Raw genomic sequence first — 288358 nt, 5'->3', positions numbered from 1 at the left:
ACTCCTGGTCCACTGAATAAGTGTGAGAGGATAATAATTGTTCCTTAAAGAAATATAAGCAAAACACTACATGACATACACTTCAGTAACATCTAAAGATACATCACCCAAAGCAGTGATAGTGAAGGCAAATATAAACAGCTGGGACTACATTAAAGAGCTTCTGCACAGCAAAAAAGACACTAAACAAAACAAAGAGACACCCCACAAAGTGGGAGAAAATTTTTGCACGCAACACTAATGATAAAGGACTGGTCACAAAAATCTACAAAGAGCTCATGAGACTCAACAAAAACGAAGTAAATAAATGATTTTTATAATAACCCACACAGTCAAAAAAATGGGCAGAAGAGCTAAAAAGACACTTCTCCAATGAGGAAATGCAAATGGCCAACAGGCATATGAAAAAATGTTCAACATCACTTGCAATCAGGGAAATGCAAATCAAAACTACAATGAGATACCATCTTACACCAGTGAGAATGGCACATATTAAAAAAAAAAAAACTAGCAACAAATGTTGGCAAGGATGTGGAGAAAAAGGAACTCTCCTGCACTGCTAGAGAGAGTGAAAACTGGTCCAAACACTATGGAAAGCTGTGTGGAGATTCCTCAACCTGCTAAATATGGAGTTTCCATATCATCTAGCAATTCTACTCCTAGGTATTTACCCAAAGGACACAGAAATATTAATTGAAAAGGTCACCTGTATCCCTATGTTTATAGCAGGACTATTAACAATAGCTAAGCTATGGAAACAACCCAAATGGCCAAAAATAGATGACTGGATCAAGAAGATATGGTACATATACACAATGGAATATTACTCAGCAATCAAAAAAGATAAACTCATGCAATTTGCAGCAACATGGATGGAGCTGAAAGGGATCATACTCAGCGAAATATGCCAGAAAGAAAAAGAAAAATACTGGATGGTCTTACTCATAGCAGAAATTTAGAAAACCTAAATAAGTAATCAGGAAAACGACTAATTATAATAAAGTAAAAATCAAAATCAACAAGCAACTATAAACCAGAGACACAGAATGGGGGGGAGTGGGGGGAATATGATCAAAACAAGGGTGGGTGGGAATTATATGGGGACTATAACCAAGAGGAAAATGCATACTTGTGCAAAAATGAAAAATGATGTAAAAAATGACTAAAATAAATTAAAATAAATATATTTTAAAAATAATTGTTCCTTAAAGCCACTGTGTGTCAGAGGGATATTTTTATGCAGCAGTACTCTAAACTAATTTATTTCATAATAAAAATTCTATAACAGAAACAAGTTTACTGATGCACAAGGGAAATGTAAAACATAACTAGGGAATTTATAACATACATAATGTTGATATTAAGGAATTTATAGCAAATAGAAAAAACTGTTTCACATAAATGGAATCATTATTATTCCATAATCTGTCTTACACTTAAAATGTGTTTAATTTTTCATTGCAAAAGGAAATTATATTTAAGCTTCCTTTTTTAAAAGAAATATTTAAGTAATTGCTATTGAAAATTATGTTTTGTTCCCAAACGCGAAGAAGGATCTGAAAATTGATATACAAGAAGCAAGAAGAACACCAAACTTCCATGACGAAAGGAAAAATACAGCAAGACACATAATAGTAAAGCTCCCAAGAATCCAAGACAAGGAAAAAATAATGAAACTAACAAGAGGGAAGAAACAGATAACAATCAAAGGGAAACCAAACAGACTGACATCAGACTTCTCTGAAGAAACACTACGGGCAAGGAGAGAGTGGAGGGACATAGTCAACAGACTCCAAGAAAACAGATGCCAACCGAGAATACTCTATCCCGCAAAGCTCTCCTTCCTCTTTGAAGAAAGAATATGGACCTTCCCAGACAAACAGAAACTCCGGAATTTCATTAAAACTAAACCCCCACTCCAAAAAATACTACAAGGAGTCCTAAAGCCAGAACCTCAGAGGGACGAATAACAACAAAATAAGGCCAAAGAAAGTTATTAAAAGAATAAATAAATAAAATCAAAGGAAAGACAAACACAATGGCAAATACAGATGCTAACATATAAATACTAACTCTAAATGTAAATGGACTAAACTCTCCAATAAAAAGACACAGAGTTGCAGGCTGGATTAAAAAACAAAACCCAACCTTTTGCTGTCTCCAGGAAACACAATTAGCTGCAAAAGATAAAAATAGACTCAAAGTTAAAAGATTGAAAACAATTCTACAAGCAAATGGACCAAAAAAGAAGGCAGGAACAGCTATACTCATATCAGATAAAACAGATTTCAAACTTAAAAAGATAAAAGGAGACCCCAGTGGTCATTACATTATGATCAAGGGGACAATACTTCAAGAAGAAATAACACTCATTAACATATATTCACCAAACGAAGGAGCACCAAAATATATCAGACAACTATTGGCATCTCTGAAAACAGACATCAGAGAAAACACATATGTAGTGGGAGACTTCAACACACCACTATCAACAATGGATAGATCAACAAGACAAAAAATAAGTAAAGACACTAAAGCTCTAAATAAGGATCTAGAGTGCTTGGGCTTAACAGACATATATAGAACACTAAACCCAAAAAAATCTGAGTATACATTTTTCTCAAGCGCACACGGATCATTCTCTAGGATCGATCATATACTGGGGCACAAGACAAACATCAACAGATACACCAAGATTGAAATCATATCAACCATCTTTTCTGACCATGAAGGCATCAAACTAGAAATAAACCATAAAAAGAAGGCAAGGTACTCTCCTACCTCGTGGCGATTGAAACCCACACTACTGGAAGTCCACTGGACTAATGAGGAGATAAAAGAAGAAATTAAAAAATTCTTTGAATTGAATGACAAGGAGGATACCAATTTCCTAAATGTATGGGATGCAGCAAAAGCAGTAATAAGAGGAAAATATATAGCAATAGATGTTCACATCAAGAAACAAGAAAGAACTCAAAGAAATAACCTAATCTTGAAGCTCAAAGATCTAGAAAAAGAACAACAAAAAAACCCCAAAACCAGTAGAAGAAAAGAAATAATAAAAACCAAAGCAGAAATAAATGAAATCGAAACTAAAAAAACAATCCAAAAGATCAATGAAACCAAGAGCTGGTTCTTCGAAAAAATAAATAAAATAGATAAACCCCTAGCCAGGCTCACAAGGGCAAAAAGGGAGAAAGCACAAATAAATAGGATAATAAATGAAAGAGGAGAAATCACAACGGACACAGCAGAAATCAAAAGAATAATTAATAACTACTATGAACAGTTATATGGAAACAAGTTCAACAATCTAGAGGAGATGGACAAATTCCTACAACTCTACAATCACCCAAAGCTAGATAAAGAAGAAATAGAACACCGAAACAGACCAATTACAAGCAGCGAAATTGAAATGGTAATCAAAAACCTCCCCAAAAACAAAAGCCCAGGACCTGATGGATTTACAAATGAATTCTACCAAACATTCAGAGACGAACTGGTGCCTATCCTTCACAAACTCTTCCAAAAAATTGAGAAGGAAGGTATAATACCTAACACATTCTATGAAGCCAACATTACACTAATACCAAAACTGAACAAGGACAACACAAAAAAAGAAAACTATAGGCCAATCTCCCTAATGAACACGGATGCAAAAATCCTCAATAAAATTTTAGCTATCAGAATCCAACAGTGTATCCATAAGGTAATTCACCACGACCAAGTAGGATTCATTCCAGGGACACAAGGATGGTTTAACATCCGAAAATCAATCAATGTTATCCAACACAGCAACAAAAAGAAATATAAAAACCATATGATAATATCAATAGATGCTGAGAAAGCTTTCAACAAAGTGCAACACCCATTCATGATAAAAGCCCTTGAAATTCTTGGGATACAAGGAACGTACCTCAACATCATAAAGGCCATATATGACAAGCCAACAGCCAGTATCATTCTCAATGGTGAAAAGCTGAAAGCAATTCCATTAAGATCTGGAACAAGACAAGGATGTCCACTCTCACCACTGCTTTTCAATATAATACTGGAAGTCCTAGCCAGAGCAATAAGAAAAGAGAAAGACATCCAAGGAATCCAAATAGGAAAAGAAGAAGTCAAACTATCACTCTTTGCAGATGATATGATAATATACATAGAGAACCCCAAAAACTCCACAGAAAAACTAATTCAACTCATCAATCAGTTTAGTAAAGTGGCAGGATACAAAATCAACACCAAAAGTCAGTAGCCTTCCTATATACAAACAATAAATCTGAAGAAGAAGAAATAAAAAAAAACCATCCCTTTTATTATTGAAACAAAAAAAATCAAATATTTGGGAATAAATCTAACAAAAGAGGTAAAGGACCTATACAAAGAAAACTATAAAACACTGTTAAAAGAAATAGAAGAAGACACAAAGAAATGGAAAGACATCCCCTGCTCATGGATTGGGAGAATAAACATATTAAAATGGCCATCCTACCAAAAGCAATATACAGATTCAATGCTATTCCAATCAAAATTTCAATGTCATTCTTCAAAGAAATAGAACAATTATTGATGAAATTCATATGGAATCACAAAAAACCCCGAATAGCCAAAGCTCTCCTGAAAAAAAAAGAAGGCAATGGAGGCATCAAACTCCCAGACTTCAAACTCTACTACAAAGCCATAATCATCAAAACAGCATGGTATTGGAACAAGAACAGACATACAGACCAATGGAATCGAATAGAAAATCCAGAAATAAACCCACAGATTTATGGTCAACTAATCTTTGACAAAGGAGCAAAGACTATGCATTGGAGCAAAGAAAGTTTGTTCAATAAATGGTGCTGGGAAAACTGGGTTGCTACATGCAAAAGAATGAAGCTTGACCACTACCTCACACCATATACAAAAATCAACTCAAAATGGATTAAAGAACTAGACATGAGACCTGAAACCATAAAATACATAGAAGGAAATATAGGCGAAACACTACGTGATTTGCATATCAAAGACATCTTTACAGACACATCACCCAAAGCAGTGATAGTGAAGACAAAGATAAACAGCTGGGACTACATCAAATTAAAGAGCTTCTGCACAGCAAAAGAGACAATAACAAAAACAAAGAGAAACCCCACCAACTGGGACAAAATTTTTGCCCACAACACTAATGATAAAGGACTGATCACAAAAATCTGCAAAGAGCTGATGAGACTCAACAACAACAAAGAAAATAATCCAGTCAAAAAATGGACAGAGGAGCTAAAAAGAAACTTCTCTGAAGAGGAAATGCGAATGGCCAACAGACATATGAAAAAATGTTCAACATCACTTGTAATCAGGGAAATGCAAATCAAAACTACCATGAGATACCATCTTACACCAGTGAGAATGGCACATATTAAAAAAACTAGCAACAACAAATGTTGGCGAGGGAGTGGAGAAAAAGGAACTCTTCTGCACTGTTGGTGGGAGTGCAAACTGGTCCAACCACTATGGAGAGCTGTGTGGAGATTTCTGGACCTACTAAACATAGAGCTTCCACAGGATCCAGCAATTCCTCTCCTAGGTATTTACCCAAAGGACACAGAAACATCAATTCCAAAGAGCACCTGCACCCCTATGTTTATAGCAGCACTGTTTACAATAGCTAAGCTTTGGAAACAGACCAAATGCCCAAAAATAGATGACTGGATCAACAAGATGTGGTCCATATATACCATGGAATATTACTCAGCATTCAAAAAAGATAAACACATGCAATTTGCAGCAACATGGATGGCGCTGGAAGGGATCATGCTCAGTGAAATTAGCCAAAAAGAAAAAGAAAAATACCGGATGGTCTCACTCATAGCAGGAATCTAGAATACTTAAATAAGGGACCAGGAAAATGAATAACTATAAGAAAGTGAAAATCAAAATCAACAAAAACTATGAACCAGAGACACTTTTTGGGGGGTGGGGGGCGGGAGGGGAGGGATTGGGGTCAGAATGGGGAGATTGCAATTGTATGGGGAATATAAAAATAAAATTTATTAATTAAAAAAAAGAAAAAAAAAAGAAAATTATGTTTTGGATGGTTTTCCAATGAAAACACTACTTCCAATGATGGGAAAAAGAAGTTTGGAATGGTCTACATACCAGGAAAATAAAGAAAACATGGTTTCATTGATTATTTCATTGATTATTTTTACAACATACCATAATAAATAAAATGAATTTATTAATTCTATTTTATATGAAAATATTTTTAAAACCATCCCTGTGCCTACCATAGTGATGGAGGTGGTTTTGTTTCCTCAAGCTTTTCTCCAGGTTTTTACTAAAATGCATATCGTTTTATATGGTTAAAATCAAACATATAAGTTGTATGTCTTACTCGTTTACTATTACATCTTACAGGTTTTTCCTGTTGATCCACAGACTTTATGGTTATCATTGTTACTGGTGCATATTTAAAACATTTAAAAGGTTACTTCAAGTTTCTTGAAAAAAATATAAATTTCTCACTTTATACCCCATGTGTAAAGAAAACATGGATTCTTTATCCCCTGTAACTACTTGAATAATTATCATAAAACCATCTCCCTGAAAACGAGCTATGAGTAAACTTTCAACTTGATAATTTATGTTACTGTAGCACCTGCTCAATTAAGTGAACTCATTTGAATGACTTTTGGAGAGCAAATAAGATTTCCCACGTTTTCCTATTTCCCTGCCCTTCTCCGAGAAGGGATCTGCCATTCTGCTCATCGCCACTTTGGATTGGGCTTTGGCTGTGCATTGCCTGTTTTTATTTACCCAGTTCTTCTGGTCCTGCCCCAAGGACCAAGCTGGAAAATGAGACTTTCCTTCCACCTGGGCATTCTCCGCAAAGAGCTTGACCACCTTCCCTTGTCAATATACCCCAAACCTCTGCTCCTTCTGGGGAGATGAGCCTCTTGGGCTCACAATTATAGTACAACTCTAGTACAACCCCAGCCTGAATCCCTGATCCCAGAAGCTTACCTGGCCCCCCTCAGATGTAAGGTCCCTTCACTGCCCTATCTTTGTAATTTCCTTGAACAAAGTGCCCACAATATTCTCAGACTTTTTCCCTGCACACATCTTGTGAGTGCTCATGCCTGAATCCCTCCCTGCCATGCAGGAGTTGATGTGACTCAGGATTGCTAAACCCATGCTTTCTCTATGCCTACACACTTCACATTTCCATCTGCAATCAAAGGAAGGCCCTTCCTATCCTTCTCTGACAACTTGTAAGGAAAAGCAGAACCAAAGGCCCTCTACTTCTGACATTTTAGTACACCTACCTGAAACATCTTGTTTCCCTGCCTTCTGTTCCCTGTCCTCTGTGGATGGGTTGGGACAGGGAAAGTTAGTGGGTGGGGAATGGAGGAAAACAGAGAGGCATCTAGGACAAAACCCAAAGGGAAAAAGAGACAACAGAATCCTTAACAATAGAAATGAGGAACCTAAAAGAGGTAAGACACCAGAAGCACGCAATGCAACTATAAGTCAATAAGAGAGAAAGGCTTAAGGAGGAACAGTGGGGAATAGCCCAGCTCTGAGAAGACAAGCACTGCCCATGATCCACTGGTTTGGGAAAGACAAGGTCAATGGTGACAGTTTCAGCAAAGTGAAGTTGAGGAAAAGGCAGGTGGAGTAGGGTAGAGGGTGAGTGGGGAGTAAGGTGAGCAAGTTAATGAATGTAGACACTGCTTTCAAGAAATTTGCCTGTGAAAAGGTGGACATGGAAGACACAGAATGTGGGTGTGGCATCAAGGGAGAAGCTTCTTGAGGGATGGGCAACCACCCAGCCATGAGGGAAAAGCTGAGTTTGGCTGAGTTCAGGTGAGTTATTTTCTTATAGCTTCTTTCTTGGTGAAGCAGGAGGGAGGTAAAGTCACCTGCTAGGAGTGTCATAAAAAGTGGGAGAATCAAAAGACTGAGAGAGTTAACACTACCAGAACCAAGCCACTGCTGCTGGGTAGCCACTTTAGTGGCAGAGGCCGGCAGCAGCAGTAGTGGTCTCTCACCCTACTGCCCCACCACAAGCCAACTCTGGCTGTGGCTCCTCAGAGCCCAGCAACCACCCTTTTATGTGTACTTCTTGGATTGTGGAGTGGACCAATCAGGTGCGAGCTATGAGCTGATTGGCGCTAAATAGTCCAATCAGCTGCAGGATTGAAAAACGTTCCAATCAGACTTGTGGGTATAGCACCCTGATAGAGGATATAAGCCAGGGTTGGAGGGAGCTGAAGACAGGTAGTTTAGCCTCTGAAAAAAGAAAGGGAAGACTCTGTTCCTGGCCTCTGAAGAAAGAAGAAGGATCAGAAGCTGAAAGAAGAAAGGACAAAAGAAGTATCTAGCAGCTGACCTCTAAGGGAGGGAAGAGAAGCCCAAGACCTATGTGAGAGACTGTGCCTCCAGTCTGTCTCTGACATCACCTGAAAGAATCACCAGACTCTCCAGGTCTGGTGTCTCAAAGAGCTATTTGTTATTGGTATGGTCCAACAACTCACAAAAAGCTGTTAACACTTGGTGTCACTGACACTGCTCTGGAGGACCAGTAGTGACCATTGCTTCTATGGCCAGTGTGGTCAAGCTATGTTGACAGGTGACCAGTACTCTGCTTGGACTCCTGGTGGACACTATCTGGGTGAGAGAGCCAACTACTTATGGCTACAGTATGCTCTTTGTTTCCCCCATTTGTAAAATAAACCCCATGGTGGTTGTTCCTGGAGCCTGAGGTCTCTTGCAACTGTGCATGTGGGTGAGAACCCACAGACTGACCTGTCCTCTTATTGGGCGCTGTCCTTTGGTCAGCTGTAGCCCGCAGGCCTTTATACATAGATATTGTATTGCTATAGCCCTTGGTTTTGGCTTGGTTTTTGGCCTTTGGGCCTTTTGGGTCTTTTTGATGTCTCTCTTGTCTTAAAGGCCAGGCAGGTGGGTGGCCTTCCATCATATTCCATCCTCCTTTTATTCTGATAAAGTGCTCCTTTTGGAGATTTAAAAGTGCTTCTGTTCTCAGAGGAAGTGAAAGCTGAATAGGGACACATGCAAGAACAGCCAAGGCATGCTAGATGCCCAAGTGATTCAACAAAGTGGGATTTATCAAGACCTAAAAGGAAACAGGTGTGTGTGTGTGTGTGTGTGTGTGTGTGTGTGTGTGTGTGTGTGTGAAAGAGCAAGAAAGAGAGAGAAAGAGAGATCTTTTCAAGTTACAAACCACATAATCACACCAGGTCACATGCTTCACCGCACTGATGTCTGGCAGCTCAGGTAAACATGCCACCTGGATGATAAGTTCTTGGAAAGCAGAGATGGTGTTGCCTGAGATAGACATAGCTGGAAATAGTCAACAAACCTATTTTTCACAAGGAACAACACAACATGCAAAGAAGCCAAGAATCAAACATAGCCCTCCCCGGGTTAGATTCATGCTTCCACCCTTTCCCCTCCCCAGGCACAGGATCACCCCTGTCCACACAGCACATAGCCTCTGCATTGGCTTCTAGAGTAGGTATGAATTTCTAAAGGACAGCTCCTTTAGAAATGGCTTCTAGAGTAGGTATGAATTTCTAAAGGTACTCCACTGAGTAACCAGATTTGTTAAAAATAGAAGCGAAATGTCATTTGATTTTTAAGACAACACAACCTCTCCCAAGTGACACTAAGCAATTTTCTAAAACAAAGTGCACTGTTGCAAGGAAGGAGGTTCAAGAGACATGGGAATGCCATGTCCATGGATTTTCAAGAGGCTGCATTTCTAGATCTGCACAAAGCAAATGTGACACAGAGAGGATGAGCCATGGTTGCCTATAAGTCTCTGAATGACACCAGCAGTCTACACCATTATACTCCCAACTCCATTTATTGTTTGAAATGAAATTCATATCTGAAAAATAACACTTTCAATATCTTCTTTAGTTCATACCAAACACCTATCTTTCAAAGGGTTTACACTTCCTGGTGCAATTAACCTTATTGATTCAGTAACAGAGAGGTGATAGAGAGGAAACCAGAGTCTGGACAACAGATCTTCTGGACATGAACAACAGGAGAATACCAACACTGCCTACTAAATATAGATAGGGAATGAAATCTTATAACATCCCAGCAAAAGGGAAGAAAGGCCCAGCTTTATAAATTTTAATAGCAAATTCAAATCCTGGTCTTTAGGAGGATTTCATCTTTATCTAATCAATGATGGCTGGAATGGATGATCCTTGTGAGGAATTAGAGATAAATTGGCCAGACTGTGGTTCATGGAAGCAAAAAATGCGTGTGCAGCAGTGTTTATATTTATGAATAGCTATTGTCTTTCCAGATGGCCTTTTAACTTCAGGGTGCAAAGTTTCTTGTCCCCATAAGAGAAAGAGTTCATTGAAAGTCTTAGACCACTGAAACAATCAGGTGCTCCAAGTCAACACACGCCCCCACCACAATTGGCCTGTCACTGTCTCCCTGCCACAAGGGGTTCAGGCCCAGTGTTGGGGCATCTTAGGTAGACACAGTCAAAATTAGGCCATTCACCAATATAATGGTTTGTAACAAACTTTATTTCAAATTTTCAATCCCTTGAGTCTCTATAGCATCCCCATAGGGAATAGTATTCTTTAAGTAGCTTCTCTTTAAAAGTAGTGGTGATTCATCCAGGTGTGCAACACATTTAGCAAACTCAGGTCTCCAGATGTGCCCTCGGGACATGGCTGTCACTTCTAGAAAAGGAACACAAGGGTAATGCTGGGCAAGGACCATCCAGGCTGGACAAAGAACAGTTGTTATCTCTGACTTGCATTCATTTGAAATCTCTCTGTGCCAGTGAAATCAGCCTCTACTACCCATCCTGCCATGCCCAAGCTCTATGAACAACCACAAAAATGAGAACCACCAAAATGTCATTTGTTCTAAAGTGTGCAGGCTTTATTACTTCAACTATGAAGACAGAGACATTCCCAGAAATGGCTTTTATTTTTTAAGACAAATTTCAGATCTCTAAATAAGGAGCAGAGAAATAGTTTCTGAAACTATTTTGAATGGATAAGATAAAAAGTTGGGGACAGCATCTCTGATATTCGTGGACAGATTGAGTCTAGAATGCAGTGGGCTTCAAATGCCAAGCTGCCGCGGACCAGCACAGCAGTAGACGATGAGGCCACCTCAGGGTTGAGAGAAGCGTGCAGGGTGGTCAGGGCGTCGGTGAAAGAAATGACAAACAGACACACTTCAAGAGTGAAAATCTGAGTGTAATTTTCTTTGAGTTTGTGACCAATATATATATATGTTTTCCAAAAGCACAGGGACAATGAATATCAATGAAATCAGCTTGCTCATGGGCTCAGTCTATCACCATCAAGGAGGTGATCTACATAACAAGCAATGACTTTTAAAGAAAGAAGGAAGTTTAGAAAGACAAATAAGGGATTAAAGTTTGTAGTTCTAGAAAGACAGGATAAGATTTTTAGCATTCTTGTAGTGGTTCCTGGTGGTCGTTATCTTTTGATAAGCTTTTGTCTTTTCAGAGAACTTCTGCTGTACTTCCTCTGCTTCAGGGTGTTATGCTGTTCTCCCCCTGCACGTTGGTTGCCCAGCCAGACCTAGGGACCTTGGTGAAAGCCATTCCTAAAGGTCACTGCAGGGGGAGGTGCAGCTGGTATGTAGGGTTTTGCTGTTCTCCCCCTGAGTGCTGGTTGCCCAGCCGGACCTAGGGACGGTTAACCCTAAAGGTCACTGCAGGGGGAGGTGCAGCACCAAGCACAACACTCAAAGAAGTGACCAGCCTCTCAACCAGCCATTCAGCTTGTTGTAGAGCAACCCCAATACAAAACGGGGTGCCTGACTGTGGGTCCTCACCCGCGCGTTTAAAAGGACTTATTAATGTTTTACTGCAGGCACACGCGAAAGGTTAATAAAAGGTTTATTTACAAGGAAAGGGGAAATGAGGAAATGAGCAGCTCTGGGAGAAAAGTGGGAGACAAAGTTTTAAATGAGTCCTACCCGATCCGCCGATCAGGAATCCCAAAATGGCGTTCTCAGAGTTGGCCGCCAGCCAGGAGCGGTGAAGCCAGGAGACGAGCGATCGCGAGCCAGAGAGCCCCCAAGGCCCACGTGTTTGGTTTTTTATATCCAACCTGGCTGCCCAACTCCACCCTCAGGTCCCAGCTACCCTCCTTTGGTGGTGATGGGATTTGTCTTTCCCAGAGTCTTGATGGCTTTAGTCTGGAGTGGGGGTGGAGTTCACAAAGCCTGTATGGGATTAACTTAGGACATCACTTCCCCCTAACAAGATGACCAACTTCTTGGAGAGGTTTTATTATAAATATTTATTTGCTGGTTAACGCTCCTGGTTCATCTTCATGTTGTGAAACAATAAACGCTTTCTAATGCTCCCACAATGACAATTTCAGTCTCCATTTTCCTTAAACCTAGAACTTTCTCTGTTGCACTATGGCAGGTGAACATATCTCAAATGTTTCAAAGAAAGTACAGAGCCACTGTTGTAGAGCAACCCCGATACAAAATGGGGTGCCTGACCGTGGGTCCTCACCCGCGCGCTTAAAAGGACTTATCAATGCTCTACTGCAGGCACACGTGAAAGGTTAATAAAAGGTTTATTTACAAAGGGAAGGGGAAATGAGGAAATGTACAGCTCTGGGAGAAAAGTGGGAGACAAAGTTTTAAATGAGTCCTACCCGTTCCGCCGATTAGGAATCCCAAAATGGCTCTCTGAGAGCTGGCCGCCAGCCAGGAGCGGTGAAGCCAGGAGGCGAGCGATCGCGAGCCAGAGAGCCCAAGGCCCACGTGTTTGGTTTTTTTATATCCAACCTGGCTGCCCAACTCCACCCTCAGGTCCCAGCCACCCTCCCTTGGTGGTGATGGGATTTGTCTTTCCCAGAGTCTTGATGGCTTTAGTCTGGAGTGGGGGTGGAGTCCACAAAGCCTGTATGGGATTAACTCAGGACATCACTTCCCCCTAACACCACCAGTCAGGAAATCTGAAAAAAACTGATGCCATTTTATCGGAACCTACGAACAGCCATTTCCATTCATTCTTCCTTCTTAATATTAAGATAGTGATATTTCCTCCCAACAAACAAATGGCAAACTTCTCTAGATGCCTTAGAGCCCCATCCTTCCTGCCCTCTCATGCACTTGACTCCATTACCCACTCTCTGGCATAAACTCAGCTCTCCTTACGGGACTCTTCCCAACAGCATTCCTACATCATGCTTCTCCCCAACCCCCGCCACTCCCCAGTGCCTCCCTCTCCAGCTCAGAACCTCTCTCCCACCTCTTGGCCTTGCTTTGATTCCTCCATGCTGTCTTTCCTCAGCTCCCACTCATAATTCAATCCTCCAATATGTCTGTGCTCCAATAACATGATCTTTAGATTGACAATGAGCTGCATGTTAATTAGTCTGCAGACTGTGATCTTGATCTTTTTTGACCTCAGATCTCTCAGAAGCTTTGCAAATAGTTAACCATTGTGTTCCTTCTTGAAACACTATCCCCCGAGCTTGCCCTGTATCCATTTTTGGTTTGCCTTCTGATTTTCCAGGCCCTCTTTTCTAAGTTTCCTTTGAGAGCACCCCCTCCTCCAAACCTTAAAGTTTACCAAGATTATGGCTAGACCCCCTTCTCTCTGAGCTCTCCCTCAGGGGTCTTACCCACTCCAATGGCTTCACATAGGCTTATAACACCCAATTTCCTATCTCCAGGTCAAATCTATGCCTCAAGTTCCAGTAAGATCAATCGTTTACTCCACCTTTCATGGGAAATTCAATCACTTCCATCTCAGCAGATACAAACCAACACAATATGTCTCTTCCCAGTGCACAAATAGCTCCTCCTTCTCCAATGTACTTATCTTGCCAAATGGACCCCCATGGAGGAAGACCTTCGTGCTTAAGATTGGAACTCATCCTTGACCCCTGCCCACTTGCTTCCAATGGGATGCTGAGCTGTGCTCATCCTGTTTCCTGAAAGTAATCACAACTCATCCGCTTTCCCCCATCTCTTCTCCCTCCAAAGCACCTATAATTTCCACTGTGTGACACTTCCAAAAGCATTGTAAAGATTTCTCCCCGACCCACCCTATATTTGTCATTACGCACAGAAACCAGTAGGAAGAGCACTGCTTCAAACTCTCAAATCGCTGAGCAATGTGGCCCTCACCCTGGATGGGGCTGATGAGGCCTGATGAGAGCCTCTCTGCAGGCTGGCCTCCATCCCGCCTCTCTCGGGGTTGCTATGCCAGCACTGCTGCCAGAGGCCTTCCTACACCTTTGTCTGCCTGCCACCTTCCCCTTTCCTTTTACACTGCTCTTCTACCCAAGCCTGAGCAATTTTGCTAAAACTTGAGAGTCTCACCTTTAATATCACTCCTGCAGGGATATTCTCCTGATCACTGCCACCCCCACAAGGGGTTATGTCTTTTAAGTGCTGTCCTCTGGGATCCACAGTGTCGCAGTGTTGGGACTGGGCTATTATGTAATCGTCTGCTTTCCAAAACTGCACGACAGCAGCGGCCATCGCTTTCCATACATTGCCTCCTGGGGCCTCCGTGGGAGCCGGCATGAGCAGGCCCTCGATAAATGTTGAAAACATAAATGGCCCCTCAGTGAGTTGTAGAGAACTCTCTTATGGGGCTTTCAGAGCTGGAAGGATCCCTGAGGGTTGACTCAGCTCCTCAGGAACTCTCAGGAGGATGAAGTACCTCCCGAACTTCGGGGGGGTAGCCCCCTTTTTTACCACAGTTTTTGGCATGACACCCTCTCACTCTCAAAAGTGTTCTGGCATGAACTTTAAGCACCGTGATCCCCAGATCAACTGCTGACCAGTTGGATGCAGGCACAGCCTGAGTGCCGTCTGCGTGCTGCGTCCCTCCCTCCCAGGAAAGGTAGGTGGTGACATCACCTGGTGTCCCCAGCCTGCCTGCGCGTGACTGCCCAGTTTCTCCCTGCAGAAGGGACGGCGGGAGGCTCAGTGCTGGGTTGGAGGGTCAGCAGCTCCGGAGCAGCCAGGCCAGGTGTGGAAGCCGGCCGGGTCTCCTCTTGAACCCCGGCCCTCTTCCCCTGCCTTGGGCATAGATTCCTAGGGAACCCAGGCCAAAGCCAGGATTTACTCTCAGAATGTTGCTATAGGAAAGTGAAGAAAGCCAAAGAAAGACTTTTAAAAAAATTTTTAACAGAAGAAAGGCAGCAGGGATAGGGGAAGATACATTTGACTCCATAAGCACCTGCTAACAGAGCCACGCAATGCAGCTCATCTTTCCGAGGTGAAAAAGTCCTTCCGCACCAGAGGTGTTGGGACAAGGGCAGGACAGCCCCGGGGTGAAACACTGTGAAGGGAATTTCAGCACCAAAGTGGGCTGAGTAAACTCATTGCCTTCCCCACCCAAGGATCCCTTTTACATTAGAATTAAGTTATTTCATACATCTGTCTGGTTAGAGAAAGTGATTGAGATGTCGGTAAATATAGTTATTTAGTTTGTAGAGTTTTCAAAAAGCTGTTTTCGTTAATATTCTGGCTCACCATGTCTTATAATGGCCAAAGACCAAGACTTGAAAGTAATTAACGATACGTATTCCCCAACTTTCTTTTGTGTGTGTGAATGGGGGATGTAGGGGGGGAGGGGCGGGGGGGGGACACGACCCTTGCCAGTGGCCAGGGAAGGAACCTGCTCTGCAGAGGCTGTGGGCAACCTCGCAGGCCAGCTCTCAACCACTGCACCACCAGGGGAGGCCCTCCCCAACCTTCTTGACTGACATAAATGCTCTCTGCCAAAGTATGTGATGAGGACCCTCTGACTGGTAGGTGGTCAGTCACACCCTCGAAAATCAGGTGATCTGCTTATTTTTTCTGATGATTTCTGAAATCACCAACTTTTTAAGTAAATTTTTATAAAACTCTGAACATTTCAAGATGTTAGCCTCCCATGCTGTTAAAATATAGGTTTGGACTGGTTAAAATGTAAGGGGATGTCCCTCCTCAGGGAGGTTTCACTGCCAAGCACTGTGCAGGCTCCAGCACAAAATGGTCATGTCACTTCACCAGTTTGCCTGGAAGAGGCAAAGGAAGCATGTCTGTGCACATGTCAGCACCTGCAGACTGATGTGCTGGCCTGGGCTAGCACACTTATCCATCTCAGTCTACAAGCAAGCTCAGACTCTGGAAAATTCACATTTGTACATGTTGAAAGTGGTTTGCTGCTAAGTTTGCATGAAGGTTTTGAGAATGCAGCTTTGGGAAGCTGCAGGGGTAGCAGCATTACAGTTCCAGAAACTGTCAATCCATGGCAGGACTCCAGAAGAAGGCCCCGTGTGTTCCTGCTGAGAGAGGGGTCAGTGTCCTGGACTAACAGGACGCTGCGCCTGTGCCAGCAGAGGCCTGTGATGCTAGATGGGGGAAACTGAAGCAGAAACCTGCTCAAACATGCTGCTTTAACTTGGTTGAGCAAAAGAGAGGGGTGGCAGATTTGTGACCTGAGTGCCTTCAGTAGGCACAGGAATACCCATCACACCAGACAAAACAATCGCAGGAGCCTTTTCAGACCCACTGGCCGTGGCCTGGGCTGCTCTGACTCACTGGGGCATCATTGACCCATAATCCCAAAGCTGACAAAACAGAACCAGATGGGCATACTTGATGAATGCACCCAGAAGAGGGACTGCCTTGAGGTAAGAGGCCTGCAGGTGATGTGGGCTGGACTCTGGCCAAAGGTAAAGGGGACAGGAAATATCATAAGTGCACACCTCTTTATCTGAGTGGGAGCAAAGAAGTTTTTATAACCCCAATTTAACACTGTTTCCCCCAGGACTTAAAGATGCAGATTAATTTTTTTTAATGTTCCTGCTAGAGATGGTAGCACAGGGAAGAGGTTCTAACTTGGATGAAGTGAAAAAGTCTTCCAAAATGTGGGAAGAGCATGTGCAAAGGTTTAGGGGCAGCGGTACATCTGCCAGGATGGGCTTATGAATGTGAAGAAATGAAATGCTCTCCCTGGCGTTCACAGTCCGGTGGGGAGCAAGGACCCAGAGGCAGTCAGGAGCTAACTCTGGGACCAGAGTTCTCACTTTATCCTGGGGAAGAGAGCAGGTTACCACTGAAATAGGGGCCTGGGTGTGAGGGATACGACGTGTATGCTCAGATGTCATTCGGGCCATCATGTGGGAGACCACGTGGAATATGAGGCAGGATGGAATCAGTGAAGCTATTCAGGGTAAAATCAAGGAGATCTAAGTTAGGGTAGGTATGGGAACCTCATCATACCCCAAAGCCACATTCTGCATATCACTTCACATGGCTCCTATTATGCTTGGCTTTCATGTCCACTTAGGACTCTCTTGGAAGTGGCACCTTCTGCCTATTACCTCATTTGCTGCTCACAACAACCCTGCACAGTAGAGGGAGCCTGCCACTGCTTCCCATCTGCTCACAGGGAAGGCGGCCCTGGAAGCACAGAACTCCAAGGCTAAGAGCACAGGGCACTTCCTGCCCACCCTTGGCAGAGTCACAATGGCTGCACTACCCTTTAAACAGTGGAGAAGAGTCTCTTTAAACACTTGTGTTGCCTCTGGGCTTTAGACATCAGGACATGAGTGGTGCAGATCCTGGGTTCCTGCACACTCTGCTCTTGTCCATGTTCTGACAACCTGCCCACATTATTTATCTTTCAAACACTGAAGATTAAGAGCAACTGAAAGGCATTTGTAAGTCTCCAAAGCCCCACTGTCAGAACCCCACACCCTTCCTACCCCTTCAACTCAATCATGAAGTGTCATTTTCTTTCCATCTTTCCCCAGAAGAAGTAATTTGCACAAACGCAGCAGTGAGGACTTAACCAGTTATTCCACTAGGAATGTGAAACACCAATTACCTTAATGGAAAACCTAAAGGACGTCACTTTGTTCTAAGAACCCACCCAAACCCAAATTCCTCCATGTGAGACCCGCCGAGTCCTCCCTCCATAGGTGGCACCTATGGTCACACATCACAAATAAGGCCTTTAAAGCCTTTTTTTATTATTATTACTTGATTTTTTTTACTTCTGGTTGTACAGGAAATACAGGAGTGGGCTTAATTTTTATTCAAAAAGTAAATCTCTCCACTGGGTTCCCATGTCTCAGGAGAGCACTTGAAAGCCAGCCATCAAATCACCACTCGTCAAGTATTAATCGTGACACCCTCAGACTATGGAGAAGCAAGCCCTTCTAACTCCAAATGCCAGGCCTCCACTGAAGAGAACAGGTAAGGTGACGTAAGCAGAATTTCTAATATTTTTCCCTGAAAAAAAAAAATTTCAGAGATTTTGGAAGTGAGATGTGAATGAAAAGTGAGTGAGTTTGGAAGGACTTCAGGGAGAAGAAGACCTAGAAGAAAGAGATGTGACAGGGATTTAAGAAAGAGCAAAAGAGAGAAAAGGTGGTGGAAAGTGATACAACCCCTTCATTTCTCCTCAAAACTTCATCATGGGCCATAGTAGCAGAATTGAACCTATGTGCTTATTTTTCAGGAGTAAGACCAAACCAAGTCTGACTTGAGAGTGGGCAGCAGGTGGCAGGTGGAGGTGCCTGAGGGAGTGATGTGGGGCTCCTCTGAGTGAGGGGACACTAGCATGCAGCTAGCTGATTTGAGTGGTAAGCTGTAAAATCAGTGTTCACTAAGTACCCACCCAGGGTTAAGCCCAATTGCAAACTATAAAATCATTACAGCTATTACCCTGAAATGGGAGAAACAGCTATTAAAGTGAGAGGTGAATAACCAAACCACATTGTGCATCCTTTTCTTTCTCTTAGGATTTTATATACATTAGCAACCCTCCCCCCCCCCAAATTTCAAAATCCTCTTAAAAATAAGAAAAAAGGTACTTCCTGTTTCCAGTTTTCTGAGTTTTCATTTCATCCTTAGAGTTTTCTTTTGTTTTTAAATCCCTCTCTCCCTGCCTCTGTCAACCAATGAATCTGCCAAATGTGAATAAAGTAAAACTAACCATGAAATAGAGCACAAGACCCTCACTTGTCTGGTGACAAGAGCAAGGCAGTTTTGTGTGGCGCCACCTAGAGGATTTTTGAATTTTCCCCAAACCACTCCCTCCTGAGCCACACTGAAGGGAAGCTGTCCCTCCAAAATGGCCCATCTGAAAACAAAAACAAACAAACCAAAAAAAAAAAAAAAAAAAAAAAAAAAAACCTGATATTTAATATAAGTAAAAGCGGGGAATTGACAAAGAGAAATCAAATTTGCAAAGTTTAGGTTTGGGGCTCTGTAATAGTCAACATATATAGACAACAGACTGGGATGGGCTGTCCACCAGGAAAGTTCCAGTTTAAACATCTGTGACGACCTATTTTATCCTTCCTTGTTCCTGGGAAGATCTTAGCTGCAAGGGTCACAAGTTCAAGTAATGCAGGGCCAGTTAAGAGACGTAAAAGGATCCAACAACCAGGTCAGCAGCTATCGCCCACCAAGAGCATTTCTCCCTGTGTGAACATACCTGTCCCAGCTGCTTTGCCTTCTAGTTTTTTTCAAGGGAAGCCAGAAACACAAATTTTGGTGTGCAGTGTTCTGATGTTTAAGTGTCTGTACCCAATTCAAACTCTCTTTAATACTGTGGCCCAAAAGACCCATCTCTGCTGATTGGAGGAGAGCCATGAGGTGCTGGACTCGGTCTAAGGCCTGGGGTACTGGATTCTCATGGTTCTGTGGCTACATTGTTTAGGTAGCAAACATGTTCCAGGAAGGTTAATAGCTTCCCTAGTGTAGAACTTGTGAGAGTATAAGGACACAGAAATACATAGTCAGAAACCAGCAGCACCTGCTCTCAGCTTCTCTTTTAAGGAACATTGATTTTCCTGAAATTGGCTATTGAGCTAAAGGGTAGATAAATGATTTCTTTCTAAATACAATTGTAAAATTTAGATGATTTCTAACAAAAATCCTTTTTAGTAAATATAAAATGAAAGATGAAAGGTAAGAATTCTAAAGCTGCCCTTTTCATTTCAGGTTAAGAAATACTGACTATGCCCTCATTGGCACAGGTATAATCTGTGCCTCTTGACTATCCCTGTCCCAGGAATGTCCCAGAATCACAGGCAACCTCTTATTTTACCACCCCTACCCCACCCTATGCCAGTCTAGTGCTGTGGGATCACTAGAGTTCTTTGGAGGATAAGCTGTTAATCCAAGAACTGCTTTTGCTTCTAGCAAGCAGTTTTTAAGTAGTCCTTTAAAACTGAGAGCTGACTGAGGTAACTGGGATAGTCATCTCCCCTTCAGAAACGGTGTCACCACTCAGGACTGCCCCAACCCATGAGGGAAGGGATCAAGGGCCAGAGACTTTGTGGCCTGTCACACAGCAGATCTTGCTGGATGCCTAGAACCAAGTGTCTTTATATACCCGATTTCCCCAGATGAGAAACCAGTGAAGTCCACAGTCATCACTGGGAACTTCCTTTCATGACTGGGCCCCCTATAACTTGCTTAGAATCATATATGGTAGCAAAAAAAAATAAATAGTAGTGATGTTTTGACTAAACAAACATGAAGCCTTTAAAGTGGACAAAATATTGAACACAACCAATTCATTCACTCATGCAAACATCTGAAAGCATAGTGTTTGTTAGTCTAAATTATTAAACATGACATTTACTCATATAACTATTTGCATTTTATGAAAGCACCCTACCATGCATAATCTCAATGATCCCCACAAAATCCTCTAAGGTAAATGAAAATGATGTTATCACCATTACACCAATTGGGACGGCAAGGTGAAATGACTAAACCTTGGTTACCAACCAATGAAAATGGAGACCTAAATCAGAACCAGGTCTGTGGCATGAGAGCCAGGGCTTTTCCCACTTCATTGGGTAATGTTTAGCGGGAAAATGTGCAATGCTGTGCTGATGCCAAAAAACTGTTACAGGTGGCGCCCCCTGGAGGGGATTGCTGGTAAGGATGAATAGCCCCAGCTGAAGTATGAACAATGTATCTGTGGAGGTGGAGACTCTGATAAGAAATATAAAGGTTTTGACTTGCATTTCCCTGGTTATAAGGGATGTTGAACTTGTTTTCATATGCCTGTTGGCCATTTGCATTTCCTCTTTGGAGAAACATCTTTTAAGTTCTTCTGCCCATTTTTTGACTGGATTGTTTACTTTGTTGAGTCATGTGAGTTCTTTGTATATTTTTGTGATCAGTCCCTTATTGAGATACCAACTTACACCAGAAAGAATGGCACATATCAAAAAAACTAATAACAACAAATGTTGGCGAGGATGTGGTGAAAAAGGAACTCTCCTGCACTGCTGGTGGGAGTGCAAACTGGTCCAACCACTTTGGAAAGCTGTCTGGAGTTTCCTCAGCTTACTAAAAATGGAACTAACATATGGCCCAGCAATTTCACTCCTGGGGATCTACCCAAAGCACACAAAAACATTGATTCGAAAGACCACCTGTACCCCTGTGTTTATTGCAGCACTAGTTATAATAAGTAAAACCTGGAAACAACCCAAATGCCCAAAAATAGATGACTGGATCAAGAAAATGGGTACATATGCAATATTACTTAGCAATCAAAAAAGATAAACTCATGCCATTCACAGCAATGTGGATGGAGCTGGAAGGAATTATGCTCAGTGAAATAAGCCGGAAGGAAAAAGAAAAATACTGGATGGTTTTACTTATAGGAGGAATATAGGGGAACCAAATAAGACATCAGTGTAAAAAAATAATAGCAATGCAAAACACAACAAAACAAAAACAGACAATTATAAACCAGAGACATCCTGCAGGGGAGGAGGAAGGAGAGGATTGAGAGAGAGGGAGGAAGAAGCACAGGGGACTGTGGGGATGGTGTGTGGGTGTATTGGTGAAGAAAATTCTATGGGGACTACACATGGTGGGGAATCAAATATTGTGTAAAAATGAGCAATAATGTGAAAAATAAATAATTTTTTAAAAAGAATAAACAAACCACAAACAAATAAATAAATTAAATATAAGGAACTGCAGAAGTGGCCCCAGGGACTCAGCATTGGGGATTTACGCATTTTCAGATCTTTAGCCATTCCAGAGTCAGCCATTTATGCCCCCACCATGTGGATCTTCCAAAAAGCTGTTGTGCGCCTTAGAGAAGAAAAGTTCGTAAGTTTTGCAGATGGCCAATGACTTAAACTGTTCTCAGCTTTGCTATTGTTACAACCTGGAAGGGAAGGTGAAGACCTGGAGCTGTGCACTTTATTGAGCTTCACGAGTACAGGCCATTTGTTGGGTTATTTGGCTGCTGTGGCTGCTGCTTTGAGTGTTGCTTATATGGTGCTATGCTGGCACAGCTCAGCAGCTCTGGTAAGCATCTCCTGTTGTGTCATCTGTTGTCTTTCTGAGTTTGATCCTGGCCTATTGTCTGGCTGCCATGAGCTCCAGGCCCTCAGTGGCAGGAAGACACCACCGTGGTTAACTTTGTATTTAGGATTCAAAACACTGGACACTGCTTTGGGTGAGGTAAACAGCCATTTGTGGCCTCAGTGACTTTTTGTTTTCCTTTGTTTGCTAAATAAATCCCATTATTGCTGTTCTCTGAACCTGAATAGTCTTGCACTTGTGCATGGGGGTGAAGAACTCAGTGACTGTAAACTACTTGGGCATTGTCCTTGGCCAGTTTTAGTGCCCCTTGATCCCCTGTATCAGATGCAGCAGCAAACCTGTTCTTAAATGTTTACAAAAAAAATGCATCAACCCCAATTGCAAATAATAATAATTCTCTGGAAAATGGTTTACTGCACCTTGGCAAAAAGCATTTTGATTGCTGATAGAACAAAATCAGAACCTGAAGGGACTAGTTAAAAGTTAGCTGAGAGGTCACAAGATGTTAAAAAAGTCTAAAACATTGAACACCTCTGCCTTCCTCAGCGGACAACAAAGGAATTATAGCCTATAGTGGTGTAGCTTCTCCAAGAGAACCTCTTGCTCCCACAGATGTTAGACGAATGTAATTACTTTGCCCGACACCCATTTGGGGACCCACCCTTTTCCCACTCGTTGTCTTTGTCTCTTGGAGGGACCCATGTTTGTTCTGAGCCCAGCTCATCCTTTGATGATGACAAGATCAGAGAGACTATTTCAGGAGTGAACATTTGGCCCAAATTTGTCAGTTACATTTCTTCACAGAACTTCTCTTAGAAATATCTCTTTTGGGATTAGAGGACTGACTATAAGCATGAGGTAAGCCATTTCTTGGTAGATATGTAGGAAAACCTACTTGAAAATGAGGCCAACACAGACAGAAAGCAAAGCTAAAAGATAGGGCAGGTGGGAGGTTTGATCCACTGATATACTCAAGTTTGAAAGCATAACATCCCAAGCTATCTGAATTATCTGATCCAATAAATTGTTTTTTATTTTGTTTTTTTGCCTTGACAAATTTGAATTGGGTTTTTGTCACTTGCAACCAAGAGTCTTGAGTATTAAAAACTTGTTTTAATCATAAGTAAAGGATTGTGAAGTGGTATTGTTAGATTAATTCATGTTTTTTAATTGATTTTGTTAGAAATTTTATAAATGGAAGTGCAAAATTATATGGTCATAGTATGCTTGAGAAGACTTTTTATGTAATGGTTATTATGAGTGCAATTTCTAGTAAAAATGTTGTATTGATAAATAAGGTGGGCCTGATTTTAAAAAGCAAGTCTCAAGCTTGGCTGTATAAGCAAGATAAAGAGGGAAAGGCTATACTCTTGTGTAATTCTTTCAACTTACCAGAAAGAAGGAAGGGACTACAGTAGACTTTGGAGTCATCCATTCAGGAAAACAATTATATGAAGGAAACTTTCAACTGTGGATGAAATGGGGGTTTGCTCATGGTGGGCCTGGAAAGCTTGAGAATTTTTTTGTCATCCTATCTGCCAGCTGGTTCCAGCAGTACAAATTAAACAGACTTCCTGAATACACAAGTGTTTCTCTTTGAACCTGTCTGCATTGATAAAACAAGCTGCAGGCTGAGAGATAACAACTCATCCATAGAGCAGCATTCAGGCCTGGGAGTATATTGTAGCAATTATGGCCTCTTTGGCTCCCCCAGACTCTTTCACCTACTAGAAAGATGGAACCAAGTCACCACCCCGAAGAAGGTTGAACCAGGTGAGAATGTATCTACTACATATCATTTCAGTATGTCAAAATTAAATCAAAGATAGAGCTAAAAGAGAGCTTAATCGTCATCTTTTCTGACTGCCTCATTCCAGAGAAAATGGGGTCCAGAAACTTCATGTTCAAATGTCTTGGGAAAGTGACAACTCTAACAGCATACAATTAATGATGAAATTGTTATATAGCCAATCACAGTGTAAATAATTAAATTTATATGCCACCTTCCTCATGCTTCTTGCTACCTCTCCTTTGTAGACTGTTTCCCTGTGTGCCATCCTGCATATAGGCCATCTACTGGAAATCTCTCAAGGTCAGATCTTAAGACAGGTTGGACTTGAAAGCCTGAGTTCCTCTCATCAGTTTTAGGGGTCTAGAAACTTAACTCTGAAGTTAACCAAAGTTTAAATCTGTGCATTGTGAGCTCCAAGTTTGAGGTTAAATTTCAGGTTGGTCTTATTGTCACCCCTAAACTTTGAGGATCTTGGAACCCAGACCAGAGCTTTATCTGCTACAGCGGGACAACCTTCAGAGGCAGCTTACATGATCAGGAACTAACCCCCTAATGTCAAAACCCTAATACAATTCCCTAGTGCTTATGAAACAAGCAGATGCTAAGGAAGTTTAGTTTCTGTTCTAATGTTGTACCACTGGGTAATCACAAAATGCAGGCTGGGATTTATTTCCCGACACAGACCAGAGCACCTTCTCACATTTCCCGCTGCCACTCCTCCTAAGTGGTAGTGATTTATGCTGTTCTACCCAAAAACCCTGTGCCTGAAATGTTGACCTGTCAAGCAAATTTCTATCAACCAAATATTACTTTCCCCTTGATTTCTTTGATAAATGGCAAATTATTCCTGTTAGCAGATTATTTGACTGAATTTAATAGGGTAGAAATCAGCTGGTAAACTATCATAATGCTCAAAATAATTCAAAACTACTGACTGGTACAAGATAGGAGCAATCCTTCCACGTTGACATTTATTATTAGACAATCTGCAAGTTTCAGGGATAAAAATATTTTCCTGACCATATTTGAAAAGATTAATTCATTCAGCTAATATTTGTTAATGTTCCCAGCAAGATATGAGTGATCAAAACAATTTTTAAAGATCATACAATCAGGGCCTCCCTGGTGGCACAGGGGTTAAAGACAGCACCGTCAAGCTGTCGCCAAATACTGCAGCATGAGTTCGACCCCCAGGCGGCCAAGGAGAAACCCACATGGCGCGGCAGACCTCTCCTGCCTCACCCACTGCTCCCCTCAGCAGTGTATTTTAGTGGATCTGCCTGTTCTGCTCCCCGCTCTCTCTGGTGAATCTTCTCCCCCCCCACACACACACCTCTGGCTTACACCACAGTTCTTGTATGCATAAATAAATAAATCTTTTTTTTTTAAAGATCATGCAATCAGATGCTCTAATATTCAAGTAGGAATCATATGTTTTTCACACACAAATCCACATTACGAAAGTTTTATTGAGGTTTTATTACTGTGATTTCAAGCACTGAGCAAAGTACAAAATCCACAGTTTGAATCCTACAAGAATTTAAAGTCATTGAGGAAAAAATAGACAATCACACATTCACAAAACAATGATCAAAAAAAGATATAGGTTATCAAGTGACAAAATTTCATAGTCTCAGAATAAATGCTAAAAATAATTCAGAGAAGGAGAAATCAGACTCAATATCTGGTAGTAGCAAGAGAGGGATGAGAGAGAAGAGTCCAGTCTGGAAAAGCAGTAGCCGGAGCATAATCCATGCAGAGCTGACAGTGACACACCACCCCGTCCAGAGTGGTGAGAAATGCTTGAATCTCTTAAAAGCCTGACCAAGACTCTACAGATTCAGCATATAAGATCAAGCTCCCAAAACTTTTCAAAAGCAATAAGAGACAAGCATGCGAGTGGAATCTCCCTCCTGGCACAAGGCAGGGTAGGTTGTAGAAAAGTTGAGAAACTGAAATCCCTGTGTTCCTTCCTTGGAGGAGCCCGCACTGTGCACACTGTATGCTGAGCTAAAAAAAAAAAAAAAAAAAAAAAAAGATGTGCTAGTCACCTCTCCTGGGCAAACATACTGAGCAAAGAAACATCATCCTCTCTGAAAAGAACTATGAATGAACAGGATGCAGGGACTGTCTCACTCTAAGGGGCTGTCAATAGGAAAACCTCTGAGGATACAGTGGTTTTCCTGAGACCCAGATGAAAGGTGAAAAGGACTAGCCCCTGAGAGGGACAGGGAAAGCGTCCAAGAAAGAGCAGACTGTGAACCCCAAGCAGGGCACCAGGTGCTGTCAGTAGCCATGGCCCTGGGCTGCAGGGCAGCACACCCCAGCTGTGGACAGAGGGTTGCAGAGAGGCTGGGGACTCCAGGAGCCCAAGAGGACATTTCAGAGCTTTAAGAAGGACTGCTTTCTGTCATTTTTTTAAAATTCTAGTTTCTTTATGGAGAATATAAAACAACCAAGGAAAGTGATAGCTATACCCTAGAAGGGAAGAGCCCAGAACCCAGGATGGCTCTCAGAATTGGAAAATAGCAAGTTTGAATTATTCCTTTGCTGTTTTCTCAGTGAAGCCCAGGCCACAAGGAATAGGATACCACGCTATTTTCAAGTCCTCCACACTGAACAGATGCCAACTGCCAGGCCAAGAGTCTCTAAAACTACCTTGTCTGCCCATTATCCCACTGATTCAGTGATGCTCCGCATGCAGAGGGCTGAACTGCCCATCAGAGAGAAGCCAACTTGTCCTGCAAGGCCAGGCCCTCCACCCCACCCAGGACACACTTCCTCTCACACCAGTGCCCATGGCAGTTTCCGGGAATGGGCAACACCCAAGTTGTAGGTAGGAACTAAGCCCCACCAGAGGCCTGTAGCCACATGGCCTGTAGCAACTTTGGACTCTTAAGTGCCAGCTGTTCCTTCTAACTGCCAGGGTTCTAACTGCCCGGGCTTCTAACTGCTGCCCACCCCCCTCAACAGCTTCTGAGCAACTGCCACTAGTTTAGAACTGTCCCTGGGGTTTTGCCCCCAGCATTAGACCAAACCATCCTCTCCTGCAAGGTCCCCTCATCAGTGTCGAGGGGACAACTCCACGTTACGAGTTTTCCCACTGGTGCCGGGGCTGGTGACTGTCTCCTTCAGAAAGGCTTAAGCGCTCCCTCATCAGACCAGGAGATACTTAAAACACTTTTTGTCAAAAACATCTCAGGATCATACAAAAAACTTTCTTAAGAAGAACACAATACTTTGGAATGTTGCTCAGCCACCCTGGCCATACAGAAGATTTGTCTGAAGCCTGGTCCTGGGTCTGCCGCTCCTTTATGCCTCTCCATGTCACTTATTCTCCTCTGTCACCCACATATTCACTCTGCTCTCCACAACCAATGACCTAAAAACTGTGTTCAGTTTGCTTGCCCCTTCCTTACAAAGCCTACTGAGTGCCTTTTAATCCTACACAACCCGGGGTCCCTCCCCTTCCACAAAAGGGGGGTAACTGCCCTCTGTTCTCATTGCCAAAAGCTATGGATATCTATTGTTCTTTTCTTAGAGCATCTTTGGGCACTCGATGGAACCCTCTGTTTTAAAACTGTTTGAGCTCCCGGTGCTGCCAAGCTCACTAATACACATAAGGTTACCAGGATAAATTTAGACACTGCCCCTGAGATGCATTCTGAGCCTCCTAGGGAACACAGGCTAAGTATTTTGGGGGAGCAGAGTTGAGCAAGCATGCAGCTGAACCTGGAACAGACTGGAGGCTTTCTAACAGATGAGGAGGAAGTCCCCAAATAAAGAAATTGGGGCAAGCAAAAATGAGGGTTATCATGGCCAATAGGTCTATCTCATAGATTTCAAAGCCAAGACCACAGCTGGGTCTCAGAAAGGGCCTGGCACCAACTCTTGGAAAGGCCTTTGCATTCTCTGGCTCTTGCCTGTGCTCCTTTCTAAACATCTCTTATGTTCCTTTCTCTCTGCAGACTGGCTTCCCCAAATTGCCAGTCCCATTGGCTGTCCTATGGCCCCTGAGTTTACATGTTACATTTCAAAACAGAGAATGACCCACTGTCTTGAGTAAGAAATGCCTGACTTTGTCATTTGTTCATCCAAAGTCAAGACGCCAATGCTTTCACACATGCAAAGGGAAGGGGTCAACCAGCATATCCACTCTCAGTGCGGGCAGCATGGATGATGAGTGAGGCTTTCAGAGGTGGCTGGCAGACTACTGAAGAGGTTTTGGATTGAGTTTTGTTGCTCATATATAATAACCTCTTCTTGGTGAGTAGAATAAACCCCACAAAGTCAGCTCTCCCTCTTGAAACTCCTTTGCCACCAGGCACTCCTCTGCTAAAATGAACAGCATGCCGATAGGGGCTAAGAGTTCGACCTTCTGTGATGTCTTTTTTTTTTTTAAGATTTATTTTTATTTATTTATGCATACACAAAATGGAGGCCAGAGGTGTGGGGGGTGAGAGGATTCACCTAAGACTGAGTGGGGAGCAGAGCAATCAGATCTTCTGAAATATACTGCTGAAGGGAGCAGAAAACAGGACAAGACAGGAGAGGACTTTGGACCCTGCAGTAGCCACAAGAGTATGTGCTGAGAGTTGGAAGTGGCTGGGACCTTGAGCAGCCCATGGCCGTGGTTGATCACTGCAGCACAGGCGAATGTGCCAGAGAGGCAGTACCAAGACGACAGTGTAACTGAGGCTCTGGGGCTTCCTTGGGATCAGACTGAAATTGAATCATCACCTGAAATCCCGCCAAGTTTGAGCCCTATCTATCTGCTTCCGTTACTCTTTAACCAATTTCTACTGGGAGAATTTTCTTAAGAAATCACTTGTATTCAAATCTCAGTCGCAGGGTCTTCTGGGAAACCCCACCTGAGACAATTCTGAGCAAGAAAAAAAATGAAAACTAAGTTGCTAGTCACAAATAATGTATGCGAAAAATAAAATGTATTTTCCTATAACCTAATCCAAGCTTCTATTCGGAGAACTCATTCTTGCCAGATAGAACAAATTCCATAGTCAATTATTTCCAATACTGTACTGTTAAACCAGATCCCCACAAAAAAAGAAAAAGTCCTGATTTGTAGTATTTGCTAATTAGGATGATATAATGCTCCCACCATAGCTGATTCCAAATTACCAATATTATGTCACTGAACAGGAGATAGAAAGCAGTACACACAATGGGTTCTGGCTGCAGCACACCATCCATTCCCCATCCTCTCTCCATGGGATCTTGTCTACTGTGAACAGGTGATGCCATTCACACTGCCCAATATGTGATGACTGCCTAGGTGTGGGTCACAGCCAAAGGTTTTCCTCCTGCATAGCCACCTGGTCCCTCCATCCCATTCTATTGACTCTGTCTTCTACTTTTATGACATACAGGCTCTCTGTGGTCGTGTTTTCAATCTGTACCACAAACTCATAAATCTCACCCTCTGGGTCTTGCCACAGACTCCATATCCCACCCAGGAGGCAGGACACAGTTCCTTATTCTTCTGTCTCTCCTTTCGCAGTCATGGACAAACTACTCTGGAATGGGAAGTGAGATGGGGTGAGTTCTCAGCACTTACCTCTTCTTCCTTTGGGACACCATGATGAAAATAAACTAGCTCATTCATTCACCGAGCAAGGCACTGGGGATATAGTGGATAAGGAAAACTAGTTTCCTACTTCCTGTGGACTTTCATTCAGTTCCTGTTCCTGATTCTTAGTCAGTCACCATGTCTAAAAGCTACCTGATTCTTAGAAAAGCTTTCTAGGCAGAGGGAAGAACAACTGCAAAAGCTGAGTCAAAAACAAACTTGGTGTTTAAGGAACAGAAATAATGTGGTGAGGGGGCCTCCCCTGGTGGCGCAGTGGTTGAGCACTGGGCTGCGAAGCTGCTCACAGCCTCTGCAGCACCAGTTTGATCCCCGGCCACCGGCAAGGGTCCCACATGGCGCAACAGACCTCTCCTGCTGTGCCCACTGCTCCCCTCAGCAGTGTTATTTCGTCATTCTGCCTGTTCTGCTCCCCACTTTAGCTCTGGTAAATTCTCTCACCCCCCCCTGCACTTCTGACTGTACCCAGTGCTTGTGTAAAATAATTAATTAATTAATTAATTAATCTTAAAAAAAGAAAAGAAATGGTCATCCTTGACCAGTCAAATTAAATTAAAAAAAAAAAGAAAGAATGTGGTGAGAATGGATGAATGGATGTCAGTAGTGGGTAGGGATGGGATGCGGTGGTCTAATGAGCCAGGGAGCTAGGCAGAAACTAGATTCTGTAGGGCACATAAACCAGGGCAAGGAGTTGAGGGAATTTTTATTCCACATACAAAGGAAAGCCACTGAAGATTTACAAGAAAGAGTGACATGGTTGAATGTCTATTTTTAAAAGATTACTATAGCCACTTTGAAGTGGAAGTAAGGAAATCATTTAGCTTAGGTTCCTGCGGAAAACTGAAGGAAAGAATACAGTTGTTTAAACTCTGATTGAAGCAGTAGGAACAGAACTATTTGAGATGTATATTATAGGCAAAGTGGAATTAAGAAGTAGGGATAGTTCACACCTTTTTGACTATACTAATGGGAAGAAAACATTGAATTGTACCATTTTAAAAGGTAAATTTTATGGTGTAAGTTATAGCTCAATAAAATTATTTGTATTTTTTTTAAATCAATGGACACTTTGAATATAAAATTGAGGGGTAAATCGCCCAAAAGGTAAAGCAAAAATACAAATACCTAAAAAAATAAGAAGGGAAAATAAGAAAAATGGGGTAAAATCAGGGAATTCCAATACCTGAATAATTATATTTCTGAGAAAGAATAGGGGAAAGGAGGGGAAAAAATCATTAAGGAATGTCAATTTTTCTCAAAACTGAAACATCAAGTTTATAGGTTGAAGAACTCAATACGTAATGCCTTGAAAAATGAAATAAAAACAGTAAATCTCTAATGGATGGAACTAGACCCACATTGTGAAGTTTCAGAACCCTGAAAACAAGAACACATAAATTTCCAGAGGGAAAAAAATAGAAAAAAGTTTTCATGCGAAGGATCAAAAATCAGAATGACAGTGAAATTTCCAAAAGCAACACTGGAAACTAAAAGCCAATTGAATGTCTTAAAAATTCTGAGAAAAATATTTATAATAGAATTCTATATCCAGCCTAAGTTGCAATTAAGCATGGTGGAAAAGGAATTTTATGCAAGTTCTCTGAAAATTTACTTCCAGTGCACTTTTCTTAAGAAGCAATTAGATAATGATTTCTAAAAAAAATAAGGGAGTCAAATAAGAAACACAAATTCCTAGCAGCCAGATAAATAGGGAGCCTACATAGGAGACAGATAATACCATACTCTACAGAAATGTTTTCCTTGACATTTCCCAAAGGAATTAAAAACTTACATACTCACAAAAACCTGAAATTGAAGGTTTTTATCAACTTAATTCATCATTTCAAAAATTTGGAAGCAGCCAAGATGTAGTTCAGTAGATGAAATGATAAATTTTAATACATTCAGATAATTAAATTTTATTCAGTGCTAAAAAGTTATGAAAAGACATGGAGATAACTTAAATGCATATTACAAAATGAAAGAAGCCAATCTGAAAAGACTTCATTCTATATGATTCTATGTATATGACATTATGGAAAAGGCCAAAATATAGAGCCAATGAAAAGAGCAATAATTGCCAGGAGTTGGGTGAAAGGAAAGATGAATAGGCAGAGCACAGAATTTTTAGGACAGTGAATCTATTCTGTATGATACTATAATAGTGAATGAATGTCATTGTCTCCATACATTTGTCCATATCCACAGAATGTACACCACCAAGAGTGAACATAAACTGTGGACTTTGGTTAAGAGTCATGTATCATTATACTTTCATCACTTAGACGAAATCACTCTGGTGGGGTGTCAATAAGGAAACTGCATGTGGGGAAAGAGAGTATGTAGAAAATCTCTGCACTTTGTGTACAGTTTCATTGTGAACCCAAAACTGTTCTTTAAAAAGTCTATTTTTCAAGTTAATTCATTCCAACCTGTAATACTTCTAGGAACATTCCCTAAAGGAAAAATCAGAATGATTAAGAAAAACAATGTATGACTAATGACAAAATGTAATATAATGATCGAATTTTATTTTCTCCAAACATTGTGTAATAAAAGATGGGGGGGGCGGTGGATAGAGAGACACAAAGAGGTGAAAATATCTACAATGAGAACATTTGTTAGTGACAGCTGTGTAACAGACCACTGTAGGCTCAAGGAGAGGATTAAACCAATAACACATGTTCAGATGTGGTCCTTACAATGGTAGGAAGAAGGGGCAGAAGGTAGTAGCAGAATGTAGTTAAATTCATGATTAGAACATAGAAAACTAGACAAAGATTACTTGCTCCACAGGAAATATATAACATTGTGCAGTAATGATTCTAATACCCTATGTGGCTCAACTGTAAAGAGAATTTGCAGAGTCATAATGGAAATGTTAAAAATAAAAACTAATTTCATTAAAACCATTGGATATTTTGAAAGGACAAAAAGATAGAGTGTGAAAGGTAAGGTTTGGGATGAGGGGGCAAGCAGAGGGTCCTAACAAGCTAAAGTTCCACTTTCCTTAGTGGGAAACACATAGATTGTGCCTGAAATTGAAAATCAAAAAGTTGGAATGGAAGAAAACATGTAAATTATAGGAATATGATACTTTTAAAAATAGGGCTAAGGAAACAGAAATTGGGCTGCTTCCTGCAAGTAAGGAATGAATGAGAGGACCAACAAAGGAAAGCTGTTTTTCATACATTATGGAACATTTTACCTCTAGAGAAATATTTACCTCTAAATATTACCATAAAAAATTATATAAAACTTTGATAAAAACAAAACTACGTGTAAGAGATGCTTCTGGGAGATGATGTAGCCCATAGAGTCAGCACTGATAAGCTGATAAGCAACAGCATTTCCTGAGTGCCTGCTAAGTGCAGGCACTATTCTAGATGCACAGTGTATCAGTGAGGAATTGAACTCACACCCTTTGGAAACACACTATGTGTCCACATGATGCAATATATCCACATACACAAAAGATGAGCCTTGTGTTACATTTGGTTCTGGTATTTATTCACTCACAACAAAAGCCGAGCCTGAGATACAAAATGACTACTAGTTTTATTTATGAATTAAAATATTTGAAAGCTATGCAGTAGCCCATCTTTCATCAAGTTATCAAAATGCTTCCTCAGATGCCTCTATGGGCAGGACTGCACAACTTGGAAAAAGAAAAAGTCCTGGTACCCTCGAGAAGAGGAAGCCCAGGTGGAGTCTGATGAGACCAACTTTGTTCTTGAAGCCTACATGGACCGGATATCAAGAGTTCTCCTCTGATCCTTTATGGAGTATTCCAACAAAGCCAGGTAAAATTGCTGTTTAGTTATTCTGCCCTGTGATTTTATGCAAAAATAGGTAAGATGGTTTAAAAGTAGATTTGGTTTGCAAACTTTTGCTACACTGTTGAAACAATTTGGGATCAAGGTTGAGAGAAACTATTTTTGCATAAGTTGAATCAATTTTAATATTTTTCCTGTGATTTGATATCTTTGCTATTTTGTTTCGGCTAATGCCTCCAGATGTTTGTTGTGTTTTTTTCTTGTTTTTTTTCTTGTTTTTCTTTCTTGTTTTTTTTTTTTGGGGGGGGGTGTTGGACTGATAAACTATTTTCCAGGAATGGAGGACTTTTGCTTTCCACAGTGGACAATACCTGGAGAGACTGGTTAGCTTTCCAATGGGAACCCTGAGAAATTTTTCATCTAAGACTGTACCCCAGCATCCATACGTTTGATCTTCAACACCATGGAAATGGTGGCAAAAAGTAAAAGAGGGGAATTATTAGGGGGAAAGGATGTCCTGAGCTAATTCCATACAGGCTTTGTGGATGCCACCCCCACGCCATCAAAACACCAGAAACTACAAATCCCAGGATCCCCAAGGGAAGTTGGGAGGGCCTAAGTGTGGAGCCAAGCAGCCACTTTCTCTGTTTGTAAATAAAAACCAGCCATGTTAGTGGGGTCAGGCACTTTGCCAGGCATCTCATGCTCTTTGCCAGGCAGGTTTGGTCTCGGCGGGTCATTTGGGATTGCAGGTCGGCGGATCGGGTAGGACCCATTTAAGAATTTATCTCCCTCTTTTCTCCCTGAGTTGTACATTTCCTCATTCCCCTTCCCTTGTAAATAACCTTTTGTTAACCTTTAAAAATAAATAAAATATATGTATAAATGCAAAAATAAAAGAAATGGGCAAGAAGAACTTAAAAGACTTTTCTCCAAGGAGGAAATGCAAATGGCCAACAGGCATATGAAAAAATGTTCAACATCCCTTCTCATCAGGGAAATTCAAATCAAAACCACACTGAGATACCACCTTACACCAGTAAGAATGGCACATATCAAAAAAAAAAAAAAAACAAGCAACAACAAACATTGGCGAGGATGAAGTGAAAAAGGAACTCTCCTACATTGCTGGTGGGAGTGCAAACTGATCCAACCACTATGGAAAGCTGTCTGGAGGTTCCTCAGTCTACTAAAAATGGAACTACCATACAACCCGGCAATTCCACTCCTAGGGATCTACCCAAAGGACACAAAAACATTGATTCAAAAGAACACCTGTGCTCCTATGTTTATTGCAGCACTATTTACAATAGGTAAAACCTGGAAACAACCCAAATGCCCAAAAATAGATGACTGGATCAAGAAGATGTGCTATATACACACAATGGAATATTATTCAGTGATCAAAAAAGATAAACTCATGTCAGTCACAGCAACATAGATGGAACTAGAAGGAATTATACTCAGTGAAATAAGCCAGAAGGAAAAAGAAAAATATCAGATGGTTTCACATATGACAAGGGTTTTTAAAGCTGAAAACCACATCCAGGAGGTTGCAGGTGCCAAAAGCAAGCAGGAGTACAGAAGCCAAAATGTGCTGTTACAAGCAGCGGAGCATTTCTCCTTGTCCTGGGTTCCAAGTATAGGGAGGGTGCAGGTACCCTGTGTTAACGGGAACTCAGCCCCTCAGAGTCCTGAACTTGGACTGGCATTTCCCTTTTGTCTAATGTCCGCTTGAAGCTGCCTAACCTTGGGCCCTAAGGTGGTCTGCTACCTTCTACAACTTACCGTGGAATGTTTTGGTTAACTTGGGTTTCAGTAGTGCACCCATGTAACACCAGCTTTATATATAAAAAAACATGTTTCAGTAAAAAAAAAAAGCTTCCTCCCTAGTTCATTGCTAAATACTAATTTTCATCATACCCATGATATTTAAAAACATAAACTTTGTTTATGTAGTTACAGTTGATGACTAGTAATTATTTAATAGCTCATTTTCTGAGTACTATGTTGAAGTATATCATCATGAGCAATTCAACTTGATACTCTTGCATTAGGTCAATGAAATTTCAGGAAAACACCCAATTTTATATTTTATATTGTTAAAATAGTTTATCAATCATTAAAGGAAAATCTGGTAATTATGTTTTCCCTTTATTTCCTGCTTATTAAAGGTATAAAATTTGTGTCAAGTTGTACAACTGTCCCAGATGAAGCAGGTTCATTGCTGATTCAGGCAAATCGAAAAAGAATCTTGGAGACTTAGGTATATCTGACAGGCCTTTAATGCTGAAGCAAGGGACCAGATACAAAATCAGACCAGCAGGCAGGGAGGCAGGCAGGCAGCAACTGAGCCTCCTAGCCAACCCCCTAACCCCCACAAGGGGTTCTACTCCCTTTTATACTGCATCAGGACAAAGCTAGCACAGAATCAGCTATGTGCTCATAGATACCTACTGGCTACCTATGGTTTGCTGGGTGTCCAGAAGGCCTCTGGAAGACAGAAAAGAGCCTGAGTTTCTCCTCAGGGCTTTTTTCACCATACAATCTACACATCATTCTCCTATGAGCTTCCCATGGCAAGAAGTGTGGAATACTGTACCTATAACCTGCAAAAGCAAGACAAGCTGCAACAGAATGCAGGCTATTCTTCCTATAACAGCTCAGGTGGTCTGCCAGTCAGATGTTAAGAGATACCTACCTTTCCTTCTTTTTTAAAAAAATTTGTTTATTTATAAGAGAACCGGGGTACAGGCCAGATACGGGAGGGTGAGAGGATTCACCAGAGACAGAGCCAGGAACAGAACAGGCAGACTGACGAAATACACTGCTGAGGGGAGCAGCGAGAGAGACAGGAGAGGTCTGCTGTGCCATGTGGGATTCTTGCCAGCCAGCCGGGATCAAACCCGCGCTGCAGAGGCTGTGGACAGCTTGCGCCACCAGGGAAGCTGATACCTACCTTTCTTGCAAAGGATCCCCTGTGAGCATTTTCAACATCAGGGACATCAGGGCATGGCTAACATTACTAAGCTCATCTGGAACATATACACAGTGTTCTAAGCATCCCATACTGAGCACCCAGCCCAGGGACAGGTATGACTAACTTGTTCCCTGATTAAGGCAAACACTTTGGCCTTTACTGTATTCTAATGGCTGATGTCCATGTTGCTCCAGCCATAAAGCCAGGTGCATTTGTCAGCTGCCGGAGGCCAGCTCCAGCAAACTGTCGAGTGAGGGTCCCTGCAGGAAAAGTCGGAGGTGGCAACTTGAGGGAAAAGGGACAGGGGAATGAGGAGGCACTGACACTTGATCAGGGTGCAAGTATCATCCTGCTGAGGGTCTCAGCAGTTCTTTTTTTTTTTTTTTTTGAAATCAGGACTTTATTTTTTTTTTCTTAAATACATGTTTAATATTTTTTTTAAATAATAAATTTTATTTTTATATTCCCCCATACAATTGCAAACGCCCCATTCTGACCCCAATCCTTCCCCTCCCGCCCCCCACCCCCCAAAAAGTGTCTCTGGTTCATAGTTTTTTGTTGATTTTGATTTTCACTTTCTTATATTCATTTTCCTGGTCCCTTATTTAAGTTTTCTAGATTCCTGCTATGAGTGAGACCATCCGGTATTTTTCTTTTTCTTTTTGGCTTATTTCGCTGAGCATGATCCCTTCCAGCGCCATCCATGTTGCTGCAAATTGCATGGGTTTATCTCTTTTGAATGCTGAGTAATATTCCATGGTATATATGTACCACATCTTCTTGATCCAGTCATCTATTTTTGGGCATTTGGGCTGTTTCCAAAGCTTAGCTATTGTAAACAGTGCTGCTATAAACATAGGTGTGCAGGTGCTCTTTGGAATTGATGTTTCTGTGTCCTTTGGGTAAATACCTAGGAGTGGAATTGCTGGATCATATGGAAGCTCTATGTTTAGTAGGTCCAGAAATCTCCACACAGCTCTCCATAGTGGTTGGACCAGTTTGCACTCCCACCAACAGTGCAGAAGAGTTCCTTTTTCTCCACACCCTCGCCAACATTTGTTGTTGCTAGTTTTTTTAATATGTGCCATTCTCACTGGTGTGAGATGGTATCTCATGGTAGTTTTGATTTGCATTTCCCTGATGACAAGTGATGTTGAACATTTTTTCATATGTCTGTTGGCCATTTGCATTTCCTCTTCAGAGAAGTTTCTTTTTAGCTCTTCTGCCCATTTTTTGACTGGATTATTTTCTTTGTTGTTGTTGAGTCTCATCAGCTCTTTGCAGATTTTTGTGATCAGTCCTTTATCATTAGTGTTGTGTGCAAAAATGTTCTCCCAGTTGGTGGGGTTTCTCTTTGTTTTTGTTATTGTCTCTTTTGCTGTGAGGTAGTGGTCAAGCTTCATTCTTTTGCATGTAGCGACCCAGTTTTCCCAGCACCATTTATTGAACAAACTTTCTTTGCTCCAATGCATAGTCTTTGCTCCTTTGTCAAAGATTAGTTGACCATAAATCTGTGGGTTTATTTCTGGATTTTCTATTCGATTCCATTGGTCTGTATGTCTGTTCTTGTTCCAATACCATGCAGTTTTGATGATTATGGCTTTGTAGTATAGTTTGAAGTCTGGGAGTGTAATGCCTCCATTCCCTTCTTTTTTTTTCAGGAGAGATTTGGCTATTCGGGGTTTTTTGTGATTCCATATGAATTTCATCAATAATTGTTCTATTTCTTTGAAGAATGACATTGAAATTTTGATTGGAATAGCATTGAATCTGTATATTGCTTTTGGAAGGATGGCCATTTTAATAATGTTTATTCTTCCAATCCACGAGCAGGGGATGTCTCTCCATTTCTTTGTGTCTTCTTCTATTTCTTTTAACAGTGTTTTATAGTTTTCTTTGTATAGGTCCTTTACCTCTTTTGTTAGATTTATTCCCAAATATTTGATTTTTTTTGTTTCAATAACAAAAGGGATGGTTTTTTTGATTTCTTCTTCTTCAGATTTATTGTTTGTGTATAGGAAGGCTACTGACTTTTGCGTGTTGATTTTGTATCCTGCCACTTTACTGAACTGATTGATGAGTTGAATTAGCTTTTCTGTGGAGTTTTTGGGGTTCTCTATGTATAATATCATATCGTCTGCAAATAGTCATAGTTTGACTTCTTCTTTTCCTATTTGGATTCCTTGGATGTCTTTCTCTTGTCTTATTGCTCTGGCTAGGACTTCCAATATTATATTGAAAAGCAGTGGTGAGAGTGGACATCCTTGTCTTGTTCCAGATCTTAATGGAATTGCTTTCAGCTTTTCACCATTGAGAATGATACTGGCTGTTGGCTTGTCATAGATGGCCTTTATGATGTTGAGGTATGTTCCTTGTATCCCAAGAATTTCAAGGGCTTTTATCATGAATGGGTGTTGCACTTTGTCGAAAGCTTTCTCAGCATCTATTGATATTATCATATGGTTTTTATATTTCTTTTTGTTGATGTGTTGGATAATGTTGATTGATTTTCGGATGTTAAACCATCCTTGTGCCCCTGGAATGAATCCAACTTGGTCGTGGTGAATTATCTTATGGATACATTGTTGGATTCTGATAGCTAAAATTTTATTGAGGATTTTTGCATCAGTGTTCATTAGGGAGATTGGCCTATAGTTTTCCTTTTTTGTGTTGTCCTTATTCGGTTTTGGTATTAGTGTAATATTGGCTTCATAGAACGTGTTTGGTATTGTCCCTTCCTTCTCAATTTTTTGGAAATGTTTGTGAAGGATAGGCATTAATTCATCTCTGAATGTTTGGTAGAATTCATTTGTAAATCCATCAGGTCCTGGGCTTTTGTTTTTGGGGAGGTTTTTGATTACCATTTCAATTTCGCTGCTTGTAATTGGTCTGTTTCGGTGTTCTATTTCTTCTTTATCTAGCTTTGGGTGATTGTAGAGTTGTAGGAATTTGTCCATCTCCTCTAGATTGTTGAACTTGTTTCCATATAACTGTTCATAGTAGTTACTGATTATTCTTTTGATTTCTGCTGTGTCCATTGTGATTTCTCCTCTTTCATTTATGATCCTGTTTATTTGTGCTTTCTCCCTTTTTTTCTTTTGTGAGCCTGGCTAGGGGTTTGTCTATTTTATTTATTTTTTCAAAGAACCAGCTCTTGGTTTCATTGATCTTTTGGATTGTTTTTTTAGTTTCAATTTCATTTATTTCTGCTTTGGTTTTTATTATTTCTTTTCTTCTACTGGTTTTGGGGTTTTTTTGTTGTTCTTTTTCTAGATCTTTGAGCTTTGAGATTAGGTTGTTTCTTTGAGTTCTTTCTTGTTTTTTGATGTAAGCTTCTATTGCTATTTATTTTCCTCTTATTACTGCTTTTGCTGCATCCCATACATTTAGGATATTGGTGTCCTCCTTGTCATTCAATTCAAAGAATTTTTTAATTTCTTCTTTTATCTCCTCATTAGTCCAGTGGTCTTCAGTAGTGTGGCTTTTAATCTCCATAAGGTAGGATAATTCCTTGCCTTCTTTTTATGATTTATTTCTAGTTTGATGCCTTCGTGGTCAGAAAAGATGGTTGCTATGATTTCAATCTTGGTGTATCTGTTGATGTTTGTCTTGTGCCCCAGTATGTGATCGATCCTGGAGAATGATCCGTGTGCGCTTGAGAAAAATGTGTACTCCGTTTTTTTTGGGTTTAGTGTTCTATAGATGTCTGTTAAGCCTAAATGCTCTAGGTCCTTATTTAGAGCTTTAGTTTCTTTACTTATTTTTTGTCTTGTTGATCTATCCATTGTTGATAGTGGTGTGTTGAAGTCTCCCACTACGTATGTGTTTTCTCTGATGTCTGTTTTCAGAGAGGACAACAGTTGTCTGATATATTTTGGTGCTCTTTCGTTTGGTGAGTATATGTTAATGAGTGTTATTTCTTCTTGAAGTATTGTCCCCTTGATCATAATGTAGTGACCATTGGGGTCTCTTTTTATTTTTTTGAGTTTGAAGTCTGTTTTATCTGATATAAGTATAGCTGTTCCTGCTTTCTTTTTTGGCCCATTTGCTTGTAGGATTGTTTTCCATCCTTTGACTTTGAGCCTATTTTTATCTTTTGTAGCTAAATGTGTTTCCTGGAGACAGCAAAAGGTTGGGTTTTGTTTCTTAATCCAGGCTGCAACTCTGTGTCTTTTTATTGAAGAGTTAGTCCATTTACATTTAGAATTAATATTGATATGTTAGCATCTGTATTTGCCATTATGTTTGTCTTTCCTTTGATTTTATTTATTTATTCTTTTAATAACTTTTTTTTTTTTGGTCTTCTTTCGTTGTTATTCGTCCCTCTGAGGTTCTGGCTTTAGGATTCCTTGTAGTATTTTTTGGAGTGGGGGTTTAGTCGTAATGAAATTCCGGAGTTTCTCTTTGTCTGGGAAGGTCCATATTCTTTCTTCATGGAGGAAAGAGAGCTTTGCGGGATAGAGTATTCTTGGTTGGCATCTGTTTTCTTGGAGTCTGTTGACTATGTCCCTCCACTCTCTCCTTGCCCGTAGTGTTTCTTCAGAGAAGTCTGATGTCAGCCTGATTGGTTTTCCTTTGAATGTTATCTGTTTCTTCCCTCTTGTCAGCTTCATTATTTTTTCCTTGTCCTGGATTCTTGGGAGCTTTACTATTATGTGTCTTGCTGTGTTTTTCCTTTCGTCGTGGAAGTTTGGTGTTCTTCTTGCTTCTTGTATATCAATTTTCAGCTCCTTCTTCGCATTTGGGAAGTTCTCTTCAATTATATCCATGAATATTTTCTCTGTTCCTACATCTCTCTCCTCTCCTTCTGTAATTCCTATAACTCTTATATTTCCTTTCCTCATGGAGTCAGATAGTTCCCAAAGTCTTTCTTCATTCTTTTTCCTTCGTACTTCTCTTTCCTTTTCTGTTTTGGTTCTTTTTATTTCTGTGTCTTCAAGAGTACTTATTCGCTCTTCCATTTCACCTATTCTGCTTTCATTGCTTTTCCCAGAGTTCTTTAGTTCCTCCATTAATTCTTTGATCTCCTGCATTTCTTTTACTTCCCTCTTTAGGGACTCAATTTCCTTCTTCTGATCTATCACTTTTTTAATCATGGCAATTTTAAATTCTCTTTCTGGAAGGCTCAGAAGTTCTTCCAAGTTGCTGTCGTTGCAATCTGGGGAGTGGTTTTCTTTTTGTGGCGTGCTTCTTTCCTGAGGAGTTGTTAGGTTGCGTGTGGTTCTTCTACTCCCTACTGTCTGTTTTCTAATTTGTCGTATGCGTTGGGACACTGTGTTGCTCGGACTGACTGGCATCTTGGGTGAACTTCTCCGCTCCCCTCTGGCTCTTCCAGGAGCCATCTCTGTCTTCTGGGGGAGCTTTCTGCTGGTTTTAGGCAGTTTTTACTGAAGAAATGTCCCTGTTCTAAAATGGCGAAGCGGGATGCAGTCCCTGCGCCTCCGGTTTCAGGCACACTCTTCTGCGCACCCGGTCTGCCCCGGACGTGGGTGCCTGCTCCCTCTGTGGGCTCAGACTGCTGGTCAGAAGGGGCCTGGCGTGGGCTAACTTCCCGGCTGGCCACTGGGTCCTCCAGAAGCCTTCTGCCCTTTTCAAGCAGTCTTAAGAAATTTCCTGTTCTATGGGGTGTTAGTGACTTTTTTTTTCCTGGTCGCTAGGTGGTGCCAGAGATCTCTCCTATTGTCCTTGGGGGGCTGTTTTTCGCCTCCCCCCACCCCGTCGGACAGGGAACAGAGCGGGAATGGTAGGGTACACCTCAACAGCTTTGGGGTGCTGTGTCTGCCTTGTGCCCCGCCGTCGTGGAGAACCCACGCCCCGAATTTTCGTGCCCCGGGTCTCAGTTCAAAGCCCTCAGTTCCAGGAGGCGGGGTGTAGCCCAGATCAGTGGCGCGGGAATGGCGCCTTTTGCACCGCTCCCGTGCCTGGGCGCCTGGTTCCTGCTTACTCAGGGAGGGACCTTCACCTCAGTGAGGACCTCCGCGCGTCTCCCCGCAAGCCTAGGTCGCAGGCGCGGGTACCTGGGCAGCCGCGATCTAGGTCTGCATTTGCTTTTCAAGTGCGCCAAGCGCACCGCTTTTCTGCGCAAGCTTACCGGCAGCCCGGGCTGTGTGAGCGTCTCCCGGGGTCTTTGTTCTTCTCTAATGGCGCCCGGAGCCGTTCGCTCACCGCCGCGGCGAATCCTGCAGGGTTCGCCTCAGCTCCCGTTCACGGGGTGTGGTGGCTGCAATAGTTCCTTTCCACTCACAGTCCCGCTTGCTGCGTCGTTTGTTCTTGGTGGCCGTTTTGGTTTGTTGTTTCCCTCCTCTCTGCCGGTCGGAGAGTGCCGCCTCTGTGGGCGGGGGAGGGGAGCAGGGTTCTGCGCTTCCCTCCCTTCTAGTCCTCTTTTATGGCCACTTTCTTCTTCGGGTAGTTTGCTGGAGTCACCCGTTTATCTTCCGTGTCCCAGTTCTCACTGGGACCTGCCGCTTTTCCTCCCTATTAACTTTTTTTAATGGGAGATCTTACTCGCAGCATCTCCTCGCCGCCATGTTGCTCCGCCCCATCTCGAGCAAGCCGTGGGAGTATAGTACATAAGTAATTGCTTTCAAATAAAAAAAAGACTAACAACCTTGGCATTTTTTTTTCAAAACCGGCCTGGGGACCTATGACCCCTTGCTGAGGTGATAATAGCCATTTCACTTAGTTCTAAAGGTAAATACAATTACCACACAAAATGTCCACTAACAATCATTTATTTTCCACTGCCCAGTAACCATTCTGTTAATGCTAAAAACAGCAAAACAACAAAAAAGTTATATGACTAAAACTTAACTCCTTTATAACTGCTAAATTACTAATTAATCAAAATTTATAAAATTCCTAAATCTTAAACATTAAAAAACATAATCACCTATATATTGGTGATCATGTCCAATTACTGCTAAAATCAAAAAACTCCTTATTCCTATAACTAATCTATTCTAATTTAATAAGAGTAGTAAAAAATTAAAAAAACCCAAGGAATCCTGGTGCCGCAAAAGTTGCACTAACCCTTATCTAACCCCAAGCTTCAAAAGAAAAAAAAAAGGGAAACTCCTTTTGCTTTCTCAAGGCTATATTTTCACCTGTTACTTCCCTGAATCTTGTCAACTCACTGCTGTTTCTAACTTTAACTGCTCTCTCTAACTTTAAAACTCTTCTCCAGATAGTCTCTGTCTTAAAAGACCAAAATTGTACATCAAAGACTTGGCGGGGAATGTTTACAGCCTTTAGTTCCCAGAAGATTTTAAGCGTGGCATTTTACTTGTACAATGAAACCAAATTCTGATTCACTGCCTTCAGGCAGAAGTTTATTAATCGTTTAAAAATGTACTGTTTGCATCAAGCAGTGCCATTGTTGTCCAATTAGTTATTTAGTATTTGGTCATACAGCACTTGCAGTTTTACTTCTAAATGCATATTTTAACAATTGCCACATTCAGTAGCAGCCAGCCATAAATAAATGAGAAGAATCTAGCAGGAGTCAGCTAATGAGATTCCTGACTTCAGGTATCTGCCCATGTCCGGACTTTGTCAGACGACATGAGTAGCATGGCTCTTGCCAGTCAGCCGTGGCAAGTTTTATGCCCCACAGAAGGCCGGTGGGTGTACTGGCTGGAGCCCAGTCTACTAAGATGTGAGGACACCCCAACCTTGGGTGAAAAAGACAAAGAAGTTATTGGCACCAACAATGGGAGATCTCTCCCACCTGGTGGTACACAAGCTAATTTTTTGTCAGAAGACAACACCACAACTGACAATAGTGGCCTCCCAGGTCTCAAGTACCACACACACTTTGCCAGCAAAGGCATCAGAGGGCTCTACATGCAACAAGAGAGGTGAGCTCATAATAGGCCACAAAGTCAACACAAATGTCCTCTTTAGGATTGCCCTCTGACCTGCCACCCCAGAATGGGGGCCATTGTCCAATTACCCAAGGTGTTATTTGTAGGTGGCCCCTAGCCTGTATCCCCAAAGGGCTATCAGGGCCACCCAATGCGTGCAGACCATCTTTACTTCCCAAGGCCATACCAAGGCCATAGTTTGTCCTTGGTCAAACTGGTTGGGGGCTGGCAATAAAACATTGCCCTGCCAGCCAAACCCAGGCTTTAGCAGAATGTCTGAAGTCTGTATTTGCAATTGGATGGGAGCCGCAGTGCGATGCAGCAACGCCTCTACCGGAGCCAGGCTGCCTTTCCTGCTCCTCTCATTTAGTGTCCACAGCACGTCCCCAGGCATCGGCTCCACCAAGCCAGCATAGGAGTGGGGGCAGTAGCTCTCAGTCCTTGCTTCAGCAGGCCGTTGTAGCGCTCTATGATCCCTGCAGCCTTGGGTTTGTAGGGTATATGGAATTTCTATTCAACACCATGTCCTTGGTGCACTGTTGCAGCTGGGTACCTGTAAAATGGGTTCCTTGGTCGCTCTCCAGAACTTTCCCCATTCTGGTACTTTTCCACTACCCTTCTCTGCCTCATTGCCCCACTTTTCCACCCAGAGGTGTGAAACAACTGCAAGCTACTGTGAGCCCCTAAATGCCTCTTGTGATTACCAGCCTCTAGCTCTGTAGCTAGGCACCTCTGCCTGTCAGTTTTCTGCTCCCTCAAGCACTCAGCCTCAGTCTGCTATCTTGCAACCAGCTCTTGCCAGCCAGCTTGCAGCCAACTCTTGCAAGTCAGCTCCCTAGCCAACTAGTTCTCCATTCCCTCAGCTTGGCACTACAGTGGCTGATGCATGACTGTCCAGTCATTTAAGTTCCACGTGGAGATCCACAGTGTCAGGCCCCTGGACACGGCCCAACTGTCAGTACAGGTTACAAGAGGCTTCCCCTCTCATGGCTCATGGGCCATCACCAAACATACTGCTCGCAGTTCAGCCCACTCACTGCTCTTTCCTATCCTTGTTTCAAATCAAATGGTGTTTGGTTTTGGGTGTACAGCCACAGCTTTCCATGATGATTGCTGGCCCCAGCTGGAGCCATTCATGTACCAGGCCTCTGCTAAGACCAGTGTCCAACCCTCCTGTCAGACCTGGCCTCCAGCATGGCTTCCATACAAGCCTCTGAAGTAAGTTCCATGCTGACATATGTTTCTGGCCCCAGGACCTCCTGCAACTCTCCCCATAAGGGGCTAGTTGACATCTGAGCAGTACCACTGTGGGGCTGTGATGCCCAATCCCAGCCCCACCCAGCTATCTGGTAGGTAGTCCTCACTAGGACAGAAGCTATAGCTGTTATGCTTTCAGTAGCTAGTAAAGCTGCATCCACTGCAGCTAGCTGCTTTTCAACCAAGGACTACCCTGTCGTGGCTCTTTCCAGAGTTGGGAAACCCAATGGGATGTTGTAGCCTCTTTGATTTCTGCCAGAGTCCCCACTCGAACCCTTCCTGAGCACATCTATCTCAGAGGGCTGGGCTGGATCAAAAGCCTGCAAGGCCTGAGAGGACTTTATAGTCTGTTTGGCTGCAGCAAATGCTGTATCTGCTTCAGTATACTAATTCCATCTGGCCCCTTTACATATTGACACATGCAGGAGCTGTAGGAGCTGGGCCATGTGAGGTAAAAATGTCTTCCAGTAACCCAGTAGGCCAGAAAAGTTTACAACTTCTTCACTATAGTTGGAGTGAGGTAAGCTTGCACCTTATCTATTACAGCATCAGGGATAACTTTATATATATATATATATATATATATATATATATATATATAAAGTTTTTCTTTTAAGATTTATTTATTTATACAAGCACTGGGTACAGTCAGAAGCACGGGAGGGTGAGAGAATTCACCAGAGCCAGAGAGAGAGCAGAACAGACAGACTGATGAAGTACACTGCTGAGGGGAGCAGCGGGTGGCAGGAGAGGTCTGCGCGCCATGTGGGACCCTTACCTGGTGTCTGGGGATCAAACCAGCGCTGCAGAGGCTGCAGGCAGCTTTGCAGCCCAGCGCTCAACTGCTGCGCCACCGGGGAGGCCCAAGGATAACATTTTTTTTAAAGATTTATTTATTTATGCATACAAGAACTGGGGTACAGGCCAGAGGTGTGTGGGGTGGGGAGAGAATTCACCAGAGACAGAGTGGGGAACAGAACAGGCAGATCGACTGAAATACACTGCTGAGGGGGGCAGCGTGCAAGTCAGGAGAGGTCTACTGCGCCATGTGTGTAGCTCCCTGGCCGGGGATCAAACTCGTGCTGCAATAGCTGCGTATAGCTTCATAAGTTGCATCTTAACCCCTCGCGCCACCAGGGAGGCCCCGTCAGGAATAACTTTTGTCTTACCTGACCAAACAACCCCCAAGAACTTAACAGACAATCTAGGCCCGTGCAGTTTGCTTTCATTGATTGCCCAGCCATGTTTTCAGGTGTGTCAATAGGAGAGGTAAAGACTTTTCCAAATCTGCAAGAGAGTCATTGATCAACAAAATGTCATCAATATTATGGTATAAGCACACCAAAGATGGCCTTTCCCTTGGGGCCAAGTCAACTGCCACCAGCCCGTGGCACAGAGTAGGGCTATGCAGGTATCCCTGCAGAAGCAGTGAATGTCCACTGCCGGCCTTCCCATGTGAAGGCAAACTGGTCTTGATTCTGGTGCTAGGGCAATGGAACAGAAAGCATTAGCTCGATCAACTACAAAGTGATGTGTGCCCAGCTCATGGCTCAGACAATCCATCAAGTCTGCCACTGAGGGCACTGCTGCATGCAAGGGGGGATTCCACTTTATTCAACTCATGGTAATCCACCGCCATATGCCTTTGATTCTAACTTAATTCCTTCATGGTTGGAAATCATACTTGTTAAGACTTTTTTTTTTAAATAAATTTTATTTTTATATTCCCCATACAATTGCAACCCCCTTATTTTGACCCCAATCCCTCCCCTCCCCACACCCCTCTTCCCATTGAGTGTCTCTTGTTCATAGTTTTTTGATTTTGATTTTCACTTCTTATAGTTATTCTTTTTCCTGGTCCCTTATTTAAGTTTTCTAGATTCCTGCTATGAGTGAGACCATCTGGTATTTTTCTTTCTTTCTGGCTTATTTCGCTGAGCATGATCCCTTCCAGCGCCATCCATGTTGCTGCAAATTACATGTGTTTATCTTGTTTGAATGCTGAGTAATATTCCATGGTGTATATGCACCACATCTTCTTGATCCAGTCATCTATTTTTGGGCATTTGGGTTGTTAAGACTTTAAATGATGTATAATTTGTTAAAAATTGTTAGCCCAGGATCTGGTCTACCTCAGTGAACATTCTACTTGAACTTGGGAAGAGCACTTGCATTTGTTGGGTACGGTGCCCTATATAGATAAAGATGATTGTGTCATTCTGAACTTCTAGTTATTCTGTTAATAAGACAAGCATGTTAGGTTTGTGGATTTGTTTACTTCTGCTTTAAGTTCTGTTAGATATGTACTTTGAAGCTGTGTATACATGTTTATTTGTTATAACCTCCTGATACACTATTTTTTAAAGATTTATTTATTTATGCGTACAAGAACTGGGGTATAGGCCGGAGGTGTAGTGGGTAAAAAGATTCACCAGAGACAGAGTGGGGAGAACAGGTAGATTTACTGAAATACACTGTTGAAGGGAGTAGCGGATGAGTCAGGAGAGGTCTACTGCACCATATGGGTTAGCTCCTTGGCCGGGGATCAAACTCATGTTGCAGAGGCTGGAGATAGCTTGATAGCGCTGTGTCTTTAATCTCTGTGCCACCAGGAAGTCCTCTGATGTACTATTTCTCATGAAATAGTCCTCTATTTCTGTTAATCTCTTTATCTTGAAATCTATGTTGACTGATATTAATATAGCCACACCAGGTCTCTCTCAAAACTTTCACTGTTGTGTGTTAAATAGTATGCCCCCAAAATACACATCCACTGTGAACTTCAGAACATGATCTTATTTAGAAATAGTCTTTGAAGGGCCTCCCCGGTGGCGCAGCGGTTGAGCTCCGGGTTGCGAAGCTGCCCGTGGCCTCTGCAGCGCTGGTTCCATCCCCGGCTGCTCCCCAGCCACCGGAGGAGGGTCCCACATGGCGTGCAGACCTCTCCTGCCGCCCGCTGCTCCCCTCAGCAATGTACTTCGGTCCTTCTGCCTGCTCTGCTCCCCGCTCTGGCTCTGGTGAATTCTCTCACCCTCCCGAGCTTCTGACTATACCCAGTGCATGTATAAACAAAACAAACAAATAAATAAATAAATAAAACATGCCTCTGTTAAAAAGAAAAGTCTTTGAAGATTGTAAGTAAGGTAAGAATAGAGAGGAGATCATGTTGGATTAGGGTTGGCCTGGTCAGGACAGAAAGAGACACAGAGATACAAGAAAGAGAAGGCAAGTGGAGACAGAAGTGGAGGTTGGACTGATACTGCCATAAACCAATGAATGTCAAGAGTACCAGAATCTAAAGAAGCAAGAAAAGATCCCACCCTAGAGCTTCTGGAAGGAATGTGGACCTGCCAACAGCTTGATTTCAACTTCTGGCTTCCAGAACTGTGAAAGAATCAGTTTCTGCTATTTTGAGCTTCCTAACTCATGCGAGTAACTGCAGCACTAGGAATCTAATACCTCTTCATATACATTTTTCTTCCTTTTACTGTCAACCAATCTGTGCCTATATGTAAAGTATATTCCTTATATACAACATAAAGTTGAACTTTTCCTTTTTATCCATTTTGATATACTCTGCCTTTTAATTTGCTTTGTCCATCTTTATGCAATTTTAAAATGATTGTATTTAGATCAGCATTTCTGCTATTAAAATTGGTTCATTTGTTTTTCCCCTCTTTTCTTTCTTTGGGCTTATTTGAAACATTTCCATTTTATTCCCCTATTAGCTTTTTAAGTATCCCACTTTTCATTACTTTTTGTCACTGCTCTAGGGCAGTGTAAAATAGTCATGAGCCACATGAACCTATTTAAATTTTAAGTTAATTAAAATTAAATGAAATTAAAATTGGGTTCTAGTGTCATAATGTCCACATTTCAAGTACTCAATAACTACATGTAACTTGCGATTACCTTATAGGGCAATAATGAACATTTCTGTCACTGCAGAAAATTCTATTGCTAATATTACAAATCTAGTAGTGGCTGTTATACTGCTTTACATAAAATATTGGAACTCTGTGAGAATATAGCTAGCTCCTTCACCCCACTCCTATCCTTTGTAATGATTTCATATATTTACACATATTTCATCTGCATAAACAGTAAATCCAAAATATACTATTAATAGTTTTCCTTAAATTGGCATATAATTTTAAAATTTTAAAAAGAAAACATATATAGTTTTTATATTTACCCATATGTTTACCATTTCTGCTGATCTGTACTTTTTCTCTCATCTGTTACTATCCAGAGCCATATCCCTTGGCATTCCACAGTGAGGGTCACCTGGTATCCAAATTTCTCATTTTTTTTAATTGATTTTAATTTTGGGGTTACATTTTTTTTGCTCCTCCATATGATCACATCAGTCTCCATCTCCTATCCCCTTTACCTTCCCCTAGTCCCTCTGGTAACCATCAGATTCACTAAGTTCAAGATTTATTGCTGCTGTATTTTACCTGTGTGTGTGTGTTGATTATATATATTCCATAGATGAGTTAAATGATACAATATTTTTCATTTTCTGACTTATTTCACTTAACATAGTCACCTCAAGATCCATCAATTTTGTCGCAAGCGATACCAGTTCATCTTTTTTAACATTGGTGTGACATTGAGTACTATTCCACAATTTCTTTATCTGTTGGAGACCATTCAGGTTGACTCCATGACTTGGCAATTGTGAACAGGACTGCTATGAACATAGGCATACATAAATCTTTTTGTATTAGTTTCATATTTTTTGGATAAATACATAACAGAAAGATTACCGGACCTCAAGGAATTTCCATTTTTAGTTTTATATGAAATCTCCATACCATTTCCCACAGAGGCTGCACGAACTTGCATTCCCACCAACACTAGATGAGAGTTCCTTTTCCACCACATCCTCCCCAGTGTTTGATGATTTCATTCTTTTTGATGTGGGCTACTCACACACAGATTAGGTAATATCTCATTGTGGTTTTGATTTGCATTTCCCTTATAATAAGTCATTTCGATGTCCTGTAGAGTGTCCCTTAGGTTTTCATTCAAGTACTTTATATTTTTGACTCATATCTAAATTTTTAATCCATTTTGAAGTCACATTTGAGTATGGAGTTAAGTACGGATCTCGTTTTATTTTTCTGACATATAACTATCCATGTTTCCCAACACCATTTGTATGTGGGTTTATCTCTGGACTTTCTATTCTATTCCATTGGTTTGAGTTTCTATTTTGTTGCACTACCATATTGTGTTGATCACTGGCACTGTATAGTATAGCTTAAAGTCAGGAAGTATAATACTGCCATTTTTCTTCTTTACGTCAGGATTGCTTTAGCTATTTAGGGCCCTTCATGGTTACTTATAAATTTTGTATTTCTTTGTTCTATTTCCTTGAAAGAAGTCATTGGCATCTTCATAGGTACTGCATTGAATATGTAAATTGCTTTACAATTCTGCTAATATGACCAGTTTAATGATGTTTATTCTTCCAAACCATGAGCATAGGATATCTTTCCATTTCTTTGTGTCTTCTTTTATTTCCATTAACAGTCTTACCATTTTCAAAATATAGGTCCTTCACCTTTCTTAAGTTTATTCCCAAGAATTTCATTCTTTTTGTTGTGATTGTAAATAGGATTATAACCCTTAATTTCCTTTCTTCTGATACATTGTTTACATATAGGAATGCAACTGATTTTTGTGTATTAATTTTGTATTCTGCCATTTGCTGTATTCATTTATTATTTTTAGCAGTGTTCTGGCAGGATCTTTTGGGTGTTCTGTGTATTTTATCATGACATTGTAAATAGCAATAATTTCACTTCTTCTTTTACAATTTGGTTGCTTTTATTTTTCTTATCAAGTCCTGACTAGGACTTCCAAAACCATGTTGAACTTCCAAAACCATGTGGATGTCTTTGTGTTGTTCCTGATCTTAGTGGAAATATTTTCAGCTTTTCACCATTGAGTATGATGTTTACTATGCAGTCATCATTTATGGTTTTGTTAGTGCTTAGATAAGTTCTACTTATTCCCATTTATTGAGTGATTTTATCATAAATGGATGTAGAACCTTGTTTAACACATAGTTTGGCATCTTTCAAAATGATCATGTGGTTTTTATCTTGAGTTTTACTGATGTGATGAATGCTATTAGTTTTCTGTGATTTTTCTAAGGATTTCTGTATCTGTATTCACAAGAGATATGGGTCTATAATTTTTTTTTTGTACTTTTCTTTGTTTTTGAAATTAGGATAATGTTTGGCCTCATAGAATGTGTTGGGAAGTATTCTACCCTTTTTTTTTTTTTTTTAAGTGTTTGAGTAGGAAACTATTAGATTCTCTCTGAATGTTTAGTAGAACTCACTGAAGAAGCCATCTGGTCCTGGACTTCTGCTTTTTAAGAAAAATTTTTATTGCATTTTCAATTTCTGTGCTTGTAGCTGGGCTATTTAGGCTATCTAATTCAGCCTGATTCGGTCTGTAAAGGTTGTTTAAATCTGAAAAATTGTCCATTTCTTTTTTGCCATCCAGTTTGTTTGCATTCTCATAATAGGTTCTTATGATACTATTTATTTCTGCACCATCTGTTGTAATTTCTCCTTTTTCATATCTGATTCCATTTATTTGGGTTTTCCTCTCTTCTCTTTATAAGCTTAATTAGGGCTTGTTAGTTTTCTTTATTTTTTTTCAAAGAACAAGCTCTTGATTTCTCTGATCTTTTGGACTATATTTTCTTTTTAAAAAGATTTTATTTATTTATTTTTGTATAGAAGAACTTGAGTACAGGTCAGAGGTGAAGGGGGTGAGAAGATTCACCAGAGTCAGAGTGGGGAACAAAATAGGCAGATTGACCGAAATACACTGCTGAGGGGAGCAGCAAGACAGACAGCAGAGGTATGCTGTGCCAAGTGGGTCAGTTCCCTGGCTGGGGATCCTCAGGTCACTAAGGTGGGCCTTTGCGAGACTTAACTCCTAGGCCACCAGGGAGGCCTATCTTTTTAGGTTTTTTGTTGTTGTTGTTGTTGTTATATATTACATACATGGAAATACATTATTTACATATTTTCATTATTTACATGACATATGTATTACATAATACATAATGTATCCCAAATACATTATGGGAATACATTATTACTCCTTTCCTTCTACTGATTCTTGGATATTTCTTCTTTCTTTTTTAGTTTTATTTTTTTCACCTACAGATTTTGTTTCTTTGAGATTTCCTCTGTGTGTGTGTGTGTGCGCGCGCGTGTGTGTTTAATGTGGACTTGTTATGAGTTTCCCAAATAGCACTGCTATTAGAGTATCCTGTAGGATCTAGGGCTTGCCTCTTTGTTTTCTTTAGTCTCCAGATACTTCATGATTTCTTTTTTGACCCATGTTCAGAAGTCTTTTTAGTTTCCAGGTATTTTTGGCTTATTCAGGATGTTTTGTGGTTAATTTGTGATTTATAACATTGCAGTCTGTGAAGATGTGTGATATAATTTCTATTTTCATATATTTTCTGAGATATGTTTTATGTCTAGTATATGACATATTCTTGAGACTGTTCTATGTGCACTGGAGAAGGGAATATGCTCATTTATTTTGGAAGCTCTATATATGTTCATTAAATCCATCTGGTCTAACTTCAATTACGACCTTTATTTTTCTGTTAATTTTCTGTCTGGATGATCTATTCCATTGTGTCAGTGATATGTTGAGGTCTCTGACAATAATTTTTTTTTTTTTGTCAATATGTTGTTTTAGAAAGTTTTTAGTTGCTTTATAAAACTAGATGATCCTGTCTGAGGTGCTTACATATTAATAAAAGTTATGTATTCTCAATGAATTGTTCCCTTGATCATTATGTAGTGTCCACCTCTGTCCTTTCTTTTCTTTTCTAGTTAAAAATCTAATTCATCTGATATGAGAATAGCAGTTCCTGTTTTTATTAGCTTATAAATTTTGCCTCAACCTTTTACTTACAGTTTGGTTTTGTTTTTTGGTTTTAAATGGGTCTCATACAAAAAATATAGAAGGTTGAAAGTTTTTGCATAACTTTATCATTTTGTGCCTTTAAATGGTGATTTCAGGTCATTCACTTTTTTTTTTAGATTTATTTATTTATTTATACAAGCACTGGGTACAGTCAGAAGCCTGGGAGGGTGAGAGAATTCACCAGAGCCAGAGCGGGGAACAGAACAGGCAGACTGATGAAATACACTGCTGATGGGAGCAGCGAGTGTGGCCAGAGAGGTCTGCGCACCATATGGGACCCTCGCCGGCGGCCGGGGATCGAACAGGCACTGCAGAGGCTGTGGGCAGCTTCGCAGCCCAGCGCTCAACTGCTGCACCACCAGGGGAGGCCCTCAGGTCATTCACATTTAACGTGATTATTGGTATATCTATTTATTAGCAGTCATTTTGTTTTTTGATTTGGGATTATTTTATTTTTCTGTCATTTTTTTGTTGGTTTGTTTCTCTCCACTCTTTCTGGGTAGCTTTCCCTAGTGATTCTATCAATTTCTATGTTTCTTCATCTCTGGCCCTCTATTCTGGATTTTTGGTTAATGGTTACCACCGGAGGTGGGGGAGATAGGGGGTGGGCAGTTTACTTAAATTCCTATATCTTAAGTCCTTTGTGAATTGGCATCTGCTCTCTGACTTTTAACTTCTCTCTGACTTTTAACTGTACAGGTTCTGTCTACTTCTTCTCCTTTATGGTTTTGTTATTGACTCATAATCTGGTTTTATATTCCTATTGTCATTTTGCTCAAGTATTTATGTTCATCTTTTCTTTTCTTGTAAAAAAATTCTTTCAATATTTCTTGAAGGTCAGGTTTGGTGGTGACAAATTCCATTAGCATTTGTCTATCTGGGAAAGCTTTTATTTTACCTTTATAGTTGAATGATAATTTTGCAAGGTAGAATATTCTTGGCTGGCAATTCTTGTCTTTTAGGTTTGTGAACACTTCCTTCCACTCTCTTCTTGACTACTGCAGGGTATCTAGGGCAAAATCTGAAGTTAGTGCCTTTGTAATTTATATTCTTTTTCTTTGCTTTCTGTAAATTTTTTCTTTTATTTTTGATAATGTAACAATGATCTGTCTTGGTGTAGGTAGTATTGTATTTAGAAATTTGAGTATTCTCTGCTTCCTGGACATCCATACTTAATCCATTCCTTAAGTTTAGGAAATTCTCAGATATTATTTCTTTTACCAGGGTAACGTCATCCGTCCTCTCTCTACTCACCCTCTGAAATATATATTATCTTATGTTACTTCTAACTGAATCTGATATTTCTCAAAAATTTTCCTCATTTTTCCTAAGTCTTGTTCCTCTCTTTTTCTAATTGACTGATTTATGTATTTCTGTCTTCTACTTCTGAAGGTCTTTCTTCCGCCAGTTTAATTCTATTTAAAGAACTTTGGCTTATAAATCTTCTTTCTGCATTCTTTATATTTATCCCAAAACTTCTATTCTCATTTTGCTTTATATTCTTGGGTTTCTCAAGTGAGGGCAATTTTTCTAAGAAGACAATTGGCATACCTCGAGGCATTTTCTGTTGTTACCTTTGGGAAAGAGTGGTGCTGGCCTCTACTGGGTAGAGGTTATGAAAGCTACAAAATATCCTACAGGGCACAGGACAGCCCTCAACCACAACAAATTTTCTGATCTCAAAGGTCACTGGTGGCAAGGTTAAGAAGACCTCATTATAGGATATCAAAGCTCCTTTCATTTTAATGACTATATTATTATTTCATTGATAAGGATGTATCATTAAATTAACCCCCTATGATTACACATCATACTAATCAAACGTAGTTCTAGTTTGGGGAGAAGGAAGCCAAATTGGTCTTAATTCCTTTCTATAATCTTAAGTTTTCTGCTGTACAGTGTAAAAATGTGCAAAAATGTGCAATAATAAAATGCCACTTTCATTAATTAAACATAGGATCCATACGAAGAACTTAGATATAACCTTTCACAACATTGTACTTATATTTGCTTTAGAAGGCAAGTTCAGAGGAAGATGGATTCAGAATGAAATAATTCTTTTGGAAGCAGTTTAGATTAAACATAAAACTGCACCTTAAATCAACATGCTATAATTTTATATTTACTTTAGAGCTCCCTCATGATTTTGATTTTCAGATTCATAATCATTCTTTGCCATTATAAATTGCTTGCTTATATAACCCAATGAGGTGAAATAAAAATCATTCTGGATAACAGAGAAGACATTAAATTTAATGTAGGCAAAATGGACATTGCATTTTTCCCTAGGAGTCTCCTAATAGAGTATGAAGAATTTTTTCCAGTTCTTATACAGGGTACCAATAAAGAATATGGTCTTCTGTGTATTCCTTTAAGCACTTTAGAGTACATTCTTCTCAGATATGTTTTTTGTGCATTGCTATTCTCAGCTGTTTTTAATATATAAACAATGTTATACTTCTAATGTGATGCTAGGTGATAAAGTTTAGCTATTAAGATACAATGGGAAGGAACTGGTATGGATCATTCAAATTCAAACATTCCTTCATCTGAAATGCCCTTTGTCTGGAATAGGCAAAACCTCCAGATTTCAATTGCACATTCCCTTACTACTTCTCAAAGAAGCTGTTCTTTCTCTTCACAGCACTTGTGTAATTTACAATATAGAGTTAAAAAATTTTTTTGACTTGTGGTTTACATGATTGAACATATTTCTACCTTGTGTAGAAACTCCATGAGAATCCATTATTTTGCCTTTGCCAATACCAACCAGAAAGACTGCCCTTTGTGGGTGCTTGAAAAACATTTAGTAAATGAATGGATAAATGGAGGAAGGATGAGTGAATGAATGACCAGAAAATGACAGAGATACTCAATAATTTTTTCTGTTCTCCGTAAGATTTTTTTACAGTTTTCCTTTCTGTTACTACTTGAAGATCTAAGAGAACAGCATAATTTTGGGATCATGTTAGATCAAAAACATTACATGCTATACTCATACAGTTCTATTAGCAAGGCTGTATAATGTGAATCATGAAATCTCTAATTTTAAAATTTAACCAATGCAATGTTTATATATATAAATAAAATATATTTAACTATCCGTTAAACATATTTTATTTTGCTCAAAATTAAGGAACATATAGCATAGTTCTTAAATGCTATTGAAAGTTTCATCTGTTGCAAAAGCTCTATAAAATGGTGGACATTAAGTAGGAGATAACTGATAAAGTGAAACCTTTAGTGTGCTTGTATCCATACTTTGTAATGCACCTCTGTTCATCTCTTCACTATATGGTGAGTTTAAAAAGTAGAATATAGGGTATAATTTCAGATTCTCGTCTTTAGCAAATATAAATAGCATGTGACAACTACATGTGCTCGTTTTCAATTTCTAAGTAAGTGTGGTAATGATTGAAAACGTCATGGACCTCCTGACTTGGAGATACTGTCAAGATCAACGTATAATAATTTTATTGATTTGGAGATATTGTCAACATCAACGCATAATAATTTCAAAGAAGGGATCAAAATTGTGCAGATGTGTGCACATGTGAGTCAAGATATAAATGAGCAAAAAAATAAGCTTTGGCGTGCAGCGATCTCTGCAGGTAAAACATTCGGTAACTGAAGACATGGAAGCTAGCATCTCTAACCCTTCAGTCGGCATTCTGTTATTAGATACCAATGTCCAAAAGCAAAACCATTGTTATACGTGTGCTGCAATAGCAGCTCCGGATGGTGGCGGAACCACCGCGGCCACTGCGGCACCTTCAGCAGCTGCGCGTTGGGCTCGGCCAGTTGTATTTACGGTAGGGAAGCTCCCCGAGAGCGGCGGCGCGGGTAGATCCGAGCTGACCAGAGGGGAGATTTATGGTAATTAGGCCGGACCGTGGAGGTACTTACGGTAACGGTCGCCGGCTCCGTCTGGGGTATTTACGGTAACGAGGGCCGGCTCGGCCGCAGCACTTACGGTAACGGGCTGGCCGAGGAACCGTATTTACGGTAAGGGGGCCGGGCCGCGAGGCCCGTCGGTGCGGCCGCTCCGCGCGCTCTCCGCTGCGCCTCAGCCCGGCGGCCGCGCCCCCTGGACCCCGCGGAAGATGTCAAATGGCGCTCCCGGGCCGTGAGGGGCCGCGGCCCCGGGCCGACCCCCCGCCTGCCGGCCGCCGGGCCGCGCCGAGAGCGAGGGCAGCGCGCGCCCGGCCCTCCGCGGGGTCGGCGGCCTGAGCCGCCTCGGGGACCCGGTCGCGGCCGCTCCCGCCGCGCCCCCCGCGCCCAATGGGTCTGTGCTACAGCCTCCGTCCGCTGCTCTTCGGGGACCGGGAGGACGCCCCCCGCGGGGCCTCGGCGCCGCCGGCGCAGGAGGCGCGGCCCGGCCAGACCCCGGACCTCGTCCCGGCCGCCGCGGGGCCCCCGCTGCTCCGGGCGGGCGCGCGGCCCCGCGCCGAGGCCGGGAAGGAGCGGGGCGGGCGCCCGGAGCAGCAGCGCGCCGAGGAGCGCGAGGCCGAGCGCCAGGCCAGGAAGGTCAGCCGGAGCATCGACCGCCTGCTGCGCGAGCAGAAGCGGGACCTGCAGCAGACGCACCGGCTCCTGCTGCTCGGTAGGTGCCGTCGGGCGCCGCGTCCCTGCGCGGAGCGCGCGCGGCCTCCGGCTCCCGGCCCGCGGGGCGCCGGGGTGGGGGCGGGGCACAAGGGGGGACCCGACGGCCGCCGAGGTGGGGGCGGGAGCGCCTCGAATCCAGGCCTGGGGGCGGGGTGCAGGGAGGGGCCGCCGGCCGCCGGCGGGGTAAGGGGCGCGCGGTCAGGCTTGAACCCGGGGCGCAGTGATTTTTCACTTTCACGGCGTTACCCGCCGTGGTTTGGTCGTGAACACACTACCCGGTGATGTTGCTCTTTTCCACACTTTGTGATTTCGGCCACTTGCTGACTTATTACTAATTAATGAGGCTCTCTGGGAATTTTCCCCCCTCGATTGATTGATTTCCACTGTGTGTCGTCCCAAGGGAGGGCGAACTCGAGTATCCCATTTCCTGCAACAGTAGTAGTCGGGCCGCACTTTGTTTTAGGAACACAAATGAAAGGAGATTTATAAGGCCTTTTAGCTCCACCGCAAAGCTTTTATTCCAGTCAGAATAATAGAGTTGTCGGCGGGTGTGCCTTGTTGACTTTTGAGAAATAACTTCAAGAGCTGGACACAGGGCGTTTCTAGTCTCATTGTGTGAGCTCCACTCTGCCGCCCGCCAGAATGCTCGCTCCTCTTCCAGAACCAGGAGCAGAATTAGCATGGCCCCTAGAACGGTGTGCAGGCGAGAACGTGGGCACAGAATCACAGCATTTTGAAGCAATAAGGCACATGTTTTGCTGGTATTTTCTCAGAGCCATCTTGTAGTAAGTTGGTGGTGCTTGTACAAGTTGACAAATGGAAAACACTGTGTGCTCTTCTTTAGAATCAAAGGGGGGTTTGAAATGAATTGCCTTTTAAATTTTAAAGCAAATATATATATATTTAACATAAAATTATATGACTTTTAACATAAAATTATATGACTTTTATGCACATTTTGTGCGCTCTAAAGAACAGTTGTTCAGTTCTGTGCTTTGCTGTGCATAAAGACCCTAGTCCTTGTCTTGAATAAGGTTCTTATTTATAAATGAGTGTGACCTTTACTTAAGATTTAGAAAACACCTAAATCTTCCATCGGAAAAGGTTCACCCACTGCAGGAATGATTCATTAAAACAACACAAATCTAGCTCCTGTGTCCTGGTAAAACATCTAAATTCTAAGACAAAGAGAATTTTTTTTTTTTTCTCAAGAAACAGAGAACAGAAAATAAATCAATAAGCTGGTTACCTTGAAAGAGGAGAGGCCAGGGTCAGAAGCAGAATTCTCATCTTATCTACAAGTGTCTACTTGCGAATGTGACAGAGCCATGTTTCCAGAGGTCAGAAAATATAGAACTGTAATCCTGAAATTTCATACCTTGTTAAACCAGTATTTTTGTGTGAGGGTAAAATGGATTTATATGAACATTTTAGCACATTTGCTTCTCTACCTTCTTATACCTATTTTTTTCAGAATCACTTGAGAATTACACATGATGTCCCTTTACCACTAAGTATTTGCATGCATTTCCTTAAAAAAAGGATATTTTCTTACATAACAGTACAATCCTTAAAGTCAGACCATGACTATTAATTAACCTACAGATATTATTTAGACTTTCCTAGTTGTCCCAATAATTCCTCTTATAAGAAAAAAAATCAGGATTCAAAGTTGAATTTGGTTGTCATGTCTCTTTAGTCTCCTTTATTTTTTAATTTTTTTGAGATTATATTCCATTGCTTTACATCCTTGTTAATAATTTGACGGTATAGTATTTCTCCTCTCAGGTGTGGTCACCATAGCACTCCCACCACTAAAATGGAGTTTTGGACATTACTCCACCCACATACTATTTTGCAAAGAAATTAATTTGAAATTAGTCAAATTTTGTAAATGCTTCAGATTATAAGAACACAAAAAGGAGTGGATTGTGTCTCAAGAAATAAAAGAATAAAAGAAATAAGACCAGAGTTGTGGCAATGTAATATGTTTGTCTTATTGAAGTATGATTGACATTTATTGCATATTCAGGTGTATAACAATGATTTTACGTTTTTACGTAGACAGTATGTTTTAATGTGATTGTACACTTAGCAGAAATGTTTTAAAAAATAAAGACATGTGAAGCAGAAGACGCTTACAATATACACGTACATATACATATGTATAAATAGATGTTTGGTTCCCTCTTTTCCATCTTAATTCATTTTCACCTCCATAGAGCACTTTGTCACAGTGCACAAGATTTCATGGTGATTTTATGTGTGATGGCTCCCCCATGGATCCATCCTATCCTCTGAGCTTTGTTTTCCTACACAGAACTTAGTCTCCCCATGGTGCTAAAGGCACAAGAGTCTGGGAGTCATATGTTTGTCACATGGGGGCTTGTGACAAGAGTGACATGGCCCCATTCTAACTTTTAGATGGAGCATTCTTGCAGGCTCAGAGTGCTATATTTTAAGGGGGTGCAAGGGCAGAGTGGAGATAACATCAAAGTCCAGTTAAAAATAGACAGTAGGACCTGCCCTAGTGGCGCACAGCGGTTGAGCTCTGGGCTGCGAAGCTGACTACAGCCTCTGCAGCACTGGTTCCATCCCCGGCCACTGGTGAGGGTCCCACATGGCACGACAGACCTCTCCTGCCGCACCCGCTGCTCCCCTCAGCAGTGAATTTCATTAGTCTGCCTGTTCTGTTCCCAGCTCTGGCTCTGGTGAATATTCTAATCCTGCCGCGCTTCGGACTGTACCCAGTGCTTGTATAAATAAATAAATCTATAAAAAAAATAGACAGTAAATCCAGAAGGGATCATGGAGTCAGAACTGGAGCAGGGCAGGAGGAATGGGGAGCAAATAAGCTTGGAGAAGTGGATCGATGACTGAATGTAAAGCATGGACCATGGGAAGAATTCCCAGATAACTCTTATATTTGGAGCATAAACTGTGTATTAATCAGCTTAAAATGCCACAGTGGTTTAATCAACATACATTTATTTCCCACAGTTCTGGAGGATAGAAATCCAAGACTGATTTTTGGCGAGGCCTTTCTCCTTGGCTTGCAAGAGCCTTCCTTCTTGGTATCCTAGGATTGCCTTTCCTCCGTGTCAGCAGAATGAAGGAAGAGAAAGTGTATTATAGCCCTACTCTTTTGACTTCATTTACCCTACATTACCTCCTTGATGGCCCAATCTCCAAACACGGTCATATAGGGAATTAGGGCAATGTGAACAATGTGAACAGTTAAGTCCAGAACAGGTATTTTAAAAAAGAGCACTTCTCCTAAAAGGGACAGTGCACGCTGTTGTTGACTTGTGAGAAGGCAGGCCAGTGTTGTTGGGTCTTCTGAATGTCCAGATGACATGAAGTGCCCGTTTTCATTTTGGCCTGCCTAATTTTAAGCATTGGCTCAAATGAATAAAACAGTCTTTGTGGCTTATACAGTTCATGAGCCACATAGTCTTACCTCTGCTGAGCCACAACAAAATTTCTGCGGGTGTGTACTGGACTCCAGAGGCAGTTGCCCTGTGTCTACCTCAGTTGAAAGCACTATTGACAAAACTGTATGGGGTCAAAATATTTCATGTATCCAAACATATATACCAAGCAAAACTTCATTCATTGTCCTTCCAGTGAATTTTTCTGCCACTCAGCTCATAAAATTATAACTCCGTAGGCAACATTGATATTTTTCTTCCACATCTTTTGTGGACTAACTGGGGAAGAGCCACCACATTCCACCTAAGTATTTATTTGATACTATTTTTCCAGATTATTGTTATTCAAGTTTAAAATAGCCAATTGTAGGATTCATATTTTTTACTGTATTTAATTATTTCCTGTTACATTTTTGTGTTCAATATTTCTCTTCAAGAGATACCTCTTTCTGGAAGGAAGCCATCTCTGGGACATTTGCTGCTTTTCTTTTGTATTTGGCGATTGGTATGAACCAGAATATTGGCATGACCACAGTCTGTGTCTTCAGTTCCTCTAAATGGAAGTAATTGGTGTAGTCACAAAAGCATGGAACATTCTCCACTGTGAGAATTTGGTCATTTTTATCTCAAATAAATGTATTATTCTCTTAATTAATGGCAGTTACACCATGAGGAAGACAGTAGTTTCTGAGGAGTATGGTAGACCTGAGCAATATGAGCATCTGGAATGCATCCTCATCCACTTGTTTCCTTTGTTTTGCCACAGACTCTGTACATGGTGCTTTTTAAAGTCCGTGGGAACTCAGACACTCTGGTTATACTTAACTTTTCTAAACGCACACAAGCATAACACTTCTTACAGCCTTGGAACAGGATGTGGTGTGGTTGTTGTGTTTCAGTCACGACTTCTGTATCACTCTATTATTTAAGCTATTAATCACAATTATATAGTCTAGAGGCTGTTGTTGTTTACATAAATTTCATCTCAGGAATTCAAGCTGTTCTTTGACCTGTCAGAATACCAGAACTTCAGAGTCCCCTGTCAGTGCTGATCTCTTCGAGTTTTTTCTTAGTAAGCACAGGTTACAATAACATGTCACTAACTAGGGAGACAGGAATAGGATGAAGCCTTTAATAACAGAAATGTACTTTCTCACAGTTCTGGGGGACAAAAGTCCCTGATCAAGGTCCAACAGGGTTCCGTATCTGCTGAGTACTCTTCCTGGCTTGCAGACAGCCGCCTTGTCATGTGGTGTCACACAATGAAAAGAACGAATTCTGGCTTCTCTTCCTCTTCTTATTAGGACACCAATCCTATTGAATCAGGGCACTCTCCTTATGACCTCATCTAAACTTATTTACTTCCTAAAGACACTGTTTCCAGATGTAGTCACGTTAGGGATCAGGGCTTCGACATATGAATTTGAGAGAATACAATTCAGTCCACAGCAACCTGAATACCCATGGCCTAGAAAATGATCTCAAGCTGGATGTCAAACCACTAGTGGTTATGAGTGCCCCGGCAATATGTGATCATTTTATCAACTCTCAAAACATGGGGATACACCTACAACCCACTAAAAGATACAAAGTGGGCAAGTGGTTAAAAATGTAGTGTTGGAATCAGACAGACTCTTGTTTGAAATCCAACACACCCATTTACCAGCTAAGTGATCTTAGCTAAACTTTATCTCTGAGCTTCTGTTTCCATGTCAGTAATAATCCTGATACCACATGCTTACTGAGCAGATTAAGTGAAATTGATTGAAGTAACATATATATGTGTCACTTTAGAAGTGGGACATGTCCTGGATCGTTGTTGGGCAATTTTGTCACTGTGTGAAAGTCATAGAAGCTGTTATTAGTCTCCAAATAGTACTTCTCCATGTCACTGCATAGGAATTCATGAGGGCATCTTAGAAGTCTGTGACTTCTTACTGCTCCTGTAATACATTGGCAGTGTATAATACAATGTCACAGGGCACTAGGAATTTGGGGACCATGGTCATATATTTGGTCTTCACTGAAATGTCATGTGATGCATGACTTCAGAAACTTACCACAGAGCTGTGCACATGATAAAAACTCAGTGAAGTGGTATGAAGTCTGAATACTGTGTTTAGCTGAACCCACCTTCTGAACTGTAAACTAAATAGGAATGTGAAATCACGCAATCTGAAAATATTTACTCCTGTTTCTGGCTCACACGACCCCTCTGGTGGAGCAGCACGCACACAGGCAGCCCAGCTTCACTGCACAGTCCCTTGGCTGAGTGGCCAGCAGGAGACGGTTGCCCTGGTCCAGGCAAGACATGTGAAGGGGTAGATGTGGGCAGGTATAGTAACTCAGAGAAAGGAACAGATGTGATTGTGGGTGTTGGTGAAATGAAATATAGAAAACCTGGTGACTGAGGAGATGGAGGAAAAGAAAAATGTCAATCTGTGGTTGGGAGAGAGAAAAGAGAGAGTCCCACTGAGCTCTTAGTTTTTTGGCTTAAGTAAAGTGGTGATGACATTTCCACAATAAGAAATTTAAGAGGAAGAGGCAGGTGGAGAGAACAATGAACTCCATTTAGGATGTGTTGAAAGTAAGACACCCATATGAGTCCCAGTGTCTGGGAAGCCGTTGGGTTTTTCCTGTGGGTCTGAAGCTCGGGAGCTCCCTGAGCTGGAGAATGACATGCAAGAGTAACCTGCAGGCAGCTGGGTCTGGGAGAGTGACAGAGTCAGAAAAGTGGGCCTGAGATAGAAGAACACAGAGCCCCCGCTTTTCAGAAAAGTGCTAGAGAAAGAAAAATTTAAAAAAATAACAGAGAACCCAGGAGGAAAGAGCTTCAGTCAACAGTTTCACCCAAGAGTTTGAGGATTATAAAGAATGGAAAGAAATCCAGGCAGGGCCTCCCCTGGTGGCACAGCAGTTGAGCACTGGGCTGCAAAGCTGCCCGCAGCCTCTGTACTGCCGGTTTAATCCCTGGCCACCGGCGAGGGTCCCACATGGTGTGACAGTCCTCTCCTGCCACACCCGCTGCTCCCCTCAGCAGTGTATTTCATCAGTCTGTCTGTTCTGCTCCATGCTCTGGCTCTGGTGAATTCTCTAACCCTGCTGCACTTCTGACTGTATCCAGTGCTGGTATAAATTAATAAATAAATCTTAAAAAAAAAAGAAAGAAAGAAATCCAGGCAGTTTACCAGTTTAAGGAATGGAGGGTGCACGACGCCAATCTGGAAAGGCCATGAAATTGTTGAAGCAGGGCCTCCCTGGTGGCACAAGGGGTTAAGCACCGCACTATGAAGCAATCCACAACCTCTACAGCACGAGTTTGATCCCCGGCCAGTCAGGGAGCAACCCACATGGCGCAGCAGACCTCTCCTGTCTCGCCCTCTGCAGCAGTGTATTTCAGTCAGTCTGCCTGTTCTGTTCCCCACCCTGTCTCTGGTGAGTCCTCTCACCCCCTGCATCTCTGGCCTGTACCCCAGCTCTTGTATACATAAATAAATAAATCTTTAAAAAAAAAAAAAGAAATCATTGAAGCATCCAGGGGAAGATATGGACTGTCAGGTGCCAAAACAGCTGTGCCTACACATCTCAAACTGGGACTCAAGGTAATGGTTTCAGAACCTACAACTGAAGCCACAGCTGCCATAATGTTTAATCCCTGGAGGCAAAGAGAAAGAAGGTGGGAGAGGAATTATCAAACCTTCCCTCTCCTGTGGGTTGCTGATCAAGACTAGCTTATCTGAACTGGGCATTTGTCCTTTTAAGATGGAGGTCTGGACACACAACCTCAGTTCCTCTACCATAAGTGACTTCCTGTTGACTCTGTCAAATTTGTAATTTAGAGTAAAATTCTTCAACATCAAGCAGATTTTTCAGTTGAGTTGATACCAAGAGATGTAACAAATTCTCCAGTTAATTCACTTTGTCTATGGAACGCTTCCAAGCATAGCATTTTCAAAGATAAGACTGACTACAAAAGCCTAAAATTAGCTTGACATTGAAAGTGATCATTAGATTTTCAAAACCCACTACATGCACACATGCATGCACACACACACATGCATACATATATACTCACGTACATATATGTATGTTGTAACTATACTGACAACATACACCCATGCATATGTGCATGTACATGTATACATGCACTTCTGCATGTGTTCACGTGTGTGGGTACATGTGTGTGCATGTGCAGGTGTACATGAATACACATCTGTGTGCATATGTATGTATATATACACATTTGCATACAATGATTGGTCCTTACCTCAGCACCCAGCATCATTTACTTTCTGCCAAATGTATTAATATTAGGTATTATTTTTAATGTTATTCAAACTGAAATCAAATCTTTTACTGAAAAAGGAGATTTAGACCTTATTAACTAAAGCAGTACCTCTAACTGTGCTTAGGGATCAGATGAAAACTGACCCCTGTTGTTTTAAAATTCCCTTACTAGGATGAATAGGCAGAGGCCAGGGGGGTTTTAGGGCAGTTAAACTACTCTAGGATACAACAATGCACAACACTAAGAATGAGCGAACCCCTGTGGAAAATAATGGATTTTGGGCGATAATGATGTGTTGGTGTAGATTCATTGATTATAATGAATGTGCTCTCTGTTATAAAAGATTGTAAAGACTGGAAAGAAACCCATGCGGTGTGTGCAGGAGGCTAATCTGGAAAGGACGTGAAATTGCCCTCTTTGGGGGAGGCTGCGGACCTGCGGCAAGACTGGCGTTATGAGAAATCTCTGCGTTCTCCACTCAACTTTTATGTCAACTTAAAACCTCTCTTTGGAAAATAAAGTATTTTTTAATTCCCTTACTAGGAAAAGAGATAGGTGAAAGATTTTTATCCCTGAATTAGGATCTCAAGAAGAGGAGCTGCTATTATTAGCACACACCTAATACCATAGAGACAGGACATCGGCGGGGCCCCATCGACCCTTCCTGCTGCTATCGTTTCACTTGCCATTCGGGGGGAAATGAAAATGAAAGCTGTCAGGAAGTCAGGATGGACATGGTGCAGCTGCTGACTGGTTGAGAATAAGAGAAGAATGCAAAATACCGCTGGTCCAGCCTTTCTCTAGTCCTAACAGAAGACAAGGAGGGAAGGCTGGCATCGCTAATCCTTAGATTAGCATTCACTGGCGGTGTTTTCCTGAAGTTGAAAAGTGAGTCTTCATGCCAAGAATATGAAATATGACCTAAAAGTCTCCCAATTAAAGCTCAGAAAGAGGATATCAGGCATAACAGGACATTAAGGAACAGTTTCATGGGTACATCCATACGGGGAAATTTGCTTTATTCATTGGATCACCTCTACTGCACACCAACAGCAAACATTTCTTTGAGAGTCCATTATGTGCCAGGCCCTTCTCTGGGTAATAAGAAGATGCCAAGGGGTGAAGGACACATACAATCTCAGCCCAGGAAAAAGCCACAGCGTATTCAAAGAGAAATGACGGCAACCTACCAAGGAAATAGAGTGACTGCGCCCGCCTGTCCCAGTGAGGAGGCGCTGGCACAAGGGTCAGGCTTCACAGACTCACTAACATGGCATTCCTCTGCCTCGGGGTGCCGTTAATGGAGGCATACAGGGGAGATCGGAACTTAGTTTTTTAAGGAAGTTCTGATGTGTGCACTTATGTGCATAGTGCTTTTGTTGATCCTGCTTGCGAGCCATCAGTAGAGGCATCTGGGAGTCTGCCTGGCAGCCGAATTTCCCTGCTCCACAAGGAACTCCAGAAAGTGCCCAAAGTACCAGCTGCTCCTGGGGTGCAGCAGAAACCTGGGGTGCTTATCAAATAGAATAACAGTTCTAAAAGGTCAAGAGATATGAGGATAGAGGGACCAGACATCTGGAAAAGAAGAAAAGTCAAAACAAAGGAGCTGGAGGGGGAGACCTGTGTCTTCCAGATAATAGTCTACAGTGCCGTCTGACGGGAAAGACAGACATTGCTGCATTTGGTCCCAGCCATCAAAGTCCTTGGATATCAGTCTTAGAAGCCAGTTTTAGAAATTATGACATCATGGAAGGTTGACTGCAAATGAGCATAGAAAAAAAAATTAAAAGTTTACCTATTTTTGTTTGCAGTAATTAGACCCTTTTTAATGAGAAAGGGGGAAAGAGAAGAGGAGGAGGGAAGCTAGCAAGTTTACCTTTCTTAAAGAAACGTGGCCACTGTGAAATTCAGGAGCTACTTTTGCACCCTTCCTCCAGACTGTCCACATTCAGGAAATGAACACTACTTCTGTTATAAAAACATCAGATTTTTCTTTTAATTTTAACACTTGGGAAGGGGGGCCTCCCTAGTGGCGCAGCGGTTGAGTGCTGGGCTGCGGAGCTGCCTGCAGCCTCTGCAGTGCCAGTTCAATCCCCGGCCGCCAGGCGAGGGTCTCACATGGTGCTCAGACCTCTCCTGCAGCCCACTGCTCCCCTCAGCAGTGTATTTCATCGGTCTGCCTGTTCTGTTCCCCGCTCTGGCTCTGGTGAATTCTCTCACCCTCCCATGCTTCTAAAAACTTGGAAAGGAGTTGGAATCCAGAATCCAAGTATCAGCTATTCTTCTTTGGCAATAATATGTATAAAGGATTTTTAATGAAAGAGTTCTAAATGAACTCTTATTTTATAATTTGAAAGGCAATAATTGTAAGTAAATTAGGCAATGAATGCCAAGCCACAAGGTAGAACTTTTCACTTGACTGCAGAGAAGCAATTGCATTTTACAGGAACTTCTGGGAACATCTAGAGAATGTAATTTTACATCTCCTTACCAGGAGGCTGAGCTCCAAATTTCTAACTTTTCTTTCCACAAGTGGCTTCTTAGTACTGGGGTGTCAGGCCAGGTCAGAATCATGAGGCACAAATGTAGAATCAAATTATATTTCTTCTTCAGAGGAAAGATTGTTAACTGGAGTTGGGTCAGCTACCAAAATTTGTAGACACCTAGCTTGCCATTTTGAATCAACAGAGCAGGACTCAAAAGCAGACATGGTAGAAGGAATGGATCCATGCGAGAAGGGGCTTGCCCATCCTCAGGTTCAGGCAAGCCCTCACTGAGTCCCAAGGACTGGTCAGCTTTATGAGCCAGTGCAGACAAGCCATAAGCCCACAGCTTTCCTGAGAAGGAAACCTACATAGAACAAGGCCAGAGCCAGCATATCCCATTTGTAGAGTATAAATTACAAATCAGCTATTTGATTTAAAGAGGGACTTCTATGTTCAGAAGAATGTCACTGCTATGTTACAGGTCATTCAACTCAGTTAATGGCATCTGCTGCAGGCCTGATTCTCCCCAGGGTGTCAGTAGAGGGGGATACACAGGAACCCATGGTCTTTAGTGGGAAACAAGGGCATAAAGCTGTACCCACACATAGACATAGGGGAAGGCATCTGGAAAGAAGAAAAGGCAAGACAAATGAAACTGAGAGGGAGACCTGCATCTTCCAGACAACCTCTCACTCAAATACTAATGTACATTTGAAGAATATATATTTATGCTTCTTAAAGTCAAGGGTTTTTTTCACCTTTTTTAAATAGTTTTTTTTTTTTTTTTTAAGATTTATTTATTGGGCCTCCCGGTGGCGCAGCAGTTGAGCATTGGCTTGCGAAGCTGCCCGCGGCCTCTGCGGCGCCGGTTCCATCCCCGGCTGCTCCCCTACCACCGGAGGAGGGTCCCACATGGCGCGCGGACCTCTCCTGCCGCCCGCTGCTCCCCTCAGCAGTGTACTTCAGTCCTTCTGCCTGCTCTGCTCCCCGCTCTGGCTCTGGTGAATTTTCTCACCCTCCCGCGCTTCTGACTGTACCCAGTGCATGTATAAACAAAACAAACAAATAAATAAAATATGCCTCTATAAAAAAAAAGTTAAAAAAAAAGCAGAAAATTAAATAAATAAAAAAAAGATTTATTTATTTATATAAGAACCAGGTACAGGCCAGATGTGTGGGAGGGTGAGAGGATTCACCAGAGACAGAGTGGGGAACAGAACAGGCAGACTGACGAAATACACTGCTGAGAGGAGCAGCAGGTGAGACAGGAGAGGTCTGCTGCTCCATGTGGGACCCTTGCCGGCCGGCTGGCATCAAACTGGAGCTGCAGAGGCTGCAGACAGCTTCACAGCGCTGTGCTTAATGGCCTGCACCACCAGGGAAGGCCCATTTACCTTCTTTTTTTAAAGATTTATTTATTTATGCATACAAGAGCTGGGGTACAGGCCAGAGATGCGGGGGGCAAGAGGACCCACCAGAGACAGAGTGGGGAACAGAACAAGCAGATTGACCGAGGTACATTGCTGAGGGGAGCAGTAGGCAAGTTAGGAGAGGTCTGCCGCACTATGTGGGTTGCTCCCTGGCCAGCACGGGATCAAACTCGTGCTGCAGAGGCTGCGGATTTCTTCATAGTGCAGTGCTTAACCCCTTGCACAACCAGGGAGGCCCTTTTTTTCACCTTTTGAGAGGTTTATTGGAAAACAGTGTATTAAGGTTCCACTTAGAGCAAACATAAAGCAAAATTCAACACCTTATCCATAACTGCATCAAAGTTCTGCATCCACTGCAAGCCTGTTTTGCTCAAGGTCCAGCTCAGAGATGCCCTGATCCATTTATGTGATGTTCCTTTGAAACCTGGGGGAGTGCCCTTTTTTTGTTATAGATTTTCATTATACAAAGGAATTTGATGTGCTGAAAAGAACCATTAAAATGCCACAAGGGAAAACAGCCATTTAATGTCAGTCTCTCCTTCCTGTGCCAATAAAGGACAGTTACATAATTCCTTATCTCTGAATTTTAACAGGTACTTTATTTTAGAATTACTTTTAAAAGTAACAACATACTGAACATCAACTATTGATAAATGCTTTGTAGAACTCAAAAGCAGAAATTCAGTGGGTCTAATACACTTTGTTGTGCCTAATGGAGAATGTTTATTTAATATTCAGTCACTTCCCACTTTTTGTCAAATGATATTCCTCAGGAGAAAACTCTCCTGCAGGCTTAGGTACAATAATGACTTTGTAAGGGCTGTGGGAAAGCCAGTCTATGGTCTTGCTCTGGCGGCCGCGAGGGAGCTGGGTCATTCACCTGTGGGTGGAAGGTGGGGTGATGAGTGTGAGCTGTGAGGTGTGAGTGGGCAGCAGCAGCAGATGAGGGGTGTGCTCTCCCCATACTCCTGAGTCTCACAGAGGTCTCTCCTTTCACTTAAATTCCCATAAGTTATTCTAAGGGCAAATAGTCACTGAAAGTAATCAAGTATAGCTGGATGTTCACATAGGAAAAGAGATAGTAGGTTTCTAGATTTACCTCATTATCCTGGTTTTCTACCCACAATGGAAAAGAAGCAGCAGGGCCTTTCTTCCAAAGAACCACAGGTCACAGCAGGCCACGTTGTGGGTGCCGAGGGAGCGCCTACTTGGCATTCAGTTACAGCCTGGAGCACCAGGAATAGGGCCTCCCGGAGCAGGCTCCATGGACACCCCTGGCATGACTCACCATGCCCTGCCACTCATTGGGGGTCCAGTGCTAGTTATGGTTCAAAGTCTTAGGGCGTAGGGTAGCAGAGGATAGGAAGCATCAAGAAATGGGTCTAGGGGTGTTCAGGGAACAGTAACGATGGGTGTGCCCTACTTTAATATACCCCTGCTCCTCCAACCCAGAGGACGAGCAGGGCTGCTCTGGCTGAAGGAGCTGCCACTGCCCAGCCACTCACTGGCCCCCTCCCCATTCCCGTACCTGCCACTTGGTGAGGGTCTTGGAACCCCACCCTTCACATTTTTTGTCTCTTCTCTTTCTAAGTATCACTATTTTCTTTTAGCATTTCTTTATCAAAGCTTACTCTTAAATGGTAATTCCTATAAGATTATTAAATGAGGTGAGAGTTAAGTCCATAACCAAAGGTAAAATGTTACTGTTATATAATTTTAGCTCAAATAGAGGCTAAAGGATGGTGCAGGTACATTTTTAATTTTTCTGTAATGTTACCACTCTAATTGGAAAACTCTGTTTTCCCACCCTGCTCCACATGTTACCTCTTAACCCTTCCAGCCAATGCTGGTTCCATGTTCCATTTTCTCTCTGAAGTAAGGGAGGACATAGCTGTCCCTACTCAGGACTTTGGAGAAACACACCTACAAGGTGAAAAAATTTTCCATTGCTAATACTAGCTGCCTTCTAGAGACAGCATTTCTAATACCATTTACTAAGTAGTCTCTGGTTCCTTCTCTCACTCAATGCCCCCTCCCAGGCAGGCGGTGAAAGGGTGAGGAAAGGAAAGGAGAGGGAAGGACCCCAGCCCAGGTCAGTAGGAGCGGCCTCTCTCTGTCCCCAGCTCACAGGCACCATGGGACTCCACATGGAATATGGTACATCTTGCAAAACACGTGAAACATTAGTACAGATAACGCCATCATACCAAGTAAGAACAATCATATCAGCAGAAGCATCCACAAGCCATATGTATATAACATACAGATACTTCTGTGAACACACTGTGGAAACACACGAAGACCATCCAAATAAGAAAAAGCAGAGACTGCTTATTCAGAACTAGCGTTAGCAGGAGAGTCAGCCCCCATCACTCAGCCTGGCAGGATCAAGGGCAGGCAGAGGAGTGTGAGGGTTTTTTACTGGCAAACAGAAAAGGCTTCGGGTACCCCCTATTTGGAAGCTGCTAACACAGGGGAGCTTAGATGGCTGACTAGAAGCAGGCATCCTAACGAAAAGAGTGCATATCTGTTTCTCTCTGGTTGAACCTAAATTGGCTATGGGGGCAAAAATGAAGGAATCTGTTAGTTATTAATCTTGTTCTGGACCTACAGGGCCTGTTTCGGGATTATTGTGTGACTTCTTGGACTGGTTGCTAGAGAAAGTGACCTCACTTCATGGGCCAGTTGCTGCACATAGTGGGTTGGTCCCTGGTCGTAGGTCAGAGTTTGACTTCTATAGATAGCAGAGCCACTGGCCGTTTAGGGGTGCAGTGTCTCCACATGTGTCCATAGAGAAAAGAGTGATGTGAGCCAGCAGAGCATCCCTGCTGTGTGGGCTCCAGAACAAGCTTCAGGGCTCAGACTTGTGCGGAATGCTGGCTCTCCCTCCACTGAAAGGCTCTTTAGTGCCCTGGAGCCCTTTCCTTCAGCCAAACATGGAGGTAAGAGTACTTTCCAGAAGGATCATTATGAATGAAAGTGGAGTGAAGTGAGTGTGGTGTTCACCACACCACAGCTAGGTCTGGTGACTGTGTTTTCCTGGCCCCCATTCCTGTTGTTCCTCTGTTCACACAAAGACATAAGAGGCATGGTTCAACCTGTTCTCCTTCCCACTTTAACAGGGAACAAAGCCCAAGTTTGATTTCAAGAAAAGATCAAAGACCAAAGTTGTAGGGTTTTTGAGAGGCACCCCAGTACCAGCAACTAAATAAAATCACAAAAATAAGTGAAACTAAGATTTTAGTTTCTCTAACCCTTTTTAAAACATTGGTCCTCCCAGGACCTACCAACTGAGCACCCCTACCCTGTCCCATCTTTGCTGTCACCTAAAGGATAGTTAATGAGCACAGGGATTGCTTAGGGGATTACAATTTCAAATAACTTGGTAACTTGGTCAGGAAACTTTGATTGAGAAGGTAGACATTTGCACAAAGGCCTAAAGGAAATAACAGAGCAGACCAGGTAATTGTCTGGAAAAGAGCATCTCAGGATATGAAGAGGAAAGTGCAAAGGTCCTAGTATGTGGGAGAGCCTGTTGTGTTCAAGGAATAAGCATCAGGCCAGCATCCAACTATTTAGGCACATGGAAGACACTAAAAAAACCTTAGATTTAGAGCCTCCCCTCCTGGCGCAGTGGTTGAGCACTGGGCTGCAAAGCTGCACGCAGCCTCTGTAGCGCCAGTTCGATCCCCACCCTCCAGCTAGGGTCCCATATGGCACGCAGACCTCCCCTGCTGTGCCCGCTACTCCCCTCAGCGGTGTATTTCGTCAGTCTGCCTGTTCTGTTCCCCACTCTGGCTCTAGTGAATTCTCTCACCCTCCCGCGCTTCTGACTGTACCCAGTGCCTATATAAATAAATAAATAAATCTTTAAAAAAAAAAAAAAAACCTTAGATTTAACTCTGGCTGTTTGTTATCATCCTAATAGTCACTGGAGGCTTGGAAGAGGGAGTGACAATAGAATGATGGCAATTAGCAATTTGGTGATGAATTGGATGTATGTGGGAGAAAAGCTAGGAGTTAATGATTATTGCCACGGGGGACGGGAGTGGAGGCAATAATTTTGGAGAACCTCCCATGTGTACTTTAAATTTTCAAAACAAAATACTATAACTAAATATGTGAGGCTATTCATTGTCCCTGAATTGTATAACTACTGGAAAAAGTATATTCATAATTTAAACTGAGATACCAGTCACTTGGTTATTGAGGATCAAAGGCACAAAGGTATTCAATTTGGGATTTTTGAAATGTATCTTCTTTACATATTTCAGAAGGAGATTGACAGCCATAAAGCATTAGGAAAATACCAGTTACATCATTACAAAAGGAACCCAGATTTCACCTGGATTTCAGTCTCAGTGGAGGTGTATAGAGCCCATCACCACACCTCCATTCTTCCTAAACCATGGGACTATGCCACATGGAATGGACTCAGGGATCAGTGCACTGGCCAGCCTAGTGCATTAATACAGGTGGGAGAAGAGACTTACAAAAACCTAGATTCCCCTTGTTTTGAAATCCAACAATATTTGACATTAAAGCAACTGAGCCCCTAAATGTGTAGGTGGGTTGTCACTTTAAGAAAGAAGTCCAGCACACCTACTGCTCCTCCAGGCATTCAGGTAGCTGTTGATGCATTGTATGTTGTCAGGGTTTGCTAGACAAACAGAAGCAAGAGGATGTATATATAGCAGAGATTTATAAGGAATTGGCTCATACAATTAAGAGGCTGAGAAGTCCCATGGTCTGCCATAGGCAAGCTGGAGATGTAGCAGAGCTGCTGGTGTCACTCCATCCAGATCCAAAGGCCTGAGAAACAGAAATTCTGAGGCAGCAGATCCATGTCCCAACTGAGGTCATCAGGCAGGAAGGAGCAAATTCTTCCTTCCTCTGCCTTATTCTATTCATGCCCTCAGAGGATTAGACGCTGCTTACCCACATTGGGAGGGGCACTCTGCTTTACCTTCTCCACCAATTTTTAAAGCTAATTTCATCCAGAAACACGTCAGAGAAACACTGTTTAGACCTGGGCACCCCATGATCCAGTCAAGTTAACTCACAAATTAACCATCACACCCACTTTGGAAGGATGAACTCAGGCTGCTGTGGACACCCAGAAGTGCGCTCAGCAACACTGAGACACCCCAACAGCACAGGTGTGTATACAAGAACATGCAAAGGACAGATGTCATGTGTAGGTGGGAGTTTGTGCATCAGGCCAAACCTGCATGCCCATTCACTGCTGTTCACAAGTGTTCTAGAGTGAGCTTTCCCAAATGTGAATGTGCCTGTGAATCACCTGAAGATTTTGATTCAGTAGGTTTGAGATGGAGTGTGAAATTCTGCATTACTAGCAAGTACTACATTTTGCTAATCATGGTAGGCTATGACTTCACTTTGAATAGCAAGGTGAGTGTAGGCCAGAAGTCAGAAAGCTTTTACCATACAGAAAAATAGTTTAAGACAACTATTAAAATGAAACACTTGGATGCGTGTAGAGCCAGAATTATAAAGAGCTTCCCCCAAGTGGTACTATTTTGCATGTGAGGCTATTCATAAAGTCTGTGGAAAGTTAGGCCTTTTGTCTCTTCAGTATACAATATAACAATAAAAAAAAAAAAAACAGTTGTAAGGAGAAATCTACTCTCATTCTTCAGCAATGCAACAGTTTTATTTTGACTTTTTGAGCTCAAGGCTGAGATTAAAATTTTCCTAAAGAGCTTTCCACTTTCTCCCAGCAAGCTAATACACCAGAGTTTTGCCTTTTCCAGTATTTCATATGGTTGAGATCAAACAGTGATGATGTCTTTCACTTGGTAATATGCATTTAAGCTTCCTCCATGACTTTTCATAGCTTGATTTTTACCTCTTCCTTTTACCATTGGATATTCCATTCCATGGAATCTGACATAGTTTATTCTTTTACCCAGTAAAGGACATGAAGGAAATGGTGCCTTCCTGCTATAATATAACCATCAGGGCTTAGACAAATTCATGCCACTTCAGTCTGGAAGTATTCTTAATTCCTTTTAAGAAAAAAAAAGCTAATGGTTTAGTTTTCTTTCTTGTAAAATGGTATCATAACCCATCTCATGGGATTTCTTTGCCCCTGTGCAGAGAGGTGGGACAGAGAGGCTGGTGAAGTGGAGGTGGCCTCAGGGGTTTGGTAAGGCAGGTGGCAGGGTTTGTGGAGCCAATTAGGGGCCAGGAAAGAGTGGAGCAGAAGGAAGGATCCAGAAGGCCGTGGAGTTTCTGGGCTACACAGGTGCAGGTAAGACTCCCAGCTCCACGATATCTACCCGGGAAGCCCTGAACACACCCTTGGAGTGCACAGCTGCAAAGCCCTTGATCCCAGAACATAAAAAGAACTCCTATGGAATAGGAAAGACTGACAAAAGATTTGAAACATCTAGTTCACAAAAGATACAGGAACAGCCAATAAGCAGACTGCACCATTGGTCATCAAGGATATGCAAATTAAATCAGAAGTAGCAATCACTCCTACTAGAATGGCTTAATTTAAAGCCAACATACCAAGTATTGACAATGGTGCAGAATAGAGGTCAAGCCAATGTTCTCTATATAAAGTGGATGGTTCTGCATTGTCCAGGGAAGCAGCTGTGAACCATCTATAGTCAAACTAATGTGTTTGTGTTCCAATTAAATTTTACTTATAAATTCTTATATTTGGATTTCGTAGGATTGTTAATTGTTATGAAACATTATTCTTTTGATTTTTCCCCCAACCATTTAAAGTAAGCGTAGGTCGGGCCTCCCCCGTGGTGCAGCGGTTGAGCGCTGGGTTGCGAGACTGCGCGCGGCCTCTGCAGTGCCGGTTCGATCCCCGGCTGCTCCCCGGCCACAGGAGGAGGGTCCCACATGGCGTGCAGACCTCTCCTGCCGCCCGCTGCTCCCCTCAGCAGTGTACTTCGGTCCTTCTGCCTGCTCTGCTCCCCGCTCTGGCTCTGGTGAATTCTCTCACCCTCCCGCGCTTCTGACTGTACCCAGTGCATGTATAAACAAAACAAACAAACAAACCAGCAAACAAATAAATAAAGCATGCCTCTATTTAAAAAAAAATAAATAAATAAAGTAAGCGTAGGTCCTGGAATTCACAAAAACAGAATGAGCCCTCCTCTAGAACCAGGACTCTGTCTTTGTTAGTGCTGCAAGTGAAGCTCTATGGCCACTTCACAGAATTACTTGGTAGTTTTTTAATGAAATTAAACATATACCTATCTTAGGACCCAGCAAGGAGAAAGAAAACATGTTTATTTAAAGACTTCTATGGGATGTTTATATCAGCTTTACTCAGACAGCCAAAAACTGGAAACTACCAGATTTTCATTGACAGGAACATGAATAAACAAGGTATAGACTCCTACAAATGAAACATTCCACAATATAAAAATAGCAGCTCTCCCACCCGCCTGTGACTATGCAGGTGCCTCTCTCTTCCTTTCTCCTTTTCTTAATAAACCTGTCCCTTTAAAATGTAAAAAAAAAAAAAAAAATTTAAAAATAAGCCATCAATTGTTAAATATAACAACGTGGATCAGTCTTAAAAATATGATGTACATGGGCCTCCCCTGGTGGCACAGGTAGTTGAGCACTGCCGCTATGAAGCTGTGTGCAGCTTCTGCAGTGCCGGTTTGATCCCGGCCGGCCGGCGAGGGACCCATATGGTGCTGCAGACCTCTCCTGTCGCGCCCGCTGCTCCCCTCAGCAGTGTATTTTGTCAGTCTGCCTGTTCTGTTCCCTGCTCTGTCTCTGGTGAATCCTTTCACCCTCCCAAGCATCTGGCCTGTGCCCTGGCTCTTGTATAAATATATAAATAAATCTTTAAAAAAAATATGATATACATATACAAGCTTATGTACTATAAATATACAAAAGTATATTTACTTAAGATTCTATTTCTATTAAGTTCAATAGTAGGTAAATCTAATCTGGGATGATAGGAATTAGAACAATAGTAACCGGGGGGCAGATTTCTGGAAAGAGTTATGAGGGACCTTTCCAGGGTTGTGGAAATATTCTGTATCTTGCTGGGGTGATGATTACACAGGTGTAAACATGTGCAAGACATATTGAACTGTATACTTAAGATTATGCATTTCACTGTATGTAAGTTTTACTTATTAAAAAAAATGAGCTGTTAAAATAGTGCCTTGCATGTAGTAAAGCATTCATAAATGTTTGCTATTTCTAAAAAGGATAGATACATTAAAACTCAAAAGAGGGACAGCTTTTAAGTATATAATGCAATAATAAGTTATGGCCCACTGTGCCATACCTAAATTTAATGTTTAACACAGAAGATCCTTACCATTTATTGGCTATGTGCTCTAATAATCCCAAAGAGGAAACACCAAAGTCTAAAGTAGGATGCTGGTGTGTGGGAAGAGGGGTGTAGCTTATCTTTCTGCCATCTCGTCAGGGCTGAAGGAGGAGGTTTGTGTTCATATTAGCTGCCTGTTTCAATATTTATTGAGCTCTTGATGGTGCCAGGCATCATGGGTATATCTACAGAGCTGCAAACCCTGAAGCTATAAACTAATTTATTTGGAGGCCCCGTACTGATTTTCTCTCTTTATAGTCTGTTCCCCTCTACCTTCTCTCACTCCACCAGGACCCCAAACTAAAATTATAACCTGAAACTCAAAAGCAAAAAGCTTTGGGTAGATTATATATCACTTGTTATAGTCCAGACTCCATCATAAGAGACAGAATCCAGCTCAAACTAGTGCAAATTAGAAGGGAGGAGTGGCTCCTGGAGCCAGGGAGTTTGCCTGCCCTGACACCCCTGTCATCCCAGCTCTGTATTGTAGGCCTAGTCCACTGTGTTCTGGTCACATTCTTAAACAGGCAGCCAGTAAATAAGACTTCGCCATCTCAGAAGTCCAGGGGGAAGCAGCTTTGGAGACCCGTTACAATTTTGAGGCAGACAGGTCAAGTGATAGCTTAAAATTCTGATACATGTTTGTTCTTGTCCCAAGCCTGAAAGTACCTTTTTTTTTTAAGTTTCTATGTCTGATTTTTTTTTCACATTTTATTTAAATTTTATTTTTATATTCCCCATACAATTACAACCCCCTTATTTTGACCCCAACCCCTCCTTTCCCCATCCCCCGCCTCCCCATAGAGTGTCTCTGGTTCATAGTTGTTTATTGATTTTGATATTTTCTTTCTTACAGTTATTCTTTTTCCCAGTCCCTTTTTTAAGTTTTCTAGATTCCTGCTATGAGTGAGACCATCCAGTATTTTTCTTTTTCTTTCTGGCTTATTTCGCTGAGCATGATCCCTTCCAGCTCCATCCATGTTGCTGCAAATTGCATGTGTTTATCTTTTTTGAATGCTGAGTAATATTCCATGGTGTATATGTACCACATCTTCTTGATCCTGTCATCTATTTTTGGGCATTTGGGTTGTTTCCAAAGCTTAGCTCAGACACATCACCCAAAGCAGTGATAATGAAGGCAAAGATAAACAGCTGGGACTACATCAAATTAAAGAGCTTCTACACAGCAAAAGAGACAATAACAAAAACAAAGAGAAACCCCACCGACTGGGAGAACATTTTTGCACACAACACTAATGATAAAGGACTGATCACAAAAATCTACAAAGAGCTGATGAGACTCAACAAAAACAAAGAAAATAATCCAGTCAAAAAATGGGCAGAAGAGCTAAAAAAAAAAAAAAAAAAAAAAAAAAAAAACCCAAACCTGAAAGGACCTTTTTAAGAAATTCATTTAATATTTTTCTAAACTTACTTCTGAACTTAATTTCACCATTAACCTTCAGAGACTTCTTAATGCCTTCAGATTTTTCTCTTCCTTTCAATGATAATACAAACAAAAACATAGACATTTGCTACATCTCTCTAGGAAATACAGATATTCTTGTTTTCCTACCTTAGTGAACTTTATGACATATAATACCAATCAATACTGCAAATGCAGTACACACATTAGGAAGGTAAGTTGTTTCCTTAGTCACCAAACAATGAGGACTGGTTCTCAGGAGAAGTCGTAGGCATCACTCAGTCACTGAGAGTTTCAACGCATTGCCCTAAGTGACCAGTTAGTAGATGAAGTTTCATTGAGAAACCTCAAAACCAGCAGAGGACAAAAAAGAGATCTCTAGCTTCGTATTTATGGTTTGCTCTCTGGCCTCTGTATTGATAACTTGGCTTTTACCAGCAAACTATGTTTATAAAATCCTGGAGGTGACATTCAGGATGTGACATTTGTGGGATTGATGCAGGGCAGTAGGGGGCACTAAAACTAGCCAAGAACATTGCCCAAATAGTTTATCTGTCACTGTCTGAATTCCTCACCCATGCACACAATTGCAAGACCATTCAGGTTCAGAGAACAATAATAATGGGATTTATTTAACAAACGAGAGAAAAACAGAGTTACTGAGGTCAAAAATGGCCATTTACCCCACAGGAAGCAGAGTCCAATATTTTAAAGTCCTGTACACAAAGGGTTCCAAGAAGGCGTCTTCCCTGCAGACCTGGAGCACACGGCAGCCAGACTAAGCCTGGATGCAACTCACAAGACAACAGAAGACCCAACAGGAGATGCTTCGGAGCTGCCGAGATGCCCCAGCACAGCACCAGAGAAGCGACACTCAAAACCGCAACTGCTGTGGCCGAACCACCCTACAAACAGTCACAACTCATGCAGCTCAGCGAGGCGCCTGCTTGCTTCCCCTGCCAGGCTGTAACAGCAGCAAAACCTGGAACACTTTCAGTCACCCAGCTACTTGCAATGCCTCCAAACTTTTCCTCTCTGAGGTTGGCTGCTGAAGGCCTCTCCACATTCTTCAGAGGTCTGCACCAGCCTTCTGGAAGATCGACATGGTGGGGGCAGAAATCGCTGACCCCAGAATCGCTGAAGATCCGAAAACACTGAAATCCGGAATGCTGAATCCCAAACACTCAAGCTCACTCAATCCTGAAGCTGAATGCTAGGGGCTGCTTCTGCAGTCCCTTATATTTCTTATCAGAGTCTCCACCCCAAATGTGATACTTTGTTGGCATTTTCCCCGGGGCTATCTGTCCTCACAAGCACCCCCCCTCCAGGGGGCGCCACCTGTAAGAGTCTGGCTTTAGCCACAGTTTCCAGGATCACAGGCTCATCAGTCTGTCAGCACATCATCTAACACAGAGAAAAGGGACAGAGGTTAGAGAGAAAACAAGCTTCCCTTCCTAAAGATGGGTTGTTCTAGGCTCTTTGTGACCCAATCATGTTCTTTTCCACTCCCCCTTTTAAATCAGGGTGAATCTGATACTAGACTTTTCTGTGCCCTGGGCTTCACTCCTTCCTTTGCCTCCTACACCCCCATGGCCAGCTGCTCCCCCTATTTCAAAGGCCATATCAAGTGTTTTCTTCTCTTTGAAACTTCGATGATCCCCTCTGTTGATAGTCTGTACTCACTTTATATGCTCTGCCCTTATAACACCTTTTACCTACAGTGTAGATATTTATAGTTGTTTTTGTTTGTTTGTTTTTACTGCCAGATAAAATACAGGATGCCCAACCACGACATGCAGCATTCTTTTTGCTTCTTATGGTTTCTCTGCCCATTAATTCCCAGTTCTTTTTCTCTCCTAATGTATTTTGCTTCCTTGTTCTAGTTCTGTCATCTATTTTTATTATACTGGTGATTTCATATATTTCCTTAATCATGTTACTATTAAAGAGTAATACATTTTTCTATGAATATTTTGTTTTCCCTTTTCTTTCTAATCCCACCACCACCATCCTTTGTGTCCCCAAATCCCTTTGTCTTCCACCTCCCTCTTAACCTCAAAGTCTTCGGGGTGTTTATTGATGTCCATTGGTTATTGAAAGTGTTTTTTGTTATCAAACTGTCTGCTATGTAAATGTCCAATATTTGTCTTTATCATTCTGAATTACTTTTCTGTGCATAATTCTCTCAAAATAACTCTACTTGTTGAAAATGGCTGCATTTCATCCTTTCTTGTGGCTGTATAATATTCCATGACATGGCTGTGCCACATCTTCTTGATCCAGTCATCTGTCAATGTAGACATTTAAGCTGTTTCCATGTCCTAGCTACTATAAATAGTGCCATTATGAACATTGTGGAACATATGGGGGTTTTTAATTGATGATTTCATATTTCGTGGATAGATGCCCAAAGGTGAGATTGTTGGGTTATTCATTATTTCCATTTTAAGTATTTTAAGGTAAACCCAGAATACTTTTACTGATGGTTGCATATTTACATTCCATTTACATTATATTTACATTCCATTACATTTACATTGGTGGGAATAGGGTCCTTTTTCTCCATATCCTCTCCAACACTACTTGTTAGGGGTCTTTTTAATATGTGCCATTCTCACAGGTATGAGAAGGCGTCTCATTGTGATTTTAATCTGCATCTCTCTTGTTAGAAGTGATGAGCCCTTGTTCACTTATATTTTGACCTGGAGTTCCTCTTTGGTGAATTATCTGTTCATATTTGCTGTCCTTTTATTAATTGGGCTATTTTTTTATTTTTGAATTGTGTGAGATTTTATATATGTTGGATATTAATCCCTTATGATATACATGTATTATATGTATCTGGGTGTATCCACACACACCTATATGATGTGTATTTATAATATATACATGTACATATACTATATAAAATTTGGCAATATGGTACCTCCATTTCTCTCCTTTTATCTGAGTGTTTTTGCAACTTGAGGTCTTTCGTAGTTCCATATAAATTTCAATACTTTTTATTCAGTTTCTTTGAGATATATTGCTGGTATTTTGATGGATTGTTTTAAATTTATATATCTTTTCAAGGCAGGAGTGTCATTTTGATTATATTGTTTTTCCCCATCCGTGAGCATGGGATATCCTTCCATCTCCCGATGTCCCTATCTGAGTCCTTTAGTATCATCTCGTAGTTCTCATTGTATTGGTCTTTTACAAACTCTTTTGTTGATTCTGAGGTATTTAATTTTTTTTGAAACAATTCCAGGTGGAGCTATTTTCTTAATTTCTTTTGCTTCCTACTCATTGTTTATGTATAAAAAGGCTGTGGATTTCTATATGTTTATTTTATAGCATGCCACTATGCTGTATTCATTTATTATTTATAACTTTTTGATTGAGTCTTTTGGAATTTATCTGCATAAAAATCATATTATCTGCAAATAATCTAAGGGAGATTAGATTCCCTTTATTTCCTGTGTTTGTCTAATAACCAACCAAAACCTCTAATACTAAATTAAGCAAAAATGGTGTTAATGGGCCTTCTTGTCTTATTCCTGCTCTTAAGGGAAAATATTTAGTTTTTCACTGAGTATTACATGGACCGTGGGCTTGTGATATATGGCCTTTATTATATTGAGATAGGTTCCTTCCATTCCCGTCTTGCTTATAGGTTTTATCATAAATGGGTATTGAATCTTATCCAATGATTTCTCTGCTTCTATTGATATTGTCATGATTTTTTTGTCTTTACTTTTGTTGATATGATGTATTGCACTAATTGATTTATGTACATTAAAACTTGTATCCTTGGGATAAATCCCACTTGATTATGGTGTATAATCTATGTATACTGTTGAATTCAATTTGCTAACATTTTGTTGAAAAATTCTGCATAGAGAGCCTCCCCTGGTGGCGTAGGTGGTTGAGCGCAGCACTGTGAAGCTGTCCACAGCCTCTGCAGTGCCAGTTTGATCCCGTCCGGCAGGCGAGGGTCTCACATGGCGCAGCAGACCTCTCCTGTCGCGCCCGCTGCTCCCCTCAGCAGTGTGGTTTCATCAGTCTTCCTGTTCTGTTCCCTGCTCTGTCACTGGTGAATCCTCTCACCCTGCCATGCAATCTGGCCTGTACCCCGGTTCTTGTATAAATAAATAAATAAATCTTAAAAAAATGAAAATAAAAAGTTTTAAAAAAGTGCATAGATATTCAGCAGGGATATTGTTTTATAATTTTCTTTTCTTGTATCATCATCTGGTTTCAGTACTAGGGTATTGTTGGCATTATAAAATTTTTAAAATAATTTGAGCAAAGTGGGCATCAATTCTTCTTTAAAAATTTGATAAGGTTCATTTGTAAGGTCATCTGGTCCTGGGCTTTTCTTTAGTGGAAGATTTTTATTTCAATTCCCAGGCCTGTGACCGGTTTGTATAATTCATCTGTTGGTATTGTTTTTGTTACCCCCCTCCACCCCCACACTTAGTCTTGGTAGAGTATATCAATCTAGTATCCATTTCTTCAAGGTTATCAAATTTATTGACATGTAATTTTTCATAGTAGTCTCATGAGTTCTTATATTCCTGTGCTACCTGTGGTGATTTCTATTATTCTCGAGAATTTCATGATTCTGTTTATTGATGTTTTCTCTCTTCTATTTTTGTTAGTCTATCTAGATGCCTGTCTATTTTGCTTATCTTCTCAAAGAATGAGTTATTAGTTTTGGGCCTCCCCAGTGGCGCAGCGGTTGAGCGCTGGGTTGCGAAGCTGCCTGCGGCCTCTGCGGCACCGGTTCAATCCCCGGCTGCTCCCCGGCTGCTCCCCGGCCACCGGAGGAGGGACCCACATGGCGCGCGGACCTCCCCTGCCGCCCGCTGCTCCCCTCAGCGGTGTGCTTCGGTCCTTCTGCCTGCTCTACTCCCTGTCTGGCTCTGGTGAATTCTCTCACCCTCCCGTACTTCTGACTGTACCCGGTGCTTGTATAAATAAATAAATAAATCTTTAAAAAAAAAAAAAAGAATGAGTTATTAGTTTTATTGATTTTTATGTAGTTCAATCTGTTTGATTTATTTCCACTCATATTTGCATTAATTTCTTCCTTCTACTAACTTTGACTCTAGTCTATTCCTCATTTTCATTTTGCTTTAAGTGTAATATTAGAGTATTTATTTGGTATTTTCTTACTTCTATTTTTTAATATTTATTCATACCAGCACTGGGTATAGTCAGAAGCCCGGGAGGGTGAGAGGATTCACCAGAGCCAGAGCAGGGAGCAGAACAGGCAGACTGACAAAGTACACTACTGAGGGGAGCAGCGGGCACAGCAGGAGAGGTCTGTGCACCATGTGTGACCCTCGCCGGCGGCTGGGGATCGAACCGGCGCTGCAGAGGCTGCGGGCAGCTTCGCAGTCCAGTGCTCAACCACTGCACCACCTGGGAGGCCCTTTTCTTACTTCTTAATGTAGGCTTGCATTACAATTATCCTCCCGCCTTAAGACTGTTTTTGCTGCATCCCATAGATTCCGGTAGCTTGTCTCATTATTTTCATCTCAAGTTATTTTTTTCATTCCTGCTTTGATTTCTTCTTTTATCCAATTAAGGTTAAGCAACATGTTGTTTAGTCCCTGTAAATTAATAGTTTTTCTTGTTTTTTTCTTACAGTTTATTTTTAATTTATGGCATTACAGTAAGAGAGGGTGCTAGTCATAATTTCAATCTTTGTGATTTTATTGATAATTTTTTAATGTCCCAAGATATGGGCTACTCCTGAAAATGTTCCATATGTACTTGAAAGAAATGTGTATGCCTCATTTTGAGAGTGGAGTGCTCTGTAGATGTCTGTTAGACACATTTGGTATAGCTTCTCATTAAAACTATTGCTTATTTATGCTTTGTATTATTGATCTATCCATTGTTGCAAGAGGGATATTAAAGTCCCTTAGTATTATTGTGTCATTACCAACATCTCTATTTCTGTTATTGTCTTGGTGCGCCATCATTCAGTGTGTATATTTGATGAGTGCTGTGTCTGTATGTTGTATGAAACTCTTCATTATAGTGTCTATCTCTAATTTCCTTTCTTTATTGGAAGTCTATTTTATTAGACATAAGTATAGCTAGCTGCTCCTGATTATTATTGGGTACTTTTTTTTTTATAATAAATTTTATTTTTATATTCCCCATACAATTGCAACCCCCCCATTCTGACCCAATCCCTCCCCTCCCGCCCCCCAAAAGTGTCTCTGGTTTATAGATTTTTGTTGATTTTGATTTTCACTTTCTTATAGTTATTCATTTTCCTGGTCCCTAATTTAAGTTTTCTAGATTCCTGCTATGAGTGAGACCATACGGTATTTTTCTTTTTCTTTTTGGCTTATTTCACTGAGCATGATCCCGTCCAGTGCCATCCATGTTGCTGCAAATTGCATGGGTTTATCTTTTTTGAATGCTGAGTAATATTCCATGGTATATATGTACCACATCTTGTTGATCCAGTCATCTATTTTTGGGCATTTGGGCTGTTTCCAAAGCTTAGCTATTGTAAACAGTGCTGCTATAAACATAGGTGTGCAGGTGCTCTTTGGAATTGATGTTTCTGTGTCCTTTGGGTAAATACCTAGGAGTGGAATTGCTGGATCATATGGAAGCTCTATGTTTAGTAGGTCCAGAAATCTCCACACAGCTCTCCATAGTGGTTGGACCAGTGTGCACTCCCACCAACAGTGCAGGAGATTTCCTTTTTCTTCACAACCTCGGCAACAATTGTTGTTGCTAGTTTTTTTAATATGTGCCATTCTCACTGGTGTAAGATGGTATCTCATGGTAGTTTTGATATGCATTTCCCTGATTACAAGTGATGTTGAACATTTTTTCATATGCCTGTTGGCCATTTGCATTTCCTCTTCAGAGAAGTTTCTTTTTAGCTCTTCTGCCCATTTTTGACTGGGTTATTTTCTTTGTTGTTGTTGAGTCTCATCAGCTCTTTGCAGATTTTTGTGATCAGTCCTTTATCATTAGTGTTGGGTGCAAAAATGTTCTCCCAGTCAGTGGGGTTTCTCTTTGTTTTTGTTATTGTCTCTTTTGCTGTGCAGAAGCTCTTTAATTTGATGTAGTCCCAGCTGTTTATCTTTGCCTTCACTATCACTGCTTTGGGTGATGTGTCTGTAAAGATGTCTTTGATGTGCAAATCACGTAGTGTTTCGCCTATATTTCCTTCTATATATTTTATGGTTTCAGGTCTTATGTCTAGTTCTTTAATCCATTTTGAGTTGATTTTTGTGTATGGTGTAAGGTAGTGGTCAAGCTTCATTCTTTTGCATGTGGCAACCCAGTTTTCCCAGCACCATTTATTGAACAAACTTTCTTTGCTCCAATGCATAGTCTTTGCTCCTTTGTCAAAGATAAGTTAACCATAAATATGTGGGTTTATTTCTGGATTTTCTATTCGATTCCATTGGTCTGTATGTCTGTTCTTGTTCCAATACCATGCAGTTTTAATGATTATGGCTTTGTAGTATAGTTTGAAGTCTGGGAGTGTGATGCCTCCATTCCCTTCTTTCTTTTTCAGGAGAGCTTTGGCAATTCGGGGTTTTTTGTGATTCCATATGAATTTCATCAATAATTGTTCTATTTCTTTGAAGAATGACATTGAAATTTTTATTGGAATAGCATTGAATCTGTATATTGCTTTTGGTAGGATGGCCATTTTAATAATGTTTATTCTTCCAATCCATGAGCAGGGGATGTCTTTCCATTTCTTTGTGTCTTCTTCTATTTCTTTTAACAGTGTTTTATAGTTTTCTTTGTATAGGTCCTTTACCTCTTTTGTTAGATTTATTCCCAAATATTTGATTTTTTTTGTTTCAATAACAAAAGGGATGGTTTTTTTGATTTCTTCTTCAGATTTATTGTTTGTGTATAGGAAGGCTACTGACTTTTGTGTGTTGATTTTGTATCCTGCCACTTTACTGAACTGATTGATGAGTTGAATTAGTTTTTCTGTGGAGTTTTTGGGGTTCTCTATGTATATTATCATATCATCTGCAAATAGTGATAGTTTGACTTCTTCTTTTCCTATTTGGATTCCTTGGATGTCTTTCTCTTGTCTTATTGCTCTGGCTAGGACTTCCAGTATTATATTGAAAAGCAGTGATGAGAGTGGGCATCCTTGTCTTGTTCCAGATCTTAATGGAATTGCTTTCAGCTTTTCACCATTGAGAATGATGCTGGCTGTTGGCTTGTCATAGATGGCCTTTATGATGTTGAGGTATGTTCCTTGTATCCCAAGAATTTCAAGGGCTTTTATCATGAATGGGTGTTGCACTTTGTCGAAAGCTTTCTCAGCATCTATTGATATTATCACATGGTTTTTATATTTCTCTTTGTTGATGTGTTGGATAACGTTGATTGATTTTCGGATGTTAAACCATCCTTGTGTTCCTGGAATGAATCCTACTTGGTCGTGGTGAATTATCTTATGGATACATTGTTGGATTCTGATAGCTAAAATTTTGTTGAGGATTTTTGCATCAGTGTTCATTAGGGAGATTGGCCTGTAGTTTTCCTTTTTTGTGTTGTCATTATTCGGTTTTGGTATTAGTGTAACGTTGGCTTCATAGAACGTGTTTGGTATTGTGTCTTCCTTCTTAATTTTTTGGAAGAGTTTGTGAAGGATAGGCACCAGTTCATCTCTGAATGTTTGGTAGAATTCGTTTGTAAATCCATCAGGTCCTGGGCTTTTGTTTTTGGGGAGGTTTTTGATTACCATTTCAATTTCACTGCTTGTAATTGGTCTGTTTAGGTGTTCTATTTCTTCTTTATCTAGCTTTGGGTGATTGTAGAGTTGTAGGAATTTGTCCATCTCCTCTAGATTGTTGAACTTGTTTCCATACAACTCTTCATAGTAGTTACTGATTATTCTTTTTATTTCTGCTGTGTCCGTTGTGATTTCTCCTCTTTCATTTCTGATCCTGTTTATTTGTGTTTTCTCCCTTTTTTCCTTTGTGAGCCTGGCTAGGGGTTTGTCTATTTTATTGATTTTTTTGAAGAACCAGCTCTTGGTTTCATTAATCTTTTGGATTGTTTTTTTAGTTTCAATTTATTTCTGCTTTGTTTTTTATTATTTCTTTTCTTTTACTGGTTTTGGGGTTTTTTTCTTGTTCTTTTTCTAGATCTTTGAGCTTCGAGATTAGGTTGTTTCTTTGAGTTCTTTCTTGTTTCTTGATGTGAGCTTCTATTGCTATATATTTTCCTCTTATTACTGCTTTTGCTGCGTCCCATACATTTAGGATATTGGTGTCCTCCTTGTCATTCAATTCAAAGAATTTTTTAATTTCCTCTTTGATCTCCTCATTAGTCCAGTGGTCTTCCAGTAGTGTGGTTTTTAGTCTCCATGAGGTAGGAAAGTTCCTTGCCTTCTTTTTATGGTTTATTTCTCGCTTGATGCCTTCATGGTCAGAAAAGATGGTTGGTATGATTTCAATCTTGGTGTATCTGTTGATGTTTGTCTTGTGCCCCAGTATGTGATCGATCCTGGAGAATGATCTGTGTGCGCTTGAGAAAAATGTGTACTCTGTTTTTGGGGGGTTTAGTGTTCTATAGATGTCTGTTAAGCCGAAATGCTCTAGGTCCTTATTTAGAGCTTTAATTTCTTTACTTATTTTTTGTCTTGTTGATCTATCCATTGTTGATAGTGGTGTGTTGAAGTCTCCCACTACATATGTGTTTTCTCGGATGTCTGTTTTCAGAGATGACAACAGTTGTCCGATATATTTTGGTGCTCCTTCATTTGGTGAATACATGTTAAAGAGTGTTATTTCTTCTTGAAGTATTGTCCCCTTGATCATAATGTAGTGACCGTTGGGGTCTCTTTTTACCTTTTTGAGTTTGAAATCTATTTTATCTGATATAAGTATTGCTGTTCCTGCTTTCTTTTTTGGTCCATTTGCTTGTAGGATTGTTTTCCATCCTTTAACTTTGAGTCTATTTTTATCTTTTGTAGCTAAAAGTGTTTCCTGGAGTCAGCAAATGGTTGGGTTTTGTTTCTTAATCCAGCCTGCGACTCTGTGTCTTTTTATTGAGAGTTTAGTCCATTTACATTTAGAGTTAATATTGATATGTTAGCATTGTATTTGCCATTGTGTTTGTCTTTCCTTTGATTTTATTTATTATTTTAATAACTTTTTTTTTTGGCCTTCTTTCATTGTTATTTGTCCCTCAGAGGTTCTGGCTTTAGTACTCCTTGTAGTATTTTTTGGAGTGGGGGTTTATTGGTAATGAAGTTCCGTAGTTTCTGTTTGTTTGGGAAGGTCCTTATTCTTTCTTTATAGAGGAAGGAGAGCTTTGCGGGATAGAGTATTCTTGGTTGGCATCTGTTTTCTTGGAGTCTGTTAACTATGTCCCTCCACTCTCTCCTTGCCCGTAGTGTTTCTTCAGAGAAGTCTGATGTCAGCCTGATTGGTTTTCCTTTGAATGTTATCTGTTTCTTCCCTCTTGTCAGCTTCATTATTTTTTCCTTGTCCTGGATTCTTGGGAGCTTTACTATTATGTGTCTTGCTGTATTTTTCCTTTCGTCATGGAAGTTTGGTGTTGTTCTTGCTTCTTGTATATCAATTTTCAGCTCCTTCTTCACATTTGGGAAGTTCTCTTCAATTATCTCCTGGAATATTTTGTCTGTTCCTACATCTCTCTCCTCTCCTTCTGGAATTCCTATAACTCCTATATTTCCTTTCCTCATGGTGTCCGATAGTTCCCGAAGTTTTTCTTCGTTCTTTTTCCTTCGTACTTCTCTTTCCTTTTCTGTTTTGGTTCTTTTTATTTCTGTGTCTTCAAGAGAACTTATTCCTTCTTCCATTTCATCTATTCTGCTTTCATTGCTTTTCCCAGAATTCTTTAGCACCTCCATTAATTCTTTGATCTCCTGCATTTCTTTTACGTCCTTCTTTAGGGACTCAATTTCATTCTTCTTATCATTGATTATTTTTCCCTTATTGTTGTTTTCCTTTATGATTTCTGTCAGTTTTTTAATCACGGTAATTTTAAATTCTCTTTCTGGAAGGCCCAGAAGTTCTTCCAAGTTACTGTCGTTGCAATTTTGTGGGTGGTGTTCTTTTTGTGGTGTGTCTTTTTCCTGAGGAGTTGCTGGGTTGCATGTAGTTTTTCTTTTCCCTACTTCTTGTTTTCTAATTTGCCGTGTGCATTGGGACACTGAGTTGGTGGTACTGGCCGGCATCTTTTTGGTTTGCTCTTTGTGAGGTTCAGAAACTGTCGGTCTAATCGAGTCAAATAATGTTATGCCAGAAGTCTAGTAAGGCAGTGGTACTTTCAATATGTTAATTGTCACTGTCACAGAATATTTCCTCTTTCTGTGTTTAATTACAAAAGTGTGTCTTGAAGTCCCACAAACTTCCCTGGAGGTGGGGCAGCGGGATTGGACTCTGGGTTCCAAATCACTGGATCCCCCTCTGGGCTCCAACTTCCTGACAGTCAGGACCAGGCTTGGGGGCCTTCAGCTCACCTCTGACTGCACAGGGAACCTTCTCCCTCTGGCTCCTTCGGGAGCCTTTGCCAGTTTCAAGCAGTTTTTACTGAAGTAAGGTCCCTGTTCTAAAATGGCGATGTGGGGACATGCTTCCCTGTGCACCCAGTCTGCCCCAGTGGTGGGTGCCCGCTTCCCCTCTGGACTTGGACTGCTGGCCAGAAGGGGCCTGGAGCGGGCGAACTACCCAGCTCACCTCTGGCTCCTCCGGGAGCCTTCTGCCGGTTTCAAGCAGTCTTTACTGAAGACAGGTCCCTGTTCTAAACTGGCGATGCGGGGACATACTTCCCTATGCACCAGGTCTGCCCAGGCCATGGGTGTCCTCTCCCCCTCTGGGCTCAGACTGCTGGCCAGTGTTGTGCCCAAGATCAGCAGACTCAATGAGCATAGCCTCCAAGAATCCAAAGACAGCTGATGCAAACACAAAAGTGAGTTTATTACAGACTCGAGCCCTGGCTCACGGCACCTACCAACGCAGTGGCAGATATCGAGAGCCCTGAACAAAGGGAACAGGGATCTTATATGGGGTTACAAGCAGATTTCTCAAAATTAATTCATGTTGGCAGCCATTCATTGGTTACACAGGTGCATTTCCTAACAACGGTGGGTGCACAGTTTCAGTTTTTGAGCTGATTGATCACATTGAGAGATGCAGCTCTATTTTACGGCTAGTTTGACCCCCAATAGTGGCCCGAATTGCTCAGCTCCGCTGTGGCTAGCCATCCGAGATAAGACCAGAGTGGGGTGGGGGTCGAAATCTTCTCTGGAATGCAGTCTTTCCTGGGACAGCAAAACCTAAAATTCTAAGATGGCAGTCACACAAAATGACAAAGCAATGGCTAAGAATACTTATGCTTGGTTCCACATTCCCGCATTTTTTTTTTTTTTTGCAAGAACTGTTACAAAGCAAAGCTATTTGATTCATTAAGAGGGAGGGGAGCATATCGGGAGTGGAGGACCATGAGCTTAATGGTTTGCAATCATGTCTCTTTTAAGGAGATTCTTACTAATCGAAGGCCAGATACTGCTGCCTCAAAACACCATCAGCTGCCTTCAGGTACCCAGTCTATTCAGGCACAACTGACTGGTTCACAGCATTCCTTACATAATTATCTGTCAAATGCGAGTATAGTTAATTTTTAGGAAACAACTAGGCAGTCATTTTTATCCTGTAATGCAATTGGAGATTTTACTCAGGTGAGCAATGGAGGGTTGCGACAGAAGACCTCCCAGGTCTCAGTGGAACTTACTCAGTCTTACTCATCTGCAATTTCATCATCAGGCTATCTTTCTACTACAGAAGTAGAAAGCTGCTCTAACATCAACTAAGATTCCCAGACCTTAAAATATTATTCCTCCTGTACAAAACTAAGCCATTCCAAACCTTTACATAACCAGAGTTCTGTAATATCAGGCCAAGCACAAATTTATTCCATAACACAGCTACCAAGCCTTTTATCAGTTAGTCAGTCTCAAAATTATGGTTAAGTTCAGCCACACATAATGTGCTATCTGTTGTTCATTCACAGGTTTATAGGTCCAGCAAAGTTAAAAAATTGCCATCCTTATACAAAACATTGACTTTTTCTTGGTCATCTCAGACCACGACCTCTGAAAATCAGTCGCTAAACCATCTATCTAGTCAGCAAGAGGTATTATCTTCAGTTGCAAATGAGAATTACTCTGCTCAAACAAGGGATCTCTCTTCAGTTAGCCAGTCACAGAGTTATTCATCTGGTCACTAAACATCAGCTACTGAATAAAACAGGCTGCCGCCCACCAGTCTTAATATTAACCCCTTCTCATTTCCTCCTTGCATAAATGAGTCTGCTACTCTAATTAAAACACTCTATTATCACTTGAAGGAAAACAAGGCCAACGTTAACACATTCCTTTAGTTGTTTTTATCTCTGCAGCCTTCCTAAACTCTTCAGAGGTCCCCTCCTGCACTGTCCCTAAAACTGCCTAATTACCCTAACTTGCCCTATGTCTCATTCCTCCCCTTCTGTGAATGGAGCCCCTAACTGCAATCAGGGAAAGGGGCATCATTCCGATCAGTAACTGCTTCCTGCTGAAAGTGGGCGATGAGGGAAAACAGTCAGGGCTCCACCACATGGCAACGATCTGAGGGACCTCGAAAGGAGAGTGGGGGCTTCATAGTTCCATGGTCTCCAGGCGAGAAATGACCTCAATGAAGGCATTGAGGATGTAAGGCCCAAGCACGAGAAAAACAAAACAAAAGATTTTAGTTCAAGAGTGATGAGGTTCAAGAGTAAGGAGATCACAAATCCTTTTAACTTTAGCCATTAACAGGTCTAGGGCTTGGGCCTCCCCAGTGGCGCAGTGGTTGAGCGCTGGGTTGCGAAGCTGCCTGCAGCCTCTACAGTGCCGGTTCGATCCCCAGCTGCTCCTGGGCCACCGGAGGAGGGTGCCACATGGCGCGCAGACCTCTCCTGCTTCCCGCTGCTCCCCTCAGCAGTGTATTTTGCCAGTCTGCCTGCTCTGCTCTCCCCTCTGGCTCTGGTGAATTCTCTCACCCTCCCACACTTCTGACTATACCCAGTGCTTGTGTAAATAAATAAATAAATCTTAAAAAAAAAAAAAAAACAGGTCTAGGGCTTTAGGGTTGTATACATAATTAATTTTACTGTAGTTATCGAAATGTGGCCCTCTAAATGTTAGTACATAAAATATTAAGATTAAACATAATAAGGTAATCCTCCAAGATGAAGACTCAGGACATCAAAACTTTGATTATTATTACACCTATTTTTACAGAAAAAAGGAAATTTTACATCATAATTTTCTCAAACGTGAACAGACAAGTTGTAAAATCACAGACTCACCGGTACCAACCAAAATCTGCAATGAACAGTTCCTTTGAACCGATGCTCAACATCAATGCACGACGAGACCTGGCCAACCATGATCATGCAAAAAAAAATCTTTCACAATTATATTTTTATGTTTTATAAAACAGTCTTAAAGATATACTTTCATAAACATTTCTGGTACAATTTTGTCAATAACAAAAAAAAAACCACAAAGCTATTCTTTATTTTATTTAACCACTGAGACTAGGGATTTCAAGGAAGGTAGCAGTGTTGTAAAGTGTCCTGGCTCAGGCTGGCCATCTGTACTAGTGAGGGGGACAACTGACCCCTCACTAAGGGCAGAGCAAGTGGCCCTTTATTTACCAAAAAAGATTATCTTTGTCTGCCACTTCTAGGGTCACCCGAGGCTTATCCATATAAACAGTAAACAGGGGAGCCTGCCTCACCTCTGGGCTTCTTCAGAGAAGGTCTTCTTCTGCACCGGGTTCTTCATCAGAGGCAGCTGACCATCAAGCCTGTCCTTCCATCCTGACCCATGGTTTGGGCTGGCCCCCTCCCTCTCTGGAGAGTGGGACAGTCCCTCCTTTCAGCGCCCTATACGATGGCACTGAAGGCATGGCCCTGGGGACAGCTTCTTGCAGCTGAGGTGTCCTGGTTGCTGGCAGTGGAAGCAAGCTGGCAGCCCATTGAGAGGTTGAGGTCCCGAATGCCCTAGGGCACATGGGGCCTTGGGTGAGTCTGAGATGGCAGAGTACTGTGTTGGTCACTGCCATTTATTGGGCCTTTTTCTTACCTTTTTCCCTTTCCTTTTGTCTAGCCAGTCCCTTCCATATTACTGTAGGCCTTGAAGGCCGTGTCTAAAAGTGTTGAAAGAATTTTAGGCCCTTGATTTAGTCTCCAGAGCCAGCACCTGATGTCAGAACAAGGCTGGCTAAAACATACATATTCTAATCATACATTTTTATAGGTTTTATACAGTCTCTATAAAATAGAGACTAGAGACCACTTGGACATTAAGTGACACCAAAACAGTGAATAATATTCTCCCAATTCTGAACAATTAAACATTATAACATTTTCCTCACATAGTGTCTACACATAATACTGGAGAGAAAAATACAGGAAACACAAAAGTTATCATGCTGCCTCTCTTGTGAAGAAGATAACTAGTTTTCCACCATTCCTGTCATTAACTATAAAATAGTTATTTGATATAACTCATTTTACTTTACCTTGTTCACCTGTCCTGTGTCTAAAATGCTACCATTTCCCACATACACACTTTTCCATATAATACCTCTTTGCCAGGGGCACATGGGATAAAATAGTTGGTTCTTTTCAACAAAGCAATGAATAGGCAATTGCCAAAATCCAGCAGTGCATTACCAAAAAGGCAAGGGATTTCATAAAATACAAAACTGAAACTTTTAAATTTACTTAAGAAGCTAAAATTTTTATACTAATTTTTAACCAGTGTCCAGACTATTAAAAACAATCATAACATTATACAGTTTATAGAGTCAAGGCCAAAATACAGAGATACAGAACTCCTGGGAAAAGAATTTAAAACACACACAATAGTATAAGGCACTACCTTCACTTTACTTGTATTCAGAATTATTACATCCTAGTTTCTAATCACTACGTTGTAAGACACTGTAATAGCTGTTTATCATCTCTTTAGACTGCACAACCTAGACACATTTTTTAATTAATTTTTTTAGTTGAGATGACATTAAACTTTAGTTTCCTTACAATAAGGAACAAAATGTAAACCTGAAAGTTCAGTAAATGGTTAACAAATTTTTATTACTAAACCTAGCAAAACCTTAGTTTAGTTTTAGTTTTTCCTTAGAACTGGAATTTTAAGTCAACTTCAGAGTTGCCACTGTAACAATTTTATATACCATGTTTTTTGCTTTTTTTTTTCCTTAGGCAAGCACTAGATATGTTACAGGGCAGGGAGGGGGCAGCCCTGACCCCGCAAACCTGCCTGTTCTAAATAGGTTCTGCCATCAGCTGCATCAACACAAAACATATGAGACTTTAATGGGAAGGAACTTTAATACAATTAGGAAACAATACAAGAAAGACAAAGAATCTAGTTTCTAACTTAAGCACCCAAAGTTACACGTCCCCTTGTGGGTAAAACTCCGTCCAAATGGGATTGGCCCAGAGCAAGGGCCCAAAGCCTGCCACGAGACTAAAGCATCTTCCAGTGGGGACCCACAGAAAAGGGTCAGAAACAACCAGACAAGCCCGGAAGGAAAAGAGCAAAATCAAAATCAAGATAAAAGTTGCCATTGTCACTTCCCCACGGGTCTCACCCACATCTGTGTCACCCAGTCCACAACCAAAAGGTAAGTGCAGTTTCTTCACATGTCTCTAGGCTCCATGCGCCTCCTTTAGGTCTCCTTCTGGATCTCCATCCTGCTTTCTTCCTCCCTCCCTTGTGTGGGGCAGGGAACCTGGAACCTCCCCCTTTCCTGGGGACCACCCTGTTACAGATAGATTGACAAAAGCAAGAAAGAAAAGGAAAAGAAAAATAGACGCCTAATACCATATGCATTTTTCCAGTAACTTGTCCATATGGCTTTAGATGTTACCTTGAATTTTGTAAAGAAATCTAGTCATTTACTGGGAGAATATATTTTTTTCTCCAAGGGAAAAAGACAAGTAGATCAGTCTTCCTGGAACGAGACCTTATCAAGAGAAGTAAAGCCTAGAAGTAAGTTTGTTTGTTAGCATAGGCCAGGTTAATTATTATTTCCTCGTACAGCACAAGTAAACACATTTAAAGCAAAGCACTATTGGGCCTCCCCGGTGGCGCAGCGGTTGAGCGCTGGGTTGTGAAACTGCGCGCGGCCTCTGCGGCGCCGGTTCGATCCCCGGCTGCTCCCCGGCCACCGGAGGAGGGTCCCACATGGCGCGCAGACCTCTCCTGCCGCCCGCTGCTCCCCTCAGCAGTGTACTTCCGTCCTGCCTGCTCTGCTCCCCGCTCTGGCTCTGGTGAATTCTCTCACCCTCCCTCCCGCGCTTCTGACTGTACCCAGTGCATGTATAAACAAAACAAACAAACAAACCAGCAAACAAATAAATAAAGCATGCCTCTATTAAAAAAAAAAAAAAAAAAAAACCCTTAAAAAAAAAAAAATAAAGCAAAGCACTATTTTTTTTTTTTAACACTCAAACCTTAAGGCATGTATGCTCTAAACCATTAAATTTTGAATTAGTTTTTCTTTACCACAATTTTAGATCGTGATCTCAAAATTTAGGATTTTATATGGGCACCATTTATAATTTATCCTCTGGAGGCAAAAAGCAAGAACAAAGAAATCTCTTAATTTCCATTTAAAATTTTTGGCCATGTGCACCAATTTTAAGAAACAGTTATTTTTAACACTATTTGCAAAAACACTGAGAAACTACAATTTAGTAAACTCCAGTTCTTTAATAACATTTTTTAAAAGTTTGACACATCCATTTAGGCAAGTTTTTAATATTCTTTTTATATCAAGCAGGTTTTTAATAACATAGAAGTTAGAATCCTTTCATAGAACAAGTATTCAATTTTAACCCTTACTTAAAACCTAGGGTTCAACAAAGACCACAACAATTTCAAAGTTAAGCAGTTTGTACTAACTTTCTTAGATAAGAAAATCATTTTGAGTTTGTATTTTTAAGTAATTATTATTTGGCTTTACATTGTTTTAGTTCTGTCTCACTGAGACCAAGCACATTTTTAAGACAAAAGACTTTTTTTTTCTTCTTCTCAGACAAAGAAACTCCCTCCACCTTACAAAAGCTTGCATTCCCCTGACACCGTGCGCAGCTTCATTAACCCCCACCTTGGGTAGTGAGGTCCGATTTATTGCACCCCGGGGTGCAATAAATTTTCCTCTCTCTTGAGAAATTTAGCCTGGCTCTCCTTTTCTTTACCATGCTGAACCTTTCAGTTAGCAAGTGCAAAGTAACTCAGCAGGTTTTTTTTGTTTGTTTGTTTGTTTGTTTTAAGGTGGACAAAGGGAGAGTCTAATTCCCCCACAGCTGGAAGGCAGTAGAGACACACCAATGATCTCAACACTGGAGAAAAAGTCCAGGCAGCTGCTTGTTGAGATCAGAGGCAGTTCCCTAGCATTTTAATTTTTGCCTTGACTGTGACCAAAGACAGTGGGGTAGGCATTGCCTGACCCATGATTATGAATACAAACGTAACAAGGACAACAGACACCAGGAACAAAACAAAAATAGCTTTTTAGAACTTTCCCCAAAAGGTGAACCTGCCCCCAGTGCTGCCCCACGGGAGTACGGATAACCAATCAGAGGTGCCTGGGTAAAGACAAACACCAAAGTTTTAAGAATAACAAACACAGGAAATGAACCAAAAACAATTTTTTCAAAAGGCCCCACAAAGGGGAATCTGCTCCCCCACAAAGATTGAGGGCTTCCTATCAGGTGGCCTGCAGATGTCTCCCGCTGTCCACGCCAGAGGCCTGCCAGTGTGTCCACTTAAGCCTCCTGGCTACCAAATTACAGGTTTGCAAACAATTACAACTTCCACAGGTACTGAGTACAAACAATACAAATACAGGTACTCAGTACTTCTACAGGTACAGAGTACAAACGATACAAATACAGGTACTCAGCACTTCTACAGGTCTGCAAACTAAAACAAACCTCACCTGGGCGAGTGTTGGCACTCACCTGCGCGCTTTAATGGCTCCCTTCAGCTGTTTGGTAGTTGGGGTCTGTGCTAGCCGATCCCGGATGAGCCCCCAAAATGTTGTGCCAAGATCAGCAGACTCGACGAGCATAGCCTCCAAGAATCCAAAGACAGCCGATGCAAACACAAAAGGGAGTTTATTACAGACTCGAGTCCAGGCTCACGGCACCTACCAACGCAATGGCAGATATTGAGAGCCCTGAACAAAGGATCCCTGAACAGGGATCTTATATAGGGTTACAAGCAGATTTCTAAAAAATTAAATCATGTTGGCAGCCATTCATTGGTTACACAGGTGCATTTCCTAACAACAGTGGGTGCACAGTTTCAGTTTTTGAGCTGATTGATCACATTGAGAGATGCAGCTCTATTTTATGGCTAGTTTGACCCCAATAGTGGCCTGAATTGCTCAGCTCCACTGTGGCTAGCCATCCGAGATAAGACCAAAGTGGGGTGGGGGTCAAAACCTTCTCTGGAATGCAGTCTTTCCCAGGACAGCAAAACCCTAAAATTCTAAGGTGGCAGTTACACACAAAATGACAAAGCAATGGCTAAGAATACTTATGCTTGGTTCCACAACCAGAAGGGGCCTTGTGTGGGCGAACTTCCCAGCTCACCTCTGGCTCCTCTGGGAGCCTTCTGCCAGTTTCAAGCAGTCTTTACTGAAGAAAGTTCTGTGTTCTAAAATGGCAATGCGGGGAGGCACTCCCCTGTGCACCCGGTCTGCCCTGGCGGTGGGTACCTGCTCCCCTCTGGGCTCGGACTGCTGGCCAGAAGGGGCCTGGTGTGAGCAAACTTCCCAGCTCACCTCTGGCTCCTCCAGGAGCCTTCTGCCGGTTTCAAGCAGTCTTTACTGAAGAAAAGTCCCTGTTCTAAAATCCAGCAATTATTTTTTAAAATAAATTTTTCTGTGACTTTTTCTTCCTTTTCTCTCTCTAGGATCATGATCATATTGATGTTATTTCTCCTCAAGTTATATCAAAGGGCTCTTAGACTATTTTCATTTTTAAACTTTTTCCTTTACTCTGTTCTAGTCATGTCTTCTCCAACATAGTGTTTTCTCTCCACTGCTTCTGTTTTCTGCTGTTGAGGCCCTCAATTTTAATTTTTCAATTAAGTATAATGTTTCTTAGTTCCATTATTTCTAATTATAGATGTCTGTGTTTTCCTTATCTTTATTCTGTTGTTGTTTTATACCCTCCATTGTTGGGATTTTTGTTTTGTTTTGTTTGAGTTTTATAAATGTTGCCAAACGAATTCAGGGGGAAAATCCTGGAGAATTCCCCTTCTGTCATGTTCTTCAGTGCCACTGAGTCAGGGCTCCTTTACAGACGTTTTGCTCCAGCATTTGTTCTTCTATCTCTTCATTTTTAATTTTTATGAGTTTTAAGCAGTATAAATTTTCAGACTGCTGTTCTTTGTACTTGTTGCAGTAATCTGAGGACTAGTGTTAGCAAGGGGTAGTATGTATAAAAGTTGACCAAGGCAGTTGGGCACCAAAGAATCACCTCCAGCTGACTCAGGAATTTGAACTTCCTGCTGTGCTGTGGGCACAGAAGTGTGTGGTGGGGATCCACAGTGACCCCTCCTCAAGGCTGGCTCCTCAATATTAGTGACACTTACAGTCTTGTGTCCACTTCCACTCTATGTCATTTTTTTTAAAGATTTCTTTATTTATTATACAAGCACTGGGTACAGTCAGAAGTGAGGGAGGGTGAGAGAATTCACCAGAACCAGAGTGAGGAGCAGAACATGTAGAAGGACTGAAGTACACTGCTGAGGGGAGAAGTGAGCACGGCAGGAGAGGTCTGCACACCATGCGGGACCCTCGCCTGGGGGCCGGGGATTGAACAGGTGCTTCAGAGGCTGCGGGCAGCTTTGCAACCCAGCGCTCAACCGCTGCGCCACTGGGGAGGCCCTCACTCTATGTTATTTTTAAGCAGGACTGTGCACAGCTCACAATTCAAGCTGTAGGTGCTTGAATTGTAGTTTGTTCAAGTATTTCTTGGTTTTGGGTTTAGCCCTGGGGTGGAGATGACAGATATTTTGGATCTTTCAGCCTGGGCTTCAAATAGTAGCCTCTTCTATAAGGAAACCTGGGAGCACTGCCACAACTCTGTGTACAGCTGTTCTATGTTAAGAGCCTCAGGAGCAAATCAGTAGTCCTTGTTCTGTGCCCCAACCCCCGCAGCACTCCAACAATACAGCCTCAGTATTGGGTGCCTTATCCAGTGCAATTCTTATCCAGTGCAATTCTGGGTCACAGGAACCCCAGTGTTCATGTGTGCCCAAATCAGTAAGTAGCTGCTTCTCCCTCTTGTGGATTAGACAATCCCATTATCATTCTAAACAAAGGTTGTAACTGGTGGCTGAAACCATACTCTTGCAGGTAGTGCCCCCTGGAGGGGGTTGCTGGTGAGGATAGATAGCCCCAGGGAAAATGCTAAAAAGTATTGCATTTTGGGGGTGGAGCAATGGGTAAGAAATATAAGGGACGGCAGAAGGGGGCATGGATTCATTCAGTCTTCAGGATACACTGGTTTTTGGATCTTAAGCATTTGGGGTCAGCAGATTTTGGTCCCCACTGTGCCCATCTTCCAGAAGGCTGTTGTGGGCCTCTGAAGGTGGAGGCCGCCAGCAGCCAACCTCAGAGAGGAAATGTTTGGAGGCTTTGCAAGTAGCCAAACAACTGAAACTACTCCCATTTTTGCTGCTGTTACAGCCTTGCAGAGAAGGCTGTAGTTGAGTGTGGCCATTTGTGGAGTCGTTCAGCCACTACAGCTGCTGTCTTGAATTGAGTGTCATTTGTCTGGTGCTGTGCTGGGCATCCTGGCAGCTCCAGGAGTGTCTCCTGTTGTATCTTATGTGGTCTTCATGAGTTGGAACTTGGTCTAGAGTCTGGCTGCCGCCAGATCAGCAAAGACAGGAAGATGCCATCTTGGACATGTGGCCTACTGTTCAGGAGAGGAGCTCTGCCTCCTCAGTGGTGGGAAGACACCATCTTAGCTGCTTTTTTTTAGAACTGAAAAACACTGCTTTGGGTGAGGTAAATGGCTATTTTTGGCTTCAGTAACTGTTTTTCCCTGGTTTGTTAAATAAATCCCGTTGTTGCTGTTCCCTGAGCTTGAGTAGACTTGCAGTTACGCATATGGGTGAAGAACTCAGACAGTGACTGGTAAATTATTTGGACAGTGTCCTTAGCTAGTTTGGTGCCCCTTGCTGCCCTATATCAAGTTCACATGAAGTTTTTCATACCTCTTTCTGAGGAACCAATGCTCCTAGTGTGTGCTGTGGTGATCAAGTTTTTTCCCTCAGAGTTTTTGGGGGGCTATATTTTATAGCTATTTAGTTATGGGTATTGAGGGAAGGCCAGCCTTGTGGCTTCACTCTGCTGCCATCTTGCCAGACATGCTGAGTACCTTTTCATGTGCTGGTTGGCAACTTGTGTTTATAGATATAGACATAAAGAGATATAGTTTTTTTTAGAAAAAGTCTATTCAAATCCTTTGATCCTTTCTTTTTTTTAAGATTTTTTAAAATTTATTTATTTATACAAGCACTGGGTACAGTCAGAAGTGCAGGAGGGTGAGAGATTTCACCAGAGCCAGAGCAGGGAACAGAACAGGCAGACTGATGAAATACACTGCTGAGGGGAGCAGTGGGCGTGGCAGGAGAGGTCTGCACTCCATGTGGGAACCTCGCTGGTGGCCGGGGATCAAACCGGCGCTGCAGAGGCTGGCGGGCAGCTTCGCAGCCCAGCGCTCAACTGCTGAGCCACCAGGGGATGCCCTCCTTTGCTTCTTAATTGGGTTATCTATTTCATTGCTTGTCGTGCAACCAACCCACACCAGGTAGGTTCATTACCGGTTCTAGCAGCCCTGTTGGTGTCTTCATGCCTCCGCCTTTCGTTGTCGCCGTACTCCGTCGTGCTCTGCTACTCTCTACCACACTCCTTTGTCTTTGGCACCACACCACACTGCACTCCACTGCAAGGCTACGCATGCCACACCACGCACGCCACGCACACCACGCCATGCATGCCAAGCCATTTGGCTGAGTGCACATATGCAGTGGGAGGGCGGAAAATCCTGAAGCTTTCCCCCCTACCTACCCCACAATCCACCTCCTCAGGGTTTTCTGCCATGCAATCTATATACAATTATATACAAGTTTCCTTTAACAAACATAAGCACTGCAGCCATGGCCCACAAAAGCAAACAGTATATACATCACAACATAACTAAGTTCAATTCTTGTAGGGACAGAAAGATAAAGAAATTATTGGTACCAGCAATGGGAGATCCCTCTCATCTGGCAATATACACGCCATTTTGTGTCCAAAGATAATATTGTAGCTGGCATCAGTGGCCTTCCAAGTCGTGAGTACCACACTTGCTTTGGCAGCGAAGAGGCATTAGAGGGCTCTATATGCAGCAAGAGTGGAGAGCTCATAATAGGCCACAGAGTCATCACAAATGTCCCCTTTAGGATTGTCTGCTGATCTGCCACCCCAGGGCGGGTAACACGCACCCGTGGTGGCCACTGTGTAGTCACCCATGGTGTTATTTGTAAATTGGCCTCCAGGCCACAACCCCAAGGGGCTATCAGAGCCACCCAGCGCATGTGGGCAGACTTCACAGTCCAGGGCCATTCCCAGTCCACAGTCTGTCCTGGGTCTACTCTAGTGGGGGCTGGCAATAAATGTTGCCCTGCTGTCCAAATCCAGGCTTTAACAAAATTTCTGAAGTTTGTATCTGCAATTGGATGGGAGCAACGGCACGATGCAGCAACGCCTCCACTGGAGCCAGGCCGCCTTTCCTGCTCCTCTCATTTGGTGTTGGTGGCATGTCCCACAGACGTCAGCTCCACCCAGCCAGCATCAGAGTGGGGGCAGTAGCTCTCAGTCCTTGCTTTAGCAGTCTGTTATAATGCTCTATGATCCCTGCAGCTTTGGGATTATAGGGAGTATGAAACGTCATTCAACACCCATGTTCTTGGCCCACTGCTGCACCCAGGCTCCTGTAAAATGAGTCCCTTGGTCGCTTTCCACCAGCAGACGTCCGTATGCAGCACATAGGCGTGCCAGTGCTGCCAATACTGCCTTTTGGTCTGCATGTGGAACAGGGTAAGCTGCCAATAACCCTGTGTGGTAGCACTGTCCACACAGGTGACCATATACTGTTGTCCATTGGAGCGAGGTAGTGGTCCAATGATGTCAATCTGCCGGCGTGTCAGGGGTACCTGCCCCCGCAACAGGGGGTAAGTAACAGGGGTACCGGCCTGTAGATGCAAAAGGTCTCTGGGGGTAAGTCCTGGAACACACTACACATTGTTCACAAACAGTCTGAACCTCCTCTAAAGTTACAGGTAGACCCCAGGCACGCACAGTGGCCCACATTGTCTTCTGCCCTGCATGGAGCAAGCATCTGTATAGCCACTGCGCAACATCCCACCCTGGAGCAGTTTCAAGCCATCGAACCCGGGCTAGGGTATCTGCTTCATCATTGTCTGGTGAGGCAAATGGGGCATGTCCTGTGACGTGATAAACAGTCACCTGCTTCTGATGCCCTAGATCCCATAGATCTTTCCATAGGGCCTGTTCCCACAATGGCTGGTGCGTGACTGTCCAGTCATTTAGATTCCATGTGGAAATCCACAGTGTCAGGCCCCTGTAGCCCAACTGTCAGTACAGATTACTAGAGGGGAAGGCTCATGGGCCACCACCATCCATACTGCTCACAGTTCAGCCCATTGGCTGCTCTGTCCTGTCCTGGTTTCAAACCAAATAGTGTCTGTTTGTGGGTGTACAGCCACCGCTGTCCAAGAGGCTGGCTGGCCCCGGCTGGAGCCATGTGTATACCAGGCCTGTGCTGGAATCGGTGCTCATCCCTCCTTGTAGGGACTAGCTTCAGGTTTGGCTTCTACACAAGCTTCTGAAGTTGGTTCCATACTGACATATGTCACCAGACCAAGGACCTCCTGCAACTCCACCCTTAAGGGGCTAGTTGACAGAGTACAGCCCTGTTCTAGGAATGCCCCCCACTTTGCCAAAGTGGGCATTTGCACAGTACCACTATGGGGCTTTGTCATCCAGTCCTGTACCCATCCAGCTATTGGGTAAGTGCTTCTCACTAAGACAGGAGCTGTGGCAGTTATACTTCTAATAGCTAGTAAGGCTGCATATACCGCAGCTAACTTTTTCTCAATTAAGGAATACCTACCCTCAGCCCCCTTCCAGAGTTGGGAACAGAACCCAATAGGCTGTCATAACCTCTCCGATTTCTGCCAGAGTCCCCACCCGAACCCTTCCTGAGTAACATGCACATCAAGCTAACAGGGTCGGGCTGGGTCAAAAACCTGTAAGTCCTGAGCAGTCTTTATAGTGTGTTTGGCCATGGCAAATGCTGTATCTGCCTCAGCTGACCAATCCCACCTGGCCCCCTTATGTATCAACATATACAAGGGTCATAGGAGCTGGGCCATGTGAGGTATAAATGCCCTCCAGTGACCCAGCAGGCCCAGAAAGGCTTGCAGCTGCTTCACTGTGGTTGGAGTGGGGTAAGCTTGTATTTTATCTATTACAGCATCAGGGATAACCTTTGTCTTACCCGACCAAACAACCCCCAGGAACTTAACTGACAGTCCAGGCCCCTGCAGTTTGCTTTCGTTGATTGCCCAGCCACACGTTTTCAGGTGTGTCAATAGGAGAGGTACAACCTTTTCCAAATCTGCAAGAGAGTCACTAGTCAACAAAATGTCATCAATGTAATGATACAAATGCACTGAAGATGGCCTCTCCCACTGGGCTAAATCTGCTGCCACCAGCCCGTGACACAGTAGGGCTGTGCAGGTATCCTTGTGGCAGCGCAGTAAATGTCCATTGCGGCCTTCCCATGTGAAGGCAAACTGGTCTTGACTCTCTGGAGCTATATATGTCAAAATCAAAGCATTTGCCAGATCGGCTACAAAATGATAAATGCCTAGCTCATGGCTCAGACGATCCATCAAGTCTGCCACTAAAGGCACGGCAGCATGCAAGGGGGGAACTGCCTTATTTAACTCACGATAATCTACTGTCATGTGCCAAGAGCCATCAGTCTTCTTCACCGACCACACTGGCGAATTGTAGGGGCTGTGGGCAATACACACAATGCCCGCTTTCTCCAGTTCTGATATTGTGCCTGTAATTTCCTTGTGGCCTCCGGGCAACCGGTATTGCTTGGTATTAGTCACTCACCTAGGGACTGGCAGTTGTATGGGCGGATGCTTAACGTGTCCTCTCACCACTGCCTTTACCACATGCACTCTAAGGCAAAACTCTCTGGCTGTGGTCTCTAGCCATAAACCATGTAGTAAATCCACCCCCAGGATGTACTCCAGGATGGGCGATACATATACTTTATACTTTTTTGGGGGTAATCGCCCAGTCTCCAGAGATAGTCTCACTGCTGTCACCTTGACACTCTGGCCTCCATAGCCATCAATCAATATAGCAAGCAGACCCTTGAAATTTTCCTGTTTTTCCATAGAGCAGAGTACATTCTGCTCCTGTGTCTACCAAAGCCAAAACCCTTTGCGTGTTAGTCGGGGACCAGTGGATGGCAAGCTCCACATGTGGCCTCCAGTACCCGCCCATCCCCTGTGGATGGGTTCGTTGGCCCTCCTCCTATTCTAAAGTGATCAGACCATCGCCCAAGGATTGGGTTGGCAGCAAGTGGTCTTCCAGCCACAGGGCACGCACCTGAGGCCTGGAGCTTCCAGGTTTCCCCTGTGCAGAAGTCCTTCTCATGGGTATGAACCTTTGGTCTTCTTGCAGCTGCTTCCATAATTGTAACAAATATACATTGGGCTTCACGTGTATTTTAGTGCGATCTACACCTGCTCTCACTAAATCTGTCCACATTTTGTTATGGGTAACTTTAACAGGTTCTGTGGTGCCAAGAGGCTTCCTTGCCCTCCTTGGCATTCCTTTTGACTCTTCATCAACTACCCGTATTCCTTTCTGAGTTTGAGAGCGCCAGCTCTTGACTTCACCCAAGCTAATTATCATTGTTGTGATGTTGTGTATTTGACGTCCCACATAGGATGCAAGAACTGCCATGAGGGATCCAAATGAGGATGAGGGGGCACTCTTTAATACCAAATCTCTCATCCCTACTGTGAAATGCTCATCATCAGGACCACAACTATTCATATTGAACATGGCCTGCTGCATCCCCAATTCCCGAAGTACCTGTACCAGCTCGGCGTACATCTGCCATCTGCTCACGGTCTCTGGCACGTCTCCTGCATCAGCCCATACTGTTGTATGGCAGCCATTATCCACTCCAGGAAGGCGTGATCGCCCTAGCCATACCGCTGGCTGTTTTGCAGCCTCTGTCTCAAGGATGGGTGTACAGTCACTGAGGCCAGTCTCTCCATTTCTTGTGCTGTGCAAATAATCCCATCCACCCCCAGGTACCACAAATGCAGCAGCCAGGCTGCCAAGGGTCCCTCTGGTTTCTGGCAGAAGTTTGCCCAGGTCCACCAGTTCCGCCTGGGTGTATGGTCAGTACATAGTAAATTCTGTAATTTGTGGTGGTCCAGCAGCCTCACCTCCTGGGGCCATCGGTCACTGCCGCTTCATTTTCTGAGTCACCACTGGGCAGGCCCGAAGCATGGGACCAGCCTTCTCCTCCTCTCCAGAGGAGTCTGGCATCTCCGGAGTCGCAGGTTGGTTTTCTACCACTGGTTGAAACTCCGGCAAAGGGCCAACCTCCCCCTCCTCCTCTCCCGAGGAGTCTGGCATCTCCAGAGTCACAGGTTGTTTTGCCACCACTGGCAAAGGGCCAGCCTCCCTCTTCTCCCCTCCTGAGAAGGAGTCTGGCATCTCTGTAATGGTGGGTTGGTTTCTCCAAACTTCTTCCTCCAGAATCCTCAAACGTTGCAGTATCCACATCTCTTCCCGCATCTCATCACGTACTTGCTGGATTCTGGATCGCTCTTTCTGCCTACACTCTCGCAGAGCTGTGAGAAACACTAACCCCATGCCCCCTGCCACCTTGCAGGCACTGCATCTATCCAGGGTCTCTTCTATTTCATATAGGGCCTGTTCCAACTGCACTGGTGATCCATCTACCTCTGGCCATTCTGCTGCCTTGGGTCATGGGCTAGTCCTCTCAGGTTATCTCTTCCTCCAGGCGAGGTCTCATCCCACAGCTCCTGGACTTTATCCACCTCCTGTGCTCCTGCAGCATCTTCAGCTCTTTCTACAGCTCCTGGACTTTGGTTACCACCTGCGCTGCCATGGCATGTCCAGTGTTGTCACAGGCAAACACAGTCTGCTCCTCCTCAGTCCCTCCTGAGGTCTTCAGAGGGCTCCATACCTGTCTGCATCGGAACATCCTGCCCACTACGTCAAATGTCATGCAACCAACCCACACTGGGTAGTTTCATTACCGGTTCTAGCAGCCCTGTTGGTGTCTTCATGCTCTCAGCCTTTCATTGTCACCATACTCTGTTGCACTCTGCCACTCTCCACTGCACGCCTCCGTCCTTGGCACTGCACCACACTGCACTCCACTGCGACTCCACGCACACCATGCCATGCCATGCCACGTTGTGCATGCCACACCACACAGCACCATGCCATTTGGCTGAGTGCACATGTGCAGTGGGAGGACAGAAAAGCCTGAAGCTTTCCCCCCTACTTACCCCACACTATAGTCACTTAAATATTCTGGATACTAGAGCCTTTTGCTCTTAAGCACATGTAGCATTGCACCTACTGTTCTGACTCACGGGAACAGTTTAAGGTCAAGTTTTGCCTCTATTTTTATGGTTTCAACTGTGTTGTGCCTTAGTAATATCAAGAGTTTTAATTCCAAGATTCCAAATATGGACCTTGCCGACATCTACAAATTGGATGGGGGTGGATCTAGGGAATATGGAGTTTAAAAAAAATTAAATGTCAGTATACTTCAACAAATTGTATTATCACTGAGATGTTAAATCAGCAGAGCCCAGTGTCTGATGATGAACACAGTAATTCAACAGTAGCAGTAATAACACAAAGCAGAAGTATAAGGACATTCAAGGATATGGAAAACAGCAAAATTTGGAAGGGGAGAGAAAGAATGGGTCAAGGGGATGTTATGTATTTTTGAAATAAGCATTTTCGGAGCTTCAGTTAACTGACATGTAACATTTTCTTCTCCTGCTGAGAAGAAAATGAAGGTGGCATTTGGTTTGTGTAAGAATGCGGTAAGAAATGTAACATTTTCTTCTCCTGCAGAGAAGAAAATGAAGGTGGCATCTGGTCCCCTAAGAATGCATCAGAAAGAGATGCTGAAGATGCTGCTTATAGACACAGAGTAACATAGTTGGGTTTTCCCCGGAGTCTGCCACCATGTGGCGCTGCTGCACTGCAAAACTGGTGGCGGCCGCCCTGCACCTAGCTGTGGAAAAGGGTTACTTGCAACCCCACCAGCAGCGGGCCAGGGACACTTGGGTCAATTCTGAATACTTGAAGGTGACTGCCACCAAAGTTCGTGTCCTGTTAGAACCCAAACTAGCATTTACTAAGCTCCATGGTGAAGTGGTGACTCTTGGGCAATTTCCTCTATAACCTTCTTTCAGAAGGAAGTTTTGATGCCAGGTGACTGACCCCGGTGGCCCCAGGAGCCAAGCTGGCTGATTTGGCCGGAAGCCTGTAACTGGACACACACCAGCAGTTGGAGTTAAGGCAGCGGCAGCAGGGCTTCTCCCCTCGTTTGTATGTTCTCATCCCTCTCTTCTGGGAATGGATTTTAGATGTTGAAGAAAATCCAAACCAACACATATGTGATCCAGTGCATTCCCAGCAGGTCAGGTTCCATCTTGAGTCCATTCTACAAAACTAATCCATCTTGGAGAAGACACAGCACTGCCCCTAACTACAATTTTGTCCTACCTGTGATCAATTCCCCACGGAACAGAATTGTTTTGAAGCCAAAACTCCCTCTGGCTGCTTCTGACAACTTAAAAACTTCCCAAAGTCCTTGGGATAAAGAATAAGTCCTTAACAAAGCCCACAGCCCATCAGTATGTGAGTCTCTGACTCTTTGGGGTGGAGTCCCTGACTCCTTGGGGTGCTCTCAGCACCCCATAAATACTTGGAGAACCTACTGATAAAATTCACACAAAACAACAGTGTGATGCTGCTCAGTGAAAAAAATAAGATGCACAGACAAATACTGTATGATTTCACTCATATGTGGTCTGTAGAGAAACCAAGCAAACTAAATGAACTAAATTAAACAAACGTTTACACTATAAGATCAATTTGTGGTTGCCAGAAGGAAAGGAGGGTGGCTAGTAGGCAAATCAGGAAAAGGGATTCGATTGGGTAATAAAGGACAGAACTGGTCTTTTAGTGTGAACTGAATGTAGTACATACACATGTCAATTTATAGTGTACACACCTGAAATTTCTATGTTGATGCTATGTTACTTCAATTTTTTAAAGTGAAATAAAAAGAAAAAAAATCTTGGGGTAAAGAAGTGGTTCTTATTTCTACCTAACATGCATTCAGGTGCTATGTACTGCCATGTGGGGGTGGGGGTGCCCCAGTATGGATTTGCAGCCACCACGGTGCTCAAGACTTCAGCAGCCCTGTCTCATCAGGAAAGGATGATGGTCTAAGAGCGGCCTTACCCTCTCAGATAGCTCACAACTCAGATGTAGCCATCTTTCTAGAGTTTCAGTGGCCATGGAGGCTGAAGGAGGCAACAACCATTTTTTTTTAAAGATGTATTTATTTATGCATACAAGAACTGGGGTACAGGCCAGAGGTGCAGGGGGTGAGAGGATTCCCAAGAGACAGAGTGGGAAGCAGAACAGGCAGATTGACTGAAATACACTGCTAAGGGAAGCAGTGGGAGAGACAGAAGAGGTCTGCTGCACCTTGTGGGTCACCTCCCTGGCTGGGGATTGAATTTGTGCTGTAGTAGCTGCAGATTGCTTCATAGTTCTGACACTTAACCCCTTGCAACCACGAAGGAGGCCCCACAGTAACCTTCTTTTATACAATAGGATCAAATCACAGACTGGATGCAGTTAGAAGCTGTAATGCCATAAAGGCACAAAACAGGATCTCTATGGTCTGAGCAGGTGGATAAAGGAGAATCCTGGAGTCCTCGGTGGCTTTTTCAGCCTTTTATTGCACTTTCATCAGGTACATGGCAGGCAGGAGTGCCAGGGAGGCTGGCAGGCCTCCCAGGTCCCTGGTGAATCCTCACTCTTATCTGGGCTTTCTGGCATTCTCTCTGCCTCCCTGCTGGTTCTGCTCTCATTCTGTTGCTCTATTCTGCTGGTTCCGTTCCTGTGATGCCCTTAAAAGCCCAGTCTCAGCCCAGGTGTGCCCACCTATGCATGCCCACACCCTACTCCAGGTGCCTGCCATCAGGCATGGGATCCATCATTAATGGCGGGAGGGTGGAAAAGCCTGATACTTTTTCACTTACCCTATGGAAGATCTCTGACTTTAAGAGCAGAAGGCAGTGATACCGACCATTGGCCTCAGTTTCCTCAGCCAATAAAAGAAAACAGAATTTGAGAAGAAGGAAGGTAATTTAATTTGTCAACAAACTGAGGAGGGCAGTGCACCTCATGTCTGAAAGACCACCATCCTGCTCTTTGGCAGAGGGCAGGGGTGTTTATACAAGGAGTCAAACAAAAGGGAGGGGGCAAGGGTCAGCATGTCCTTTTGATGCAGGCATATGGAGATTTCGGGTGCGCACCAGCTTGAGATTTCTGGTGGGCACGAGCTTGCTTTTTTAACACCTGATGTTTAACTTCCTTAGATGTTTAACTTCCTTATTATCCTCTTTAGGGACATCCTTCCTTTTCCATAGAAGGTAAGAAGACAAACTTTTTAAATGCAACAGACAGGAGTGCTTATCTGGTGGGATAGGAAGAGAGACCTGTCCTGTTTCACTGCATCACCAGGTCGCCTCAATCAACTGCTCTCAGGAAGGAGCAACTTCCATGGGAAATTAACCTTGTCTCAGTAATTTGCCTGTATAGTAAAAACATGATTCTCTGGATTCAAAGTAATCAAGGTTTTCTTTTTATTCTATACTCCGCTTTTAAAGGGGGTGAGAGGACAAAGAAATAACCAAATTTCAAGCATCAACCAGCAAGGGTCAGTGAAGGTCTGCCCTGTTTCCTCCTCTGTTGTGTTGTGTATATGATGCTTGGTGGGATATAAGATAAGGTTTATTTTTAATTTATATTTCCAGTACAGTCAAAGAACAACAGGCATCAGAAAGGTCACATCCCTTATATTACTAACACTTCACAAGTGCAGCAATAATCCCATCTTGCGATCAGTGAGAGGATCAATAGCCACAGGTCCTTTGACAAAACTATGCCAGAACAAAGCATAGAAATCTGACTGTAGAACTAAGCATATAGATGGGAGGGTAGGTGAGGAGCAAATGAGAGCGGGACCTGGTGGACTAGGGTGGAGAATTTGGGGGGGTTTGGGTGGGTATGATGTAGTCACATGGCTCTGCAAAGGTATGAACCTATACCCCTAAATCATATATAGTGTTGTAAACCAATGTTACCTCAACCAAACTTTAAAAGAGCCTCTTTTAATTATATTGAAAGAAGTATATCTGAGATGTGCTTAAGTAATATGGGAGAAGGGAAAGAGACAGGAGCTGAAACAGTCTCAGCCCTGAGCTGCTGACTGCAACACTGGAGAAGGGTGCTGGGGCCCCCTAGACTGTCCTGGCTCCCTTTGCATATGTTGGAAATTTTATATAATCAATTTTTTATTCAAAAGCCTATTGCATGCAAGCATTGCCTTCTCATGTGGAAGAAAACAACACTGGAGAACGTAGAGTTTGACTGGTTTCGGTTGCTTTGTTTTCTTTGCTTTCTATAAGATCCTATAAAATTAAAAAAATATAAGTTATTTTAAATTCACTCTACTTGTTTAAACAGAAATGTAAGTAAGAAATATATTTTAGAAATATTCAATAAAGATTAAATATTTCTTAATATTTTAGGGAAAGTAGTTCTACTATCCTAGGAAAATCTATAGGTAATAGTAACCTTTATTGATTGTAGATTTTAAAAGGATGGAAATAGTGTTCATGGAAAACCTATGTCCATAAATAGATCACTTCAGGTTTTTAAGATCATCCCTTAAGAGCTGATAAGCAGAAAAGATTATGAAACATGAATAAAAGTGAAATAGCTGAGTGCTGGGAGTTTTCTGTTCACATTGATGCTGAAGGACATAACACAGAGGTAAACCAGTCCAGCCTATGCCAACCTCTGGGCATTATGAGGGTCGTGTGGGCCCGCCTAGGACCTGAGCCAGCTAGCTCATGGCGTGGGCTCTGGGTTCCGCATGGAACAACGCCTATCACTAAGCAGAGGCTCCAGCGTCCTTCTTTCATTACTCAGTAAACATCACTGATCTGACCAGCTTTGTATGAAATTTCCTTTGAGGGATTTATTCTAGCAGAGATGCCAGGATCCACCAAGACCCACAGCACAGGGTGAGGGGCTAAAGGGCCAGTGCGATAGACCGGAGGCGAATCGTTGAAGGACCAGGGTGCCCCTTCTGGCATGGGTGGCACGGGGGATTTACACAGCTGAGATGCTGTGTAAACAGAAATGCTGTGATGCTGTGTAAAGAGAAACATTCCAAATAAGGGGATAAGGCTGAACTAAATGGTGGGGAGAAGGACAGGGAAGGATACTTAATCAAGTATTAAGTGAGTTGGGTTAAATGGAGAAGGCAGCTGTGAGAAAAGATCAATTAAATAATGGTTGCACATTGGTTTCCTCAATTAAAAAGAATACACATTCATTGTAAAAAGTTCAGCAAATGCAGGGTGGAAAGCTAAACTGAAGCCTTCTCTTCCCAGGTCCCACAGCACACTAGGTGCCTGGAGCCCTCTTCTGATTCAGAGGCAAAAATCTATGCACCAATATAGCTCCAGACAAGTAGGGCAATGCCAGACTATCTAGATTTTCCTGCAGCCTGCTTGGAACCGCATAAGTCACTTCATCTCCAGATCTGTTGTTTTCTTTCCAGAGGGGATGGATGTCTTTTATTAAATACACTTCTAGGTGGTTTTATTTATATTTAATGTGCAAGTATTGGTTTTATTTTGACTAATATAAAATTTAAATGATAATAAAGGCAATCTCATGAATAAGCAATGAATAACACATCATACGCCCTTATAATGCCCTCACACAGCCTTTGTGTAGCCCTAGTTGGGGACAAGCTTATGTCTGAGAGTAGAGCTAGCTGTGCTGTTCTGAAGTTGATAGTGACGTGACAGCCCCTGAGCCCACAAAGAACATCTTAACAATAATTTTCCCATGTCAACTGCTGGGTGCAAATTTTCCAGTTGTATTAAAAGAGAGACAAAACAAATAATTGGATTGGCAGAGTGACTCCTGGAGGGAGGTTGGAGGAAGATTTTACTGGGAACTTCGTTGGTTCTGCTGGCAAACTTTGAATGTGGACTATCAGTGGGTTAATGGAACTGTAGTAATGTTTGCAGTTACATAAGTGAATCACATTCTTAGTACATATGCATCAACTATGTCGTAATGTCTGTGACTTAACTGTCCAAGGGAGCAGGAAAAACGTGAGTAAATATGGAAAGAAAAGTGGACAAATAAGGCAAGTGTATGATAAAGTAAATGTAACAAGATGCTAACAGAGTATCTGGGTGAAGGGTGTGTGGAAAATGTATATACTGTTCTTATGCCTTTCCTGAGGTTGCAATTGTTTCACGATTAAAAATAGAAAAACATGGACCTCCCTGGTGGCACATGGGTTAAAGTCTCAGTGCTATCAAGCCAGCTGCTGTGGCCTGAATTTGATTCGCTGCTAGGGAGCAAACCCACATGGCATAGAGACCTCTCCTGTCTCTCCTGCTGCTCCTCTCAGCAGTGCTTTCAGTTCATCTGCCTGTTCTGCTCCCCACTCTGTCTCTGGTGAACGCGCTCATCCCCCCACACCTCTGGCCTACACCCCAGTTCTTGCATGTGTAAATAAATAAAAATAAATCTTTTTAAAAATTGAAAAACAGGGCCTCCCTGGTGGCGCATGTGGTTGAGCGCAGCACTATGGAGCTGTCCACAGCCTCTGCAGTGCTGGTTCGATCCCCGCCGGCCTCGGAGCAACCCACATGGCATGGCGAGCAGACCCTCCTGCCTCACCCTCTGCTCCCCACAGCAGTGTGTTTCATCAGTTTGCCTGTTCTGTTCCCCGCTCTATCTCTGGTGAATCCTCTCACCCTCCCGTGCATCTGGCCTGTACCCCTGCTCTTGTATAAATAAAAAATAAATCTTAAAATTGAAAAACATATATAGAGGGCTGAGTATTCAATATTAGCTTATTGTACATGTTTTAGCTATTTTTGTAGGAGAAAAAAAGCTATTTCTTTTCAATAATGACTACAAATATTTAAAATTGTGTATTTATCTTCTGGGCAAAAACAAAGAATTTTGAACCTTTTTTTTTTTTTTTCATCCATCCCTGGCCCACCAAGTTCTTGCAGATTTTTCTGACTCTTTCTCTTTTCCACTCCTCTTCTTGATGCCTGTTACCTTCACTACTCTCACCGGACCTCAAGTCCTCTGTGTAGATGGTTGCCCTCTTGCCCTTTCTTCCATCTGTGCAGCCCACAGTAATCTTCCTTCCTGTCAGGTCACGGCCTTCTCAGAGTTTGATTGTGCGCCCAATGCAGTTGTACAGGTTTTCAACTGCACAAGAACAGCTGACAAGAGTAGCCACAGGAACTGAGATCCGGAAGGCTCTGCTCCCCAAACCATGAGCCCAGCACGGGAACACAACAGCCCAGAAGAAGGGCACTGTTTAGATCAGGATCCAGGTAGAAATGAATTGCTTATTCAAACCAGGTTATTTGCAAGAGCCAGAGGAAGGGATAATTAGTAAAGGTGTGGAAGGATTAGTGAGCTGCCACATGCAATGCTGACAGCAGAAGGGAGTCACCACCACCCCAGGCCTGCAGGGCAGGAAGCCAGAGCAGTTCTTGGAGCCAAGTAAGGGCCTCTGGCCAGGAACTGTGTCTTTCGATGAAGGGTGAGCTGTGTCCAGACCGCAGCCTGGCAGGAGGAATTTGAAGGACCTGCCTGACCCCTTCCTCCACCCGCCCAGCCCCTCTGCAGCCACGGAGCTGGGTTGCCGAGAATCTGTCTGCAGAGGCCAGCCTCCTGGCCTGTGGAGTGGGTGTGCAGGGCCAGGAGAATATCTAGCACTTGGTGCTCTCCACGTCACAGAAGGTAGTGGACTTGGAGGCTAACAACCAGCTTGTACCTCGGCACTGAACAGACAAAGGCTTGACTTGCATTAAGTATGTGAATATTCAAAACCTCCACTGATTCAGCTTTCTGTTACCTGGCTGCACACCACAGGTCACTGCTCCCCACAAAACACAGCTCTACTCACCTTTACTAACTATAGTCCTATTGTTGCCCATAATGCTCCAGGGCCCCAGATTTTCTAACTCAGGACCGACTTCCGCCCCCTCGAGAGCACAGCCCAGACCCATGAGTTTCTTGGTTCTTGAAGCTTGATGGCCTGTAACATGCAGTGGCCATGCCTCGTCTGCTGCGAACAGGTACGAGTCTCTAAGAGGAAGGATGACATCGTGGCAGGTGTGACCTGCTGTGGGTAGAGCCCAGGAAGATGATGACAGGCCTACTTGTTACAGGGAAGAATGAGGGGCACTTCAAGACCCCCAAACCTGCCTGCTCGAAATGAATTCTGCCATCTGCTGCATCAAGACAAAACATACTCCAGTTCGTAAGACCATAAATGGAAAAGCACTGTAATGCAATTAGTGTGCAGTAGAGAGAAAAGAAAGAATATAGTTTCCAAACCAAGTGTCCAAAGTCACCCATCCCCTTGTGAGCAAATGTCCAGCCAAACAGGGTTGACCCAAAACAGGACCGCTGAGGCCCAAAAGCTTGCCACAAGTCTAAGGCACCTTCTGGTGGGGACCCATAGGAAAGAGGCAGAAGGAGCCCAGCATGTCTGGGACAGGAGCAAAATCAAAATCAAGATAAAAGCTGCCAGTGTTTACCTCCCCATGGTCTCTCAGCCACATCTGTTTCAAGTGTCTCCTTCCATGTCCCCCAAGTCCCCGGTGCAAGCATACATAGCAAGCACAGCTTCTTCACGTCTCCCTGTTTCATGCGCCTCCTCCAGGTGTCCTTCTTGATCTCCATCTCTCTCTCCACTTCTCAGCCAGGTTGTCTCTTATCCCTCAGTCTTCTCGAGCTCCTCCTCCCTACCCAGCTCTACCCTTCCTTAGGGTGGTGCAGGGGACCTCCCCTTTCCCTGGGGATTACCATTACATGGTCCCCTCCCTCGCCGGAGCACCTTCCCCTGAGACCAGAACTTGGTAGGGAGTTAGAGGTGGGTCCTTCTAGCCAACGAGGGGAAATGCACAGTGAGGGGGCCAAACAGTCGAGGATGAGGGTGCAAGGTAGCTTGAGGGCAAGTCTGCGAGACCTACGATGGCGTTGCCAAAGAAGTGCTGTCATCCTGGCAGCTGAGGAGGTCAGGCTGCCTGCAGCTGCTCCAGGTTGTTACCATATTCCATGCCCAGAACGCACTGCTGAAGCTCCAGGACAGATGTGCTTGGATGTCAGTTTGCTGTCTGGGAAAAGGCACGCAGCCGGAAGCACTTGCTCAGACCAAGATGCCCTCGGTCTCTCAGTGTGAACCTTTTGTAGAGAGAGGATCCCTGTGGGGTTGTTTTTATTATTTAACTTTTATTGGAAATAATTTCATCCTTGGAAAAGTTTTAAGAATGAGAAGAGTACAAGGAACTCCCAGGCACCAAGCCCCAGGCCCAGCTGGTGTTAACGTTTCCCCCACTTGCCACGTCACTTGCTTTCTTCTTGTGGGGGTATAGGTGTAGATATGCATACTTGGTATCTTTCTTAATTGAGAGATTTGTGGACACCAAGACCCTTTGCCCTTCAGAAACTTCATATGGACTGTCTAAGAACAGGGACAACCTCTTACTTAACCAAGGTGCTATTAGCAACTTCAGCAAGTTATAAGACACAGTAAGATACAATAACATGCTTCACTGAGCATCTGTATTCCAATTTTTATCAGTAAGTCCAATTATGTCATTTATCTTCTATTTCTCCTGCAGGAACCAGTCTAAGGTCTGGAGTTCCATTGCCTGTCATCTCTCTTTAGTTTCCCTTTTTTTGAAACATTTCCACAATCTTTGTCTTTCATGTCATTGCCAAAGAATACAGAGCCCCTTCAATCTGTTTCTTGTGTTCCCGTGACATGTTTCTTGTGTTCCCCTAACATTTTTAAGGCACTCTGCTTGTGGACATAACAGCATTCCAGGTTTCTCTTGTAGTTACCTTGCTCCCACTCTAGAATCATCTTTAATTCTGAGGTGCTCCAGTTCCTTTCTGTCACAAATAACACTAAAGACCAAGGTTCAGCCACTGTGGAGTGTCTTAATTTCTTGATCTTCTCAGAAGACAGAACTAGGAAATATATGCATTTATCCACACATATACGTGCAAGTGTATATGCACACATGGGTGCATATAACCATGATCATACACATACAGACTTTAGAAGTGAAGAGTTCACAGTCCATGCCCATAGGCTCTTTCTAGACCTTCCCTCATTCTGTCTTTGTCCCTTCTTTTTGAAAATCCTGCCCCTCAATAGCAACATCAATACATTTCTCCATTTGTTTAACCCTTTAATACATTGAAGTGGTCTGGAATTTGCCTATAATCAGAGAATTCCCTTTGAATGTCAATCTCTAATTTATCTCTAGTTTAAATCCATCAAATGGTTCCTACTAAATAACAAAAATGAGCAAGTTAATGCAAATATAAGCAAATATTAGACTCTATCTCCCTGAGTCTGTCAAGAGCCCTACAAGCTTTAGGAAGGGCCATTCCAACTTTTCTGAGGGTGGCACATAGTTTCTACCTGTGATTAAATGAGTTTATGATCTGTTTAATATCACATACAATTTGACATTCTATTATAAGGAGTACTGTTGCTTTAAACTCTGTAACCAAGCCAAATTCTAAAAGAAGACAGTTGCTAAGGCAACTGGGCAAAGAGTTAATTAATTCATCAGTCATTATATGCAGATTAATCTGCCTGAGTTAGAATGGAGAGGTGCTTGTTCAATTTTTCCTTTTGAAATTAGCAGAGAAAAAGGTGCTATTTTTTCAATGTATAAGGGCCCTTCTGGAAAGGGCACCAGCTTTGAGAACACACAGCAGTTCCACCCCTTCCATATACCAGTGCTACTGTTAGACCCATATCCTTATCTGCAAAATGTGGATAATAATGTGCATATTCTGTTGTGATGATGGATGAGAAGCTAGAAATTAAGCACCTGTTGGTGTCTTTAAATTTAAGATTACAGGTGAGCTACAGAGTTAGCATACATTATTCTAGGAAATGGAACTATGTTTTTGTTCAGTTTCATAATTGACCACACACACACACACACACACACACACACACACACACACACACACACATGTTCCCAGTGTAATCCAGACAGAATTCAGAGAACTTGATTGAATTTACATGTCCTTTCTTCATTACATTATTAATCTGCTTGAGGTCAGAAGCAGTGTCTAATTCACACTATGAGCTTGTTTATATATGTGTGTGTAAGCATTAAAAAAATATTATATGATGAATGAATGAATGAATGGATAAAAATGCACTACTCTAAAAGCATCCTGGGAGCTCCATCAGTCCTTCAGGGTCTACACTGCCACCTGCTGGTGAGAATCTGTAATTCAGTAAATATTTCTTAGTTTCTAAACAATGAATCAACTTCCTTTAATCAGAAGAGTTAAAACACTGTATCCCAAAACCTCAAGTGAGAAAGAGCTCTCTTTTCTACCTTGTCATGATGAAGATTTTATATATATACATATATATGAGATTTTATATATATGAATTTTTTTCTTGTTCTTATCATGGTGATATTAATAATATAAAATTTACCCCCTGAACCATGCGTAAATGTACAGCGCGATGACATTGTCCATTCACTTTGTCAAACTACCATCACCACAATCTACAGAACTTTTTCATCGTCCCAACTGAAACACTATCCCAACTAAACACTGACTCATCCCCCCCACACAAGGCCCTGGCAACCACTGTTCTACTTCTGTCCCTAGGAATTCACTGCACATCCCTCATATCAGCGGAACCACACTGTATTTGTCTTTCTGTAGCTGGGTTATTTCACTGGGCATACTGCCTTCAGGGTTTATCTGTGATGCAGCATGTCAGAATTTCCTCCCTTACAACAAAATAATATCCCATTGTATGTATGGGTCACATTTATACATTCATCCATCATCTGTACATTTTGTGTTGTTTTCTAATAGATCTCATGGTCTTTATGTCCCCAGCTACCACCTAGTGCTTTGCTCAGCTGAGTGAAATTAGTGGAGGAAGAACAATGCAATTTTTTTTTTTTTCAATCTGTAAAAGTCTGCAGGCTTTGAGGACAGACAGAAGCCCTGCTCCTTCCAGGTCCCTATAGGATCTTCAGCCCAACAGTCTTATCTGCAAACCTTTATTGACTGTACTACAGTTTATTGTTCATGTAGCTGCCTACTAGAAAAAAATCAGGAGCTTCTCAGAGACATCAACATTCTGCCTCATGTAGAGGGTTAAAATAAGTATGTTCTTTACATTAATGTGGGTGAGAAGAGCAATCACTACATGTATTGGGAGCTTATTTTTTCCAGGTACCATTATAAGATGAACTGATTCATTTCATTCTCACCATAACCCTAATGGGTGGTGCCATTATTTTAACCAATTTACAGAGATACAAGTCACATGGCGCTCAAGAGGGGTGTGAGCCCAAACATTCTTACTCAACAGCTCATGTTGTTAACCACTAAGTGGCATATTTCTTGTGAAAGCTTAAATCTTAAGAAAAATTGCCATGCCAAGAATATGTACTTTTCTGTGGTTCATCTGATTCATCCTACTTCTGAGACAGAATTTTCAGTTTGTCCATCTCCCTTTGTGTGATGCCAATTTCCTTTCCTTTGCTTTTACTGATGCATTTCTTCCTCAGCGTCTCTGTTCATCCCAATCCCACCACTTTTATTTTTTTAAAGATTTATTTATTCATGCATACAAGAACTGGGGTACAGGCCAGATGTGCAGCAGGGTGAGAGGATGCACCAGAGAGAGAGCAGGGAACAGAACAGGCAGACTGACTGAAATACACTGCTGAGGGGAGCAGCAGGCAAGACAGGAGAGGTCTGCTGCATCATGTGGCAGGGATTGAACTCTGGCCAGGGATCGAACTCGTGCTGCAGTGGTTGTGGATAGCCTCATAGTGTGTGTCTTAACCTCTTGTGCCACCAGGGCGGCCCAAACATATGTATTTAAATTAGATTTTTTCTCCTACTAATGTGTCTGGTGTTAATTTGATTACTTGACCGGTCAGAGAAGTACTTAGAGGGCTAGAGGATAATTTTGTATCTGTTCCTACACTATAAAAAGACTAAGAAAATTCTAAGACTAATTTCTTACCTTCTTAAGCAGTTTAGAAGGAGAGTAGTGCACTCCATCCATTCAGGATAATGTGTGACAATATGTATGAATTTAGGGCTGGAAGCGGGCAGAGGGGCTCTGCAGAGTTGTGAGGGCCACAGAAATTGAGAGGAATTTGAATCATGTCTTTAAAAGTGGTGGGATTGCACAATACTAATGATAAAGGACTGATCACAAAAATCTACAAAGAGCTGATGAGACTCAACAAAAACAAAGAAAATGATCCAGTCAAAAAATGGGCAGAAAAGCTAAAAAGAAACTTCTCCAAAGAGGAAATGCAAATGGCCAACAGGCATATGAAAAAATGTTCAACATCACTTGTAATCAGGGAAATGCAAATCAAAACTACCATGAGATACCATCTTACACAGTGAGAATGGCACATATTAAAAAAAAAAAACTAGCAACAACAAATGTTGGCGAGGATGTGGAGAAAAAGGAACTCTTCTGCACTGTTGGTGGGAGTGCAAACTGGTCCAACCACTATGGAGAGCTGTGTGGAGATTTCTCAACCTACTAAACATAGAGCTTCCATATGATCCAGCAATTCCACTCCTAGGTATTTACCCAAAGGACACAGAAACATTAATTCCAAAGGGCACCTGCACCCCTATTGTTTATAGCAGCACTATTTACAATAGCTAAGCTATGGAAACAACCCAAATGCCCAAAAATAGATGACTGGATCAAGAAGATGTGGTACATATACACCATGGAATATTACTCAGCAATCAAAAAAGATAAACATGCAGTTTGCAGCAACATGGATGGAACTAGAAGGGATCATACTCAGCGAAATAAGTCAGAAAGAAAAAGAAAAATACCGGATGGTCTCACTCATAGCAGGAATTTAGAAAACCTAAATAAGGGACCAGGAAAAAGACTAATTAATACAAAGTAAAAATAAAAATCAAGAAGCAACTATAAACCAGAGACACACTATGGGGTGGGAGGCAGGGAGAGGAAGGATTAAGGTCAAAATAAGGGGGGGTGCAATTGTATGGGGAATATAACCAAAATGAAAATGCATACATTGTGCAAAAATGAAAAAATGATGTAAGAATTATATAAAATAAAATATTAAAAAAATGAAAAATGATGTAAAAATATATTAAATAAAATTTTAAAAAGAAATTTTTTCTTTGAAACAACATTAAAAAGTGGTTGGATTGGGTCTCCCTGGTGGCGCAGGCAGTTGAGAACAGCTCTGTGAAGTTGTCTGCAGCCTCTGCAGCTTGGGTTCAATCCCGGCTGGCTGGGAGAAACCCAGATGGCGCGGCAGACCTCTCCTGTCTCGCCCACTGCTCCCCTCAGCAGTGTATTTCGTCAGTCTGTCTGTTCTGTTCCCTGCTCTGTCTCTGGTGAATCCTCTTACCCTCCCGCACATCTGGACTGTACCCCGGTTCTTGTATAAATAAATAAAATCTTTAAAATAAATAAATACATAGATACATACATATGTATGGTGAATTTAGATGGATATAAGTTTTAAAGTAAATGAGAAAAAACAAGGGTTTTTCTCCTGAGCTAAGGAATAGGATAGGGATCTGGGGCTTCAAGGAGAGAGTTGGTCTCCATGACAAAAGGACCAGAGCGTGTAATAACTCGCTTGGCCTGTCCTGTATATAGCTTTCTCCAACAGAAAGGTTGTTTCTGGAGATAACCTAACTCTGTGTAATTCCTTCAATCCTCATTCCCTTAGATAGGTAGTTAAGGGAGTTTCCCATGAGCCTCAGGGCCTTTGCTGACCTTGGCTTGAGGTAATCTACAAGTCAAAGTGGCATGTCTTAGGGTGGTCTGTCCTGGACATTCTGGGGAGACCTATCCTTCAGCTGTACATCTCTATAAATGATGGTCTGTGGGTAGAAAAAGCTTATGTTCCATGATATGAAGCTACATTGTGTAGATGCAAATTTGGATTGTTTAAACCATCTTTCCTTACAACATACTTATTTGCTTAAAATACAAAAATCATTGTCAGGCAGATAGTACCTGTATTTATTAAAATTAGGATCCATGTTACTGCATCAGGGCACCAGTGTCCTGCTAGCAACAGGATACTGGTGTGCATTGAAAATGCACTGTATTACTTGTCTTTTTTCCTCCAAATCAGGAGGCTTTATGAAGTCTGGTTCACTTTCTAAGAAAATTTGTCAGAAAAGAACTCATAATCACTGGACACTTTCTCATCACCCAGAAACAACATGAAATTGAGTCTTTTTTTAAGGGAGAAGAAAAGAACATTGTTATTTTGAGGACTAGAAAATACTCAGCATCTAGAACTAAATAATGAAACTTTTATCATAAAATTTTCCTTAAGATTTGTTTTATTAGGGGCCTCCCCTGGTGGCGCAGCGGTTGAGCGCTGGGCTGCGAAGCTGCCCTCAGCCTCTGCAGCACCGATTCTATCCCTGCCCACCGGAGAGGGTCCCACATGGTGTGCAGACCTCTCCTGACGCGCCCACTGCTCCCCTCAGCAGTGTGTTTCATCACTCTGCCTGTTCTGTTCCCCGCTCTGGCTCTGGTGAATTTTCTCACCCTCCCGTGCTTCTGACCGTACCCAGTGCTTGTATAAATAAATAAATAAATCTTTAAAAAAAAAAAAAGATTTGTTTTATTAGGCCTTCCTGGTGGTACAAGGGGTTAAGCACAGAACTGTGAAGCTATCCACGGCCTCTGCAGCAGGAGTTCGATGCCCAGCCAGGGAGCTACCCACATGGTGCAGCAGATCTTTCCTGTCTCGCCCACTGCTTCCCTCAGCAGTGTATTTCCTTCAGTTTGCCTGTTCTGTTCCCCACTCTGTCTCTGGTGAATCCTCTTACCTTCTGCACCTCTGGCATGTACCCCAGTTCTTGTATGCATAGTTAAATAAATCTTTTAAAAAAGATTTGTTTTATTTATGTACTTCTTTGCAATTTTTACATTTTACTTTGCCTGATACCTGTTCTTACTAATGAAAGAAGTATCTTTAAAACTGGTTAGACTGGGCCTCCCTGGTGGCGCAGCAGTTGAGTGCTGGGCTGCGAAGCTGTCCGCAGCTTCTGTAGTGCTGGTTCAATCCCCGGGCATCCAGCGAGGTCCCACATGGGGTGCAGACCTCTCCTGCCACCCGCTGCTCCTCTCAGCAGTGTATTTCATCAGTCTACCTGTTTTGCTCCCCTCCGTGGCTCTGGTGAATTCTTTAACCCTCCCATGCTTCTGACTGTACCCAGTGCTGTATAAATAAATAAATAAATCTTTAAAAAAAATCAAAAACTGGTTAGACTATTTTTGTCAGTATTAAAATATATTAATTAAACAACATGGGCTTGAAAATCTGCTCTAGTCCATATTTTGTTAGGCTATTTGATATTAAAGAACAGAATTAAACAGAGATGCTACTCTTTATTCCTCAAATGTCAATTTTTCCTCCCCCTCCAGTCCTGGAGACCCTAATTTGATTTTCAGCTTGTAAAGTACATTTTAATTGCATTTATTTATTTTTATTACATCACTGTTAATTTGGGGACAGTATTTGGTTTCTCCCCTCAGGGGTGGTTGCTGTAGTTCTCCCACCACCATAGCGTTCATGATCTATCTCCCCCATTCCTTGCTCGCTCCCCCTGGCCTGCTGTATGCCTCAGATGTATGATCAGCTTGCAAGTTTTGTCTTATAAAGTACATTTTAAATGCAAATTTGATATGTGTGGTTTCTCTTGCAATGCATTAGCAGTTTACACATGGTCCTTGACCACCCTCTCTACCCTATAATCTGATCCAGGTGTGTGGTTTCCACAGGTTTTCAAATAGCAAAACATTGATAGTTTCATTTTGTTTGCAGATTATGTCTTCTGCCTTATAGGGTTTTGCTGTTTTATTTTTATGTATTCAGTTGTTGTGTTGACAACACTGCACTGACAAATGGGAGTCTTTGAGCAAGCTGTAGGATGTAGGATGCTGCTGAAGAGCAAGATCCTGGCCTTTTTATTGATAGAATAAATCATACGGCTTCAGTTGTGAGGGGAAGAAGAACACAGAGAAAGGGAGGAGTGAAACTAGAAAATGTGCTTTGTCATCTATAGTACCAGGGGTTGTGAATCTGCCTTCCAGGCACTTCTCCTCTGCTTGATGACTTGGTGTTGTAATTAAGCTCAAGCCCTAGATCTCCAGCTATGGTTTCTATCTTTTCAACAAGGCTTTCCACTGATCAGCTTCTGGGGTCCCTTGTCATACATCAGTCCTCGGCCCCCAGGTCTTCCTGGTCATATCTTGTGATGTCAGGAGTAAGTCAAGTCGGGAGTAAGTTTACGCATCAGTCATCAGCCCCCTAAGTGTTCCTGGTCATACCTCATGTGCATAGCCTTCTCAAGGTGGTCAAGCTTTATGCTCTTGGTTGATTTGAAAGGCACCTTTTTTAGGTTTGGCTCTTGTAACTGACTAACTGGGCACTTCTGACCTTGTACAGGAATGCAGAACTGCAGGTAACAAAAATGGTAGCTGAACAGGCCACTTAGGATTAGCAGATCCACATTTAGTATCCTCCCAACCTATGTTTTTGTGCTATATTTAAATTCCTACCTGTGACACTGAGTTATTTATTCCAATGACAGCATTTCAGTCATAGGTTTTTGGACACATGGCTAAATTCAAAACAATTAACAGGTCCTCCCTGGTGGCGCAGGCAGTTGAGCACTGCACCGTGAAGCTGTCCACAGCCTCTGCAGCATGGGTTTGATCCTGGTCGGCCGGCGAGAATCCCACATGGCATGGAGACCTCTCCTGTCTCGCCTGCTGCTCTCCCCAGCAGTGTACTTCGGTCCTTCTGCCTGTTCTGTTCCCTGCTGTGTCTCTGGTGAAAACTCACCCTCCCGCGCATCTGGCCTGTACCCCGGTTCTTGTATAAATAAATACATCTTTTAAAAAATTTTAAAAAAATAAGTAAAACATACCTTCTTACTAATTCACTGTTATTTTGATTCCTAAAATTGCCAGTTAAAACAAGACATTATCACTACCTTTTATGGATGGCATCTTCAAAAGTAATATTGCTTTTACTTTGCTAGAGAAGTTTAAAAAAATGTAATCAGTGACAAAGATGGGCACTATATGGTGTTCAAGGGAATAATCCTTTAAGAAGAGATAACTTTCATTGATATGTATATACCAACACAGGTGCATACAAATATATAAAACAATTAAAATGACACACTGACAGCAACACAATAATAGTAGAAGATTTCAATACAACACTTACATGAGTAGATAGATCATCCATACAGAAAGTAAAGATGGAAATAATGACCTTGAATGAAGTAATAGATCAAATGAATATAATAGACATTGGCAAAGCCTTCTATCACCAAAGATATGAACAACCAACCATTCCCTCAAGTGCACATGAAACATTCTCAAGGATAGATCATATGGTGGGACAGAAAATATGTCTCAAAAAATATGTGAAAATAGCATCTTCTGAGTACAATGATATAAAGTTAGAAATCCACCACAATAGGAAACCCTGAAAACCCCAAGTATATGGAGAGTGAACAAAACTTTTGAATAACTCCTTGGTCAGTGAAGTGATATTAAGAGGGATTGTGAAACACAACAATAAAGGACCAGATCAGCAGACAGAAAAGTCTCAAACAATCTAACTTTACATCTGAAGAAACTAGAAAAAAAATAAAACCAAAAATCAGTGGATGGAAATAATAAAAATTATAGCATAAATAAATGAAATAGAAACCAAAATATGGGAAAGGAGGAGAGCAAGACATGGAAGGTGCCCAATGGACTATGGTATAGGACTATGGGTGCCTTAGTGGTGGGTGTGTTATGGAAACATACTCTGAAGGAGTGTGATCATGTACCTCTGAATGATATAAAGTGGTATAAAGCAATGTTGGCAAAATAAATTGTTAAAACAAACAAAAAAGAAGCAAAAAAGATAATACAAAGACTAATGAAGCCAAAAGTTGGTTCTTTGAAAGGATCAGCAAAATTAATAAACCCTTAACCAGTGTCACTAAAAAAAGAAGAGCAAAAACTCAAAAGAATCAGAAATGAAAGAGGTGAAATTATAATAGATACTACAGAATACAAAGCATCATTAGAGACTACTATGAATGTCTGTGTTCAAACAAGTTGGACAACATAGAAGAAATGGAAAAATTTTTAGTCACACAACCTTCCAAGACTATACCAGGATGAAATAGACAACTTAAACAGACCAATCACAAGCATAGAAATCAAAGGTGTAATCAAAACTCTCCCCAAGAACAAAAGCCTAAGGCCAAATTGCTTCGCTAATGAGTTCTGCCATGCCTTCACGAAGAATCTAATGCTTGTGCTTCTCAAACTCTTCAAAAAATTGAAGAAAGGGGAGAGGAGAAAACAGGGGTGAGGAGAACACAATGGGCTATGGTGGAGGACTGTGGGTGCTCTGGTGGTGGGAAAGCTATGGTGACCACACCTGAGGGAAGAAAACCTATATTGTGGAAAAAAAACAATGATGTAAAATACATCATTAATAAAAAATAAAATTATTAAAGGAAAAAAATTGTAGAGGGGGAAGTTCTCAGACACATTTCATACCGTGATCCCAAAACCAAACAAAGACAGCACAAAAAAAGAAAAGTCTATGTCAGTATTTTTGATGCTTCAGTAAAATTTTATTGAAAATATCAAATCCAGCAGTATATTATGAGAATCATTAATTATGACCAAGAGGGTTTCATTCCAGGTTGTTTTCACATACACGAATTGTTCAATGTCATTCAGCACATCAACAAAATGAAAGATAAAAATCACAGGATTATTTCAGTAGACATTCTAAAAGCATTTGAAAAGTCTTAGTAACCATTTATGATTTAAAAATATGGGGCCTCCCCGGTGGTGCAGCGGTTGAGCGCTGGGTTGCAAAGCTGCCCGCAGCCTCTGCAGCGCCGGTTTGATCCCCGGCTGCTCCCCGGCCACCAGAGGAGGGTCCCGCATGGCGCGCAGACCTCTCCTGCCGCCCGCTGCTCCCCTCAGCAGTGTACTTCGGTCCTTCTGCCTGCTCTGCTCCCCGCTCTGGCTCTGGTGGGTCCTCTCACCATCCCGCGCTTCTGACTGTACCCAGTGCTTGTATAAATAAATAAAAATAAATCTTTAAAAATAAATAAATAAATAAATAAATAAATAAATAAAAATAAAAATACTCTCAACATAATGGCAATAGAAGGAACTTATCTCAACATACTAAAGTCTATATGACAAGCCCACAGTCAACATCATACTCAATGGTGAAAACCTGACTGAAAGCATTTTCCCTAAGTTCAAAAACAAGACAGGGATGTCCACTTTCACCATTACTGTCCAACATAATACTGGATGTCCTAGCCAGAGAAATTAGTCAAGAAAAGGTCATAAAGAGAATCCAGATTGGAAAAGAAGTGAAAAAGTGAAGCTATCACTATTCACGGATGCCATGATAATATACATGGAAAATCCAGTAGACTCAACAAAAAAAGTTACTAGAAAAAAAATAAATGAATACAGTAGAGCTGCAGAATACAAAATCATTACATAAAATATGTTGCATTTTTATTTGCAAACAGTGAATTAAAAGGGGGATATATTAAAGAAACAGTCCCATTTACAATTACACTAAAAAAAATGGTGAAACACTTGTGAGTACATTTAACAAAAGAGGTAAGGACTATACACAGAAAACTTTGAGAAACTGTTAAAGGAAATAAAACACAAAGAAATAAAAAAAATCCCATATTCATGAACTGGAAAAATAAACATTGTTAAAACTTAAATAAACATGTTTAGCTTATTAACTTAAACAATTTACAGATTCAGTGCAATACCTGTCAAGATTCCTATGACATTTTTCAAGGAAGTAGAACAAACAATTATAAAATATGTACGGGACCACAGAAGATCCAAATAGCCGAAGCAATCATTAGAGAAAGGAAGACAATTCAGGTATCACACTCCTGACTTCACACTGTATTACGCAGTGATAGATGTGTGATATTGGAACAAAAACAGAAACACAAATCGATAGAATAGAGAGCCCAGAAGTAAACCCACATTAACATGAACAGTTAATCTTTGACAAAGGAGCCATGAACATACAGTGAAGAAAGGAAAGCCTCTTTAACAAATGGTGCTGGAAAACTTGGAGAGTGGTACATAGCCATTTACTTATATTTCTGTGTGTGTGTGTATGCATATATGTATATATAAAGAAAATATATGTGTGTATATATATACTATAGATATATATTAGTTATTTAACCACACACAAAAACTAATTCAAAATGGATTAAGGGCTTGAAAATAAGACTTGTAACCATAAAATATATTTTAAAAAATAGGTGATACACCCTTGGACATCAATCACAAAGATGTATTTGGGGATGCAACTGAACAGCAAAGGAAATAAAAGCAAAAATAAGCAAAAGGGACTGCATAAAGCTGAAAAGATTTTGCACTTTGAAAGAAGTCACCACAAAAGTCAAAAGGCAAACTGTAGGGTAAATGGTTTTTCAGGCTTTTCTGCCCATCCACCATTAGCATTGCCCTGCCTGGTGGGGCACCTGCAGTTGTTATATTGTTGCAAACTGTCTTATTTACTTCTGTGGGCCATGGGAAGGGTAATGAGAGATAGTCGCCAAGAGAAGCGGAAGCAGAAGAAGCAAGAGAGGCAGGAGAGAGAAAGAGAGAAAGGGGCAGAGAAGCCCAGAGTGAAGACTTGCTGGGGGCTTGGAGGCCTGCCGGCCTCCTAGCCCCCCCCCCCCCCAGCACCCCTGCCTGCGGTGTACCTGTTTGCCACACTACCAATACAGCTCAGTAAAAGCCTGAGAAAGCCACCGAGGGCTCCAAGACTCTCCTTTACCCATCTGCTCAGATCATAGATACTCTGTGCCCTTCCTGCCACTACAGCAACCTACAGACTGGAAGAAGGTATTTGCCTATCACACATCTGATGAGCATTAATTTCCAAAAAATATGAAGAACATATACATCTCAACAACAGCAAAATAGAGTTCAATCAACACAAAATAAGTAAACGACCTAAAGAGATACTTTTAAATAAGACATTTCACATCAAATGTAGCACATGAAAAAATGCTCAACATCACTTTTTAAGGGCAATACAAAAATACAAATCAAAACCACAATGCGATTCTATCTCAACCTGTGAGAATAGTCTATAGCAAAAAAAAATAAAAAAAATACTGGAAACAACAAATATTGGTGAGTAGGTGCCAGAAAAGGAACTCTCATTCACCATTGGTGAGAATGTAAATTGGTGCAGTCTCTGTGGAAAATAGTATGGAGATCGCTCAAGAAAACAAAGTGGAAATACTATATGATCAAGCAATACCAACTACTAAATGAAGAGTTTATGGAAAATATGCTTAATGAAATACTACTCAGTTATTTAAAAAATGAAATAGTGCATTTGGGGACAAAATACATGGATCTTGAGGTGATTGTACTAAGTGAAATAAGTCAGAAAGTGAGAGACTGTTACCAGCTGGTTTCACTAATTTTCAGAATATACATAACCAAAGAAAGCAAACTGGAAAAGCACAACAGAAATATTGCTTAGACTCTGTGAAAAATTAACTGATTGCCAGAGAAGATGGGGGAGCTGGAAAGAGGATAGAAGGTAATACGGTATTGACCTTAGAGCTTTGGTGGATGAGCAATGCACACCAGTGATTGATTTTTGTGTATAGTTGGGAGATCACCCACCATGATGTTTGAAAAACTGGTTGTGGCTTTTAGTTTCTTGGAGCACTGTGATACCATTGAATTAGTGACTATTCACATGTTCTGAACTATTTTGTGCTTCTTCTTTTAATGCATTTGATATATCTGTTTCAAGAATCCTAGTGCCATTTTGATCTAAAGAACAAAATGCTAAAATCACAAAAAAAAAAAATTAAATGCCTAGAAGTAAACCTAACAAGATAAAAGATCTATACAAAGAAAACTATAAGACATCGTTAAAAGAAACAGAAGGCGGCACAAAGAAATGTAAAAATATTCCCTATTCACTGATTGGAAGAATCAACGTTGTCAAAATGACCATCTAACCCAAAGTAATACATAGATTCAGTGCATTCAATACATAGAGACATAAAAATGTCTCTAATGTCATTTTTCAAAGAACTAGAATGAACACTATTGAAATTCATATAGAATCACAAAAGACTCTGGATAGCCAAAGCCATCCTGAAAAAAAAAGAATGAAGTCACAATTCAAACTATGTTACAAAGCCATAATAATTAAAACAGCCTGGTACTAGAACAAAAAAGACAACAATGTAATATAATCAAGAGCCCAAAAATAAACCCACATTTATATGGAGAGTTTATCTATGACAAAAAGGCCAAGAACGTACACTGGAACAAGCATATCCTCTTCAATAAATGGTGCGGGGAAAACTGGATAGCTGCATGCAAAAGAATGAAACTAAACCACGTCTCTCAACTATACACAAAAATCAATTCAAAATGGATGAAAGATTTGGAATGTAAGACCTGAAACCACAAAACAACATAGAAGAAAACATAAGCAAAACACTGCATGACATAAGCTTCAGTGATGTCTTTAGGGATTCGTCCCCAACAGCAAGGAAAACAAAAGAGAACATAAACAACTGATCAAACTAAGAATTTTCTGCACAGCAAAAGAAACCATAGCTAAAATGAAAAGAGCTTCTGCACAGCAAAAGAGACAATAACAAAAACAAAGAGAAACCCCACCGACTGGGAGAACATTTGTGCACACAACACTAATGATAAAGGACTGATCACAAAATCTGCAAAGAGCTGATGAGACTCAGCACAAACAAAGAAAATAATCCAGTCAAAAAATGGGCAGAAGAGCTAAAAAGAAACTTCTCTGAAGAGGAAATGCAAATGGCCAACAGGCATATGAAAAAATGTTCAACATCACTTGGGAGAAAATATTTGTACACCACATACCTGACAAGGGATTGACATCCAAGATCTACAAAGAACAGATACAACTTAACAACGAGAAAACAACCCAATCAAAAATGGACAGAAGAATTAAACAGACACTTCTCCAAAGAAGACATATAAACTAAAAGTAAGCACATGAAAAAATGTTTGCTATCACTTATCATCAGGGAAATTCAAATCAAGACCACAGTGAGACACCATCTCCCACCTGAGAGAGGCCCATATCAGAAAGACCAGAAACAACAAATGCTGGTGAGGATGTGGAGAAAAGGGAACACTCCTACACTGCTGGTGGGAATGCAGACAGCCCAACCCTTATGGAAAGCAGTATGGGATTGTCTCATAGTATTAAAAATGGATCTGCCATACAGCCCAGTAACTCCTCTCCTAGGCATCTACCAAAAAAATTCAGAAACACTAATTCAGAAGGAAACTTGCCCTTCCAAGGTTATTGCAGCACTATTTACAATAGCCAAATTATGGAAACAACCTAAATTCCCAAAAACAGATGAGTGAATCAAAAAGAAGTGGTGTACACACACACACACACACACACAAACCCCATATATATATACAATTACTATATATATATACAATTACTATATATATATATATACAATTACTCAGTGATCAAAAAGATAAACTCATGCCATTTGCAGCAACATAGATGGAGCTGAAAGGGATAATAAAAAGTGAAATAAGTCAGAGAAAGACAAGTAGCAGACAGTGCTTAAAAACTAAAAAGCTGACTATAGAGCTGAAGCATTCAGAGAGGGTAGGGGATAGAGAAAGAGTGGGGACTATAATAACATAAGGAAAAAATTAATAAAAAAATAATTAAAAAAATAAAGAACAAAGTGGGAAGGAAACACAGTGGACTATGGTTGTGGACTCAAGGGTGATTTGGTGCTGGGTGTACTATGCTGGTAATGCCTAGTAAGGGTATCCTCACCTCTTCTGTCTCCTCCGCTGCTCCCCTCAGCAGTGTGTTTCGGTCAGTCTGACTGTTCTGTTCTCCCCCAGCCCTTCTTGTGAATCCTCTTACCCCCTGCATCTCTGGCCTTGTACCCCAGCTCTTGTATGCATAAATAAATAAATCTTAAAAAATGTTTTTAAAATGTTAAAAAAATAAAGTAGCAATAAAGAAATATCAGTTAAATTTTTAAATAGATTTTTAAGTTAAATTCCATATGCCCGCTATCATATGCTATATAGTGCTCTAGCCATTGTTCAAACCTTGTCATAAACTGAATTTCCTTGAATTTCTTCATAGAGTTGTTTTTTAACGTTCTGTGGGGAACCTCCTTACAGTGGGAAACAAATGTGTTTTTATTGCTGTCATGGACTTGAGTTCAGCTATCCAGTGGACAGGTGACAATTTTTTAAACATTTGCTGACTTCAATCAGAACAACTGAGACAAAAGTAAATTTTTAAATCATGAATCAAAATTTACAAAACCAAATGTAAAAGAAATTTGAATGATTAAATGTTCAAATGTAGGAAACTATCAGGGATACCCTGTCTTAAACATTAACAGTTGTGCGGAAAACTCCGTTTTCTTTTACCTTTGCCCTTTTGCCCCAAACTTTGTGCTTTTTCCTCCGCCCCCCAATTTTCCTTGAATTGACCAGAACCTTTCCTAGCCTGCTTTGGGGCACAGCCAATTCCCGACCTGCGGTGGATGCCGCCCCGCTCAGCGGCAGCTGGGCTCAGGGCAACCAGCCCTCCATCTCTGCGGTTGGCTGTGAGCCGCGAGGTGCCGGGCTGCGCGGCTCTGCCGTTGCCTGGCAACAGATGCGGGCGCCGCAGGCAGCCCTGCACTGCTCTGCCCGCTCCCCCACAGCTCCGCCCCCGCCACTCCAGGTGAGCCAGCTGGGACTCTGCATTCTGATCCCATGGCTCAAAACCAAATGAGCATCAGCTTCCTAGACCCGAGGAGGAAAAGGACTGGTGACTGTGTTAAAGAAGGGAGAGAGGAAGGGGTGGGAGGGGCATGGAGGAAAGAAAAAAGAAAAGAAAAAGAAAAACAAGGAATAAAATGACTTGAGCAAGATTGACTTTACATTCCTTTTAAGAAATGTTGCATCACTTTATAAGGACATTGCCCTTGCGTGTTATCATTGCATCGTGGGACACACTGTAGGTCATGCAGATACTGCAGCCCAGTTACAGAGTTTACACACAGATGTGCCTCTTATTCACCCCTCTAAGCTTCTGTAAAATAATAGTGACAATAGTTCATTTTTGGTTATTAAAATACTAAATCAGTTATTCCATGGGTAGGATTTAGCCCAGTGCCAGCAATCTTTAGATAAGTAGTAGAAGCTATTTTGCATGAATAAATTATCATTATATTATCTACGCATTAACTTTCTGGGCATATTATAGCAGGTTTTTCATCATATCTAGTCATTAAGTTGCACTTGTAAAAAGTATATTTAATTTCTTGATCTCAACAAGTGGAAACCTTTTGCTGTATTTTTAGGATAACTGAGTATTGGGCTGCCTTAAAAGTATAATTTCTGGGTTCTAATTCTTAATTCTTCATTTATAAGTTTTCGTGGGTCTCTTTTTGTCCACTTTCTTCCCATTAACAACTTATACAATCCTTGGCATTAAAACAATTGACAAATCTTTATAAACATTCCACTATGTTACATTTTTTGCTTGCCTTCTGACGGCCCCCTTAGCTATAGTCCAGGCTGGTAGATGTAGCCATGTGTGAATGTGTGTGGCCATTTACACAGTGTGGGCCTGACAATGGTCCTAACATAGTCTTCTCCACAAAGCCAGAGCTCTCCCTCACTCCCATACAGTACCATACACTATGATGCTTCTGCTTCTGAGGAGAAGAGTAATTTATTTCCTTTTTTAAAAGTAGTCTTATTTTCAAAATAGTACTAAACTGGAGACATAATTTATTAATTTAAAATCTGAGAACCCAAACTGGGAACAGAAGCTATCTTTGCCTCAAGGATTCAGGCATCCATTCAATCCTGTTTCTCCAGGCAGCTCCTGAGCCAGGCACTGAGCTAGGCACAGGGGCTAAGGGCAAACTCAGCCCCTGCCTTGTGGAGTCCAAAACCCAGTGGAGTTTTGAAAGAGCTGTTTGGGGAGAGCAAGCAGTTGGAAGGATGGCTGGAGTTTATATCACGGCAGTGGGAGGACCATGCCTGGAGTCTTGTATGTGGTGATATAGTGACATGGTCAGATTTTGTCACTGTGGCAACATAGTGATTCAGAATCCAAACTAGATTCACAATTGAAGACCATGACAGTGGACAGGACAGGACAGCTGTGTTGGAAACAGATCCACTGGGACACAGTGGCTTTGGGAGTTTGCATGAAGAAAAGGAAGTCAAGGATGACTGACTTGTGATCTGGAGAGCCAGGGGTCTGAGTCACATGGAGAGAGAGAAAAGGAGCAGGTTTGAGGAATGGGGGTGGCGGGGGGGAAGCAGGGGGTGAGCTCTGTCCTTACAGACAGTGTGAGGCATGGAGGTGGCAGTGGACTTGGGGACTGTGGTGGACAAGAGGCTGACTGCACTGGAGATCAGACACAGACTGTCAGAACTGTGTGCACAGAGTATGGAGGATATAGGGAACCCCGCCAGGAGCGTGTGTGCCTAAGAAGAGGAAGGCTGGGGAGGAGGATCCACTCCCTGAAGGAGCCAAGGTACACTAGAGTGTGAGCAAGAAATGAAAACAGCCATGGAGTGGAAAGCCAAAGGACAAGAGAGTCTCTAGGGGATCAGAAACCAGCTCCACAGAGAGGTCCAAGAAGCATGGTTTAGCCCCTGGGAGGCCAGTAAGGTCGTGGGTGGGATATTTTATGTGTAGGAAGAGGGCCCCAAGCCAGGGACCATGAGCTGAGATGTGAGCAGGAAGTAAAGAAGAACAGGGAGATCAGGTTCTCTTTTCACTCTTGACCATGGATGGCAGGAGGAAAATTGATGAAACTAAAAAAGGTGCGCTCAGATTTAATTGGGGTCTGCCCAATTAATTGAATGTGAGCTCTTGAAGAACAGGCCAGTAGAAAAGGGAGAGGTTGGTAAAGAGGGGAGAGGCAGAGAAGTAAAGTGAGTTCCACCAAGCCCCTGGGAGCCAGGAGCAGAGGCTGGGCGGCCCAGTAGGAGCACCGCTGGGGATGACATTTGCTCTCTGTGAAAGCGAAGGCCAGGCTCAAAGAGAGGGGGATATGGTGGCTTTGGAAAAAAAGTGAGGGACTTGAGGTCTGAGCCAGCCAAAGGGCATGTAAAAGAATTAGGGCTCCAGGCCAGGCCCCCTGAGCCTAGAGCTCACTCCTTGCAGCAATGCAGCAGAAATGATCTTGTCCAATGCTCAGTGATGGTTGGTTCCCCATGACTCCTGTCCCTTCACTTCAGTGGCCCTCTCTCCACCACGTGCAGCCGTGGGACATGCAGCGCCCCCACCTGGGCTGGCTAGAGCTACAACAAGGGACTGGAGGGGCCTTCACACTCTGACAATACGGGAGAAACACTGGCCAGTCGCTTGCCCTCCCTTTGCTGCTGGGCTGCTGTGCCAAGTTCGATGCCACAGTGCCTTCTAGAAAAGTAGTAGAGCTGTTCAGAGAACTCCAAAGGAGAAACGGGGGCTGAGGTAAAGACAGAAGGCAAGGGAGGCGGCGGCGTGGGTGCGCTGGAATAGTCTAGAAAATGAGTGCAACAAAGGCGGTGTGACTGGTGAGCCTCTTACAGATCCTCCTCCCTGATAGAATATGCATGATCCTGCGCGAGTCCTCGCCTGCCTGCGAGCAGGGAGGCGTCGGAGGGAACGTAGGGGAGCGCACGCCCAGACCCACTCTCCCGGGCTCGGGGTGCGAGAGCGCACGCGGCCGCGGTCCGGACCCCACGCGGGTGAGCCTCCCGCGGGTCGGGCTCCTGGAGGTCAGTTCCCTGCCCCTCCGACCCAGTGGGCGCGAGCGCCCCTCTACGATCCCAGCCCCGCCACCCCGGAGCCTGCCAGCTCCCCTTCCCTCCACGCGGAGACCCCGGGGGGGCGCAGACCCGGGAGGGGTGGTGCGAGGGCAGAGCCCGCGCGGGCGAGCTGCAGGTGCCCGCGGTCGCCTTTGACGGGACCCGGCGGCGCTCTCCATCCCTCCGCGCAGCAGACGGTCCCCACCGGCGGGACCCCCTGGCACCCGGCGGAGCGCGCCCTCACCCTCGGGGGTCTAGCCTGCGCGCCTCGGGCTGCGCCGCCGGGGGCGGGGTTGAGGGCACCGAGCTCCGCGAGGGGCGCCGGGCGCGCGGGGGACGCAGCGCCACCTCGGCTGACTCCAGCGCACCCCTCGCCCTAGGGCCAGCCCCGCTCCCTGTGTGTGATTTACGCCGCAGATCATTCTAAATAGTTATCTTTAAAAAGCATTTGACTCCGAGCGTCTTCCTTGCATCCTTTTTAGCTGGGAGTTGGCGGTGGGCAGAGGGAGGGAGACGACACGACTGCTCTGATCGGAACACACCGAGACCAGACCGGCTCTTTCAGCAGCTAGGAAGAGAAGACGTCACAGGAGCCACACACATCTGCACATTTTGTGCCCATCCCTAACGGTGCCTGACGTCCAGCCAAGCAGGCAGGCATGGGGTGTTTGGGTAATAGCAAGACCGCCGAAGACCAGGGCGTCGACGAAAAAGAAAGACGCGAGGCCAACAAGAAGATCGAGAAACAATTGCAAAAGGAGCGCCTGGCTTACAAAGCCACTCACCGCCTGCTGCTACTGGGTAAGGGGCGCGGTGGCCTGGGCCCAGCGGAGCGCGAGCCGGGAGCCGCCGGCGCGAGGGCCTGGCGGGCAGGGCCGGGCGGGAGCCTCGCGCGCCCTCGCCCCGCTGAGCAACCGGGCCCTGGGTCTCCCGCCGCCCCAGCGCAGAACTGGCTCGTGCTGGAAAACGACTGAGCAGGGGTGGGATTATTGTTCAGTCTGGGTCGATGTGAAATGGCAACGGTATCACGCTGCAAATCCCAACATTCTTTTTGTTTATTTGTAGGAGCTGGTGAGTCTGGGAAAAGCACTATCGTCAAACAGATGAGGATCCTGCATGTAAATGGCTTCAATCCAGAGTAAGGAATGATCAACATCAGCTTTTGCTTCCAAACTGCTTGCAGCTTTGTCACTTGTCGCCCAGTCTTCCCAAAAGTGCTTTCTTCTGAACAGTTAATTTTGGTCGTTAACTAGACCTTTAACAACAGAAATTTGTTGTTGAATGTGTTTTAATTAGACAAATTCCTTTTCTATTAATGTCTAGGAAAATATTAGCAATTTGTTGAACAAAGTATGATGTTATTCTTCTCTCCCTGTCATTTATCCGCATTTATTCCAATCCATAACTATCAACATGGATATATTAAAAAAATAATTTACAAGTATAGTTCTATTGTTTTTCTTCTGCCATTTTTGTGTAATCTCTGTGGGTACAAATTAGAAATGGGTGATGTTTTCCTTTCCTGAGTAAAAACTTTGCAGTTCTTGCAGCTTTGCTGCTCTTGAAACTCTAGTAAAATCACTTCAACCCTATGCTGCAGCTGGAAATTTAAAAACCCACTTCATTGATTCAAGTCAGTGCTAAAGGTAAATTAAATTAATAGCAGTTCTTTTTTAATGCAGGGAAAAGAAACAGAAAATTCTGGACATCCGGAAAAATGTTAAAGATGCTATTGTGGTAAGGACTTTTTTATTTGTTTTACCAGAAAGGTAAAACTGTGTAGATTGAACTGCTGTATTTTAGATTATCATATATAGAGCATAACTGTTATCTTTATCCACACCTTTTTCTCCTTTATTTCATTTCAGACAATTGTTTCAGCTATGAGTACTATAATACCTCCTGTTCCACTGGCTAACCCCGAAAACCAGTTTCGGTCAGACTATATAAAGAGTATAGCCCCGATCACTGACTTTGAATATTCCCAGGTAAGTAAATCTTTATTGTAATACTTAAATGGTGCAAAATGAACTTGCTTACTGAGCGTCAATGTTAATTCATTATTTAACTTTCTTCAAAATCTAACTCTCTGCTTAAAAGAAATGGTTTGTTTATACTGAAATATTTGCGTTTGTTAAAATGTTAACATTAGAATTGTAAGAAAGGCTTCTGTGAATGTGTTGGTGAGGTTAATTATCAGGAAAACAATAAGAAATATTGATGGTATTTTCGCTCATATGTATTTCTGAGTTAATAATTAAGCATTTTCCCAGATAAAAAGAGTAAAGAAATAGTTTATGGTATAGGGCTGCCTCCATGGAAATAATAGGAAGAAAGAACTCAATTTATTTTGAAGATAGCATCTTTCAGATCAAACAAGAGGAGAATGCATGCTTTAATAAAAAGACGTTGTTCACTTCTGAATGTCTGCTGTTTGATGTATGATGTAGTTGCTTCATACCTGCAGTGTTTGGAGCTGTTTTCCTAATCACAGGGATGGCAGTATTATTTATGCAAAAAGCTGATCTGAGTACTGGTTTTCTCTCATTTGGTGGATATACATTTCTTTAAAATGCTGTTTAAGCATGTTTTGATTAAGCGTGTTTCAAAGGCAAATGTATTTGCTAACTTCTCAGAAAATAAGTCTTGTTATAGCTGACTCTGTGTGCGTGTGCACTTACTGTGTGTTCCTATCAATCACGGTGTTCCAGGGTTTTCACTACCTGGCCAGGTGAAATGTTTTTCATTCTCAAAATGCTCTCTGGGAAGGAATGTACACAGATCCCAGGGGGTCGAACAGGCAGGCCGGTCCCTGCTGACTGAAGTACAGAAGGTGGCATCCCGCTGGCCTACCTTCTCTTTAGCAAGCTTTGGTGTCTACTCTAAAGGATCTGTATCCAGATGGCAGATAATAATTATGTTTTTTTATAGAAAAACTATTATTTGCATCCTCTTGTGTGGTTTTTACTTCTGATGAGTATGCCAGTGCTGCCAGTGAGATCTCTAGAAATTGTAATAAGAAGGAAGTTGAGGTAGTGAACTGACTGGAAGATGGAGCTGAGACATTTAACATAGCAGGCACATTATTTTTTACTAAACTGTGACTTTAGTGGGATGGCTTGGAGGGGTTTAATGGGAAAAAATGCGGAGGGTAAGCAATACTCCACCAGCTAGAGCTATTGCCACACTCTATGATAGTGTACATATTGCAGAAGTCACCCAAAACTATAAGGTCCTAGCTGAAATTTTGTGTGGCATTCCCATTCAGATTTTGACTTACACATTTATAGACACATGTTTGAGTTCTTAATTTTATATGGTCATATTTGCCTAAAAGTTATCATAAAAGAATCTCAATGTGGTTCTCGTTTAGGAAATAATTATTCTTGACATATAGTGAGAAATTAGGATAAAGATGTATTAATCCATCACACAAGTCCTTTCTTCTGTTTATAACAAACTATACAATGATAAGGGAAACAGTAACTCCCACATGTATTACTACAAAGGACTCTAAAGCATCTAAGTTGCCCAAGCGTTTTTGAACTAAAACATGAATAGATTTAAAAAAAAAATGAATAGTTTTAATAAAGTAAAAGTCAAGAAACCATTTTCTTTGAATTCACATATTTTTATATTAAGATGAAAGATACATTATATGTTAGATGTGAAAGATATGTTAAGGCTACTTGAATATTATTTTCAGAACCCATAATTAATTATCAATAAAATAGAAGGAAATTGGGAACCAGCAGAATCTGCAAATGTAATTATAATGTTTCCAGAAAGCATTTTTGGTAGTTTTAAATCTTAATGTTCTGTTGTCATATGTGTCTATGTTTATGTTAAATGTGATTGTTTGTTTATAATAGTCACATATAAATGAAACAATTGATATTTTATATAACTTTCTGAAAATGCAATTTTATATCAGTGAATTATATATATTAATTTGCACACAATTTTCATTTACTCCAGAGTGATGTGAAATATTTACATCACTTATGTTATTAGATTGTGTTACTTTGATTAATTCTAAGAATCCTATCAAGATAAATTTCTCACTTACACATTAGTTAACACTTGGTGCATTGAGAGAAAATTAACCTTTATTTAAAGATGTGTTTCTGTAAACATTATAAAAGTGGGGCTAAATGAGGTATTTTAATAGTAAACATAATACTAATGTACTAAATATAATACATTTTTAAGATCCAATCCTAGAGGAAGCCTTTCATTGTCCCAGTCTAATTCCTTGAGGGTATTAAGTTTACTTTCCTAGAGAGATAAAGCATTTTTGAACCAAATATATTTTATCATTAAAAATTAATTTTAAAATAAGAATATTTTAAAATTCTACATGAGATTCCTCTTTATAATAAAAATTCCAAACTTATCTTAGTGATATCTTAAGAATTTCCTCTAAGAATATCACACTTATGTTTACCTTTGTTCCTTTCCTCTTTATATTGCCTTTTGAATTTCAATTGAATTATGGGAAACTTAAGTTGTAATGGAAAGAAAGACCCAGATTTATACCGGATAGCATTTTTTAAAAAGGAAGAATAAGGAAAGAGAAGACACACGGCTGAGACATGTGCAGTATTTAATTCATCCTCATAGATTGTGATCTATTCATTGAGCTCAGAGTTGCTAGTGTGGTTAGAGAAAGTGTTAGGGACAAATCTCCTGGTCTCTTAGGCTGGTCTGTACTGACCTGGGAAGCCTTTGGAGCATCTGACAGTGGAATTATGAGATCTGATTGGTTTTGTATCAAGATCACTCTGACAGTGGGTGAACCGACTGCAGGGAGGCAAGGCTGGAAGTAAGGCAACTGTTTCGGATGCTGGTGTACAGGTAAGGGCAGTGGGTATGGGGTGGTGTAACTGATTGACAGTTACCTCATTACAGTTTTGCTCTCATGTATACACCCAAAACTTAAATTATCTTTGTGTTAGACCCAGGAGCCCCCCTCTGGTTAGCACACGTCTTTATATGCAGCTCATCACCCATGAAGTGATAGAAAATAATTAGTCTTAGGTGATGACTTGACAGAATGTGCATCATTTAAGCTTTTATAAAACATAAAAAATATTGCAGTTGTCCGCCCCACCTCCCAAAAAGCTGTTAGCATAATATCAAACAAAGTTATTTGTGAATTAAAATAAATTATTAATTTGTTTGATTTTTTTCTTTGTAAAATGCAGATATTTTATTGGCTCTGTTACAGTTGTGTTTGCTAGCTTTTTAAGAGGAACAGAATAAACAAGACTTAAGGAGAGACAGAAAATGGTGTGATCTGCCAGGCGGTGTTCTGACTTCACCACCTGATATTTCCTGAGCTGATGTTTTATCAGACCTGCATGTTAACATAAACCCAGAGGGCAGGAATCACTGGGTGAGGCCCCAGAAACTCAGTGCAGTCCTGTGTAAAGATGTGACCTCTCGCAGTGGCCGCCCTCAGGAAAGGAGGAGCGAGAGAGGCTGGGGCAGGGCTTCCTGAGCTGCATTGAGGAGGGCGACCCCCTCATCCATGGAAGCTGCTCCTGCCCGTGTCTTGTACTGTCTCCTCTGGGGAAAGTTTGTGAAATTCTGGAGTCCACATCATCCAAGCTAGTGGTCTTCCTTGTGTTTTTTAACCACTGAGCACTCTCACCCCCATTCCAAAGTGTCTTTGAAGCCCACTATGTAAATCAGGTGAAAACTATGGTCCCTGGGAACCCAGTCTGTGGACTCTACCTGAATCCCCATTATCTATCCCTGCACCCCATCAGAGAGCCCCTGGGCCCTACCAGCATTGTCAGAAAGTGGCAGCTGGCTGTATTAGCTCCTGGGGAACATGCTTCTTCCTCTCTCCATTCCCACCCTTCCCTCCCCAGATTCACTCTTCCAGGTTGTATCAGATTATACCTGAAAACCTCTCTGTGTGCTCATCTACTTAAAGTCTAATCAGACTCGGGCCTCCCCGGTGGCGCAGCGGTTGAGCGCTGGGTTGCGAAGCTGCCTGCAGCCTCTGCAGCGCCGGTTCGATCCCCGGCTGCTCCCAGGCCACCAGCGGAGGGTCCCACATGGCGCGCAGACCTCTCCTGCCACCCGCTGCTCCCCTCAGCAGTGTACTTCGGTCCTTCTGCCTGCTCTGCTCCCTGCTCTGGCTCTGGTGAATTCTCTCACCCTCCCGCGCTTCTGACTGTACCCAGTGCTTGTATAAATTAAAAAAAAAAGTCTAATCAGACTCTTTGCCGCCCTCAGCAAAGAGCTGTGTGTGTAATGAGTTGGAATTGGCCCATGGTGGGGACCTCATGTCATGTTAAAGGAAAGAGGGCACAGCAGCAAAACAGGAAACCAACATTTTTACTCAAAAGTGGATTTAATTCCATCCCAAGCAGCCATCGTGTTCTTTGTCCTTTGAGGTAGTAAGCTTTAGTGTTTTGTATTTTTTTAGAGATTTATGTATTTATGCATAGAAGAGCTGGGGCTTAGGCCAGAGGTATGGAGGTGAGAGAATTCACCAGACAGATTGGGGAGCAGAACAGGATGATCTACTGAAATACACTTCTGAGGGGAGCAGTGGGCAAGACAGGAAAGTCTGCTGGGCCATGTGGGTCACCTCCCTGGTGGGGGAGCAAACTCATGCTGCAGTGGCTGGTGACAGCTTAATAGCGCTGCGACTTTAACCTCTTTGCCACCAGGGAGGCCCAGGTTTAGTGTTTTAAAAGAGAAAGGAGGAAACATTAGCAGTATAAAAAGTGGGAAGTGTGTGTTGTGCAGTGATCTGAAACTCTGAAAGTTGCTTATATGTGGCATCAAAGAGAGTCACTTCAGTTTTAATTAATAAACAGAAACTGTTTAGGGGCATCTTGGGACCCCGCTCAGGTGCTTGGTACTGAGCCACCCTCTGGGGGACCAGCTGCCTGAACAGAGCTGCATGGAGAGGAGTCTTTCTGGGCTCCAGCATTGCCTCAATGTGTTCAAGGAAAGACGGGACCTAGAAGGAGTACCCACCTGGGGCAGGAAGTAGGCAGGATGCTCCAAAGATACCCATCCAGGTCTCTGCATCCTTGGACAGGGCTGCATCCCTGTGTGAGGGAAGGCACTGGAGCCAGACCACCTGGGCACAGAACCCAGTCCTGCCACTGTGTGACCTTGACTAAGCCACTCTTTCCATTGTGTCGCCTTTCCTCAGTTTCTAATTACAGGTTGTCTTAACAGAGTAAGCCAAGAGCAGTCGTCTTCAGTGGTATAACAGTGATGACCCCCCCAGGCTTTTCTTGTCAAAACTGGGTGTGAAGGTTCTGTCAAGAAGGACACACGGGAGCAAGAGCATCTTACACATTAGCACCTCAGGCTTCTTCAGTATTTATTCCACAGACTCAAGTGTCTGTGGATACCAAGATGAATAAGGAGACTGTTCCCCAAAGAGCTTGTTGTCCATAGGGAATGCAGACTTACAAACAAATTCAGTTGATCCCATTGCCTACGGCTGTGAGAGACATGTTTGTAGGGATTATTGGAACACTTTGTGGGGGAAAGTGGGGCATCAACCCCTGACATATTGGAGGAAGGAGCAGTGTTTGTTAGGAAAGGCCTGTGTGTCTAGATCGCGGTTTGGGCCCCTTCCAAGGCTGCTGAGATCCACTCGGTGATTCTAGTCTAGGGGTGATGAAAAGCAAGTTGCCTTTGAAAGACCAAAGATTCATAGAGGCCACTCTTACATGTCTGCTCCTGGGATGTCACTCCTGGGTTGTCTGTCATTGGGCGAAGGACATTTCATCCATCAGACACCTGCTTCCACGTCTCATAATGTGTGTGCCTAAATGCTCAGGAAGAATTATCGCCATACGTCCCTATGCATGTCTGGTATGCTAATAAAAGGAATTACTATCATTGTAATAAAATATTTCAGTTAGATACATGTATTCTAGTTAGATACTAGAGCTTCAATGAAGACACCCTTTCCAAATTTCACTTTTTCTTTGAAATGTTATCATAAGATGTATGATATAACATTCCTAATAAGTGGTAACTTTTATTTTGAAACTATTTATATACTTACTCAAAAATGTGAAAGTAGTACACAGAACTTCTTCCCATATATCATATACCCTTCACCCAGATTCAACCATGGTTAATGTTTGGCTTTTTCATTCTTTCTATATGTACACACGTTTTAAAAATGTTTTATTGGGGACCTCCCCTGGCGGCGCAGCGGTTGAGCACTGGGCTGCGAAGCTGTCCGCAGCCTCTGCAGCACTGGTTAGATCCCTGGCCACCGGCAAGGGTCCCACATGGCGCACAGACCTCTCCTGTGGCGCCCACTGCTCCCCTCAGCAGTGTATTTTGTCAGTCTGCCTGTTCTGCTCCCTGCCCTTGCTCTGGTGAATTCTCTCACCCTCCTGAGCTTCTGACTGTATCCAGTGCTTGTATAAATAAATAAATAAAAAATCTTTAAAAAAAAGTTTTATTGATTTATAACATGATATAGTGTTCAGATATACATCATTATAAATCAATATCTATATATAGTACTTTTAAGTTCACCACTAAGTTTAATTCCATCCTTCATTATACAATTCACCCCTTTTGCCCAATTTACCAATTCCACTTCCCCCTCTTCTTCTGGTAATCACTAATTTGGTCTTATGTACTGAAGGTTTACCTTTGTTTTATCTAGTTCATTCCTTTTGTTTCTTTATGTACTTTCTTTATCAATGAAATCATACAGTGCTTTTCTTTTTCCATCTGAGTTATTTTGCATAGCATACACCCTCTAGGTTCATCTATGTTGTTGCAAAGGGAGGATTTCATTTTTTTTTATAGCTGAATAATATTCTACTGTATTTTATAGCACATCTTCTTTATCCAGTTATCTGTCGATGAATACTTATGTTGTTTCCAACTCTGGGCTATTGCAAATAATGCTGCAATGAGCATGGGGGTATTCTTTGGGTAAATTCTGCAGATAAAGTGGGATCTGTTATTTGAGAAATAGCAATACTGTTACCCATAATGGCTGCACCAGTTTACATTCCCATCAACAGTAGATAAGTCCATGTCCTCACCAACACTTTTACCAGTTGCCAAATACAATTACCAAAAGACAGCTTTTGTCTTTTGCACGATAGGCATTCTCATAGATGTGAGGTATATCATTGTGGATTTGATTAGCATTTCCCCAACAGTGAGAGATGATGGATATCTTTTCATGGCTATCTGTATGTCTTCTTGGGCAAATTATCTATTCAGAGCCTCTGCCCATAATTTAGTCAGGGTTTGTTTTTTGAGTTGTTATTGTTATTGTTGATTTGTTTGGGTTTGTTACATATGTTGGACATTAACCCTTTGTTGAATTATGATTTGCAAATATCTTTGCTCAGTGAGTTGTATCTCTTTTCATTCTGATGATATTTTCTTTTGCCAATAACACACATTTTTTATGAACCATTGAGAGATGGTTGCAGACATCATGCACCTTTACTTCTAAACACTTCAGTGTGTAATTTCCTATGAACAAAACATTCATTTATATAACCACAGCACAGGAATCAAAATTGGGAGATTCAACATTTATACAGCGCTATTTTGTTTTCTACAGACATTATTCAAATTTTATCAGTTTCCCCAAAAGTAGTTAGTATACAGTGATTATAATAATAATGGTGATAATTATGGTCAATAATCAGATCAGTCATCCAGAATCAGTTGCTGCCTGTAGTCTCCATTTCGCCTTTATTCCCCAGCAGTCTCTCATCCTTCCTTTTCTTTCATGACCTTGAGTAGACATTGACTTTGTGGAATGCCCTCCCTGTGTCATGTGCTGTGTCATAACTAGATTTGCATAGTATTCTGGCAGCAGAAACAGCAGTGATCTTGTGTCCTTCCGGTACGTAATTGTGAACTGTGACCACTTAGTTAACATGGGGTCCTCCATGTTTCTCCTCTGGGAAGATACCTTTACTCTTAGTGCTCCATGAGTGCATTTAGGAGTGTACTCTCAGGCTGTAAAATTACCATGCCCTTATCAAAATGTTCACACTTTAGTTTTAGCACACTAATAAATTTTATCCATGATAAATATTTCAGGGGAAAAGCTATTGGCCATGTCTTTTGAATATTTCCAAAAACTATAACAAAATGCAGATAAAATGTGGATCATGCTGCTGCTTTTCACATAATAAAAAGCATATCATCCATCCTCTTAATAGTGGAGCTGGGGGGAGAGGACCAGGCTGGAGCAGCCTCCTCCCTCCTACACTGACACACTGAGGATTCTGGACGTGAGCCACAGGACAGCTTTACCTTTTAAGTGTTTATCCTGATAGAAAAAGATTTTTTAAATCACAAAGTAAAGCAAATATGTATATTAATTTTTTTTGATAAGCTATCATTGAAACTTCATATCCTTTGAAAGTGTGAAGGTCAAACCAAAAAGATTTTTGTTGTCAAGTTTCACTTCAAATTTGGACATATTAGAAGCTTGTTGCTTGATTTGCTGAAGGAGGAAGTTGCTAGTGAAGACACTTTCTGAGAAGAATGTAACATGAAAAATACCTTCATCCTTACCATTGTGAGTTTATGTAACTCTGGGAGAAAACATTCTGAACTTTTTAGCTCCCTATTGGGAAATGGCGAGAAGAGCAGTACAAGTTAACCAGTAATGAGTCACCATGTGTGGTTTGTGAGGAAGATACACAGAGTTTTTAAGAGACAGAGTAATGAAGTTGCTCCTGAGAAGATTCCTTCAAAACCTTGGCTTTTAAATTTTTTACTTTCGCATGAGAATGTCATACATGAATGTGTGGGTTTATTTCTTCACCTCTTAAAATAATCCCAAACATTTTCTATCCTATCTTTTATTATGGTATGTAGGTCGAATTAAATCAATTTTATGTGTAACTTTCTCACCACACAAAGCATCTTCATTTTGAGTAGAAAATACATATGTATGGGTCAAAATTCAGGAAATTAAAAAAAAGTTAGAAATGCCTCTCTTACGCCCACCTGGAGGGACATAGTTAGTGCTAATAGTATGGAAGAAATAGCTAGCCTGAATTGCCAAGCAAATGTTTTTCAAATAAAATCTATATTAAAGTAAATTGTATGGAAACTGCTTTAGTGCTGGGACAAAGTGCCAAAATACTTGTGGTGACTGTATAGAAAGAGTTTATGAATCATCCAGTAAATATCAGTGATTTAAAGTGTAGAAACTATAGACTCATCCCTCCAAGAGAGACCACACTTTATATATTTTCTTCAAGTGGAACGAAATGGGGGTGTTTAACCTTCGTTCCATGTGGCTGATAACCTACTAGAGCATTTGGTAGGTCTAGTTGGAATTATATTTCACCCTTGAACATGGGGGCTTATGGGTACCAATCCTCTCAGCAGTCAAAATTTTGAAACTCTTTAACTACTACCAGCCTGCTGGTGATGAAAGGCCTTACCATCAACATAAACAGTCAACTAACACATATTTTGTGTTATATGCCTTGTGTACGACATTCTTACAATAAAGTAAGCTAGAGTAAAAAAATATTATCTAGAAAATTATGTGGATCTTTATAAAGGTGTTCATTCTCATCATCTTCATATTGGATAGAGGATGAGGCACAAGAGTAGGGGTTGAAAATCTACATATAAGAGGTAACCCATATTGTTCAAGGGTCAGCTGTATTTCTCTAACTGTTGCAGTGCAGGTTAATGTCTTTGTCTCACACCAGTTTCCTGTTCATTCTGTTCTCATCCTGTGGTCTTCATTCTTGCTTTATTGCTTTCTGTCTTCCCGCAGCTTTTTCCCTTTCATAGACCTAACTTGAAATTTCTGCTCAAGAATAAAACCCTGACTTCTTTTAGGTGACACTCACCTCCATCTGCATGTCACCCACCAGCCCCTCTATCTTACCAGTTCTTGCTCTTAGCACCTTCAAAACCCTATCTGCTCTTTCTTCCTCTTCCTAAAAAATGAGGACTCCCAAGAACACAGTTTTTACACTATACATTTGTTCTATTTAATTATTTGTCAAATGTCTACCCTGAGCACATATTAAGTGCTCAATTAAAGATGAGTGATTAGAATAACTAAAGGAATAAGTTATTTGCCCCGCTCTAAGTCCCACCAGTTGTACCTAGAGTTAATTTTTTTTTTTATTTTTATGCCTGATCTCTTATTTTTAAAGTACACATCATGAATAGTCACTTTGAGTTTTACCAGAAAATAGGACTTTATCAGGGATAGGTGCCATCTCCTTTCTGCTTGGCACAGCATTTAGCATATACTTATACTCAGAAAAATGTGTGCTAAAGTCAGGTATTTGCCACATGCTCAACATTGTATTTAGGACCATGAGTTAGTCAAAGAAAGCCTAAATTATGACTTCAAGCCTCAAGATACTTAGGACAGTGCAGTACAAGATGTATGTAATATATCTCTCTCATATATAATTGATTTAGAATTAATGAACCATAAAGCATCATGTAATTAAATGCTAACTAACCTGATAAACTAGAACTTTTGTAGCCATTCTGAGAAGATTCACAAAGACAGTTGTGCTCAAACAGAAGGATTTGTGAGTCCACTTGCTATAGTGGAGTTTCCTGGACAAATAAAATTGGTCACCAGCAAACCATAAGAACAAAAGACTGTGGTGCAGACAACCCAGCTCGGCTGCAAAGGTGGGCTTCTAAGAGATAGCAAGAGTTAGAGATAGGGAATATAGACTCCCACTCAATTGGGAAGGATTTTTTTATTCCTTAAAAAAAATGGTGTACTATAAGTTTGGATAATGACTTGAAGACTGAGAAAAGGAGAAGACAGAACTAAGAGGGAAACATTGACAGATCACAGATTTAGACCTGGACTCACCAGTCAGGAAGCAAGATCTATTTTCCAGCAGAGCAGCTCCAGCCCCTTCAGGACTGTGGGAACCGTAAGCTTGGCTAGAACTCCAGTGAGCATAAAAGCTTGGTTCTGTGGAGTTCAGAAAAACAATGTCATCTTTTAGCTTAAATACTGAATTCATTGTTGTGACAGTTACTACACACACGGAGTTTAAGGAAATGTTAGCGATGAAAAAATAAGTTTAGGCTAATTGTATTTTTTCATTCCATAAGACATGTAACTATAGGAAAACAAGAGAGAAATAATTATTGGTACCTTCATTCATTTCCACTCAGACTTCTAAATCCCAAGTTGAGGTAAAATGAACTTTATCAAAATATTGTTTTTTTTCTGTTTGTCCTCATAACACCTAAACATGCATGCACACATATACACACATGTGCAAAATATTATCTAAGTTTTATGCATTATCTTAGAAATATTGCCCAAATACTACATTTAGTTCAATGTTTATTCTTTTTTTTTCAATGATTATTCTTAAAAAAAAAAAAAAGAATGAAAGAAAAATCTTTTCATAGCTAAAATGGCTTTCAGGGTCATCTTGTTGATAAAGATTACTGTTCCTTATTTTTACTTTTAAAAAGTTACAATTAATCATATCATTTGAATTTATCTAATTTACTAGAAATTAGTATTTTTCAGTTAACCATTATCAGACTTACCTGAATAAGCATTCAGTTCATTTTTTTTCAAAAATTACCTGGTGTGTTTCAGAAACCATGTTAAGTACTGAAAATACCAAGATCAATTTTTGTGTACAGATGGGAGTAAGAGGGTACACAGAGTTTAAATAAATAGGACACATTGACCTGTTGGTGCAGAGGGAAAAAAGGATTGACCCATAAGCAAAAGTTGGTGGCATCCAACTCTCCATCCACTGGTGGCCAAGGATGGGGGCGGGCGTGCAATGGGGACATGTCAGGGAGACCTTCTCACAAATCCCCTACATCCTATAATGAATTTGGAAAGAGAATCTAGCTCTACAAAAAAATCACGTTGGGACATTCTGTGAGGCATGGCTCATTGAAGTCACAGTTATGGATTTGAAGTGACTAAGCATGTGACATGTTTGCTGATCTATAACTAGAAATGCAAGCATTCTGTGTAAAGGGTCTCGTGTAAAGGTACCCTGTAAGTGGCCCTGTGTAAGCTGGGCATGGAGATAAACAAGATAGCTTTATATCCAAGCAGTCTTTGAAATTTGATAGCCTTTCTTGAGACCCCTTTTTGAAATGGACAGAAGTCCAATAGTACCAAGAATTTAATCATTGCACGTGTAATTCTATTTTTTTAATAAATTGTATCTGAGTCATTTTGATGGCTAGTGTGAAGGTTCCTTAACATTGTGGCTAAGAGTGAAGACTCTAGTTCTCACCTCCTCTCTTCCTCTCACCATCTATACAACCCTGGGTAAGCAAAGCAATACCTCTGTGCTCATGTTTTCTATGCCTCCTGGCCCCCAGCAAGTCTTCACTCTGGGCTTCTCTGGCGTTCTTTCTCCCCCTTTCTCTCCTGCCTCTCTCCTGCCTCTCTCCTGCCTCTCTCCTGCCTCTCTCCTGCCTCTCTCCTGCCTCTCTCCTGCCTCTCTCCTGCCTCTCTCCTGCCTCTCTCCTGCCTCTCTCCTGCCTCTCTCCTGCCTCTGCTTCTCTTGGCAAATATCTCAATACTGCAGCCATGGCCCACAGAAGTGAACCACACAACTTATAACAACGTAACAAAATGCAGGGCACTCCTAATGGTGGGAGGGCAGAAAAGCCTGAAAATCATTTACCCTACAAGTGTATACAGCCTCATCAAGTATTGCCAAGTGTTGATTCTTTGGAAGTTTCATTTAGAGATTTTGCTATCAAATATATGTGTGTGGTAAGAACATGCGCAGAGTGTGGTTAGTGTGGTTGCTCATGGAGGGTGTCACCCCCTCCCTGTGCTCCTGAGAGGGTTGTGTGGCTGTTACTGTCCTTGCTGAATTCTTGCAGCCAGCAGGGCCATGGTAGTGTGGAGATAGGAGCCTTGGGGAGAGGGGATAGCACTGTACTTCCTATGGTCAGATGCCTGCTCCGCTCACAAGCTGCCTGGTCCCACCAGCCCTTCTCAGCATGGCCCCAGAACAAGCTTGGCTTAAATGAAGGGTCTGTTCGTGGTGTTTGTAGGGGTGTCCCTCTTTAGCTTTCATAAACTGGGGTTGCCTGGGAAGAGTAAAAAAAATATTACACTCACATGGAAACAACCTAAGTTGCCCACTGATTACGATTACGATGTGGTATCCACAAACAGAACATTATTCAGCCATAAGGAAAGATGAAATGTTTCTATTTACAGCAAAATGGAAAGAGTTTGAGGGAAGTATGTATATTAAAGCAAATCAGAACAACAATGAAAATATTGGACATTTACAGAGTTGACAACTCAACAAAACAAAATGCTTATAAAATATAGTGGACACTAATAAACAAAATGAGCTTTCTGAAGCTTAGAAAGAAAGGGAGGATGGAAAGGGTCAAGGGATATAAGGATTGGTATTGGGGGAAAATTACTACATTCTGCAGAAAAATTTTTTGATCTGTAATAAATGATGGAGTTTAGATAAAATATGAAGAAGACCTAAATAGGGATTAAAAACTATATAAACCTATCAAAATATTCTCTCTACTCCTCAGTTTCCATCTTTTTTTTAGTGATGTTGAAAAATTGACTTGATCCCAATGGAGATAATGACAAATGCTCACTTAGCAAGCACTTGATACCAAGTCCTACCCCAAGTCACATTCCAAGAAGGGCCCAATGTCCTCATCACACATGAGGAAACATGCCCAGGAAAAGGCACTGGTTGCCCAGAGTCATGGAGCTGGAAACTAGAGGGAGTCCAGGCAGTCTGACCGCAGGGCCTATGGTGTGAACTTCTTGGGTTCAGGACCCACTAGTCCCTGTGGTATGCCAGGTCAGCCTTGTTTCAGCTGCAGGTGAGACTTGATCAGGTCACGCACCATCTTTCATCTCCATCTTTTTTTTTCATCGAGGTCGGTGGAAGTCACCAGTCATTTGCGTGGCTTAGATAAGACATTATCAATATGTGAGTGCAGTCATAACTCTGTCTACATGACAGTCAGCCTGGAGGGGTCAGGGCTCACCCAACAGGGCCAACTTTCAGTTCCTCTTCTCTTCCTGCAGCAGAGGCTTGGCCACCATCTTCTAGGAGAGCCCTGTATGCAGGCAGGGTTGCTACTGCATCTTCCCTTGTCTGCTGCTTCTTTCTGAGTTCTGATTTATGAAAGAGTCTGCCATTTCTCAAACTAAATAAAGCATTCTGGAGGAATGCAATTAGAACACTTCATTCTGGGGGGACAAATAACCAACTGCTGTCACTCACTGGATGTGAGGGAGAGAGTGGTCAGCAGGTCTTGTTCCAGCTCCCTGTGTCTTGCCATGCTCAGATAAGCTTTCTTTTATGGAGTGTATATGTCATTGCTTTGGGTAATCATTGAATACTTAGTTCCACAGAACATATCATTTTGGGGTTTTGCAGGGAATATCTCATTTCCTACACACCTGCACACGCACATGCATGCACACACACACTCCTATGAAGCAGTCACCATTATAATCCCCTTGAAGCAGATAAAGAGGTAGAGTAACTAGCCCTACATCGCTTTCTTCATGCCAGGAAGCTGAGGCATGCCTCTCAGGTCACACTCTAAGATGTTTATCAGAGCTTTATCTATGCCTGAGACCATAGCCCCTGCATGTATCAGATTGGAAATAAAGAGGACCCAAAGAGAAATACGATAAACAAGAAGAAGAGAGATAAAGATTGTTCAGACACACACATAAGAACTCAAAAAACAAATCCTCTGAGGCATTTGGGGGCAGGGGCAAATTTCCTGGGGTACACTATGTCCACACCACAGACACAGCACTTGAGGCTCATAATTTCACTCCCAGATCTGCAATAAGAGAGACATGAAATTCCAATTATTTTTTTGATGGTAAGAATTTGTGAAGATTTCATTTGAAAGCCATTGATATGATAAAGACAGTTTTATTGTTTAATTAAACCCATAATTATTTAAACCCATAATCATCTAGAAATACTTCATTTGGATTGCAAGAACAGGGAATTTCACTAACTGCCTCCTTGCCAGGGGTTTAAGAGTAGCAGTAAACACCTGGAGAAGAGTCGAAAGGGAAATGACTTATATCTGCCCCTTTGTTGTCTTGGTTCAGAGCTGTCCCACTGACGCTTACACAGTCAGTACCCTCAGTTTTTATTTTTTTTTTTAAATTTTTTTTTAATAGAGGCATGCTTTATTTATTTATTTGTTTGTTTGTTTGTTTTGTTTATACATGCACTGGGTACAGTCAGAAGCGCGGGAGGGTGAGAGAATTCACGAGAGCCAGAGCAGGGAGCAGAGCAGGCAGAAGGACCGAAGTACACTGCTGAGGGGAGCAGCGGGCGGCAGGAGAGGTCTGCGCGCCATGTGGGACCCTCCTCTGGTGGCCGGGGAGCAGCCGGGGATCGAACCGGCGCTGCAGAGGCTGCGGGCAGCTTCGCAACCCAGCGCTCAACCGCTGCGCCACCGGGGAGGCCCGGTACCCTCAGTTTTTAGACTACTCTGTGCTCAGTGTGGTATCACAGATTTTTCAGGACAGTTGTAAAGAATCCACATTTTTGCTGCTACTTGACTCATTAAGTCACTTTTTCCTTTCTTAAATTCAGCACCTGCCCAGGTTGCTTTTTTGGTTTCTCCAGCCATCTTTTAAGCATACAGAATGTAGATAAAAATCCTATTTCAATTAGCTCTTTAGAAAAAAAAATTCCATTCTCTTTGGAAAATAAGGTTTTTGGCTTGTAAAGAGTATATAGATGAAAAAAGGATTCAGACCTCACAAGAGCATAATACTTTCCGGTGTGTATAATAAGAGATAACTCCAATAACAAATAAACCCTTAGAAATACTACGGTCTTCATTCTTAGACTTTGTAGAAAACTTTTAAGTTATTTTGCTGAAAAGTTGCTATTCACTACACAATTTGTTGTTGGGTTGTGTGATGCCATTTGTCAGAATTCTCTACACTTCATGCTAGTTGTCACGTTTGCAAACCAGGAGAGAACCCCAAGAATGAGGCTGAAAGTAAGCAAATCAGAAAAGCATAAAGGTTGTGTTGAGATTAAAAAGTCATTTTAATTTTTCCTCAACAGTAAGACTCAGCACCCAAATATATTATCACTTGTCTTTCCTTTGGTCCTCTTTAAAAAAATTGTTTCATCATGTATAAATCAGTTCAGAGAATGCTCACGTGATTTTATAGATGAGCAAGAATCCCAAGGAGATGAGGGGTTTTGTCCAGCTCTGCAGCACCTGCAGGGCAAAACTACAGCCAGACGCAACTTTCCTTTCTTGTGGGGTCAGTATTCTTAGTATTCTGTGCCAAGACACAAAATTTCAATAAGGATTTCTCTCTTTTGAGGTACAGTGAGCCATGTAACCTACAATCACATTGAACTCGCTCTGCCCCCCACCTCACCTACTCCAGAACCAGCACATTAGGGCACCCTCTGTCTGTGAAGGCTTGGTTGGGACGGGTGTCCACACTAAGGATGTGAATGTTCACATTGAGGGTGATTTCACATCACGGTACTGTGCTCAACATAGCCAATGAAGCTGCTTGTCGTGAAAACTTTACAAAAAGCATGTAAACAGAAGCTATGTGAATCTTCCAAGCAACATCTTCATTTGAACAGTTGAGTTGGAATGCAGAGAAGATGAGGAAAAAAGGAAGTTTTAAATATTAGTAAGAATTGCAAGATATGATGATAATAATAGGTATGCCGATAATTAGCATTTAAATATTTATTTTTTACCTAACTCCTGTCATCATGTTCTTCTTTTCAAATTGCTTAGTTTGAAGCAAGTAAATAAACTCGATAGATCCTATCTGTGCTTTGAAGGTGGCCAAGGATTTCAGCCTTCCCGGAAGAGCAGACACATAAACTCAGTACTCACTAAGAGATTTAGACATATGAGCCCATTTAGACCTCATAACACCCAGCAGGGAGACCATTAGTGTCCCCATCTTATAGACAGAGACCACAGTGAAGATGTGAAGGCCACATCATCAGCCGGTGGCGGGTTCTTGTTTGGAGTCTATCCTCCATTCCCTCACCCTGCTGCCTCTGCGTACCGGAATCTACATCTTCTCATCACCTGTTCTGGCACCCAAAATTTCCATGACTAGTTTTCTTCCCACAGGTTACTGCGTTACCTCCAAACATGTGCTATTGTGAAAGGAATTCTCAAAACTACCCTTTCTAGGAATACAGTGAGTGGTGACTGTTGGAACGGAATGGTATAACACTTGTTTGATTACCTGTCTTAAGAGTTGAAAAATTTTCATTTTGACCCATTGTGATTTTTATCTGTAGAACAAATGACCACAGTTGAATATCAAAGAGTTAAGTTCTAGTCTCTAGAATATCTGAATTTTGGCCCATTGGTTCTATAGATAGGATTACTTATGTGCCCTAGTTAAGTCCCACTTAGTTCTCTGATTTCTGTTAACCATTTCTTCAAAAATGGTGCTGAGTGCAACTGAGTGAAACTTCACTGGTTCATCATCCAAATCTTAAGAGCCTAGAGTGTCATCTATACAGACAGTGTGATGATGTTACAGATAAACCCTATAGGATGAATCTGAGCTTCTCCACCCCCCCCCCCAATGTGTAGTATGGAAAGTGTACTTGGGAAGAGTCATTCCCTATCTGGGGCTTTCATTTCATCATCTGTAAAAATGATGCTATCCAAGATGATCTCTGTAATCATTCCAGCTCTGAGAACCAGCAGGATTATTACAAAGGTGGTATTTGATCAATGCAGTGGTACATTGCTGAAAATTCATATAGAAAACAAGAATTTCTTTTTTGAAGAACCTACTTTTATTAGTCCCATAACAGATTGGGAGATGTGTACAGGTAGGAACAGTTGTGAGACTGTTGAAAGAGCCAGAAACAGTAGGTAAGATCAGCCAGTGCCAACTCTTCCTATTCCGGTAACAATGGCATGAATGAATTAGAGAAAATACACTAGGTCAGAGATTGGGTCTCATCGTTGACAAATGGACGCTAGAAATGAGCAATAATCATGATCGAAGCAAACTTTCTTATTTGCTAAATCTGTCTTCCCAATAGTTGTCATACTTAAAATTTCCATTATTAGATTGCAAGTATGTGGTATTCATATTATAACTCCTAACTGTCTGCTACACATGCATATAATATAGACAGTGGAGGCAGGGTAGAATAGCTGTCATTTGATGAATGCCTTGAGATTGATGGATGGACTCGTCCAGAGGAGAGGGACATCATGCTGACAGGCACTTTTGTGGTCAGGGCTAACTTCATGAAGCAGCCTGAAAAGGAAAAATTACCTGGAATAAAGGGTGTTCTTTCAGTTCCCTGGGACCTAGCCCCAGCTCTCCTGTAAGCAATCAGCTCTAATAGTCACTCAGTTCTTTTAAAAGCAAAAATGCAAGTTGACAAAAATGGAAATTAACTGGATCATCCGCTCATTTAAGTAGAATTTTCTGAACACCCCCAAGGTGAAATCTAGGATAACCTGGAAACTGGGCTATCACAGTGAACAAAACACAGAGGGACAATTTATCAGCCGACTCTTGCTAAAAGCCATTTTCACTTGAATATTCTTGCAGTTTTATACATTTGTTTTCATCATCCCATAAAAATTTAATTATGCAGTCATTTACAAAAATTAAGATGGAAAATATCAACCAGGGATTAATTTTTCCACTCACTTGAAGAGATCTGCAGCTCACAGAACAGGTGAAAGGTGTCTTTAATGACCTGCTGTTGTTGTGATAGCAGTACCATTGGCAGATTGCAAATACCACATATTTGCAATCGAATATGTGGTTTTGAAATTCTAGGTACAATGACAGCTATTGGGAAGATACAGATTTGCTCAACAAAGTAGCTTCTGTCATCAGTGTTGGCCATCATCTCTAGCGTCCATTTGGCAACCATTAGACCCAGGTCTACAACTTTGACATATACGTTTCTAATTTCTTAGGGTCTCAGAAATTTCTCAGGGCCTGTGTTTCGTTTCTTGAATGTAATATAGAAATACCGCTCTTCTTTTCTTGTTTTACTTCTTTCCATGTGCTGTTACCTAAATTTAATCCATAGGGATTTGAAACCAATCCTTGAAGTAGAGGGATTTTCACAGTTAAGATCATGTTCTCCTGTTCAAGGATTTATCTTGGGTACGGTTTTTATATAAATGAAGTGTTTGTTCAGAGTAACTATCTAATATTTTTTATTATGCTTCTTGTATTTTTAAAAAGATAAGTTCTTGTCAAGTTTAAGATGAACTAACCTGTAAATATTATAAGAGCCTCAAAAAAAAAAAAAAAACAAAAACTTGTGGTTTCGTTGCAGGAACCTTGTTGGCACTTAAAAATAAAAATGTTTTCACTTAAATTGGAGGATGAGTCCCCTAACAGTAAAGTTTTCTTTTTTTTTTTTTTTTTTTTTGGCCTGGAAGTTTCCATGAATTTTGAATTTTTTTCAAGTGTTATGTAGGCTTTCTTTTATTTTTTAATTAGTATTTAAATTTATTTATTTTTTTACATCATTGTTCATTTTTGTACAATATTTGATTTCTCCACTCAGGTGTAATCCCTGCAGTTCTCCCACCACCACTGCACCCATGACCCATCACCACAGATCCTCGTGCTCTTTCCTCCCGTGTTTTGAGCCCTCTCCCTCCCCATTCCTTGCTCTATGTCACAGATCTATGGTCAGCTTGCAAGTTTTGTCTTTTTCCTTACCTTTTGTTTTGGTCTCCCTATAGTCCATATGTAAGTGAAACCATCCAATATTTTATCTTATTCCTTCTGATTTATTTTGCTTAGCATAATCCTTTCCAGCTCCATCCATGTTGCTGCAAATGGCATGAGTTTATCTTTTTGATCACTGAGTAGTATTGCATTGTGTATATATACCACATCTTCTTGATCCACTAATCCATTTTGGGGCATTTAAGTTGTTTCCATGTCTTGGCTACAATAAATAGTGCTGCAAAAAAACATAGGAGAGCAGGTTTCCTTTTGAATTAGTGTTTTTGTGTTCTTTGGGTAGACTCCTAGGAGTGGAATCACTGGTTAACATGGTAGATTCATTTTTAGTGTTTCGAAGAACCTCCATGCAGCTTTCCATAGTGGCTGGACGGGTATACGCTCCCACCTGCAGTGTAAGAGGGTTTCTTTATCTGCACATCCTCTCCAGCATTTGTTGTTTCCAGGTTTTTTAACATGATATCTCATTGTGGTTTTGATTTCATTTTTTCATGTGCCCATTGGCCATTTGTATTTCTTCTTTGGAAAAGTGTTTTTTCAACTTTTCTTCTCACTGTTTGATTGTGTTGGTTGCTCTTATTGAGTTGTGTAAGCTCTTTGTAGATCTTTGATATCATTTCCTTATAAGTTGTATGGTATACAAATATTTCCTCTCATTCAGTAGGGTGTCTCTTCATTTTGGTTGCTCTTTTGCTGTGCAAAAGCTTTTTGTTTTGCTGTAGTCCCAGCTGTTTATCTTCCCCTTCATTTTGTTTGATTTTGGAGAAGATCTTAGGTGTATGTCATGGAGTGTTTTGCCTATGTTTTCTTACTGTATGTTTTATGATTTCAGGTCCTAGATTCAAGTCTTTTATCCATCAAAAAAATTTCTTTTTCTTCCTTTTTAATTTTTTTAAATAAAGTATCATTATTTTACATCCTTATTACTATTTTTACCATTTAGGACTTCTCCCCTCAGCTGTGGTCACCATACTTCTCTCACCACCAAAGTAGCCATATCCTCCCACCATAGGCCATTATATGCTCCTCTGGCAAAAATTTTTTCAAAATTATCCCCTCATAATCCCCAATGAAGTAGGAATAAGCCCAAGATTTAAAAAAGCGAGTCAGGGCCTCCCTGGTGGCACAAGGGGTGAAAACGCAGCCTATGAAGCTATCCGCAGCCACTGCATCATGAGTTTGATCCCCAGCCAGGGAACTACCCATGTGGGGCAGCAGCCCTCTCCTGTCACACCCGCTGCTCCCCTCCGCAGTGAATTTCAGTAGGTCTGCCTGTTCTGCTCCCCACTCTGTCTCTGGTGAATCCTCTCTCCCCTCGCACCTCTGGCCTGTACCCCAGTTCTTGTATGCATAAATAAATAAAACTTTTTTAAAAATAAAAAAAACGGGCCTCCCCTGGTGGCGCAGGTGGTTGAGCGACGTGCTGTGAAGCTGTCTGCAGCCTCTGCAGCGCCAGTTCTATCCCGGCTGACCTGCGAGGGTCCCACTTGGCGCAGCAGACATCACCTGTCATGCCCGCTGCTCCCCTCAGCAGCGTATTTCATCAGTCTGCCTGTTCTGTTCCCAGCTCTGTCTCTGGTGAATCCTCTCACCCTCCTGCGCATCTGACCTGTACCCCAATTCTTGTATAAATAAATAAATAAATCTTTTTAAATAAATAAATAAACGAGTCAATCGTTGGCCAGGCAGTTCCCCAGCCAAATTGAATTTCTGTTTTCCCATCTATAAAATGAAGCCCTCTAAGAAATGAATTAGTTTAAATGCATGAAAAGGCTTGGTAAGTTAAGAAACAAAATAAATGCAAGTTGTTACTTCATAAGCATTTTCTAAATTCATATACTAGAACCAGAAAGGGACTGGAGTTATAGTAAAAGTTAGGATGAAACAGGAAGCTTTTGAATTAGTCATTACTGACACACCATTCCTAACCAGGCCTACACCACACCGAGGTGTAAATGACTGATGATGGATTACTTATGGGTTACCCCTACCAGATGTCCTTGCATTTTAACCTGCTAATAGCCTTTGACTATAGAATTGATATTCCACAACTTCAGTTTTAAATATCAATTAGTAAATGAACCAAAAGTATCAGTGGTTTTAATGACTGTTTCAAATTAAGACTTTAAGTGTAGGAAAAATGTGATTTATTTTTCCATATTAACATGAACTCATTTTTTAAATTGAGGTATAATTGACATATAACATTATATTAGTTCCAAGTGTACAAAATAATGAAAATATGTATATACCCTGGACAATTTTGTACAACATAATGACATATTTGTATACCTTGTGAAATGGTCTCCACAATAAACCTAGTTAATATCATCACCATACATAATTACAAAAGATTTTTTTGTCTTATGATAAAAACTTAAGATTTACTCTTTCAGCAATTTTCAAAAAATACCAAATATGCAATATGGTATTTTTAGTTTTAGTCACCATGCTGTATATTATGTCTCCCTGATTATTTGTTTTATAAATGGGGTTTTGTAATTTTGACCCCCTTTACCTATTTGTCCCAACCAACCTCTTCCAACTGTGACAATTACCAGTTTGTTCTCTGGATCTATGAGCTCCTTTGTGTTTCCCACATATAAGTGAAAGCATATGACATTGTCTTTCAATGTCTGACTAACTTCACTTAGCATAATACCCTCAAGGTTCATCCATGCTGTCTCAAATAGAAAGATTTCCTTTTTATGACTGAATAATATTCCATTGTGTGTGTGTGTGTGTGTGTGTGTGTACACCACATTTTCTTTACCCATTCATCTCTTGATGAACATTGTTTGTTTCCATATTTTGGTTAATATCTTTTTTGAGTCAGTGTTTTTGTTTTCTTTGGGTAAATACCTATAAGTGGAATTGCTGGATCATGTGGTAGTTCCATTTTTGACTTTCTGAGAATTCACCAAACTGTTTTCCATCGTGGCTGTGCCAATATACCTTCCTACCAGTAACATACAAGGGTTCCCATTTTTTCATATCCTCACCTACATTTATTGACTCTTGTCATTTAGATAGTTCTGTTCTAACAGATGTGAGGTGGTTGTGATTTGCACTTGCTTAATGATCAGTGATGTTGAGCATGTTTTCACCTACCTATTGGCGCTCTGTATGTCTTCTTTGGAAAAATGCTTATTCAAGTCTTCTTCTCATTTATGAATTGTTTGGGCTTTGCTGTTGAGTTGTATGAGTTCTTTATATATTTTGGATGTGAACCCCCTTTAAGATGTATGATCTGCGAATATTTTCTCCCATTATATAAATTGCCTTTTCATTTTGCGGTGACTGACGTCACTGTGAATAGTCACTCTTACATATGTCTTTTCAACATATATGTAGTGACTGCAAGAAAACATTCCCAAAGTTGATACATGTTTTTTTAATTGGACTTAAAATTACCTGTATTGAACAATAGCTCTGAACAACTTTTAATGTTCTTTTGTGTTTCCCAAGCCAGGGAGCCCAATCTAGGTTGAGTCTTAATAATATCTTTTAAAAATGTAGAATTTCTGAAATTGCCATGTATAATAGAGAGCCACATTTAATGTGATAGCATTCTTCTCCTGTACACCCCCACACCCTCAAAAATCTATTATTAAAACAGTACTATATCGAGAATGAAGAAAATGCAGCATTTTATGGAAAACTAAACATCATATTACTTAGACAAAAACAAAAAGAGCAGTTGTAGACATTTCTTTGGATAATTGCATAATTCTTAGAAAATAATATTTTACACATGAACAAATTACTATTTGAAAATAAACCTAGTCTTTTCTGAGAAAGATAAGCTACTTTGTGCATTATGTGTGTGTATATATATATATATATATAATATGTAATTATTAAAGGGACTAAATTCTATGTTTTATAAGTTACTTGGAAAGAAAATTCTTATTGTTATTGATAATAAAATTATCAACCTACTAGGTCTTTCTTTATTCTGCCATTTTGGAGGAAAATCTAAGAGATTTTACTCCATGAAAGGCAAGGACTACAATAGATTTTTAAACTAAATTTGTCTAAATAAATAAATGGAGGGCCTCCCCGGTGGCGCAGCAGTTGAGCACTGGGTTGCGACCTGAACGCAGCCTCTGCAGTGCCGGTTCGATCCCCGGCCGCTGGGTGAGGGTCCCACATAGCGTGCAGAACTCTCCTGCCATGCTCACTGCTCCCCTCAGCAGTGTATTTTGTCTGTCTGCCTGTTCTGCTCCCCACTCTGGCTCTGGTGAATTCTCTCACCCTCCCTCGCTTCTGACTGTACCCAGTGCTTGTATAAATAAATTAATCTTTAGAAATAAATAAATAAATAAATGGAGTTACCACTAGGAGTGTATAACAGGAAACATGTTCAAGTATGTTCATATTGGCATCGTTTATAAGAATAAAAGGCTGGAAGAAACCCGAATACCCATTACCTGGACAATGGGTACATAGTAGAATACACAGCAGTGAAAGCAAATGAATTAGACCAGACCACGGTGAGAGTGGATCTCAGTTTTTTAATGTTGAACAACAAACTAGAGTTTTGAACATTATATTAATATATAATATAGTACTCTTTTGTAAAGTTCAAAAAAGTAATACTTTATTACTTAAGCATACCTCTCTCTGCGACAACTTTTTTTTTTTAAAGAGAAGAGAATGATCACTGCATTTGAGATAGTGGAAAGAAAATAGAGGGTAAGTGGAAAAGCCTGTAGGTTGATGTCAATTATTGATGTGTCTCATAATAGTGGGGCAATGGCAGGGGCTTGGAGGTATTCATGGCATATTACACAAATAAATAATTAAAAAAAAAGGACCGTGCCAGAGAATTGATTTCTGTTTACCTGCAGGCCACACTGAAAAGAATTTCCTAGTATATTAACATATATAATTCTGTTTCATGCTTTAAAGAAAAATTTTGCATAGATGATATTAAAGGGGCTATGTAAACTTAATGCACAATAAAGAGAATAATAAATCTCAAGAACCTGATTTGGGGTTTGCGTTTACTGTGATAGATAACAGTGCTTTAAGATTCGCTGGCACAAAGTTATTGAGAGCATTACTTCCAGGCATACAAAATTCGGGTCTTGCAAAACTGTGGAAGATTGGTAAGTGTTTCTAAAAGTAATTAACTCCATCATTTTGTAAATTTCATGTCACATTTTAGTAGCTAGTCTTACTAACTAAGCAGACTATAATTCCAGAGATGGATACTACTGCCATTTCTTTTTTATTATGAACATAAACCAGGCTATTTTTACAAGTATTTGCTGGCTACCTCCCACTAGATAGAAGTGAGTGTGGAAGGAAAGCTGCTTGAATTGAGTCCAGCTCTGCCCTCCCAGAGCATGCCAGGTGTGCCCAGCTTGTTCCTCCCTGGTGAGCTGTCCTAACAGAGGATTAGATAGCTAGTTGCATTAGGCTGGATGTTTGCATAAAGTGAGTATTCCATATTAACTATTCAGAAGAGAAACATTGTTAATCAAACTTTTATTTTATGTATTTACCAAGTCAAGACACTCCACTGATCCAAAAGCAACTACATTGATACAGTTGTGACCAGCCCTGTTTAATGAACACATTCTCTAGATCAGCATCCACCAATTATAGAAAATAGCAATGTTATGTGAGCCACAAACTACATATATAATTTTGTATTTTCTGGTCTTTGAAAGGTAAAATGAAACAAATGAAATGTAATAATATATTTAGCAACATAATAGCTCCAAAATATTATTTCAACAGGCAATTTTTAGAAATCATAGTTGAGATATTTTATGTTCTTTATCCATAATCAGTCTTCAAAATCTAATGTGTGTTTTACATGTACACCATGCCTCAATTTGAATAAGCCACATTTCAAGTGTTCAAAAGCCACCTGTCACTCACATCTGCCACCCGAGACAGGCAGGGCTGAGCCAGAGGGTGTGGGCAAAGGAAGTGATGATTTCTCCTTTACCAGCCTGTAGTGGCAGGATGGGACCTAGCAGGATGTCTGTGATCCTGCAGACCCGGTAAAGGAGAGTCCTGGAGCCCTGAGTGGCTTTCTCAGGCTTTTATTGAGTTTTAATTGTAGTGTGACAAACAGGTACATGGCAGACAGGGGTGCTGGGGGGGGCCAGGGGGCCATTAGGCCTGCAGACCCCCAGCAAGTCTTCACTCTGGACTTCTCAGACTGTCTTTCTCCCCTTCTCTCTCCTGCCTCTCTCCTGCTTTTCCTCCTCTAAGTGTCCCAAATATTCCTCCCATGGCCCACAGAAGTAAATAAGACAGATTGCAACAATGTAACAAATGCCCCATAAGGCAGGGCAATCCTAATGGTAGGAGGGCAGAAAAGCCTGAAAACCATTTACCCTACACAGCCTCAGCATCAGTGGTACTGAGAGATACAGGCCCAGGCAAGGAGTCCTATTTGGAGTCTTCTTCATTGTGCTTCTCCAAGGCCCTGGAGCCACAAGCCCTCATTAGGGAGAGTGGACCAGGCAGCCATGTGCCTCTTTGTGGGGGCCAGTTGCCAGGATACTCCCAGTACTGATGAGAACCTTTAGCTTTCCTACTCTCTTCCCTGCCAAGCCTTTCTGTGTTCACTTCAGTGGGGAGGTGTCCACCTAAATGGTGATGACTGTCATCCAGTCTCCTGTGTCATTTGCCCCAGGAACTGACATTGGAGCTGAATCCAACCACGTGGTCCTTTTCCATATTTATAGGTGTTGCTGCAGGCAGCCTTGTTCTCTGTTTGCGTAGCAGGTGTAATTGCGAGACCTTTCATCACCATACATGCATAAAGATAATGTGACTATAGAAAGCTGCTATCAGCCTCACAATGTACCTTTTAAACATTTTATCCTTGATGAATTTGCTCAAAAAATAACCAAATGATTATGTAGTGCTTGAACAGAGGAAAATGTATAGTTTTGTTCTTTTCATTTTCTTTTATGCATGCACTTTTTAGAGCATTTTGTGATTCATAGAAAGTATACAAATTAGCATTTTTCTTCTGAGCCAAGGAATTGACACTGGTCTCTGTGTATTTAAAATTATTATATGATGACTCTTGTAGGATACATAAAAGAACCGTTATTTTTCATCCTCGGTGGAATTGAAAAAAAAAAAAAAAGCCAGTACCTGATTACTGAGCCACAATGGCACTTACTCTGTGTTTTCTGTTGAATTGTGAGGAAGCTGACCTGGCCTGGGTGCCGGTACATGAGGAGTCACAAATGTGGGAGGAAATATATGAGTCATGGTATACAGAATTTGAGTTTATAAAAAGGACATTATAAACAAGAGGCATTACTCAGTCACTACTATTTAAAACTGGGAATCAGAGGACACTTACCACAACAGCATTTGAAGAGACAGTGTTCCAGATATTAGAACATTTTTAGTTTCTCCAAAGTCTGGAATTACTGTGATTCACACACGCAATCCCACACTCAGTGCTTGTTTCCAATCAGTCATTTGAAACCAGCACCTTTCTTCCCCTGCTTCAATCCAATAACGTCTTGCAGGCTTTCTTTTCTTTATAAGCTTTTGAAAATTAGTCTAGAAAGCTGAAAGGTGTAGGGGTACCTGGAAGCTGAGACCAAGTATAGGCAGTGCATGTGGATACTGCTCATTTCCCATGAAGTCACCCCTTACGGTACCTCTGGAATGTACACTGGATACCTGTAGGGGATTCGAAGGAATGAGGTGCTTTATTATAACCTCTATACCTCTTAGCCAGTAGAACAAATGGAAAATGTACATTTTACACCCCAGTAACCATGAAGGAAACAGGTGCTGGACCACACTCAGAATTGCCAGAGTGGGTCCCCAGGAAGACAGCACTTTGCTCTCCAGCAAGGAGGACTATGAAGCTGTACCCCACCTAGAACCATGGTCCCCAAGAGCACCTCAGCAAACTTTTTGAGGGTTTTTGTTGTTTCTCTCTCTACCACACAGTTAATGATCGTAGGTAAAGGAAGTCAATGTCAGTGAATTTAAAAGCAAATTGCACTGTTTTGATTTTGATTTCTTTCTTTTTCTTTCTTTCTTTCTTTCTTTTTTTGCAATGTGTCTTTCCTAAATTGGGCCCAGCTTGGCGTATCTGAGGCCATGACAGGCTTTGCTAGCCAGAGACCAGGTTGAATTCTCCCCTTCTGGCAAAACATCAAAGATAATCCCAGCTCCGAACAGGTTACAGAGACAGCCCCTCTGCTCCCTCCTGTGTCAAGCTGTTATTGAAGGTCTCTAAAGATTTCCACCCACCTTCCTCCCACTCTGCTGGCAAGTGAAAGACGTTTGAATTCCTCTCTCAAGGGAGAAAATTATTAAAGTGGAAGAAAATGACTGTTCCCTGTTTTAAAAAAGAGAGAGAAGAAAAGTGGGTTTTGCCTCTCCTTTATTATTTCTTATCTATAAAGGATATTATCAGAAACAAGGTGAAGAATTCTGGCTCTCAGAAATAAGAGAAGGGGAAGGTTTCCCTTCTGCCTTTCTGTATCATGTTTCAGCTTCTAATTCGTTGACTGAAATACAGAACACAGGCTAAGGTGGAGTGTGTGCTGGCCCCAAGGAGATAACCTTGATTAATGGATTAATAGATTATGTCTTCACAAAGGAGTTGTACTCAAAGGACCCTCCTCTTTCCCCATAGAAACTGTTTATTCGCCTATCCTTTTGAGCACTGGAACGTCTGTTGAAAATGAATTCATTTAGGGGGTCAAATCTGAATGAGAAATAGCATTTGGTAATGTCTTTTTACATGTGATTACAGAACTATAGTAGGATAGTTTTCCTTTTAAACCGTTTTCTGTTATGAATATTATTTCATCATTTCTCTGTTAATTCAACTCACCTTTGCACTTCCCAAGCTAATAAAACTAGTCAACATTTGTTCACTCAACTCCAGCTCTACTCCAGGAATTGGGTAGGGCCTGAAGAGGAGGAAAGAGCAACCTAGAAAGGATTTTAAAAGTAATTCAGGTCCAGATCTAGTGCTGAAGATATGACCAGCACTCGTGAAAAGCTAAGATCAGGGACCCTAGGGTTTAACTTTTTACACCTCTACTTTTTACAAATAAACGCAAAAGAAAACAAGACTCAGATAATGGCATAAATCTGTTCTGTACTAATTTCCAAACAATGCATTTTACCTCGCCTTAGTATGTAGAGATATTAAAGTGTCTGCTAATGCCACATCACTTTTTGGCAACAAGTCTTGTGCCTAGAAACAATGTCATCATATTCCACCAGATGGGCTGAGGCGGTTGTCAACATTCACAGCACTCTCATAATTCTGTAATTAGTGACTTTCTCTAATCTTGAAATGTGGGGTAATAGGATATTTTGCAACCTTTACTCAACTAACTAATTACTTAACTATTGCAAGTTAACCCTGATTGGATGATTTCTTTATTTGCAATCAACCTGTCTCAGTGAATTTTACTTCTTGAAATTTTCTAGCATGCTTAGAGAATATCTGCTTCACAGACCCGTGGGCAAGGGCACTATATTGACTTGCTGATAAAGAATGATGCAAAGAGGGTTTTAGCTCCAGGTTGCACTGGCAGTGCCCACTTCCCACTTCCCACTTCCTTCTGTAAATTGCCACTTTTTGTTTCTTGCTGTCTGTAGGATAAATGATTTTGAGGCTTTTCTGCCCTCCTACCATCAGGATTGCCCTGCCTGATGGGGCACCTGCAGTTGTTACATTGTTGCAAGCTGACTTGTTTCTTTCTGTGGGCCATGGGAGGAGTATTGAGAGGTAGCCACCAAGAGAAGCAGAAGCAGGAGAAAAGAGGCAGGAGAGAGAAGGGGAGAAAGAAGACCTGAGAAGCCCAGAGTGAAGACTTGCCGAGGCTTGGAGGCCTCCTGGCCTCCATGCCCCCTGGCACTCCTGCCTGCTATGTCCTGGTTGACACACTACATGAATAGCTCAATAAAAGCCTGAGAAAGCCATCAAGGGCTCCAAGACTCTCCTTTTCCCATCTTCCGGATCATAGGTAACTGCACAGTGCCCTTCCTGCCACTACACTGTCCCTGATAATAATTCCTTGATCAGACCTGGAGCCACTGTTATATTGGAGCTTTCCAGATCTGAAGCAGCCCAGAGAATTTTCTTCTCCATTGCATCCATGAGTTATTCCCAAGTCAGGCTGTACCAGAGTCACCACGGGAGCTTTTAGAACAAAATCCCTAAACCAACCCTTAGAGATTTTGTTTCAGGGATTCTTGGGGGAAGGTCTGAGGAATCTGTCTATTTTAAAAGCTCCCCTGCGACTTCTGCTGGGCCTCAGGTTTGCCGTGACGACAGAGTTCCTGGTGTGGTTCTCACACTGAGTGGGAATCAGGCTGAGGCCATGAACATTAGTTGGCTGTGGTGACTCTGTAGGGCTGTGATGAATGGAGTCCGTGTGGCTAGCCTGACGGAAGTGCCACTCGCCGGCTCAGTTACATTCACAATCACAGCAACAATGGCGCAAAAACAATAGTCTTTTTTTTTTTTTTATAAATTTTATTGTTATATTCCCCATACAATTGCAGCCCCCCATTCTGACCCCAATCCCTCCCCTCCCGCCCCCGCCCCCCTAAAAGTGTCTCTGGTTCATAGTTTTTTGTTGATTTTGATTTTCACTTTCTTATAGTTATTCATTTTCCTGGTCCCTTATTTAAGTTTTCTAAATTCCTGCTATGAGTGAGACCATCCGGTATTTTTCTTTTTCTTTTTGGCTTATTTCGCTGATTTTGAGCCTCCCCTGGTGGTGCAGCGGTTGAGCACTGGGCTGCAAGGCTGCCCGCAGCCTAGGCAGCACGGGTTCATTCCCTGGCCGCCGGCGAGGGTCCCATTAAAAAAAAAAAAAAAAAGCCTTTTTATAATTACACTTCAGAATAGAATTTGATTTATTATAAGTCATTGGTAGTAATGATCTTGATCTCTTGATGACCCTTGATCTCTTTAGCCTATTGGTTACTCCCACCCAGCAGGGCTTGCAGGACAAGGAGCTCTCAGCCACAGTCATAGGTTCTGGGATACTGCTCTGGGTTGCCAAGAACTGTCAAGCCCAACTAGCCCCAGGCAAAACTGTGGAGTCCATAAAAAAATGGCCACATTCTTTCCCTTTACTATGTGCCTAATCCCGGGGAAACAGTGAGTGATAAAAGAAGCTTTATTAAAATGATGTTGGAAATTCTGGTACCAGCAAGGTTCTCCAGTTATAGACTGTAAGTGATAGGTTCCCTCCATGCTGGCATTGCTTAAAGGTGGCCTGAAGAACCATGTTTAACATTTTGCTCACAGCTTTATAGCTCACTTGGAGGACTCAATGTACAGTAACTCAAGGTCATGGCACCTGCAGAAGTATATTTGGTGATTCCCCACAGATCAAACAAAATGGCAAGTCTTATGAATTGTAAGTGTAAATAAAAGTATTATTTTTATTAGTTGGATTTTTAATAAAGTAGTCATTTTGTCTTTTTATCTGACCGATATTTTACCCCTACTTCTATCTTTGTATTTGCTGCCATCATTTGGAAACGGTCTTAGGCTGACAAAGTCTTACTCGTTGTTTATAAAAATGATGTTCATCTGACTTGGAGGAAGGACAGGAAAGGTGTAGACCCAGAAACTGGGTTTGTTGAGTCTCAGAACAAAGTAAATACTTTGTCTGGAATAAGTCTGAGTATTTGCAATATGTGGAAATACTGAAAGAAAAAAGGACTCAAGTATTAATGTAGAAAATGAGAAGAAAATTCTTGGAGAGATCGCCAGTGGCATAGGGAAAGTGGTCTTTAAAAAAAAAAAAAAAGATGAGCTACTAAATGTGCTCAAAGTAAAAATTAAAAATGGGAGAGTGATTTACAAGAGCTTGACTGTGACTTGCTCCAGCCATCCCTCTGATGAGTTGGGTTTTTGTGGGGCTTTGATGGTTGGGGAAGGGGGTAACTCAGAGCCCTGGGCTGTGCCCATGTTTCCCTGGGACCTTCCACACCCACTGGGACAGAAGAATTGTCCTGGGTGTTTGTTAGTGCATCATAATTCCCCAGCTTCCAACACTTTGACATCACTTCATCCTTGGGGGGGTGTTGTTTACAACATCATTAGTGCAGATACACCTAGAGTTTTGCAACACTTACTTTCATTCAGCAGTTCTTAACATGCTGGTGGAGATGAGGGTACTCACAAGGGATGGAAATGAGTGTTGGCATGCTTCGTTTTGATCTGAGACCCCTTTGATATGTAGGATAATGTAAGATTCTAAATTTGTGACCTGTTGATTTTCTAACTAAAGTATTTCAGTACACAGTAAAAGAAATAAAGACATTGCTCAGAATTTGCAGAGCAAGATTCGCTGATCTGGGAAGGAGTTCTCTAGTTCAGCTGTCCCCTTAGTAGCTGTGAAGGAAAGCTCAGTGTTGACCAGCATGTCTGAGTTTGAAACTGGTGCTGCCATCCTGAAGGTAACCCTGAGAGCGATTCACAAACTCTTAAGAGACCTCCTGGAAAGTTACTTTTAAATTCCCTGCCCACTTGTATCTTTGTTCTCAACCCCAGGAGCAGTAGCATCTAGATGTTTTTCTGTAGCCACAGCAGAAAGGGCTCCCTAGTTGCACAACAGAGACACCCAGGCAGGAGAGGACATCAAAGAAGCCATAAGGGACTCTATTTGCCCTCTAAACAGAAGGTTGACTATCAAGAGATCATGCTTGTTTATTTGAAATAAATGAGCTGATTTCTCTCCTGGGTGTTTTTCTTGGTAAAACATGTTAAAATCGTTTTAAAAGGGTGGGGGAGGGGACCCTCACCAACTGCACACTGCCTAAGTAAGATACCAAACTCCTATAGTAACCACACACACAAAATAGTCAACCTACCTGTAACATCAATACACTCAGGTAAAACACTATTATTAGAGAATTAGAAGATTAGTTTAGAGGTACAATCCCCTAGCCTAGTGAGCTATAGCATCAGTACATATTTATGATGGGGTTTACTTGCCAGGACACAAAAAGAGTGTGAGACCAGGGCCACTGGATTCAAGGTCTTTCCCTGATCCATCTCAGCAGTACCCCAGGGAACCCCCCAGGCATCTGTGGCAGTACCCCTGCTTCTCTACTTATGGCCCTTTTCAGGCCAATCTATTCAAACGCTCCTGACTATGACCATTTTTATTTCTCATGTCTTGTTGCTTCTTTGGGTTCAAGCCCTCTTCTTTTGGAGACTTTTCCAAATTGACCTCAGATACTACCTTTTCTCAAATTACTGATTTTTCACTTCCTGTAGCTTTCCTAATTGGCACTGTAGCTTTAGTGACTGTATTATAGTCAGTACTTTCTGCTTTTTCATTGGTTTCTAGTAGTTTGTTATATCTGAGTCATGGTCTTCTGCTAAAGTGGAAACTTCTTGAGAACAGGAGTTGTGGCTCGGACTTGTATGTACTTCCCAGCACCTGCCTTTGCTGGGTATGTCATCTGCAAAATTACAGACCTCTTGAGGACAGGGACCACCTCTCATTCATTTCAGCCTTTCCAACTCCTAACACAGTACCTAGCACAAAGTTTGGACTCAGTAAATATTGATTATTGGAGGCATTTAGGGAATACTTGGGCATTGATGATGTTTTGAGGGAAAAGGTAATCCTTGCTTTCAAGTGGCTTTGACAAGTAACCATGACAGTGACACTGATGCGACTTCCAGTGGAATTCTTCCCATTCTGTTTATAGGAAAGGAGGCGCTCCGAATTTCCATAGTGAAATTAATTAAAATCATGTAGATGGAATTGATATAGAATTGAAATATGTGATTTTCTGGAAAAAAACCTGTGTGAAATTAGATTGAACTGACTCTAATGACATAAATAAACTCACATTATACACAAACATTAACTCAAAATGGATCAATAACCTAAATAGGAGAGCTAAAATTATGAAATACTTAGGAAAAAACACTAATGAATTTTCATAATCTTGGATCTGGCAATGATTTCTCAAATATGAGACCAAAAGAGAAAAAAGATAAATTAAACTTCATCAAAATTTGAATTTTTTAGGGCCTCCCCGGTGGCGCAGCGGGTTGAGCACAGTGCTGTGAAGCTGTCCACAGCCTCTGCAGCGCGGGTTCAATTTCTGGCCGGCCAGGGAGATTCCCACATGGCGCAGCAGACCTCTCCAGTCATGCCCATTGCTCCCCTCAGCAGTGCTTTTGGTCCATCTGCCTGTTCTGCTCCCCACTCTGTCTCTGATGAATCCTTTCACCCTCCTGCCTTTGTGGCCTGTACCCCAGCTATTGTAAAAATAAAAAAATAAATCTTAAAAAAATGCAATACTCCTTTAAAAAAAACTGAATTTTTTATAAATTAAACAACACTATCAATAAAGTAAAAAGACAGCCCACAGAACAAGAGAAATATTTTCAAGTCAGATATCTGACAAGGGTCTAGTATCCAGGAGATATAAAGAACCTTTACAACTCAGCAACAGAAAGACAATTTTAAATTGAGCAGAGAACTTGAATGACATTTCTCCAAAGAATATATACAAATGGGGCCTCCCTGCTGGCACAAGGGGTTAACCATAAATAACACTGTGAAGCTATCCACAGCCTCTGCAGCATGAGTTTGATCCCCAGCCAGCCAAGAAGCTACCCACACGGCGCAACAGACCTCTCCTGACTCGCCCGCTGCTCCCCTCAGCAGTGTATTTCAGTCAGTCTGCCTGTTCTGTTCCCTGCTCTGTCTCTGGTGAATCCTCTCACCCCCTGCACCTCTGGTTTATACACCAGTTCTTGTATGCATAAATAAATAAATATTAAAAATATATATACACACACACAAATGGCTAGTACGCACATAAAAAGATGCACAGCATCATTAATTAGGGATATGCAAATTGAAACCACAGTGAGAACCATTTCACATCTACTAGGATTGCTATAATTTTTTAAAAGCTAAAAGTAATGTGTTCATCAGAAGAAATTGGAACTCTTGTATACTACTGGTGGAAATGTAAAGTGATATGTCCATTGTGGAAAATATTTTCGTGGTCCCTCAAAAGAGTAAACGTAGATTTACCATATGGTCTAGTAATTCTAAAAAAAAGCAAGGAGTTGAACTGGTATCTGTAAATTAATATTGATAGCACCATTATTCACAATAGCCAAAAGGTGGATACAACCCAAATATCCATCAATAGATGAATAAATAGCAAAATATGGTAGATACATACAATAAACTGTTACTCAGTCACCAAAAGGAATAAAGGACCCCTACATGCTCCAGCATGGCTAAAGCTTGACAACATAACACTGATTGGAAGAAGCCAGACACAAACGAAACCACTTGCGTGATTCCAGTTACATAAAATATCCAGAACAGGCAAACTCAACGAAGCAAAAAGCCTATTAGTGGGTGCCTGTATTGGAAAGAATGGAAACTTACTACCCATGGCACAGGATTTTCTTTAGGACTGAAGAAAACATTCTGGAATTAATAGAAATGATGGTGACACAGCATTGTGAATATGCCAGTGCCCCTGGGCTGCACACTTCAAAATGATTGATAGTATTTAGGCAAATTTTACTTCATGTAAACTAAGGTTTTTTAAAAGTCATATGTCAACAGGTATCTAACAGTATCAACAGGAAAATGTTGGCTTTCTTAAACTTGTTTCATGTAGATTTATAAATAAATAATTATAAATTATTTATAAATAATACATTTTCCCCAAGCATCCTTCATACTAAACTGCAAATAAAAGGATAGTGACCTAAAAGCAGATGTAATGAAAGACTTTTTACTTAAAATGATATAAATTGTTTTGAGAAAAACTTAGCTAAGACCTTTTTCAGACAGATGTTCACTTGAAACTGGAGCGTGATAGTTATAAGCCTCTGCAGAGCTGGGTGACAGCAAGACTCTGCTGCTGTGGCCAGCCCTCTGCTCCCCTAGACCTCTAAGTCCCAGGGTGTAGAAGAGGGGCCCTATGCTGAAGGCCTGGGTTTCACCTGGGTTCTCTTGATCTCATCAGATTCTAGCAAGGAGGAGAACTTCTTTCTCTAAGGAGAAATGGCCTCCCCAAGGATTACAGATAAAACAATTTCCATTTCATCAGCTCCAAGTAACTGAAGACAGTAGAAGCTGGTTCCTTTAGAAATGAATGGAGGGCCCAACAATGAGATGCATCAAAGCTGGGGTCAGCTGAGAGCCAGCAAGCAGTCCCCAAAAGGGGAATGATCATATATATTTAGATCTGAGCATAAGAAGCAGAAAACCAGTAAAAGCCCCTGGGCAAGGCTTACAATAGGATTTTTTTAATTTTTCAATGCGGAGAAGTATCATCAAAGAAAACAGAATCCCTCTGCAGTCCCTTTGCTCATCCAGAGAAACATTAAAAGCCTTTGCTGATTGTCTTTCAGTAACTTATAGGCAAGAATACCTATTCTGATTAAACTAGAATCATAGGATAGCTGCTATTGAAAACCTGCTTTTTAAATTTATTAGAAGCAATTTTAATTTTATAGATTTGCTTCTGCAATCTGAATTTAATGGCTACATGGTTTTCATCATTCATTTAACAAATTCCCCATTGTAGACTTTAATTTTTGGCTACTACTGTAATAATACTGCAAAGACATGTAGCTTTTTGCAATGTTGAGTCTTTTTTCCTTTCAGGATAAATTCCTAATGGATAAATTCCTAGTTAAGAGTTAAAGAGAAAACAACATCTTTAAGGTTTTTTATTTATGTTATTATATTGCTTTTTGGAACTGACCTAATTTCAACTCTTCTTGTCAGAATAAAAATGATTAGTTGATTATCTAGTACTCCTTTTTTATCAAAGAAACAATGAATTTGTCAGAATCTAATTTACATTTTGGCAAAGAGATCCATATGAGAAAGGCAGAACACAGAAGTCTCAAGTGTTTTGGGACTAGCCAGGAACTAATATCACTACATAGTGTTGGAGAGAGAGAAGAGGAAGTTAACACATTCCAGTAATTCTTTCCTATAACAGAGATATAATGAACAAGTTAAGGTTTTCAGCATGTAAAACTCACTTGCGATGCTTCTGTCCTTGGGGTTGCACTGCCTTCCCTGAGAGAAAGTGGAGAGACTTTTGCAGTTACAGCAGGTATCACAGGAGTCCTTCGGCCTCCTCACTGAACAAACTAGGTGGAAGTCCAGCTTCCGAGTGGCCAAACAGAATAAGATGGATTGGACTCAATGGGGCCTTCCCTATCTCGAGAATTTTCCTCATTCTCTATGCCTCTCAAATTTGTGTGAAATGTTTTTCTAGTTTTATCTTTACAATAATAATGGGCAGAAACTGTCTCAGTTCCTCGAAGGTAGATGAGCTCTGTTTGTATGTACAATATAAATATGTTGGCTGACCTTTATCATGTTTTGAATATAATTCTGGTAGATATTAAATGTCATCAGGGGCTAGAGAGAGATTTTTTTCTCATATTCAGCAGTGTTTATATTATAAAATGGAATGGCTTGAAACAAATATGGAAGCTGCTCCGCAAGGTAAAAGCACTTGAGTAGATTAACATATTTTAAACAAATAAACCCTCTAACAACATCTTTAGAAATTATACCTGAGACTAATGAGCCCCAAGGTCCCACATGTGTTTCCCCAGGCACACAGGTGAGCTACACCTGAGGTGGTGCTTTGGAAGAGATGTCTGGATCCCTCTAACCCAGGCATGGTGAGTGCGTTGCTGTGATTGTTGCTGTACAGCATCATTTTCAAATGTCTGGTGACATCTTTTAATTGCTCTGCTTAAACATAAACTTTCTCTTATTTCTGCAGTGAGAGTGTCTCATGGCTTTACATACTAGCACAATGATCCAGCCCCTGCAGGCTCTTATCTTCAGCTTGTTATCTGCTGACCCACCCACAGCTACTACTCCTTTTGCAGATAGTTTTTTTTTTTTTTAAGCACTTGTTTTAAAGCATTAGTTTTAAAGCATTAGCAGTGATGTCTGAAAATGTGTGAAATGCCCACTGTTTCCTCTTGCCAGGCTGTGTGGGCTTGTCGTGTGCCCATCTTTGCATTGTTTCCCTCCTTGTCCTGCCTTCCCTTCCTATTCATTCAACACTGTCTTTGTCTCCCCTGCCTGTGTCTCTTTCCCTCTCTGTCCTTTCTTTAAGCATTTTCCATATACTTCTTTTTTTTTTTTTTTTCCTTTGGTGGGACCCTCGCAGGCGGCCGGGGAATGAACCGGCGCTCAACCGCTGCGCCACCAGGGGAGGCCCTTCCGTATACTTCTCTACTCTTTACAATCCATGAAACTAAATGGTCTTAATTATCATTATCATTGTCTGGCTTATTTATTAAATTGAATTTCATATCCCCTGTTCTGATTTTCCCCTCTGGATCAACAGCCTGAACAACAATGACAACAGCTACATATATTTATTTCAAACATAAATATAAATATGATCAATGGACGCTTGGTAGATGGGTGAGTGGACAGCAGGTGTCCAACCAACCCCTGCAGTGGGGCTGATTAGTTAAGAGCCAGTGGAATAATATGACCAAATGTGTGGAAGTGCAAATTTAGGGAGTAATTGAGGCTATGTGTTGTTTATTATCCTTAAACACCCCTGCTCATAATTAGGAATTTCACGAAGGTTAACAGGGTTCCTGCTGGGTACTCGTGGACTGTGTAAATGCAGGAGCAACTTATTGCCATGTGGAAAGAGCATTTGGTGGGAAACAGAGGAACATAAATCCTGACACAACCAACAGAAGGAAAGAGGTTGCTACCTAAGGAGTGTGTCCCTGAGTCCACAAGTCAGGCAGAAGCTGTTCCCTGCCAGATGACATGACCTCGGGTCCAAACCCTCAGGGCGCCCAGTGAGCTGCAGCGATAACAGAGACAGTCATAGCACAGCCTGGCCACGAGGCTTGTGCTGAGGACAGGCTCTTGTGTAGAAGGTGTTTGTCTTCAGCTCTTGTCTGTCATACAAAAGGAAGCGCTTTTACATGTCCTGGTCAATGCATATCGATCACAGGAATTATATGTGACTTTCTGAGCATAGTGATGTACTTGGACCCCAGAAAAGTCACTTTTTAAATGATTCATGGAGTAAAATTGGGACAAACATGTCTTTAAACATCAACATGTAAAAGCCACTTACAGACACTAACCAGGTTCCATTCAAAATTGCCAGCAGTTCATTTATATGTATTTTCAGCTCCTTCATTAGCATAAACTTTTGGTATGGAGACAATAAAGTAGGCAAAAGACAGAGTGAAAAAGAAAAGTCCCTGGAAAAGTTTATTCATCTAATTGCTCGTGAGACAAATACTTCTTGAGCTCTCTGTATGCGTCAAGGTCTTGATAAAAGTCAAGGAACAAAACAGGAAGATCCTTGTCCTCATGGGGCTTAGAGTCCAGCTGGTAATTAATTAATTAATTAATTAAAGAGTATTTTAGGTAAACTCTTGGACTATAACGGACACCAGAAGGGAAGGAGATATGGGATGGGTAAAGACAGGACTTTGTATGGTAAAGCATAGAATTGGACTTTTAGTGGTGAATTTAATGTGGTTTATACACAGATTTTTCAGTTATGTACACTTAAAACTTATATAGTATTATAGTGCAATGTTACTTAGATAAAGAAATTTAATAAGATAAAATTTTACATTATTTTTATCTTATACTATTTCCTATACTTATTTATAAAAAAAAAAGAACTGTTTGCCTCTAATTCAACTGCGTTTTAAATCTTTTATCCCTTTTGATTTGCACTGTTAGCTGGAAATGGTTTACCCATTTATTTAGAACTTCATTCATGTTAATATAAAAAATAAAAACAGATGTGTGTGTGTGTGTGTGTGTAAAATGAAATGTGATGTCTTTCTTTATCATAAAAATTAAGACGTTAATGGTTCTTCCCCATGGCACAGTGGTTGAGTGCTGGGCTGCGAAGCTCTGCAGTGCCAGTTCGATCCCCAGCCACTGACGAGGGTCCCACAGGGCTCGCAGACCTCTCCTGCCGCCCGCTGCTCCCCTCAGCAGTGTATTTCATCGTCTGCCTGTTCTGTTCCCCGCTCTGGCTCTGGTGAATTCTCTCACCCTCCCACGCTTCTGACTGTACCCAGTGCTTGTATAAATAAATAAATAAATCTAAAAAAAAAAAAAAGAAATGGCTTACATGAGCTCACAAAACTGACCAACTCAGTAAATACTAAATAAATGCTAGCTCTGAGCTTTAAAAAATAAAAAAAATATAAAAAGAACAGTATTTTAGAAAGTACTGAGCACTATAGAGACAAGAACAATTAGGCTAAGCTAAGCAACATGGGGGTGACGGGGGATTTCAGTCTTAAAGATGAAAGAGGGTCTCATAGAGAAGGGGGATTTAGGAGAGACCTAAGGACTAAGACTATAAGCACAGCAGGAAGAGCAGGTTTGAGGGGATTAGGAGTTCAAATCTCAGCATGTTATGTTTGAGACTTCCACTAGACATCTGAGGAAAGAAACTGGAACTGCTCTTCAGTGTCTTTAAGTAAGTGAGGAAGTGTTCCATGATGAGAGAGTAAGGACCCGAGCCGTTGCTCAGATAATTGATCCCAGGTAGGTCCTTTCAACAACCAGAGCAGTAGTCAGTGCATACGTAACTATCACAGGGAATCTTTATTTTTTCAAAGCTTTTCAAGTATGAACTTTGTCACCTCTTTCCCTGAAAGTTTAGGAACATTTTTCTTGTGATCAGAAGAAATAATGGATTTCAGATAAACAGTACAAAAACATTTCTTCTTCCTGTAATCTTTTATTTTTTTTTAAAGATTTATTATTTATTTATACAAGCACTGGGTACAGTCAGAAGCGCGGGAGGGTGAGAGAATTCACCAGAGCCAGAGCGGGGAGCAGAGCAGGCAGGAGGACCGAGGCACACTGCTGAGGGGAGCAGCGGGCGGCAGGAGAGGTCTGCGCGCCATGTGGGACTCTCCTCCGGTGGCTGGGGAGCAGCCGGGGATTGAACCAGCGCTGCAGAGGCTGCTGGCAGCTTCACAACCCAGCGCTCAACCGCTGCGCCACCGGGGAGGCCATTCCTGTAATCTTTTAGATACCTGAACTTGTTTCCTTGTGGTAGATCACTTGCCAAAAAAAAAGTCATTCTCTTGACATTTAGAGTCAAGTTAGTAAAAAAATTATAAAGAGCATGCATCTTATAGACTTGCCCCTAAAATCCTATTACTGCCTACCAATTTTATTGTTTGCAGAATACTGAGATAGTGAGAACTAAACCATCCTGTTTATGGGGTTTCTTACTTCATGGATTACCCCTTGAAGTTGCTTTACATTATTATTGGAATAACTGAACTAAGTTGAAGGAAGTTACCTAACTCTTTGTTATTTGTAGTTTTTAGCTTTTTCCTCTTAAAATGGTTGAACTCTATCTCCACTGTTCCTCAGGCCCTCACATGTAGCTCTTGATTGTCATTTCACTGTATATTCTCTTTTCTTCTCCTCATTCTTCCTTTTTCTTTCCAGCTCTCTGGGACTCTAAATCCAAGTTCTCTCTAAGACTTGTCTTTCTTTTCCACCTTTCTCAGTACCTCCCCTCTTTAGCAAGTTCACTCAGCATTATAACTTCAGTCAGCAGCTTCCAGTCTCAAGCTTTGACCCTGGACTGCATTCCAATACTTTCCTGTAACTTCTCCCAGGCATCTCTCTGATTTTCCCACTAATAACCCAAGTTACTGAAATCACACTTGTCTTCTCTTCCAAAACACATCATCATAGTGTTCTTCATACTGGTCAGGCTGCAGCCAGTGACTTACTGCCCTAATCCACATCCGCATCATCCTGGAGTCATATTCCTAGAGCAGAGACCGAGGATGCTTGTCAGAACCCCCAATGAGTTCCAGTCCATTCATAGAGTCCAAAAATAGTTGTTGAGCATTTACCTGCTGGGTATAAGTCTCTAGAGGCTGTGAATAAAGCCACAGACAAGACTAAGCTCCTCATGGAACTTACTTCATAGTAGGGCAAATGGATCACAACCGCCAGTAAGTCAGCATACCACATCTGGATGCCTGGGGAGAGAAGTAAAGAAAAATGAAGAGAGACTCTGCAAGGTGGCACTCATCTTACTATTTTATATGGCATTAGAGCAGAGACCTGTGTAGTGCTCAGAGAGGAGAGCATGAACAGTGTCCAGAGTGGTCTTGGTCTGTCCCAGGAGCACGCAGGCCCACTCGCCTGGAGAGGCAGCCAAGCAAAGAGGAGGGAGGCTCCGAGAGGTGGCAGAGTGGGTACTAAGATAATGTGGGAACTTTGGTTTTACCCCCAAATGGAAGCCATTGGGTTGTTTATTTGTTTTGTTTAGTTTTCTTAATAAAATCTTTTTATTGTGGTAAAACATAAAATTTACCATTTTTACGTCAACAGTTCTGTGACACTTAGTACAGTCGCACTGTGGCAACTTCCACTAGCCATCTCCAGAACAGTTCATCTTCTCAAACTGAAACCTATATCCATGAACACTAACTGCCCATTCTCCCTCCATGAAGCCTCTAGCAACATTTTTCCTACTTTCTTCTCTGTGAACTTGAACACCCTAGGTCTCTCATATAAGTGGGATTGTAACAGGGTGGTCCCCAGGAAAGGGGGAGGTTCCAGGTTCCCTGCCCCACCCAAGGAAGGGTGGAGCTGAGCAGGAAGAGGAGAAGCTGCAGAAGAGACTGAGGAAGGAAGCAGGATAGAGCCAGGAGACCTGGAAGAGACGCATGGAGCCTAGAGACACGTGAAGAAACTGCGCTTGTCTTTTGGTCATGGACTGGGTGACACAGGTGTGGGTGAGACCCGTGGGGAGGTGACAATGGCAGCTTTTATCTTGATGTTGATTTTGCTCTTTTCCTTCCGGGCTTGTCCAGTTGTTTGTGACCCTTTTCTGTGGGTCCCCACTGGAAGATGCTTTAGACTTGTGGCAGGCTTTGGGGCCTTGTTCTGGGCCAATCCCATTTGGATGGAGTTTTACCCACGAGGGGATGGGTAACTCTGGATGCTTCATTTAGAAACTAGACTCTTTGCCTTACCTGTATTGTTTCCTAGTTTTATTAAAGTTCCTTCCCATTAAAGTCTCATATGTTTTGTGTTGATGCGGCGGATGGCAGAACCCATTTAGTATAGGCAGGTTTGCGGGGTTTGGGCTGCCCCTCTCCCTGTCCTATAACAGGATCATGCAGTGTTTGTCCCTCTTGGGCCAGCTTACTTCACTTAGCATAATGTCTTAAAGGTTCACCTATGTTTTGTAGCACATGTCAGAGTTACCCTCCTATTTAGGGCTAGATAATTTTCCATTGTATGTATGGACCACATTTTGTGGGTCATGACTGAGGTATGACCTCCAGGCTGTTTACCCATTGATAAACACTTGGCTTGTTATCTGTGGAGTTGTTTTTAGCCCAATTGTAACATGATCTGACTTACATTTTCAAAGAATCACTGGTACTGAGTTGAATAGATTGTGATAAGGAAAGGTGGAAATGGTGACCAGTTGGGAGTCTGTGACATTATCTGAAAGTTGGGGATGGTGTCTTCAATTAGGAACTTCTCAGTGGAGTGCAAGAAAAAAGAATTGGTGACAGGGCCTGTTTCCCTAGCAATTAAAGGATGACATGACACTGTGACAGAAAAATGTCTACCGCATTGACAAATTTACTTCATGGAGGCTACAACGCTGATCTAGCTCTTTCACATTCCACTGATAGAGGATTTTAAATTCTTTCAGTATGTTATGAAAGTACAGGCAAGAGAATTTCCTTATGGATCGTCTGTTGGGTATGAAAGAAGGGGAAGGTCAAGGATGACTCCCTGGTCATGAGCAACTGAGTGGCATGAGCAACTGAGTTGGCATGAGCAACTGAGTGGTCGTGTTGCCTTCAACTAGGGAATACTTCTCTGAGAGTGAATTTAAGGGGGAAAATTAAGATCCCTGTTTCAGACTTCCTGAGTTGCAGTTACCTATTAAAATTCAAGCGCTAATGTCTGGCAATTCATTGTAAATGCAAGTCCAGAATTCAGAGAAGTCTGGACTGGAGATGTGCATTTGAGATTCATTAGTGTACTCATGTATTTAAGCTGCAAAATGGAGGAGGTCAGGAGGAAATGAGCTTACACGGAGAAACAGATCCAAGACTGCATCATGAGGCCATCCAGTGTTAGGAAGCAAAAGCAAAGGATCTGGCAAAACACCATGCAAGAGTGACCATGGCTTAGAAGGAAAAGTAGGAGAAAATGATGTCTTAGGAGCAGTACAGTGATTCAGGAAAACAGTGATCAGCTGTGTTAGAGGCTCCTGATAGGCCAGAGAAGGTGAGGACTGAGAACTGATCATTGAATGCAACAGCCTGGATGTCAGACCTCAGTCATGACCCACAAGTGAAATTCCACACTTCATGGCCTGACCTGCCTCATTTTTTTTAACTTAATTTGCACTTATGGTCCCCTCAAAATCTTACCCATTTAGGCCCTTGATAGTAGTTGCTGAGTGCATCATTGAATGACATGCCTTGTTTAGGCTGAGTAGAAGTTGCTGAACATGACCTGGTCCCCCATCCTGGTTACCTCTCTTTTTAAATCCTCACTTAGTCATGCTGAGTTCCAAAGGAAGAGAACCACTTATGCTTTTATGCTGTTTTCTCCTGTTTCCAGCACAGAGTGGTCCAAAGTGAGCTCAGGAAATGACTGTTTCTTGAACAGGAGAGGAGGAACACGGCCCCCCAGGCCATCTTTAAGTCTTTCTTACTTGTTTGCAATTTTCAAGAGTTCCTTAAATGTCAGGTATGTTCAGACTTAATTCCAAAATACATTCAAAAGTAAATGAGATTTGCCTTCTTGTAATAGCTAGTATAGTATCTGCCTCCATGAGGATTAATAAGTTCAATAAAGTTATTAAATGTTGAGATAAATTAGGCATGTTGAATCAGAAATTCCAACTAGTAATTCCTGTAAAACAGTTGTAGATGTTTCTCTTGAAAAAGAAAGGAGGGCCCTCCCTAGTGGCACAAGGGGTTAAGATGCAACCTATGAAGCTATCTGCAACCACTGCAGCACGATTTCGATCCCCAGCCAGGGAGCTACCCACATGGTGCAACAGACCTCTCCTGTCTCACACGCTGCTCCCCTCAGCAGTGTACTTTGGTCAATCTGCCTGTTCTGTTCCCCACTCTGTCTCTGGTGGGTCCTCTCACCACCACCCCCGCATCTCTGGCATATACCCTAGCTCTTGTATGCATAAATAAATAACTCTTTAAAAAAAAAAAAAAGAAAGGAGGTCCACTCCTTAGGTTCACATGCAAGTTACTGGAAAACATATATCCACACAAATACTCACACGTGAATGTTCACAGCAGCATCCTTCGTAATAGCAAAAGCATAAGCAAGTCAAATGTCCATTGAATGATGAGTGAGTAATTAATGACCTAGATCTATTCAGTGGAATATTCTTCAGCAATAAAAAGAGTGAAGCTGACACATGATACACCATAACTAAACCTGAAAAACATGCTAAGTAAAAGAAACTAGACCTGAAAGACCACATGTAATATTTCACTTATATGAAATGTCTAAACCCATGAAGGCAGAAAGTAGGTTAGTGGGTGCCGGGGGTTAAGGAGGGAGAGTGATGAGTGGCTGCTGATGGACATGGAGTGTCCTTTGAAGGTGATGAAAATGTTCTAAAAGTGACTATGGGTATGGTTGCACAACTCTGTACATATACTACTATCCATTGAATCATATAGTTCAAATGAGCAAATTAACTGGCATACGAAATAGATCTTAATAAAACTGTTACATATAAAGTAGAAAGAAAGGGAAAATAAGAAACTCAAAATCAGAGTGTTCCAGAACTTGGGGGAGCTGCACCCCCACTTCATTGTTCCTGGCTTCATTTCCTCCTTTTCCACACCCTCCCCCTGCCCAGCTGCTGTGCAGGGTGAGCTTCAGTCTTGGTGGTGGTCACTGGTGTCCTGTGCAGAGTATTTTCAGTCTGGGTTTATAGCACATGACCCTTAATGCACATTTCCAAGTTGTAGTGCATATTCTTATGTAAGTATTCTAAACCCCTTTTTCTAGTAATCTCCTACAGTTCTATTCAGCCAACTTTATCCTGTCTCTAGCTGTTAAGTACCTAAGTCTGGACAAGTCACATTAGCTTGGGGTCCTTTCTGGAAAGTCCTGAAATCCCATGGAAAGTGCAGGAATTAGAAACATAGTGTCACCATTCAGCGCTGACAGCAGTACCCCTCGAGCTCCTGTCCTTGTGGTCGGTCTTTGAATTGCCACCAGTGACCCGCCTGGTACTGAGGGGCAAGCTCAGCCCTTCCTGTTCAGAAACCATGTGCCTCCACCTACTCCTGGCCTCTGGTGTGATGCTTTATGCTGGTGGGTACGAGGTAGATGTTTCTGGGATTGGATTCTCAAGCCTACACACTGCTTCTGTTTCCTTACCACATATGCTTCTCTCTCAGCATGTTGAAGGCTGACAGGTCTTGCCACATTTTACCAAAACGACGGTGCTGTGTTCCCGACGCCATCTCAGATCCAAAGCCGGAGGGCTCTCAGGAACCTTCACCTCACACCGGTGCTTCACGCTGCTGTTTTTCACGTACCCACAATCTTGACTGTCCATCGTCTGCCTACCACCCCCGACAGAACCCCTGCTGCCTTTTGTGATGTTTCTCCCACCACCTTTTACATGGTCTCCTCCCTGCCCCCACTCTGCACCACCTCCCTCCTCACCTCCTTGCTTCCACCTGTTCTATGTTCTGAAGCACTAGCATGCCCTGCCCAAGAGAATTATTATGTGGAGCAGGGGATAAGCTGAATCTCAGTAGTCGGAATGAAGGACAGCTCCCTCTGCTGTGATTTGAACCCAGCCACTCCAATACCAAAATCCAAGTTCAAAGCATAAATATGCTAATGATTCCTCATTAGGCACCTTTTACTATATTCCACACTAATGTTCTCAAAGATACATATATCTAATTCTACTGTCACTGTCAGTAAGAACATAGCTAACCCACTTTCACAGACATTTACTTTAAATCTAACCTTGTTCCAAAAAAGACAACCTTCTTCCTCCATATTGCCTCTCTGAACACAAAACAGAAAGGTGCAGAGTGACTAAGAAAACCAAGAATAATACCTTCAAGTGTTACATAATCAAGCTTGATGTTCCATGAATTTTTGTCAGATCACTTGATAGAACCTTGTCTAGAAGCAAAGACTAAAGTCGTGATTCTTTGAGTCTCTTATCCCTAATGAAAATACCTAATTACTTTATTTCTGTTCCCCACACAAATAAGTTTCTCTTGTGAGTCTCCTTGGTATGCTCCAAGTGCACAATTTTTGCAAAGTATCAGGATTTCACAGAACCTTAGGTATAAGAGTGGGAGGATTGTGAAGGGCAAAATCAAAAGCAAAAAAACTAATTTTGTGGAAAAAATACTTGAGGAAAATTATATGTTCCCATCACGAGAGGATAGATTTATTTAATTATCTATTATGGGTCAGGGGTCTGAATACTAAATATGTATATTTATAACCATTGTTTTGTTAAATTATAACTTGAGAATAAAAGAGAACCCCTAGGTAAATCTTAGTGTATTTTCAAAAACTTTTTCTTTAAAAATAAACAAGTGTAAGAGCAGCAAAACTCATGCACCCTGGCCTCAGTGGGCAGTGAGGTCTCCTGGATCAGTCCCCTGTATGCTGGAACCACTGGAAATTTTGATTCTTCCTCAGGCCCCATGGATCAGGCTTTAGGGAGGGAAAGGAGGACAGCACTCCATAGGTGGCTGCTTCTTGTTTGTTTTTAAGTTAATTTATTTTCTTACATCATTGTTCATTTTTGTACAATACTTGACTTCTTCCCTCAGGTGTAGTCCCCAAAGTTCTCTACCACCATAGCAGCCGTGACCCATCACCACAGTCCCTTGTGCTCGTTCCTCCCGTTTTGGCCCCTCTCCCATCCCATCCCCTGCTGTATTCCACAGATAGATGGTCAGCTTTCAAGTTTTGTGTTTTTTCTGACCCTTTGTTCGATTTCCCTATAGTCCATATATAAGTGAAACCATCCAATATTTATTTTTTCCTTATGACTTAATTTGCTTAGCATAATCCCTTTATGTTGCAATAAATGGTTGAGTTCATCTTTTGTGATCACAAGTAGTACTCCACTGTATATATAGACCACATTTTTTTTTTAAAAAAATAATAAATTTTATTTTTATATTCCCCCATACAATTGCAACCGCCCCATTCTGACCCCAATCCCTCCCCTCCCGCCCCCCACCCCCCAAAAAGTGTCTCTGGTTCATAGTTTTTTGTTGATTTTGATTTTCACTTTCTTATATTCATTTTCCTGGTACCTTATTTAAGTTTTCTAGATTCCTGCTATGAGTGAGACCATCCAGTATTTTTCTTTTTCTTTTTGGCTTATTTCGCTGAGCATGATCCCTTCCAGCGCCATCCATGTTGCTGCAAATTGCATGTGTTTATCTTTTTTGAATGCTGAGTAATATTCCATGGTGTATATGTACCACATCTTCTTGATCCAGTCATCTATTTTGGGGCATTTGGGCTGTTTCCAAAGCTTAGCTATTGTAAATAGTGCTGCTATAAACATAGGGGTGCAGGTGTTCTTTGGAATTGATGTTTCTGTGTCCTTTGGGTAAATACCTAGGAGTGGAATTGCTGGATCATATGGAAGCTCTATGTTTAGTAGGTCCAGAAATCTCCACACAGCTCTCCATAGTGGTTGGACCAGTTTGCACTCCCACCAACAGTGCAGGAGAGTTCCTTTTTCTCCACAACCTCGCCAACATTTGTTGTTGCTAGTTTTTTTAATATGTGCCATTCTCACTGGTGTGAGATGGTATCTCATGGTAGTTTTGATTTGCATTTCCCTGATGACAAGTGATGTTGAACATTTTTTCATATGTCTGTTGGCCATTTGCATTTCCTCTTCAGAGAAGTTTCTTTTTAGCTCTTCTGCCCATTTTTTGACTGGGTTATTTTCTTTGTTGTTGCTGAGTCTCATCAGCTCTTTGCAGATTTTTGTGATCAGTCCTTTATCATTAGTGTTGTGTGCAAAAATGTTCTCCCAGTTGGTGGGGTTTCTCTTTGTTTTTGTTATTGTCTCTTTTGCTGTGCAGAAGCTCTTTAATTTGATGTAGTACCAGCTGTTTATCTTTGCCTTCACTATCACTGTTTTGGGTGATGTGTATAGACCACATCTTTTTGATCCATTTGTCTGTGTGGGGGCATTTGGGTTGTTTCCATATCTTAACTGTTGTAAATAGTGCTGCAAAAAACATGGAAAGGCAGGTTTCCATCAGATTAGTGTTTTTCGTGTTCCTTGGGTAGATTCCTGGGAGTGGAGTCACTGGATCATATGAAACATCCATTTTAGTGTTCTGAGGAACCTCCAAACAGCTTTCCATAGTGACTGGGCCAGATTACATTCCCACCAGCAGTGTAAGAGGGTTCCTTTATCTGTCCATCCTCTCCAGCATTTGTTGTTTCCAGTTGTTTTTAATATGGGTCATTCTCACAGGTGTGAGGTGGTATCTCATTGTGGTTTTGCATTTCATTGCCCTGATGATTAGTGATTCTATAGGTAACTACTTCTTTACACAGCTACTCAGGAATTAATTGACTATTACTGTAATACTAATAATTCAAATCAACAAGGTTGCAATGACAGAAATCAATTGTATTTCTATGTACTATCAATGAAAAACTCCAAAAGTGTAATTTAAGAAATGTGCACATTCAAAATAACATCAAAAAATTACTAAGGAAAAATTTTAACAAATGACATAAAGGAAAAAAAACCTGTACACTGAAAGCTACAAGGGGGAAAATGATGAATTTGACATCATTAAAATGAGAAATGAAAAATAAAGAAAAATAAAAACAAAATGAAAAACTTTCCTAAATGACAGATACATAAGAAATTTAAGCAACATTTTGAGAGACAATATTTTCAAAACCTGTAGCTGACAAAGAATTTTGAATCCAAATTGTTCTTAACCTCTTAACTCTTATTTAAAAATAAAAATAGTATATACAACCCAGTTTCTCAAATGGAAAAAATATTTGAACAGACACTTCAAAAGGAAGATATGGAAGTAGCCAAAAATCACATTAAAAGATGTCCAACATCATTAGTCAGTGGGGAAATGCAAGCTAAAATCACAATTACATGCCACTACCCCATAAGTAAAATAATTAAAATAAGTAATTGAGGATATGGGGAAATTGCTCTCTATGATAGAAAGCAATTTGGAAAACAATTTAGCAGTTTTTTTCAAAGTTAAACATTCACTTATTATATCACCTAGCAATTGCACTCCTGAGTGTCAGCCTAAGAGAAATGAAAACCAAAGTGTGTGTAAAGACTAGTACTCAGATATTCCTAACCAGATATTTTAATAGACAAAAACTGGATATAAATGTCTGAATTGGTGAATAAACAAAATGTGGTATAGCCGTACAGTGAAATAGAATTCAGCAATTCTTTTAAAAAGAACAAACTATAATCAAACATAGAAAAATGGATAAATATCAGAAATGCCATGCTAAGTGAGAGAAGCCAGACACAAAAGACTTCATGGCTTCATTTATATGAAATTTCTGGAAAAGGCAAAACTATAGAGGCACAAGTAGATAAACAGTTGTCTGAGACCAGGGTACGCTTGACGCCAAAGAAGGGTGTCCTAAAACGAGAGTGGAAGATTTTCAGTGCAATTGACCACTTCTTGGTCAAGGAAGCTTAAGAAAATATAAAGTATCCTTAATTGTTTTCTTTTTGTCATCTATAAAATGGTAATTGAATCACCTACGTGGCAGGATAGTTTGGGACTCAAATGAGAACCTCGTATATAAGACTTAGAATATTACCTAGAACCTACTAGACACTCAGGAATTGCTAGGTGCAACCTATTTTTTTATTTGCTTACCTGTTGAGATTGTATTCCATAACATCATTGTTCATACTAAGAAAGCTGATTCTGGGAAGTGCCAATTATCATTAATTAGTTTGCTTGAATTTTTTTGCATTGTTTTTGAATGCTGTTCCTATATAGAATTGTATATATACTGTATTGAATTAGACTTGAGGATGTATAGAGATATAAATAACAAAATCATAGTGTTTCCAGATATGATGCATCCCATACAGATTTTTAACTTGATATCCAGCAGATAGCTGAAAAAAGAAATGACAGAACTCATTAGACCATTTTGTTAACCAATGGATAAAATAGAGTAGGTGTATTGTAAATGAATCAGATCAAAATTTGAGCTTTAGAAGATTCCATTTAAAGAGCTACTAACCTGAAATTGCCTGTTTCTAAGTCCATTAGACATCATTTGCTATGTTCCCATAAAAAATTGCATTATAGGGCCTCCCTGGTGGCGAAAGAGCTTAAGCACAGCACTGTGAAGCTGTCCTCAGCCTCTGCAGCATGATTTCCACCCCCAGCTACCCACGTGGCACAGCAGACCTCTCCTGTCTCGCCTGCTGCTCCTCTCAGCAGTGTATTTCAGTAGATCTGCCTGTTCTGCTCCCCACTCCTTCTCAGGTGAATCCTCTCACTCCCCATACACACACCTCTGGCCTGTACCCCAGTTCTTGTATGCATAAATAAATTATTCTTTTTAAAAAAATTCTGTTATACACTCAACTTGTTCCAGAAAGGACTTAGTAAAAAAAATAAAAATAAAAAAACAAAAAACAAAAAAAAACAGAAAGGACTTAGTGCTGCTCACACAGTTATAATGCAAATGAATAAAATAACTGAAAATATAGGAAAATGAAACTCAGAACAGGAGAGTAAGGCATATGGAACCGAAAATGAAGTTAGTTCCCACAGTGGAAGGTGAAGCCCTGCACACAGTGAGGACTGCCCTTTAAATGTGGTTTCTAGGGTGCATGTTGGCAACTCAGTGACATAAACAAAAGCAATAGAAAAGTTACAGATTAAAATTAATAATAAAATTTTAAAAACAGTTGCTTGAGAGAAGCAAGTGTTCCTGACACTAAAATAAGAAATACTTTCCATAAGTCACCCTAACCAAAATTTTGTGCAGTGGCAAGAGGAGTAACATTTTCACACTCAACCCAATGACACTTGCTCTTTGGAAGAGCGGTTCATGGGTAAGCAAATCCTGTTTGAGATCTGAGTGTGTAGCACACGCCTTGACTCCAAATTACTGGACAATATTCATTTTAAGAAACAGGCTTTTCATTCTTATTTCAAAAAGATGCTTCTCTAGTGTCAGTATAACCAGAAGGTTATTATATTATCTTAGGAGAGAAATCATGCAAAAATATTTATTTTAGTGTTTCTTATTGTCATACATTTATTTCCATTTTAGAGCAGTATGGAAAATTTAAAAGCAAAGAAAAATTGCTACTCATCTGAGAATTGTAAATTAGGTTTGAGTATTCTTTTTTTTTATAATAAATTTTATTTTTATATTCCCCATACAATTGCAACCCCCCCATTCTGACACCAATCCCTCCCCTCCCGCCCCCCCACCCCCCAAAAAGTGTCTCTGGTTCATAGTTTTTTGTTGATTTTGATTTTCACTTTCTTATAGTTATTCATTTTCCTGGACCCTTATTTAAGTTTTCTAGATTCCTGCTGTGAGTGAGACCATCCGGTATTTTTCTTTTTCTTTTTGGCTTATTTCACTGAGCATGATCCCTTCCAGTGCCATCCATGTTGCTGCAAATTGCATGTGTTTATCTTTTTTGAATGCTGAGTAATATTCCATGGTATATATGTACCACATCTTCTTGATCCAGTCATCTATTTTGGGGCATTTGGGTTGTTTCCAAAGCTTAGCTATTGTAAACAGTGCTGCTATAAACATAGGGGTGCAGGTGTTTTTTGGAATTGATGTTTCTGTGTCCTTTGGGTAAATACCTAGGAGTGGAATTGCTGGATCATATGGAAGCTCTATGTTTAGTAGGTCCAGAAATCTCCACACAGCTTTCCACAGTGGTTGGACCAGTTTGCACTCCCACCAACAGTGCAGAAGAGTTCCTTTTTTTCCACACCCTCGCCAACATTTGTTGTTGCTAGTTTTTTTAATATGTGCCATTCTCACTGGTGTGAGATGGTATCTCATGGTAGTTTTGATTTGCATTTCCCTGATGACAAGTGATGTTGAACATTTTTTCATATGCCTGTTGGCCATTTGCATTTCCTCTTCAGAGAAGTTTCTTTTTAGCTCTTCTGCCCATTTTTTGACTGGATTATTTTCTTTGTTGTTGTTGAGTCTCATCAGCTCTTTGCAGATTTTTGTGATCAGTCCTTTATCATTAGTGTTGTGTGCAAAAATGTTCTCCCAGTTGGTGGGGTTTCTCTTTGTTTTTGTTATTGTCTCTTTTGCTGTGCAATAGCTCTTTAATTTGATGTAGTCCCAGCTGTTTATCTTTGCCTTCACTAGCACTGCTTTGGGTGATGTGTCTGTAAAGATGTCTTTGATGTGCAAATCACGTAGTGTTTCGCCTATATTTCCTTCTATATATTTTATGGTTTCAGGTCTTATGTCTAGTTCTTTAATCCATTTTGAGTTGATTTTTGTGTATGGTGTGAGGTAGTGGTCAAGCTTCATTCTTTTGCATGTAGCGACCCAGTTTTCCCAGCACCATTTATTGAACAAACTTTCTTTGCTCCAATGCATAGTCTTTGCTCCTTTGTCAAAGATTAGTTGACCATAAATCTGTGGGTTTATTTCTGGATTTTCTATTCGATTCCATTGGTCTGTATGTCTGTTCTTGTTCCAATACCATGCAGTTTTGATGATTATGGCTTTGTAGTATAGTTTGAAGTCTGGAGTGTAATGCCTCCATTCCCTTCTTTTTTTTTCAGGAGAGCTTTGGCTATTTGGGGTTTTTTGTGATTCCATATGAATTTCATCAATAATTGTTCTATTTCTTTGAAGAATGACATTGAAATTTTGATTGGAATAGCATTGAATCTGTATATTGCTTTTGGAAGGATGGCCATTTTAATAATGTTTATTCTTCCAATCCATGAGCAGGGGATGTCTCTCCATTTCTTTGTGTCTTCTTCTATTTCTTTTAACGGTGTTTTATAGTTTTCTTTGTATAGGTCCTTTACCTCTTTTGTTAGATTTATTCCCAAATATTTGATTTTTTTTGTTTCAATAACAAAAGGGATGGTTTTGTTGATTTCTTCTTCTTCAGATTTATTGTTTGTGTATAGGAAGGCTACTGACTTTTGCGTGTTGATTTTGTATCCTGACACTTACTGAACTGATTGATGAGTTGAATTAGCTTTTCTGTGGAGTTTTTGGGGTTCTCTATGTATAATATCATATCGTCTGCAAATAGTGATAGTTTGACTTCTTCTTTTCCTATTTGGATTCCTTGGATGTCTTTCTCTTGTCTTATTGCCCTGGCTAGGACTTCCAGTATTATATTGAAAAGCAGTGGTGAGAGTGGACATCCTTGTCTTGTTCCAGATCTTAATGGAATTGCTTTCAGCTTTTCACCATTGAGAATGATACTGGCTTTGGCTTGTCATAGATGGCCTTTATGATGTTGAGGTATGTTCCTTGTATACCAAGAATTTCAAGGGCTTTTATCATGAATGGGTGTTGGACTTTGTCGAAAGCTTTCTTAGCATCTATTGATATTATCATATGGTTTTTATATTTCTTTTTGTTGATGTGTTGGATAACGTTGATTGATTTTCGTATGTTAAACCATTCTTGTGTCCCTGGCATGAATCCTACTTGGTCGTGGTGAATTATCTTATGGATACATTGTTGGATTCTGATAGCTAAAATTTTATTGAGGATTTTTGCATCAGTGTTCATTAGGGAGATTGGCCTGTAGTTTTCCTTTTTTGTGTTGTCCTTGTTCGGTTTTGGTGTTAGTGTAATGTTGGCTTCATAAAACGTGTTTGGTATTGTCCCTTCCTTCTCAATTTTTTGGAAGAGTTTGTGAAGGATAGGCACTAATTGGTCTCTGAATGTTTGGTAGAATTCATTTGTAAATCCATCAGGTACTGGGCTTTTGTTTTTGGGGAGGTTTCTGATTACCATTTCAATTTCGCTAATTGTAATTGGTCTGTTTAGGTGTTCTATTTCTTCTTTATCTAGCTTTGGGTGATTGTAGAGTTGTAGGAATTTGTCCATCTCCTCTAGATTGTTAAACTTGTTTCCATATAACTGTTCATAGTAGTTACTGATTATTCTTTTGATTTCTGCTGTGTCCGTTGTGATTTCTCCTCTTTCATTGATGATCCTGTTTATTTGTGCTTTCTCCCTTTTTTCCTTTGTGAGCCTGGCTAGGGGTTTGTCTATTTTATTTATTTTTTCAAAGAACCAGCTCTTGGTTTCATTGATCCTTTGGATTGTTTTTTTACCCTACTGTCTGTTTTCTAATTTGCCGTATGATTTGGGACACTGCGTTGCTGGGACTGGCCGGCATCTTGGGTGAGCTTCTCTACTCCCCTCTGGCTCCTCCGGGAGCCATCTGTCAGTTTCAAGCAGTCTTTACTGAAGAAAGGTCCCTGTTCTAAAATGCCGATGTGGGGACACACTCCCCTGTGCTCCTGGTCTGCTCCGGCGGTGGGTTCCCTCTCCCCCTCTGGGCTTGGACTGCAAGCCAGAGGTGTTCTGGTGTGGGCAAACTTCCCCGGCTCACCTCTGGCTCCTGAGGGAGCCTTCTGCAGGCAGTCTTTACTGAAGAAATGTCCCTGTTCTAAAATGGCGATGCGGGACACACTCCCTGCGTGTCCAGTCTCAGGCACACTCTTCTGCGCGCCTGGTCTGCCCCGGCTTTGGGTACTCGCTCCCCCTGTGGGCTCAGACTACTGGTCGGCAGGGGCCCGGCGTGGGCTAATTTCCCAGCTGGCCACTCACTGGCTCCTTCCGGAGCCTCTGCTGGTTTCAAGTCGCTAGGTGGCGCCAGAGATCTCTCCTAGAGCCCTTGGGGAGCTGTTTTTTTTTTTTTTTCACCCCGTGGGACAGGAAACAGAGCGGGATTGGTAGGGTAAACCTCAACGGCTTTGGGGTGCTGTGTCTCTCTTGTGCCCCACCATCGTGGAGAACCCACGCCCCGAATTTTGTGCTCCAGATCTCAGTTCCAAAGCCCTCAGGTCCAGGACGCGGGCTGTAGCCCAGTTCAGTGTCCACAGAATGGCGCCTTTTGCACCCCGCTCCCGTGCCTGGGTGCCTGGTTCCTGGTTACTCAGTGAGGGACTTTCACCTCAGTGAGGGTCTTCGCGCGCGTCTCCCTGCAAGCCTAGGTCGCAGGCGCAGGGACCTGGGCAGCCGCGATCCCAATCCGCGTTTGCTTTTCAACCGCGCTGCTTTTCCGCGCTATCCCAATCCTGATCCGCGTTTGCTTTTCCAGCCCGCTGCTTTTCCGGCAAGCTTACAGGGCGGCCCGGGGCTGTGTGCTGGTCCTGGCCTCCTCCTGGGGGGCGGGGTCTCTGTTTAATGGCGCCCGGAGCTCACCTCTGCGGCGAATCCTGCAGGGTTCTCCACAGCTCCCATTCACGGGGTGTGGTGGCTGCAATAGTTCCTTTCCACTCACAGTCCCGCTTGCTGCCTCGTTTGTTCTTGTTGGTCCTTTTAGTTTGTTGTTTTCCTCCTCTCTGCCGGTCGGAGAGTGCCGACTCTGTGGGCGGGGGAGGGGAGCAGGGTTCTGCGCTTCCCTCCCTTCTAGTCCTCTTTTATGGCCGCTTTCTTCTTCGGGTAGTTTGCTGGCGTCACCCGTTTATCTTCCGTGTCCCAGTTCTCACTGGGACCTGCCGCTTTTCCTCCCTATTAACTTTTTTTAATGGGAGATCTTACTCGCAGCGTCTCCTCGCCGCCATGTTGCTCCGCCCTCTCTTCGGTTTGAGTATTCTTAATAGAAAAAGGAAATTATAGACAGCAGTACCAGAAAGGAAAATACTGTAATATGAAATGCAATTGTTAGTATCTAAAATTTTTTAATTGTTGCTTTTATTTTGATTTAAAAGTCAAAATTATGCTATAAAATTGATTTTTAAGAGTGGGTTTAAGTTTGATATCAGCATAATTTTTATTTTCTATAACAAAACTCAAATCCCTTTGAAAAGGAATAACATAAATATTCATTTATTTATAATACAAAAAAAGAGTTAAGAAATGTCCCTTAGTAATTTTCTTTTTATGCTTTCAGTTTCTATATATTCTCAGATGTCAAAAACAGGTTATATTTCACTGTGAATCATCCTTTCTTTTCGTATATATAACCATACAACAACAAGGTTATTTCTATTTAGTATTATTCACCATAGTTGCTAATGGAGACATGCTAAAATTATTCTCAGTTTTTTTCAGAAAATGTTGTAGAATTCTAGTTTGACTGGACAATTAATTATAGCTAAAGAAACTTCACTTGGGGCCTCCCTGGCAGTGCAAGGGGTTAAGATACACCACCATGACGCTATCCACAGTCACTGCAGCACTAATTCGAATCCTGGCCAGGGAGCTGACCCACATGGCACAGCAGACCTCTCCTGTCTCACCAGCTGCTCCCCTCAGCAGTGTACTTTGGTCAATCTGCCTGTTCTGTTCCCCACTCTGTTTCTGGTGATTCCTCTTACCCTGCCCCCCCACCCCATGTCTCTGGCCTGCACTCCAGCTCTTGTATGCATAAATAAATAAATCTTTAAAAAAAGAAACTGCACTGGCTGACTGAATATTTAATGAGTTTACAAAATCATTTCTTTATTAGTTTATGTACTTTTAGTTGGGAGGGTGACATTGTGGCTCTGAGTTTTTAAAGTCTTTATCTTTTAAAAATAATGCCGAAATAAAAGAATGTGGTGTAAGAGATTTGCTGCAAAAGAATAAAGGAGGAAAGGGTATGAAATACAAATAAAAGAAAATTGTTCGTGTATTGATAAACGTATTGTAGAAGCTGCATAATGGGTGCCTGGAGAGTCATTCTCTACTTTATATGTTTGAAATTTTCCTCCAGTAAACTCTGGGAGAAGCAACAACAGCAGGAGACCTGGAATGTTCCCAGAAGTTTTTGGAATCCTTTAAAAAGCAGAAGATTCCTAGGGAGCTAGCTATGTTCTTGTGCTATGTCTTTTTTACCAACAAGGAAGCTGAAACAAAGAGGAAAAGGTTTTGTTTTTGTTTCTTTGGTGTTATCCACAACATCTATTTTTAAATCACAGAGCCCACATTCCTGTTTTATTGCTGTCACTGTTACATACTCCAGAAATCTCATATCTTAACTCTTGCATCAAACACTCTTCTATAATTCTGTCTCAGAGCTTCAGATAAGGACAGTAATGAAGACTTTATTCAAGAGACTGCTGCCCTGGAGGATTGTAGTAGGAAAGAAAGGTTGGACTCATAACACCGTGGGAGTTATTACTATCTTCCAGGCCAGCTCGATAATTGCATACTACAGAATTTCTCTTTCATCATGTGGGAGGCAAGGGCAAAGTCTTCAGAGCTTCTAGAAGGAAATTTTTTTTTTTATTTATTTTTTAGAGGCATGTTTTATTTTATTTATTTATTTGTTTGTTTGTTTTGTTTATACATGCACTGGGTACAGTCAGAAGCGCGGGAGGGTGAGAGAATTCACCAGAGCCAGAGCGGGGAGCAGAGCAGGCAGAAGGACCGAAGTACACTGCTGAGGGGAGCAGCGGGCGGCAGGAGAGGTCAGGAGAGGTCTGCGCGCCATGTGGGACCCACCTCTGGCGGCCGGGGAGCAGCCGGGAATCGAACCGGCGCTGCAGAGGCTGCGCACAGCTTCGCAACCCAGCGCTCAACCGCTGCGCCACCGGGGAGGCCCTAGAAGGAAATTTTTTTAAGGAAACCTGCAAACACCTTAACTGGAATGATAGTAGCAGTGGTGGGAGATTCCAGAAGGAAACATAAATCTAGGAAGACAAGCTAAAAACTGAGAGGCTTAGCTCCTACTCTTTATAAGGAGATTGTTTCTTCATTGACAACTGGAGACAATTTGTATCTGTTGACGATGATGATGGGTGGGTGAGTGGGTGGATGGATGGACAGACACACAGACGGACAAGCTATTGATTAGAGACATGTGGTATAACGTAAAGATTTTTCCTGATCCTGGGAAGTCAGAATTGAATGTAGAACCAAATGAACCTTAGGCTCAGGAGCCCTCTTTCTGTTCCTCTTTCAACATTTTTGTACTGATTATTGTATATATAATTTTGTTCTTTTTTTTTTTCATAGAGTGCCCCCCATTATATAAACATCAAGCCCTGCAATATGTGGGTCCATGATTGTAGGGAATTGTGAATTTCTAGGAAAATGTACCAACCCTTAATTTTTCTTTTTCTCTAGAGAAGCTAGCTTGATCTTTGGGTGCATGGCAATCACATGATCATGAAGGCTAGCATCAGCTGCTTAGTTGCGGGGTAACCTGAGAACCAGATCAGAGGTGGAAATGGCTGTTTCCCATTTACATAACTTCCTTTATATATAGCAATGAACTTATAGTCATTTGCTTCCATAGCACTGTTAATTTTACTGGGGTAATTTTAGAAATGTGAATTCATAAAGTCATCTTTTATTTTGAGATAAGGAAATTCCTGATTTCTTTATTTTTTTTTTAGTTTTTTTTTTTATTTATACAAGAACTGGGATACAGTCAGAGGTGCGGGAGGGTGAAAGAATTCACCAGAGACAGAGCAGGAAGCAGAACAGGTAGATGGACCAAAGACACTGCTGAGGGGAGCAGTGGGCGAGGCAGGAGAGGCTGCCGCACGCCATGTGGGTAGCTCCCTGGCCGGCCGGGAATCAAACCCATGCTGCAAAGGCTGCAGACAGCTTCACAGCGTGGCACTCAACTCGCTGCACCACCAGGGAGGCCCAGGAAATTCCAGATTTCAGTGGGTGCTGCTTGTCATATGGATGAAATTGGGCACTGTGCCCTTGTGGTCTTGAGTGAACTAAAACCACAGTTCATATTTAACTCATAATTTTTTTAATGCCAACAAACAACAAATGACTGTTGTCAAAATGGGCAATTTTAAAGATTCTTTTCGTATGTCATTGGTTAGTTCTTATGTCATTGGTCAGTGCTTCTGACCAATTATAACTCATCTGTTCAACCATGTCTATTCATAATCCTGGTGCACCTAGAAAATTCCAAGGCATCAGAAAAAGAACTCTCCATTATAACAGACAGGTTTTTTTATTGCTGAAGTAGCAATTACACTAGTTAAATTGCTGAGTACTAAGAACTTTAAATTATACTGTTAGTTGTATTTATTGTTAATAAATGTCATTAATTTTTTACTTACAGTTTTCACTTGGGGGAACTTTCCGGTATGTTAGGAATGTTGGACTAGTTGAGTAAGTGATGAGTTCAAAAATACATCCATTTCCCATCACACTGAAGGCAGGATCTCTGCACTGTACTACGTGTAAAGAAAACAATTCACGCGCTACCTGAAAACGTGGGCATGCAGCTTCTTTTTATTTTGAACTTATGAAAAGATTATAGTGTTTTCTCATATGCAACTTCTTCAATTTTAGGAATTCTTTGATCACGTAAAGAAACTCTGGGATGATGAAGGCGTGAAGGCATGCTTTGAGAGGTCAAATGAATACCAGCTCATCGACTGCGCCCAATAGTAAGTCCATCCCTGATCGGTCCAGGCCTCTGTGAAGTCAGGGTTGCACCCACAGTTATGCTGCCTCCCAGGATACCCAAGTTTCTTGAATGCCAGAAACAGCTGGTATCTCACCACAGAAATCAACTTTAATATGAGTAGAGGGACAATTGAAAATCTAATAGGAATTGGTGTTTCAGGGAAGACCCAGAAGCATGATCATTGTATTCAGCTCTCTGCATTTTTTGCTTTCTGTAGAGCTGCAGGGCATACTCATATTTTATAATGTACTTAGATAGTCACTATTATATGTTAATTTTGGAGCACGGAGCTCCCAAATTAAATTTTAAAATAATATCAACTTTGCTATCAAACCCAAGCTCTCACTTAAAGCAACAAACGCTCATGCTTTATACACATTAGAAGTAGACATAGTAAGTAAATATTTGATTTTAAAAAAAGTAATGAAGAGAAATTGTTGTCAAATTGTTTATCAAGAAATATTAGATATGTTTACTATTTTGATACCAGAAGGGGTTCTTTACTTAAAAGTGTTCATTACTTAACTTACTTAAAAGTGTCAACCAGTAGACCAGACCCAAGTTTCACTGGAAAAAGAGGAGTTTATTACCTGTACAAGTAATGGAGACTGCTTCTCTGAGGAAAAGACATGAAAGGATATTTATTTATTTACTTACTTTCTTACTTCCATTTTATTTTTATTATACTTAATTTGCTGTATGATTTTTACAATAATTTTGACTCCTGTTAACATACTCAGTTTGCTTGTTTTTTTTTTTTTTACCTAAACATCATATTTTTGAAAAGACTCATTAAAACTTCAAACACCAAACTGGCCACCAGTTAAAGAAAAGAGAGACCATGAAGTTAATCGAATTATTTTGTGTCTTATCCTCTTTATTCATGTATGCCTTGAGATTTAGTTTTTCTTTTCTTTTTTTACATCGTTCTGTTTATTTTCAATTGAGGTAATATTTGGATTCCCCCATCAGGTATTGCCACCGTAGTGCACCCACCACAAATCACCCACAGTGCATCTCCAGAGTCCATCGGCCTCATTCCCTCCCAGTTCTCAGCCTTCCCCTAGTTCTCAGTCCCCTCTGGCTGCTTCAGTTCTATAGTCAGCTTACAAGGGTAGTTTTCAAGCTTGTCTTTATCTGTCTGTTAGTTTAGTTACTTTATATTCCACAGATAGTGACACCATCCAGTCTTTTTCTGTCTCCTTTCGACTTACTTCATTTAGCATTATCTATGCAGGGATTTTTAAAAGAAAAGAGAACAAAAGTGGAACAAGGACTCTTTAGTGACTGGGTTGGAGGTGACAGGGAATGTCGATCATTTGCACGTTTGAGCTTCCACATGCATCACACATTCAGAACAGGACGGCTCAGCCCTCCCCCTAGGTGGAGATTTAGTAAGTATTGAAGTTGATGTGATTGTAGATGAAGAACTTGTCATGGTCTGGATTCTTCACATACTGACAAGTTGTTCAAACTAGATAAGGGTGGTTGGAATTCATTCTGGACAGACTGAAATGTATGATTTAGTTAGGTAACACTGCTTTCTAGTAAATCAGTTACTGCTATGCTAACCACCCTGCTTTGGTAATGAGCAGCCTTAATCCTTTGTTTTTTGGGGTCGTAGAATTAACGATTTTAACCATTTGTTTCCTGGTCCCTGACTCATTATTTTCCCTGAAATGCTTGTTTTCTTATTTTCTTTCACTGTTTTAAATTCATTCCTTTACTATTAGAGAGTAATTGTTCCCCTAGAAAAGTGTTTATCAAGAAATATTAGATATGTTTACTATTTTGATCACAGAAACACTATGTGTAACTCTTTGAGCAACAAGAAATGGCACTTTGACATTTTAAATTTGTAAACTCTTAAAAATTCATACTAGTAGAAACAATCTATGAGCACAAAATCTGGGAATTCACACTATTTGGAGCCAACTAATGGAGTGATGCTGTGAATACTGATTTCAGGGAGAGAGTGTTTGTGTGATAGCCTCAGCCCTTCCTCATCCCTGGAGTCCAGGCACCATCACCTGTAAACAGATGGGCGGACACTGAGGAGGGCCCCATGACATGTACCCAGGAGGTTTGGGGGAATGCTGAGCATCTCCCAAGCACTCACAGGAAGCTAGTCTGGGTATGGATGGGTAATAGACAAGTGACCATAAAGAAGTGAGAGGGGTAGTGGAGGTCACACTCTCTCAAGTGCTGAAGACCATGTCTGGAACTTGGATTTTCTTTCAAATGCAGTATATGGCCATGGGCTCAATGAGTGCAGTTGTCAGGGCCATTCTGGCTGCTTCCTGGGCAATCAAATAGAGGCGGCAGAGACCCCAGTGAGCTGTCTCAGGTCAGGTGGTGGCCATGGAGGTGAACTCTGGGAGCCAAAGGGACAGACCCTAGGTGTTCTGTCTAGGATGACAGCTGGTGCTCTTTACTGGAATAGAAAACCCAGACATGTTGTTTGTGGGAGGCAAAGAAAGGTATCAAGCTCTGAATTGGACATGTTTGAATTTGAGATGCTCAAGGCATATCTAAGTGGAGAGATCTGTTGTAGGAACCCAGAACTCAGAAGAGAGATGGTCATAGAGTGAGATTCTTATCACCCCTATCCTGTGGTATACAGAGCCTTGGAAATGCATGAGCAACTGAGTGTGAGTGTTTAGGGAGGAGAGGTCCTGGATCTGAGAAAGTTCAATCTTCAGAAGTCAGTTTCAGGAGGAGGAACCTAAAATCACATCAAGGGCTTCCCTGGTGGCGCAGCGGGTTGAGCACAGCGCTACGAAGCTGTCCTCAGCCTCCGCAGCACAGGTTTGATACCCGGCCAGTCGGGGAGAGTCCCACATGGCATGGCAGACCTCTCCTGTCTCTCCTGCTGCTCCCCTCAGCAGTGTATTCTGTCAGTCTACCTGTTCTGCTCCCCGCTTTGTCTCTGGTGAATTGTCTCACCCTCAAGTGCCTCTGGCCTGTAACCCAGCTATTGTATAAATGAAAAATAAATCTTTTAAAAAAGAAATAAAATCACATAAGAAATAGGTGATAAGTGGGAGTCTTTCAGAGGAGGGAAATGGCCCTCTGGCCAAGGTGGGGAAGTACTGGTGATATTGTAGGATTTTATTTAATCTTCTTGTCCACACTCCTTCAGGCCTGTGGTGAGTGGAGCACAGTCCTATGCATGGCAAGGCCTAGTACCACACAGAGGGAGCACAGACTGCTTCCAGACACCCCGAAATGACCGCTGGAAGCATTAATGGGCCTCCATTATATATGCCAAGAGAATTATGTAGTGAAGAAACTATATACTAAGAAAAAGTTCTAATTATATAGAAAATTATGTAAAAGTTCCTGTTTCTTGCTTTAATAGTTGCTCCACTTAAACATCCCCACTGAAGTTGGCCATGCCCCCTAGTTTAATTTTGTCTGTGAATACATCCCTGTAGTTACTCTCAGATCATTCAGTAAGTACATTGATTTTCATTCCACAGCCTAGATTTGGCGGTGGGTATAGAAAAGGTCCCTGGCAGAAGGTTCTGGGAGGACCACCACATTGCTGAAGAACCTTTATATTCCCCCCGATCACATTTGTTTTTCTCTGTCATGTCATTTCCCAGTCATTTAAAAGCCATGACAGAATTATATGTTAAATCACAATGTTTTAGAGATGGGAAGGATATACTGAAAAATTGCTAATAACTAAAATTTCTGGCACAGTGCACAACGATATTAAACTTCATATAGGTTTGTATTTAAAGTTGATGTGGATGTCCTTTTCCAGTATTTCTTGAGCAAAGACACCTTTGGGAAACATCACATCAGTGTGCTACTTGAAGTCACCTTAGGAATTTTTCTTTCTTAAAAAGAGAAACAGATAACGTATCACCTCAGTGATAGAACTGATGACTTAATTTTAAAAAGATATGCAAATATAGAAGTTTTTAAAAGAAGAAGTGGGTGACCTTTCACAACAGGCAGTCAGGATTCAGATCTTAACTCTTGAATCGACCACTATATGAGTGTTTGGAAATATTACTTTAATGGGAAGAATTATGGAATCTATTCTCGTACCATTATTATAGAATTAGAAAGATATCCAAAATTCTCAAAGAATGACAGGCACAGAGTAATCCCTAGATGAACTCTTTTTTTTTTAAGATTTTATTTATTTATTTGTTTGTTTGTTTGTTTGTTTGTTTATGCAAGCACTGGGTACAGTCAGAAGTGCCGGAAGGTGAGAGAATTCACCAGAGCCAGAGTGGGGAACAGAACAGGCAGAATGACGGAAATACACTGCTGAGGGGAGCAGCGGGCACGGCAGGAGAGGTCTGCGTGCCATGTGGGACCCTCGCTGGTGGCCGGGGATTGAACCGGCACAGCAGAGGCTGCAGGCAGCTTCGCAGCCCAGCGCTCATCCGTTGCGCCACCGGGGAGGCCCCTTAGATAAACTCTTGATGCTTCATCACCCATGTGGAAACCAAAGTCCAGAGAGGTAAACTGGGGCATAAAGATCAGAATTTCCCACCATGATCAGGAGCACAGCCTAGATCTGCTACTCCTTTCAGTTCTGTTCTTTCAAATTAAGGGAGCCACAGATATAAACCGTGTGATCAATGGGGCCCTGGAGCCTGCGATCAAGATTCCTCTGTAAGATTGATAGGAGTAAGACCTTTGCTGATGCTTCCTTAACTCTGGCCTGGCAGAATTGCAGAAATCAGTACTCCCTCTGGACCTCACTATCTTCATTAGTTGTAACTTTTCCAACTTTGTTTTATCCACTTTGATACACATGGGAATCAGGTTGCATCAGTAATCTTTGTCTTGTTCTCCCTTATCCACAGATTTTGAGACTGGGTGTGGAGGGGAAGGGTGTGGTAAGGGATTTTAAAAAAATAACATTCAAAAAAAATTTCTTAGGCCAATATACAGCTGCCAGGTTTTTTATGTTGCCAAACAAAATGTTAAGAAACTACAAGCTGCTTCCATCTTCCATCAACATCCCTTTATAAAAGAAATTTCAGTGCCAAGGCAATGGAGGAACAGGATCTCAGAATAAAGACCTCAGAGCACAATATGTGTGCACCTTGTCCAGTCCACTGGATTTTTAATTCCTCGTGGAATAGATCTTGTTCACCCTTTAATGCCCAGCTTTGGGTACATGCCCTTGTATGAAGTCAGTGTTCAGCACATGATGCTGGAAGTAAATGAACTAGCAAAACAGGAACCCTGTGGTCCTGTCAGGAGAAGCTAACTCCCATCCTTTAAAATGCACACCCCACCCCAGACTCACTCTGTGGTCCCCCTATATCCTCTTATGTATTCCGGTATTCTAACATGTTCTCTTTTTTCCCTACTTCTAAATTTCTCTAGGAAAAGGTGGGACTTATGTTCAATGTGCATCTAAGTCCCTATGTTATCTTGCTCAGTAGTATTGCATTTGGAACCTTAATTCTTTTGAAGGGAGAAAGTCTAAGCTCTGGTAATGTAATTACTTCCATGGCAGAAATCCTGGGAATTTTCCGGGGACACTTCTGAGGACTTGACGAGGCTGAGCAGAGGGGAACATCTCATAGTTCCTCAAAAGCTTGAACTTAAAGGTATCCAGCAATTCCATTCTAGGTATATACCCAACGGAATTAAAAACACACATTCACACAAAACATGCACACTCATGTTAGTAATAGCGTGACCCCCCAATGCCAAAAACTACAAACAGCTCAAATGTTCCTCAAATGGTGAATAGATAAATAAAATGTGATATACCATACAACGAATTGCTCTTTGTCAGTAAAAAGGAATGAAGGCCTGACACTGGCTGCACATGAATGAACCTTGAAAATATTATGCTACATCAAAAACCCTCACACAAAGGCTATGTATTATCTGATTCCATTTGCATGAAATACCCAGAATAAGCAAACTCATAGAGACAGAAATTAGGTAAGTGGTTGCTGGGGACTTGGGAGAAGGTGAACTGAGAATGACTGGTAATGGGCATGGGGTTTCTTATGGAAATAATGAAAATGTTCTTCCCTGTGACTATACCAAAACCCACTTAATGTTATACTTCAAAATGGAGAATTTTCTGTTATGTGAAGTTATACATGATATGAATTAGATCTCAGTTTAATAATGAAAGACTACAGGGGAGGAAGAACCCAGGGCAGGAAGAGCCATGAGGGCACATGGGTAGATAGTGGCCAGTTAGGTAGTGTCAATGAGGACTTGTGAGAGAGCAGAAAAGCCACTTTCTCAACAACAAATTAAAATCCGAAAGTCTAAAGATTTATTTATTTATTTATACAACCACTGGGTACAGTCAGAAGCCTGGGAGGGTGAGAGAATTCACCAGAGCCAGAGCAGGGAACAGAACAGGCAGACGATGAAATACACTGCTGAGGGGAGCAGCGCGTGCGGCAAGAGAGGTTTGCGCGCCATGTGGGACCCTCACCGGTGGCCGGGGATCGAACCAGCACTGCAGAGGCTGCAGAGGCTGCAGAGGCTGCGGGCAGCTTCGCAGCCCAGCACTCAACCGCTGTGCCACCAGGGGAGGCCCTAAAGTCTGAAAGTCTAAAGATGAGTTTATAAAGACCATCACCAGCCACAAAGGCATACATACCACTGCATCACATTTCCCAGCAAATGTGCACGGGAACTCCCAAAGTATAAAGCACTGCCATACACAAGGGAAAAAGGCTGTCAAGACCTGTGCATATTCTTGCACATGCAAAAAGGGGACCTGGTTCAGGCTACTTCAAGAAAAGGGCAGTTTGTTCTGAGTCTCTCTAGAAGTCAGTATCGAGTCAGAGCTCCTAGGGCCAGCTCTCTGTCCCTGCTGTCTGTGTTTCCACTTAATTTTCCTTGCCTGCTCCTGCATCCCTTGCTTCTGACTGGCAGGTCCACTTTGTCATCTGTAGGTCAGATCACACACGAAGCAGGTGAGATGGGTGTAGCTAATGGCTGAGCAGCCTTCTCCTCACCCATCCTTGTCCCCAGCCCCAGCCCAGGTCCAGGTCCCTGCGCAGAGGCTGTGGTGAGGCCAGGGCAGCAGGAAGGCAGAACAGACATGTCCAGGCTGAATGTCCAATACAGACATGACTAGGAGAGTGTGAGGAATGTGCTGTAAGTATTGTACTCTTGGTAAAAATGAGCATCTTTGAAGCATCAAACAAGCTGTGTAAATGACCATAGGTTATTTTTTATATGCAGAATTCCTCAGTTCCCACTGTGAAAACTAAGAAACTATCTTCTGCATTTTCCTCCTAAATGCATTTCCTGTAAGTCCTAATAATAAGTGATTATGTAGCCATGGAAACAGCTATTTGGGGAAAGAGAAAATTGGATCTTTAGAACAGGTTTACAAAATCAGACTTTGCTTAATGTTACTTGAAATTATAGCACAGAGGTCCTTCTGCTTTGTACCGATGTTGACGTGATCAACACCTTTAGGAATACATCCATTTGAATAATCAGTGTTAGAATATTCTAAAAGAAAGGAAACATCCCAGAAGAAATAAAAGAACAGTGAGGAGGCTCTGTGACTTTCTGCTGTGCCCTGTATCAGCCTGTCAGGAGACACATCACCCTCTCCAACTCTGGCTCAAGTCTGTTGCTCCCAGGTTCTGAAATCTAAGCTTTCAGGACAATGTGGAAATTATGAGCAAAACTGAAGTCTCAACTTCAAAGTTATTTTTTGCAGGTCATTTTAAAACAAAAGAAATGATCACTGAAAATGTCCATGTTACTATATACTGTTGAATTTATTAAATATGTAATCAACTACCTGAGTGCATGTATACCTTCCTTGTAAGAATCACTTTGACCTTTATTTCTAGCCAAATTTATTTCAGGTTACTGCAGACCTACAGAATTAGAAATGTTTCTGGTTATAGGCAGTATGGCAATTCTCATGAGATATGAGGAATAAATTTAGTCACAAAGTAGGTAGACCAAATACTCCCTGTAAGTTGATCAGCCACTGGCTATCCATTTGTTCTATGCTCATTTAGAAACCCTTGCCTTGAGAAGAAGCATTTGAGCGGGCTCAGTGTTCTTTGTGAATAGGAAGCCTGCTTTCGTCCTGTGCATCTCGCCCTCACTCTAACTTAGTACCACTCCGAACACTGCTGACTCCAGATGGGTGGGAGGCAGAGAGGCCATTCTCTACGGCACCAACTGGGTGTCCTACAATTGAACTCAGTTCTGACACTGTCTACCTGGGGATAGCTTCAGACCCCGAGGGGCTCATTCTCGCAAGACTGCCCACAATTTCAGATATCAATAGAGGGTAGTAGGTCCTCAGGTTACTTACAGCTTCTGTCCCACTTGGCTACAAATCAGAGGTCCACAGGACCCTCTCCTCCTTCGACTCAGTTATTTACTAGAACACCTCACAGAACTCAGGTAAACACTGGCTTATATTTACCAGTTTATTATGTGTAAAAGGACATGCTCAAGGATAAAGGTGAACAGTCAGATGAAGAGGTATAGAGAGTGAGATCCAGAAGGGTCCTGAGCACTAGCACCTGGTCCTGCAGAATTAGATCAAGTCACCCTTCCAGCAGGCAGATGTGTTCACCAACCTGAAAGTGCTTTAAACTATACTTTTGGGATTTTATGAAGGCTTCCTCATATGGGCATGATCAATTGCTAGCCTCTCTCCCCTTCCTGGACAATGGGGGTGAGGCTGAAAGTTACGTGATTGTAAGGACTTGGTCTTTCTGGTGACCATAGCCCATCCAGGAGCCCACTCAGACCACCGCACTAGGACAAAAGGCACATTGTCACCCAGGAAATTCCAAGGTTTCAGGAGCTCTGTGCCAGTAGCAGGGTACAGAGACAAATGTGTATATATAAACTGATTGTCTCTAACTCTCAGAAAAGTTGATTCCCTGAGTGGAGAATCCTGGTAGATCCCCATTCATCATTTCAGTATTTCTCAGGTCTTCTGAAAAAGAAAGGACTCTGGGGCAGGAAGGGAAGGTCCCAAGTCTCTGCCCCTGCCCTCATGTCACACTAGTTTCTGATGTTTCCCTTTTATTAAATACTGTTACACTCATTTTGAAGGTTGTGATAATTGTGTCCTTGAACTGTATACAGTAAAATAATAATAATAATGGAAATAATTTCTTAGAGCTGTATTTTTCCATTTATTCCTTTGAAATAGAACCTTTTCACAAATAGAGTCCCATGTGGGTGCCAGTAATGAAGCTGTACGGCACTGGCTCTGGGCCACTGAGTGTGAAGAGCCCAGTGCACCTCTTACCTCGCCCCTGCTCCTTTGTGGCGCTTAGTTGGTACCAAAGAACACTGACTCCACAGGGCCCAGTGGAAAACAAAATTAATAGCTGTTGAACCAACTATAATTTACATCAAATACCACTCAAGTGATGTTTGAGTAGAGTAAATATATCAAACCAACCATAAGTTTTATCAGTATTTTTGATATCATATAAGATCTGTGTGGCCAATTTGATAAAACAAAATGAAATTCAGTACTTATCAAAAGTTGAGTCTTTCACTTGACTCAACATCCAGTTTCTCCCCTAGGGAGAGTGTGTGGAAATAGCATTGACCTGTAAACGATGTGGGTATTAAGGGCCCTGACCCTCCCTCCCCAGTCAAAAATCTATATGTAACTTTTCGGATCCCCAAATGCTTTAATTACTGATAGCTTGCTATTGACCAGAAGCCTTACCAGTAACAGAAACAGTCAATTAGCATTCTTTGCATGTTATAAGTAGTGTATATCATATTCTTACAATAAATTAGAGCAAAGAAAATGTTACAGAAAAAAATCATAAGAAAAATATATTTACAGTACTGCATTTATCAATACCATAGTTTATGTCATCTGGTTACAAGAAAATCTTATGTCAGTACCTACATCAATATTGTTTTCTATGATACAACATACTGTAGATGTTATTCTGGTGTAGGTAGATGAGTAATCATAAATAACTACAAAAATTTTTTGGGTTTACCTAATAATCACAAGAAACATTTTAAGTTAAATTATTCAGAAAAGGAATATAAAAAGGAAAAACGTAAAGAACTTTTTTTAAGTTCAATTCTAACAGATCCTCACATTCCTTAACACAAACATGAAGCCAAAAAGGTCTTTAAACTTTCAGAAGCACAAGTAGTGTCTATAAAATGTACCCCAGCTTGGAAGTGTGTCACACTGTTCACCTGTGATGATGTGAAAATAGCACGGTGAGTCCATGCTTCACTGGCCTTGAAGAAGCAGGGTGCAGTGTCCTCCAGCTCGGGGGATGTGCTTGATCATTTAAGTGGCCAATGCACCTCTGTAACCTTCCTTCCCAAGAATAGTACATCTGCAAGAAGTTGAAGACATGTGCTTACTTCTTGATAGGAGTTTAGATAACACAGGTGAATGCAGTTGCCAAAACTCAGCAAAGGTGTGCTTAAGATTTTTGTTTCTTTGGATCTAAATTTTACATCAAAGAGAAAGATTGTTAGCAATTGATTTCTAGAGAAATATCTCTGTGAAGCTGTCCATAGCCTCTGCAGCGCGAGTTCGATTACTATCGGCCAGCGAGAATCCCACATGGCAAAGCAGACCTCTCCTGTCTCGCCCACTGCTCCCCTCGGCAGTGTATTTTGTCAGTCTGTCTGTTCTGTTCCCAGCTCTGTCTCCGGTGAATCCTCTTACCCTCCCGTGCATCTGGCCTGTACCCTGGTTCTTGTATAAAAATAAATAAATCTTTAAAAAAAATACTATTAATTAGATGTACAGCTTCAGAATAACTTAGAAGATATGTCCTATATTCCTTAGCTTCAAAATGTGGCTGCAAAGTAGCTCATAGTTGTAGAAACTTACAGTGTGGGAGCATCCTCAACTAACCCTGAGTGTATTATCTCCATTTTATAGAGGAGGAAACAAAAGCACCAAAAATTACACAGGACTACACCATGCCAAATTGTTACTTGATTTATCCAGGTTTTAAATTCTAAACCTAAAAATTTTTAAAGTACTACTTTCAGTTAAAGTTCAACAAGTATTATTTTCACCATCGAATGTGCACCAGGCACTTCCAGGTGCTAAGTTAATAGATGGTAAGGTCTGGCCCTAAGCTTAAATAATTAGTGGACTGTCGTCGGACACCCAATTTCCCAGATTCTGAAGTTTTTCCCATCCATTCAATTCATAAATTGCATATAGTTTTCAAATGAAAGTCAAAACAGTTGCTTTTTTACACAGGTCCTCATGGTTCAAGAAAATTAAAAGACAGCTCAGAGGAGAGAAATATTTATAAGCAACTTTTTTAATAAACAAAGTTAGATAAATGGCCAATCAGCTCATGAGAAGATACTCAATATATATAGGCATTAGGAAAAATCCTAGTGAGATACCACTCATACCTAATAGGATGACTGTAATCAAAAAGTTAAATTAAAAACAAATGCCGGCAACTTTGTGGAGTAATTGGAACCTTCATATACAGCTGGTGGGCATCCAGTGTGGTATATCCACTTTAGAAAATTGTGTGACAGAGCCTCAAAAAGTTAATCATAAGGTACATATGGCCCAGTTATCCCACGCCTAGGTTTATACTCAAGAGAAATGAAAACATATATCTGCACAAGAGCTTCAAGACAAATGTTCATGGCAGTGTTATTCATAATAGTCAAAAATGGAAACAACCCAAATGCCCATTAACTGATGAATGGACCAATAAAATGTTTGTCTATACAATGAAGTGTTGTTTAGCTATGAAAGAAATGAAGCACTTATACATGCTACAATTTTGGAAACATTGTACTAAGTCAAGTCAGACACAAAAGGCCATGCATTATATGATTCCTTTTACATGAAATGTTCAGAATAGGTATTGTAATAGAAACAGAAAGTAGATTACATAAGGCTGAAGGGAGGTGACCGGGAGGGAGATGAGGAGTGACTGTCTGATGGGCACAGGGTTTTGTTTTGTTTTTTAAAGATTTATTTATTTTTGTACAAGAACCAGGGTACAGGCCAGATGCACAGGAGGGTGAGAGGATTCATCAGAGACAGAGTGGGGAACGGAACAGGCAGACTGATGAAATACACTGCTGATGGGAGCAGCGGGCGAGACAGGAGAGGTCTGCTTTGCCATGTGGGATTCTCGCCGGCCAGCAGGGATGGAACCCGTGCTGCAGAGGCTGTGGACAGCTTCACAGTGCGGCGCTCAACCGCCTGCTCCACCAGGGAGGCCCTGCACAGGGCTTCTTTATGGAGTGATTAACATGTTCTGAAAGGGATTATGGAAATGGCTGCACAACTCTGAACATCTGAAACACCATGCAATTGTACACCTTAAATGCACTTTAAATTGAGACTCCCTGTTGCAACGGGCTTGTTAAATTTTATCTTGAATAAATCAGTATATATAATCTGGAGACTGATTATATATACAGATTACATATATAATCTGATCATTTAAATTCATCTAATTTCAGAACTTTGTATTTTTGTATTTAATATCAAGTTGAGACAGACAGAGAAAGAGAGAGAGAGAAATAAAAAGAGAGAGAAACCAAGAGTGGTGCATAGTTGCTCAATACTCTTCACCCTGTGAAATAAAAGTCTGTCTCATCCGTGTGCTTGAATTGTGTTGGTGATAAAATAGATACACTGCTGAGAATATTCAGTGTAAAACCCATAAAATGCCAAATTTCCCAGATATAATGATATAATAATGTCATTTTATAAGAAGTTATTTCCATAGGATTTTGAGTTCTGTACACATAGTAACAACTCATTAAATACTTGGTGGATGAAAACCTGCATCTAATAAAGTTTTTTAAATTTATGTGGAATTATTGTTTACCACTGTGCCTGGAACAATACCTGGTACATAATAGGTGTTCAAAAATACTTGATAAACGAATGGCTTTTTATTATGGTTGTTGAAAAAGTCATGACACATTTTTGCTTGGAAAACAGAAAAAATACATCATGACTTTTCTGGCAACCCAATAGATCATAACTATTCTTTTTCTGCTTTCTCTGCCATTCAGTCTACCATTCTCATGTGTAATAAAATATTTTTTGTATAAAACTCAGATAAAGGCATAATTCTTATTCATAACAGCTTTATTCAAAATAATCAGAAAGTTTCCATCATATGATGAACAGAGAAACAAAATGTGGTCTGTTTCATACAGTGGAATATTCTTCAACCATTAAAAAAGAATGAAAAACTATACTGATACCAGCAACCACCTAACCTCAGAGCAGAAATATTCTCTCAGAGAAAATTGAATACTGTAATAACACATTATAGAAGTACGTCCCTCTTTCTATTAAATGAGAACATGTTCACAATATCAAGAAATGTTTCACATTATACAAATGTCAAACCATGTTATATAGCTGAAATTAATGTTACACATCAATATGCAAAAAAAGGAAATTTAATTAATGTTTTTAAAATGAGATTTAGGGGGTGAAGAAGCTGCCCTTTGATAATTTGATGTCAAAGAAAGCATTCAAAAAAGGAAGGAAAACCTTCCTTAGGATGGTGCATGCATTTGCAGTCAGAATTAATTATCTTTTATTACATTGATCACATAAACACTAGTATCCATGATATTCACAAAAAAAACTACCTTTGAAATATAACTTTATTATTATATTAAAGAAAATATAACAGTTTTATTCAGATGACAATTAAGTACATGGCATGCTAATAATGTTTCCTATTCTGTTTGCTATTAATGTGAATCTAAGTTATGCATTGTTTCTGGGAAGAAGGAATGAAAGATTCCTCATACCAGCTGTCTGAGTCAGGCAGTAATTGCTGAGAAAGAATCATTCCAGCTCTGACTCTCTGCCAAGATACATGCAGTGACTAAATATACCTTCTAAAATTGACAAGACTTAATAGATCATTTTTCCATAAAAGGAAATTTTTCATTATCCTCAATTGAACATATTTAATGACATCTGAGATCACTTTTAAAATAAGAAACTCAGTGTGAGGCAAACGTAGATGGGAGGGTCCATTTCTCGTTAAGGTTCTCCCTCTGACACCTGTGAGAGCTGAGCAATCAGTGTAGTTGGCCTTTGAAGAAAAGACAGTCCTTTGGCATTGCCTTTCAGGAGACTCTTCATCCCCCATCTCCATGTCCTCAGATTTCCTTTCTCCGCCCTCATTCAACTGTGTGCTACTCATAGCATCATTTTTACAGTCAGCTTCCCTTAAGGACCTATGGGAGATGGTGGGACTCACACTGTGATGGACACACAATTGTGGAGAGAGGGGAATACTTATAATGAGCAGGAGCTATGGTGAATGCAATTTTATGCTTGCTTTCTTATTTCACATAAGCAACATTGAAGAATTTGCAAAATTTTCCATATTTAGTATACATTGAAATTCAGTGAGCTTTGGATTCTCTGAACCCCTAGCATCTCTAAAAATGCATTTTCTTCCTCCTGCAATACACTATTAAGTATTGCTTTAGATTTACTATTAAGATTTACTATTAAGTATTGCTTTCCAGACATTAATCCTGGCTAGGATTTATTATATTTAGGACATAGCCAGTCATGTCCCAAGGCAGCCTAGTGCTTCCTGGGTAAAGAAGTCTGCCAGAATGCCTCACTTGTAAGATGTGTTAAGGAAGCTCAGCCAGCACTTCTGTGCCCCAATGTGTAGAACCTTCCATGAGAAGAAACTCCAAGGGAAATGAGGTATCTCTGCTTTATGGAACATTATAAATGCACCCCATTTGCCAATATTTACCTTTACCCACACAATACTCATCTCCAAGTGTTGAACTCAGGAACTTTGTGAAATGAAGGCATGAGCTGGAAGAGTCTAACCCAACTCCATCAAAAAATAGAACAAGAATGCATACCCGTTACATTTTAGTTCAAATGTTTCATATCTGGTGTGCAGTTCAAAGACATTTTAAAGTTAACCCTCTGTTGAAAATATTCTATCTTTGGCATCCGTTAGACCACAGATTTCTAAAGAGAAAAAACTAAATGTGGACATAGGGCATTGTGGAAGTATGTAAGTGATGTTTTCTACTTTTTTTTTAAAGATGTATTTATTTATACATGAACCAGGGTACAGGTCAGATGCGTGGGAGGGTGAGAGGATTCACCAGAGACAGAGCGGGGAACAGAACAGGCAGACTGATGAAATACACTGCTGAGGGGAGCAGCGGGCAAGACAGGAGAGGTCTGCTGCACCATGTGGGACTCTTGCCACCTGGCTGGGATTGAACCCGCGCTGCAGAGGCTGCGGACAGCTTTACAGTATGGTGCTCAACTGCCTGTGCCACTAGGCCTGTCTTCCACTTTTTAATAGGATTTTTTGCTTCCTAAGTAGAAATATTAAACAATTTTTTCTATTAAGAATCATTGAGTTATATTTGATTTACAGTGACATTTTGTTTCTTAACTAAAGATACCATCTTAAAGTAACAAAATCTCTATGTTTTGGTGCAAAAGCGCACTTGCAAGCTCTAGCTTGACCAAAAGAAGTGGCCAAGATTAGACTTGCTTTGGCACCCATGTTGTGAGTCCTTCCTTCAGGTGTATGGTGTGGGTTAAACTAGCGTTGAAAGGACTTCAAATGGTTCTGAGAATATGTGGTTGTTAGAACTAGTACTCTTCATTCTGTGACTATGAATATTTTAAAATTAACCTAACTGCAACATTGTAGTGCCAGGAAGGCACAGAGCTGGTTCTCTCTGACCCGAGCAAACAGGTAAAGGAGAGTCCTGGAGCCCTGTCCACCTCCTGTGCTGCAGCATCTTTAGCCCTTCCCACAGCTCCTAGACTTTAATCACCACCTGTGCTGCCATGGCACCTCCAGTGTTGTCAAGGCTTATGGTCTGCTACTTTCCAGTCCCTCCCAAGGTCTTCAGAGGGCTCCATACCCATCTGCATCGAATCATCCTGCCGACTACACCAATTGTCATGCCAGGAAGGGCACAGAGCAGGTTTTCTATGATTGGAGCAGCTGGGTAAAGGAGAGTGCCAGAGAGCCAGGAGAGAGAGCACCATGGAGCCTGAAAAGAGCAAAGAGCAAAGACTTGCCAGGAGCTGAGAGGTTTGCTGGCCTCCTGGGGCCCCAGAACCACTGCCTGCTGTGTACCTGTTTGCCATACTACATGTAAAATCTCAATAAAACCCTGAAAAATAACCCAAGGGCTCCAGGATTCTCCTTTACCTGTCTACTCCAATAATAGAAAACTAGCTCTTTGCCCTTACTGACACTACAAACATGATGCTACCTAAAAGCTGTGTCTTGTGGCAGATCAAGTATATCATGTGATAATGATGTGATTGTGTCAGCTGCACACAGGAGCAGCAGTAAGAACCCAGAGTTGATTTTGATTTTTCTTTATTATAATTAGGCTTTTTCCTGGTCCCTTATTTAGGATTTCTAAATTCCTTCTATGAGTGAGATCATCTGATATTTTTCTTTTTCTTTCTGGAACAAGCAACTATAAACCAGAAACACACTAACAGGGGTGAGGGGAAGAAGAGGGATCAGGGCCAAAATAAGGGGGGTGGGAATTACAGAATATAACCAAAATGAAAATGCATACATTGTGCAAAAATGAAAAATGATGTAAGAATTATATAAAATAAAATATTAAAAAAAAAAGAACCCAGAGTTGCTTTCCTCCACCTCCAGCTCCCAAAACTCAGTTCAGAGTCACCCTGGGGAATTCCCAGCCTCTAATGATCTGTTTCTGTTAATACACAGATGGTACTCTGAGAGGAGGTTTTAATATGCAACAAACTTTGCTAACTGGTGTGCACATTAATTGTTAACTTATAACTTGAAAGCTTAGTGTTCGAGTTTGTTGTTTAAGTTCCATGCAGATTCCTGCAGAGTGGTGCACCACACAGTCTAGCCAGGCCAGTTCCTACCCATTCAGTCCAGATTTGTAGCTGTGAAATCACTAGAATTTGATTCTATTTGAAATCCATCTAGAACCATGTCTTCAGGATGATGTACCAATTTCCCACATACCCTGCAATGCAATTCTGTGCAGGGAAGTGAGTTTTTCTTCAAAAGGAAAAAAAAAAAAGTAGCATGACAAAGATTTCCAGTGAGGAATGGGAAGAGAGATTGATTGGTAAGAGGAATACACATTTCATTGGCCTTGAAATATTTTAGGTCCTTGTTTTTCTGCCACAGTTCTTCTAGTTTCTGCTTATATTGTCCTTTACCTTTGAGGCAGTAACCCAACAAAGAAATTGATTTTCTTTCTATAAAGTATTTTGTAAATGGAGGCATAACATAGAAATTGACACAGCCTCCCTTCTTTGTTTTTGCAGAATCTTCTCCACATGTTCCCTATGAGATTTTCAAACATTCATCACAAATTTCTGGGAGGAAAAAAAAAACAATTTCAATAATATATTTCCTCCCTTGGCAAATTTTACAATGACTCTGCACAGTTTGTTTCAGTGATTTTTTAATGAAATTATGCAGCATATACCATTTTGGTCTTTCTTTTGCTCAAATTAACTTTTTAGAATTAATTAATGTTTTGAGTATGATTGTATTTATTTTCACTACTCTTTAGCATTCAGTTATAAAAATATACCACAATTTTCCTATTATATTCATGGACAGAAGAGTTGTTTCCAGTTTGTGATAAATAATAGGTGCTCTGGGCATCTTGTTTTGTATCCCCAGACGTGTGCACATTTCTCTAGGATGGATAGTCAGCAGTGGAATGGGCGCTTATAGAGGCTGAATATTCTCACTTTATTTGAATGCTAATTATTCCCCAAAGAGATTATATCTACTGCTATTACCACCAACAGTGTATAAGATCGCTTCACACTTTGCCAAAACATAGTTTTGAGAGTTTGCCTGAATTATCTTAATACAGTTCTTTTAAAATTCAGTGGTTTTGATCAGCCTTCGCTGGTGCCAAGACCTGATGGAGGCATTATCACTGCCTATTAGATCATAGGTGCCCCTTTTCAATTTTATATATGAGGAAACTGAGAGCCAAGTCCGGTCACACAAGTAATCACATGATTTGAAGGACAATAAATTTGCAATTTTCCAATGTTTGAGGAGTTTTGAATTTTTTAATTATAGCTCTGTTCCTAAATAGATAGGTAAGAGAAAGAGAAAAATATATATGTACTAATATATATTCTATATATACTTTATACCCCCCCCCACACACACAGAGTATATTCCTTGAGATGGCCACCAAGCACATATATATCCAACACCATTTCCTTTGGCTGCATTCATACATACAACAGAAATTTGAACATCTGTGTATTTCAGAGATTGACTAATATCGGATTCAGAGGTAGTGAGCTAAAATTACACAATGGAAAGATCTAAAAGGACAGATTGCTACTGAGCAAACTAAACCAAATATATACATAGATACAAACTGTGGTGAGGATGGGGCTCTAAAAGAGAATTCCAGGCATAACACTTCCAAACTACTCAAAACCTATCAATGAGAATCCATTAATATTTTAATACCAATAAAATTATTTTATATCTATCAAATTCTTCTTACAGCCCCTAAATAAACACCGCTCACACTATAGCTATTATAAGGCAACAATTTTATTGCAGAAGTTCTGGCTGTTCCCCTGATTATAAACTGTATATTCTCTTTTACACCATAAATTGAGTCTAGAAGATTTTCATGTGTGATAAGAGGCCAAAATCTTCTTTGATAATTTTTCATAAATCCAAAATAACCTCCCATTTGCTAACTATATGAAAAAGACAGCATATTAGTTTAACAGGTCTTAAGATTTTCATCCCGGATGAAATGTAAAAAACAGAACTTAGAGATAATACGTAGATGTAGAGAAGAGGGTCATCCAGGATTATTTCTGAGGCTCTAACTGAACAACTAGGTGAATGGAGGTGCATTCCTCTAGCAATTAGGGGTAAGCAGGTTTGGGGGAGGGACTGAGAGTCAGTCACTTTAAGGACTGTCAGACCACAAATTCTCCAGTGTCAGGAGACAGTTGAGTATATTGGTACTTAAAAAAACCTTCCTCTAGATATATAAAAATGAGAGTTGTTAGCTATTGATTATTGAACACGATAGGGATGTCTAGCCCACAAAAGAAAAGAAAGGTAGGGGCCTCAGAAATACTACCACCCTGAGCTCAAAGAGCAGGGGCAGCTACCACACGTCGGCCTCCTCTTGTGTCCCAGTCTGCCCTGCTGCAAATTCTGCTCCCGGAACTCCACCCTGTTCTCTGACTGTCTGACAGTGCAGAGAAGACCTGCAGTCATTCCAACCAGAATGTAACACCCAGGGGTGTTCATTTCCTTTAGTAAACTTGCTTTAGCTCATGTTAACTTTGCAGTCAGTGCAACTCTTCAATCTTCTCAGAAGAGCAACTGCTAAGTCAACTTCTTTCAACCCAAAGAGAGAGTCTTTTATTCTTACTCACTTAATGGATACCCCATTGTTTTATTACTGGTGCTGTTTCTCACACTTAGCAGATGCGTGGTGGCAGGCAAGCCACTTTGCCCTCTATGCTTCCATTTCCTTGTCTGTAACTTGGAGGTACTGCTGGTACCTGCTTCATAGGATTTGTACGGATGAGTGTCATGATTATATTTCCAGACCTTACCTAACTAGAATTTTTCATTAAGCAAACTGTGGAACAGGACATAGAAGACATGGAGAAGGAACTTGTTTGCAAACCACAGGAAAACCAGGGACCAAAAAGCAGTGGGGAGTCAGAGTAGTATGGGGAGTAAGCTGAGAAGGGGCCATTGGCCTCTAGCACCACTTCAAACATATTTCCTCCTTTTGTTGATTAAGATTTTGTTTCTAGAAATGTCTGATGTGAAGGAAAAGTTCTACTTCGGCAAAAAAATGCAGACTTGTCTAAGATCCTAACGAGGGTAATGTCCAGTTCAACCGCAGTTCAATTCAGCAAAGCCTTATTGTATGTAGGGCCTGTTATGTACATGGTGCTTGCTGGGTCCTGTCAGGAAGAAGGAATAAGACTGTTCTTTGTTCCACTGAGTTCATGTAGGTGTCCTGTGCATGCAGACCTTAGGCCACATGGTTTACCCTGAGTCCTGTGGCAAAGGTGCAGAGTACAGGACCAGCACAAAGGAAGGAGAAGGTCCTGGGAGACTTCCTGGAGAAAGTGGCTTTTGAGAATGGGCAGGGTCTCAACAAACAGCCCATGTTTGGGGTATGTGCCCAGGCAGCAGGAACAGCATCCGTTGAGGGAGGAGCATCCTTTGCCACATTGATCAGATGGCATAATGTTCACCTTTCATGCGTGAGTCTGGTTCAACTAGCACGTAGAGAAGGGAGGGGGGAAGTTCAACCTTTTTGCCCAGGTTTTAGAGTAAGAATGATACAGTCAGAGCTCTGTTTTAGGAGATGCATGTGATAAAGGCACTTCTTTCATTGTGGTACAAGAACTTTGGCAAGTTACCACAGGGGGCGAAAGGGATAGTGGGAGTATAGAATCCAGTCATCACCAAAGAGAATCAGGCAGATTGGGCCTTCCTGTTATGTTATTGCTGTATCTGTGATCATTCTAAAAGAAAAAAGGCCACAGCACACTTGTTGCCATATAAAAGCCCGCATTTTTAAGGGGTGTAATACATAGTGACAGTTTTGCTGTGTGCCAGTGGGTGTGGGTCTCAATACTTGATTCTCTGCCTGCCTAATTTAAAATGACAATTTCGCCTGTCAGACTTAAATGTGAGTGAAGTTCCTTGGATTTTTATAAAATATCAAATAGAATCATGTCAGCAAAAGGTGGGTCTTTTCATTACTACACCATATGAGGATTTTCAGATGATAGTTATTGGCTACTGGCAAGCTGAACTTCCAGTTGCAGGTAGAAAATGCAGGAGTCCACAGTGTGGAAGTTATTTTCAGCGATGACAAAGAAGGGATATCACACGGGACTGCAGCCCCAAATGGAGTCAAAGATCGAGATGCGGGTCCATGCTAGAGCTTTTGTTTTGTTTTTTAACATTTTAGTGAGCCAACCTTCTCAGGTTCCTCTGAGAAAATGGAAGTGGCCCATGCAAATAAAGAAATCTTTATTCTGCACTCCTGTTAGTGAGTGGTGTTTAGCCCACTAGTCAGACACTCTAAACCGACTAAATTTGAAGTCGGATATTTTTATATGCAGCGCGAGACACAGCTGTCCACCTTAGCTACCTAAGGCATGTATGTATATGTGGACGCCAATTTTTGTCTACTTACTAATGTCTAAATAATTTTTTTAAAGATTTATTTATTTATTTATTTATACAAGCACTGGGTACAGTCAGAAGCACGGGTGAGAGAATTCACCAGAGACAGAGTGGGGAACAGAACAGGCAGATGACGAACTACACTGCTGAGGGGAGCAGCGGGCGAGGCAGGAGAGGTCTGTCCCGCCATGTGGGACCCTCGCCGGTGGCCGAAAATCGAACTGGCGCTGCAGAGGCTGCGGGCAGCTTCTCAGCCCAGCGCTCAACCGCTGCGCCACAGGGGGAGGCCCACGTCCAAATAATTTAAAGATGAAATGGAACTAGGCGTAGAAAACGAGCGCGGGGGCGAGCCCCGGCGACACCCAAGGCCAGGCCGCGGGGGCCAGGCCCGGGTGCCCGGCCCGGGTGCCCAGCCCAGCCGCCTCAGGCGGGTCCCCCGGGGAGGTGCGTCCCCCGCGGCCCCTCCCCGTCGGCGCTGTCCGCGCCGCGGCCCCGCCCCTCGGCGCCGTGCGTCCCGAGGGCCTGGCGCCGTGCGTCCCGAGGGCCCCACCCCTCCCTCCCCCCGGCGCTAGGCTCTGACGTCATCCCTGCGCCGCGCTCCGCAGAAACAGGAAGTGAGACCAAAACAAAGGAGCGGCGGCCGGGAGAGGACCTGCCTCTTACCGCGTCCCTTCCGTGCGTGTCTGAGCCCTGGCCACCGACCCCGGGGAACCGTCCGACTATGTCCAACATGGAGAAACACCTGTTCAACCTGAAGTTCGCGGCCAAAGAACTGAGCAGGAGTGCCAAAAAATGCGATAAGGAGGAAAAGGCCGAAAAGGCCAAAATTAAAAAGGCCATTCAGAAGGGCAACATGGAAGTTGCCAGGATACACGCCGAAAATGCCATCCGCCAAAAGAACCAGGCAGTAAATTTCTTGAGAATGAGTGCGCGGGTTGACGCGGTGGCTGCCAGAGTCCAGACAGCGGTGACGATGGGCAAGGTGACCAAGTCGATGGCCGGTGTGGTGAAGTCGATGGACGCGACGTTGAAGACCATGAATCTGGAGAAGATTTCTGCCTTGATGGACAAATTCGAGCACCAGTTTGAGACGCTGGACGTCCAGACGCAGCAAATGGAAGACACGATGAGCAGCACGACGACGCTGACCACTCCCCAAAACCAAGTGGATATGCTGCTCCAGGAAATGGCAGACGAGGCCGGCCTCGACCTCAACATGGAGCTGCCGCAGGGGCAGACCGGCTCCGTGGGCACGAGTGTGGCTTCGGCAGAGCAGGATGAACTATCCCAGAGACTGGCCCGCCTGCGGGATCAAGTGTGATGACGAAACCCACTCTGAGGTTTTCTGGCCATCTCCTTCTTCTGAAATGCTCTGTGGATATTAGAGATACACTATACACTAGAAACTCTGAACGTGCCAGAATGCTGAAATGCTTCTACTTCGGGTTTACAGTGCGCTCCAAATACATTAAGGAATTCCTAGCGTTCTCCACTCCTATCTGTATTTTAAAGTTCAGTACAGCTTGTGATGGTGTGTATTTTTATAACTGCCTTTTAACAGAACTAGCTGAATTGGTGTATGTGAATCTTTAAAAAAAGGGTCAAAACTCTCGTTCTCCTGTATTCAATTTTCTGCTTGAATTATCAGAGTTGAAGTGTTTTATTTTTTAATATGGTGTAACCAATGATATCTAGAATTGCCACGTGGTACATAAAAAATAAAAAGGGGGAAACGATTACGGGACTGTGAACTCCTTGTTCAGCTTATTTAATGGACAGCTCTGTTTCTGTGTATCTTTTGTTTTTTAAACTCAAATTTAGACTACAATTGACTTAATCTGTTCTAATTTATGCTAAAATTACCTTAGGACAGACATTTTTGCATAGTGCTCTTACTGTTGATGTTCTGTAAATTTTTTGTGTGGTGGTTTTCTTTTTATAACTGGAAAAATTCCACACAAGTTCCATTTGTTTTAAAGAAAAATTGCTTACTTAAAGAACCTTTTAAAAGACAGGATTTAACATGACAGTTTCTTTCAAGTGAGCTCTAGCATATTTCTAATTACTTTCCTATTTCAATACTTTCGGCTGCCTGTCAAGTGTGCTTATTAGCATGGCAGTCACATTACTTACTGCAACATTGCCAAAGAACTGTTGATTGGTTTGAGAAAATCCTGGCACTGTGCTGTAGCTTTTAAGATTTTAGCCACCAGAAATATAAATAAAGTTAGGACTGCTTTTTAAGTTCTCATTATTTGCATGTATTGTTTTGTCTTAAAGCAACCAGTCTTTAAAAATATTGGGACTATAATTTGGAATCTTTTATGTAGCCATGGAAATAATGACTACACATGGATCAGCTGGAATTCTGGAAAGAAGGATGTAAGCAGGATTGGACAGCAGGCTTGACCCTGTGAGGCAAGAGCCCACTCCACTGCCATCCATCTTTCTTAAACATCAAACTCAAAAGTATAACCACCACTTTTTCATAGCCTCAAGACATGGAAAACAGAGACTTGGCTTTTGCCTCGGCAAATTATATTATCTAAGTTAAATACATAAGGATTTTTTTCACTCTCCCTATCCTTCACTGGAAAGTTTCTCAGAGAATTCCAGTATTTCAGGAAATAATTATAGGGGCTCTTCCAAGCCCCTTGAGAGATTCGTAACCAAGTTTCACCACTGTACCATGTTTTTCCAGTGTGAATGAATATGTTTAAAAAAAATGAACAGGTGTCAGGCAATGAGGACTTACCTCACATTTAAGTGTTTTTTATCTGACTGGATGTTGTTCCAATGTCTTCTGTAAAGGACACCTGTCTATTGTCTGCCCAGCATCTTTCTCAAACTTGCACCTTTCAGCGTCTGCTCTCATCCACATGATTGCACAGAGGCAGCTGTGTGAACACAGCATGAGTTGTGACCACCCCCCCCCCTTTAGACTGAAAAAAACAATTACAACTTAAAAGATAGCTTAGTGTTGAAGCCTTTGGTAAATTGAATACCCTTTTATAGTGCAAACAGTCCTAACAAAATTAATATATTTTGTGAGATTAAACAATGCTTGTATATGCTTGAACTTTCTTAAGAGCTATTCATTTCAAATTATATGAATGTACATTTTATGAACCATAAATATTATTTTCAGACGCATACCAGACCCATGAATTATTTCCTCATTCTTGCAGTTGATGAAATGCTGAAATGTAAACCATAGAAGTTTGTCAAATAAATCATCTAAAACTATATGTTACTGCATCTGAGTGTGCGTCCTATTGAAAAGTTATTTGAGAAAAAATTCAGTCATAGATTTGGTTCAGAAAGTACAGTATTTTTCTGTAGTCACCCTTACCACCTGAATTTCTGTTTAGTTACCATGACATTTTCTTGCGTATTTCTGTAAGCCCTGTATATTATTTCTTTATTGTGATAGTTTCTTTATGGCAACAAGGTTCTTCCTCATATTGAAACTTCCCTAGGCCAAAGAGGAATATAATTTATGAAAGTGTCCAACTCAAGCATACAAAACATACCAATCTTCCATGTGACTACTAGTATAACTTTTTTTTTTTAATTTTTCTGCCTTTAAAGGAACAATTTGGGACATGAATTTAGGATGCATGTTCAAATTATTTCATAAACTAGTTTATTTCTGTTCATTTAGGTGCTATGTTCGCTGTCAGAGAACTTTCTGATGAGAACTGCTTGTTCCTGAAGTAGTGATAGTATGTATGTGTGGCTTTTAGACAGGCATGCTGTGAGGCTTGGACACTACCCACATTGCTATTTGATTTGGATAGCCACTGACACACCCACCTTCTGATAATCTTGCCAACTGGACGTAGTCTCAGAGTCAGCTGTCAGTCTCACATTGAAAGGCAAAGAGGGGCCTTATGCTCTAGGCTTCTACTGTACACACTACACCTTCCTGGGGGTGTGTCTGTAGCTAAAATCTAAAACCACAGTAGTTAAGTGGCAAAGGTACAAGGCTGTGCATATTAAACAAACTGGTCAACAGAGTCAATTTTTTTTTATTTTAATCAGTGATTGGTATTAATAAAATGCCTGCTTGACCTAGGATTTTCTACAACTAATGCTGTATTCCATACCAAGCAGGCCCAGGTTCTCTTGGCCATGATTAGTGCTTGCCCTGGTTTGGTCCAGCACGGTGGACTCCTAGTCCCAAGTCCAGTGTGAATGCATAGCTGGTGCCCTCGCTCAAGATAATGCCTAGTGTTCTCTGATGATGCAGAGATGACTCAGGTAGCAAGACAGCTGCTATGGGTGCACACCAGGGCCGGGTTATGTGCGGCAGCACATCTGTAAGTTAAACTGTCTGCCCCTGCTCCCTGGGATTTAGACACTTCCTCTCCCTCCTGAATAGTGTCAGAGCAGATAAATTTGCAGTGTTTATTCAGAATGACTAAAAGATTTAGCCTAAAATATATCAGGTGCTGAAACTGTGCTTCTTTCTAGAGATCAAAGGCCTGCTTCTGCTTCAATGGCATTCAGTGATGAAGTGAATAGGGCACCCACATAAAGAGGAAAATGTCCAGGGGTGTAAACAGATGTGAAAAAAAGCCATCAAGATGGGTACCAAAGATTAGTGACTTTACATACTTCATATTTTATACTTCACCTTCCCCATGATCATTGAATCCTGGACACAGTAAATACAGGAAGATAGGCAGACAGCATCCGTGGTGGTTAGCATCTTGGAGGCTTTTTTTCTTTTTTTTTTTTATAAGTGAGAATTGCGCAAAAGTCCGAGAGACCTAAAATAACTTGGAGATTTAACGGGAGTTGAAGCCAGGTTAAAAGTATGGACTTTACCCTGAGGAAAAAAGCAGGAGGATGAGTCATCAGAAAGTATTGTCCAGGTGGAAAGAGATTAATTAGGTCACAGTAGAAACAGAGCAAAGGCACAGTGCCTGCGAAATGCTGATGTGCGCCGTCACCTGGGGATCCTATGGTCAATCAGCTGTGTCTTGAGTTCAGCTACCAATTCTGATTCCAGAGGTTTCTTGCAGCTGGTCTGAGCATCTTTTACGTGGCAGGATCTTAACCTGCTTCACATTAGAACTGCCTAGACTTTGTCACCGTGGCTAACATTTTTCTTCAACGATGTCTTTATATCACATAAATAAACATAATGAATTAAATGTGTTACACACTAAAAAAATTTTTTTACTTCCCTTGTCAGTTACCACTTGCTGTATACTTTTAAATCCATCCTAATTAAATTGTTTTCTCAGTACCAGTTGTTCTCAGGCATTTAACAGAGTAGTTTTCATCTTTTTTTCTTTATTTCTTCTAAATGTCTGGCATAGTGTTCTGCACATAGTCGCTATTAATTGGTTTTGATAAACCAATTGTGTTCTTCCTTCTGAAAATAGTTAGAAATGAATAGTAATACAATAAAATCTTATTTTTGCTCTTGCGGTGATAGCCAGTCCATATTATGAGGATATTTCATTTAATCCTCTTAACGTCTCTGTAACATAGAACAATCTGGGTCTTGTTAGCAGTGTAACGTCAGTTAGTGGTGCATCAGGATTTGAACTGAGGTCTTTGTGATCAAAGCTGAGGCTTTAATTACTATTATTATAATGACTTACTCTTCAGCATAAGCCCTCATCGGCATGCGATGGGAGACAGAAATCTTCAGTAACCCTTCAATAATGAGATACACACACAAACACAGTTGGCATATGGACGTATGCCAGTGTTTCAGCGGCAACTGGGAGGAGGAGTAATCCTGAAAATGAGCCTTCCTTAACATTGCAGGGGCCTCATCAACTTTAATCTCTCATGCTTCCTTTGGGGACTTTTTCCCCCCTTTTTTGGAAGAAAGGGACAGGTGTGGACTGTTGGATTTTAAAACCTGAGACATGTTAGAGATGAGTTAAATTCTAAACTGCTCCAAAGAAGGACTAACTATTAGAAGGGGAGAGGGAGTGGGAAAGGTTTGACCAGTATCTCTGGCCAGCTAACAGGCTATTCCTTTTGTAGTTTGAAAAGTGATAGGGGGCCTTTTATAAAAGTGATGTATTGCTATTCTTTTTTTTCTCCCTCTACCAAACCACCCATGCCTCTTTCTCCACCCTTTTCCCCCATTCCCTCTGATAATCATTATTTTCTTATTGCCAGGTTCAACTTTTATTCCTTCTGTTCTTTTTTTTAAAAGATTTATTTATTAATGCATACAAGAGCTGGGATGTAGGCCAGAGGTGGTAGGGGACGGGTGAGAGGATTCACCAGAGACAGAGTGGGGAGCACAACAGGCAGATTGACTGAAATACACTGCTGAGGGGAGCAGCGGGCGAGTCAGTAGAGGTCTACTGTGCCATGTGGGTTAGATCCCTGGCCAGGGGTCGAACTCATGCTACAGTAGCTGCGGATAGCTTCATAGTGCTGAGACTTAATCCCTTGCGCCACCACAAAGACCCTATTCCCTCTATTCTTTGTATATAATTGTTCTTTGTGTATTTATATTCCAAAGATGCGTGAAACCATCCAATATCTGCCTTTCACTTTTTGATTGATTTCAGTCAACATAGTCACCTTAAGATTCTCCCATTTCCCCCAAATGCCAATGTTTCATCTTTCTCCACAGCTGTGTAGTACTCCACTGAGTTCTCTGCCCATCTGTTGAGGACACTTGGGTTGGTTCCATGACCTGACAATTGGAACAGTTTTGCTATGTATGTAGGCATAGATAAATCTTTTTGTATTAAAGTTTTCACATCATTTGGATAAATAGGATAAATACCTAATAGAGGTATTGCTGGAGTTCATCTTTTCATGACCCCTTATCCCTCTTCATGATCAATTCCATGGCCAGAGGTGATTTTTGAGTTATTTCAGTGAGGTAGCAGACAGCGATGTGAAATAACAAATTGTTACTTTGTGCCAACATCAAACATCTAAATGATGAAAATAAAATGCTTCTGCAAACATGAATATCCTTGACCATGGCAGAAAAAAATGGGGGAAAAATCAAATTGTTTCTTAGCCTCTAAAGTATCCATACTGAAGACAATTTTTACAATTTTAGTTTGGTATTGTCTGAGCTCTGTCTAGTGTGAGCAAATAGTCTATAAGGGGGAGTCCTTGATGTGGTAATCTGGTTTAACAGGCAGTGGTTTATTTAAGGAAACAATATTACTAACTGCTTAAAATGTAAGTCATTTGAAATTCTGTGTATGATTTAGAACACTCTTAAAATTCATCTCCATATATTATCTTAGGAATTCTAATTTTAAGTACTTCTACAATGTGTTGGGAAATATGCTGATTGAATGAAGCATTAAGGCAAAGGCTGGCAGCATTTTATTGCTATCAATTTTTATTTAGTTCCTTTATTTCTTAAAGAGTATTTCAGAGAACTGGAGGACACATTCACATTCAGGGGTGAATTTTCACATTTTTAATTGCAAAAACTTATAATCTAGGACATTAGAATACCATTCAGCATGAATAACAGTTTAGAAGATAGCTCCTGGAAATCTCCATTGATGCCTCTCCTGTATGCTTAGATCAGTGAGTATCAGAACTGGAAAGAATTGTGGAATCCATCCTGGAGGTTAGGGATAGGAAAAGAACTTGACATCTTTGCCTTTGTCATCAGCATCTCAGAACCACTTATTTTTAATAATGTTCAGGAAGCTACTCCCACCACTTCCTTTGGAAGGCAGTCTTTAATCACATCTATCAAGAACTTTTGATGTATTTTTTGTTAACCTCATTTCATTGTTTCTACTTATATTAGTTATTATCATCTGAATAAATTCATCCACCTACCTCCACCCTATGTGCATCCTATTTTAAATTGGTTCCTTCCTAAACTTTAACTATAACCAAAGGCTTCATATTTAGTTTAATGTTCAGTTTCTTTCAGTCGTTTTAATTGGAGATGAGTCATTTCTGTATCACTTGTTCAATATTCTATGTCCCCTATAATTTGTGAATCAATGATTATAGCCAGGAGGTGTGGGGGGGCAGCTTTTGTCCCCACAGGAAACCCCCTAGTTGCCTGGGCTGCAGTCCAGAGCTCTCTTTCGAGAGGCAGAACCCTGTCTCGCTTCATTAGAATCTTTTCCTCCTTTCCTGCTTGATGGTGTGTACTTTCAAGGCAGTGTGTACTTTCAAGGCACTCTGCACTCAACTGAATTCAAGGCCAAGAAGGACTAAGCCCAAAAGCATTGTGGTTTTCAAACCAGGCCTCCGGCAAGCAGGACATACCAGTCCGGGAGACTCCCTTGCATCTCTAGCTCTCAGGCTGCCCCCTCCTGTGGCACTTCCAGAGATGTTTTGTGCTCCAGCAGTCTCCTGCTCCTCCTCCCAAAGTACCACTTCTCCCCTGGGCCAATTCAGCTACCTTACTACCAGCATGTCAGGTTTGCTTTCATTTCTCAAAGGTCTTGCCACTTGGCCAGAACTCTGCAGCCTTCTCCGAGAGCCAGAGGTTTCCTCTGAAACCTTCCACAATAGGCAGAGAAGATAAACAAATTGCCCTCCACAGACACACTGAGTTTCTTCCTGCCGAGATGACCACACTCCCAGCACTGCCCCCACTGCTTTCTATCTCTGAAAGGACATCCCTGTCACCAGCAGATGCGCTCCTGCTCTTCTTCCATTCTGCTTGATGCACACCTGCTATGGTGGACTCTGGCCTGCAGCATTAAGGTCTTGGTTCTGGAGCAGCTGGGTCCTGTGCCACACTGAAGGTGTGCCAATGGGGGGCCCCTAAAATATCATCTAGCACCCCAGCTTTCTTTAACTTTCCCGTAAGGAGCGATGATGGCCAAAGGAATTAAGTAGTCCTACTGTTTGACTTCCCTCTTGCCCGTGCTTAAAGCAGCTGCAGCACAGGCTGCTGGGGGCAGCATGTGGAGATGTTGCAGTAACACCTCCCCTCCATGTGCAAACACGCCCTTAGTATATGGATTTAGAGGAAGGACTGATCATTGCTTTCCTTCAGACACCCACTGACACAGCCCAAAGCATCCAGGCAGGGGTGGACAGGCACCCTGTTCCTCTAGTCTAGGTCACATGTATTATCCCCAATGTGAACCTCTCTGGTCACATGGACATACGTAGCCAGGAGAGCACAGGCCACTCAGCCCATTCCACTTCCCTCTCCGCACACACGCTCCTTCCCTTCTGAAGCCCCCTTTTCCCTATCTCTCCAGATATGGTGCTTTGTCACCAGTTAACCAGTCCCCATGTCTGCCTGTGTCTTGAAAATCTTCTTAGTATCCATTGTGGGCTGGGCCTGTAAAGCACCTGCCCACTCACTTCCCGGCCGTGGGGGAAAGAGGGGCGCAGACATCCATTCGTCTAACAGGTATTCAGGAGCCAGACCTGTGCTAGGTGCTAAGGATGCCTGAGCCAGAAAGACAAAGACTTGGCTGTGGGTCCTGAATTTTGGAGGAAGAGACAGCTAATAAACAACTAATCAAATCTGAAGTATCTCAGACCATGATAAATACTATGTAGAAAATAAATCAGGTTGTGCAGGTTGGACAGAGGTGCTATTTTAGATGAGGTATGTTATCTGAAAAATGAAACAACCAATTATTTCACCATCAAAATGCGTTGATACAGGAATGGCAGAGGAATTGCAGTCAGGATATGCAAGCTCTGATGGAGCCAAAGGCAAACCCTGGGAAACAAAGGAGGGAACTTGCTTTTAGACATGAAAAGGGGAGGTTGGGAGGAGCTGTTCTAGTTGAAAGTCTATGGGCAGTTCTACTAGCTTCTCTTGTTCCACCAGCATTCTTCTAGCATCTCACTGATGGACCACAGTGCTTCTTCCTGGTGGGTTTGCTGCTGGGCAGGTTGAATCTTCCGTTGGGTTGCGCTTCCAGCGGGGAAGTGTGTGCAAAGGATGTCTGTGATGATGCGGAAGAACTCCCTCTACAGGCCTTCTCAGCATCATTTTACTTGAAGTTTCCTTTATAAATTTCCACTTAGTCAGGGTGGCCTCTCTGCAGGGAGATGAAAGGAATGATTCAAAAAAGAGAGTTAGAGTCCATGGGTGTCCCGTGCTTTCCTGTCTTCTTCCACCTGCAGATACAATGTGAGTTCCTTGGTTACTTCTCCTCCCTTTATTTGTGTCCTGCATCAGACTGCATCCATCACATATTCTTAGCTGCTGCCAGGTGTGCACACCAGATTAAACCTGTTAACGTGACCTGTTAACATGCACAGAAGCACGCACATGTATTAATATGTTAAAGGAACATCTCTCTCCTCCCATCTGTATTTATCAATATATTGTAGCACTGCCTTCTTCTACTAGATTAGCCTTGCAAGGGAGGCCCCATGCGCCTTTCCCCACCCAGCCAAATAGCAGCAGACAAGAAGAGGGAAGGCAGAGAGGTAAAGAAGAAAAATGAAAGCAGCCTTAGCTCCCTGTCGGGAATGCTGTACTGTCTAAGCAGGTGCCTCATCAGGACAGAAAGTGGGAACACCCCTTGGCTTCTCTGCTGCCCCCACCACGCTGTGTTCATGTGACTGCCCCATTACTTTACCCTGCAGCCACAAGGCATGTGAGACACTTCTGAGTGCATGTCGCTTCCTTTTCAGCTTCCTGGAAAGAATTGACAGTGTCAGCTTGGTGGACTACACGCCCACAGACCAGGTAGGTTCAGTTGGAGCCTGCGACCACACTTCAGAAACTCGAGAGATCAGAGGGAGCTCCAGTATTATCCAGTGGCGATTTTAAAACGTACTAAGAAGGAAACCCTCACAGTAACGCCTACTTGCAGGTTACGCTGAACTTGCTTGGGCACATGTTGCTGTCTGTGCCCTGTGACTTGTGTCCTGACTGAGCACTCTACAACTTACTTCTTTCTAAGCATGCCCCCTGAAATTATTTTATCTAAGGAATAGGAATATGCAGCTCCCATTCCTCCTCCAGCCATCAAGAGAAAACAAAGCCCTTACATCCCTAGCTTCAGAAACTCTGAAACTTCAGAAACTCTGCTAGGCCCCAGTGCTAGGCCGTGGACCACAGCACACACTGTAGGTGTGACACACACAGAGGGCTTCATTTGGGTTCAGCCAGAGAAAAGTGTTCACTACATATTGGTCTGCAGTAGAGAGGGACCTTCTGTGACTTGCTGACAAGAACTCTGCCTTGCTCTACCCTGGAGGCCCCAGGACATCTCTAGAGCTAGTGAACTCCAAGGAATTTAGGTTCTGCCCCACCCCCCATGCCTGTCCTCTGGAGAACCTGCCTTGGCCCCTGCTGACCACTCTCTCTTCTCTCTGCTTCCTCAGAATTCTGAGCTCTTCACTTTTCCCTGAAGTCCACCTGTTTCAGAGACTGACTCCAAGAGCTCAAAGTTTCCCACCAAGCAATGTTGGTCTGAGTCAGTCCCTCCAGGCTGTCCTGAATACTTTCCCTCAGACCAAGAAGGGAGGACAGCCTCCCTCCAGAATTATCCCGAATGACCGCCTCCTTGGCAATGTCTTGGGGCAGAAAGGAAGCCCTGACACCTGACAGAGATGTCACCTTTGTGCATCTATGTGGCTTCTTCAATCCCTTAAGACCATATCATCTTTTATCTTAAATAGATATATGCCGGAAAGAAGGTAAATCTAAAATCAACTAACATCCAGTCCATGATTTATGAATGAATGCAGAGATGCTCACTTTGGTTTCTCACCCAGATGATGCTGAACCCTGGCCTCAGCTCCCCAGCCACAGTGGAAGATCCAGACCAGGAAGCATGCAACTTGGTTGTCCGGTATTGGACAACCAGAGGATGCATTCCTAAGGAAGATAAAAGCTCAGCTATCAAGTCAAGACCCAACCAATACATTATGACTTTCTCTTAGGAGTGAAACACTGAGCTTTTGCCTGAATTTTTCCTTCTTACTGTTTCCTTTGCAGTGCAAGTTGTTACTGTGGTTGCAGCCAGGTCTGTCCTTGTGAAGGAGAACAATGATGTCACTTGCTTTGCTTTTCTGTCTTTGTTCTTAGGATCTTCTCAGATGCAGAGTTCTGACTTCAGGGATTTTTGAGACGCGGTTCCAAGTGGATAAAGTAAACTTTCAGTGAGTGTGTTGGAAGCATGGCCTCCTATGGAGGTAAGGGCAAGAATCCCATAGGGTGTGGGCCAGGAATATGGCCAGCGCCTCCAGGCACTGGGACAGGAAGAAGAATCACAAAGGTGCATCACTACCATTTCAAATGAGTGAATCCAGACTGCTTGGTTCTAAAGTATATTCAGTAAGTTTCGGGAAGAAAGGAATCTGAGAGTTGGAGAGAGGGGAAAAAGCCAGCCACTGTTGGATAGGTGTGAGGAAATAAAGCGGAAAAGCCACTCAGGCACAGGTATGCACAGCTCGGGCTGCCTGGAGAGGTGGCCTGACCTGGGGGCCTTGGAATGAGGGCTGCGACCCAGAGAAATAACAGGTATGTGCCCAGCGGGCGGCAGGATGGTGCAGAAGTGCATGGCGGTTTGAACAGTCTTCGTGGAGCACTCAGGGAGCAGAGTCATGGGAATAGATGGCCAAAGAGGAAAGCACAGGCCTGTGCACTGTTTCCCTTCTCCCTCAAATAACAGTCATCCTGTTGCTCTTCCACAGCATGTTTGATGTCGGTGGACAGAGGGACGAGAGAAGAAAATGGATCCAGTGCTTCAATGGTGATTTCTATGCTTTTCAAGAAAATGGGGCTAAATTCCCACACTCACTGTTGTGTTTAAATAGATTTGAATTAGCTCCTCTGTAAAATGTCTTCATTCCGTGTGAATCTCATATGTAAATAATTTAAGAATCCAGAATTTACATTTATCACTGGCTAATTCAGGTAGACTCTTGGTTGAGTAAATGATGAAACAACCAATTAAGCACACAGTGCTTTTTCAAGTCAGTCTCCTAATCACAGAGGGAAGACCATGCAGATCAGTAGCAGTTAGCAGTGTTCTTTATCAGAATGCCACAGCGGCTGTCTGTGTACCTAAGGGACTTCTTTTTCTCTCTCCTCCCATTAAGATGTCACTGCTATCATCTATGTCGCCGCCTGCAGCAGCTACAACATGGTGATTCGAGAAGATAACAACACCAACAGGCTGAGAGAGTCCCTGGACCTTTTTGAAAGCATCTGGAACAACAGGTTATAAAAATAATAAATTCAATCTCACCCCTGATTGCAAATTCTCTTTCATTAAAAACACACTCATGGACTTCCCCTGGTGGCGCGGCGGTTGAGCGCTAGGTTGCGAGGCTGCCCCCAGCCTCTGCAGCGCCAGTTCGATCCCTGGCCACCGGCGAGGGTCCCACAAAAAAAAAAAAAAAAAAAAAATACCACTCAGCTCATTTTCCTTGTTACTTTTCAGATATGTTCCTTCTTTATTGATAAATCCAAAACCATAAGCAGTATCTCTTTCAGTCCATTTAATGTATAGACAGTCTTAAAATGAGGTATGTACTCATTGATGAAGCTCTTTTCTGTGCTTTGTCAAGAAAGTCTAAATCTGTTTTGAAAGCCTAAGAACAAAGATAGTTCAAAATTGGTTTTGTTTGGTTTTTAATTTTCTAAATTTTACATTTGGAATGTCCCAATTTAAAGTTAGCTGGTCCACCAAAAATTAGCTTGTCTCTAAGACCCTTACAGTTCAAAAGCACAGCATATTGTGAAACTGCTAATGTTACAAAGTGGGAGAAGTATTATTCTGGAAAGGGATATTAGCAAACACACATGTGTGTACATACACACAAAATATCATGCATATGTAATTGCATATCAAAGTTTATTCTGAAATATTTAGGAAGAGCTATCACCAAGGAGGACGGTGAACCTATATTGACCTTGCAAAAGGTTTGGATTATCAGAAAATCTCTATTCATTGTTCAATAACTGCTCTCAGTTGTATAGCATTAAAACAATTAATGGGAAAGAAAAAATGGGTCTGGAAATATTAAGTATATGTAAGAATTTTTGGTGTCTTTAAAAATTTATAGGTACGTAAATGCATACACATATAAGTCACATGTGAAAATGCCCACAATATTGTTAAATGAAAAAGCAATTTTTTAAACACCAGGATCTTATTTTTATGTATAAGGACAGAAAAAAAGACCTGGAAGTAAAAACATAAAACTTATAATAGTAATTGTCTCTAGTTGAATGACATTTGGGTTTTTTTTTCTATAATTAAAGATTTGTTTTACAAGGATTATGTGTTATAACTAGCAGAGACAATAATACTATTTTCACTAGGGGGAGGATGGGCTATGTTTCCAATTCATAGTAAGATTTTATGCACTAATCAGTCAGCTTGATTCCTTTGAAGAAATAGAATTTCCAGAAGCTTCATTGATTTGCACAACTGAACTCATCTTAAGCCATTTCTCTGCTTCTATTTAATGAAACACAGAACCTTCCCACCTTCACCTTCCTGGTACCTGAGCCCCTCCCCTTAGCCTGTCAGGTCAAGTGCAGTGATGTCCATCTAGCTCTGATTAGCATCCTGCTCCACATCTGGAGCACCTCAGGCCTGTTCAGAGGCTCAGGAAAGAGAAACAAGCCAGCCTCAAATTAAGTTCCATGTGATTTGTGAATGAGGCATGTATTTTGCTGTTGTCAATACTTTCTTCTCATTTTCTGAGCCTTTATAAGTGAATCACACAACAAAAATCCAAGTGTATTTTTTCCAAAAGTAAACCTTAGCTTTGGTGCCAGTAAATTTGTACCCCCGGTGCAGCTGATTTAGAAAGTACTGAACAACTAACTCAGATATCTGTATTTACTTGTTCATCATTGTAAGAACGACTTGCTTGCAGACAGGGGACGTGAGCTCTTATTACTTTAAATCATTGTAAATCCTATACATTTTCAGGAAGATGGAAATGTCTTTTCATTGGACAACTCCTAAGTTAGAGACACTTTCACATAGCAGTGGGTGTGAAATGTGTGTGTTTATTTCTCCTTTTCAGGTGGTTACGGACCATTTCTATCATCTTGTTCTTAAACAAACAAGATATGTTGGCAGAAAAAGTCTTGGCAGGAAAATCAAAAATTGAAGACTATTTCCCAGAGTATGCAAATTATACTGTTCCTGAAGATGGTAAGGTTTTAAGACAAGTGTCTCAAGCTTAAGAAATAGAATTGTTTTCTCTGCAGCCCTGTAACTTGTAGTCATGTATCCCTTTACGATGTTTCAGTCACAGGGGCCCGCGCACCTGACAGCAGTCCCAGCAGGCTATTCTCCATGCATCCTAGGTGTACACGGGCCGCACGGGCGGCACAGCCTAGGTCTGTGTGAGCTCGCTCTGTGACTTCCCCACAGTGACGCAGTCCCTAGCACTGCCATTTCCCAGGATGCATCCTCCTCATTAAGAAACACATGACTGTAATTCCCATGAATCTAACAAAATTCAGTTAGTTTAAGTTAACCCTCTCTCCTACTGCCCCATCCTACAATCCTAGAGGATCAAAATGTCCATTTTAGATTCCACTTGTCAAACTTTCAGAGTTTAACTTTCCATTCAAACTGTACAGCAGGAGAAAGGGCACTTTCTCCTGGGTGTGAATATGTCATTTGCTGGGTGAGCTCTGGCTCGTGCTGCCCTGACTAGGTGTGTTGCTGGGCCCTTGTCAGCCCTTTACCTTGACCTTCACACCAAACCCTAAGAGTGACACTATGTGCAGGTTTCTCTTGTTCTCATGCTTTCCTTTGGACAGTGTGGCTAAACGCTTGACTCCCAAACTAGATACTCAAAATCAGAGGAACTTTCCTAGAAACCTCAGTCAAGAACATTAGCCATTGTGTGCCCTCACCACAGCCAGTCTTGGGGTATGCTTCCAAGAGTCTGGTCGTGTGCCGCGCACCTCAGGGACATTTCCAAGCACTGCTGTCTCCTGCTCTTAGGTTGGCGTTACGCTTCTCCCAGCAACTGGGTCTTCTTTAACTTTTCCTGTAACCAGTGCCCTGTCCCTGGCCCCCATTCAGCCAAGAGCCAAACAAACTGCAGCTCACCTCCCAAATGTCCATGGCTGCATGGTCCTCATTATTTCCTCCTCTGGCCTTCTCAGGCCTTCAACTCCTGATCTCAGTCACGGATCTGGTCAATGCAGCTTCCTGCCCAGGCTCCCTGTTTCTGACCATTGACCTAACCAGGATTTTCTCTGAATTTCTATCAGAGCACAACCATAACTCACACATGTGAGCCCTGTGCACTCTGGCTTAATCTTATATACTGAGGCCAAACCTGGTCTGGCAAGGGAATGCCAAAGTCTTGCTCCTCCTGCCTTTGTGCTCAGTGAGCCTGTGACTTTCCCTCCATTCACAGTGGACATTGCAGCCTCCATGCTTAGAGGACACTCCGCTCTATTTCTCTCAGGGGTTCCAAATACCTGAGTCCGAGGCAGGAATAGGGACGAGGCCTAACAGTGCTGATGGGAGGGGGCAGCCCAGAGGAGCACAGCCTCCTGAGACCACCACAGGCCAAGGCCTCGCTCCCAGGTCTCAGGAAGCTTCCCCAAGTGCTATACAGGTGAAAGCAACTAGGGGTCAGCATTCAATGAGAGATGTTCATTTTATTTGAGTAGAAGTTATCCCAAACCAAGAAAAAGTTCTATCAGTGCTATAACAGGTAAATGATTTGAGAGAAGGGAATGAAGTGACAGTCTCACTTCTTGTGTGGTTTTATGCTAGGAGTCATTCCTTTAATAACTTCTGTAGAATTAGTCATATCTTTGTTTCACATTGCTGAAATAAAACTCCGTTTGTAACTTCTACAGCAACCCCAGATGCGGGAGAAGACCCCAAAGTTACAAGAGCAAAGTTCTTCATCCGGGACCTGTTTCTGGTAGGCAACTTTTTCAGTCTTTGTTTTTCCTGCCACCTTACGGTTACATTGTTCTTTGCAATTTGAAATTACTTCATTTTCATGCCCTTATTTAACTTCTCCCCAAATTAGGAGATGAGAGTAATATCCTTACTTCAACTCACAGCTGAGCACAGTGGGTTTCAGAGCAGTTGGACGTCTCACCTTAGGTCACACAGCTCTCACGCAGGAACAGGAATCTAGCACTGTCCTCCCTGTGCACGGGTCCCTGGGAATGGCACAGAAACCACCCGGCCATGTTCACTTGTGGTTGCCTAAAAAGATGGAATCCTCCAACTGAGCCTGAAACTCCACACTATGATAAATCTCATCCTTCTTTCAACTCTAAAGGTTAACATGAATGTGGACTTGCTCACATTCAGACATTTAGTGGGTTCTTTTTTTTAATTTTTATTTTTAGATAATCATAAACTTACATAAAAAATGAAAACCTTGTACAAAAAAACTCCCATGTACTCTTCACCCACATAGATCAGCTGGGAAAATTTGGCCATAGTTGTTTTATCTATGCATCTATAAATTTTTAGTGTGTAACTGAGTTTTCACTAACTGGAAACTAGTAAATGCCAAGATCTACTCAAGGGCACACTCCTGATAATACCCACATGGCACTTGGGGTTGCCTGTGTGCTCGGAGATGTAGGCCCTGGCCCCTCCACAGCAGGACAGCACCTCAGGATCCGACTCCTCGGGAACCCCTTTCTCTACCTTCTGCCATTATGCCTCCTGTGGCTTACCTCTTGAAGCCTATGTTGAGTGAGAAAGTAACAAGGATAAGGAATCAAGTCCCTAAAGTGTGTTCCAAAGCATAGGCATTCCCAGGGAAGTTAGCAGGCAGTGCCCAGGAAGGGCTCTGTGGTGGCCTTATCTGGGAGGTGGGAGGTCAACTAAGGTGAGAGACGCACCTGCCTTCAGACTTCTGGGGCCTTTCCTGTGCTAACGTGCATTGTGAATCTCTTAATAACAGAAATTCGTTTGTACTACACCAAGGACCCCATTTTTGAGGACCATCTTGCAAGATCATAAATATAAAAACAAATAAAAAGTAATACATAAAATACTGTTTCGATGAGAATTGAAGTTAACTAAATGAGCAAAGTGGGTATTATTTAGATAAAATTAGAAAATGAACTACTCCCCACTCCCCACAAAATGAATGGGCACATTGCCACCATTCAGATCTTTTATTTTCTGACAGTGAACAAAACCTGGCTTATACGCAATTTGCAAGCCAAGGAAATAATGGCATAAGGGGAATCCACTTAACATGTTTTTATTATGAAATTTGCCCGGAGCAGCACTTCCTCTGAGAAGTTTGAGATGGACCAGTCACTCTAGCCTTTCAGGGCACCCAGAGTGTGTGTGCCACCTACTTCACCTGGTCCTTTACATCTAATAGGACATAACCTATGCACCTTAGCATCCACACAATTACAGCTGTTTTTCTGATTGCTCAAGAGTAAACCCAGTTATCACTGAAAATAAATCTCTGCTTCCTTGGAGGAGTTCATCACCTGAGGAACATTTTTACAACACACTTGCAGGAATTTCAATGACTATTTCCCAAAATGCTTTACAGAAAAGAAATAAATGGCAGTTGGGGACATACAGCGATTTCTTGGTCACCTATGACAAAAACTCTCTAATACCTTCTGAATTCATTTGCTAGGACTGAGGTAACAAAGTCCCACCGTGTAGGTAATTTAACAGAAGTTTCTGAGACCAAGGTGTTTGCCAGGTTAGTTTTTCCTGAGCCTCGCCCCTTGCCTTGCAGATGGCTGACTTCTCCCTGACGCCTCACATGGTCTTCCTCTGTGCGAGTTTCTGTGTAGGTCTCCTTTTCCTATGCAGACACCATTCATACTGCATTAGGGCCCACCCTATTGACCTTATTTTAACAGAATCACTTCTACCCTATCTCCAAATACAATCCTAATCTGAGTACTGAGGTGCTGGGGTTAGGACTTCCACATATAATGGGGGGCACCATTCAGCCCCTAGCTTCCTCTCTGCCTGCCACCCCACTTAGCTTCAGAAGTTGAGCTGTGCTCAGGCACCATGACTGATGACATCCACTGGTGTTTCCTAGTTATTTGGCCACCAACTGCTTTGCTCCCAGAACCACTGCTAACCAGAGACACCCTAAAGCACACCGTCTTCTCTGTGGGGCAGAAGATAACGTGAGCAGGTGCTGCCCATACAGAACCCACTAGCCACTTGTGCATATTTGATTAAAATTAAAACTAAACATTCAGGGCCTCCCTGGTGGCGCAAGGGTTAGTTAAGCACCATTCTATGAAGCAGTCCACACCTTCTGCAGCATGAGTTGCTGGAAGATGTTGGTTGAGCCTTCCTTTGTGGGAAAATCCTACCTGAATCCTTCTTTCAGTGGCTGTCTTCCAGTCACATGTCCTGTACGCTGAAATTCTAAGCCTCTGGGGGCAGGAGTCCGGGTCCAGGCTCTGAGGCTGGCAGCAGTGTTCAGTATTTACACAGGCCCTGCGGCCGGGCTCTCCTGGGTCCGACAAGCAGACAGGACAAGCCCTCCAGCCCTCCCTCTTTGCTTTGGGAAGGGACTTAGTCGCCCGGAATTCCTGGGGGGGCGGGCAGAGCCCGTGCCCCAGGGGGTGCACAGCCAGACACGCTTGCCCCTTTTCCCGCAGAGGATCAGCACGGCGACCGGGGACGGCAAGCACTACTGCTACCCGCACTTCACCTGCGCGGTGGACACGGAGAACATCCGCAGGGTGTTCAACGACTGCCGCGACATCATCCAGCGCATGCACCTCAAGCAGTACGAACTCTTGTGAGGCGCGCCGGAGGGTTGGCGCCCCGGCCCCCCTGCCGCGGCCCCGCCGGGAGCCGGATCCGAGAGGGCCTACCAGGTCAGCCCGGAGCCGGAGCCCGAGAAGTCGTGAGTTCGCCTCCTCGGGCGGGCGCCTGCTCTGTCCCGCGTGCGTGCACCCTCCCCCGCGCCCGTCCCGTGCGCCCACCGAGCCTCTGGCTACCTCTGTCCTCCTCGGGTTTGGTCTGTAGCTTAAGTTTCCACTGAACTCGACCTTCACACATCCTCCCACCCCCGTGTCACTGCACTACTTGTCCTGTCCCTCGGGCGACACTGCAGTGAGATCTTGCAAGGTGGGGGGCCCTTTTGATTCATTCATAAATACTTAATCGCTTGACTCTTCAGAAACTTGACTGGCAAGAAGGAGAAACGCACTTTTTTCCTAGTCATTCAGCATGGTTGTGAGGCCCAAACAGATGCTGAGTCACAGCTTCTGTTCCAGCTTTAAGCAGCTGCAGGGGACAGAGGCACCCTCTGATCTGCATGGGCCTGAGTCTTAGAATAGAGCACCCCAAGCCAGAGAGGAAGAAATCCTTGTCTGTTACATTTTCAGGCACTGCCAGCCTCAGGCCTTTGAATTAGAGCTACTTTGAACCTTTGACATTCAGGCAGAAAACCCACCATATCCACCACTGCAAAGTGTATCCTGTTCAAAACGGATTCTCCGGAGTTCACTCTGCTTGGGCCATAGTCTCCTTTCATATATTGTTGTTGTTGTTGTTGTTGTTGTTGTTATTGCTGGTTTGTTATACTGTACATGCCACAAAATGTAATATTATTTTGTATAACTACTAAAGAAAAATCCTGTAGATTTTTGTGCCTTGATCATGGCTAAATCTGTAAAAGAAACGTGTTTTTATTGTGCTGAACAGCTACATGTCAACATTATCTGCAGCTTGCTCTGAAACAGCAATGGTATCTGAATGGTATCTGTAGAATTTAGGATGTTTTGTCAGGTAGGTACTTTTTAAAATACTCCTTGATTTTATATATATATGTATATAGAACTATACATATATACACATATGCATATATTAAACATGTGAATCATACACATCTTACAAAACAATGCTGTACCAACATCACAGGGAACCAAGGGTTGGTTGGTTTGTTTTTTTTTTCCTCTCTCCAGGCAATACATCTTTTGATTATTTTGTTATTTTAGAGACTTTAGCAAGAAAGCACCAAAAGATGTCAATGCTTGTGTCTGGCCTAGGAGAATCATAAGAGAACATCTTCATCTGCCTTTGAAGAAGAATCATTACGAAACCTTTGTTTGAAATATAAAGTCAAACTATATGGCTGCCTTCACACCTGAAAGATTGACAAATACAGCCTGAAAAATTATGGCTCAGTATCTGGAAAGCAAGGCCTCGGTGGCACTGACACTTTATATGCTCACCGCAGCCACAGTTTTGAGGGTAGTTTCCTTAGTTGGAAGATAAGGTGTAAAAATGTTCAAAGTATATTTTTAACAACAGATCCAGAGAAGTGATACCCTAGCCTGCATCACTTCATTCATTTCCTTTTAGTCTCTTCACTCTAATATTTTAAAGTTTACTCTATAATAAAAATTTTAGAATCCTCTATATGCTCTTCCAGATTTTAAATGCTACTTTTCCATAAAAGACAGGATGACAACTTTATAGTCAATGTAACACTTTATTTTATTATCAGCCAGTTCTGACACCTCATCCTTAACAGCTTCATGAAACTCTCATTTGAACGGAGACATATAACGTGTAAATTATTTTCAGTTCCTGTTGCACTTTTAAGTAAAACATGAAGAATAAATGAAAAATATAAACCCTCGGATACACAAAAGTGTTGTATACTGTTTTATGCATTACTACTAAGTAATTCACCTCTATCTTTTTAAAAGTTAAAGAGCTAAATCCTTAAGAGAAAAAAAAAACAAGAAAATACATTTTATCTAGCTTAAAATCATCAAAACATTTACTAGTCCATGTTTCAAGCTTCATTTGGTCATTGACAAGCATTTAATTCAGATTTAAAAACTTGTTCTGCTGGAGAGACAATTATATTTATCTAAAAATATGATTCCATTAATTTAGCACAAAAAATATGAAAATCTGTGAAAACAATATATTACTTCTTGTAGCATCTGTACTTTTAAGTTTACAGCCTTATAATTTACAGGAATTTGAGAACCACTTCATGGGAGGACAGAAGCAAACCCAATGTCTGTGGACACATAATCTCAAGTGTGTTCCAGAGTTGCTGGCTCCATCCTGGGGAAGGAAAGACTACCTAGTGCATGCAATTGATGACATTAATAGCTTTTACATATTGTACAGATACAATCTTTGATTATACATATATTTGATAAAATGAGAAAACAGACTTGTTTAGAGTACATGTTCCATTTTTATAGCATGAGAACAGTACAATCAACTATTTATTCTGCAGTGGTTTGCATCAGTGATTTAGAATTTCTATGATGGGCATAGAGACAGACTACTTTGGCCTCACCTAACAATAATACCACCTGGAGTTCAGTTTCTCTGACTTTAATATTTATTACTAAATGCAAAAATCTCCAGCTCTTCACTTTGTCTTGTATTTTCTAAGCAGGTTCCAACCTAAATGAAGAGGTGAGGGTATTAGCGCCAAGTGAACTAATATGAGGACTACCAGGAATGTGGCTGCTCCACAGTACGTGGTCAAAACTGTGTATTCCGAAGGGAGGAAACACTTGGCTAGAGCATACCCTGTGGGTGTCATGCTGCCCTGGAAAGGAAGACAGAATGTTATGCATCAGAGAAAGCTCCAGGCTCAGCCCACCCAACAGTCTTGACTTAGAAATGACACTGGAGAGCAGTCTGGAGGGACGTTGCTTCAGCCTGCACAGCCACCCACCCACCATAGTCCTGACAGAGAAGGGAAGTGAAATGTACGCTAGCCTGGGACCTGACTTCCCACTGGAACCAGCCCCTGGCCCACGGGGTTCCTCTACAATAGTGGGCATATTTGAGAGTGGAAAGGCATGGCGATCTGGATCTATAGTCAAGGAACAAGGACTAAAGGCTATTTTCTTCTTGCCATTTGTTGCTAACATAAGCAATCTTTTCCCTAGAAATATATATGTGGGGGCAGCAATGGGGTTTTTTATAGTCATTTCTGCTGTATGGAATGATAGCAGGAGATGTTTTCATTTACTGTGAATGTGAAAACAGGAGAGTTTCCTCATCTTTTTATGAAGGAAAGTACTTGACGTGAAAGTTTGGTGAACCAGATGCAAGGCCCCAGGGGTAAAAGCAAGGAGCTGAACACCAGGTGGTCATTAATCAAAGCATCTTTAATAACTGGCAAAGCTCCAGCACTTTTCTGCCAGGGCAAGTGGCCATGGGGGGAAATAAGATGACTGAATATAGCTAATGAAGAAATGATCCCATTTCCTTAGGAAATTAAACACACAGAGCCTAACCTTAGAGGGTACGGCCAGCCCTGAAGGACAAAACTTGCCTGCCCTCCCTTCTCCCTCTACCAACCCCCACCCCCCCGCCCCAGGAATGATGCTATGTTTGTCTCCAGAGAGGTGTTTAGGCTGAGGGGTAGTATTGAATTCAGTGTGTGCGTGTGTGTGTGCGTGTGTGTGCTTGCGTGTGTGCAGTAGGGGTATTTATGGCCTTTGTATATTTCTACAGATTGCAGCAGCATTTAAATAGTTGATTACTGTGTTGATTTAAATAGTTATGAAAGCACTCAGACAAAAATAAACGTTCATATTACCATGATGAAGCTGGGGTTGTTTCTGTTCCTCCAACTAAAGGAAGGCACGCTGAGCTCCAGCAGGCCCGCCCCATGGAACACCTTGCAGGCATTGTGCGTGTGGCCACTCAGGACCAGCCGCGGCCGCAGCCACCACAACAGCTACCAAGTGGGGACAGCAAGAGGGTTAGTGGCTGTAGGGCTCTGCCGGGCCCAGAACTTACAGCATTAGGGCAAATACAAAACCCCTCCTTCATAGTAAGTTCAGGCTCTTAGAGACAATCTATTTCCATCCCAGATGGTATAGTTTTTATTTATCTTATTTATATAAATGTATTTCATAATAGTATGCATTACATAGCATATATTTAAGAAAGCACATTTTAATAAATATATATGTTCCGTTCACATTTCCCAGTACATTTAGGTTGATAGGAAATTTTGAATTAAAAAAAAACTGAGAATATTATAATCTGGTATTAGAAAATAGAGGTGAATTTAGTGAGGGAGTGGGAAGAAGGACATGGAAATCTGAACTATCACCAAAGCCCTGCCCTCCATCCCTCACTGATAACCCTGCATGTCATCTGCCTCGAGTCCCCAGCCTGGTGAACAGGCAAACCTTTTGTGAAGCCTCCCGAGAAAGCACATCGTATCTCTCCTTGAAGGGGATGCCTCTTTCTTCTGGGGGCGCGGCATCCTCTCCTGAACAGTTAGCATCGCTTCTCCGGTAAAGCGGGAAGTGCTGCCCAGAATTCAGAAGAGGCAGATGTCATTTCATGAGACCCTGGTTGTCCTGCCAAATACAAGGGCTGCTCTCCCTGCTCCTCACCTGCAGCAGGATTGGGGCCGATGCAGGCAGCAGCAGCCTGTCTCCACACTGGCTAGAGTGGTGTTCCTGCCGGGCGAAATCAGCCAGTCACTGACTCGGTGAATGGCAGGAGGGAAGAGGAAGCTGAGAGATTAAACACAGACAAAGGAACACCAGTTTTCTGTGCCTGTCCAAGCACAAGCCCCCTGTGCCATCCTGCTGACAGCCTACCTCTCGGGAGCAGTTCAGTCTATGAGAAATTTCAGTGAGTTCAGCTTCTGCTTCAGAGCAAATTCTGCAGTTGTCCCCTTCCAGAGCAACACTGTTGACCATCACAAAACTGAGGCAGAGAAGAGTGAGCACGTGTCAGGCCCATGTCCTGTTCTCCAACATCGCTCCCCCACAATAACAGCTGAGGCCCAAGGTAACACACCCTGGAAGAGCTTTAAATCCCAGCCAGATCAATATGAAAATGGGAGTAGGGTGCAAGTAAAAGGATTTGTAATCCTGAACTTAAGGGAAATCCCAGTTTACAGAGCTCTGAGGTCAGCCTCACCAAGCTCCACATCTACCCACCGGCAAGTGACTTAGTCTCTCTGCGCTACATTTAAAGAGGATAGTAAGATACACCCCGCCATCAGCACATGATGAGGAGTGAATAATACAACAAAATAGAGCCTGCTCCTGAAAGTGCTCAGTGAATGTCAGATCATTATTACTGCACACAGTGAGCCACAGGCAACATCCAGTCACATATGGACACTCAGCAAGTAAGGAAGGGGTGGCAGCTGTTCCTTATTGCTAATAGATATGGATAATCCCAACATAGGATAATAAAATCGATTATGGGCTCCTTTACAACACTGTTACCTCAGTTACATTATGATAGACTTTCATTAAATATGCTTTTATTTCCTATACATGTACCAATTGGGAAGAAGAAAGTGAAGATTGCTTGAAATTTAAAGAATTTTTTTTAAGATTTTACCTATTTATTTTTGTGTAGCAGAACGGGGGTATAGGCTATAGGTGCAGCGGACAAGGGAGTGAGAGGATTCACCAGAGACAGAGTGGGGAGCAAAATAGTTGGATTTACTGAAATACACCGCTAAGGGGAGCAGCAGGCAAGACTGAAGGGGTCTGCTGTGCCATGTGTTGGTTAGCAACTTGGCCGGGGAACAAACTCAGGCTGTCCTGATGGATGTGCTGAGACTTAACCCCGAGGCCACCACGAAGGCCCTATTTCAAGAACTTTAGTGATAAGGAGCTGTCTGGCCAAATGATCTGCAACATGATCAGCATATTTTGTCTCCCTGTGCTTAGGGGGAATAACTCAACTGTGTCCAGTCTTCATCACAGCCAGGAAAGGAAGCTGCCTGACAGGAGAGGGAGGGAAGTGAGCGTCTATGGAGAACCAACAAAACACAGGTTCATACAGACCTCGGGGGGCTTGGCGCAGGTTATTTCATTTAATACTAGACACCCACGGGGAGGAGATGACCAAAATATTCTCTCCCCTTTTCTCTCTCCAGTGTCTGCAACCAGAATAATGTGTACAAGCCTGTCCACTGTGTTACAAACACACACACAGACCGGAAAGGTTCCCAAAATAGGCATGAAAACGGCCGCACAAAAGGGGAGCTGGTGCTGAAGGTCAGATACAGGTTGAGGAGGGCTTGGAAGTAAGGGACGGGGCACTTAGCTACCAAGCACAGAAAACACACTTGCCCCCAAATCCTCAGACCCTAACCACAGGAGTGTTTGTTTTTTTTTTAAAGGATTGTCCTTTTTTTTTAATTTTATTTTATATATCTTTTTACATCATTTTTCATTTTTGCACAATGTATGCATTTTCATCTTGGTTATATTCACCATACAATTCCCACCTTCCCTTATTTTGACCCTACTCCCTCCTCCCCTCCTGCTTGGCTGGTGGGAATGCAAACTGGTCCAACCACTTGGAAAACTGTGTAGAGATTCCTCAATCTGCTAAAGGAGGGAGCGTCCATATGCTCCAGCAACTCCACTCCTAGGTATTTACCCAAAGGACACAGAAACATTAATTCCAAAGGGCACCTGCACCCCTATGTTTATAGCAGCACTATTTAAAATAGCTAAGCTATGGAAACAACCCAAATGCCCCAAAATAGATGACTGGATCAAGAAGTTGTGGCATATTACTCAGGAGCGTTCTTTACAAAGGGAAATCAGTGAATTGTGAACAAATGCCTTTACAGAAGACTAGTGAAAGTACGTCAGCTAGAAATAGGGCAGGCAGAAAGAATAAAATCCCCTCAGTGGCTGGGCAAAGTCAGAGACTGACTGATTCACTGTGGAGTACAAGAAGACCAGGGTGGTGACTCCACTGGTGACTGCCACCATCAGCAGCCTTAGTCAGAAACTGTACCGACAGATGGCCTGTGGGCCTGGCAAGCATGGTGGTCTCCCTTATAAAAACTAGGGTTCCAAGGGCTTCAGGAGAATTTGTGAATAATACTCACTTAATTCCTTTCCAAGAAAACAGTCTCTCAGGGTTGAAAACTTTCTCAAAGCGTTTTATTTTGTATGTGTTCATCCTATATTCAATTATAAAAAGAAGCACTTTTCAGAACATTCCATTTAATACCTTCTAAGAGTTATCACAAACACAGAAAATAACTCGGGATTTGCATACCAGACAAGTGTTGCATTGAGGAGCACCTGCTGGCCCTGGGCTGTAATGTACAACTCTCAGCTCACTGCCCTCTAACCACGAGGCCTGGACCAAGTGACGTAGCCCCCAGGACCTCGGTTCCCTCATTGATTTCAGTGGGTAAAATATCCATGGGCGGGTGGGGGGAATACCTTCTAAGAACCCAAGTGGATGACTGAAAAGATGTATAGGACCAAACCTTATATATACTATGTTTATTCCTACATATCTATGATAAAATTTTAATTTATCACAGTAAGAAATGAACTACAATAGCAAAAAATAAAATAGAACATTTACAACAACATAAGTGATGTGAATGTGCTCACCCTCTCAAAACATCTTAAAGGACATAGTTATTTTGGACTACAATGACTGTAGGTAATGGAAACAGAGGACAGCTAAGCTGCAGGTAGGGGAGTCTACTATTGACATAGCAGGACCCGGTAATGAGTTAATACATGGAAGTAAAGTGCCAAGACAGGCACATCATAAGAACTATATAAATGTTATGTGTTAAGTCCAAATGTCTGATTTTCTGATTCCCAAAGAAAATAACTGGGCATTGAATGTAAGGTTCAAGTTAGAATCACCCAACAGTACATACAAGTCATTCATTTAGCAGAGATTTGTTGGAGGGTGCTCATTATGCCAAGTCAGAACTCCTTGCCCTTCTGGAGCTTAAATTCTAGAACTTACATCTTTTGAGGAAAATTAATGTCTACCACACAGCACAAATAAGGCCTCAAGTGTGGCAGGTGTAAGATTAGAGTGAACAAGAACACTCGGGGTGCCACGCTACAGGGAGCTACTTACTCATAGTGGAAACCAATGTCATGGTTGCCAGCAACCACCTTCAGCTGCACATGCTGTGGGTGTCTGAACATTTTCTGAAACCTCTCCACATCATCCACCCAGGCCTGTGGGGGAAAGGACAGCTGCTAAAACCCAGAGAACCCTCTCTTTGCAGGAGCTAAAAAACATGGTTTGAATTCTGATGATGGTAAGTTAATTCCCTGCCTAGGTCAGGTTCAGAAGCCTAATTTAGAACGTGGAATTTCTAATTCTATGTTATCCTTCTTTTCCCAAGATACACTTAATATTTCAATCATTTCAAATATTAACTTAATTAAGTGATAACCAGGCTACCCCCACACACATCTTAAAATATTAACTGGCAATCCCCAAAATATGTGACACATATGTCTATTATTTTCAGACCCCGTGAAGACTCTGCATGGACCCCAGGTTGAGAATGGCTTCAGATCTGGACATGTTATAAGAACAAGGTATTAGGAAATGCCAAGTAAATTCTTTGTATGTGCCAACCAAGACAAGGATGAGCAATTCCTCAGGTTATGAACTGATGAGATGTGGGAGGGAAAAATGACAAAATACACAAATATGTCAAAATTGCTGTAACATTAACCATTAAGGCTTGAGAATTATGTTAGTGTAGTTCTTACTTTTATTAAGCCAAAACTATCAACTAGATTACTGTCCTTATTCAGAATAGAGTACTGATCAACCTTATCCTAAAAGTTTCAAACATGGCTCAACCTACAGAAATATGCCAGATAGAGAGTCCTATGTTTGCAAAGACTTCACTGTAAGAAATAAGAATTTCAGATAGAATAACATAAAATGTTTAAAAATAACATCAAATGCCACCCTTCATTTTCAATAATTTACAATTTTCATTGTATAACTAATTGTTTTTTATAAATAGAATGTCCATAATCTCATATTTAATTATGGACTAGATTATAACAAACATTGCAAGCTGACAGTGAGTTTCTATCATATAACTAGCCTAGACTTTCTTTGTACAGTTATTGGACCATTCTGGGAACTGCTAGTGAATTTTTTAAATTCCCCAAAATATCCCTTCCATAAGCCATTTATGATTGAACATTTTTAACTCAGCAGCAATAATAACTCTTTTTATTCCCCATTAATTCCAGGAATTTAACAAGCAAAGCTTCATAACTGCTGGGTTAAGTGTGGCCTTTCTCTTTGGTTTGTAGGAAGGCTTACGTCACGCCAATACCCAGGCAGAGGTCTCAGCCCCCAAAGGCAGAGCCCTTCAAATCAAGGCCCATGGCTCTTTCTGCACCTCTCCCTCAGGAGAAAATAAGAGAAACAAGTAACTTTTATAGTACAAATATCTAATTTGGTAGCATAATTTTGCAGCATAATTCTGGCTAGGTAGTGGTTAGATAAAAGAATGTAAAGTTAAACACACATTTCAGCACGTACTCTGTAATTTTGGTGACTACTGAAATGGCATCCGTCTTGCCTATTTTTCCCTTTCCAGAGAGGTTCATGGGAATGTACATTCCAACTAAATGGCTGATCTACATATTTCCTACAGACAACTGTAACATTAGCCAATCTAATGATGGCTCCAAATGATGTTGGAAAAAGACACTTATAAGCTTCCCGATAGATGAACATTTCATTTTTTGTACTGGTAATAAGCAAAACTACCAGCTCTCACTGGTATTGCCTCATGGATTCTCAGAGCTGCCTGTGTTGGACCCTCAAAGCAGGAACCGGGTGCTTGGATCATAGGGTCCTACCTGGGGGGAGCTCCACTTCCCCTCATCAAAGATGTCCCCCAGAATGAAGACGACTTCTGGCTGCAATAACCACAGGGCCGTCTGAAAGGCTCTCTCCATTTGCCATTCTCTTGAAAAAAAAGGGAAGGCATCAGTCTGGTTTTTTTGAGTGGCGCCCCCTCTGTCTTTGGGCCACTTAAAAAGTAAATTGAATGTGGCCCATTCTCCTTGGGCCCCACCATGCATTGCCATCTCCTGCTTGGGAGGCCCAAGAGTCTGTATCTGATTAAAGGAGGGGAACAAAACACCCAAGAAGAGTCTGCTGCCCTCCCATACACCTCAAAGGCTGACTTTCTCCATATGGTACCCACAGATCAGCTCCAACACTGTACCCCAGAAAGATCACTCAGTCACAGGAGTCCCTTCTGAGAGCTCAATGCTGCTTCTACGATGCAAAATATAGACTGGTTTTATACCCCACCAGAGAGGACAGGCCATAGCTGAAGTTTCACTTCTTCTTAAAGGGTTGGAGGAGAGACAATGAGAGACCAGTGAATATCAAAACTCAAATCCTTTAGACTTCACACATGCCCACAATCATTCATTGGCAAGAGAAGCAAATGAACAGAGTTGGAGATCCAGTGTCTGGCAGGCAGTAGCTGGATAACCTCCACTCACTACCTGACCAAATAGCCTAGGAAATGTCACTTACTGTCTGATTTCTAGTTTCTTCATTGGTAAGTTAGATAACCAAACCTTCTCTCATAGGCTAGTTATGATATTAAATGAGAGAACATTTATAAAATGCCCAGCACAGCATCTGCAACAATAGGTATTCAAAAAGTCTGTGCCTTGTCAAGCCTCCCCTGCTGCCAAACCAACTCCAACCCATGACATCCAGCCCTAAAGACCCCAATTCTTCCTTCCTTCTTAAGGTATGCCCCAGGATGCTTCTCCCCTACCCAAGTGGAGAGGGAAGAATGTCATGTGCTAAGGGATTAGCAGGGGAAGATAATTTTGGTCAAAGGAGGCTTTTCAAGGCTCCTGCGTGGTAGACATCACTACTTAAAGGTTTATCTTGAGAGATACCTCTCAAAATACATTTCTCAGTTTTCCTTGATTTACTATTCTTCAACCCAAAAAAGAAAGGATCTAGAAACAGAAGCGGCTAGAGGGTAAGGAAGACTGCTTGGAGGACTGATCTGAACAAAGCCAAAGGAACCCAAGCCTCACCTAAGTCCTTCTCCAAATTACACCCCTTTGTATTTAAACTCTTAACAAAGTATGGCAGCCCCTCCCTCCATCTCTCCATTCATCCTGTCTCCTTCACCCATCCCTAGGATGTTAGACATATTCCCCTCCCATCTGGCATAAGGTTCATCCAGATAGAAAAATGCTCCCCTCACAAGACTAAAGATCTGTTCAGAGGGCACAAATGCAGCCATTGTAAGGAACAGGGGTTGGGGTATGGGATCACCAGGGGCAAGAAGGGGAGCTCTTTGACTCTAAGGTTGAAACTCCCCATCAGATCTCTTTTGGTGGGCGTTATTCACAATAGCCAAGAGGCGCACATAGCCCAGTGTCTACTGACCGAGGGATGGATGAATGAATAAAATGTGGCTTAAGATACAATGGAATACTCAATCTTTCCAAGAGAGGAAATTCTGACACTTGGTACTCAAGGATGAACCTTGAGGACATTATGCTAAATGAAATAAGCCAATGACAAAAAGACAAAGACTGCAAGAGCCCATTTACATGTAGGCCAAGAGTAGTCAAATTCAGAGACAGAAAGTAAAATGGTGGCCACTGGGGGCTGGGAAAGGAGAAAATGAGGAGTACAGAGAATGTTTGGGATAAAGAAAAGGGTCTAGTGATGGAGGGTGGTACTGCATGGACAACAATGTGAAGGCACTAACACCATTGAACAGGACATGAAAAAGCATCTTAAGAGGATGACTATGGTATGCGAATTTTACTATGATTAAACTTTTCAAAAAGCTTCAGACAAAAAGCTTCAGAAAACAGACAAACTAGCTGTGCAGGTCTAAGCTGGAGAGACAGGTTCTGACCCTCTCTGCAGGGGACAGCCACCAATCTGCTCTGCTTGTCCTGCTGCAGGAAGGCAAAAAGCTGGTGGACTCAAAATTACACACCTGTGGAGGGGACCACCCACCAGCTCTGTCTGCTCTCCTGCCCAGAGAGTAGGAAACCCACCTCAGCTACCCACTCCCGTGTCAGCGTGGTGCAGACATTTTCTTCAATGCGCCTGTGAAGTTTCTCATATAACCCAGTTAACAACAAGGAGGGCAGAGATAGGCTCAGAGGGGCATGAGTAACTTGTCCAAAGTCACAAGACAAACCAGACTGCCTCCTGAATTCTGGGTCCTTGTATAAAAGATGATCAGTAAAAAATTCACAGAAAAGGCAAAGTCCCCAAGCAATGAGTACCCTGAAGGCATTGAGCCTAGCCTGTGGGGTGAGGGGGAGAGAGCTGTACCTCTTATCTACAGAATTTCAGAGATTCCTGATTTGGGTTCCTACCTTCGTAATTTATCGAGCCAGTGGCCTCTCACTTCCCCAAGCAAGTGGGTATCAGCCAAAAACATGGCTTTCAGCACAGGTTCAAGCTGCTTCTGTTTACCATCATAAGCTGGAGTTTTCACTTCAGGCCAATTACACTGAAAGATCACTAAGTAATAGATTAAAAATTCACAAAACAGAAGCACAGCAAAGATACTAGCTGCAAGTTTCAACAGCAAAAACGTCCTCTTGTTTAACAGATGAAAATTCTGGTTTCCAAGCCCCAGTCTGATCATAGCCATTTTTCCTGTCCAGGAGTTGCCAGCAATCAAGAGTCAAATCCAGCAAGCATTCACCATGAGAAAATTGTAGGCTCCCAGGTAAGGCACAACTGGTGTCCAGGTCTGATCCATATGCCTAAGGAGAAAGGAGAAAGGAGAAAGGAGAAAGGACTGGGTTATGTTCATTAATATCACCAGCTCCCTCTATTAAAAACTAAAGCATGACAGAATCCTATCTACATTCTCAAATAAATGAATTGCCCTGTGCTTTTACAAAGGTTACCTCACTGATAAGGAAAATGACTGGTTTCTTAAGAAGTCCCTGTATTTCTTATATCTTAAGAAGTCTTGCTATATACATATGCAAGAATAACGCTTATTAGAAGGCTCTTCCCACTAAGATAGTAAGGTTTTATTACTATTTTATGAATTATCAAATGGGAATATAAGATCTAGATCTCCTATAAAATAGGAGACATAATAGGAAAAGTCAACAAATACTATGTAAGTGTAATTTGACAGGAGTTCAAAGATTTGCCACAACCACTCTTGGAGATTAAAAATCAACAGGTCATAAGACCCCGGTAATGTGTTGTCTTTGGTGTGAATTTATCACTTTTCTAAATAGCTTTAAATTAGTCTCAAAATTCTGGATAATCTTTTATAAGATACTTATGTTCAGTGGTTTCTCTACTGGAACAATTAAAATGTTTATGGATTCATCCAAATCGTACCTAAACTTTGCATCCTGTTGTTGAGGATCTATTGCTAACACATGTGAAGAAGATGGTAAAAGACTCATCTATAAAACAGGCCCAAAAAGGTGGTTTTCAAGTGAAGGTTCCTCAACTTATGCCTGAAACAAGAATTTTAAAATGGGTGGTAACCTGGAGGCAATGGAGAATTCAGACATGGGAGAAGCTCCTGAAGTCCCCGACCAGACATTTTAACTGAGCCAATAAAGAAAGAAAACCCTTTTCTGGGTTATGATTTTATAAGACGAACCTAGGAACCTTCATATGGTCTTCTTCATGGTCTAGAACAATTTTTATAAAATTCAGTGTTCAAACTGTTCACATTTGCACGCAGAATTAATAAGCCTCATTCCCTATAAAAAATTCCCAGGTGTAGTCATAAATGTAGCAGTGTCAGAGTACACAGATAACGCCAGGGACCATGCCAGAGCAGTAAAAGGTAAAGAAAGATCAGATTTGGGGGACACTTGTCCCTGGAAACAGAGCCCTCCCCCCTGAAGTTGGACGTGGTAGTTAGACTTAGAATCCCTGCAAATTCTCACTACCTGTTACAGAGGTGTAGGCCCCAGCCCCACCCCTAGGAAAAGCAGGGAAGCCAGTTTCCTGTTGGTAAACCAGGCCCTCTACCAGCTATAAAACCCCTCCCTACCTTCCCTGGCTCCTAGTCCAATACAGTTAGGAGAAATTTTGCTTACTATCAGGAAAACAAGTGGCAGGATAGACATGGGCCTGAACTACACAGCACTGCTGGCAGCCAAGTTGGCATCCCATATAAAGCACGTACCCCTCCCATCTGGACTTCCAGGGCTTCCCTGGCTTCCTAGCCCATGGAAGACAGAAGAGTGACACTTCTAAAAGTATAATGGCAATGAGAATATGTACAAAACACCTTGAGCTGCTGGTGACTAGCATGGCAATGCCAAGAAGTACTAGTTCCTGCCCCGGCTGGGCAGGGCCGGGCAGGCATTTGGCGAGCCTAACTATTACAAAATCTGCAACTTCTTGCAGTACTTGCCAGGGGCCCAAGCCCACAGCCTCCTGGCTACTCTGCCTCAGGCCAGAGCCTCTGAGTACAGAGTCTCTCTCTTTTTTTTTAAAGATTTATTTATTTATGCATACAAGAACTGGGGTACAGGCCAGAGGTGTGGGGTGTGAGAGGATTCACCAGAGACAGAGTGAGGAACAGAACAGGCAGATTGACTGAAATATATTGCTGAGGGGAGCAGTGGGCGAGTCTCTAGCAAAACCTACTAAGATCAGAATTAAGCTGCAGCTGAAGGGTTAGTTGAAGTTTAGAGTTCCTAGGAGAAAACCATGGGTGGTACACCTTGATCAGACTTGACCACACAGTGATTACCGATTCCTCCTTGGCCAAGCTGCTGCAGCACCAAGGGAGGCTTATTCCCTTGGCAACATACTGCAGCTACCTCCACATCCCCACACATCCAGCTCACACCTTGTAAGCTGGGTTCTTGGACTAATTTACCCTGTGCTGGCTCTTGAACGCTAGTCATCCTGATTGATCATGATGTTTCAACCAATATAACAACAGCATCTAATACTCTTGGCCTGCAATTCTAAAGCAAACACCATCACTGCAGGACTGAGAAGGGAAACACTCTAGCTCAACCCACAGAAATGATCACAGAGCATCAAAGGAAAATGAGGAAATAGAATTCAACCAGAATGATAGATCAAGACAAAACCTTGGGGGAAAATCCCAACACAATACAAATAATATCAAATAACTGGAGTAAGAGTTCAGAACAACAGTCTTAATGATGCTTACTGAAATTAGATGAAGGAAATGAGAAATACAACAAGGAGAAAATATGAAAACACTCCAAACAGAAATGAAAAATACAACAATAGAGGCACTCCCCAGTAGACTCAACAAATCCATGGAAGAATCGGTGAGATGGAAGAAAGGGTAGTGGAAATCATCCAATAAGACCAACACCAACAACAGGGCCTCGCTGGTGGTGAAAGGATTAAGTCTCACTACTATGAAGCTATAGGCAGCCACTGTGGCACAAGTTCAAGCCCCGGCCAGGGAAATACCCACACAGCACAGCAGACCTCTCCTGTCTTGCCCACTGCTCCCCTCAGCAGTGTATTTCAGTCAGTCTGGCTGTTCTGTTCCCTGCTCTGTCTCTGGTGTATCCTCTCACCCCCTGCATTTCTGGCCTGCACCCCAGCTCTTGTATGCATAAATAAATAAATCTTTAAAGAAAAAAAAATCAAGAACAATTAAGACAACATAAGAGACATATGGGACAGCATCAAAAGGAACAACATTTGCATCAGAGGGGTTCAAGAAAGAGAAGAGAGAGAGAAAGAGGAAGAAATTCTATTTGAAGAAATAACAACTGAGAACTTCCCCAAAGTGCGGAAAGAAACAAATATCCAGAACCAGGAAGCTCATGAAGTGCCTCCCAAAATAAGCCCAACAGATGCACACCAAGACATATTATCATTAAAATGGGAAAAATTAAGGAAAAATTAAGAGAAAAATCCTTATAGCATTAAGAGAAAAGCAAAGACTCACATATAAAACAAGCAGCAGATTTCTCAGCAGGAACCTTAACAGGCCAGAAGGGAATGGCATGACATTTTCAAGGGAAAGAAAAAGATCTCCAACCAAAAATCTCTGTCAAGCTAGGCTAACACTCAGAATTGAAGGAATAATAAAGTTTTACAGACAAGTAACAGTTGAAGGAATTCATGTCCTCTAAACCTGCCTTGCAAGAAATATTAAAGGGAGTATTATAAAAAAGAAAGAGGATGGAAGGAAGGAGGGAAAAGGAAAGAAAGCAGAGAGGAAGAGAGGGAGGGAGGAGGGAACAACAGGACTCAAAAAACATGGGGGGAGGGGGAGCAAAATTTGGGACTGGTATAAGGAGTTCAATATTAATTTGCTTTCAATTTAAGGTAGTTACAAGTACAGACCCCTACCTATGAATCACATAGGACCCTCAGGACACAAATACCTGGAAGAAACAAAGAAGATAAAAATAGAATACAATCACCACACAAGAGTTAGCTTTCAAAACACAAGGGAAGAGAGCAAAAGAACAGGAATAAATTGCAAATGCACCCAGAAACAAAGAGCAAAATGGCAGTAAATACTTATATATCAATAATTTCCCTAAAGATAAATACTTTGAACTCACCAACCAAATGGCAAAGAGACTGAATGGATCAGAAACTAAAACCCAACTGCCTCTGCTCTGCAAGGTGAAGGAGAAGGGAAAGACCACTCAAAGGCCAAGTGTGTTGGAGCAATGAGAAGCCTAGAGGGCTACGCTGGGCAGTAACGTGCAGCCCTGATTCAAAGGCAGTCTCATATTTATTAGAATCAAGAACAAAGGTGGGGTAAGCACTTATGTAGTATACCTTCCAAGGGGATGCTTTATCAGTATGTAAGCTAGGGTGGAGTGGGCTATTGCCCACCAAGAGCTATTGCCTGTGGGGTTCCATTGTTCCTACTAGTCAAAGTATATTATTTCTAATCTTACCTAACTTTCTGCTAATCTTTTCAAGAAGGTATTTTAGCTGATCTTGCTAATCTGGTCATAATATCTGCCTGCTGTTTTCAGCAGATACTGGTTTCCCAGTATGTTCCTCATACCAGGACTTAAGTCCTCAGTGAGAGGTCTCCTGCCTGAATGTATGCCTAGCTGACCAGCAAGACTCATGAAACTAAGACATTAGCCCCCAAAACAAAGAATTGCTGGGGATCCCACACCCAACTTTCTGCTATATGCTGGAGACCTATATGAGGATCAAAGATAAACACAGGCTCAAAGTCAAAGATTGGAAAATGATCCTACCGGTAAATGGTACCATAAAAAAGGCCAGGACAATCATACAATAGAATTCCAGCTTTAAAAGGTAACAATAAACAGGGGTCGACACTATATAGTGGTTAAGGATGGATTAATAACATTCAGAAAGACATTAACACTCATCAATAAATATGCTCTAAATAAAGGAACATCAAAATATGTAAAACAACTATTAACAAACTTGCAAACAGATATTGACAACAAGCAATTATAGTAAGTGTCCTCTCCCTGTCCTATAACATAAGGGACTTCAACACCCCACTGACATCAATGGGAAAAATCAACAGACAAAATCAATAAAGAAACAACAGCTTACATGTGGAATTACACCAGATAAACTAAACAGAAATTTATAGGGCACTCCAGCCCAAAAAAGATGAGTACATATTCTTCTCAAATGCACATGAACTTTCTCAGGAATAGAACACATGCTGAATCACAAAACAAGTGTCAGTAGATTCAAGAAGAATGAAATCATACTAAGTATCTTTTCTGACCACAATAGTATCAAATTAAAATCAACCACAAAAAGAAAGTGGGGAAAAACTTTAAATACAAGGAAAGTAAACAACATGTTACTGAATGACTTAAATTAATGAGGAAATCAAAGGAAATCAAAATTTAAAAGTACCTGGAGATGAATAAAGATGTGAGCTACCAGAACTTAAGAGATACAGCAAAAGCAGTACTGAGAAAAGTTTATAACAATTCAGACCCATATCAACAAATAAAAGCATCTCAACACATAATCTAACCTGGTATGTTAAGGAACTAGAAAAAGAACAAACAACAAAAAGCACAAGAATGGAAATAATAAAAATTAGAGCAGAAATAAATGCAATAGAAATCAAAAAGACACTTCAAAGATCAATGACCAAAAGCTGGTTCTTTTAAAAATAAACAAAATAAACAAATACCTGGCTAGACTCATTAAGAAAATAAAAGGGAAACTTTAATAATATAATCAGAAATGAAAGAGAAGTTATAAAAGATGTCACAAAAATGAACACAAAAGACAATATCTTTATGCAAACAAATTGGAAAATCTAGAAGAAGTGGACAAATTCTTAGAATTATACACCCTTCCCAAGGCTGAAAAAGGAAGAAATAGGAAACCTTGAACAGACCAATTATAGGCAAGGAAATTGAAGGAGTAATAAAAGTCTCTCAAAAATTAAAACCGCAGAACCAGATGATTTCACTAGTGAGTTCTACCAAACTTTCAAAGATGAAAATGAGACACAGGGCAAGCTAGAAATTAGGCAGTTTTAGGGACAGTGCAGGAGGGGACCTCTGAAGAATTTAGGGAGGCTTCAGAGATTAGGACAACCAAGGGAAAGTAACCCATTCCACTAGGAAAAACAAACATCCCAGGACCAAGGACAACTTTGTTAATGCTAGTCCTGGTTTCCTTCAGGTTGTAAAGGGAGGCGGAGATTGAAGAAATGGAGAGTGGTTTAATTTATGGACACATTAGAAGGGCAGCTGTTTAACTTCAATGCAGGGATGTCCATCCAGAGGACTGGGCCATAAATTTAAAGATGCAACAAATGGGTAAAGAGAAAGCTGTTAGATAAGGAATGTGAAGATCCTGCACTCAGTAGCAAATTAAGTGAGACAGCCGAAAACTAACCAATCACAAAAAAACTGGTGGAGCTTTAGAATAATGAGGAAACAAGGTATATATTCCCTAAGACACAACTCCACTTTGGCTTCCTTGCCCCTCCCAGGCCTGGTTCCCTGGCCTGGGAGTCCCACTTTATTTCTGCTCTTTTCCTCCTCAATAAACTTTTTCTTTCTATAAACGAACCTGCCTCTTCTCGCTTGCTTGCCTGAGCGTCTGCGAAGTTCCTGCTGGGGCTTCGTGAGACACCAACCCGTGGGGGTCTAGTGGCTGGGGCTCAGCGCTGCCCTGCAGCCTGGGATCCGTTCCTGGCTGGGAGACTAGGCCTGACAATTCCGGTATCAAAAAGACCTATCTTTCTTAATCTCTTCCCAAAAATTGAAGCGATGTCACTTTTAAATATGCTTTGTCAGACTGACATTACCCACCCCCCCAAAAAAACCCTACACACCAATATCCCTGATGAACATATGAACATAGATGCAAAAATTCTCAACAAAATCTTTGCAAACTGAATGCAACAATACTTAGAAGGATCATACACATGATTAAGTAGGATTTAATCCAGAGATCTCGGGATGGTTTAACATACTCAAATCAGTCAATGTCATTCACCACATCAATAAAAGTAATGATAAAAACCATATGATCATCCTGAGATGTAGAGATAACAATTGACATAATTCAACATCCATTTATAATAAAAACTCTCGGTAAATAGGGCATAGACAGGAAATACCTCAACATAATAAAGACTATATATGACAAACCCACAGCCAGTACCATACTCAATGGGAACAAAACTGAAAGCTTTCACTCTAAGATCAGAAGACAGGATGCCCACTATCACTGGTATTATTCATCATAGTATTTGAAATCCTAGTTAGGGCAATTAGGCAAGTAAAAGATATAAAAAAGAATCCAATTTGGAGAAGACAACGCCACCACAATTTTCAAATGACCTGATAATATACATAGAAAATCCTAAAGACTTCGCCAAAAAAAAAAAAAAAAAAAACCCTATGAGAAACAATAAATCTATCCAGTAAAGTGGAAGACTACAAAATCAATATACAAAAGTGTGTTACATTCCTTTATGAGAGCAAGAAATTAGAAGAGAAAGAAACAGGCAGCTCTTCTGTCTGCCCATAACTATGTAGGTGTTTCTTTTTACAAATATTTTCCCTTTGAAAAACAGGAGTGGCAGCTCTCCCGGCCACCCTATGACTCTGCATGTGCCTCTCTTTTTCATTCTCCTTTTCCTAATAAACCTGTCCTTTTAAAATGGAGAGAGAGAGAGAGAGAGAGAGAGAGAGCAACCTCGATTATAATTACATCAAAAAGAATTAAGTACACAGGTTAAAACTTAACAAAGGAGGAGAAAGATCTCTACAATGAGACCTGTAAGATGCTGTTAAAGAAATAGAAGACACAAAGAAATGGAAAGTTACTCCCTGCTCATGAATTAACACTGTTAAAATGGCATCTTACCCAATGCAATACACAGAGTTCATGAAATCCCTATCACATTCCAACAGCTCTTTTCAAGGAAATTGAGCAAACATTACTGAAATTTATAAGACTCTAAATAGCCAAAGCAATTCTGAGGAAAAAATAATGGAGGCATTATACTCCTAGGCTTCTAATTATACTACAAAGTATAGTAATCAAAACAGTATGACACTGGAACAAAAATAGGCAAATAGACCAATGGAACAGAATTAAGAGTTCAGAAATAAAGTCACATGTATATGGACAGTTAATTTATGACAAGGGAGGCAAGAACACATAATAGAGAAGGAAAAATCTATTCAAAAATGGTGCTGGGAAAACTGGATAGGCACATGCAAAAGAATGAAATTAGACCACTATCTCACACTACACACAAATATTAATTTAAGATGGAGTAAAGACTTGGATATAAGATCAAAAACCACAAAATACACAGAAGAAAACATAGGCAAAACTTTCGATGACATTTGTTTCAAGGGTGTCTTTGGGGACTCAATAAAGCAATAAGGGAAACAAAAGAATAAATAACACAGGGGTTTATATCAATTTAAAAGGCTTCTGCACTGTGAAACAAACTATCATTAAACAAAAAGATAGCCTACAAATATAAGATATTTGCCTAATATTTAAGATCAACAAAGAATTCATAAATGACTCAATCAAAAAAAAAAAAAAAGAGAGCAGAAAAGCTAAAGAGATACTTTACCAGAGAACACATGAAAAAAATACTGATTATCTTTTATCATCAAGGAAACATAAGTCAAAACCACAATGAGATACTACCTCACACTTGTGAGAAAGGCCTGTATCAATAAAATTAGAAATAAGTGTTTGTGAGGATGTGAAGAAAAATAAATCCTTGTGCACTACTGGCTGGAATGCAGACTAGTCCAGCCTCTATGGGAAACAGTATGGAGGTGTCTCAAAATATTAAAAATTGATCTACTACATAATCCAGCAATTCCACTCCAAGATATCTCCCCAAAAAATGTCAAACTCTAAATCAAAGTGATTTATACATTCCTATACACTGCTATACAATGCTATACACTCCTGTTCACTGCAGCACTATCTAAAATAGCCAAGCTATGAAAACAGCCTAAGTGCCTAAGGACAGGTGAGTGGATTGAGAAGATGTAGCATATACACAATGGCATGATGCTCGGTTATTAAAAAAAAAAAAAAAAACAGGTGAAATCCTACCTTTGCAACAACATGGAGAGGACTGGAGAGGGTTTTCTTAAACAAAATAAGTCATAAATAGAAAAACAAATACCAGATGATTTCACTCACATATAAAATATAAAAGATCAAAGCAAAGGAACAGATAAAAAGAAACCCTAGAAAACTGAATAGAACTGAGGCTACCACAAGACTCAAAGCGGGAGGGTGCTCAGTGGACTATGGTGAAGATTTGGGTGAGCACAAAGTAAGAACATGCATTTGCAGAGCTGTGAACATAGCTATAACCCTGATCCATATATGGTGTTGATGCCAGAATTGTCAGGCCTAGTCTCCCAGCCAGGATCGGATTTCAGGCTGCAGGGCAGCAGGGCAGCGCTGAGCCTAAGCCACTAGACCCCCACGGGTTGGTGTCTCACGAAGCCCCAGCAGGAACTTCGCAGACGCTCAGGCAAGCAAGCGAGAAGCGCAGGTTTGTTTAGAAGAAGAAAAAGTTTATTGAGGAGAAAAAAGAACAGAAATAAAGTGGGACTCCCAGGCCAGGAAACCAGGCCTGGGAGGAGCAAGGAAGCCAAAGTGAAGTCGTGTCTTATTCTAAAGACTTATTCTAAGTCGTGATTATTCTAAAGCTCTACCAGTCTATTTGTGATTGGTCAGTTTTTGGCTGTCTCACTTAATTTGCTACTGAGTGAGAGATCTTCACATTCCTTATCTAACAGGTCTGTCTTTCCCCATTTGTTATATCTTTATTTTTATGGTCTAGCTCTCCCGGTGAGCATCTTTACACTTTATCTTATCATCTGAAGAAAACCAGGACCATCCTTAACAAGATTATCTGTGGTGCTGGGATGTTTGTTTTTCCCAGTGGAATTGGTTTCATTTCCTTGCTCGTCCTTATCTCTGAAGCCTTCCTGAATTCTTTAAAGGCCCCCTCCTGCACTGTCCTAAAACTGTCTAATAACCCTAGCTTGCCCTGTCTCAGTGTTGTAAATCAACATCACTTCGATAAAACATAATCATAACAAATGAAAGTCCCTAGCTCACTTCACAGTGGTTCTCTACAATAATCAACCAGTAAGCTATGGAAAGTTTAAAAACTCAGTAAAGAAAAATAAATAGGGTCAAACATGTATTTTCCACCATTATCAAAGCTTTAAATTATAACCCCAGAATTGGAAGTAACCTCCAGAAACTGGCAAACCTCTTCGTGGCTAGTCAGAGCGGACGTTGACAGCTGCTAGGCTATGCTATTAACTACTCACTTCCACTTGTGGCAGCTGAAATGACAGGATGGGGTGAAATGGAAAGCTTTGGGGACTGTGCCTTGTCTTCATTCTTTCTGTCTTTACTTGAATGGTATTACTTATATTGAATAGTTGATTGAAGAACAAACAGTACACAAATGCTGGGTTTTAAGTATGTCCTTTCAGATAGAGAGGCCAAAGCAGCCTTGCACATGATCTGAAATCAACTGCTCAGACTACAGTCCTACTCTGACACCTGCAATTTCTTCATCAACCAGTTCCAGGTCATCAGCAATCATCTACTACACCTTACCCTTAATTAGAACTTCCTCAGCGCCTCTGTTTGATGTAAGGTATAAAGACAATGACCCATTTTATCTCCCTGAAAGCAGGAAATGAATGTTCCATATGAAAGGGGCCTCCCAACCCAGAAGGCAGAATTATCAACAGGGGTGGGGATATAAATAAGCAAATAAGGATATAAATAAGCCTTGTTACTTTTTCACCCATTTACTACTACTCCACACCAAAAGCCCTTTTTCTTGTCAATTCTTTACAAACATACTGTGTTGATTCTTCACAAATGCATTGTTTCTTTATCTACAAGGTAGAAAAGCTTCCTACTCTAGTTGCTTGAGTCTCATAATTTCATGCAGTTTTTTTTTTTAAAGATTAATTATTTATAAAAGAACTGGGGTACAGGCCAGAGGCGTGGAAGGGTGAGTGAATTCACCAGAGACAGAACAGGTAGCAGAACATACAGACAGACTGAAAACATTGCTGAGGGGAGCAGCAGGTGAGATAAGAGAGGTCTGCCGTGCCATGTGGGAATCCCCCTGGCCAGCCGGAAATCTAACCCTTGATGCAGAGGCTACGGACAGCTTCACAGTGCTGCGCTCAACCTGCTGCATCACCAGGGAGGCCCTCATGCAGCTCTTGAACATACAAAATTTTATCTGCATTTCCCCTGTTAATCTGTTCTATGTCTATTTTATTACTAGGCTTACTAATGGAGAAAAGGGAAAATGTTCCACCCCTACACTTCCTAAAACCTGTTTCCTCTGACTACAGTGGACCAATTGAGGGGAAAGGAATACTAACCTTGCAGAGGTGGGTTTAAGGTCCTTCTAATGTGCAAGTCTTTGCTCTTTATAGGCTCCAAATTTCGCAGGACGTAAACCAGAATGACAAGTTGATCATTGCTCTTCTACACCCACTGCTTTTCATCACACAAAAGCTTGTTTCTATAGTGATGACTAATATCTTGGAACATAAGGAGAGATGAGAAGCCTGGCATCTCGGCAACACTGCCCTCACAGGCACAGCCCACGCAAGGCTCAGGGCTGGCCGGACACAGGATGACTGTCCTCCCACTTCCTCCATCCTCAGGTCAAATGACAGAGACAAGCCATGGGTTTGCACTCACAGGGAACAGGAGCCCTCCCTGACCAGATTCCCAAGCACAACTGGCCTGAGCCAGCTCAGCAGGGCCTTCAGCATCCAAGTAATCGCTGCTGAGGCAATGATTAGCCATCTTGGGTAGGAAGGGCCTTATGGCACAGAAATTAAAGGTCTGAGGAGCCCTGGCCCTTCCCTCACACTTCTACGTTCTTTTTTCCATAAAGAATTTAAAAATGTCCTATACAGAACCATTTGTCAGAGTGTTAGGGGGAAAAGGATGTCCCAAAGCAAATTCCATATAGGCTTTGTGGACTCCACCCCCACCCCAGGTCAAAGCCAAAGACACTGGGAACTCCAAATCCCATCACCACCAAAGGGAAGGTGGCTGGGACCTGAGGGTGGGGTTAAGCAGCCAGGTGGATACAAAAGGCAGACACGTGGGCTTTGGGGGCTCTCCATTTTTGGGCTCTCAGCCAGCTCGCAGCGTCCGGTCAGCTCTGAGAGTGACTTTGGGTTTCCAGGTCGTCGGATCGGGTAGGACGCATTAAAGACTTTATTTCCCTATTTTCTCCCTGAGTTGTACATTTTCCTTATTTCTTTTTCTCTTGTAAATAAACCTTTTATTAACCCTTTTGCGTGTGTCTGTAGTAGAGTATTCATAAGTCCCTTTAAAGCGCGCGGGTGAGGACCCACAGCCAGGAACCCGTTTAATATCGGGGTAACCCTATAACAAGAGGACTTGGAGTGAAGGAAGGAGGAAGGAAGGGAGGGAGGGAGGAGCAAAGGGAACGTGGGAAGGAAAAGGGAAGAGGAAGCGCAAGAAAGCTAGCTGGTTCTTATGCAATTTGCAGCAACATGGATGGAGCTGGAAGGGATCATGCTCAGCGAAATAAGCCAAAAAGAAAAAGAAAAATACCGGATGGTCTCACTCATAGCAGGAATCTAGAAAACTTAAATAAGGGACCAGGAAAATGAATAACTATAAGAAAGTGAAAATCAAAATCAACAAAAAACTATGAACCAGAGACACTTTTAGGGGGGCGGGAGGGGAGGGATTGGGGTCAGAATAGGGGGGCTGCAATTGTATGGGGAATATAACAATAAAATTTATTATCTAAAAAAAAAAAGAAAAAAAAAACAAAAAAGAGGAGAGCTAAGTATGTTCAAAATTACAGAGGTTAATAAAAAATATAAACTTTATATTAAAAAAAAAAACAAGCTGGTTCTTGAGAAAACCTGAACACCATGTGAATCACCTCTCTGGTATGATGTGATCATTCAAAAAAAAATAGAATCCATCAGAGTGAAAATCATATTTGACAACTTCTGACACCAAATCCTTTAACAGATTTCCTTTCCTTTTGCTCTCATCTTAGAAATTTTTCTTCCTCAATCCAAAACTCATGTTACTCATCAAATGAGTATTCCCAATACTGTCATCAATTATGGGCAAAGTATGTCCCCTTCTACCTTCAGAAATGAAGACAGTAGAGGGAGGGGCCGTATGTTTTCTTCCTAGAAATGGCACAGCAAGGCCAACACTTCAGGCACTCTTCAGAGAAGCACATCTCACTCCCACCTTATGGGTATAAAATGACTTTGTTCTTGTACTCAATACTTCCACCAAGCTGCAAGCCAATCCCAGGATCAGAAAAGCTCCCTCCTTTTCTAAGACAGTTGAAGGAAACACTGCCAGCCAGCAATGCAGGCCTCTCCATTCCCGTCACCCACCCCATCCCCACAGATTTGCACAAACTCAGCCCTGCCTTTCTTGACAAGAAATAAGAAATCCTAGCAACTCTATGGAGATTTCTTGTCCTCTTCATTTCATCCTGTTATGAATCCCACCAGCAGAGAGAGCCACAACATTGAATTAGAAAGAACTTAACCTGCGCCCCATCTCCATGACCTTGGCCAAACCACTTACACTTTTTGAGCCTCATAATGGAGATAACAGAATGTACCTCCACTGACTTCATGGAGACTGACAGAACTAATGTTCATGACAGTGCTTTAAAAAAAAATAATAATAATGCTGATGTAGATCCCAGGTATATCAGGATTAGTCTACAGAATAAAGTTTGCAATCTGGTGGTGAATCCCAAAAGGCATAATGAGATGATGTGCAATTAAAACAGTCATAACTGGATGAGGGAGAAGGAAGGCTAGCAGAGAATAAAGGTGATCCTATCTGCTCTGCTCACCTACCAAGTTGCACTTTCTATGCTGAAGTCACATACATACACATTCCTCACAAGAAGTCAATCTTAAATTTTATCCTAATCATACTAAATAGACCAATGATTTTAAATCCCCACAGCCATGTGGCCTGAACAAGTAAATGCTACTCTCTCCTCCAAGTTTGGGCTCTTGGCTAAAGGAGGAAATATACTCCCTGGACTAAATCCAGGGAGTCGGGGGTGTCTGTCCTTCATCAGAGCAACAGATGGTACTAGATTCAGACCCAAATGAAAGCATATCTTCCTGCCTTCTCATTAAATATCTAGAAAAAGTGTATTTATCCATTGTGTATCACCCAACTATAAAATAGGAGATGGGAGGTTGAGATATTCTCATGTTGTCTTCCTGTGATTAAATGAGTAATTCTGTTCATATCAGTTTCTATTGCATTAAAAAACAAAAGTCACAAAAGCGTTGATTTTCAAGTTCAACTGGTCAGTTTTATTAAACTCATCAAATGATAACCAAGAGGAAAACTAGACAAGCCTCCCAAACACCAGGCCAGGACTAGGCTCACAGGCAGAAGCCTGCATCCCAGTATCCCTCCCAACCTGTCGATAAAAGAGCAGGATTCCATATTCAAGACCCTGAAAGGCCCTAGAAAGAACACTATGAATCTGTGGTATGTTGATGTCTATTATATCATACTTCTTATTCCTAATGTCACAGAAATACTGTTAAAAATTAAAAGTAACTCAGTAGTATCTACTACCCCAAAATGTTTCAAAAGCTGGAAGAGATCCATCACTGATTTATGAGTTTAGTGTTCATGATCAGAATTTTTAAAAAATAAAAGAACATATGAGCTATACCACACACAGTAAAAGCAAAGCACACAAACTTTTTTCCTTAAAACTTTTGTTTCTCAGCCCAAATGCCCAAAAATAGATGACTGGATCAAGAAGATGTGGTACATATATACCATGGAATATCACTCAGCATTCAAAAAAGATAAACACATGCAATTTGCAGCAACATGGATGGCGCTGGAAGGGATCATGCTCAGCGAAATAAGCCAAAAAGAAAAAGAAAAATACCGGATGGTCTCACTCATAGCAGGAATCTAGAAAACTTCAATAAGGGACCAGGAAAATGAATAACTATAAGAAAGTGAAAATCAAAATCAACAAAAAACTATGAACCAGAGATACTTTTTGGGGGGTGGGGGGCGGGAGGGGAGGGATTGGGGTCAGAATGGGGGGGTTGCAATTGTATGGGGGATATAAAAATAAATAAAATTTATTATTTAAAAAAAAAAAACTTTTGTTTCTATGTTTACGTATATGTAGCTATCTGCACATACTATTGTGATATCAAATGTATTTTAATTATTTGTATCAAGTTAGCTGTATATTTAACCATGTACAAATACGTGTTTCTCATCATGTAGTCAGAAATAAAATACATTTCTTAAAGCGCTAGGCTGAAGCTTCTTAAGACAAGAAGTTCCCCTTATTGGGGGTCTCCCTGGTGGCACTAGGGGTTAAGAGGTGGCACTATGAAGCTATCTGCAGCCATTGCAGCATGAATTGGATCCCTAGCCAGGGAGGTGGCCCACATGGTGCAGCAGACCTCTACGGTCTCATCCACTGCTCTCCTCAGCAGTGTATTTCAGTCAATCCGCCTGTTCTGTTCCCCACTCTGGTAAATTCTCTCACCCTCCCATACCTCTGGCCTGTACCTCAGTTCTCATATGCGTAAATAAATAAATCTTTAAAAAAAAAGAAGTTCTGGGCCTCACCTGGTGGCGCAGCAGTTTATCGCTGGGCTGCAAACATGCCTGCAGCCTCTGCAGCGCTGGTTCAATCCCAGGCCGCTGGCGAGGGTCCCACATGGCGCTCAGACCTCTCCTGCTGTGCCCGCTGCTCCCCCTCAGCAGTGTGTTTCGTCAGTCTGCCTGTTCTGCTCCCTGCTCTGGCTCTGGTGAATTCTCTCACCCTCCGGTGCTTCTGACTGTACCCAGTGCTTGTATAAATAAATAAATAAATATTAAAAAAAAAAAAGAAGTTCCCCTTATTTATCTTCATATCATGCCTCTCCCCCACCACATCCAGCATGGTGGCTGCACTCAGTAGCTGTTCAATAAACTATTAGGTTAATGACATATTTTGTCGTGACATTTTAGAATTATAGACATACATATTATTGCTCTTTTGATCCATTAACTGTCTTTAATTACTTAAATGTCTACAGTATATAAACTGGAGGAAAAAATATAAAAATTGTTTCTGTTGTTCTTTGATCAAAGGGCCAGGCACAGAACATTCTCCCACAAACCTCTGGATGGGACACTTACAAAGGAAAAGCTTGGGTAGCTCTCTGGCTACAAGGAAGTCCTGACAATTGTCCCTGAGCCTCTTTAGAGAAACAGCTTTCTTCTAAAAGGGAAGGAGGCTGAAATTTTGGGAGCCCTGGGCTCTCCCCTAAACCTTGGTGCTGCTGTGACACAGTAGCTGGGAAATTTATATCCTACCTGTGTGTGTCCCTGTGTGCATGTTCAGGCAAGTCACTCAAAAACAAAAGCATAAAGCAAACAAAGCAAAAAAAGGGGCAGGGGTGAAACAGGAGGCTTGTATTTCTCAAAAAGAAACAGGAAATAACAAGGGTTGGTGAAAATGTGGAAAAATTAGAATCTCTGTGCACTACTGACAGGAATGTAAAGTGGTATAGCTTATGTAGAAAACAGCATACAGGTTCTTCAAAAAATTCAATAGAATTATCCTATGATACAGCAATTTCACTTCTAGGTATATACTCAAACAAATTCAAAGAAGGGACTTGAACAGACACTCACACTCTGTGTCCACAGAAGCATTAATCACAACTGCCAAGAAGTGGAAGCACTCAGAATGTCTATAATGAATGACTGGACAAGCAAAATGTGATGTGTATGTGTGTGTGTGTAAATATATAAACATGGAATATTTTTATAAATATTTTATAAATATAAACACAATGGAATATTTTTCAGTCCTGAAAAAATTCTGACACATGTTCGACATTGATGAACCTTGAGCCATTACTCTAAGAGAAATAAACCTGTCACAAAATGACAACCATTGTGTGATTTCACCTCTTAGGGGCCTAGAGCAGTCAAATTCATAGAGACAGAAAGTGGAACAGTGGCTGCCAGGGGCCAGGCAAGGAAAACAGTGAGTTGTTTGATGGGTATAGAATTTTACTTTGCAAGATGGAAAAGCTCTAGAGATTGCTTGGACAACAGTCTTAATATTATTAATACTACTAAGCAATACACTTAAAAATGAGTATGATGGCTCAAGAGAATGAAACACATACCCCACACTGGAAGAAAATATTTGGAAAATATATATCTGATAAGGACTATTGCCCAGATTATATGGGGAATTCTTAAACTCTGTAAGAAAAACATGACATGATTAAAAAATGGGTAAAAGTATGAGACTAGATCTTAAACATCTTCAATACATGCACACAAAGGTTACTGTGAGGTGGTAGACGTGTTAATTAACTTGACTGTGGTAATCATTTCACAATGTATACGTACATCATGTACATTTTAAATATATGAAGTTTTGATTGTCAATTATAATTCAATAAACCTGGAAAAAATAAATTTAAAATTAAGAGTAAAAATAACTATGAAATCGGCAAAAGACCTTAACAAACACCTCACCAAAGAAGATATACACACAGCAAGTAGGCATATGAAAAGACGTTCCACATCATATGCCGATAGGGAGATACAAATTAAAGAAGAAGATGCCACTGCAGACCAGTTCAAATGGCCAAAATTCAGAACACTGACAATACCAAATGCCAGGGAGGATGTAGAGCAACATTAAACTCTCATTCATTGCTGTTGGGAATGCAAAACGGTACATTCCCTTTTTACCCTTTTATCCAGCAATATGTTCCTTGGCATTTACCCAAATAAGTTGAAAACTTATGTTCACACAAAAACCTACATGCAGGTATTTATAGTACCTTTACTAGTGATTAGTAAAACTTGGAAGCAAGCAAGATGCCCTTCAGTAGGAGTATGTGGTTCATCCAGACAATAGAATACTATTCAGAGCTAAAAAGAAAAGAGCTATCAAGCCAACAAAAGGAGGAATCTGACATGCAGTTATATTACTAAATGAAAAAAAGCCGATCTCAAACTGCCATGTGGGCTCAGTCTCCCCAATGTTCAGACAGACTTTTCTCAATATGCCCAGAGTAGGTGTCTTTCAGTAAGTGTCACCTAGTCAAGAACAAAAGGTCTATCCAGACCTTGTGAATACCAGGAATCTATTACTATTGTTAAAGAATGCAGATTATTTTAAAAGCAATGAAGGCCTTAGGAGCTTTTTGTTCTTTGCCCTATTTCCTAATCAAAGAAGCAATTACTTCTCTCTCTTTTGTGATCTACAAGACTTTAGTTTGGGGGTTATCATTCAGATGTAAGTTTTATTGAAGATGGTCTCTCTGAGACTCTCATTGTTAGGGGGAAAAGGATGTCCCAAAGCAAATTCCATATAGGCTTTGTGGACTCCACCCCCACCCCAGGTCAAAGCCAAAGACACTGGGAACTCCAAATCCCATCACCACCAAAGGGAAGGTGGCTGGGACCTGAGGGTGGGGTTAAGCAGCCAGGTGGATACAAAAGGCAGACACGTGGGCTTTGGGGTTCCCCCATTTTGGCTCTCCACCAGCTCGCAGCATCCGGTCAGCTCTGAGAGTGACTTTGGGTTTCCAGGTCGTTGGATCGGGTAGGACGCATTAAAGACTTTATTTCCCTATTTTCTCCCTGAGTTGTACATTTTCCTTATTTCTTTTTCTCTTGTAAATAAACCTTTTATTAACCCTTTTGTGTGTGTCTGTAGTAGAGTATTCATAAGTCCCTTTAAAGTGCGACCCACAGCCAGGAACCCGTTTAATATCGGGGTTGCTCTATAACAGCATCATTACTCTCAGAGTGAAAATGAGGTCACCCCATTTTGTCTGTCATATGAAGTCTCCCTTGCCCCATCTCCTTCATGCCCCAGATTGCTAGACATAGGATAAATATACTCGGTCCACCCCATTATTCTTCAGGAATCAGCAGTCATGTAGATTCTCCATACATGTGTTATTAAATTTGGTCCTTTCTCTTACTAATGTCTCTGATGTTAACCGATTCATACATCCAGCCTCAGAGGAACCAAGACAAGATGGGAAATTTCCCCATGCACCCCGACAGCTGCACATTATATGATTCCATGAATAAGGTATTCTGGAAAAGGCTATGGAGAGAGTTACCAAGTCTCTAAGTCAGTGGTCATCAGGGTGTGGGGGTAGAACAGATGGAAGCCAAGGGATTTGTAGGGATGAATTTATTCTGTATGATGCCATAACAGTGGGCACTTGTCATTGTCACCGTAACCTAATGTAAACGAAGCACTTTGAATGTAAGGAGTAAATGTGGACTCATCACTTGTAACACTTGTAACACGTATCATTCTGACTGATGGAGGAAATTGTGCTCTGCGGAGCGTGGGGGTCCACTCTGCACTTTTTGCTCAATTTTGTTGTGAACCTAAATATGCTCTTTAAAAACTGTTAAAATGGTAACCTGTAAATTTTATGTTGTGTTTTGCCAAAATTTTTCTAATTTTTAATTTAAAGAACTAAAATTAAAGAACTAAAATTTAGATACATGTTATAGCAAGGGTGAACTTTGAAGACACTACGCTAAGTGAAATAGAACAGTCAGAGAAGAACAAATACTGTACAATTCTACTTATATAAGGTACTTAGAGTCAAATTCCTAGGGGCAAAAAATAGAATAATGGTTTCAGGGACTAGAGGAGGAGGAATAGGAAATCATTCACTGGAGATAGAGTTTCATTTGGGAAGATGAAAAAGTTCTGGAAATGGAGAGGGGTGATGACTGCAGAACAATGTGAATGTAGAATGTACTGAATGGCACTGAACTGTATACTTAAAAATGATTAAAAAGGTAAATTTTATGTTACTCATATTTGGCCATAATAAAGAACCACACAAATATATACACACTGGACTCTACAAGCTAACAATGTCCTAAACTACTGAGTGGGAGAAAACACTAACACGATATATAACCAAAAAGGAGTTAATATCCAAGATATAGAAAAAACTTATACAATTCAACAAAAGAAAAACAAACAACCCAATTAATGAGTGGGCAGCAGATATGAACAGGCAATTCACCAAAGAGGATCTCCAGAAGGCCAATAGACATGAAAAAAATGTTCATTATCACTTCCATTAAGAGAAATGCAGGTTAGGGCCTCCCCGGTGGCGCAGCGGTTGAGTGCTGGGTTGCGAAGCTGCCCACAGCCTCTGCAGCGCCGGTTCGATCCCCGGCTGCTCCCCGGCCACCAGAGGAGGGTCCCACATGGCGCGCAGACCTCTCCTGCCGCCCGCTGCTCCCCTCAGCAGGGTACTTCGGTCCTTCTGCCTGCTCTGCTCCCTGCTCTGGCTCTGGTAAATTCTCTCACCCTCCCGTGCTTCTGACTGTACCCAGTGCATGTATAAACAAACAAACAAACAAATAAATAAATAATACATGCCTCTTTAAAAAAAAAGATTTAAAAAAAAAAAAGAGAGATGCAGGTTAAAACCTCAATGAAATACCATCTCACACACATGAGAATGGCACATACTAAAAAGACCCCAACAAGGCTGAAGAGAATGTGGATAAAGAGGAGCCCTATTACGTTGCTGGTGGGAATATAAACTGGTGCAGCCATTATGGAAAGTGATCAGTATTTATCTTTAAAAACTAAAAATGGAAATGCAGTATGACCCAGCAACCCCATTCTTGGGCATCTATCCAAGGAACATGAAACCATCAACTCATAAAACTATAGGGTCTACAATGTTTACTACACAGCACTATTTATAGTAGATAGGGCATGAAAGCAGCCTAAATATCCATGGAGACAACTGGATCAAGAAGATGTGGTATATCTGAACAGCAAACTAAAATCAATAATTAAAAGGATACCCTTCTCCCTGGCCTCAACTGAGGACACAAACCAAAATTGACAGCTGTACTGGCCTTTGGAAGAAGCTGCAATAGCAGCAACAAAAAAGTTGTCTTCTGGCAGGTAAAACTCCCAGTTCCCAGATGATAAGGCTCTAAATTAATTGGTTAAATTTTAACAACACACCTTGGTTTCCTCAATACATAGGTATTATCAAAAGGATAAAATAATCCAACACCTGCCCTCCTTGAAAGTGTACAAAATCATCTTCATTGAAAAGCTAAAAGTTTAGGCAGCTTTCCCAGAGCTATCTGGAGGCTGCTCCCGGCCTCAAATCCTCAGTCTTGATTCTTTAATAAACTACTTAATTTTTGCTTGCCTCAATTTATATAAGCCAACACAATGGAATACTATTCAGTCATAAGGAAAAGATGAAATGTAGCCATTTACAGCACAAGTGAGGGAGATGGAGGGAATTATGCGTAGTAAAGCAAGTCAGCCTGAGAAACACAAGACATTCACATAGCAGACAATGGGCAAGTATAAATACTTACAAAAACTAGTAGACTTTGCAAACAGACATCGTAAACACTGAAGTCTCGAGTTTACAAGAGAGGAGGGAGAAAATGACAAGGGGACATAAGGAATAGTGGTGGGGAAAACTTTTTTAAACAAAAAATTAATAAACTTAAAAAAATTAAAGTCACACACTCTCCCCCCCCCCCCATAAAGTAGCAATGTTCTATAATAGGGACTTCCTTTTCAAAAGGAATTCTTGGGTGCCTGGGATTAAGGGAATTTCACTGAATCACTTTCTCACCTTTTAAAGTATGCAACCTGTAGAATTGATAGTAAGACTCTAAGCAAGCTTGTGCTCCTCCAAATCATAAGTAAATCTGAAATAAAACAAAAACGTATGCTATGTTGCTGATAATCTTTCATTCAATTTCAATTCAATAATTCTAATTATTAAAGAGCACAGTGCTTCCTGCCCTGTGGTACGCAAACCTCACAAACACTGAAAGTAAAAAAAAAAAAAAAAAAAAAAAAATGGAGAAACAGCTGAAGAAAAATTACGTTGTTACTCATTCAGAATAGGTTCTTTAAATTATAGTATAAAATATATACATATATAATATATATATGCAACATTATATATTGTCCAACTCATAAAAATAGCTACAATCCAGAATTGGGAGCAATTTTTTTTTATATTCACTGACTGATTTTTAACTCCAAAGCTGTCATTAAATATCTAAATGCCCTTCCGCCCAAAAAACAGCATGAAGAATGGTTTAATAGACACTGAACTATGTTTTGTTTTGTTTTTTCTCACATGTTACCTGCAGTATACTACTACTACAATGACTTTGAGGGATATTTGCATGTTAAATTTTCCATGTTAAGATATTTTTAAATATTGGATTTTTTTCCCCAGTCTGCATCAGTAAACTAGGAAGCTAAAATTTACTACATGGGCCTCAAGTAACAGAGATTTTCCAGCAAATATATAATTTCCAGAACTGTTTTTTCAATAGGTTAACTTGCAATCCTAAAAGGGTAAGAAGGTTCCACTTTGCTGAAAAAATAGCAATTAACCTCACAACATAAACACGACAACAAGATCACAAGAATGCATGTAAAATCTGTTGACATGGGGCGCTTAGCCCCACGCGAGGCAGATCTGGAGGCAGCGCGACCCGGGGGGCTGGGCCCCGGCATTTCACCTGTCCCGGGAGGGGGCTCCCCGCAGTGCCGCCCGAGGTCCCGAGCTTTCCGCGCTTCCAGTTTCCGCAGTGCGGGTCCGAAGGGTCCAGGTCGCCCCAGAACCCCGCCCCGTGACCTCAACCGAACCGGGAAACCCCAAGTCGCCCGGTAGGCGCCCGCTCCGCCCCGTCCCGCTGCGCGCGGCCCGGCGTTCAGGAACCGAGATCTGGAGCCAGGGCTCCGGGCGGTGCGGGGACGGCCGCGGCCCCCGAAAACCGGCCCACCGGGGGCCTCCGTGCCTAACTCCAAGGAGCTCCCGAGAGAGGCAGACGTACGCTTGGCTGCTCTCCACGGCTCGGTCCTCTCCTGCCATCTTAAATTGCCTTCCGGACGTTTCGGTCTGCAGGAGCCCTTACACCGTCTCTCCCTGGAAGCCTGGGAAGTCGCTGCGAGCGGGCGGCGAGCGCTGGACGGGGCTTCCAGGGAGCAGCATCCAGAGAGGCGCGGCGAGGACCCGCCGGCGTCGCTGGGTCCCGGGAGGGTCTCCGGGGAGGGTCGCCGGCCGGCGCAGTTAACGGCGGGCCGGGCGCCGCCGCGAGCTCTGCCCACGAGCCCCACGCCCCTCTCGTGGGCTGCGCCCGCCGTGCACCCGGAGCCGGAGCTGCTCGCCCGCCCGCGCGGCTCGCGCCGGAAGGAGCGCGCTCCCCCCGCGTGCACCCGAGCCCGGAGCCGCGCGCCCGAGCAGACGCCGGGGCGGGGCGCACGGCCCTCCTGGGCCGGTACCCGCAGGCATGGCCTCGCCCGCCGGCCTCCGGAGGCTGCTCGGTGGCCGGAGACCACCGCAGACAAAGGCGCTGAGCCCCCGGGCTGAGCGCGCCCGCCGGAAGCTCCCGTGGCAGGGCGGCTGCGGGTCCTGGCTCTGGGCCGGGCTGGCCGCGCCGCTGCTCCTCCCGCGCTGGACGAGCTCCCGGGACCCACGCTGTGTCCTTTCCATTATGGTCTTCTGCAAGGGCTGGCGACATGCCTTCCAGTAATGCAGGATAAATAAAGCATATGACCAGTAACTATCACAGATTCAAAACAAAACAAAAACTTCTGTTACTCTTGTTGTAACAGTACAGGATCTCGCGTTCTGCTTTGCAGAGTGTCTTCATACCCATTATTTCAAACAATCCTCAAAAGCCTGTCAGTTAAGAGCAGCAATTATCAATACATGTTATAGGAAATTAAATTGAAGCTCAGAGCCTTGATTTACATAGACTCTTTCAACCAACTGATTCTGGTATGCTTTTGCAAATTTGTGAGTATAGTAGGGTACCAAGATGTAATATGAGAAATATATAGAATGCAACTGACAAATGCCTGGTGTATGTTAAATAAGCAGTAAATGGCGATAGTTCTTATTAACTCAGAATGCTACAATCTTTTCGAATATGTCCAGATGAGCAATTTTAATATCACTACACCTGGGATAACCACTCTATGTGCACGTTAAATGTGCACACACAGGAAGTACACCCCACCACCTCTAAAGTGTCACTAACTCAAAAAGAAAAGGGGAGGAGAATGCACAAGCTCCAGGAAATACAGGGGCCAGATGAACATAAACATATCATGTTCTATCACACCACCAGGAAGTATTCAGCTGAATTCAGAATGTGGGAAATGCTCCCAATATTTTATCACTATAAATTACAAAAGATGACAAGTCTACATTTGGTAAGGATTTTATAAGAATCTATTTGGGGATTTATAATTAAGGGGGTGATAGGATAATATACACATTTTGAAATATTGTTCAGGATGAGCATTTGCAAACATGCAAACAAGAATACACCTTTCGGGCTTCCCCGGTGGCTCAGCGGTTGGGCTCTGGGCTGAGAAGCTGCCCGCCAGCCTCTGTAGCGCCGGTTCGATCCCTGGCTGCTCCTTTCAGCTGTCAGCAGTGTCCTCCGTCTGTCTGCCTGCCTGTTCTGCTCCCCGCTCTGGCTCTGGTGAATTCTCTCACCCTCCTGTGCTTCTGACTGTACCCAGTGCTTGTATAAATAAATAAATAAATATTTAAAAAAAAAATACATCTTTCCCTGAGGTGAGGCTCAGGAACACTCAGTAAATTCTTGAGTGACATAGTTTTTCAGAATAGCACTCTCTCTGATTTTAATGCTTGCACACAGAATACATCATTAATTAACTAAAAGTTTATCATTCATTATTTAATTAATGGGAAAAAAGACAAATTTAAATATATTCTATTCAAAATATTATATTTTACATAATATATTAAAACACTATAAATACCAAAATGAAAAACTTCATGAAAGCTTATAAAAATAAATAAATATGGCCTAAAAAGTTGGGATGGAAGATGTTATAAAGCAGGGTTGATGACACATCAGCCGAATGCAGTGTGTGAGCCTCATTTAGGCAAATATGGATGGACAGATGTTAGGTGACTGGTAATTTTGTTATGATAATGCTATTGCGGTTCTGTTCTTTTCAAGATTAGAGAAACATACTTACCTATTTACTGGCAAATTACGTGATTTCTGGAATTTCCTTTAATACCCCAGGAAAAAAATGTAGGGAAGTAGGAGAATAAACAATATTGGCAAAATCTTGATGTTGGTGACACAGGAAATAGATGCAGCACTTGAATGCTTGACATAAAAAGAAACCCATTTCCCTCCTCCCCCCACCCAAGATGTCAGCATCCTGGTCACTGGACTTGTGAATAGTTTACCTTACTTGGCAAAAGAGACTTTGCAAATTGATTAAGGAAAAGAACCAGAACACTTGGGCCTCCCTGGTGGCGCAGCGGGTTGAGCGCAGCGCTGTAAAGCTGTCCGCAGCCTCTGAAGCATGGGTTCAATTCCCAGCCCGACAAGGAGATACCCAGATGGCGCAACAGACCTCTCCTGTCACGCCCACTGCTCCCCTCAGCAGTGTCTTCGGTCCATCTGCCTATTCTGCTCCCCACTCTGTTTCTGGTGAATTCTCTCACCTTCCCATGCCTCTGACTGTACCCCAGTTCTTGTATAAATAAATAAATCTAAAAAAAAAAAGAACCAGGACACATGACATTATCTTGGATTATCTCAGTGGGTCCAATCTAAGCACTTAGGTCCTTATAAGTCTAGATCCTTCCCCAGACCTATTAGGGTCAGAGGGAGCTACAACAGAATACTAGCAGCCTAGTCCACTTATGCCGCTATAATAAAATGTCACAGACCGGGAGGCTTAAATTTCTGTTGTTTTAACATGGTTCTGGAGACTGGGAAGTCCAAGATTAAGGTACCAGCATGGTCAATTTCTGGAGAGAACAATTTTCCTAGAAAATATCCCAGGTCTTCTCACTATATCCTGCTGTGACTGAAGGGACAAGGGATCTCCGTGGAGCCTTTTATAGGATCACTACTCCCATTCGTAAGCCCTCCACACTTAGGACCCCCCCCTCAAAGTCCTCACCTCCTAATAACATCATATCAGGACTTCAACATGAATTTGGGGGGGACACAAACATTTAGCTCATAGGAGAGAATCAGAGAAGTGCATCCTGACAAGTGTTTAACCACTGTTGCTGACTGTGAAGATAGAGGGAAGGGCTACAAGCCAAAGAAAGAAGGCAGGCGGCCCAGAAGCTGGAAAAAGCAGATTCTTCAGAGAGTCGCAGGTACCCTGCTGACATCTTCATTTTAACCTGATGAGACCAAGTTGGATTACTGACCTCCAGAACAGTAAGAAAATCTAATTGTGTGGTGTTAAGTCACTAAATGAATGGTGATTTATCATAGCAGCTATGGAAAACTGTTGAAAGAACTATCTCTGCCATGAGGAGAAGGTGCAGCTGGTGGTACAGGGGTGAAAGAATTCACCAGACGGGCCTTCCTGTTGTCCTAAGGATTAAGACTCAGCACTATTCCTCCATGGCCTGAGTTTGATCCCTGGCTAGGGATCTAACCCACATGGCTCAGCAGACCTCTCCTGTCTTGCCCACTGCTCCCCTCAGCAGTTTATTTCAGTAGATCCGCCTGTTCTGCTCCCCACTCTGTCTCTGGTGAATCCTCTCAACCCCCACCCCATGAACCTCTGACCGACACCCCAGTTCTTTATGCATAAATTAATTAATAAAAAAAAAGAATTCACCAGAGACTGGAGGGCAGAAAATGTGGATTTATTGAGTAAACTGCTGAGGGGAGCTTGGGCGAGTGGGGAATGCTTGTCAGTACAGTGGCGGATTTGAGGCTCTCATACTCTGTTTCCACAGGCTTTCCTCAAGGACTCGTCCATTTCACAGATGGTTATCTGCTGGGATGTCTGGACAGCATCTCCCCACATTCCTTAAAGTTCACAGTAGCCATCTTGATCATATGTAGTTGTATGGCTTGGTTCCCTCTATCTGTTCAAGCCTCCCAGGGTTTTATGCCCTGTTGCCAGGGCAACATCCTAGTCCCCCTTACCTGTTCAAGCCTCCCATCCTTGCCTGCTAAGCCAGGAGTGTGAGCTGAATTTTAACGCCATTAAATGAACTACAACAATCTCCAAGCTGGCCCAATGGAGCTGCCCTGTTTGGCCACACCAAGCCACCCTGCCAGATGCCCACTACCCCATGGGGCAAGGCAGGGTGTTCAGTTCCACCCCCTGACTTCCTGAGAAGGGATTGCATGGACCACAGGGTGGAGCAAAGCTACCCTGTAAACTGTAAAAACAGCGTAGGATGCCCTTCTCCTTCCTTAGGACGGGCTTCCTATTGTGGCTGGACAGATAGACGTCTCTTAGGGCTCGCAGCTCTCTCTTCTGTGGCAGATGGGCAGTCGCACTATTCTCCACTCAGAGCGGGCTCCCGCTTGACCTCTGACCTCAGCAGATGGCCATGCTGTTGTTACATGTGGCCGGCTCCTGCTAGACACAGTCTCTGCTCATTGGGTACCTGCCTCTCCCCAGCACAGCTCCCACTGAGCTCTGGTCAGGCCGTCGCCATCTTCCAAGTGCGGCTTTGGCTTGGACCCCAGCCTGTGCTCAGCAAAAGCTATCTGGGGTAAAGGACATCTGGCCACATGCTGGCCAATGAATTTTCCTTTTCTCCCTCCATTCTCCCTTTTCCCCTCAATCCCTTTATCTTGCTCCCTTTCATTTCTCTCTCTGTGTCTGCTTTAGTGTTTCTGAAGCTCATGGGTGAGAATTCACCAACCAGGTCATCCCTAATCCCCCCAGGTTTGCCCCATTGCAAAACCAAACAAGTATTTATTATGTTTCTATCTATTTCTGTGTATGTTTAATCATTTTTGTAATGTTTGTTATCCATAAAACATAGACCTAATTAAGAAATATATTTTACAGTACCTCATTTATACCTGAAATGTAACAGAATCTGACCTAACATAGAATTATACAATGCATTTTAATTTGAAAAAGAATTATATGCAGCAATTTCCTACTTAAAAGTATCAAGTATAATTAATAAAACGACAATGATTTTTAAAACCACAGATATACAAACTATTCCCAGCTTTAGTATTGGCTTTTCTAGACATTTCTATCAAAATCTTTGTATACTGACATGCCTTCAGGAATATTAACATTTGGTAAGGTAATTTTCTACTAACATCAGTATCAAAAAACAAATAAAACTGAGTAAATAATTAAAATACAATTTTAAAGAAAGCAAAAATCTCACCAAATATACAAATTAGAATAATTTAAATCAGTACAGTACAACATTTTAATATATATTTAAATTTGCAAAGAAAGTATACTAAGCATTTCTATACTGTTAATGTTACCCATATTTTGTCAAATTTGCTAAAATACACAAGATTTATTACAGAAAACCCATAACTAAACTATTTTTTATTAGTTGACTTTTAATGCCATTAGCTAATTTTAATTTTATAGAGCACCTTCAAGTAATTTTTTTTTTTTTTGGTCTCTGAGCATCTTAAATTTCATATTTTATTTCACTGTGGGAGTTTCTCCTGTGGGAGTAACTATACTGTAAACTATCACTGTTATGTTAGTTTAAATCTCCTTATTGTTACCTGGAAAAAAAATGTTATCAGGGAGGCCTTGAAACTCTCCCCTTTCCAAGGTATAATAGTGTATAAGACCTTCAGGGACAAAGTTGATCGACCATTCTTACATTTTTTAACCATGTTGTAGGGTAAGGAAAAAATGTCAGGCTTTTCTGCCCTCCCGCCATCAGGATAGATGATGGATCCTTGAGGTCCTGAATGCATGCCTGATGGCGGGTACCCAGAGTAGAGTGTGGGCATAGGTAGATGGGATTCACCTGGGGTAAGACTGTGCTTTTCAAGGGCGGTGTCACGGGGACGCCAGTAGAAGCCCATGAAGAAGCCGAGAAGCAGCAGAATGAACAAAAGAGCAGAGAAGCAGAGAACGCCAGAGAGCCCAGATAGAGTGAGGATTTGCTGGGGGCTGGGAGGACTGCCAGCCTCCCGGCCCCCCAGCACCCCTGCCTGCCATATGCCTGGTAATCCCAATAAAAACCTGCAAAACCACTGAGGACTCTGACTCCTTTACCCGTTCTGCTGGATCAGAAAACCTGCACCGTGTCCAGTCCTGACCTTACACATGTCTACCCAAAAGAAAATGTATTTACTTGCAGCCTGTCACTGATTACAGTGGAGAGAACTGAAACACTAGAGGCACAGTGATCGGGAGAATCCAGATAGCCACCTGATAGACTGAGCCGTAGTTGCTAAGTTGTCTTATCTACTTGTTATTTTCAGTCTAAGGATCTCTATAAGATGGAGATGAAGTTGCTGAAAGGGACAGTAAGAATTATGATATTTAAAGGAAGGACTTCTGTGAATACTTGATGTATTAGTGTATCGAGCAATTGGGGAAACTTGAGAACTGATTGTGTTACATCTTTTTCTTTTTAAGATTTATTTATTATACAAGAACTGGGGTACAGATCAGAGAAACAAGAGGGTGAGATAATTCACCAGAGACAGAGAGGGGAGCAGAACAGGCAGATGGACCGAAACACTGCTGAGGGGAGCAGTGGGCGAGACAGGAGAGGTCTGCTGCACCATGTGGGTATCTCCCTGGCAGGCCAGGAATTGAACCCAGCTGCAGAGGCTGCAGACAGCTTCACAGCACTGCACTCAACCAGCTGTGCCACCAGGGAGGCCCTGTGTTACATATTTAACAAAATGTTTTGTGACCCCTGAGATTGATGACACCAGGGCTAGCACCTGCTGGTTGTTACAGGCTATTAACTACAAAGGAAGATTCGGCCGAAGAAGATAAACAATGTTACTTATGAAGTTTTTCTATCCCATGCCTTCTCTGACCTGAGAATTGAAAGCCCTTCATTTACTGCACCCCCTCACATATAATCATAGCATCGCCCCCACTGCACCCACACATTCAGAGAACTGGGTTCTTTAGGATATTAACCTTGTCTTCTCCCTGGGTGGCTGCTTTACATATGTAGGGTAAGGTAAAAAATATCAGGCTTTTCTGCCCTCCCGCCATTAGGACAGATGACGGAACCCTGCAGTCCTGAATGCATGCCTGATGGCAGGCACCTGGAGTAGGGTGTGGGCATAGGTAGATGGGATTCACCTGGGCTAAGACTGGGCTTTTAAGGGTGGCATCACGGGGGACGCCAGCAGAAGAGAAGCAGTAGAAGCAGAGAAACAGAAGCAGAACCACCACAGAGCAGAGAAGCAGAGACCAACCAGAGAAGGCCTGAGAGCCCAGATGGAGTGAAGACTTGCTGAGGGCTGGGAGGCCCTCCAGCACCCCTGCCTGCTGTATACCTGGTAAATCCCAATAAAAGCCTGAAAAGCCACTGAGGGCTCCAGGACTCTGACTCCTCCTTTACCTCATCTGCTAGATCAGAAAACTAGCTCTATGGCCCTGTCCTGCCCCTACAGCATACAATGAACCCTTTTGTGAAAAGCCATTCTCATGATTCAGAATTTGGCTTCTGGGCAGCAAGAGACCCATTTTGGTCTCTTCCATTAGCTTTCTGTTGCTGTGTAACAAATTACCACAAATTTAGCAATTTAGAACAACCTGTGTTTATTAACTCCTGACTCCCTTCATCTGGAGTCAGGATTTGGTTTAGCAACATCCTCTGCTGAGAGTCTCAGGCTGCAATCCAGGAAGTAGCCAGGCTGCTTTCTCAGCTGGACGTTCTAAGTCCACTTCTACCTCAATGGTTGTAGGCAGAAGTCAGTTCCTTGCCTTTTTTTTAAAATATTGATTTATTTATTGTAGGGTAAGGTAAAAGTATCAGGCTTTTCTGCCCTCCCACCACTAGGATGGATGTGGTCCTGAATGCATGCCTGATGGCAGGCACCTGAAGTGGGTACACCTGGGCTGAGAAACTGAGTTTATAAGGGCAGCATCATGGGGACACCAGTAGAAGCCAAGAATGAACAGAAGCCGAGAAAGAAGCAGAGAAGCAGGTGAGCAGAGAAGCAGAGAGAACATGAGAGAATGCTGGAGAGCCCAGATACAGTGAGGATTTGCTGGGGGCTGGGAGGACTGCCAGCCTCCCGGCCCCCCAGCCCCCCTGCCCCCCTGCCTGCCATATGCCCAGTAAATCTAAATAAAAAGACCTTCAAAAGCCACTGAGGACTCTGACTCCAACTTTACCTGGTCTGCTGGATCAGAAAACCTGCTCAGTGGCCTGTTCCTGCCCCTATATTTATGCATACAAGAATTGGGGTACAGGCCAGAGGTGTGGGGGTGAGGATTCACCAGAGATAGTGGGGAACAGAACAGGCAGATCTACTGAAATACCTTGCTGAGGGGATGTAGGGTAAGGAAAAATGTCAGGCTTTTCTGCCCTCCTGCCATCAGGATAGGTGATGGATCCTTGCGGTCCTGAATGCAAACCCCTAGTAAATGCATTTCCACTTAACTTCCCTTCAGCCAAAAATGCCCATACCAGGGCTCCCTGGTGGCACAAGGGGTTAAGATGCAATGTATGAAGCTATCCGCAGCCACTGTGGCATGAGTTTGATCCCCAGCCAGGCAGCTACCCACATGGTGCAGCAGACCTCTCCTGCCTCGCCCGCTGCTCCCCTCAGCAGTGTTTTCAGCCAATCTGCCTGTTCTTCTCCCCACTCTGTCTCAACCCCTGAAACTCTGGCCTATACCCCAGTTCTTATATACATAAGTAAAAATAAACTAAAAAAAAAAGTTCTAAAAAAGAAAATCAAAGAAGACACCAAAACCAAGTTGTGAAGGCAGGAAAAATGTAGCTTTATACAAACAGAAAAAAGCAAGTCGAATGCAAAAGCAAAAGAGCTCACAATTTATCTATTAATGAGTCATTTTGATGCAAATTATTGTTCCCAAGTTATCTGCTTTATTAATTTGACACATTGAATCCTTGCTTAAAATGGGGAAGGAACTTAGAGGAACTACTGTTAATCAGTACTATCATACGGACACTCAGTTATGAACTTAGATTTGGTTCTTAGATCTTTGCAACTTTTTTCTTAAGGTAAACATTCTCTGTATGCAGAGTTAGTCAAAAGTGAATTGGTTCATTAAGACAGCCCGTTAGGGCCTCCCCCGTGGCGCAGTGGTTGAGCGCTGGGCTGCGAAGCTGCCCACAGCCTCTGCAGCGCTGGTTCGATTCTCGACCACCAGCAAGAGTCCCACATGGCATGCAGACCTCTCCTGCCGTGCCTGCTGCTCCACTCAGCAGTGGACTTCGTCAGTCTGCCTGTTCTGCTCCCCGCTCTGTCTCTGGTGAATTCTCTCACCCTCCCGTGCTTCTGACTGTACCCAGTGCTTGTATAAATAAATAAATAAACCTTTAAAAAAAAAAAAAAAGACTGCCCGTTAGAGTTGAATCAGTTTATCAGAACAGCTGGTCATAGTTGTTCTTGGTATTTGTCACATTCAGTACCCAGGACTTGTTTCCAGCCTCCAGGTTGTGACCTTGGTACAACCTGGCCTACAGATCCTGGTTAATTTCTGATGGCATCAATGTCTGTCACTTATTCAGGCATCATCTGGGTGGAAATCTCAGTTCAAAGCAAGAATTTTGGTTTAAAGAAAACAGATCAAATCTCGTTAGGAGGGGGCGGAGCAAAATGGCGGCGAGGAGACACTGCGAGTAAGATCTCCCATTAAAAAAAGTTAATAGGGAGGAAAAGCGGCAGGTCCCAGTGAGAACTGGGACACGGAAGATAAACGGGTGACTCCAGCAAACTACCCGAAGAAGAAAGTGGCCATAAAAGAGGACTAGAAGGGAGGGAAGCGCAGAACCCTGCTCCCCTCCCCCGCCCACAGAGGCGGCACTCTCCCACCTGCAGAGAGGAGGAAAACAACAAACCAAAACGGCCAACAAGAACAAAGGACGCAGCAAGCGGGACTGTGAGTGGAAAGGAACTATTGCAGCCACCACACCCCGTGAACGGGAGCTGAGGCGAACCCTGCAGGATTCGCCACGGCGGTGAGCGAACGGCTCCGGGCGCCATTAGAGAAGAACAAAGACCCCGGGATACGCGCGAACAGCCCGGGCTGCCGATGACTCCTGGAGGAACCAGAGGAGAGCAGAGAAGCTCACCCAAGATGCCAGCCAGTCCCAACAACACAGTGTCCCAACGCATACGGCAAATTAGAAAACAGACAGTAGGGAGGAGAAGAACCACACGCAACCTAGCAACTCTCCAGAGAAAAAGCACACCACAAAAAGAAAACCAGCCCCCAGATTGCAACGACAGTAACTTGGAAGAACTTCTGAGCCTTCCAGAAAGAGAATTTAAAATTGCCGTGATTAAAAACCTGACAGAAGTCATAAAGGAAAACAATGATAAGAGAAAAATAATCAACGATCAGAAGAATGAAATTGAGTCCCTAAAGAGGGAAGTAAAAGAAATGCAGGAGATCAAAGAATTAGTGGAAGAACTAAAGAATTCTGGGAAAAGCAATGAAAGCAGAATTGATGAAATGGAAGAACAAATAAGTGCTCTTGAAGACACAGAAATAAAAAGAACCAAAACAGAAAAGGAAAGAGAAGTACGAAGGAAAAAGAATGAAGAAAGACTTCGGGAACTATCTGACTCCATGAGGAAAGGAAATATAAGAGTTATAGGAATACCAGAAGGAGAGGAGAGAGAAGTAGGAACAGAGAAAATATTCAAAGAGATAATTGAAGAGAACTTCCCAAATGTGAAGAAGGAGCTGAAAATTGATATACAAGAAGCAAGAAGAACACCAAACTTCCACGACGAAAGAAAAAATACAGCAAGACACATAATAGTAAAGCTCCCTAGAATCCAGGACAAGGAAAAAATAATGAAGCTGGCAAGAGGGAAGAAACAGATAACATTCAAAGGAAAGCCAATCAGGCTGACATCAGACTTCTCCGAAGAAACACTACGGGCAAGGAGAGAGTGGAGGGACATAGTCAACAGACTCCAAGAAAACAGATGCCAACCAAGAATACTCTATCCCACAAAGCTCTCCTTCCTCTTTGAAGAAAGAATATGGACCTTCCCAGACAAACAGAAACTCCGGAATTTCATTGCAACTAAACCCCCACTCCAAAAAATACTACAAGGAGTCCTAAAGCCAGAAACTCAGAGGGACGAATAACAATGAAAGAAGGCCAAAAAAAAAAGTTATTAAAAGAATAAATAAATAAAATCAAAGGAAAGACAAACACAATGGCAAATACAGATGTTAACATATCAATATTAACTCTAAATATAAATGGACTAAACTCTTCAATAAAAAGACACAGAGTTGCATCCTGGATTAAGAAACAAAACCCAACCTTTTGCTGTCTCCAGGAAACACATTTAGCTACAAAAGATAAAAATAGGCTCAAAGTTAAAGGATGGAAAACAATCCTACAAGCAAATGGACCAAAAAAGAAAGCAGGAACAGCTATACTTATATCAGATAAAACAGATTTCAAACTCAAAAAGATAAAAAGAGACCCCAATGGTCACTACATTATGATCAAGGGGACAAAACTTCAAGAAGAAATAACACTCATTAACATATACTCACCAAACGAAGGAGCACCAAAATATATCAGACAACTGTTGTCCTCTCTGAAAACAGACATCAGAGAAAACACATACATAATGGGAGACTTCAACACACCGCTATCAACAATGGATAGATCAACAAGACAAAAAATAAGTAAAGAAACCAAAGCTCTAAATAAGGACCTAGAGCAATTGGGCTTAACAGACATCTATAGAACACTAAACCCCAAAAAAAACGGAGTACACATTTTTCTCAAGCGCACACGGATCATTCTCCAGGATCGATCACATACTGGGGCACAAGACAAACATCAACAGATACACCAAGATTGAAATCATATCAACCATCTTTTCTGACCATGAAGGCATCAAACTAGAAATAAACCATAAAAAGAAGGCAAGGAACTCTCCTACCTCATGGAGATTAAAAACCACACTACTGGAAGACCACTGGACTAATGAGGAGATCAAAGAAGAAATTAAAAAATTTTTTGAATTGAACGACAAGGAAGACACCAATATCCTAAATGTATGGGATGCAGCAAAAGCAGTAATAAGAGGAAAATATATAGCAATAGAAGCTCACATCAAGAAACAAGAAAGAACTCAAAGAAACAACCTAATCTCGAAGCTCAAAGATCTAGAAAAAGAACAACAAAAA

The 288358-nt window shown here is 41.7% G+C and overlaps 3 protein-coding genes across 4 annotated transcripts; 2 read left to right on the top strand and 1 right to left on the bottom strand.

Moving 5' to 3' along the window:
* Positions 1–57901: 57901 nt before the first annotated feature.
* GNAL (G protein subunit alpha L) lies at positions 57902–240581 on the top strand (the record flags this gene model as incomplete). Of its 2 annotated transcripts, none has more annotated exons than XM_084252139.1 (12): positions 57902–58223; positions 138308–138380; positions 138925–138979; positions 139111–139230; positions 199580–199677; positions 231497–231551; positions 232899–232972; positions 233507–233565; positions 233915–234035; positions 235859–235989; positions 237666–237733; positions 240435–240581. In XM_084252139.1, 12 exons carry the CDS (start codon positions 57902–57904, stop codon positions 240579–240581), a joined length of 1323 nt encoding a protein of 440 aa, XP_084108265.1. The 2 variants fall into 2 exon arrangements, with proteins under 2 accessions (XP_084108265.1, XP_084108266.1); XM_084252140.1 differs by lacking the exon at positions 57902–58223 and adding an exon at positions 137798–138043.
* Positions 221515–222224, top strand: CHMP1B (charged multivesicular body protein 1B; the record flags this gene model as incomplete). Its single annotated transcript, XM_084252138.1, has 1 exon — positions 221515–222224. The coding sequence occupies exon 1, from the start codon at positions 221625–221627 to the stop codon at positions 222222–222224; it is 600 nt and encodes a 199-aa protein (XP_084108264.1). The 5' UTR covers positions 221515–221624.
* A 2603-nt stretch (positions 240582–243184) lies between the features above and the next one.
* Positions 243185–253237, bottom strand: MPPE1 (metallophosphoesterase 1; the record flags this gene model as incomplete). Its single annotated transcript, XM_084252674.1, has 9 exons — positions 243185–243367; positions 244370–244510; positions 244971–245093; positions 245181–245246; positions 245391–245499; positions 247661–247735; positions 248668–248771; positions 250434–250542; positions 252957–253237. The coding sequence occupies 9 exons, from the start codon at positions 253235–253237 to the stop codon at positions 243185–243187; spliced, it is 1191 nt and encodes a 396-aa protein (XP_084108800.1).
* Positions 253238–288358: the final 35121 nt, after the last annotated feature.

This window comes from Talpa europaea (assembly GCF_964194135.1).
Source record: "Talpa europaea genome assembly, chromosome: 13".
In the NCBI taxonomy this organism is placed as follows: domain Eukaryota; kingdom Metazoa; phylum Chordata; class Mammalia; order Eulipotyphla; family Talpidae; genus Talpa; species Talpa europaea.
This window is presented reverse-complemented; position numbering and strand designations above follow the sequence as displayed.